We start from the raw sequence: 288,358 nt of genomic DNA, 5'->3' as shown, positions 1-288,358 counted from the left end.
GACACAAGACAGCAGAGCCTTGACATTTTCAAGGGGTGTTCCCAGAACTTTGACAAGTGCCTCAGAATGACCTACGTGGAAATGTTTATACTGGCACCAAATGGCCCCCAAATTACATTTTAGTCAGAAGTCACGTGTTTCCTATATACAGCCTCACTATCTAAGTTAATTCAGTTTTTATTTTTCACCCAGGTTTTATCTTCTATTCAAGAAGCAAATTAGGCTGTCTGGACACTCACAGAAAGTGCCTAAATTTATCTTTCTTTTCTGTATAAATTGGTCCAGTCCACATTAAAAACTTGACTCTTTCCTAATATGTTCCTCATTAACATAACCAGAACTCTTTTTTTTTTTAGTGATAGGCAGGGAGGCAGAGACAGACTCCTGCATGGGGGATCCACCCAGCAAGCCCCCTAAGGGCTATGCTCTGCTTATCTGGGGTCAGTGCTCCATTGCTAGGCAACAAGCTATTATAGTGCCTGAGGCAAAGCCACAGAGCCATCTTCAGTGCCTGAGGCCAACTTGCTGAAACTGAGCCTGGCTGGGAGAGGAGAGGGGGAGGAGAGGGGGAAGAAAAGGGGAAGGGGAGGGGAGGGGAGGGGAGGGGAGGGGAGGGGAGGGGAGGGGAGGGGAGGGGAGGGGAGGGGAGGGGAGGGGAGAGGTGGAGAAGCAGATGGACACTTCTCTTGTGTACCCTAAGCAGGAATCAAACCCAGGACATCTACATAGTGGGCCGACACTCTACCACTGAGCCAACTGACCAGGGCTAAGAATTGATAATTTAATAAAGGGAAATTTTTAAATTTTATATTTTTCAATTGAGAAAGGGCAATTTTAAATTAAAGTTAGAGTGGTGAACCATTTAGGAATGCTTTAGCTTCAATTAATGAAAAATCTGATTATTGTGGGTTGAAAAAATCCCCCCCCCCAACACACTAGCCCCCATAACAAGTAGTACAGCACTAAGTAGCTGCTGAGATTGGTTCAGGAAAACTCATTGTCAGAGCTAACATCACTGCAATTCTCCTGGCCTTTTCTCATGGTCACAAATTGGATGTTGCAGCTCTAGCCATTAAATCCTCATTCCAGACAGGAATAAGAAGGGAGAAGGGTTCACACCAGCAAAATAGCTTAAACTTTTAGCCTGAACTGTGATGTGGTCACCCTTAGCTTCAAGAGAGAGGGGATTAAGAATAGGTATTATGCCTGACCAGGCAGTGGCGCAGTGGATAGAGCATCAGACTGGGATGTGGAAGACCGAGGTTAGAGACCCCGAGGTCACCAGCTTGAGCGCGAGCTCATCTGGTTTGAGCAAAGCTCACCAGCTTGGACCCAAGGTCACTGGTTTGAGCAAGGGGTTACTCAGTTTGCTGAAGGTCCTCGGTCAAGGCACAAATGAGAAAGCAATCAATGAACAACTAAAATGTCGCAACAAAAAACTGATGATTGATGCTTCTCATCTCTCTTCATTCCTGTCTGTCTGTCCCTATCCCTCTCTCTGACTCTCTCTCTGTAAAAAAAAAAAAAAAAAAGAATAGGTATTATATTAACCCTACCTACTTGTCTGTCACCAAAATGGTTAAAAGTAGCTGCCTTTGCCTTTGAAGTGTGATACAATGGATAAAGGCAGTTGGTCCAGAGACTTCTGTTTTTATTTTGATATTTTCCATGTTCAGAAATCTTTATAATGTTACACACAATATAAAAAAACTTTGAAAGATAAAGAGAAAAAAAAAAAACATGCCTCAGGTTTGTAAATTACTAAGTCATGGACCTCTAGAGTCATTAATTAATTGTTAAAGCCACAAATTCAAATCAGTGACTGCCAAGAATCTACTTAATGCAGTTTCCTGGCGTAGCCCAGGGAGTCTCCAAGTTCATTTAGCATCCCCAAGAGTATCAAACTAGATATTTAAAGCCGCCTCCTCCTTGAGCTGTCTACTTCAGGCTTTAAAAATGGCTGTTAGGTAATTCTTGGCAAAACCCAGAGCTACATAGAATAGTGGTCAAAGCATGACCATTCGGACTAGAAAGACGTGGGCCTGACATTCTGAACAAACTTCTTACAACAGTGTGAATATGGAAAATGCCGCCTCACCTTTCTGAGTCTCTGTTCCTTACTTATGAAAGAGAAACTAATACATCACAGTACAGTGTTTGCAGTGAGAATTCACTACTATATTTCTAGCACTTAGGCTATCTGGATCAATAAATACTTATTGAATATTTTCTGAACATTTTCATTTATCTATAAAATTGCAATTTTTTGGAGTTCTCATAATGTCTGAAATGTACACATCATTTTTGGTGTATGGTGACTCAAGTAAGCTTTTAATTTTAAATGGACTAAGTTGCATACCATGTCTCAAGTAGTTAACACATAATAGAAGTTAGATTTTAAAAAATATTTTAAGAAAGCGTATGCAAAATGAATTATTGGACTTTGGTTCAAAATGTATGACTGGGCTGATGCAAGATATGTTAAATACTAAGAAATGGAAAAACGTAGATTTCATAAACAAGGAGTAAACTATCAATTAAACTAGTGAGTCAGAGCTGATATCAGAACTGCCCGTGGGGATATCAAGATTGAATATACATGTCTGATGCTGAGGTTCTACTGTCCCTGTGACTATGAAGCCCACATTCGTGGGGTGGGGGTGGGGTGGGGATTTGTGCCCCCCCACACACACACACTGAACGGTGGAGGTAGAACTCGAGCACTGACTGGCCTGGGAAGTGACACAGAGTAGTCAAAAGTTTAGGCAATTGCTCTTGAAGATAAAAATTATAAAAATGGGACAAAATTATTTAAAACAACTTCTGCTCTGTGAAACATAATGTGTCACATTATGGCCTGGGAAGTGACACAGAGTAGTAACATGGAAGCCTCCCTTTCATCCTGGGCTGTGGGTAGACCCACAACCAATTAGAAAGCTAAGCCAGCTCTGTAGTTGGATGTGGGGCCAAGTTCACACTACTAATTAGGTATGAAAACCCTCAGCCAAGAAACTGCCTCAATAGAGATGTTTTCTCTGAACATATGTACCCTGATTTATCAATGTCACCCCATTAAAATTAATTAAAAAAAAAAAGAAACTGCCTCAAAATCCTATTCAGAGTGGTAATGGCAGAATAGCTGGGTCAGGGTCAGGTTCATCTTTTGGTACTAGCAACTACAAATCTGGGAAAATGTCTTATAACAACTGCATGAAGGCACTGGAAAGGGACAAAAGGCATGTGGAAACTGGAAAAGGAGTCCGCTCTTAAAATACAACATCACAATGTGTGTGATTTGAGAGCTTGAGGATTTTTGTCGGCAAACACTCCCCAGGATGCACGAAGCTTGAGGTGGCCAGTAGCCAGGATTGTGGCGTGATTAGAAAGTTAGGGGAGAAATTGTGGAGAAGACAAAACTGCAGAAGGGGTGAACCACAGAGGCTTAATACAAGCTGAGCCAACTCCATGCCAGACCACTAAACTATGCACGTATTCTGAAGGCCCCAGACAGCCCAGCTGATAACTGGATGGTGGGAGCTGAGGGCATTGACAAGAGACTGCAGCTGCTGCCCACCACAGGCGAGATTAACTGCCCCCTAGATCATAATAAACAAACAAACAACAAAACCCTTCATCAGAGAAACATCAAATTCAGCATCTCTTCAACATAACATCAGCATTCACTAGACAGCAAATCACTAGACAGGCAAAGAAATAGAGAAGTAAGACCCATTCTCCAGAGAAAAATCAAACAATAGATACCAATTCTAAAATGACCTAGATGTTGCAATAGGCAAACAAGGAACATTAAAGCATCCACTAATATAACTATTCAAATATTTTATAGGAAAATATACTCATAATGAATGGATTGATAATCTCAGTAAAAAAATAGAAATCATAAAAAGTAATCAAACAGGGAAGGATGGGATGATCACGGTGGCAAAGAAAGTTTAGGCAATTGCTCTTGAAGATAAAAATTATAAAAATGGGACAAAATTATTTAAAACAACTTCTGCTCTGTGAAACATAATGTCCAGAGAATGAGAAGACAAACCACAAGCTGGAAGAAGCTATTTGTAGAAGACACATCTTGATGAAGGACTGTTAGAAAGAACTCCTAAAACTCAATGCTATGAAAACAAACAACTCAATTAAAAAAATAGGTCCAAGACTTTGACAGACACCTCACCAAAGAAGATACACAGATAGAAAATAAGAATATGAAAAGAGTCTCCATGTCACTTGTCATCACAAAAATGCAAGTTCAAATGAGTTACCACAACATACCTATTCAAATGGCCAAAATCTGAGACCATTTGTAAATTTTAAACCTAGAGCATACAACATCTGAAACCCATGCTTACCACCTCTATTCCCTGTTGTACAGGAAAGTCTTGTTAATACAATAAGATAAGGAAAAGATATGTATGCTATATGTATTAAAAAAAAAAATAGTCATTTGCAGATGACATGATCATGTGCACAAACAATCCTAAAGAATCTACCCCTGCCCCAAAAAGAGAAATCTACTAGAATGAGTTACTGATTTTGTATGATTGCAGGATCAGAGTTCAATATAAAATTTAATTTGGATCTACAAGAAGAAATCAGAAGTCCCAGAGCGATAGCCTGACAAATACCTAGGATCTACAGAGGTCAGGGACTTTAATACAACAGACCTGTAGGTGAGAAAAAGCACTTCAGCAAAATTTCACATAATAAGGAAGAATAGAGTCCAGACTCCCCCAGAGGAAAATCAAACCTCTGGCTGACAAATTGTTCTCTGAAACACATAGCTTGATAGCTTTTCCTTTGAAGTGACCATGTCTGGGTTGACCACCTGCACTCAGCCAAGGACAGAAACCTCTGGTCCCAGCATCCAGGAATGTTATATAAGACAGTCGTCCCCAATCTTTTTTGGGCCACGGACTGATTTAATGTCAGAAAATATTTTCACGGACCAGCCTTTAGGGTGGGACAGATAAATGTATCATGGGACCGAGACAAGCATCAAGAGTGATTCTTAGACAAATGTAACGGAGGGAATTTGGTCATTTTTTTAAAAGTAAAACATCGTTCAGACTTAAATATAAATAAAATGGAAATAATGTAAGTTATTTATTCTTTCTCTGCAGACAGGTACCAAATGGTCCATGAACCGGTGGCCTGGGGTTTGGGGACCACAGATATGTTAAAGTTGGACTCCTCCGGTTTGAGTCTCACTGAGGAATCCATTCTTTGGCTTTCAGAGGGACACCACAGTGGATGTGAGACAGACCATGCCTTCTTTTATTGAAACCCCCAGCTAAATCAAGGATATATCAATAGAAAGGACTTGGATTTGGAGACAGAGAGAAATTTACGGAAAAATTTCTTTGGAGAAAGCTGTCGCCTATTAGTACACACACACACACACACACACACACACCACGCTTAGATAGCAAGTGTGAGGTTCTGTGTTTTTCATCTCAAGCCTAACGAAGGGGCTTCCTTGAGAGCTTGATATGTGTCCCCTGGAGCCTGGTCACTGTGGACAAGTTTGATTTGGGTCAAGAGGAGCCTAAGGAGACACAATGACAGTGTAATGTGGTTTCCTCGCTGGGATTCTGTTCACAAGCATTTTGCCTCCATGAAACAGCAGAGACCTGTTCTCAGCAACAGGGGCTACAAACCTCAAAAAGGAGACTGCACCCCAGGGCTTTCTGACATTAAACACCACTGTTGTTTTATTTTTCAAAATGCATCCAGCATTGCCTGTGTCTTATTTGTTTTTTCCCTAACTACTCCTTGACATGAGAATGGTGGGCTGGGGGGGGGGGGGCAGGTATACGGAGACGCCAAAGCGAGGTGCTGACAGCCGGATCCCTCAGCAGTAGGAGCATCTTCTACGGGAAGTGACCCTCTAAGACAGGCACGTTTCCCGGTGGATGCTCGGGCCCAGTCTTCCCAGATCTCTCCTGCCCCAGGCACTCTGGCATGGCTCCATGACCCCAGAGCCTGTAGCCTGCACACGGCTCCGAGGCCCTGGAGGCCCGTCACAACTGCCTGGTGCACAGCGGGTCTGGCTGAGTTCAGAGGCCTGGGCCAGCTGAGACAGCTGTTTTGTTTGCCTTGACAATATGCCAGGGGCAGTCAAGCAAGGCACCAGCCACCTGGAAGTCACTGGGGGCTCGTTCGGAAGTCCATTCTCACCAGAACTGAGCTCGGAAGGCAGCAGGACATCTTGCCTGTACTGGAATGGAGGACTCCTTGGCCACAGGGTGCAAAGGGACTTGGGCTCCACCTTATCAAGCATTTCCCAAACCATGTCACTCAAGCACTGGGTTTAGGACAGTTAACAGGTTTTACCCAAAGTGGCCCATAATCAAAGAAATTTGTAAAACACTGGATTCAAAACATATATATTAAGATTCTTTTCTACATGCCCCATCAGCACCTCATCTCCAAGAAGGTAGCATTTTCCCAATTTTGCTGTGATTGTTAGCTGAGCCTCGGTTCCCTAAGCGGCAATGCAGAAATAATGGTCCTTAGAGAACTGCTATCAAGGTAAATGAGATCATGAGTTCACACACACTCAGTATTGTATCTCACACAGTAGGTGTTTGCACATCTTAGTTCCCTTCTCCTCCTCTGCCTTTCATTTTAGTTTCAAATTTTCTCTTACGCTTGGTCAACTCCCCCATGTACAACCTTCTGTGAAATTATTTGAAACCAATTTCCTGGGCTCTGGATGGCATCTGGATAGTTCCGTATGCAATGAAGTCTCCTCTCCAGCTCACCTGGTAGGACAGGGGGACGCCAGACCCAATGGGGCAAATAACCTCATAGACATAAGAATGAGGTACCTACCACACACTGCAAAGGGCTAGCGTGGCAGCTTCGCCTCCTCCTGAGTCACCAGGGAGCAGATGGAGCCCTGAATTAAAATCCACAGCATAGGCCAGGGGTTGGGAACCTATGGCTCGCGAGCCAGATGTGGCTCTTTTGATGGCTGCAGCTGGCTTGCAGACAAATCTTTAATAAAAAAAAAAATGTTAAAAATATAAAATATTCTCATGTATTACAATCCATTCATTTCCTACCGCTCATGTTCATGGTTGCAGGTGGCTGGAGCCAATCACAGCTATCCTGGACAACACCAAATTTTTATTGGATAATGCGTAACGTACATGGGTCGTTGTATGGCTCTCACAAAATTACATTTTTTTGTTGCTTGTTTTTTTACAGAGACAGAGAGAGATAGAGAGAGGGACAGACAGGGAGGGAGAGAGATGAGAAGCATGAAATCTTCATTGCAGCACCTTAGTTGTTCATTGTAATGGCTTTAGTTTTGAATGTACTAAGTTTGAGGTGCTGGTAAGGCACATAGTATCTCTCTTTTTTTTTTACAGGGACAGAGAGAGAGAGTCAGAGAGAGGGATAGATAGAGACAGACAGACAGGAATGGAGAGAAATGAGAAGCATCAATCATCAGTTTTTCGTTGCGACATTTTAGTTGTTCATTGATTGGTTTCTCATATGTGCCTTGACCGTGGGCCTTCAGTAGACCGAGTAACCCCTTGCTTGAGCCTGTGACCTTGGGTCCAAGCTGGTGAGCTTTGCTCAAACCAGATGAGCCCACGCTCAAGCTGGTGACCTTGGGGTCTCAAACCTGGGTCTTCCGCATCCCAGTCCAACACTCTATCCACTATGCCACCGCCTGGTCAGGCCGAAATTACATTTTAAAATATGTGGCATTCATGGCTCTCTCAGCCAAAAAGGTTCCCGACCCCTGGCATAGGCCCTGGCTGGTTGGCTCAGGGGTAAAGCATCAGCCTGGCATGTGGAAGTCCTAGGTTCGATTCCCGGCCAGGACACACAGGAGAAGTGCCCATTTGCTTTTCCACCCTTCCCCCTCTCCTTTCTCTCTGTTTCTCTCTCTCTTCCCCTCCACAGCCAAGGCTCCATGGAGCAAAGTTGGCCCCAGTGCTGAGGATGGCTCCATGGCCACCACCTCAGGCACTAAAATGGCTCTGGTTACAACGGAGCAACGCCCCAAATGGGCCGAGCATCGCCTCCTAGTGAGCATGCAGGGTGGATCCCGGTCGGGCAAATGTGGGAGTCTATCCCTCTGCCTCCTTGCTTCTCACTTAAGAAAAATAGAAAAAAAATAATAAATCCACAGCACAGATGCACACTCACAAGAGAAGGGACTAGGCAGGCAGCTTGGCAAAAGGAGCACGAGACAAGAGTCAGTGGCTATTCACCACCTGTGTCCACACTTCCTCAGCCATAAATTTGGGGTCTGGGTAGGTGATCTCCATGCTCTTTGATCCATGTGGGTCCCCATTTTGAAGGTTGCCAACTGTGGCCTGATCACAAGTCCGAGAAGCACAGTCTACACACCCAAGGTTATTTTATTGAGACTGGAATAATTTACAATGAAGTAGTCATTATAGCACATTGGAAAGACTCAAGTTTTACAATTTCACATTCACAAATACAAACCACTTTTTGCTCTGAGGCATACAGGGCACATGGGGAGGGGCAGACAAGACATAGGCAGGAGGCTCAAACCCAGCGGGCCAACGGTGAGTCCTTCCCCAGCAAAAAGCTCGCCTGTGACTCGGCCATCTTTCCAGATGCTCTTGGGGAGACAGGGGCAAAGTTAAGTGATACTGTGTCCCTGCTGCCTGTTCTCTTTCTGGTTCACAGAATTTCTATGGCAGCATTAAGACAGGACCAGAACCTACTTCTCAATACTACAGAGACAACAGAAACATCCACCTGGGTTCCCTTGTGAGCTCAGGAATCTCCCTCTGTGGTCATTTGTTTGTTTGTTTTTACCCACTGTTCAGAAGGTGACTTTCCAAAGTTTATACCCTGGAACTTTTGAACAACCTCATAAACAAAGCAGTGTAACAAAGCCCTATGGTTCATTATAGGGAAGTAAGTGATAGGACCGAGTTCAGTAACAGCCATGAGTTTGAAGTGAACCTTGGGCAAACCCCTTTTCCCCCAACCTGTTTCCCACTCAGCTCCATATCCATGCTTTGCTTTCTGGGTCTGTCTGGTGCTAGAAAGAAACCTAAGACCGGTGAGAGTGGCAGGGTAGGGCCGGTGAATGAAGCTCTGTTCTACCTGACGGTCTCTCGTCTGGATGAACATGGCGAGTCACTCGGGACCAGATGGAAGGTGCTGAAAACGCTCAGCCTCCAGAACGAGATTTCCCTGGCAGGTTGAGTCCTTAAGGCTTATCACACTGCCACAGGTTTCTACAAGGGACGTGCAAGCTGCCAGGGTGATGTTGACCATGAAGAGGCCTTATTATTCAGACCACACAGAGAAATGGCCTGTCTAGACAGGCTGGGCGGTGAGGAGTCTTCACAATGATTTGGAGACGTGTGATGGAAAGCCTGCAGCTTCATCTCCTCTGAGAGCAGGGCGATGTTTCCCACCAACTGTCCTGTGTGATTGCAGAAGGAGGGAAGGAACTGCGTCTTTTGGAGGAGTTCTGCTCCCCCACTCATCAGAGGGCCGCCATCTGAGAAGAGACACTTCAGCCAGGCCCCTCTCACCACTGACTACAAGATGAAGGCCGGCTGTCTGCTCCGTGACAGTCTTCTCTCTGGGTCCCTCCCCACCTCTCTTCCTGCTTCTGGGGACACTATTCCTGGGAGAGAGGCTCAAGAGTTCTCTGCCCTGCCCTGCTTCTTGCTGATCTCTACATGGAGATGTGTAATTCATAATAAGAGAAAAATACACACACACACACAAACGAAAAGTTGCAAATAAATCCTCAGCTAATAACTTATCAGAAGTTGGTGGGAGAAGAGGGTGATTTTCTCCTTTATGCTTTACTGAATTTTCCAAAGTTTTAATAACTTTTTTTAAGGAACCAAACGGGTCCTTTCTTGTCAGGCATCCAGGCCACCGTAGAATTGTGATTCATCCCGGTCCAGTGACGTCACAAAGCGAGGCGTGAAAACCCCTGTGCTGGCTCTGGTTCGCTAACCTTGCACTGGTCAACAGACCTTCTGCAAGCACAGCTCCCTGCACCTGGGTCAGCCACACCCAAGTATTCAGGTGTCATTGTGGGTGCTCAGGGGCAGGGAGGGCGGTAAGGCAGCTGCCTGACAGCTGGAGGGGGCTGACGGATCCCGCTGACTGACTTGGCCTCCATCTGGGCTGAAGCTGTCCTGTTCTCAGGCTCAGGGAACCCCAATGATGCGCCTCATGGCGTCTCTCAGGCAGGAGTTCACCAACGTGTCCAGTCAGTAGGTGCCTTTCAGATGTCACATCAAATGTAGCTAGGAAGCTAAGCAGTCTTCTAGGAACTCAAGAGCCCTGTGGCTTCCGTAGGAACTTGTTTCCAGCATGCTTAAGGTCACATATCAGAGGACAGGCTCCTTCCAGGCTCTGTCCTCAGGCCCTTTCCTAATCTCAGCTGGGGACAGAGCCCTCCCCCTGCCTCTTCCCACCCTCCCCTAACTCATTGCCACAATGGGCTCCACGGAGGACAGGTCTGTCTTCCCAGACTGGAGTTGGGGGGAGGGCAGGAGGGTGCTGGCTAGTGGAGCCCTCCGACCACTGCCCTTCTCTGTCCAAGCCACCCTGAAGGAAGGGGCTGGGGAGGGCGGCCGCCCCTCCTGAGGCTTGGGCAGCCTCTGGCACATGCTCAGTAATGCCTTCAGCTCTACCCTGAAGTTCTCGTTAAGCCAGCAGTAGATGAAGGGGTTGTAGCAGGTGCTGCTCATGGCGAACCAATGGAAGGCGAAGTAGAGGGCATTGTTGGTATGGATGACCTTGCTGGACAGGAGGAGGACGTAGCAGTTGAGGGGGAACCAGCAGAGGGCAAAGAGGACCACCACCAGCATCAGCATCTTGATGGTCTTCTTCTTCTTACGCCGCAGGGCCATGTACTGCTCCGTGGTCACGTCGCCAATCGTGTTGCACAACCACAGCTTCTTGGCCACGCGGGCGTAGGCCACAGAGATGATGAGGAGGGGTAGGATGTAAAGCAGGATGAAGGTGGCCAAGTCCAGGTACTTCCAGAAGAGGTCAGCTGGCTCAGGGAAGTCTGGCAGGCACAAGGAACGGACGACGTCCTCACTAGGGGCAGGGTGAGAGAGACACACACAGAGATACAGAGAGAGAGAGAGAGAAGGACAGCGTGCAATTAGTATGGAAAGGCCTCAGCCCAGGAAGCACTGCCTCCCCTCCACCAGACTCCTGGCATAGCCACCTGTTACAGCACTTCTGCTGCTGCAGCTTAATTGCCTGACTACATTTCTGGCTTTTCCACTACGCTGGGAGTTCTATAAAGATAAGGAGTATACCTGGATCTCTCTGTGTCCTCTTAACCTGGCATTATCCCTAGCCCATGATAGAGACCCAATAAATATCTGTTCAATGAATGACTGCAACACTGGTGCTCCTCATCTTAGAGCCAACCCACCCTCGGGGCACAACGTATTCAGGAATTCCCCCATCGTACTACCTATTCCCGTTCCACAGGGGAACCAAGGAATGGGGCAGACACGCTGGGTCCTGAAAATGCGAGTGGCGATGTTGGAATCAACATAGTTATTTTCCATACAAGGTACCCAGTCCTCCAAGCATTTTGGGGATAGCCATGTGTGTTGGGAAACCCAGAGCTGGAGTGTTAATATGCAGATTATGACCTGTTGAATGAGGAGGCACAAGCCACCCACAAGGGGGCAGCAGTTAGCTCCCCTGGTAACCATGCTCCCACTTTGGAAGAGAAAACCCTACTGCCACTCTGAAGGCACCTTTTCAATACATTCCCCCAAAGACAGTCAAGTCACAAGATGTGTTATTTACAAACCCCAGAGCAGGGCTGCAATGAGCCTGAGTCGGGGGAAGGATAGCCCTCCATCCCAGGCCGTCTCCCAGCAGGAGACAGAGCAAGGAAGCTAGCACCTGTTACATACTTACAAGGTTGGTGAGGCAGTGGTTACTAATTTTATGCAGGCTCAACTCTAACAGGCCCTTTAAACAGGTGGCCAGGGAAAAGAAAGGCACTTGTGGTGGGACCCTAAGCTCAGGCCCTTATCTAAATGTCCAGACTCAGTGTGAGCAGGTTGTCAGCTGGGCGGCAGCTCAAAATGGCTGTTTCCTCATCAAACCATGTGGCTTGTTGCTCTTATTATACGTGGCTGCTGGTCTTCACTAGTGATAAAAAGAAAGAACTCTACTTTTGTTAGCAAGAAACAAAAACAGCCCTGTGCAAAGGCAGATGGGGCATCTAAGTGCTGGGAAAGCTGGGTACGTGATTCGTTCCAATGTCCTAGAATTCAGGAGGAAGCCTTTAAAGGCAGCTGAAATAGGCCCTCAGTGTGTTCCTTTGGCCTTGCTTACGTCACAGGAATGTGTGTTGTTTGTCTCAGGACAGGCCAGCAGTGTATCCCTAGACACCCTCAGGTCCCCTTTATCTGTCTAGAGTGCCAGGTCCCCAGCTCCGACATGCCTCCAAGAAATAGCTGGCACTGTGACCTTCTTAGGTACCTAGGACTGCTGAAGACACTTCCCACAGATCCACCAAGAGCCAGGCATGGCTGAGTTTCCGTGTGGCCAAGGGAGGCCTGGGACAGGGAGGCCCAGCTCCCTATGCCGCCGGCTCTTGGCACATCTTTGTTACCGGAGCTCCCTACAGTATGGTCCCCAACCTTTTTTGGGCCACGGACTGGTTTAATGTCAGAAAATATTTTCACGGACCGGCCTTTAGGGTGGGGTGGATAAATGCACAAAATAAAATTATGGGACCAGCATAAAATTTGTGGTATTTTTATTTTTTTTTATTTTTTTATTTTTTATTAAAGACTTTATTTATTCATTATAAAGAGGGGAGAGAGAAAGAGGGAAGGGGGGAGGAGCAGAAAGCATCAACTCCCATATGTGCCTTGACCAGGCAAGCCCAGGGTTTTGAACCGGCAACCTCAGTGTTTCCAGGTTGACGCTTTATCTTCTGCGCCACCACAGGTCAGGCCTGTGGTATTTTTAAATATAATTGTCGAACTTACGAGACAAGCATCAAGAGTGAGTCTTAGACGGATGTAACAGAGGGAATCTGGTCATTTTTAAAAAATAAAACATCGTTCAGACTTAAATATAAATAAAACAGAATTAATGTAAGTTATTTATTCTTTCTCTGCGGACCGGTACCAAATGGCCACGGACCGGTATCAGTGTATCAGTCTGAGGCCCGGGGGTTGAGGACCACTGCCCTAGGGAGTAGGCTGCGGCTTCCTTCCCAATACACCCTTCCCTACACCCCCCCCCCCCCATGGCTGTCCTAACTCCCCACGCCCTTAACCATTACTCCTGGAAGCACTTCCTTTGAAAATCACAGGCACAATGACCTTCCTTTATCTCGGGGTCTGTTTCTAAGGAATCTCATCTAGAGCAACTATGAACAAACAAAAATCACTTCAAACTCATTCATGCACTCACTCATTCAGTCGGTCAGTCGGTCAGTAAATATGGGCCGAGGGCTTGTTACGTGGAGGTAAGTTGAGTGCTAGGGACACCGAGGTCACAAACTCAGAAATGGAGCCAGCTCTCCCCAACCCTAGTCTAGTGGGGGTGGCTGCCTTTATAAATGAGTAACACACACGAGTGCTCACTTTTAAAAAAACAGTGCTTTAAAAGAAATTTTCATTCTGTAAGAGCCTAGGACAAAGAATGAATAGGAGGTAGGGGAGGCGGAGCGCCCTGCCTCAGACACAGAGATACAGGTTTTGTTTGTAGATCCTGGAAGAGAATTCATACAACACCGTGCAGACAGCCTGGGTGATTTCAGAGCTCAGTCTAGGGGGCGCGTGCTCCCAGTCACAGAGGCCCGTCAGTGCTGCCTCGCAGACAAGCTGGACAGGGAATAAGGAGGAAGCTAAAAGTGCTGAGAAGGAAAGATTAGAAAAAGCAGAGAATGAGTTTCCTTGAGACAGGAGGATAGGCAGAGGCCTGGAAGCAATGGGGTGTGGAGAGGCAGAGAAAGGCTTGTGCGGCGGGCACTGGTGCCGCTGGGAGCCAGAGAGGCTCGTGCTCCCCTCGTCAAAGCCCTCTGAGTCCCCGGGCTGCCCCGTCTGAGTTCATCTCACCTGTACTTGAAGGTAAATAATTTCTGGTAGATAGCATGTGGCAGTGAGAAAAAGGCAGCCATGGTCCAGATGACTGCAACGTAGGTGACACCCTTGGTGGTGGAGATCCGGGGTTTTAACGGATGCATGATGACCTGGAAACAAGCAAATGAGAAACGCAGATGACGTAGCTCACTTGTCACAATAAAGCAGGCAGGTTCTATTTATGCAGCAAAGTACCCATTAACTCATTGTTGAGACTCTGAGCCGCACCAGCCCACAGCCCACCTCCAGGGGTAGGAGGACGGTGTCATCTGGACTGACTCCTGGCAGTTCAGATGCCTTTGAAGGTCATCCGTGGCCGGACCAGGCTGCAGTGAGAGGATGGGGAGGGGTGAAGGACACCCACCACCCCCACAGCAAAGCTGACAGACGGACTAGCCGTGGCCAGCCTCCCCCTTGGGCTCTGATCTCATCTCTCCATGATTCTCGACCCCCTCAGGCCACCAGGGGCTCTGAGAGGGTCTGAGGGTGGAGTCATGGAGAGGAGACTCTCACCATTTACAGCTGCACTGACATTGATTTGGGATTCACAGCACTGTTTACAAAAGCCACGACTAAAACTGCAGGGGGCCCCAGAGCCTTCGCAGACCGGTAATAAAGCCAGTATTGTAGGCTTCAGGCTGAAAAGCATCTTGGAATTGCTGCTGTATGCCAACTCAGTCTCCTAAAGAGTTTATAATAAACACTTAGGAACTTAACAGTGTCCTCATTTTAAGATTAGAATCATTTTTATGTCTTGAAAAACGCAGTTTGGTATAAGTGAGTCTAGGCTCACAGAGAGAGGTCATAAAGCACTGCCACCACCACCACCTCAGGGCCCGTGCCAAGACACACTGGGCATTCTGGCTGGATCCTCCCAAAGTTCTCTCTCAAGTTCTTCAAGATTTTATAGAGGAAGAGACCAGGCTTTAAAGAGGTCCAGCACATCTCCATGTGGGGACTTGGCCATCTTTGCCCCCTCCCCCTTCTTCCATCGTTCAGGTCACCAAAGGGAGTGGAAGCTTGGGTCAGAGGCCCCAGACACTGCTCACAGCCTCTGCAGGCTTTGGGACAGGGCCCCACCTTTGGGTATATGTCATAGCAATGGGGTCAACATGGGCAAGACTTCCCCCCTGTTCCTCAGACCCACCTTTACCCCAAGGGTCAACACCTAGTCAGCTGTATTAAACAGGGTAAGCATAGGTCAGGCAAAGGTAATCAGAGTCCTTCTTGTTGAATTAGGGGAAAAAGTGAAGAAAAGGTAGGAAACATTTATGTGCAACCTTTTCACACTTTGCACCAAAGCACCTGCAATATAAACGTCACAATCATTGCACCCCGGAGATAATGAGATCTCCCAGTCTGCCAAGTCCCATTCCCGGTCAGAGGCACAGAGCTCCTCTACAATACCCATCAGACCTCGCCTACACGTGGCTGCTGACACGAAACTCACCACATCCCCAGGCACTGTGTGCACCTTCCGGCCCTTCTGTTAAAAAGCTCTTCCTCATATTAAGCTGCATCTTTGACTCTGCATTTTGCAGCCTCCCAACTCTTGGTTCTTATGGCACCTCTTGGAGCTATTCAGAATAAATTCTCTCTCTTTGTCCTGGTGGCCTTTATGGTATTGGCCTTGTGGGTGCCCTTGAGTTTTCTCAGAGAAGCAAGAACTAGTGATCCAAGCGTGGGACCGACAGACCTCGGTCCTAACCCTATCTTCACCATTCGCCAAGCAGGTGATCTTGGAAGAGTCACATATGCACTTTTCTGAGCCTCCATTCCTTGATTCAGCTCAGACCCAAGTATGCCCACGGGTTCACTGAACTGGTTAGTGTAAGACGCCTGCCACGGAGCCGTCCTCCTCCAGGACGGACGCTCTCGGGGCCTCTTCAGTTCCCTTCACCACATCCTCCCCTGTGTGTCCGATGGGGCAGAGCAATGGACACCCCAACGCCTGCTCTGGCCACCTGCACGGCCTAGCCTGTTTGCCTCCTCAAAGGCTTGAGCAACGCAATGCTCCTCTCCTAGCTGGGAGCCTTACCTCCAACCTGCAATTCTTTACCGCTCTCTTTTCATCTGTGACTCTCCAGGTTTGCTTTTCCACCCAGAAAGCCCGTTCATTAATATCTGAGACACAAAATGCTAGCAGCAAGTCTTCATTAGAGCAGCAAACTGGGAATAAGCTTTGGCAGCACCTAGTACAAACGGATAAATAGACCTAATCTAAGCTCAAACTGATCAAGAAGATAAATGCATTCATTGAAAATGGGTTAAACTACTGTCTCCAGGGCCCCACATCCCCTCTGGAAAACAAAGAAAGAGAGGGGAGGGCAGGGCGCTGGGGGCAGGCGCCCTCACCTGGTGGCGGTTCACGGCAATGGCGGTCAGCGTCAGCACGGAGACATGCAGGGAGCAGTACTGGGCGAAGCGGCTGACGTGGCACATGCCCTTCCCGAACACCCACGTGCTGTTCACAAAGCGGACCTGGAAACAAGCCCACAGAGGTCAGGAGACAGACAAGCCTTGACCCTGACACTTCCTCATCCCGACCCCCGTGGTCTCCGAGGACCATCCAGCTCCTCCCTTCTTCCATTCCTCACAGCTGGACAGTGGGTCACACATGATTTTCCCCAGCATGACTCACTGTCGATCATTCAACTACACAAACTCTGATCATGCGGCTGGGGCCCAGCCCTGTTAGGTGCCAGCAGGACACAGGAAGGACATGAGCTTTGGGCTTCAGTTCCAAGGTCATGGGCCTCATGAAGTCTGCCGTCATCTCTCACCTAGATCATTACAAGCCTTGTCTCAGCTTGCCTTGTTCTCCGGTCTTGTCCCCTGGTAACTCAGCCTTCCCTCCTCTACTAGTTTCTAGCTGTGTGGCCTTGGGCAAGGTATGTAATCGCTCTGAACTTCAGTTTCTGCATTTGTGGGGAAAAAAAGGCTTAAAAATCTCTACTCTGTTGACTTATGTAAGAATTTAGTGTTTTAAAAGTCTATAAACGGTGAGACGCAACGTCTGGCAGATTGCTAGAAAGGTATTATAGAAATAAATAGTAACTATTTTATGGTAATAACAAAATTAATGCTTGGCCCATTTGAATTCAGAATAACAGGGAAGACACAACTGAAAAGTCACAAGGTAGCACGTGGGCTGTGGGCTCCAGCGCTGGCTAAGCAGGCCTTCCAGTGATCAAACACTGACTGGCAGGCCTGTGGTGCATCACTTGGGAAAGATAGCCAGGGACCTGCAGAGGTGTGGGCAGGAGCAGGGAGGGGAGAAGCGGGGAGGTAAGACCAGCTCCCGGGGCAGTGGAAGGGCTTCGGAGCCAGCCTGGGTCTCAGCCCACATCGGCCCAGGCTGTTTGCTCACTCAGTCACTGCTTGAAGCTCCTGTGAGTAATGTCCCGGGCCCAAGAGGAGTCCAGCATTGGTTTTGATAAAGGAGCTTCTGGTCTGGGCAAAGGACTCAGATACCTTGGATGAAAAACAGAAAATATGTAACACCCTTCAGGAAGCTCAGGCAAGGGGTATGGGGCCACCATGCAGAGTGGGAGTGGGCAGAGAGATGATAGAGAAAAACGGAGTAAGTCAGGCCAACAGAAAGAACACTGTGCAGTGGCTCACAGCAGAGTATTTGCCACTTAGAGCTGTCACCAGGGGCAATGCACATAGGCCTTATGAGTCTCACTGTCCTTATCTATAAAATGGGGCTAACACTTTTCACATGGTTGTTATGAACATCAAACAAGAGACTCCACAAGTAAAGCAGGTACAACAATGTCTAGTCCATACAAGTACTTAACACTGCAAACTGTCATTACTACAACATGACACATCTGAGATGGGCTTTAAAGAATAGGTCAGATTTGCACATGTGGGGATAAGAACAAAGTCCTTGGCACTCTACTGGAAATCCCAGGATCTGTTTGGGGAGTACGGTGTTGAATGGTTTTGGCTGCTGCAGTGTGTGGAAGAGTCATGGATAATAAGTCTGGCCAGATCGTGAAACTGGGCCAGCAGATCATGGACCTTATTATCTTTGGAACAGGCAAGGAAGAGCGACACAAGGCCTCGGAGCAGTCCAGTGACATTACAGAATCACACTCTTTAGCTACATCTACTTCTCACCTCCCACCTTCAATGCATTACTAGAGCCAGCTAGTGCTACCTCTAACTGGTTTGTAGTCGATCCCTTCCCTCTTTAGTCCCAAGGCCATGGCTCTAGTGGAGTCCCCCATCACCCTTCACTTGGACCTTTTACAGCCTCCTGACAGCTTTCCTTGTCCTCCCGTCTCGTCTCCTTATAACTCAGCCTTCATGCTGCCGAGAATATATATTTTTAAACCATATTGTTACTTTCCTGTTTAGAATCATCATGGCCGGGAAGACAGAGTCGGAAGCCTTACAGGTGTCCAGGGCCATTTCCAGCCTGGGCCCAGCCTTCCTTTCTGGACCACCTAGCTTCTCCTCCACCCTGCTGGTTCCCCCACGGTGCTTCCTGCCTCCACTGTGCTAGCTGCACTGTGCCACTCAACTGTCCCTCATCACAGCATGAACTTCAATGCCACTTGTCTTTGTTCTTTGTTCTCACAAGTCCCTCTGATTGCACTGAGCATCCATCTCGACCTGAAAAACTGCTACTTACCCTGGCCCCTCTGAAATGCCACTTTCTTTGTAAACTCTCTGTTGACCTTCTCGTGGGACTATAGCAGGCCAGAATGAATGACCTATTCCAGGTTTCACCACACTCTGTGAATGTCTCTACCACGGGAACTGGAAGTAACTGTTCTCCTACTGACCAGAGCTTGACTTTATGCTGATACAGTGTGTAAAGAAGACAGCAAGAGACAACAGCCTGAAGACAGAATGTCTGACCCAGTGGAGGAACCTGGCTGAAGCCTTAAAAGACCCTCCCCTCAACCGTTTCATTCTCCCTGGTTGCCAGCACCTTGGAAGCTCTGATCGGAGATTGGATTGCGATAGGTACAACGGTCAGGTTGAAGGCGACATTGCTTTGGATCAACCTGGAAGTGTGCTGGGTCCTCAGGACCTCGACATCCCCTCTTCACAGGAGATCCTCCAGAGCAGGGGTTGCCAGCTCTTGGCTGCAGTCTGGCCTGGGGTCCATGGCCTCCCTCCCAATTCACCCTTATGTCTGTGCAGAGCTAGCCATGCATTCTGCTCTGGGCAGCTGCACAAGGCCGTGCCCTGGGACCCTCCAGTTTCCATCCTGGGTGGCTCAGGCCAACTCCAGCACTGCCGATTATCAGGTCAGAAACCAAGGGGGAAGTCAAGGGAGCCAGAGATGCCCTCTCTCATGTTTCAAGGTAGCAGGGGCCTGTAGTGGAGCAATGGCCTCTGTCCTCCGCTTGTGCCTAGAGGATCCTGAGCTGCCAAGAATCCTTTACACGTAGGCTAGAAGGAAGACAGGAAAAACTCCTGGTTTGTAGTAGCAGATGGTTAATATGGTCCAAGAATGCTCCCTCCCTCCACTCCTGGGTGGATGGCTTAGTGGACAGACCTCTGGACTTGAGTCAGGAAAAGTAATTCTCATCATGGCTCTGCCAATTACTAGCCAAGGGACCTTGGACAAGGGATTGAAGAGCTCTGTGCCTTAGTTTCCTCATTTGCAAAATGTGAACAATGTTCTCCTAAGGAGCACTAGAGACATATTTTACGTAGTCTTAAAATATGACAGACAACAATGAGATGCAGAGAGAAATGAACAGATACTGCATTGGTGATAGCCCAAATTCTACACTGCTATTCTACCAATTGAAAGAAACGTAACTTGTGCTACAAAAACATAAGATTTAACTGTCGGGATTGCTCAGTCAAAGCTTTCATAGTCTCAGATCATCCATGAACACCACACTCCCCGGTCACAGAGGGACAGAAATGACGCGGTGAACGCTGAACAGCCAATGAGGAGGCTCCCCCGCCACCCATGCGTGGATGCCCCAGCTCTTCCCCAACACAGCCTTCATGCACAGCCTCACGGTCAAAGCACAGAAGAGAACCACAATTTAAATAACTGGTCTAGGAAAACGCACTAAGGTTCCACTAACAAGCAGCACTTGTTTGATATTTCAGCTGTGGCACAAAACAGCATCCAGAGGGGGGTGTATTAAACAGGCTGCACTTTGGTGGTGGTTGGGGTGGGGGTTAGGGGATGTTACAACAGAAATTGTAGGTTACAATCTCTGCTGACATTCCCAGTGGCTTTGATTTACAGCTCAATTCTTAAATAGGCTTATGCTCAGTGACATTAAAATTAAATAGGAAACAGTCATTCATTCACAACTAGCTGCTGACACTAAAGCCATGATCTCAATTACACAGCTGCAGAGGATCTGGCTTAGAAGGTGGAAGAGAGACAGAGACAGAGAACACAACTGGACAAGAGTCAGAGAGAACGGCAAGGAGAAACAGACACAGGCACTCAGTGGCACAGAAAGAATCACAAGAGGAAAAAAGATGAAGACAGAGAGATAGAGAGGGGAGAAGAGAAGATTTCGTTGAGACACAGACAGAAAGACAGACAGAGGCAGAGACTGACAAAAAGTCTGAGACAGAAAAACAGGAGAGAGTTGATAAATTAGAGATGAGAGGGCAAGATTGAAGAGAGGCTAAGAGATTAAAACAGGAAAACAGGTGGTAGGGGAGAGGGAGAGAGAAGTGAGGAGAGGAACCGCGGTGGGGGTGGAGGGTGGGCAGCAGAACAGAGGACCGAGCGCCGAGGACGGCTCAGCGCTGGGGGCCCGGGAAGGGCGCGGCGCGGCCCCTCTGGGCTCACCAAAGTGAACGGGGTGTTCAGGAGCGTAATCATCAGGTCCGCGACGGCCAGGTTGACGATGAAGAGGCTGGTGGCAGAGTGCATTCGCTGGTTCTTGAAGATGACATGACAGACCAGGACGTTGCCAAAGAGCGAGAAGATGATGATAAAGGAGTAAGCCACGATAAGCAGGGCTTTCACCTTGGGGTCCTGGGACTCGGCCCCGTAGCGTCGCCGGCCCACAAAGTTTTGCCAGTCGGAGAAGGTGTAGTTGCTCCAGAAGGGATGCGAGGCGTTGGGTGCGGCCAGGGCGGCTGCCAGGCCCGGCTTGTCCTCCCGGCCCTCGGGGCGCTCCGTGGCTCCCACCAACGGGAGGAAAAGGAGCAGCGCCCAGTGGGGGACCATTTTGCAGGGGCTACCGCGCTCGGGACCCTGCGGTCCAGCTGTCTTCGCCGGGGAGCGGCGCGCGGGCCGGAGGGGAGGGAACGCCGGGCCGCTCACGCCCAGCAGGCGCCCGCTCGCCGCCGGCCTCCAGCCCTCGAGCCGCGCGCTGGGCTGTGCCGCACTTTTATAAGTCCCTGCGCCCCCGGGCTGCGACCTAGCGCCTCGCCGATTGGGCAGCGCGGCGTCTCCGGCGGCGACGGTGACGCGCTCCGCGGGGCCAGCTCCGAGGCCGCTCCCCCACCGGCGCGCTCCCACCCAGAGCTACAAGTCCGGCTGGGCGCACGAGCCTGGCTCCCGAGAGCGCACTCGCCAGCTCGCTCTGGGAACCGCGGCGGGGCGGGTGGAAGCCGCCCTGGGGCCAGTTGGGGTTGCGTGAGCACCCTGCGAAGATCTGTCTGCCTGCCCGGGGGCTCCCTGTTCGGCGACAAGGATACATCCCACCGCTTTGCGTCGAGCTTCAGCCCTGGCACGGTTCCAAGACTGGGGTGCATCCCTAAATCCTGGTGGTTCTGGAATCAAAGTTAACAATGTAATCGATTTTCTCCAGGACCCTTACGTGACCAGACTTAAGCTGTGCTGAGGGGACTTGAACTTTTTGTTTCCTTCCACTTACTCAGACTTAATGTGGAAGGCTTTGTTTTTCAAGGAAACTTCAAAGGAGGAAAAACTCGGACAGATCAAAGAATCTAAAGAGGTAAGTAGCCAGGTGCCCACTTCTTGGCTAACTGCGAATTTTCTGCCATTGAAGCCTTTGAGGCTGGCTTCTGGGATATTACCCATGCTGTTCTTTTGTTCCCTACCTGCTTTTTTTCCAGGAAACCTTGGTATCTTGCTCACTGTTTTCACTCCCAGTGTGAGGTCGTTCCCACTCAACCCTGACCTGCCAGACCCCACCTGATCCTGTGGGATGAGGGTCAGGTTCCAGCTGTGTCACTTCCTAGCTGTAAAATCCTGGGAAATTATTTCACTTTCCTGACCTTGGTGAAAAGCTTTCCTTTTCCTTTCTGTGGGTTTTTCAGAGACTCCTGTATGCCTCTTCCACCACACTGCACTCTGGTACTAGGTCACAATAATTGGTCAAATGTCTGTAAACACCACTTCACCCCTGTTTTAATGGCAAATCCCAGATAGACTCTTTCTGTTGTTATCTTACCCTGAGCAGTGCTGCTGGGCTGGGACTCCATCAGATGACTCAAGCCTAGGTGTCCACTTGGCCCCGGGAAAGCCTGCACCTTTGTTTCACCTAAACCCTGAAAAACAGGCCTCTCCCACCAAAGTCCCTCTTTCCCACAGGGTCATGAGGGACAGCCCAGCCATCTCTCACTCTGAAACTTTTCCAGGAAAGTTAGACCTCAGTTTTTGTACTCCCTCAAACTCCAGGGACACAGGTCAAGCTCCTCCATTACTGAGTAATTAGAAAATGGTCATCATGATAAAATATAAGGTGTACTTCTCAAGGTATGAGGGAGCCAGGAAAGTCTTCCCAGAGGAAGTGACGCTTCAGCTCAGTCCTGAGGGACCAGCAACAGACAGGCCATGGAGGAGGATGCAGAGGGAGGAACATGGAGTATTCTGTAAGGAGGGAATCATGGTACCTACAAAGATATGGAGTAAGCATGAGTATGAGACATTCACTGACTGCAGGAATGTAAAGAATAGAGTGTTGCCTGACCAGGCGGTGGCACAGTGGATAGAGCGTCGGACTGGGATGCCCAGGACCCAGGTTCAAGACCCCAAGGTCGCCAGCTTGAGCGTGGGCTCATCTGGTTTGAGCAAAAGCTCATCAGCTTGGACCCAAGGTCGCTGGTTTGAGCAAGGGGTTACTCGATCTGCTGAAGGCCCGCGGTCAAGGCACATATGAGAAAGCAATCAATGAACAACTAAGGTGTTGCAATGCGCAACGAAAAACTAATGATTGATGCTTCTCATCTCTCTGTTCCTGTCTGTCTGTCCCTGTCTATTCCTCTCTCTGACTCTCTGTCTCTGTTAAAAAAAAAAAAAAAAAGAATAGAGTGTTGGCCCTAGCTAGTGGCTCAGTGGATAGAGCATCAGTCTGGCATATGGATGTCCTGGGTTCCATTCCCAGACAGGGCACAAAGGAGAAGTGACCATCTTCTCCCCCCCACCACCACCTCTCCCTGCTCTTCTTCCCCTGCTGCAGCCAGTGGCTTGATTGGTTTGAGCGTGGCCCCAGGTGCTAAGGGTAGCTCAGTTGGTCATCCATTTAGCCTCAGGTGCTAAAAATAGCTTGGTGCTCAAGGATCAGCCCCAGATGAGGTTGCCAGGTAGATCCCAGTCGGGATGCATGCAAGAGTCTGCCTCACTATCTCCCCTCCTCTCACCTAAAAATAATAATAATAGTAATTAATTAATTTTTAAAAATAGAGTGTTCTGCAAGGAGGTGAGTGGAGAGGCCCAGAGAAACAGGCAGGGACCTGAACAAGAAGAGCCTCACCAGTTTTTAAATCCTCACAAGGATTTCAACAATTTGCAGTGGGCAAGAGGAATTCACAGAAGAGCTATAAGTAGGACTGACAAGATCAGATTTGCATTTTAGAGAAAACACTCTAGCAACTAAATGGAAGATAGAGGAGCTCAGCTTGAGGCAGGAGATTTGAAGGCTAAGTGATCCAGGGGAGGCCATGAGCCCTAAATCAAGGTACTGGCAAGGGGAGGAGCAAGGTTAGCAGAGACTAAAGGAAGCAATCAAGATGACTGCTGAATTTTCAGTTTGAAGTCAAACATGAAAGATCCTACTTTGAGTTCAACCCCTTAGACCTTTTAGCCTACCTCTCTCCATTAATTTATCAGTAAGTTCGAAGAAGTGCACGCTCGTCTCGTTTTTCACCTTGCATTCACTCCTTACGCAAATATATCCAGGGGGAGAGGATAGCAAGCAGAAGTCTTTCGTTTCTGCTGAGGCACCTGGCAGGTCCCATGAAATTGTGGTTGGAAAAGGGAATTATGTGACTGATCCCAGGAGAAGGGACAGGGGTGCCAGGAAGATGAAATAATAGGTATTTAGTTACAGGCAATAAACCAAGAGATGCTGTAAACATGTAACTCAAGAGCTTGGGTAGATTTGATGTTTCATCAAAATGATTTAGGCCCTGGCCAGTTGGCTCAGTGGTAGAGCGTCGGCCTGGCATGCAGGAGTCCCGGGTTCGATTCCCGGCCAGGGCACACAGGAGAGGCGCCCATCTGCTTCTCCACCCTTCCCCTCTCCTTCCTCTCTGTCTCTATCTTCCCCTCCTGCAGCCAAGGCTCCATTGGAGCAGAGTTGGCCCGGGTACTGAGGATGGCTCTATGGCCTCTGCCTCAGGTGCTAGAATGGCTCTGGTTGCAGCAGAGCAATGCCCCAGATGGGCAGAGCATCGCCCCCTGGTGGGTGTGCCATCCCAGTTGGGTGCATGAGGGAGTCTGTCTGACTGCCTCCCGTTTCCAACTTCAGAAAAAATTTTTAAAAAATAATTTAAAAAAAATGACTTAGCACCATCGGGAGAGGTGAGGCTGGAATATAATAGTAATTAAGAAAGCAGAATCCTGGTTACTCGAATTGTTCCCAGTGTTGAGGAAGAATATATCGAGTACAGAGAAAGAAATCAAAAGTACACAAGCATAATCTGGACCACTTAGCTAAATATTTGGCTTTGATTCCTTGCTCACCATGCCCATCTTGTAGGCATGAGGGCCAGGGGCCTGAAACTTTCTCTCTGAAAGATGGGGTAACATTTAAGTTCTTAGCCTTTTGCAGAAGCAAATCCTGAAATAAAGATTTTAATACAGCCCTGGCCAGTGGTACAATGGCTAGAGCTTTGTCCCAAGGTGCTGATGTCACTGGCTTGAGCCTGGGGTCACTGGCTCCATCCCAAGGGTGCCAGCTCCACCTCAAAGTTGTAGGCTCCATCCTGAGGTCACCAGATGAGCTCTAGTCAGGGCTCAAACCCAAGGGCAGTTGCTTGATCCTGAGGTTGCTGGTTCGAGCGCTGGTCAGACACATATGAGAAGCAATGAATGGCACAATTAAATGGAATGAGTTGATGCCACTCTCTCTCCCCCTTCCTCTCTCTCTAAAAAAATACATACATATATATTATATATATATGTATATATACTCTTTTTTTGTTTGTTTTTTATTTTTTTATTTTTATTTAATTTTTTATATGTATATATATTCTAATGCATGGCTTTATTTGGAGGTGAAGGCAAACACAAGTAGGAGATTGAAAAAAGTGAGACAAGGAAGGCAAGATGAACAAGGAAGGGAAGGGCCAGCTGCCACTGTGGTGACGGGAGCTTAATCTTGCTGGGAAAGCCAGTGTAAAGCACACACATCCGCTATCCAAGCCAATGAGCAAGGGAGCTGGGATATCTACAAACCAACTCCTGTCCATCACTGGCTGAAGGCTGCTCCCGGGGAGATGATAATTCTCCTACACTTCTGGATTGCCAGGTAGGCAGCTTAAATAAGCTCCAGAGGAAAGAAAAGGCACTCAGGCACACAAATACTGGTGCTGGCAGTTGGAAGTTGGACCAGAGTACTGAAGGGGGAGGGAGTACTGACAATATCCAAGGTTAGACACACAGTCTAGAACCACTTCCTCTTCCTTTTCCCCAGGCATCCAGCTCTCTGCTCAGCCTGGGCCTCCTGAGCTCCCAGCCCAGCTCACTGTCCCTGACTTATCCTAAACCGATGGAACGACCCAGTGCTTAATGAACTAAGAACATCCCCGTGCCCATCAAACCCTACTGAGTTACTAAGAAAATTCCTTCCTCAGAGGCTTCATCCGTCCTGTGACATCACCACTGACATTACTAGAGGTTTGGGAAGACACAAAGCCTCTGACAGGAGCAGCTCCTTCTTTTGTGCCTTCTGGATAAAACCAGGGACACCGTGTGTCGTCAGTATGTGCCAAACAGTAATTATTGTACATGTATTTCTGCCTCTAATAATAGTCACACATATTGAACATGCCAGAGAACAGAGAGTTTAGTGTTTAGCTCTTTCAAATGAACTTGACATTAAAAAATAAATAAAAACAGTAAATCACTTCACAAATGTTACAATAAAAACTAGTTGGCCTGACCTGGTGGTGGCGCAGTGGATAGAGCGTCGGACTGGGATGCGGAAGGACCCAGGTTCGAGACCCCGAGGTCGCCAGCTTGAGTGCGGGCTCATCTGGTTTGAGCGAGGCTCACCAGCTTGGACCCAAGGTCGCTGGCTCCAGCAAGGGGTTGCTCAGCCTGCTGAAGGCCCACGGTCAAGGCACATGTGAGAAAGCAATCAGTGAACAACTAAGGTGTTGCAACACGCAATGAAAAACTAATGATTGATGCTTCTCATCTCTCTCTGTTACTGTCTGTCTGTCCCAGTCTATCCCTCTCTCTGACTCACTCTCTGTCTCTGTAAAAAAAAAAAAAATTAAAAAAAAAAAACTAGTTGAAGAATTGTAGAATAATATCACACAGAGGCCTCAGAAAGAGGTGTTTCTGAGAGCCTCACCAAATCAACATTCCTGGTACCACAAGCAATTGCTACTTTTTTTTTTTAACAGGGACAGAGTGAGAGTCAGATAGAGGGATAGATAGGGACAGACAGACAGGAATGGAGAGAGATGAGAAGCATCAATCATCAGTTTTTTGTTTTGACACCGTAGTTGTTCATTGATTGCTTTTGATTGCTTCCTCATATGTGCCATGACTGCGGGCCTTCAGCAGACTGAGTAACCCCCCGCTCAAGCCAGCGACCTTGAGCTCATGCTGGTGAGCCTTGCTTAAACCAGATGAGCCCGCGCTCAAGCTGGCAACCTTGGGGTCTCGAACCTGGGTCCTTCCACATCCCAGTCTGACGCTCTATCTACTGCGCCACCACCTGGTCAGGTGCAATTGCTACTTTGACACCAATATTGTTCCCTGAAAAGTTAAAAAACTCACCATAACCACAGTTCTCTGGTGTCAATCACCATGGCAGACAGAGGGCAAAAAAGAGCAATTAGCACCATGCCAGGCACACAGCAGTCACTCAAGTTTGTATCAATGGCAAAAGTATGTCTTCATACTTGACTTACAAATGAACCAAGTAGACCTGAAATATAAAGTATTGCTGAATATATTCTCAAATGCAATGAAAGCACAAAGTGTGGGGGTAGGTCATGCTAGGAATTGGTTGCCAAAGTCCAGTACACTGGAGCCAGAAGCTAAGAAGATATAGTTGGAATAAATAAAAGGAAGGACGCCCAAGCTCCAACTCACAGTTCATGGCTTCAAAGTTTTTTTGTAAGTTGCTTGAACTTACTTTGCATTTTCACATGGAAAGTTGTATGGTTCTTGGGCCAACTCATCAAGGCCCATTTAATGCATAATGTAGATAAACGGTAGCATTAGTTGTTCCTAATGGCAGCATTAGGACTGCTAGTTAAATGGTGCTTGGGGGTGCTGCTCTCCATTATCTGCTCTTCTTGAATTAAATATCCCCTGGATGAGCTCAGCCATTACTCACCAATGACTCAAAGATCTGTATCGCTACTTAGCACCTCTGTTGAAAGCTCCAGTTCAATATTATATACTGCTCACAAAAAATAGGGGATATTTCAAAATGAATATGAAGAGATAAGATATCCCCTAATTTTTGTGAGCAGTATGTTCAACTGTGGATTGGACATTTTCACCTGGAATACCCCCGCCTACGTAAAATTCAACAAGCTCCAAACTAAGCTCATTATATCCCACTCTTCCCTCACTTCCTTATGCTTGCTCCTTTTTTGTTGTTCATTTGTTCACCATGGTTAGTCTTGGGATCATCTCACAGGCCACCAGTTTCATCTACGCTATGTTTTTGAAGATGCTATTTCTGTCTAGAACCATCCTTTCTCCGCCCTCCCCCCCACACCCCCCAGGGCCAGAAAAACTCATCGTCATTTAAGACCTAGATCAAATGCTGTCTCTCCTATGAAGACTTCTCAGCCCTTTGACTGCCACAATCCCAGAACAAGGAGTCAGTGTCCCCAATCTACTCACTGAAAAGCGCTCCTATAACATGCGACTCACTCCCTGATGTTGCACTTCCCTGTTGTACTCGGTTTGTGACTTAGCCCACTAGACTGTTAGCTCTTCCAGACCAGGAATGACCTTATTCCCAATCTTACTTCCTAGAGCACAGCACAGTGCTCACACAAGGGCAATGGCAGTATCATGGCAGACACACTGCACCTGGATTCAGACAACCCAAAATACGAGTCTTAATTCAGAATACTCCTTTCTATCTATTAGGATCCTGAGACATATCTAAATTTTAATCACTTAAAATGATATAAACCTCCACCTTCTAAACTCATTGTAAAACCTACTTTCTGTGAAAACTGTATTTTCTGGTTCTGTTGCTGGTTAAGCACTTAGAGTGAGAATTTTTTCATTAGGTCTCTGATGGGGGCATAAAGGAGATGCTGCAGTTCCTCTCGTGGATAAAACCATAAAATTACTATTTCAAGGAGACGTTCTGAAACCCTACAGTTGAGTCAGATTTCTTAGCCCTAGCTCTAATTCTATGTTCTTAATTGCTATTGAGCTATTTTTTTTCTGCTTCTCTTTTATTTCTGCAGTGTGCTTTGCTTCAAATCCCATCCTCAGAAAGTGAAAGAGGATAATTAAGCTACTTGATTAATACTGCATCTTTTTGAGGAGGGAATGATGATTAGTAGGTCTTTTTAAAAATAATGCCAAGTGAAAATTTTGTTGAAAGATGTTTCTAGGAGGCATCACAGGGTCTACAACTCATTTTCACAGGATGTAAGCAATAGCTGTCATCGATCTTCCACTGTTTTGAAAAATGCTTCAATAAGATCTTTTTAAATTACCACTTGAGGCCATTAGTTTTGAGCACAAAAAAAAAAAAGTCTTTTCTCATATTAATTTTATACTGACTTCTATTTTCTAAAGTTCATGCTCTGATAAAGAAAAATTCTAGCAATTCTAGTCTAATTTTCAGCTTGCAGGCAGTGGAACAGAGGAACCGTGGGGTGTCTGAAATATAATAATATAATCATACCTCTCTGAGGACAAAACTGCACAGTGAAGTAAACAAGTAGGGTCTGCATGTAAAGGTCAGATCTTGACAAACTAGATTATTTTTTTTAAATACCATTAAGGAGTTGCGCTCATTTTCCAAGATAGTCGCTAAAGATGGTTGAGGTTTAGAAGTGGCTATAGAGGCTGGTGGCTTGCCCATTGACTCCTGAGGCCCTGTTTCTGGCAGATGTAGATTCCTTCTTGAAAAAGCTTGGGAATGAGACTGTGGATACAGTACTAAAGAAGCTGGATGAATAGTCAGAAGTATAAGTGTATGGAACTCAACCTAGCTCAAAAAATTCAAAAAAGGCTAAAAGGTCAGATTCCTGAAATTAAGCAGAATTTAGAAATTCTAAAATACATGCAGAAGAAAAGAGTCCATGCATTCACTGGAGACCAGATTAATACTGGCTTATAACTTGTATTGCAAAGCTTTAGTTCCTCCTCCTGATAAAATGTGTCTGTGGTTGGTGGCTAATATAATCCTTGAATAAGATATTGATGAAGCTCAGGCATTGTTGGAAAGGAATTTATTGACTACCACAAAGAATCTTGATTCTCTTGAGGAAGACCTTGACTTTTTTAGAGATCAACTTACTACCACAGAAGTCAATGTGGCCAGGGTTAATAATTGGGACATAAAAAGAGGAAACAAAGATGATTCTATCAAGAGCAAAGTATAATGCTCGCAATTAAAAATGTAGTTCTGGCCCTGGCCGGTTGGCTCAGCGGTAGAGCGTCAGCCTGGCGTGCGGGGGACCCGGGTTTGACTCCCAGCCAGGGCACATAGGAGAAGCGCCCATTTGCTTCTCCACACCCCCCCCTCCTTCCTCTCTGTCTCTCTCTTCCCCTCCCACAGCCAAGGCTCCATTGGAGCAAAGATGGCCCAGGCGCTGGGGATGGCTCCTTGGCCTCTGCCCCAGGCGCTAGAGTGGCTCTGGTCGCTGCAGAGCGACGCCCCCGGAGGGGCAGAGCATCGCCCCCTGGTGGGCAGAGCGTCGCCCCTGGTGGGCGTGCTGGGTGGATCCCGGTCGGGCACATGCGTGAGTCTGTCTGTCTCTCCCTGTTTCCAGCTTCAGAAAAATACAAAAAAAATAAAAATAAAAAAATAAATAAAAGTGTAGTTCTGTGGATGGAGTACAGAGCACATTCCTAGCAGCTGTGGCTGATGCAAAGCTGTGAGAATACTCCAGCTCCCAGAAGCCTTCTGGGCATACCCAGGAAGAAAGCTCGCCTGCTATAAGGAAGTGACTTAGTGCCAACCACACAGCTCCCTGATCTTTTCAGCCATTGGCTATGAAGGACACGCTGTAACACCCTATTGGCTGAACCCATGTATAGAAGCTAGTTTACTTCCTGAATAAAGTGATCTGCGTCACTGAACCTGGTCCCTGGAGTTGGGTCCTTTGTGTCTCCGTCGTCCTAACCCCCGGCAGAACTTGTCCACAACTGGCGCCCAACATCAGGCAGGGACCTAACCGGCACCCAAGGGACAGGTGAGTGACCCTCTGCAATGGGAAACCTACCCCACTCTCGAGCCCCGCAGGCTCGAGCCCTGCACGCCCTATTGCAGAGTAGGCGAGTTAAAGTTAGTGAAAAGGATCTCTGTACTTACTGAGAGATTCTCTCTAGTCTCAATCCTTGGATTAAGGACACACCACTCTGGGACCCGGATACTTGGGCCCCAGCTCTCCGACATGTTAGTTTGGACGAGGTACATGAGGGACGGGTCTTCCCTCTCGGCCTCACTCCTGCCTTATTGGCAATACACGCCTGCTTGACCGGTGCTCCTGCTGGGGACCCTCCGCCGGCCCCTAAGGTCCTACAGGCTACTCCTCTCTCTGGGGAGCCCCTGTCTTCCTATTCGCACCCCTCCACTGAGGAGGAAAGTAGTTTAGCCTGTGAGTTTGACAAAATCGCAGCTGAGTGCGCAGAAATGAAACCAACCGAATTGCTAACTGTGCCATCAGCTCTGCCACCAGGAAAAGCAGAAGTCGCTACTTCGCATTCCCTGCCGGGTCTCAGTGCCCCACCCCAGCCTCTCAGATGCCATTTTCTACCCCAGCTTTAACTCCAACACATGTTCCTGCTGCAGACCCACGGGCCAGCCTATACGCCCCCATGTGTCTTTTTCTTTCTGTCTGTCTGTCTTGTCTATTTTTCTGTATCTCTCTCTCTCTCTCCCTTGCCCCTCTCTCTAAAATGACACTGGAAGGACCCAGCCATGGCACAGTGGCAGGGATCACATCCTCTTCTAATGCAAGGGAGAGGTTATGCTTGGGTTTTTCAGCCAATTTGGATTCCAGGAAACCCCCAACCTGCTTGACAGGGTTTCTTGGGCACCCAGTAAGTGGTTCAGTCTTCACCCATCCAAAGCCACAGCCCTGGTCTTCTCCACACCGACTACGCCTGAGGGGAGGAGGTCCTCAGCGCTCCAGAAGAAGACCTTGTGGCCAGCGTGCACACCCCATCATCTGGGGGGATGTGGAGGCTTTGGCGAGGCGGGCACAGAGAATTGCCCCTGATGTGCCTCCAGGCCCTGGTTCTCTGTTCTTGCTTGTGTGTGCTATAGTAACCACTGACTCCCAGGTGCAGGCGGTGGCAGCCGAGGGCTCGAGCCCAGCAGTCGAGCTGGTGTTTTCAGTTCATCTTTGGAGGATGAGGAGAATTGGGCCAGAGTTGCAATTCGCAGACTCCAGAAGGTAAACAGTGGCAGCTGCAGTGGGAGGATGAACGGAAGCCAGGCTTGCAATGCCGAGTGGCCACTGGAATGGCAGGGAGTGCCTGCTAAGACGCTGGTGGGTTCACTGACATTTTGGGATATAGGGGTGACTGCCATCATACTCTTCAGAGCAGAGAGGGAAATGCTGACTGCCATTGCCACGTGCTCCTCTTTGGGACAGTGTAAGACCTGCCAGGATGGCAGGGATGAGGGGGTGGCTGACACCTCATGTGCATGGACTGATTTCCTGGACTAGGACCTGAGTGAACACTGGCTCCTTTGTTGGATGGACTTACAGATTTTGGACAATGTGGAATACCCTGATGGGGGTGGGGAATGGCTTTGCTGGAGGCCCTTCCCCTGCCCCAGGAAGCTTTTCCCATGGCTAGAAAGAAGGCCAGGGACATTTTGTGCTTTTGGCAAAGTGCTCAGAGACTGTTGAAATGTACCTTTGTAATTGTAGAAATTGTATAATTTGTCATGTTGTTATAATTTGTGTAATGTGCCTTGCAACCATATGCAGTATGCAGCCCATGGCAAGCCATTTGTTTCGTGTTTGGATGCTGGGACCTTTGTGGGAAGGGGGCATGCATTGACCAACATCAATTTTTTACAATAAAAATGGAACTGTATTTAATGGCACCTACAAGGTCTCTGTAACACAATGGGAGGGAAATGACATCCTGACACCTAGGAGGAATCCTGTTTAAGACCCCCATTCTATTTTCTAACTAGTCAAACATTACAGAAGCTTGCCTCATTGTTTAATCCAGCTAATCTATTAGCATATAGTATAATAGGTATTGTAGTTGTTTTAGTTCTACTAGGGTTTTGTTGCATAATGTGTAGCATTCAGAAGCTATAGCAACAGCAAGCTGTCATTCATCAAGTCCAATTGGCCTTAATTAAAAGAGAAGGGGAAGATGTGGGTGGAGTGCAGAGCACATTCCTAGCAGCTGTGGCTGATGCAATGCTGTGAGAATACTCCAGCTCCCAAAACCCTCCTGGGCATACCCAGGAAGGAAGCTCACCCACTATAAGGTAGTGACTTAGCACCAACCACACAGCTTCCTGATCTTTTCAGCCATTGGATATGAAGGACACGCTGTAACATCCTATTGGCTGAACCCATGTATATAAGCTAGCTTACTTCCTGAATAAAGTGGATCTGCATCACTGAACCTGGTCCCCGGAGTCAGGTCTTTGCATCTCCATCGTCCTCACCCCTGGCAGGACTTGTCCACATAGTTCAGTTTTCCAAACAGCTCTTTTAAATACTCTAAAGTTTATTCTTAAAGGTTGACATAACTTTGAATGATCGTTTAACAGTAAGAATGATAATTAAAAGTTTTTAAAAGATAAACACCATTTTATTTTTTTATTTAAAAAAAAAATACGGCCCTGGCTGGTGGCTCAGTGGATGGAGCATTGGCCCAGTGTACAGACATCTCAGGTTCAATCCCTGGTCAGGTACCCATGAGAAGCAACCATTCGCTTCTCTGCCTCCTCCACGTCCCCCTACTCTCCTTCTTTTCCCACAGCTAGTGGCTCAATTGATTCGAGCATGGCCCTAGGCACTGATGATAGGTCTGTTGGTTCAAACTCATCAGCCTCAGGCACTAACAATAACTTGGTACTCAAGCATTGGCCCCAGACAGGGGTTGCCAGGGGTGGATCCTGGGTGGGGACATGGGGGAGTCTAACTATCTCCCTTCCTTTCACTTAAAAAAAAGTGTCAAATATTTTATGGAATTAGTAATATATATATATATATATATATTGCACGCATATATATAATATATATTGCATTTACAACAGAGTAATTGCAGCTTCTATCATTTTTGTTATTTGTTATTAAAAAGGTCTTAGCTAAAATGGCTGAAAACTGATGTATGTTATGGAGGCTGAATTCTGGACACTTGGGCACAGTTTACTTTTTCTTTATTGGTTGATGTTACTCTCACTGGTGTGGTTAATTCAGTTTAGAGGAAGGAAAAGTCAGTCTCAATATGTGCAAACTTGTTTTTCTTTAGTACATGTGGGTCTACCTTTGCCATTATTTGTCTTATGTAAATGGAATTTCATGAATTATAGCTCAGACAATAATTATTTATTATAGTATTCTGTACTTTACAAGAAATAGTCATTTGCCTTCCTAAATTTTAAGAGGCTATTTTTTTTAATTGAAACAATGCTTTTTTCTTACCCCTGTAAGTGCACAGTATCTTTGCAATGCCAACACAGGGAGATTTTAGCCAACACGAAAAACAAAATTACTCAAAACTCCTGACTGAGGTGATTTTGTATTTCTTAGTAGTTCTCCAAAGCAGCTGAACAGAAATATTAAGATACATATAAATCTGCTGTGGTTGATATGACTTGTGAGCTTTTTTTATTCACAATAAAACCTCATAGGAGTAGTAGAAAATCCCCGTGGAAAGCCATTAATACAGAGGCTAGCCGTTGGTGATACAGGTTCTGGTAAAAACACAAATGTATCATTCTATCTCCATGTAGTAAAAAGTATATTTGTACAATGTTTTATACTTTTATTTCATGATGTTAAAATAGGAAGTTAAAACTGGAGGAGAAATACCATTAAGGATATCATCAAAGCCCGAAATTAAGGGCAGAGTAATAAAATCTAAATTGTGTGCAATAAACAACTGCATCATTTATAGTACACCAAACGTTTGATTGCTAAATAGCAGATCTTAGCAGCAAGTAACTTCTGGCAAGGCTGTGGACCCCCAGCCTGGGTCTGATGGTTCTTCCTGAGCTTACCTCCATCACAGTCCTGTTTCTACACCATCTGACAACTCTTTACATCAGCCTCTCCTGTTAGACTGAGCTCCCCAAGTGCAGGCTCTCTGCTCTTTCCATCTTTTAAACCAAGCCCAGCATGATGCCTGGCACAGAGCAGGAGCCTACTAAATATTTAAAGCATGAAAACTTCAGTACTAAAGTTATTTTTTAAATAACTCCAAAGCTCTCAAAACTAAAGCAGAGCTATAAATTTCACCACCACTCCTTGAGAACAGAGATACCGTTAATAAACATGACTGGCTGTGTCCTTCCGTAAAAGTATAGGGTACAAATTTACAAAGCCAGCAGTTTGAATTCCTCTCTGTCAGTGATCTAGTATATAATCAAGAGTATCGCCTGACCAGGCGGTGGCGCAGTGGATAGAGCGTCGGACTGGGATGCCGAGGACCCAGGTTTGAGACCCCGAGGTTGCCAGCTTGAGTGCGGGCTCATCTGGTTTGATCAAAAGCTCACCAGCTTGGACCCAAGGTCACTGGTGAGCAAGGGGTTATTTGGTCTGCTGAAGGCCCGCGGTCAGGGCCCATATGAGACAGCAGTCAATGAACAACTGAAGTGTTGCAATGTGCAATGAAAAACTGATGATTGATGCTTCTCATCTCTCTGTCCCTGTCTATCCCTCTCTCTGTCTCTGTAAAAAAACAACAATAACAACAACAACAACAACAAAAAAGAAGTATCATTTGGGTTACATCAGTGCAGTTGGCTGATCAGAACAGTGACCCATCTCTGACAGTGGTGATAATAAAGGACCTGTTACAGGTAAAGGTAGACTATTTTCCTATGTAAACTACTTTTTTTTCTAAGTATAAATGATTTTTGTAAAATAACACATAAGAACATAAATAAAATATAAATCACCACAATCCTGCTATTAACATTTTGGTGTGTTTCCTGTCAATCTTTCCACATGATTGAAATGCAATACTATCAGTTTTGTATCTTGCTTACATTATTCTGAGACCACTTTCATGTTACTAAAGTTTTCTCAAAAATATACCTTTGGCCTTGGCCAAGTAGCACTGTTGGTTAAGAGTGTCATCTGGATATGTCAAGTTGGTGGGTTTGATTCCCAGTCAGGGCACATACACAAATCAACCAATAAATGCATAAATAAGTGGAACAACAAATTGATACTTCATTTTATCTCTTTCCCATCCTCTCTCATTCTCTCTAAAAATCAATCAATAAATAAAAAATTTTTTAAACATACCTTTTGGTCCTGGCTAGTTGCTCAGTGGTAGCACATTGGCCTGGCATGTGAAAGTCCCGAGTTCAATTCTTGGTCAGGGCACACAGGAGAGGTGCCCATCTGCTTCTCCCCCTTCCCCCACCATATCTCTCTCTTTCTCTCTCTCTGTCTCTCTCTCACTCTCTCTCTTCTCCTCCCACAGCCATGGCTCAAATGGTTTGAGCAAAGTTGGCCCTGGGCGCTGAAGATGGCTCAATGGCCTCACCTCAGGTGCTGAAATAGCTCAGTTGCCAAGCAGCAGCCTAGACGGACAGAGCATTGCTTGGTAGGGGGTTTGCCAGGTGGATCCCGTTTGGGATGCAAATGGGAGTCTGTCTCTGCCTCCCTGCCTCTCACTTAATAAAAAAGAAAAATTAGCCCTGGCCGGTTGGCTCAGCGGTAGAGCGTCGGCCTGGCATGCGGGGACCCGCGTTCGATTCCCGGCCAGGGCACATAGGAGAAGCGCCCATTTGCTTCTCCACCCCCCCCCTTCCTCTCTGTCTCTCTCTTCCCCTCCTGCAGCCAAGGCTCCATTGGAGCAAAGATGGCCCAGGCGCTGGGGATGGCTCCTTGGCCTCTGCCCCAGGCACTAGAGTGGCTCTGATCACGGCAGAGCGATGCCCCAGAGGGGCAGAGCGTCGCCCCTGGTGGGCATGCCGGGTAAATCCTGGTTGGGCGCATGCGGGAGTCTGTCTGACTGTCTCTCCCCGTTTCCAGCTTCAGAAAATTAAAAAAAAAAAAAAAAAATTAACAGTTGCATATTTTTGCCTTGTAGAATACCATAGTATAACACTTTTTTTTACTACAAATGCTTGATGAAATAATATTTTTACATAAATACTTTTCTATTTTTTGTATGGAAATATGGTATAATAAACTCACATGTATCCATCCTCCAGCTCCCATCCATTTCTCCTCCTCTGGCCCAGGTTATGTTGAAGCAAATTTCAGACACTGTGTAATGATATCATTTAACCTGATATTGATATAAATAGAGTAAAATATATACATTATTATTTTTTAAATCAAATATTCGGTCAGTTGTACGTAAATTGTTGACCACATTTCTGATTCTCTCCTTTGAATCTAAGAAATAGAATTCCAGGTAAATGAGATGGAATGTTTTCGGGCTCTTAATTTTGTCAGATTGCTTGCACAAAGGATCTGTCCAAGGTAGTATCAAATGTTGGAGAGGCTGTGGAGAAAAAGGAACCCTCATACACTGTTGGTGGGAATGTAAAGTAGTACAACCATTATGGAAGAAAGTATGGTGGTTCCTCAAAAAACTGAAAATAGAACTACCTTATGACCCAGCAATCCCTCTACTGGGTATATACCCCCAAAACTCAGAAACATTGATACGTAAAGACACATGCAGCCCCATGTTTATTGCAGCATTGTTCACAGTGGCCAGGTCATGGAAACAACCAAAAAGCCCGTCAATAGATGACTGGATAAAGAAGATGTGGCACATATACACTATGGAATACTACTCAGCCATAAGAAATGATGACATCGGATCATTTACAGCAAAATGGTGGGATCTTGATAATATTATACGAAGTGAAATAAGTAAATCAGAAAAAAACAGGAACTGCATTATTCCATACGTAGGTGGGACATAAAAGTGAGACTAAGAGACATTGATAAGAGTGTGGTGGTTATGGGGGGAGGGGAAACAGGGAGAGGGAAAGGGGGAGGGGGAGGGGCACAAAGAAAACCAGATAGAAGGTGACAGAGGACAATCTGACTTTGGGTGATGGGTATGCAACATAATTTAACGATAAGATAACCTGGACGTGTTATCTTTGAATATATGTATCCTGATTTATTGATGTCGCCCCATTAAAAAAATAAAATTATTTAAAAAAAGGATCTGTCCATTTATACTCCCACTAGCAACATGAAGGCCCCTCTTTCACTGCACCCTAAACCACACCTAGTTATTTATTTGAAAAGCACTGTAGCCTGACAAGGCGGTGGCGCAGTGGATAGAGTGTCGGACTGGGATGCCGAGGACCCAGGTTCAAGACCCCGAGGTCGCCAGCTTGAGTGCGGGCTCATCTGGTTTGAGCAAAGCTCACCAGCTTGGACCCAAGGTCGCTGGCTGAGCAAGGGGTTACTCGGTCTGCTGAAGGCCCACGGTCAAGGCACATATGAGAAAATAATCAATGAACAACTAAGGTGTCACAATGCGCAATGAAAAACTAATGATTGATGCTTCTCATCTCTCCGACCTGTCTATCTGTCCCTATCTATCCCTCTCTCTGACTCTTTCTCTGTCTCTGTAAAAAAAGAAAAGAAAAGAAAAGCATTGTAAAAGGTTTCTTTCAATGATTTTTAGGGTTTAAAAAATCTTTACCCAGAAGCCAATGGTGGGATCTTTGAAGTCAGTCAGAGCTGGGCTTCAATCCTCAGCCTGTATAACCATGTGACTGTGCTAGTCAGTCTCTGAACATCTGCTTCCTACTTCAGTAGATAAAAATACATACTTCATAGGATTTTGTGGTGATTAAGATATAATAATGTTTATGAAGTGCTTAGCACAAGTCTGGCATGCAAAAAGAGCTCAGTAAATGGTACATTTCTTTTAGACTGCAAGTTCCATAAGGTGATGCCTATCGTGGTTTTGTTTATTTGTTTGTTTTGCATTTGCATTTGCTTAGTGCCTGATACATAGCTGGCACTCAATATTGAATGAATGAGAAGATTTGATTTCAATAGTTAAAAATGATATATCATTTAAGTTTAATTCAATTACTAATAAAGTCTTAGGCTTATTAGCTGTTTGAATAGTTCTAGACTGTCATTTTTAAATTCATGTCCTTTGGCCATACAATAAGGTGAATTGTCAATTTTTACCAACTCTTATTAGCTGTTTGAATAATTCTAGACTGTCATTTTTTTTTTTTAATTCATGTCCTTTGGCCATACAATAAGGCAATTTGTCAATTTTTACCAACTCTTTAAATATGACCAAAAAGTTCACATGTAATAATTTACCTTAAAGGAGCAAAGTTAGCTATTTTACAAATATATGTGTATATATACTATATAGTACATATATTTTTCTTTATGTTATTTAATTTTTTTGGCAGGCGTTCTTAGAATTTTTTTAAAATAAAAAAATAAATGTAATTTTGGGAAACAACAAAATATAAAAGCACTTCCTTTGGGGAATCACTATGAAATAGGTTTTTGGTTGACAGACACCTTAAACATACTAAATAAATCCTAGAAATGCCTGCAGAAGCCCATTTTCAGTCTATCATTTGTTATAGATGTAATCTAAACCAATTGGAAGTCATTTACATTTTCAATATTCTCCAGTACTAACTCAGTGGGTGTTGGGCAGATAAAATATATTATGCTCACTTTGTTAAAGATGATGCTGCCCACATGGAAGCCGTTGCCCAGGTGATATTAATGTGTGTTGGAGGCGGGCTGTGGGCAGGCAGAATCCTTGTAGCCTGGGGCTTAGTTTTAGGACTAAGCCTTTCCTACCGTTTTTGATGTGGGGTGGTATGCCTCAGAAAGTGACTTTGTATTAGAGACTTCCCTATTTTGTATATTAGATTAAAGGTTTGGATTTCTACACTATAAAATAGGGGCAGAACGGGAGCTTGCTCTCTTGGTTCCTGGGATTATCATTAGAGGAGAGAGCAGAGAGGAGAGCAGAAGGAGGCCACGTGGAGGAGGCCAGGAGAAGCAGCCAAGATGGCGGAGTGTTGAGTGAGAGGCCAGTTAGTGTAGAGTTTGTGCAGGGAGAAGGAAGGAGATGGGGAACAGAGGTGAATAAAGTCTGGTAAGCTAGAAACCTTTGATTCTAGAAAACTCAGATAAGTCAGTAGCTTTGTGAGCACTGAATGAGTGGGTTTTGGAGCCCAGTGTGTTTTTTTACTTGCCTGCCAGGTGCAAGCTAGAATTAAAGATGATGGCCCATCAGTTCTTGGCTCAATTGTTTCTTTACCATCTGTTTGAATTCAATGAGAACCTGCATAGGTCAGGCGGCTGTGATGGTGGCTGTGGATACTGGCTTTATAGTAGGGCAATTTCTAGCAAAATGTTCTAAACCCCCGCATTGGAAACAAGATCCACTGGCAAAAGTACTTTCCTGGCCTCCCTTCTTTTGTTTGTTCTGCCATTTTTCATATTGTCCTGGAGGCCTCCCCTGAAGCACTGAGGCAATAGCCAGACCTTGCATGTATGAAAGCCCAATATCAGCACATATCCTGATGTAATCCCCTATATCTCAAGCCTGATCTAAAGTTTGTGGGAGCAGGGATCTCCAAGGATCTGAGACAAAGACATGGACACACCTGTGCTTTCTGGGAGCAACCTGATAAGAGTAAGAAGAAGCAGAGGGCGGCGGAGGTGCCAAGGTTAAGGATGCCGCAGCTGTGACACCCCATCCCTGGAGTTGTCCCCGGACTTGGAAGCAGCTAGTTCAATCCCCTTCTTCCTCTCACATGCACATTCCTCCTTTTCTAGCTTCCTCTGACACTCCCCAGGCAATGGTTCCTGCTCAAATAAAAAGAATTTGTACAAAAAGAAAAGGGTCCCTTTTGACCCTAATTGTCCCATAACACTGGGGAACAATTTTTTTTTCTTTTCTATTGCATAAGGTTTTAGAACTGTTTCTATATAATTCTGCATCACTGATTGCAAATCTGAAATTTGTTTTTTTGGTGCATGCTCTAGTTTTCATGCAATTTTAATTTCTTTTTGTTACAGTTAATGGCATGCATTGATTTTTAAACTGGAGTTAAAGGGCAATGACTCTTGGATTGAACATAACCACAAGGCAATTAATGTTTTACAAACATCACTTTTAAATAATTGTAGTTGTTTTTAAATGTAAAAAATTATCTTATAAAAACACCCTCTTATTTTGTTTTAAGATTGAATCGTGGCTTCTTTGAGTAGGTGTAAATGTAAGAATAGTCCCTTCTGTTATATATGTGGTTGTTACACACTTCAACGTCAAAGGCGCAATATTTCATCATTTGTGACACGGGTATATGTTGCTTATTTTCAAGTTCCCCTTGGCAATCAAGACAAGAATTGGGCTCCTCATATTGTGTGTCATAATTGTGAGAAAATGCTTCATGACTGGACAAAAAGAAAATGCAAAAGAATGCCTTTTGGTATTCTCATGGTTTGGTGTGAACCTAAGGACCACAGCAATGACTGTTATTTCTGTCTTATTCATACAAAGGGAATAGGCAAGAAAAAACAGCATATGATCACATATCCTAATATTCCTTCAGCAATATGACCTATCCCACACTCTGAGACACTCCCGGTTCCAGTTTTCAATGGTTTTATTTCTTCTAAAGACGAAGAAAGTGAACATGGTGATTAAGCGTATTTTGATAAGATGCATGAGGAAATGGTTGTAGAATCTGAAGGGTCTTCTTCTGATGCCAAGCAGTCATTAACCCCTCAGCAGTTTAGCCAACCCGAATTGAATGACTTAGTAAGAATGACATAAAAATTGTCCTCAACTTTCTGAAGTATGAGGAGCATAACTGGATCATTTGTGTGGATTTTTTTTTTTTTTTCTGAAGCTGGAAACAGGGAGAGACAGTCAGACAGACTCCCGCATGCGCCCGACCGGGATCCACCTGGCACGCCCACCAGGGGTGACGCTCTGCCCACCAGGGGGCGATGCTCTGCCCATCCTGGGTGTCGCCATGTTGCGACCAGAGCCACTCCAGCGCCTGGGGCAGAGGCCACAGAGCCATCCCCAGCGCCTGGGCCATCTCTGTTCCAATGGAGCCTTGGCTGCGGGAGGGGAAGAGAGAGACAGAGAGGGAAAGCGCGGCGGAGGGGTGGAGAAGCAAATGGGCGCTTCTCCTGTGTGCCCTGGCCGGGAATCGAACCCGGGTCCTCCGCACACTAGGCCGACGCTCTACCGCTGAGCCAACCGGCCAGGGCTGTGTGGATCTTAAAATGGTAAATTTCCTGCTAGGACAACAGAGAGATTTCATGAAGTATCCTTGTTTTCTGTGTTTTTGGGACAGCTGAGCTCAGGAGAAACACTAGACACAGAAAGAGTGGCCGAAACATGAAACTGGAAGTAGGGATGCAAAATATTGTGAATGAACCTGTAGTTAATTGAGACAGGATCATTTTTCCCCCACTTCACATCAAACTTGGCTTAATGAAGCAGTTTGTTCAGGCTTTGAATAGAGAAAGTGAATGCTTTCAACATATTATTTCTGCTTTTCCTGCCTTGTCTTTCAAGAAGATAAAAGCAGGTATATTCGATGGGCCTCAAATTTGAACCCTCGTACGTGATGAAGAATTTGCCAGGAAGATGAATAAGGAGGAGAAAGCAGCATGGCAGTCTTTTGTGGCAGTTACAAAGAACTTCCTTGGCAACAAAAAAGCAGAAAACTATGAATGTCTGGTTCAAAGGATGCTGTTGGCTTTCCGTAACATTGGATGTAACATGAGCCTTAAGATTCACTTCCTGAACAGTCACCTTGATAAGTTTCCTGAAAATCTTGGAGCTGTTAGTGATGAACAGACTACTGCTGGAGCATCAAACGAGATTGTTCTCAACAAGTACTCAAATGCAAGAGCTACAAACACAAGTTTTTGCCTGACTAGAATTTAAATAACTTTTGCGCAAATTTTATAATTAAAATAAGTGTTTTAATATGATCTATTTTGAAATTGTAGACAAATTCTGATGCAGTCATATCTTTTAGTGTATTAGTGTATTTACTGCATTATGTAAATTATTATATTTTCACAAAGATGATGCCTAAGAAGACATTCTACTTCATTATGTTAAACTAAATGTTGAAAATTTTACAATAAGATGAAAACGTAAAATCTTGAATTGCAAAAAAATTGTAGCTTACAGAGAAAAACTAATGTCAGGTTTGAGATTAGCACACTCGAATTAGATAAGAACAAGTATTTTTGTGGATGCAACAAAAATTCTGTTCCCTAGTGATACTCCTGACTATACTTTCCCTGAAAACTTTCTCTACTCACTGTGCACACTTGGGGTGTTCTGTCACCTGCCTTTAGTTTAGTTTTCTCTCCCTTAGGTCCCTGTTTTGGTGCCACCTGCCACAGACCAGAGTGGCTAGTAATTGTCCAGGTCCTGAGTGAGAACGGTGTGGAATGAAGAAATAAACTCAGGGAGGGAAAGGATGGGATCAGGAGGTCTCTGCACAGCTGATAGCTTGCAAGAACAAAGCAAAGCCATGGGTCTGTTTTATTATATAGTGCAGAGCCATATGCAAATAAGGAAGTCTCCAATACAAAGTCATATCTGAGGCATAAACAGGAATTCTCTTAAGGCCAGGAATCCCTTTAAGGTGCAAACAGGAATCACTCTACCATGCATAACTGAAATCAACCAACATCAGAACAAACAAAGGGTGAGAGGAAGAGCATGTAAATTGCCTCTAGCGACTTGATCAAACAATTGGAGATGGGATGAGTAGAAACACTCAGCTTCATGGCCAACATGGAGGTATTGGGAAGAGTGTAGCCTTTAGCTTAAGCCTTAAACTATGAGGGCTTTGCCAGCTTGCAGTCTCCCACAGATTCCATTCTTTTTTATGGTTCAGTAATATTCCCTTGTATATGTGTACCACATTTTCTTCATCCAGTCATCCATTATTGGGCACTTAGGTTACTTCCATATATCTTGGCTTTTGTAAATAGTGCTGCAATGGACATAGAGGTGCGTATTTCTTTCCAGATTAGTGTTTTGGATTTCTTTGGATAACTACCCAGAAGTAGAATTGCTGGGTCATAAAGTTGTACTATTTTTAATTTTTTAAGGAACTTTCATACTGCTTTCCATAATGGCTGCACCAATTTTCAATCCCACCAACAGCAAATGAGAATTCCATTCTCCCCACATCCTTGCCAATAGTTGTTTAATAAATGGTGTTAGAAAACTGGACATAGTTACCTGGCAGGGGAGATACCATGATCATGAAGGTGGTTTTCCCAGGGCGAGGCTTATCCATTGCACTCCGGATGTGCTGACCCTGCGATTTCCCCAAATGTGGGAAACTGGACTGCATAATTTGTGGTAGTGGGGGACTGCGTTCGCGCTCATTAAAAAATTAAAAAAAGAAAAGAAAAGAAAAGAAAACTGGACAGATATATGCAAAATATGAAACCTAGACCACCTTCTTACTCCATATATAAGAATAAACTCAAAATGAATTCAAGACTTAAATGTAAAATCTAAAACCATAAAACTCCTAGAAGAAAACATAGCCAGTAAACTCTCTGAAACTGCTCATAGTAATATTTTTTCTGATATGTCTCCTTGGGCAAAGAGAACAAAATAAAATATAAACAAATGGAACTACATCAAACTTAATCTTTCACAGCAAGAGAAACCATCAACATAACAAAAAAGACAACCTACTGAATGGGAGAAGATATTCACCAATGATGTATCTGATTAAGACGTCAATATCCAAAATTTATAAAGAATTCATACTACTTAACATCAAAAACAAACAACCAAACCAATTTAAAAATGGGCAAGGGACCTGACTTCCAAAGAGGACAGATGACCAATGTCACTAATCATAAAAAAAATGCAAATTAAAACCACAATGAGCTATCACCTCACACCTGTCAGAATATGGTGGACAGAAAACCAACATCTAGTGGGATGATAATGGTGATTTTATTGTTGCTCGTGGCTACCCTGGTCACATCAATCTGTCCTACCAAGCAGTGGCAATAAAGGGACCACCTGTTGTGACACCTGCCAGTGATGGGAAAAAGCTCAGCATACTTTTAATACATGGAAGTTTCTCTCAATAAGTTCCCTTGAAGATCTGGAAAAATAAAAAAAATTAACTTTGTAGAGCAGGAGGAAAGGACAGTCACTTCACTAAATGGTGCCGGGGCAAGTGCCTCTGTGGAGGGAAAAGAACAGAACAGAATTCCTGTCTCAGCCCACTCATAGACATCAATTCCCAACTGGCCTTGGCCTGTCGAGTTAAATAGGAAAGGCAAATCAGACAAGCTCCTGGAAGAGCATACAGAAGAATTTTTTATGATCAAACAGGGCACAGAACATTAATCATCATTGATAAGCTGGACTTCATTAAAATTAAGATTTCTGTTCAACATGATGCCATTTACAGAACAAAAAGGCAAGCCACAGACTGGAAAAGATTTGGCAACACATATTTACAAAAAAGGAATTTTATTATATATAAATACATATCAACCACATAAAGTAATATATGCAACTCCTAGAAATCTTTTTTTTTTTTTTTTGTATTTTTCTGAAGCTGGAAACAGGGAGAGACAGTCAGACAGACTCCCGCATGCGCCCAACCGGGATCCACCCGGCACGCCCACCAGGGGCGACGCTCTGCCCACCAGGGGGCGATGCTCTGCCCCTCCGGAGCAATACTCTGCAGCGACCAGAGCCACTCTAGCGCCTGGGGCAGAGGCCAAGGAGCCATCCCCAGTGCCCGGGCCATCTTTGCTCCAATGGAGCCTTGGCTGCAGGAGGGGAAGAGAGAGACAGAGAGGAAGGAGGGGGTGGGGGTGGAGAAGCAAATGGGCGCTTCTCCTATGTGCCCTGGCCGGTAATTGAACCCTGGTCCCCAGCACGCCAGGCCGACGCTCTACCGCTGAGCCAACCAGCCAGGGCCTAGAAATCTATTTTTAAAAGGCAGACAACCGGGCCTGACCTGTGGTGGCACAGTGGGATAAAGCGTCGACCTGGAACACTGAGGTTGCCGGTTTGAAACCTTGGGCTTCCCTGGTCAAGACACATATGGGAGTTGATGCTTCCTGCTCCTCCCCCTTCTCTCTCTCTCTCTCTCTCTCTCTCTCTCCCTTCTCTCTCTCTAAAAATTAAATTAAAAAAAATTTTTTTAAAAAAGGCAGACAACCCATTCAAAGTGAGCAAAAGTTGAACACATATATCACAAAAGAAGACTCAAGATTGCAAAAAACCCATTCTGAATGTTCCTCAACATCATTAATTTTTAGAGAAATGAAAATTAAAGCCCCAATATAAAAGAAAATCAAAGGCATAATGTTATAATATTTTATATCCACTAGTTTGACTGAAATTTAAAAGGCTGAGTGAGAGTACCAAATATTGCAAGAATAGGGAACACCTAGAAAATCCTAGAGCATCAAAGATAAAACAAATTTAGCCAATGGAGTTTACATTCTCATTAGGAGGATATGACATGAAAATGAAAAAATAGCTTCCATTTGCAAAAAGTAATAACCAGTTAAAAGATATAATGGGAGAGAAAAACTAACCACACTAGCAGCATACAAGACAAAATACTTAAGATCAAATTTGAAAGGTGTTCAAAACCCCTGTGAAGAACACATGAAAACATTTCTGAAACCCACAAATCATACTTGAACAAATGTAAAGACATCCTTTGTTCTTGAACAGGACATTCTCATAAGAGATATCAGTTCTTGCTAATTTATACATTTAATAAAATCCCAATAAAAATACCAAAAAGCTTTTTTGTTACTGGAGCTAGGAAACTAATACTAAAGTTCATTTGGAAAAGCAAACATTAAAAAACAGCTAGGGCCCTGGCCGGTTGGCTCAGCGGTAGAGCGTCGGCCTAGCGTGCGGAGGACCCGGGTTCGATTCCCGGCCAGGACACACAGGAGAAGCGCCCATTTGCTTCTCCACCCCTCCGCCGCGCTTTCCTCTCTGTCTCTCTCTTCCCCTCCCGCAGCCAAGGCTCCATTGGAGCAAAGATGGCCCGGGCGCTGGGGATGGCTCTGTGGCCTCTGCCCCAGGCGCTAGAGTGGCTCTGGTCGCAACATGGCGACGCCCAGGATGGGCAGAGCATCGCCCCTGGTGGGCAGAGCATCGCCCCTGGTGGGCGTGCCGGGTGGATCCCGGTCGGGCGCATGCGGGAGTCTGTCTGACTGTCTCTCCCTGTTTCCAGCTTCAGAAAAATGAGAAAAAAAACAAAAACAAAACAGCTAGGAAGGCCCTGGCCGGTTGGCTCAGTGGTAGAGTGTCGGCCTGGCGCGCAGGAGTCCAGGGTTTGATTCCCGGCCAGGGCACACAGGAGAAGCACCCATCTGCTTCTCCACACCTCCCCCTCTCCTTCCTCTCTGTCTCTCTCTTCCCCTCCTGCAGCCAAGGCTCCATTGGAGCAAAGTTTGCCGGGCACTGGGGGTGGCTCTGTGGCCTCTGCCTCAGGCACTAGAATGGCTCTGGTTGCAACAGAGCAATGCCCCAGATGGGCGGAGCATCGCCCCCTGGTGGGCATGCCGGTGGATCTTGGTCGGACACATGTGGGAGTCTGTCTGACTGCCTCCCCGTTTCCAACTTCAGAAAATACAAAAAAAAAAAAAAAACCCAGCTAGGAAAACACTGAAAATGAAACACTATGAGAGGTAATGGGCCTTATTGTACATTAAAACACTACACAGCCTCTAGATTCAAACCTGTGCTACTGGTCTTTTAAGAGACAGAGTGGCCAGACCAGGCGGTGGCGCAGTGGATAGAGTGTTGGACTGGGATGCAGAGGACCCAGGTTCAAGACCCCGAGGTTGCCAGCTTGAGCGCGGGCTCATCTGGTTTGAGCAAAAGCCCAGCAGCTTGAACCCAAGGTCGCTGGCTCCAGCAAGGGGTTACTCGGTCTGCTGAAGGCCTGCAGTCAAGGCACATATGAGAGAGCAATCAATGAACTAAGGTGTTGCAACACGCAATGAAAAAACTGATGACTGATGCTTCTCATCTCTCTCCGTTCCTGTCTGTCTGTCCCTGTCTGTCCCTCTCTCTGACTCACTCTCTGTCTCTGTAAAAAAAAGAAAAAGACAGTGGGAGTGAAAAGGATAGGGAAGGGAGTAAGATTTTGTTGGGCAGATAAAATATATTATGCTCACTTTGTTAAAGATGACACTGCCCACGTGGAGGCCGTTGCCCAGGTGATATTAATGTGTGTTGAGAATCCTTATAGCCTGGGGCTTGGTTTGGGGATTAAGCCTTTCCCACCCTTTTTGATGTGGGGTGGTACAATCCAATCATGCCTTAGAGAAGTGATTTTGTATTAGAGACTTCACAATTTTGTATATTGGATTAAAGGTTTGGATTTCTACACTATAAAATAGGGGCAGAATGGGAGCTTGCTCACTTGGTTCCTGAGATTAGCATGAGAGAGCAGAGAGAGCAGAGCAGAGAGCAGAAAGAGGCCATGTGGCCAGGAGAAGCAGCCAAGATGGCGGAGTATTGAGTGAGAAGCCAGTTTGTGCAGTTTGACGCTGGAGAAGGAAGGAGATGGGGAACTGAGGAGAATAAGGCTGGTGAGCTAGAAACCTTTGATTCTAGGAAACTCGGATAAATCAGTAGCTTTGTGAGCACTGAATGTGAGTGGGTTTTGGAGCCCAGCGTGTGTTTTTACTTGCCTGCCAGGTGCAAGCTAGAATTAAAGAAAATGGCCTATCAGTTTTGGGCTCCATTGTTTCTTTACCGACTGTCCGAATCTAATGCGAACCTGCATGAGTCCGGCTGCTGTGATGGTGGCCCTGGCCTTGGCTACTGGCTTTACAGATTTCCATACTCATTTTGAATGATTTAGATTTCTGGAAGCATGTTGTTCTTTCTGAATATAAAATTAAATCCTAGACTAGAGAGAAAAACATGCTGTGTAAGGAAATTATTGGGACAACTGAAAAAAAAGTGGAATATGGACTAAAGTATTAAATCAATGTTAAATGCTCTGAAGTTGATAACCGTACTGGTGTTATGTGAGAGAATATTCTATTCCTATGTTGTAAGGCACCAAAAAGCTGCAAATTGATATTGATATTCTAGGAAGAAAAGGTCAGGCTTTCCTGTCCTTTCCTTGGAAAATGGAGGAAAAGGAATGTAAAAGTCTCTTGACTTACAAGGACAACTAGGGTCATTTGGTTTTAAATTCTCTGAAAAGATTAAGCTTAACTGAGGAACTTCTCTTTCAATAGGAGACAGAATTTACATACCACCTTGCATTGATTGTAGTTTTTCCCTTTCCTGGAATCTTTTTTTTTTAATTTATTATTCATTTTAGAGAAGAGAGACAGAGAGAGAGAGAGAGAGAGAGAGAGAGAGAGAGAGAGAAAGAGAGAATGGGGGGAGGAGCAGGATGCATCAACTCCCACATGTGCCCTGACCAGGCAAGACCAGGGTTCTGAACCAGCGACCTCAGCATTCCAGGTCAACGCTTGATCCACTGCGCCACCACAGGTCAGGCCCTTTCCTGGAATCTTGAAGTAAAATACCTCTAGGCTAGTGAGGGAAAAGGAACCCTGAAAGATTTGTAAATGTCTTTGATTGTGTTACCTTGAGAGTCTTAATGTTTCTGTATATCAATGTTATAGTCTTGTTAATAATTGTACCATAATGTCATGCTCTCCCCCGCCCGCGTGTGATCAAGGATATATAAGCAGCCCCTGAACTATTCTTGGGGCTGCACGATTTGGGCCTGCAGATGCCCCATGTTGGCCATATGCAGCCGGCATATTAAAATTTCCTCCTTTAATAAAACTCTTCAAATTTATCTATGGGTATCTCTACATGGACTCTATGTAGTGAGGTACGGTGCCTTTCAGAATCTGGGGTGCAGTACTTTATAACATTTGGGGGCTCATCCGGGATCTGATGTTTTATGTGACGAGCTAGAGACACCCCAAATCAGATGGACTCTCCACTGAGCTGCCCAGCCCCACTTGAATCCTGAGGAGAGGCGCCACCTGAGATGTTCCAGGGCTCCCAGTTTTCCTGTGGAGTTCGGACAGTTCTCCGGTAGACACCCCCAGTTCCCAAATTCAACAATTTGGACAATTCATCAGAAAAATCAAGGAGGTATGTTGGGCAGATAAAATATATTACGCTCACTTTGTTAAAGATGGTGCTGCCCACAAGGAGGCTGTCGCCCAGGTGATATTAATGTGTGTTTGGGTGGGCTAAAGGCAGGCAGAATCCTTGTAGCCTGGGGCTTGGTTTTAGGATGTAAAGCCAGTATCCAGGGCCAACAACACAACAGCCTGACCCATGCAGGTTCACATTGGATTCGGACAGTCGGTAAAGAAACAACGGAGCCAAGAACTGATGGGCCATTGCCTTTAATCCTGGCTTGCACCTGGCGGGCAAGTAATACACACACTGGGCTCCAAAACCCACTCACATTCAGTGCTCACAAAGCTACTGACTTATCCGAGTTTCTTAGAATCAAATGTTTCTAGTTCACCAGACTTATTCACCTCTGTTACCCATCTCCTTCCTTCTCCCTGCACAAACTGGCTTCTCACTCAACACTCCGCCATCTTTGCTGCTTCCCCTGGCCTCCTCCATGTGGCCTTTCTCTGCTCTCCTCTCTGCTCTCTCATGCTAATCTCAGGAACCGAGAGAGCAAGCTCCTGTTCTGCCCCCATTTTATAGTGTAGAAATCCAAACCTTTAATCCAATATACAATATAGGAAAGTCTCTAATACAAAGTCACTTATCTGGGACATGATTGGATTGTACCACCCCACATCAAAAAGGGGTAGGAAAGGCTTAATCCCAAAACCAAGCCCCAGGCTACAAGGATTCTGCCTGCCTTTAGCCCACCCCAACACACATTAATATCACCTGGGCGATGGCCTCCTCATGGGCAGCACCATCTTTAACAAAGTGAGCATAATATATTTTATCTGCCCAACAGATTGGTACTGGTCAAATTTGTTTGGGACTAAAACGTAGGTAATTGGGAGGCTTTGCTGAGTTGAAACTCCAGAGATGTGAAACTCTAGTGTGTAGGTAGGGTCTTCAAAGCTGATTTGGCTTTCCTGCTGGGCCGTGTGCGGAGTTAGTTGTCCTGGGTATCGTGGGCCATGCGGATCTCGCGGGTCCGGCAGCTGTGTCGCAGGCCCATTTACCCGCCTTTTCGAGATGCAGCAGAGCCTATGAATTGAAGGTTGTCATGGATATTTTCCAAAAACTAATCACGGAGGATGACTAAAATCCTAGGAGAACAACTGGATGTAACAAGATACCAAAGCATGTTGTAGGTAGCTGGAGATGAATGAATGAATGTTCAAATTCTTAGCTGTGATATTTAACAATTTTTCATTGCCACAGGTATGGTATGTGACATTTTGGAAGGAAAAAAAAGACGTCAAGAAGACATGAATTGAAGCAAATAATGAAAATTAATACTTAACACTGATCACCCTGCAACAAATTACATAGAAAATACATGTTTGAATACTTGGCTGGGCAATAAAATCTGTTTTTAAGACAGAAAAAAAAAAAAAAAAAAAAAAAAAAGCTGATTTGCTGAGCTGAAACTTTGGAAATCTGTAGGTAAGGTAGATCTTTTGTTTTGCTGAGCTGAAACTCCGGAGATGTGGAAATCCAGTGGTGTAGGTAGAACAGATCATCTGCTTTGCTGATTTGACACTTCGGAGTTATGTAGGTAAAGCCAGCTTTCTGGCATTATTGAGTTGAAACTATACTGCTGTGGACTCTCCATTGATTAGAATTCTCTGGGATGCATTTAGTTGTGCTCTGGAAAGATGATTAATAGGAACTGAAGGGACCAGGTCCATCAGCTTCTATTGCGATTTTGTGTTTACACATTTAGTCGTACTCTGAAAAGAAAATTGGGAGGAGTTGAAGTGACCAGGTCCATAAGTTCTGTCTCGGGCTTTCAGAGACATCTGTTTGTGTTTGTACATTTATATATTTCTTGAGAAAGAAAGGGACTGAGTAGAGACCCTGAACTACCAGAGGCAGCTAGTTGTGTTATGTTCTCAAAGAAAAACCTGAGTAGGGACGCCTTTGTATTTTTCGAGATCTCATTCTTCTTTGTTCTCCTTACTTTTGTCTAAAATTCCTGGGTTTAAGTCTAAAGTCCTTGCAGGGACACGGCCTGCATACACCTGAGAGGCCACAAGGGGGAGCCTTTCCCTTGTCTATGAAAGCACGCTCGTGTGTGTGTGTGTGTGTGTGTGTGTGTGTGTGTGTGTGTGTATAAGTCCTTTGTTTAATGTCTAAAATGTGTCTGTTTGAGTCTTTTCTTTACTCTGAACTCTTGCTTTCACTTTTCTGTGTGGGACTAGAAGTTGGTAGAGTGGATTTGGGGGCTTTTGCTGAGTTGTGATTCTGGAAATGTGGAACCCCGGTGGAGTAGGTAGGGCTTTCAAAACTACTTTGCTGTTTGCCTGACCAGGCGGTGGCGCAGTGGATAGAGTGTCGGACTGGGATGCAGAGGACCCAGGTTCAAGACCCCGAGGTTGCCAGCTTGAGCATGAGCTCATCTGGTTTGAGCAAAGCTCATCAGCTTGGACCCAAGGTTGCTGGCTTGAGCAAGGGGTTACTCAGTCTGCTGTAGCCCCATGCTCAAGGCACATATGAGAAAGCAATCAATGAACAACTAAAGTGCTGTGGCGAAAAACTGATGATTGATGCTTCTCAATTCTCTGTGTTTCTGTCTGTCCCTATCTATCCCTCTCTCTGACTCTCGCTCTGTCTCTGTAAAATAAATAAAATAAATAAAATAAAAACAAAAAAAATAAATAAAGCATTCTAAAAACTACTTTGCTGTTTGTAACTAGTCTGTAGTCTTTCTGTTTTGGGACTGCCATGAAACAGATCAGACGTGGTCATATGTTCACGAGACTCTCCAGGACCGAGACATCAGTGGAGAGTTTCTAGGTCCTGCCTCGGATTCTAGGGGACATCTGCTCATGCTCTGGAGGGACATTAGTGAGAACTGAGTGGACCAGGTCCACCAGTTCTGCCTCGGACCTTCAGAGACATCGGGTTCTCTAGAGAAATAGAAGTGGGGACAATGTGTCTATCTCTATGGAGGTTAAGTCCATCCAGGATTAGTCAGTCTCACATCACACTGAATCAGTGCAGACTGAGCTAACCGGGATTGATTAATCTCGACTCGACTTCCAGAGATGTCTCTGTGTTTGTCGAGATCTCATTATTATTTCTGTCTAAAACTCCTGAGTGATTGGCGTGTGAGTGGGAATCTCTGGTGCCTAAGCTGAAGTTCCAGGAACGTAGCTAGGAGAACACCTGAGAAGCCCCTGAGAGTGGAACTGCTTCCTTTTTCTATTGAGCTGTGTGAGCAATCTGTTTTGTCTCTTTGTTTGTCAGAAAATATCTTTAGTATAATTTTAATTGGAATAAGTAAAGCACGCTCATTTAAATTTCTTAATTTATAATTTGTATATGTGAAGTCTTTGTTTAATGTGTAACTGTGTCTGTTTCCAAGACCTGAATTGAATTTTTGCATGCAAAATTGGAAATTTCTGGGCAAAAGCCCGAAAAATATAAAATCTCTTGGATCCAAGACCCCTAGCATCAGGACTCTGTCTGATTTCTCCCCTGAAGAAATTATTCTCTTCTGCTGGCTCCTACTTCTTGTCTTGTGTCCTCTATAGTCAAACACTCTTTATTCCGGGTGCTAGTTAATTATCTGTCTTATCTTTCTTGCTTGTTTTGTACTAATTCCTGCCTTCTCTCTGGACAGTTTGAAGTGTTTCCCCAGTGTCTGGAGTGAAGGGCTGACAAGTAAGCAGTTTAGGTGAGTGTTGGGAAGATAAAATATATTATGCTCACTTTGTTAAAGATGGCTCTGCCCACATGGAAGCCTGTCTCCAAGGTGATGATATTAGTTGCACTTATGTTTGGAATGGGTGTAATTATATTAATGTGTGTTGGGAGTGGGCTGTGGGCAGGCAGGATCCTTGTAGCCTGGGGCTTGGTTTTAGGACTAAGCCTTTCCCACCCTTTTTGATATGGGGTGGACTTTGTATTAGATATTTCCTTGTTTGTATATTGGATTAAAGGTTTTTAATATTTCTACACTATAAATTAGGGGCAGACTGGGAGATTGCTCTCTCGGTTCCTGAAATTAGCATTAGAGGAGAGAGCAGAGAAAGGAGAACAGATAAAGGCCATGTGGAGGAGGCCAGGAGAAGCAGCCAAGATGGTGGAGTGCTGGAGGAGAAGCCAGTTTGTGCAGAGAGAAGAAGATGGGGAACAGAGGTGAATAAGGCTAGTGAGCTAGAAACTTTGATTGTAGGAAACTCGGATAAGTCAGTAGCTTTGTGAGCGATGAATGAGTAGGTTTTGGAGCCCAGTGTGTGTTTTTACTTGCCAGCCGGGTGAAAACTAGGATTAAAGATGATGACCCACCAGTTCTTGGCTCCATTGTTTCATTACCATCTGTCTGAATCTAATGTGAACCTGCATGGGCCAGGCTGCTGTGATGGTAGCCGTGCCTACTGGCTTCATAGTGAGAAGAGCAGAAAGGAGGGTGTAAGGCCAGGAGCCATGGCTGTCACTATCAAAGCAGCCGCCTGGCCCATGCAGGTTCGCATTGGATTCGGACAGTCGGTAAAGAAACAATGGAGCCAAAAACTGGTGGGCCATAGTCTTTAATCCTAGCTTGCACCCGGCGGGCAAGTAAAAACACACACTGGGCTCCAAAACCCAATCACATTCAGTGCTCACAAAGCTACTGACTTATCCGAGTTTCCTAGAATCAAAGGTGTCTAGCTCACCAGACTTATTCACCTCTGTTCCCCATCTCCTTCCTTCTCCAGCGTCAAACTGCACAAACTGGCCTCTCACTCAATACTCCGCCATCTCCTGGCCTCCTCCACGTGGCCTTCCTCTGCTCTTCTACTCTGCTTTCTCCTCTAATGATAATCTCAGGAACCAAGAGTGCCGCAAACTCCCGTTTTGCCGCCACTTTATACTGTAGCTTCACAACCTCTAATCCAATATATAAAGTAGGGAGGTCTCTAATACAAAGACACTTCTGAGGCATGATTGGATTGTACCGCCCACATCAAAAAGGGTAGGAAAGGCTTAATCCCAAAACCAAGCCCCAGGCTACAAGGATTCTGCCTGCCTTTAGCCCACCCCAACACACATCAATATCACCTGGGCGACGGCCTCCTCGTGTTATCCCTAACAAAGTGAGCATAATACATTTTATCTTCCCAACAGAGGGCCAGGACGTGCTGTGGGTGAAACAGCAGGAAAGGACGCTAGAGTAAATTGGCAAGGACAACTAAGGGTGAAGTGACTAAAGGAAGGACAAAAGAGTAACTAGTTTCAGATATCTACCTACTGACCAAAAGAAGTTTTACCTATTTGGAAAATACAGTATTATATATTAAAACCATACTTTAGAAAAATCTTAAAAAAGAAAAAAGAACAAAATTAGGTAAAAGAATTTAGAAATTAACAAACCACGGGTGTGGACCTTGCTAGTTATCAGTTCTTTGAAATGAATTGTAGCTCCAGAATAAGTGATGGGATCATGAGTAACAGAATTATAGGGAATGGGATTATCAGAGACAGGCCCTACAGCTGTGTCTGGGGTGGCGTAGGCCCTCCATGGGTTGGGATTAATGGCTTATTGCCCTCCACTAATGTATAGGAAATTATAGAAGGAAAAATAAATGTAAAATATACAAAACTAGCACTAGGAGAAGGGTTCTGACTCTCTCTCTTGTGGGGCCAAAGTGGATGTAGGGTCACCTCTAAGTTTCCCCTATCCTTCCCCAGTTCTTCCGTGTGGCATGGTTGCTATCTGATGTGGGAGGCATGAGATTCAGGGGGAAGACCCACTGTTTTAACCATAATGGTAAATACTGTAAAAAGGAATTCAGAGAATTGCAGGAAAAATTGAAAACCTCATATAGGCTAAAGCAACTCACTATTGGGAAAGTAATTATGTAAAAATTTGTATTTTAATTAGCTGCTCAATGCAAGGCAGTTAGTTTGTAGGTGGCAGATTGATTCAAGTCCTGCTTGGGAAAAGCCCCATTATCTTGCCAAGGAACTTGGCTACAGGACAAATGACTAAAAAGAAAAAAAAAAGGTAAAAGCGACAGGCTCTTCTCTTCTCACAGCTCCCGGAGCCTGCTGCAAGAATCCCAGCCATCCTGCCTCTCATGTTGACGTGATAGTGTAAATTACTGAGGGTCAAAAGAAAGTTAATATCTCTTTGCCAGCTGGTGAATCCCTTGTGGTGGAAAAGTATTTTCCATGTTAAAATGTATGTGTTATTTCAAAGGCATTTTGTTAATTCTTTATTTGCTGTTTTATAACCCTGTAATGTTGGAATTTTAGTTTAAATATTAGGAATTATTAATAATGTCTTCTTATGTAATGTTTAGTTTATTATCATGTTGAAACAATATTGTTCAATGCTAAGTAATATAAGAAAAGGAGATGTATCCTAGAACTCCTACAAATCTATCTTTATCATGCTCTTTGTTAAAATGTCTTTTCAATGCTAATGTACTGAGTTATTCAGCAGCAAAGACACTCTGGAATTCTAAAGGAGGCACCAAAACCTGTTTTTCTTAATTTAATCCAGCTAATAACACTGCTTTTGTCTTTTTCCAAGAGTTTATATAGACAGAAAAGGGCTCTCAAGCCCCTCAGTGAGATCTTCTGAGCATGGCTTTTATGGTCTATAATGACCAAGATAGAAACAGAAAAAGCAAATAAGGTCCAAAAGAGATCAGGAAAATACAGGCTTTTGACATATACCCTTAAAAGGCTCCAGCACCCCCAAAGGGCTTCATAGAATTCCATCACGGCCTTATGTCAAGAGTGGAAAGAAAGGTCATTGAGCTCAGGCCTGCAAGGCTTCTCGGCCCCATTGGGGGACATGCCTTTGCTGTGGAAAAAGGGACATGAGAAGGTAAGCTGCCCCCTTGCTCCATGGAGGGAGGGTTCAGTCTCTTCCAGCCCTAATCCAGCTACCTGTGACCTGACCTTGCCCAGCTTGCTGGGACTTTCCATTTGTAAGGCCAGGAGCCGTCATCGTGACCATTCACATGCAGGTTCCCATTGGATTCGGGCAGACGATAAAGAAATGGCGGAGTCAGAGGATGGGGGGCCATCCTATTTATTGGTGTCTCACCAAGACAGGCAAACCACAAAAGAAGACAAGGGAAAAGCAGAAAACCAGCTCTTCCCATGAAGGGCAAGGGATCAGGGGAGCCCCTGCAATTGTGATAGCAGGAACTGTGTGTCTGAGCTCCTGGTCTGTCCCACTTTATAGTGTAGCAAACCAAAATCCCTTAATCCAATATACAAACAAGGAAGTCTCCGATACAAAGTCACTTATCCAAGGCATAATTGGATTTCTCATGATAGTGCACCACCCAGATCATACAATCAGTCAAGGGTGTGGGGAAAAGCTTAGTCCCAAAACCAAACCTCAGGCTACAACAACCTGGCCTGCTTATAGCCTGTCCCCCACACCCATTATAAGTCACAAGCGAGCAAACATATATATCATGTTTACAAACTTATTTGACCAACACCATTGAAGGCTAAAAGGTGCCAAAGGCCATTTTCCTCATCTCACCACACCGTTTATGAGCCTAAGGTATTACTTACAATTATCAGGTAAACTGATCTCATCTCTTGTAAACACGGAGGCCATTTACTATGCCTTGCCTAAATATTTAAGTTTTATTTATCCCTTGAAGATCTCTACTGGGGGTAATGACAGTCTGATTTTTGTTACTTTATTTAATGTATAGTGTCTCCTTTATTTCTCTTTTCTCAATGCCCCATGCCTATTTTAGGCTGGGACCTGATCCTAATTCTAGCTAGAAACATTGGTCATTAGGACTTGGATTCTAGCTGTGAAGTGTACAATGTGACCACAACTCCAATGCCCCAATGCGTTGTGGACTTTTCCTGAATGTGTGTAACTCCTGCTCTTTAGGACATTTCTTAGACTGAAATAGAAATTAGATTACATTTGCAAATAATATAAAGCAATGATAGTGTCAACATAAACCTAGTGAAATTACGTTAACATGTTAAGAACATTTGAGACTGTAAGAATTTTATTCTAAATCCTGTTTTATTAGTTAAAACTTTGTTTAATAATCTAATAGGCTTTAGTCACTTTATTGCATTAAGACACTTGTTATAATATTTGTTAACATTAGTTGTTTGAATTTTATTGTTTATTTTATATTTTTCCAGTTCGCCTCAAAATCGGAACATAGTAATTCAAATGAATAGATGCCACCCAAAGCCAGTGGGGTTTTGGGACCCTTATTGCCAAAGGTTTGTTCAAAGCCAATTAGAGAAAGATTTTGCCAATGGGAAAGAGACAATTAGAAAAGCCAAACTTAGAATCTCTTGCAGAGGGCATAATATCTGATTGTTCAGTTTGTGTCCAAATGAATGCTGAGAAAAGTAAGGAAATTGCTGTATGGAATTCTTTCCAGGTTTAGCTTGCCCATTCTAAGTATTGGACATGGAGTTGTGCCACAGTCTCAAAGCTAGTAGGAAAGGAACTCAATATTAATTAGAAGCTAATTTGAAGTTACGTTGTGCCTACAGACACCCCAAAAGTCCAGGCAAGTAAAATGCATGAATTAAATAGTAAAAAGAAATGTAGCCTGACCTGTGGTGGCGCAGTGGATAAAGCGTCGACCTGGAAATGCTGAGGTCGCCAGTTTGAAACCCTGGGCTTGCCTGGTCAAGGCACATATGGGAGTTGATGCTTCCAGCTCCTCCCCCCTTCTCTCTCTTCTCTCTCTCTGTCTCTCCTCTCTCTCTCTCTCTCTCTCCCTCTCCTCTCTAAAAAAAAAATGAATAAAAAAAATAGAATATATAAGAAATGTAGCCACCCCTTTCCTAAGTACTTGCAGGATTTACAGGTTACTCAGCAAACTGTTCAAAAGACTGTCCAAGAGGTGCTTCCAACATTACCAGGAGATCCAGTACATCACCCAAGGACTGACTCTCACACGATGGGTTCACACACCGTGATCCTGACCACTCACACTGCTGCTAAGGTAGAAGATTGGCGTGCCTTACTCCAACCACAAACTGGAAGCTGGTTGGTTTACCTACGATGAATGCATAAAAAAACTTACTAAGGCCTCCCTTTTAATTATTTTTATTTTTTATTCGTTTTTTAAGAGAAGAGAGAAAGAGAGAGAGAGAGAGAAAAGGGGGAGGAACAGGAAGCATCAACTCCCATATGTGCCTTGACCGGGCAAGCTCAGGGTTTGAACTGGTGACCTCAGCATTCCAGGTCGACACTTGATCCACTGCACCACCACAGGTCAGGCAAGGCCCCCCCCCTCCTTTTTTAAGGCCCCCTTTTTTAATCTGACTTTGGGGAAAGGGAAAACTAGGGTAAAAAGAAAACCAACTTAATTGTCACTAAAGATTAAAAGTTTTAAAATTAAGAGTTCTGACTAAAACTAAATTGTTAAAAGGCCAATTAGTTTTACAGGTATTGATCGACTTATGACCTATGCAACTTATGACCATTCGACTTTACGACCACAATCGCTAGCCATGACTGCTCCGCGTCTGGCAGTGCAAGCGTTGCCCAACTGGAGTACAACAGTACTGGCCAATAGAATGTTTCATACATGTTTATATATTTTGATACATTTTGCAATTGGGAAAATGTTTCCTATAGTATTTTTTACACCTTGTAAAGCCAGTAGCCAGGGCTACCATCACAGCTGCCCGGCTCATGCAGGTTCGCATTGGATTCAGACAGTCGGTAAAAAAACAATGGAGCCAAAAACTGATGGGCTGTCATCTTTAATTCTAGCTTGCACCTGGCAGGCAAGTAAAAACACACACTGGGCTCCAAAACCCACTCATATTCAGTGCTCACAAAGCTACTGACTTATTCGAGTTTTCTAGAATCAAAGGTTTCTAGCTCACCAGCCTTATTCACCTCTGTTCCCATCTCCTTCCTTCTCTCTGCACAAACTCTGCACTAACTGGCCTCTCACTCAACACTCCGCCATCTTGGCTGCCTCTCCTGGCTTCTTCCACGTGGCTTTTCTCTGCTCTCTGCTCTCTAATACTAATCTCAGGAACCAAGAGCGCAATCTCCTGTTCTGCCCCTATTTTATAGTGTAGAAATCAAAACCTTTAATCCAATATATAAAATAGGGAAGTCTCTAATACAAAGTCACTTCTTGTGTACTGCCCCATATCAAAAAGGGTGAGAAAGGCTTAATCCCAAAACCAAGCCACAGACTACAAGGATTCTGCCTGCCCACAGCCCGCCCCCAACACACATAAATATCACCTGGGCAACGGCCTCCACGTGAGCAGCACCATCTTTAACAAAGTGAGCATAATACATTTTATCCGCCCAACACACTTGTATTTTGTAATTTTGTATATTTTGCAAATATTAAACCAGTTGTACTGGTAATGCAGTACAACCTGACAAATGTGAAAATAAGAAACAAAATGGTGTAGAGATGATACAAATGGCATAAAATGAACAAAGAAAATTATGATAAAATATGACTTAAAGATTTTTATAACATCATTTCACAGTACTGTACTGTAAGGCCAGGAACCACAGCCAGGGCCACTATCACAGCAGCCTTCTGGCCCATGCAGGTTCGCACTGGATTCGGACAGTCGGTAAAGAAACCATGGAGCCAAAAACTGGTGGGCCATAGTCTTTAATCTAGCTTGCACCTGGCGGGCAAGTAAAAATACACACTGGGCTCCAAAACCCAGTCACATTCAGTGCTCACAAAGCTACTGATTTATCCGAGTTTCCTAGAATCAAAGGTTTCTAGCTCACCAGCCTTATTCACCTCTGTTCCCCATCTCCTTCCTTATCCCAGATACAAACTCTACACAAACTGGCATCTCACTCAGCACTCCGCCATCTTGGCTGCTTCTCCTGGCCTCCTCCACGTGGCCTTTCTCTGCTCTCCTCTGCTCTCTCATGCTAATCTCAGGAACCAAGAGCGCACAATCCCGTTTTGCCCCCACTTTATACTGTAGCTTCACAACCTCTAATCCAATATACAAAGTAGGGAAGTCTCCAACCCAAAGTCACCTTCTGAGGCATGATTGGATTGCACCACCCCACATCAAAAAGGGTAGGAAAGGCTTAATCCCAAAACCAAGCCCCAGGCTACAAGGATTCCGCCTACCTTTAGCCCACCCCAACACACATTAATATCACCTGGGCAACGGCTTCCTCGTGTTATCTTTAACAAAGTGAGCATAATACATTTTATCTGCCCAACATGTACATATAGCCTACTCAACTTACGACCAAATCATGTTACAACCAGTCTGTTGGAACCAATTGTGGTCTTAAGTCGAGCACTAGCTGTATATAAGTTGCAAAAGGTTTGTATAATTTATAGGAAATTAATTAGTTACACTTGTTTCTCTAGTGAACTATATTGCTATTAATGCTGTCTGTTAAATATTTGTTACATGTTATAAGTTAATATCCCTACACAACAGCCTCATGCATTTTAGTAAATTAAGTCAAAGATTTGACTTAGGACATAAAGCCAGTGGGGAATGTTGTAAGGTACCAAAAAACTGCAAATTAATATTGATATTCTAGGAAGGAAAGGTCAGGTTTTCCTGTCCTTTCCTTGGAAAATGGAAGAAAAGGAATGTAAAAGTCTCTTGACTTACAAGGACAACTAGGGTCATTTGGTTTTAAGTTCTCTGAAAGGATTAAACTTAACTGAGAAACTTCTCTTTCAATAGGAGGCAGAATTTACATACCACCTTGCATTGACTGTAGTTCCTCCCTTTCATGGAATCTTGAGAGTAAAATACCTCTAGGCTAGTGAGGGAAGAGGAACCCTGAAAGATTTGTAAATGTTTTTGATTGTGTTACCTTGAGAGTCTTAATGTTTTTGTATATCCCCTAGACAAATGTTATAATCTTGTTAATAATTGTGCCATAATGTCATGCTCCTCCCCCCCCCTGCGTGTGATCAAGGGTATATAAGCAGCCCCTGAACTATTTTTGGGGCTGCACGATTTGGGCCTGCAGATGCTCTGTGTCAGCCATATGTGGCTGGCATATTAAAATCTCCTCCTATAGCCTGACCGGGCGGTGGCACAGTGGATAGAACGTAGGACTGGGATGCAGAAGACCCAGGTTCGAGACCCCAAGGTCGCCAGTTTGAGCGAGGGCTCATCTGGTTTGAGCAAAATCTCACCAGCTTGAGCCCAAGGTCGCTGGCTCGAGCAAGGGGTTACTCGGTCTGTTGAAGGCCCACGGTCAAGGCACGTGTAAAGCCAGGAGCCACAGCCAGCATCAGAGCTGCCTGGCTCATGCAGGTTCGCATTGGATTCGGACAGTCGGCAAAGAAACAGCGGAGCCAAAAACTGGTGGGCCATAGTCTTTAATTCTAGCTTTGCACCCGGCGGGCAAGTAAAAATACACACTGGGCTCCAAAACCCAGTCACATTCAGTGCTCACAAAGCTACTGACTTATCCGAGTTTCCTAGAATCAAAGGTGTCTAGCTCACCAGATTTATTCACCTCTGTTCCCCATCTCCTTTCCTTATCCCAGATACAAACTCTACACAAACTGGCATCTCACTCAACACTCCGCCATCTTGGCTGCTTCTCCTGGCCTCCTCCACGTGGCCTTTCTCTGCTCTCCTCTGCTCTCTCTTCTAATCTCAGGAACCAAGAGAGCAAGTTCCCATTCTACCCCCATTTTATAGTGTAGAAATCCAAGCCCTTAATCCAATATACATACTAGGGAAGTCTCTTAATACAAAGTCTCTTCTCTGAGGCATGATAGGATTGTACCACCTCACACCAAAAAGGGTGGGACAGGCTTAATCCCAAAACCAAGCCTCAGGCTACAACAATTCTCAACTCACATTAATATCACCTGGGCAATAGCCTCTTTAACAAAGTGAGCATAATACATTTTATCTGCCCAACAGCACGTATGAGAAAGTAATCAATGAACAATTAAGGCGTTGCAATGCGCAACGAAAAACTAATGATTGATGCTTCTCATCTCTCTGTTCCTGTCTATCCCTCTCTCTGATTTCTCTCTCTGTCTCTGAAAAAAAATAAAAGAAAATCTCGCCTGACCTGTGGTGGCGCAGTGGATAAAAGCATGGACCTGGAAATGCTGAGGTCGCCGGTTCGAAACCCTGGGCTTGCCTGGTCAAGGCACATATGGGAGTTGATTCTTCCAGCTCCTCCCCCCCTTCTCTCTCTCTGTCTCTCCTCTCTCTCTCTCTCTCTGTCTCTCTCTCTCCTGTCTAAAAAGATGAATAAATAAATAAATTAATTAATTAAATTAAATAAAATCTTCTATAATAAAACTTTTCAAAATTTATCTGGACTGAGTGTCTCTACATGGACTCGATGAAGTGAGGTACAGTGCCTTTCAGAGTCTGGGGTGCAGTACTTTATAACATCTAGGGAATACATACTGAAGTATTAAGGGGTAAGAACATTAATTGCCTTTAACCTACTGTTGGGCAGATAAAATATGTATTATGCTCACTTTGTTAAAGTGGCGCTGCCCACATGGAGGCCGTTGCCCAGGTGATATTAATGTGTGTTGAGAATCCTTGTAGCCTGGGGCTTGGTTTTGGGATTAAGCCTTTCCCACCCTTTTTGATGTGGAGTGGTACAATCCAATCATGCCTCAGAGAAGTGACTTTGTATTAGAGACTTCCCTATTTTGTATATTGGATTAGAGATTGTGAAGCTACAATATAAAATGGGGGCAGAACGAGAGTTTGCGCTCTTGGTTCCTGAGATTATCATTAGAGGAGAAAGCAGAGCAGAGAGAGGCCACATGGAGGAGGCCAGGAGAAGCAGCCAAGATGGCGGAGTGTTGAGTGAGAGGCCAGTTTGTGCAGTTTGACACTGGAGAAGGAAGGAGATGGGGAACTGAGGTGAATGAGACTGGTGAGCTAGAAACCTTTGATTCTAGGAAACTCGGATAAGTCAGTAGCTTTGTGAGCACTGAATATGAGTGGGTTTTGGAGCCCAGTGTGTGTTTTTACTTGCCCGCCGGGTGCAAGCTAGGATTAAAGACTATGGCCCACCAGTTCTTGGCTCCGTTGTTTCTTTACCGACTGTCCGAATCCAATGCAAACCTGCATGGACTGGGCTGCTCTGATGGTGGCCCTGGCCCTGGCTTCTGGCTTTACACCTACTATCAAAGGATTTTAAAAAATTATATATGTATGTATATGAATATGTATGGAACATAGAATAATTTTTTGAAATGACAAAATGTTAAAAATTGGAATTCCATTCCCTATTCTTCTTGCAAAATTTCCATAAATTCATTATTTCAAAATTAAGGTTTAAAAAACAGGATCCTGTTTAAAAGCACTACCATAAAACTTGGAAATTCAAATTGGGATGAAAACCCACAGAGGGCTTTTAGATGTCCCTGATGGGAAATAGATGGGTGACTGATTTCCGTATTTATGGTAAGACATTTTAATGAATGTAAAACAGATGCCTTCATTTCATGAGTCCCGTTTCTAGACCATCGAACCAACAGAAATGGAGGTGGGCCTCTCATTCTATTAAGCAATGGCTTTTTACCTCTAGCAATTTGGTCAAAGTCCAAACACACCCCACACCCAGTTCAAATGCATTAATAGACAGACTGGAGTTTCATTTATCAGCTTATAGTGGAGAAAATACTTATTTTTAAATACCATAAACAAAACTCCTGAAACTAAACAGTGTGATAAGGGTACTTAATGCACTAGCTGGGCACCTGCCCATGAACATTCAGGACTGCACGGTGGCTGCAGGAGGCAGAGTGTGGCCTGGGCCAACCAGCCTAACATTCCCTGAATTTGTTTCATCTTTAGCACTGGGGATGCTAAAGATGAGAGCAGAAGTGCCTAAGAACATTTCACAGGACTAGGTCTTCCATTGAGTTAATGCTGCCTGCCAAAATAATCCTTATACTCACCTTAGGTATGGAAGATATTGGTGCACTCTCAAGAGGAATCCATTATGCCTCAGGTAAGTGACTTTGTATCAGAGGCTTCCTTATTTGTATATTGGTTTAAAGGTTTTGATTTCTACACTATAAAATGAGGCAGAGGAGCCCATGCTAAAGGAGAGCAGAGAAAGGCCACGTGGAGGAGAGGAGAAGCAGCTAAGATGGCGGAGTGCTGAAGGAGAAGCCAGTTTGTGCAGAGTTTCTGCAGAGAGGAGATGGGGAACAGAGGTGAATAAGGCTGGTGAGGTAGAAACCTTTGATTCTATGAAACTTGGATGAGTCAGTGGCTTTGGGAGCCCTGAATGGAAAGGGAAGAGTTTTCCCACTGTGTGTATTTCTTGCCCGCCAGATGCAAGCTAGGATTAAAGGTAATGGCCCACCAGTTCTTGGCTCCGTTGTTTCATTACCGTCTGTCCGAATCAAATGCGAACCTGCACGGGCCAGGCAGCTGTGTTGGTGGCCATGGCTACTGGCTTTACAGTCCCAAACCCCTAGATTGTACTATATCAATAAAGAATATCAAGAACATATCACATAGGTGCATTTACCTATGCGACAATGCTCAAAAAATTTTTGTCTTATTTACCATATTTTTAGGTAGTGACAAAATGACTAGTTCAAGGAAAGTTCACTTTTCCCAGCTGTGGAACCACTTTTCCTCAGCGCTAACTGCATCACATTTAGTACCTCTTTCATACTGTAGAACAGATTTTTAGAAAGGGAGAAAGCCTTACTTTTTTCTCAGGAACCTATCAGGACACCTCACTGGCCACCTCCCTCCCTATGACCCTCCCCCAGCACATGTCCCTCAGTGCAGGTGAGAAGAGCCGGCAGCTGCTACTGCCCTGTGCAGGGTCTGCACCGCCCAGAGAAGTCGCCCCAGAGATGCCGCCCGCACTGGCTTCCACTCCGTCATTTCAGCTGTTTCATTCAAACACTGGGGATGCTAAAGATGAGAGCAGAAGTGCCTAAGAACATTTCACAGGACTAGGCCTTCCATTGAGTTAATGCTGCCTGCCAAAATAATCCTTATACTCACCTTAGGTATGGAAGATATTTGTAAAGAAACTCATTTGAATGTTGCATCACAATTCTTGATTTAGGCCACTTCAGAGGTATAAAATAAAGGCAGCCACTATGCAAATATTCTTTTATAATTTGACACACTTTAGGTATGACTATTCTAATAAACATGAATATATTGCTCAGTGAAGTGTTTGTTTCTGCATGTGAAGAAATGCCACTGTTGTACTGCCAAGATCTGTTAAGTTTCATAGTCTTGAAATATAGCTGCCTCACGGGTGAAAAGAAGGAATACTCTAAGGCAGGGGTCCCCAAACTACGGCCCCTGCGGGCCACATGTGGCCCCCGAGGCCGTTTATCCGGCCCCCACCGCACTTCCCGAAGGGGCACCTCTTTCATTGGTGGTCAGTGAGAGGAGCATAGTTCCCATTGAAATACTGGTCAGTTGGTTGATTTAAATTTACTTGTTCTTTATTTTAAATATTGTATTTGTTCCCGTTTTGGTTTTTTTACTTTAAAATAAGATCTGTGCAGTGTGCATAGGGATTTGTTCATAGTTTTTTTTATAGTCTGGCCCTCCAATGGTCTGAGGGACAGTGAACTGGCCCCGTGTAAAAAGTTTGGGGACCCCTACTCTAAGGGAACCTGTTTTCTGTTGGCTGTTTTTAGAGTGAGATGAGAAGTCTCAAGTCATAGTTGCGTCACTTTAGTTCACTGATTATTTCTCATATGTGCTTGACTGGGGGGCTCCAGCTGAGCAAGTAACATCTTGCTCAAGCCAGTGGCCTTAGGCTTCAAGCCACAGATTTTGGGGCTCAAGCCAGTGACCTTGGGATTATATCAATGACCTCATGCTCAAACCAATGACCCAACGCTCAAGCTGGATGAGCCTGCACTCAAGCTGGTGACCTCACGGTTCCAAACATGGGACCTCAGCCTCCCAGGCTGACACTAACCATTGCACCACCACCTGTCAGGCTCTTCAGGGAACTTTTTTTTATAAATATTTATTAATTTTAATGGGGTGACATCAATAAATCAGGGTACATATATTCAAAGAAAACATGTCCAGGTTATCTTGTCATTCAACTATATTGCATACCCATCACCCAAAGTCAGATTGTCCTCAGTCACCCTCCATCTAGTTTTCTTTGTGCCCCTCCCCCCCTCCTCCCCCCTCATAACCACCACACTCTTGTCCATGTCTCCTAGCCTCGCTTTTATGTTCCACCAATGCATAGAATCATGCAGTTCTTGTTTTTTTCTGATTTACTTATTTCACTCCGCACAACGTTCTCAAGATCCCACCATTTTGTTGTAAATGATCTGATGTCATCATTTCCCATGGCTGAGTAGTATACCATAGTGTATATGTGCCACATCTTCTTTATCCAGTCTTTCTTCAGGGAACTTTTAAAGGTATTAAAATGGAGAATGGAATCACTGAGCTTAAATCTAGAAGTCAAATTTCTTTTTAAAAAATTTTTGTTTACTGATTTTAGAGAAAGAGGAAGGGAGGGAGTCATTGATTTGTTGTTCCACTTATTTATCCATTCATTGGTTGATTCTTGTATGTGCCTTGATGGGGATCAAACCTGCAACCTTAGCATATCAGGATGACATTCTAACCAACTGAACTACCTGACCAGGGCTGGTCAAATTCTTAAGTCTCCTGAATACAAAATATAAACAACATGAACTGCTTCACTAAAAATTTCTAGAATTGTTCATGCCTAATGTTAAGATAAAATACTATTAATAAGAATCTTGGGCCCTGACCAGTTGGCTCAGTGGTAGAGGGTCGGCCTGGTGTGCGGAAGTCCCGGGTTCGATTCCTGGCCAGGGCACACAGGAGAGGCGCCCATCTGCTTCTCCACCCCTCCCCCTCTCCTTCCTCTGTCTCTCTCTTCCCCTCCCACAGCCGAGGCTCCACTGGAGCAAAAGATGGCCTGGGTGCTGGGAATGGCTCCTTGGCCTCTGCCCCAGGTGCTAGAGTGGCTCTGGTCACGACAGAGCGACGCCATAGATGGGCAGAGCATCACCCCCTGGTGGGCATGCCGGGTGGATCCCGGTCGGGCGCATGCGGGAGTCTCTCTGCCTCCCTGTTTCCAGCTTCAGAAAAATACAAAAAAAAAAAAAAAAAAAGAATCTTGGCATTGATATTCCATAGAAGTTATATCTCAATACTTTAATATAACCAAAAGGTTGAATTGACCGCTCTTTCTAAAAACGTTCTTCAATAATTCTAGGAAAAATATAGTTTCTTTTCCTCCTGGAAACAGATAAGAGAAATAAAGAGAACCATGAAAAATGAACATAATGAAAATTACTACCTCTCAATGGGAACATAATCTTTTAAAATCTTACCTACAAATGATATAAAAAAATCAGTAATTCCAACCAATTGTTCTATTTTTTTATATTTTATTTTTTTTGTGGACAAGCAAAAGCTTTATTTAGAGCACATCCCAGGCGAGATTCACTGGTCCTCAAAACGGGCCAGGGAAGTCACCTATTTTTTTATACAAACTTATATCTAATTACTCAAAGTATAAGGTACATCTTAATCATTCAAAGCCCTGTGGCCAATATTATCACAAGCATTAGAAAGAGAACACATACACAGTAACAAACAGTGAGCTCAGGCCCTGTTTCACATAGAGATAGTGAGACAGACTACTGCATTCACCCTGACCGGGATCCACCCAGCAACCTGTCTGGGGCTGATGCTCGAGTCAATCAAGCTATTTTTAGCAACTGAGGCTGATGCTTGGACCAACTGAGCTATCCTCAGTGACCAAGCTCAGGAGGGTAAGAGAAGAGAAGAGGGGACGGGAGGGGTCGAGAAGCAGATGGTCACTTCTCTTGTGTGCCCTGACCAGGACTCGAACCCAGCATATCCATGCACCAGGCCGACGCTCTATCCAATGAGCAAGCTGGCCAGGACCAAAAAGGTTAAATTTTATAAGCTCTTTTATTCAGCTGTGGCTAAATGTAACTACATTAAAATACTGACATAGTCTTTGATTATGAAACAGATATGCATAATGGCATATTTATTTTAATCCTTATTCAAGATTAATATATTTAAGCAAAGCTCTCACTAGAACATACACAAATATATGTAAGGAAAATAATAGTCTAAACTTTATAGAGCATCCCCAGGTAATGTTAACAACTGGACTTAAAAACGATGAAAACCAAGGCTATTTCGTATGTCCTTGAGCTGGGAAATTTCTCAAGTAACAGAACCACATTCAGGAAATGACAGCCCAAAACAGAAATTTTTATACATTAGTTTCTCTGTTAAGCAAGTCTCTTTCAAATTCTTCAGCCAACAGCAACTTTTAAAATCGTCAACTGTATATCTGAGCTGGCAATGTTTTGATTTTTCCTGAATCTTAGAAACTTCAGAGTGCCATTAAATGTATCATCTTCTGTTTCTTCTCAAAGAACTAATGTTCATAAAAGGATCATCATCGTCGTCCTGAAATGACATACAAACGTTATTTTAGTGATAGTGCCACGCTTCACTGAGACAAGAAAGAGGTTGTTACAGGCAAAACAATACCGATAAGAATAATTTTTTCCTTTCACAGGAGGCACACTTATTTTTTGTTTCCTTTATAACTATGAGTAGTTTGTCAATTTACATTCTCTCCTACTTCTTTCCTTTCTAGCTATTTTACTGATGAAATAAGTAAGTCCAATTAAATTCTTAGCATTAAAAACAAAAATTTATACTGGTATATGTGCGAATATATGAGTTCAACATACATTTCTCTTAGCTACTGATCTTGACAAAAGCAAATCAGTGTAGGCAAGCCAGAAAGATAAGTACTCTTCGAATCATTTCTACTTGGTTTTTTAATAGGTTTTTTCATTTACATTTTATTATTAGAGTATTCTGGTGTTCTGAAAACTCAGCCAAAAAATATAATGAAGCCACATCACCGAACTCACTAATAGCTGTAATTCTTAGTTCTTATTACTCATGTCGTGCTAGAAATAAACAGCTACTCTTGAACTGATAAAAGAAAAAAACCTAGCAAAGCAATCTTTCAATTATGTTTTTTGGAAAAAGAAATAGACGGAGTATTTTACTTTCAAAGAGTTCCCATGCCGCTGGGCTGTAGATTATATGCATCTCAAGAATAGATAGGTCTATTTGCCCTGGCCGGGTAGCTTAGGTGGTTAGTGTAGTCCTAATATGCCAAGGTTGTAGGTTTGATCCCGGGCAAGGGCACATACAAGAATCAATCAATCAATGCATAAATAAGTGGAAGAATAAATCAGTGTTCCCTCGCTCTTTCTCTCTTTGAAAAAATCAATCAATAAGTGCAATTTTATAAAAAGAACAGATAGGAATATCAGGTTAATTAAGAATTTAAAGAGAATGAAAACTAACAACCTCAGATAAGGGAAGCTACATAATTGGATCTGAAACATTAAGTTGGTTCTTCTTATTCTATAACAAAACATTGAGAAGAAAACGCAAAAATTTTTCATATTTATTTATTTTTTAAATTTATTATTTTTTTTCTGAAGTTGGAAATGGGGAGGCAGTCAGACAGACTCCCACAAGCGCCCAACTGGGATCCACCTGGCATGCCCAGCAGGGGGCGTTGCTCTGTTGCAACCAGAGCCATTCTAGCGCCTAAGGCAGAGGCCATGAGGCCATCCTCAGCGCCCCGGCCAACTTTGCTCCAATGGAGCCTTGGCTGCTGGAGGGGAAGAGAAAGACAAAGAGGAAGGAGAGGGGGAGGGGTGGAGAAGCAGATGGGCGCTTCTCCTGTGTGCCCTGGCCGGGAATCGAACCCAGGACTCCTGCACGCCAGGCCGACGCTCTACCACTGAGCCAACTGGCCAGGGCGAAAAAGCAAATTTTTCACAAATATTTTATTCATGTTTCTTTTAAGACATTAATAAAAAGGAATAGTTATATGACATTAGGCTTTGTTCATGGTATTTACATATTCAAATATTAGCTAAGTTAGCTATCTCTAATAAAAAATGGATGCCTTGGTCCTGGCTGGTTGATCTGTGGATAGAGCATCGGCCTGGCATGCCGACGTCCCAGGTTCAATCCCCCAAGGTCAGGGCAAAAATGGGAATCAACCATTTGCTTCTCCTCCCCTCCCTCTCCCCACTTTTCTCTCTCTTCCCTTCCCGCAGTCAGTGGCTTAATTAGTCTGAGCATTGTCAGCCTCAGGTTCTAAGGATAGCTCAGCTGATTAGAGCATTGGCCCCAGATGAATCCCAGTTGGGGCACGTGTGGAGTCTGTCTATCTCTCCTCCTCTCACTTAAAAGAAAAAATTAGGTGCCTTAAGAAAAATAAAAATTCATCTGCGTTTATTGATTCATTTTCTGCTACTATGGAAGGTAGAACTTGTGTTGATAAATCAGAGATAAAATTCAAATTGAATTTAGCAAGAGTATTTGCTAGTAATTCTTCTTTGCAGTTAACATGAATTATATACATTTTAAAACTGTAATATATAACCACAGATCCTTATCAATGCTTGGAAATGAACAAACCAGTCAATACCTCTCCCTTCCCTCCTGGCAGCAACATATTAGTATTTAATTCGTAGACTGAGTTCAAGCTGCACTTTTTCTCTGCAGCCTGAATTTGGTGAGTATTCTCCTCAAACAGTTTCTAAACCACAGCTGGGATACAGGAAATGTGGCAGCAGCAGTCAAAGCTCGAAATAAAAGGGGTGAGTCACATGCTACAACAGGAATGAACCTGGAGGACATCATGCTCAAATAAGCCAGTCACCAAACCAAACCAAACAAAACACAGATACTGTATGATCCACTTACACAAGCTATCTAAGGTAGTCACATTCATAGAAACAGGAAGTAGAATGCTGGCTGGGGACAGGGTAAACGAGGTGTTGTTTATTGGGCAAAGACTTTCAGTCTTAGAAGATGAAAAGCTCTGGAGCTCTGTTGTAGACAATGTGAGTATAGTACTTACCACCAGTGAACTGTACTCTTACAAATGTTAGACGGTAAAGCTTCCACATTGTTTTTACCACAATTTAAAAAACTCAAACTTTTAATAAAAATAAATAAATGAAAAGGGTGATAGGCTCAAGAGAAACAACTTCAAACAACTCAACCAGAACCAGCTAAGGCCATGCACATGGCAGCCCTGGAGGAAAGGGAAAGGCCGGCATCCTTCAGGGGTGGGGCGTTAGTTCACCTCCGCTGAACAAACGAATGAAGGCAAGAGGCAAATCCTGAGTCCACCAGCCCATTTAAGTTAGAAGAGATTTCATAGTTTCCTGGTCCAGAGAACCAACTGAACTGGAGTTTCTTCCTTTACATCCGTAAGGCATTTCAGTCAGTATCCGAACACCTCTGTGACAAGGAAATCGCCATCGTGTACCATCTCATACAGGACATGTGTGCAGCACAGGGAGCATCTCACAACTACTCCATTAGAGTAACATGTTATAAAAGCTTTCAGGACATCATCACCATCATTTCTCTAAATATAAATGACAGAAGCCAGAAACACTGTTTTGATCCTACTATTAACTGCACAAGTTATATAAGATAATTTCTAGCAACTAGCTGAGCAGTCCCTATTGTAGACTCTATAAGCAGTTAACAATTAAAATTTAACATTACTTTCTTACCTCATCTGATTCAAAATCCACCCCTTTAGCTATCTGGCTCTGGGATGTGGGTTTGCTTGATGATGACGATGTGTTCAGCCACCTGAGGCAAAAACAAAGAAAAGGAACTCACCTGAGTTTTTTTTTTTTTTTTGTATTTTTCTGAAGCTGGAAACGGGGAGAGACAGTCAGACAGACTCCCGCATGTGCCTGACCGGGATCCACCCGGCACGCCCACCAGGGGGCGACGCTCTGCTGAGACCAGAGCCACTCTAGCGCCCGGGGCAGAGGCCAAGGAGCCATCCCCAGCGCCCGGGCCATCTTTGCTCCAATGGAGCCTTGGCTGCGGAAGGGGAAGAGAGAGACAGAGATGGAAGGAGGGGGGTGTGGAGAAGCAAATGGGCGCTTCTCCTATGTGCCCTGGCCGGGAATTGAACCCGGGTCCCCCGCACGCCAGGCCGACGCTCTACCGCTGAGCCAACCGGCCAGAGCTTCACCTGAGTTTTTCATTCTAGTAATAGCCATATACAAAAATAACTACAGGGGTCCTCGGGTTACAAGTCTCGACATATGACGTTTTGAGTTTATGATGCTGCCTCCCATAAAAACTAAAAAAAATGGAGACATGTTTCCATTTACTCCTTTTTTGTTATTTTTTCTGTTAATATAGTACAGTGTGTATATTTATGTCCTTTTCCTTTTTCTGTGACTTAGGCTAAGGTGTGTTTTGACTTACACCAAAATTTGAGCTATGTCACTGTTATAAGAGCGAAACTGTGTTGTAACCCAAGTGCCCCCTGTAATACATTTCCTTAAATCTACATTAGAGGCAGTAACAAGTTAGTGGTGTGAAAATAGACTCTGAGGCCAGGCTCTGAATTCCAGTCTTGCTGTTTACTAACTGTGTGTGTGGTGTTAGGCAAGTTACTGAGCCTTTCTGTGCCTCAATTTTCTCAACTATGAAATGAGGATAATTTTTCCAAGATTAAATGTGTTAATATACCTAAGCACTTAGATTAGGGCTTGACACATATTAAGCACTACACAGATGCTTATAATATTATTATTCTATTGTCTACTACCATCCCCCACTCCTGCAAATTGTGGCAACATTGAAATATTTTTTTCATTCAAATCTCAGTTGTTTCTATAAAAAAAATAAAAGTGTTTTATAAAGGGTCATCACTTTTTATTTTTTATTTTATTATTTTCCAAGTGAGAGAAGGGGAGATAGAGAGAGAGACTCCCACATGCACCCTGTCTAGGATCCATCAACAACCCCCATCTGGGGCCATGCCTGCAACCGAGCTATTTTTAGTGCCTGAGGAAGAGGCTCTACAGAGCCATCCTCAGCGCCTGGGCCAATGTGCTTGAACCAATCGAGGTATGGCTATGGGAGAGGAAGAGAGAGAGAGAGAGAGAGAGAGACAGAGAGAGAGAAAGGGGAGGGAGAAGAAGCAGATGGTTGCTTCTTGTGGGAAACCACAAGTGGCAAAAAGCCTTTGTAACTTTGAGGCTTAGCAAAAGGCTAAGTCCTCTCCCCCATATTGCCTATGAAGCTGAGTATGTGCACTCATCCCATCCCCCTACTTCACTTGCTTGCTTAAGCTGCTAGAAGAAATATCCATGCCCTTCCTCTCACCCTTTGTTTGCTCAGATATTGGTTGATTTCACTTATGCATGGTGGGGGCATTCCTGTTTATGCCTTAAATGGATTTCTGTTTATCCCTTACATGGATTCCTGTTTATGCCTTAGATGTGTGACTTTGTATCCAAGACTTCCTTATTTGCATATAGCTATATAATAAAGCAAACCAGGGGCTATTTCGCTGTTCTTGCCAACAGCTTGCAGAGGCCTCCTGAACTCATCCTATTTCTCTTTAAGCCTATTTTCTTCATTCCGCATCATTCTCCCTCAGGATCTGGAATTACTAGCCACGCTGGTTTGCGGCAGCTTCTCCTGTGTGCCCTGACTGGGAATTGAACCTAGGACATCCACATGCCAAGTGATGCTCTACCACTGAGCCAACCAGCCAAGGCCAGAATCCCCTTACTTTCAGTCCAACAATGGTAGAATTTAAAACAATTTTTCCAGGGAAAAGTAAGCCTTCCATTGCGCATCTGGCAGAAGAAAGTTTTACAGCTGCAAACTACTTCAGAAATATTAATTTCTGGCATTGCTCACCACTGTTCTTATCACTCTTGTTCTATTTCCCTAGCCTGCTATTTCTTTAATATACACCATACAGCTGTTGCTATGTGCCATGTCCTTAGTGAATAGGCTGACCAGGAAGGAGGGCCCTACAGGTAGTCCAGCTGAGAATATTTTACAAATATTAACTCATTGCTTATCTTTATTTTAAGGACACTGAGGCACAGAGAAGTGAAAAGACTTGCACCAGGCCTAAGCCAGGAAGTGACAGAGTTGAAATACTTTAGAAGTGAAATAATGACACAAACCATGCCATTCCTAACATTCAAAAACAGCCCAAATTTGTGTCATTCGGTTGCTGTCATCAGAAACAAAATCTGCCAAGGCTTATTTCAAATTTCTTGCCAAAATGTTAATTTCTAAATTGCTTCTCATCACTGAAGTGATCCTCGTTGCTTGCACAGGGCTCTGGGAGCTCAGTCTGTTATGTTCCAGGGCAACAGCAGAGACGACTGAGGGACGAGTGGCTGGTGATCTGAGGCGAGTTACTCAGCCTACCCGCCTCGCGGTCTCCAAAGGTAAAATGGGAGCAACAGTCAGAACCATGGCTACCTCCCGGGGTGGCTGTGAGCCCCGTACAGCTAAGCCACACGTGAAGGCTCAGAAGAGTGCCTGATTTGGGAGGTGATGAATAATTCAGGTTATTATTATCACCACCTCATGAGCAAATAAGGAGTCAATTGACATTTATTCTACAGAACAGTAGACAACCCAAAATGCCAAAAAAAATATGTCAAACATACTAAAATAGTATTTTCATGTGCTCGCTTCGGCAGCACATATACTAAAATAGTATTTTCATTATTTCCAGAAATAAAAAAATAAGGACCCATATAAGCTGAACCATATTCTTAACTATATGCACTATTGGAAACAAACCCAGAAAGCTAGACCTGTTTTTGTCTCTGTGTGTTTTAATTTACAAAGACAAGAACAACCAAATAAGTACTTAGGAACTTTCTTCCTTCGAAGGACTGAGATATCCTGATACTCTTCCAATAAATCTCCTTTTCCCTAAGCAAGTCTCAGTTTGGTTTCTACCAGCGGGAACCAAAGGGGTCCTGTTTAATACATGTAACTCAAACCTGAGAAATTCAAGTAAATCTTCTTAGGAATTCAATTACCTTCAACTATGGACCACATATACCCAAACTGCCCTGTACCCAAACCCATGTTGGTATTCTTCACTCCGAAAAAGGCTGGCGTTGGCTTTGGCAACTCGACCTTCTTCTGGGTTTTTCTCATGTCTTTCTTGTTGTCTCTTCTACTTTACCTCCACTCTAAAGGCTGGAACCCGAGGATCATCAGAACATAAACCCTCTTTTCTCTCTACCTTCTCTCTCGAGATGCTCAATCCATTCCAATGATTTCACGGATCAAATTAAAAGCTGTAGGAGAAGTAAATATAGGTCCCCTCCAAACCTCTCATCTGAGCTCTGGAACCATATATCCAATCACCTATCCTCTCTCTTCATGTAAATTTCACAAGCGTCTCAAACTTTCCACACCCAAGTAGAGCTTTTGATTATCTGCCAGTCATCCCCTACAAGCCTGTTTCTGCTTCCATGTCTTTCTCAGTGTATGGCACCATCTAAGTGCTCAACCAGGAAACCTGCAAATCAATCATGATTCCTCACCCTCCCTCACTCCAAATACTCAACCCATTCCCCGACGTCTGTCATGTCTACCTGGAAACATAGCCTGACACCATTTTCCCTGCTCTTCTCTGCTGCAAGCCCCATCATCCCTCTCACCTGAACTGCCCAGAGAGCCTCCTTCCATTCCAGGTCAGCCTGTCCACACTCCTATCCTCCTGTCCCACAGCCATCCCTTATAAACTTAAATCACACAGTGCCACCATCTCTCAAACTCTGTCCCTGGCTTCCCCCTGCATTTACGATACAGTCCAATTTCCTTACCCTGCTCACCTGTCCCTGCTTCATGACACTCTCCTGCCTCTTTTTTCTAGTCTCACCCCAACCACCTCCTTCCCACCAGGTTCCTGAATTCCAGTAAGCTTGTCCTTCCTCAAGAGACTGCAAATAGTTTTCCCTCCGCTTTGTGCAAGGCTCAGTCTCTCAGTAAAATTTCAGCTTAAACTTAATTGCCACGGCCTTCCCTGATCACCCTGTCAAAGTGGACGTCTGTGGCACTGGTAGAGCATTGGCCCGGCGTGTGGAAGTCCCGGGTTTGATTTCCAGCCAGCACACACAGGCAAAGCGCCCATCTGCTTCTCCATACTTCCCCCTTCTCCTTCCTCTATCTCTCTCTTCCCCTCCCGTAGCCAAGGCTCCATTGGAGCCAAGTTGGCCCAGGTGCTGAGGACGGCTCCAGGGCCTCAGCATCAGGTGCTAAAATCTAGGCTTTTTTTTTTTTTTTTTCATTTTTCTGAAGCTGGAAACAGGGAGAGACAGTCAGACAGACTCCCGCATGCGCCCGACCGGGATCCACCCAGCACGCCCACCAGGGGCGAAGCTCTGCCCACCAGGGGGCGATGCTCTGCCCATCCTGGGCGTCGCCATATTGCGACCAGAGCCACTCTAGTGCCTGAGGCAGAGGCCACAGAGCCATCCCCAGCGCCCGGGCCATCTTTGCTCCAATGGAGCCTTGGCTGCGGGAGGGGAAGAGAGAGACAGAGAGGAAAGCGCGGCGGAGGGGTGGAGAAGCAAATGGGCGCTTCTCCTGTGTGCCCTGGCCGGGAATCGAACCCGGGTCCTCCGCACACTAGGCCGATGCTCTACCGCTGAGCCAACCGGCCAGGGCAAAATCTAGGCTCTTGTTGCAACGGAGCAACGGCCCAGACGGGCAGAGCATTGCCCTTCTAGTGGGTATGCCAGGAGGATCCTGGTTGAGCGAATGTGGGAGTCTGTCTCTCTGCTTCTCACTTCAGAAAAAAAAAAAGGCAGATGTCTGTGGCCCGCCACCCTCCCTGATCACCCTGTCACAGTGGATGTTAATAGCAGTGACACTGCTCTTTGCTGCTGAGCTTTCATGACTTCCTTCAAGCATTCTTACACACTCTTCCACAGCTCATATGTCACCTACCCTCTTTGTAAAACCCTCAGTGACCTATCCTAGAAAGACACAGGTACTTCCCTTAGATTTCATTATACTTGACAAAAACATTTCTCTTGGTGGTTTATGAGGAGGGCCCATGATCAGCATACCACTCAAGTGCACATTCCTGGAAGGAAAGAGACACTTCTTTTGTATTTCTACCCCCAGCTCCTAGCATAAGATTTAAATGAGTAAAAAGTGGACATGGAATTTTACTTACCAGTTTTTCCAACAGAGACACTTAACTCACATAAACCACATATTCTCACTAGGGTCAATATTACATCCGTGGAATGAAAACTTGTTCCAGGGGTTGGACTAAGTGAATAATCTCAGATATTACAATGGTTTTTGGTCCTTTCAATCCTACCTGACAAAATTCCATTCTTTAGTACTGTATTTGATTTCAAAATTAAATCTAAGTAATTTTAATTAATTTAAATCAAATTTAATTTGTATCCTTAGGTAATGAAAAAAAGTTGAGATCATAAAAAACAAAACAAAACTGAGAAACACCGAGGTAGAGCTGTCCCCTCAACCGCACCCTTATTTCTGTAACTCCTGCTCACGTCATTGCTCTCGGCTGTCATTCTGCACCCCACTAATCCAAACAACTCCTGTCTTTAAAATCTCAGGTAAGGCCTGACCTGTGGTGGCGCAGTGGATAAAGTGTCGACCTGGAAATGCTGAGGTCGCCGGTTCGAAACCCTGGGCTTGCCTGGTCAAGGCACATATGGGAGTTGATGCTTCCAGCTCCTCCCCCCTATCTCTCTCTGTCTCTCTCTCTCTCCTCTCTAAAATGAATAAATAAAATAAATAAAAAAAAAAAAGAAAAATAAAATCTCAGGTAAATTTTACACCGGCTATAAAGCTTTTTCTTCTTTGAGGGTCCACACTTCTCCAATTTCTGAGAGCCTATATGCACTTTATACCTAGTTTGCATACTAAAATTCCCCACATACTACCAAGTTTCCCCAAAATAAGACAATGTCTTATATGATATGAATTTTTGCTCCTAAAGACACGCTAGGTCTTATTTTCAGGGGATGTCTTATTTTTCCATAAATAAGAATTCACATTTATTGTTAAACAAGAAAATCAACATTTATTAATATACTGTAGTCATGTCATCACAAACATCAGCATAACCAGCCAAACTCTGAATTTCATCAAGAATTTCCTGTGACTCCATTACCAGGTACAACAATCTACCATTTCCCCGAAAATAAGACAGTATCTTAATTTTTGCTCCTAAAGATGCGCTAGGTCTTATTTTCAGGGGAGACCTTATATTTCTAAGCTTGAGAAGAATTGCACTAGGTCTTATTTTCAGGGAAACAGGGTATGTGCTGACTTAATCTTCCCTAAATGGAGGGAAATGTGTTCATGTCTCTTTTCCACTATGATGTACACTGTCGCAAGGCAGTAAGCTTATTAAAACATTACGTTCCCCATCAGATCTAATATAATGCTCACACAGAAAATAAGTATTTTGATAATTATTTTTCTTAGGTAGAAATTTTCAATAGCTGAGCAGCATTCACCTGCAATGGTAACACACAGGAGAAAATATAATACTGAATCAGGTCAAGCCTTGCAGTAACAGGTGAAAACCAGAAAGGACAGAAAAAAGCTTGCAAGTTTCCGAAGGCAGAGAAAGCCGACAGGATCCTCTATTCACAGTTCAGCATAACACCCTATCTCACTCAGTATATAAAACTAGGATAATGAAGAGAAGTTGAAATCAGAGATTAACAAAATACAAAACTACTGTCTGTTAACTAGAGACAACACAGTATTCCATTAAGAAAATCATTGGGTAATAACGACAAAAGGAAACAAGTTACATAAATTTTCAATGAAAATGCTGGTACTAATGTTGCCTGGACCCTATGAAACAGTCCTTGGGTCTGTTTTTCACTTCCCTACATACTTTACTAGTGAAAATAAATCTGTTAAATAGCTGCGGCAAAGAACTATGTGTAAGTAAAATTCTGGATAATTATAAACATTTTCAGATGTTTCTTTTTCACAGCAAGTATCTACACCTACCTTTGATCTGTTTTTGAAGTGGTGGGAAAAGTGTCTTCTTCCATATCTGAGTCGTCCACCTCAATCACCTAAGGGGAAAAAAAACAAAACAGTAAATAGTTTTTGTGGAAATAGAACATTTAAATAAAAAATGAACTCAACCTCAAGTTTTTTTAATATACAAAAAAGTCACAATAAATGAGGCAGAAATCACGTAATCAGCTAATATTAAAACTAAAGCTCAGCCTGGCCTCCTTCCAATGTCACAAACAGTATTCTACACAACACGTGAGACTTCACTTCTGTCTTGGCCACCAGTGCAGCTCGGCACCTAAAGAACATGCAGTTAGCCTGGTGAGTGACTCACACATGGTCATGTGCAGACAGTACACTGTGATCTTCTTGGATTCTAATGAGGAGTTCAATTCTCAGTGTTTCATCTCAAACTTTAAATGAAGTGTAAGACTGGGTGGGAAGTAGCAGGTGTCTTTCTGTTACATTTATCCCTATTAAATACCATTTGTTGGTTTTAAGCCCCAGGAAATATTATTTGTGATACTTGATTTTAATATCCAAAATACTACCATTTTGTGTTATCTTGATACTTCATACACAATTTGCTGTCTTCATCTAAAGCCAAGGACAAAATACGGAAAAGAAAAAAAAAAAACCAGTTTGGCATGACTTGTTCCTTTTTTTTTTCAGAGACAGAGAGAGAGAAAGATAGGGACAGACAGACAGGAATGGAAAGATGAGAAGCATCAATCATTAGTTTTTTTTGTTGCGCGTTGCAACACCTTAGTTGTTCATTGATTGCTTTCTCATATGTGCCTTGACCACGGGCCTTCAGCAGACCGAGTAACCCCTTGCTCGAGCCAGCGACCTCGAGTCCAAGCTGGTAAGCTTTTTGCTCAAGCCAGATAAGCCCGCGCTCAAGCTGGTGACCTTGGGGTCTTGAACCTGGGTCTTCCACATCCCAGTCCAATGCTCTATCCACTGCACCACTGCCTGGTCAGGCTGACCTGTTCTTTTTGAACTCATGTTCTAGAAGGAAGATATCTTGCAAAAATGATGATAGTTCTGTTTTCAGATATGATTTGGAGCATTAGCAAAGCAACAGTTGATTAAAAATAATGAAATAAAGCTCAGGATAAATGTTAGCACTGGTACACCCACATTTAAGTGAATAATGAAAGAATAGGAAAAAGGAATGATCAAGTTAAGAGAGAGAAAAGAACAAGATCAGAAGATATTTTCTGCAAATGGTGGTCATCAATTGTGTCATGTACTTGAGAGATCACGAAGAATACAATTTGCGAAAAAGCTGCTGAGGCCGTATGATACAGAGCAATGACTCTCAACAGGGATGATTTTTACTCCCATTCCCATCCCAGGAACATTTGGAAATGTCTGGAGACATTTCTGATTGCCAAAACTCAGGGGTACCACTGGCATCTCGTGAGTAAAGGCTGAGATGCCACACATCCTGCAAAGCACAGGACAGCCCCTCAAAACAATAACTTCCTTGGTCCAAACTGTCAACAGTGCTGCTGCAGAAAATCCCTAAACAACAGGGAAGAGTACTGGCTTGGGAGTTGAGACACGTAGGATCTGAAAGTGAGGTAACAGGACAGTCAAGCCCATATTGGACTCTTCTTGGAATGCAAAAGAAGAGCAGAAGACCTATGTTTATCTAGAGCTGAACAAAGAGGTCCTTGGACTTCAACCTTCCAGTTTCTTCAGCCATTGAGACACAACTAGAGTTACGAGAACAGACGCAGCCAAAGGCGGGCAGGCATCGACAGAACCTCTGCGTGCACTGAACGCCCATCCTCTCCATTAGAATTCCGTGTATGGGCCCTTTTGGGTCAGCACAATTATCCTTAAAAATATTACTAGATATGTGCATTTATGGCTTTCTGATCATGTGATCCATTATTTAGGAAAAGAAACAAAAACTCCTAGAAGCCCTGTCTAGATAACTAGTAAAGTTCTCTCCAGCTTCAATGTTCCACACTTTTTTCTTCCTTTATTTACTTTGCTGATCAAATAGACAATTCATAATTCAGAATACATAAGTTATTAAAACACAACTATAAAACTTTTTTCTTACCTCTGAATATTTCTTAGCAGCAGCATTTCGTGAGGGCTGCTGTCTTGTAGATTTAAAGGCTATAATGAAAAAGATGAAATATCCATTATGTTGTTCTTAAAATAATTTAGAAAATTTGCATATTTCTTTAGCTGAAGATTTTCTAAGTTCTAGCTTCAAAAATCTTTGATGACTAATTATAAAACCACTTATAATTTTTAAAATCTGAAGGGAGATACAATTATATGCTCAAATAAATCAATGCTTAGCTGCCAGTTTCATCTGATTTCTTCGCTTATTCAAACACAGTAATAAACGGTGTTCATAAAGACACCTACACTAAAATTGTCTTCTAGATCAGTGGTAGTTAACCTGGTCCCTACGGCCCACTGGTGGGTGTTCCAGCTTTCATGGTGGGTGGTAGCAGAGCAACCAAAGTATAAATAAAAAGATAGATTTAACTATAGTAAGTTGTTTTATAAAGATTTATTCTGCCAAACAGTGAAAATCCGACATAAAGTACTTGGTAAGTAATTATTATTATATGCTTTAACTTGCTTTAACTCTGCTTTATAAATTTTATAAAGTAAAGTTACTTCCCTACTTTATAAATCACCATCACTGTGGAACCAGTGGGCGGTTAGAAAATTTTACTACTAACAGAGATACAAAAGTGGGTGGTAGGTATAAAAAGGTTGACTACCCTGTTCTAGATAAACACCTGCAGGATACAATCTGATCACCTGACAGACTGACGTCCAACTACAGTACATCAGAGTTGACCCTTCTGACGTCTTCCTTCTCCATTAGGGGTAACGCCTTCCCTGGGGCCATTAGGAGCTGACGTTCCAGTAAGAGCTTTCTTCTCCTCTACTTTGTTAATCACATTCACTACTTAAGAAATATCCAGATGGGAATTCTAGAAAACAGCGTATCTTTTATCCCATGATAAAATTTCCCTTTGAATCTTTGCTTTTTTAACCATATAAACATGGTTAGAAACATAAAACTTATCCATTTATTTTTTTCCAAGTCTAAAACTGTGATATTATTATTTTACAATAAGAAAGATATAGGGGTGGGATAAAGTAGGTTAATAATAATAATAAACTAATTTAAGTATATACATAATAAGATAAGAATAAACTGTTTTGCATACTCACAACTGTGAACCTACTTTTGCCTCACCCTGTATTTTTGGCTTTGTCCCTGTTTCTGGCATAAGCCCTAAAATCCTCCAAATTTCCTAAGTGATGAGAGCCCTATAAAGGTAGCTTTTGTTATATATATGTTGCCTTTAGGATTGCATCTGAAGTTGGAGGCTGGTTGCCAGGGAACCAACCAAGAACTTCAGTCCTATTCCCTGATTTCTGGGGAGGAGAAATGGGCTGGAAGTTGCATTTACCACCAATGACCAATGGTTTAGTGCAGTGGTTCTCAAATTTTTTGAAGTCAGGGCGCATTTAAAATCCTACAAATAATTGTAGGTGCACTATATGCAAATTTCTGAGAAATATGTTGTAATAATTAAGTCAAATATTAAAGAAAAAATATAAAGCATGCTTTTATGGTAATTAAACAAAATAAATACGACAAAACTAAATTTATTTTGTCATTAAAAAATTTTTATGTTATATTTTTTGTTATGCTTTTTAGAATTTGTAAAAAAGAGGGGTTAAAAAATAAAACAATAAAGTTGTCTTTTTATATATATAGATACATTCATAGTAAGATTTAATAAATTTGGCAGATCACAGCGTGAATGTGTTAAGTTTTTCCATTCTTGTGTTTATGAGAAACATGAGCCTGATGTGTCCTAGAGATTTCTTCAATGTTTGGGCATATATTTGAAAGGCAAACTCTCATTTCCTTGTCAATACACTGAAGAATTCTTCTCTTTTTACTCTTAATTGTGTCGAGGGTAGAAAATCCTAATTCACATAAATAGGATGTTGAAAATTGTACAAAGCTTTTTTAGATATTGCCACATATTCTTCTTTTATAGAAATCCAAAAGGCTTCAAGACACAATTCCTTATGTTTAATCATCAATCCAAACCCTGTACCATAAATATCATCTTAACTTTACACCAAAGGATAGAAGAAACTTGCCTCCAGTCTTTCTGGGGAACATAGAGGGCAGTGTAAACAATCCAGCACCATAGTTTAACAGCCTTTTGCAACCTAATCAGGCAAGTGAGGTGGGGAGTTGGGCAGACTGTCAGCTTACAGCCAATTCCCCACACCTCTGTCCCCCAAAAATCTAAACTCCAAAAACCCTGTTAGTTTTCTAGTACCCAACAGGCACATATTTCTCTGGAATACCATAGGGCACACCTGGAAATCTTCTAGGGCGCACCAGTGTGCCCTGGCGCACACTTTGAGAACCACTGGTTTAATCAGTCGTGCCTATATAATGAAGCCTCCATTAAAACCCAAAAGGAAGGGGGTTTGGAGGGCTTCCAGGTGGGGAACCAGATCGCTTCCGCGTGCCACTATGCCAATCTGCAAGCTCCCTTAGGCTCCTTCTCTATGTACCTCTTCATCTGGCTGCTGATAGGCATCCATACAGGTCATGTACTGAGCAAACTAGTTTCCTGAGTTCTGTTACCTTCCCTAGCAAATTCATCAAACCCAAGGAGGGCGTCATAGGAACCTCTGATTTATATAGCCAGTTGGTCAGAAGCACAGGTAACTAACTCCCTGGGTTCAGACTGGCATCTGAAGCAGAGGGGGCAGTCTTGTGGAGCCGAGCCCTGACCCTATGGGGTCTGACACGGTCTCTGGGTATATAGCATCACAATTTAGTTGAATGTAGAGCCCCAGCTGCTGTCTCCAGAGCACTGCGTGGAGGTGTGGAGAACCCACCCTTATCCCCAACACACATTTACACTGGAACTGGGAGCAGAGCATTAGAAACCTAGCGTAAACTTAAAACAGCCAGTGAAGAGGTTTATTTTCTCCTAAGCCCTACCAGCTTCCTAATATAAAAAAGGTCTCCCCAAGACAACCTCCAAACCCAAACCAAGCAGGGCAAGAGGAGAAAAGAAAGCTTGAAAAGTTAACTGCTCAAAGAATCGCACAAAGCCCAAAATTCTCCCAGTCAGAAAACTCCGGAATCTTTCTACCTAGCCTAAACCTATGGTTTGTTCATTTCCCTATTCCAGGTCCCATCCCCACGTTGCGATGTCTGCCCAAGAGGAGAGAAGAAGGGCAGTAGCAGAGCTTTTACCTGCGCGACCCCATTAGTGGCCTCACATTCTACTCAAAATGCTGGATAGGGCAACCGACTAAAATAAACAGTCATCATGACTCTTTCTGCTCCAGTTATTTACTAATTGACTCCTCAAACTCTCAGATCCTCAGAAACAAGAGCCCTCCTTTCATATTATTCCCAGTGAACAGCAGAAGATGAATAAATGTTTGTGAGATAATTAGTGCTATCAGAAATAAGCACTGAGTTTTGTTAGGAAGGCAATACAGCATAGTGGTGAGGCTCTCTGGTCTCAGAGTCAGGCTCATTTTGACTTACTTAGCTGGGTGACTATGGCCAAGTTCTTTGGCTTTGGCTTGAGTCTCAGTTTCTTCATCTGCAATACAGTGTTAATAATACTTCACGTAGCCTGACCTGTGGTGGTACAGTGGAAGTGTTGACCTCAAACGCTGAGGTCGGCAGTTCCAAACCCCAGGCTTGCCTGGGCAAGGCACATACGGGAGTGGATGCTTCCTGCTCCTCCCCTGCCCTTCTCTCTTTCTCTCCCTCCCTGCTAAATAAAGTAGATTAAACAAATAAAATTAAAAAAATATATACTTCATGCCAAAATTCACTGAAAGGTATTTCATGTCATTAAACTGCTTTGACAAGTGCCTGAAAGTAGCAGGTATTCAAAGAATGCAGCTAGTAATTATAGGAGTAAATGTATTAGCAGCAGTGGTAACCATGGTGGTAAATTATTTGCAAAGGCACAAGCTTCAGAAGTATCTTCTTTACTTGTTTTAGTCATCATCCTCTGCCAACAAACTTCAGTGGAAATTTCTGGGCTGTCAACTTTTATCTACAACCACTGCAAGCTTTAAACATAATATCGACTTTTCCCAATAAAATTCCAGTACAATAACAAATCTCTATACCCCGTGGAGCTTGTCAAAATAGAATATGACCTTTATCTCTTCATTTCTCTATTTCTAGTGGGACCTAGAAGTTAGAAAGTGGCGTTGGTCCCAAAGTTATGGTAATTATAATAATACCCCACAATAATTTTGTCAAACTTCAACACCAAATCTAATCTGATAAAAAATGTTTTGCACATATGTATTAAGAAATGAATTCATTCTTTTCAAAAACAGGCCCAGTGTTGCAGGTGGATCAGTTAAATTGCAAAACCATTAGGCCAAATCAATTATATAAAAGACAAATTTAGACTCATTTATAAAACATCCATTTTCATGTGTATTGTGAACATCGCCACTAATACCAACAGCAGCACTCATCTGATTCTAAGTTCTGTAATCAGCAATGCATATGCATAAGTTCACTAACACTCAGAACTACTCTGAAGAACTATTCTGCCAATTTTGTAGCTAAGGGATCTGAAGCTTATAGGATAATAGTTTACACTTACTGGGGCATAATATGAAGAGATGTTATGCCAGAAATTTCACATGCATTTTCTCATTAATCCTCAAAATAATGCAAAAAGCTCAATACAATCATCACCCCATCAAGAAGTCAGAATACAAACAGAGCCCTTTCTTTTTTTTTTCTTTTTTTTTAGGTGAGAGGAGGGGAGATCATGAGGTAGACTCTTTTCTGCATGTACCCTGACTGGGACCCACCCTGCAACCTCATCTTGGGCCAATGCTGGAACACTGACCTATTTTCAGCACCTGAGGCTGTCTTGCTCTGACAGAGCTATCCTCAGCGCCCGGGGCCATGCTTGAACCAATCAAGCTACTGGACAAGTGGGAAGAAAAAAGGGAGAGAACAGGGTGGGGGTAGGGCAGGAAGCAGAGGTTGCTTCTCCTGTGTGCTCTGATCAGGAATCAAACCTGGGACATCCACACACTGGGCCGCCTTTCTATCCACTGAGCCACCAGCAAGGTTCCCAAGGTGTTTATGAATTCAGAAGCATGCTCTTAACCTTTGTGCTACACAATCTATAAGTAATCTTTATTCAATCATTCTGAAGTATTTAACGAGCATCAACTATATGCCAGGAACTGTGGCTACAATGAACAAAATAATGTAACCCCTGTTCTCCCGGTGCTTATAGCGCAAGGGCACAAAGCTGGCAGGTGAAGAGCCAGGTGAGTATACCACGTCTGACTCTAGGCAGGCATCCCCAAACTACAGCCTGCGGGCCGCATGCGGCCCCCTGAGGCCATTTATCCAGCCCCTCGCCATACTTCTGGAAGGGGCACCTCTTTCATTGGTGGTCAGTGAGAGGAGCACTGTATGTGGCAGCCCTCCAACGGTCTGAAGGACAGTGAACTGGCCCCCTGTGTAAAAAGTTTGGGGACCCCTGCTCTAGAGCTTGGGTTCTTAACCACAGCAATTGGACGTCGTGCTCTGTCAGAACAAAGACCTAAGATTTTCCCCTGAAACATAATTCAGGAAATCTTAAGTTTCCTACTAAGTTGGTTTACTTACATAACCTCTTTTTTACAAATAAATATTATTACTTAAAAATAATGATTAGTTGGCTCTGGCCAGTTGGCTCAGTGGATAGAATATCTGGCGTGCAGATATCCGGGGTTCAATCCCTTGTCAGGGCATACATGAGAAGCAACCATCTGTTTCTCTCCCATCCCTCTCCCCCTTCTCTCCCTCTTCCCATCTCGCAGCCAGTGGCTCAACTGGTTCAAGTGTGGGCCCTAAGCACTGGAGATAGCTCAGCTGGTCCAAGTGTCAGCCTCAGGCACTAAGAATAGCTCGCTTGATTTGAGTATCAGACCCAGACAGGGGTTGCTGGGTGGATCCCGTTTTGGGCGCATGCAGGAAACTGTCTCATGATCTCCCCTCCTCTCATTTAAAAAAAAAAATATATATATATATATATATTTTTTATAAAATGATATAAAGATCATTTTATATATATATAAAATGATTAGTCATGGCAATCTGTGAATATATTAAAGCATTATAACTGGTATCTTATTTTCTCTACATAAGAAGCTTTATTCCATGCAATCAATGGGTAACAGTGAAGGAGTCATCAAAGAATGTCTTTGGAAGTCTCACTGGCATAGAGATTCTGAAAGGAGATGTTACAAAGTGAAACAAAGTGCCAAAAAAATCCCTATGAGAGAGAGTTCTACCTACAAAGAGCAGCCACAGATAAGTTTTACAAGAAGAAAATAAAGATAAAACTTCTGTACCCATTCACTGTAGGCTAGGTTATTCAGACAAACACATGCTGAAAACAACTTGAATTACTACATTAAACATTTTTTAAAAATCTTAATGGCAATGAAGAGCTCACCAGATAGTAAGGAATTATCAGGTCAAAAACTGAAGAAAAGCTAGAACTCAAAAAGGCTAGTAGAGCAGAGTCCTTTTCCTTGAGGACACCTGTTGGACTGGGCAAATGTTAACACTGGTTTTGACAGTTCTGTAGGGAGAGGGAGGGAGCCACCATACGTGGTTCAAGGCCCAAGGGTGGGAGCCTAATGCACTTCCTCCTGACCACAGGTACGAACACCAATGGCTAAGAAGAGAAGCAGATATAAACAGGATTTTACAAGTACATATCCCATGGCTAGTCCTCAAGTCACAATTTTAAATTTAAACTGGTCTAAGATAAGTGGTACCCCTAGAAGCCTGGAGAAACAAATAGGAATCTTCTCTGGAAGACGACACTTCATCCAAGATCTCAGAAATACTCCTATTAATAATTACTTTGGAACTATAGATAATAAAGTATGCAAGGAAACAAGTCACCACAAATGAGAAACAGACAATAGAAATAAGCCAAAGACACTGGGTTATTTGACACAGAATACCAAAAAGTATTCTTACTACGCAAACACACACAAATTAAAGATAGGCTTAAAAATATCTGCAGAGAAGTTAAAAAACTATTAAAAGTAATATAGCATATTTTAAAAGAACCAAATAGAATTTCTACCGCCCCTTCTCCCCCAAAATGAAAAACTGAATAGACAGTTTTAAGAATAGATGAGTAAATTGGGATTGATCAGAAATAATTGCTCAGAGAGTAGCACAGGAAAATAAAATAACATAAAGAGCGGTTAAGAGTCATGGGAGAATAGTGGAAAGGCTATTCATTTACAGTGGTACCTTGAACCATTGAAAAAACCACCACAGAAGCACATGATTTAAAAAAAGATAGCAACAGAAGAAAGATGTATGGAATACAACCAAATAAAAACACGATAGAAAAATGAAAGAGAAGGATCAAACAAGACACAAAACTAACAGAAAGCAATGTATAAAATGGCAATAGGGAATTCACAAGTGTCAATAATTACACTAAATGTAAACAGATTAAACTCACCAATAAAAAGGCACAGAGTAGCAGAATGGATTAAGAAAGAAAATCCAACTGTATGCTGCCTACAAGAAACTCATCTCAGCAACAAGGATAAGAAAATTCAAAGTGAAAGGCTGGAAAACAATACTCCAAGCAAATAACATCCAAAAAAAGCAGGCATAGCAATACTCATATCTGATAATGCTGACTACAAGACAGCAAAAGTACTCAGAGACAAAAATGATGGTCATTTCATAATGATTAAGGGGATGCTGAATCAAGAGGACATAACAATTCTTAATATATATGCACCAAACCAAGGAGCACCAAAATATATAAGACAGCTACTTATTGATCTTAAAACAAAAACTGACAAAGATACAATCATACTTGGAGACCTCAATATACTGCTGAAGGCTCTAGATCGGTCATCCAAACAGAGAATCAACAAAGATATAGTGGCCTTAAACAAAACACTAGAGCACCTGGATATGAGAGACATCTACAGGACATTTCATCCCAAAGTGACTGAGTATACATTTTTCTCCAGTGTACATGGATCATTCTCAAGAATTGACCGTATGTTGGGCCACAAAAACAACATCAGCAAATTCAGAAAAATCGAAGTTGTACCAAGCATATTTTTTGATCATAAAGCCTTGAAACTAGAATTCAACTGCAAAAAAGAGGGAAAAAAAATCCTACAGTGGTACCTTGAGATACGAGCAGACCAACATACAAATTTTATTTTATTTTAATTTTTTAATTTTTTGTATTTTTCTGAAGCTGGAAACGGGGAGAGACAGTCAGACAGACTCCTGCATGCGCCCGACGGGGATCCACCCGGCATGCCCACCAGGGGTGATGCTCTGCCCCTCCGGGGCGTCGCTCTGTCATGACCAGAGCCACTCTAGCGCCTGGGGCAGAGGCCAAGGAGCCATCCCCAGCACCCGGGCCATCTTTGCTCCAATGGAGCCTTGGCTGCGGGAGGGGAAGAGAGAGACAGAGAGGAAGGGGGGGGGGGCAAATGGGCGCTTCTCCTATGTGCCCTGGCCGGGAATAGAACCCAGGTCCCCTGCACGCCAGGCCGACGCTCTACCGCTGAGCCAACCGGCCAGGGCCACAAATTTTATTTTTAAGATACGAGCTGTGACTTGGTCCCTATTTTTGTTCAAGATCCAAGGGAAATTTCGATACGAGTCGTGATTTGGGAAGCTGCTGCTAGTTTTTGTGGTTTCATTTTAAGTAAAGAAAGTGCAGTTTTAGTTTTTGTTTAAAGTAAAGAAAATGCAGTTTTAGTTTACATTTAGTGTTAAGAAAGTGCAGTTTTAGTTTACAGTGTCTGCATCCCTTCCTCCCTCCTTCCTCCTCCACCATTCACCTCTGTTAGCTGCACTCGTCCGTCTCCAAGGTAAGAATACAGTACTAAATAACACTTTTTTCTTTTATTTCATATATATTGTTATGCATTGGTAAAGTATACATGTGTGTTTCTTAATTAAAAACATGTCTTTTTCTCGGCCCTGGCTGGTTGGCTCAGCGGTAGAGCATCGGCCTAGCGTGCGGAGGACCCGGGTTCGATTCCCGGCCAGGGCACACAGGAGAAGTGCCCATTTGCTTCTCCACCCTTCCGCCGCGCTTTCCCTCTCTGTCTCTCTCTTCCCCTCCCGCAGCCAAGGCTCCATTGGAGCAAAGATGGCCCGGGCGCTGGGGATGGCTCTGTGGCCTCTGCCTCAGGCGCTAGAGTGGCTCTGGTCGCAACATGGCGACGCCCAGGATGGGCAGAGCATCGCCCCCTGGTGGGCAGAGCTTCGCCCCTGGTGGGCGTGCCGGGTGGATCCCGGTCGGGCGCATGCGGGAGTCTGTCTGACTGTCTCTCCCTGTTTCCAGCTTCAGAAAAATGGGAAAAAAAATTAAAAAAAAATAAAAAAAAAAATAAAAACATGTCTTTTTCATAATTTAGGATGGTTTGGGGATGTTTCACAGGGCTGGAATGGATTAAGACTATTTCAGTTATTTTAAACGGGAGAAATTTGTTTGATATACGAGTTGACTGACTGATGAGCTCGGTTACAGACGAATTAAACTTATATCTCAAAGTACCACTGTATTTCATTGAAGACTGAGAAAGGAGGAGAAAAAGAATGACACAGAGGTAATATTGAAGGGATAATAGTTAAGAATTTTCTAGAAATGATGAAAGTCACCAATTCACAGTTCATGAAACCCCATAAATCCTATATTGTATAAAAAAGAATCCCCTATCTAGATTCATCATACAGAAACTGCAGAACACCAAAGTCAGCCAAGGGAGGGGAAATAGACTTAAAAAAAAAACCCACACAAAAAAGCAACAAGCTTAACTAATTTCTTAACAATGGAAACCTGAGGAGTTACTTTGAGTGATTAATTCTACCCACTGGTATCAAGAAAAGCTTCACATAAAACAATTAAAACCATGTCCTAAAAAAAGGGAGTTTGGGCCAAGGTAAAGGTGGTAATTTATAACACCTATGACTGTGTGTTGCATGCTAAACAACTTTTGTGGATTATATTTTATTTGCTCCACTTCTCTAACTCCTTGAGAACCAGCAGCTAGGCCTCTAACCTTATCTTGCTCTGGAAACTAGTACAGTGGATAATTACTGGTTCTGGAGTGTAGACTGTGACATCAATTCAAGCTCTAGAATTCACTAGTTGTGAGACCTTGGGAAGTTACCTATCTTTTCAAAAACTCAGTTCTTTTTTCTATAACAGGGATAATTTCAGTACCAGCACCATAGAACTGTTGAGAGGTATGGAGTAACTTTCATAAATATTAGCTATACTTAGTACTTTTGGCAGTTTTATAAACTTAGGGCAAATTGCTTAGCTCAATTCCCCCACCTATAAGTGAGGGGTAGGCAAAGTTGTTTTTAAGTCTTCCAGGTCCATTTTATCAAATAGTAAACTTAAATATCTGAATTGTTCTAGATTTTCCCATCTATCCTCATTGGGCTAATGGTTATTAATCTGGAACCCATGGATGAACTTCATGGTGGAGTCCCTGAACCCTTTGAAATTGAGTGTTATTGCATATGAGAACTTATTTAATGAGAAGACATAGCATTCATCAGATTCTTAAAAATCCATAACTCAAAATAGATTTAAAATCACCACCTTTGGGACTATAGAAATCAAATCTATTTCATCTTTCACATGATAAAACTCAATTTATGTAGACATAAGAAAAAATGCTCAATGCCACTAATCATAAGAGTGCAAATTAAAACCACAATAAGATATTGCCTCCCACTTGTCAGAATGGCTATCATCAACAAATCAACAAGTGCTGGCCAGAATGCAGACTGGTGCAGCCACTGTGTAAAATAGTATAGAGTTTCCTCAAAAAATTTAAAATGCAACTGCCTTTTGACCCACTGATCCCACTTCTAGGAATATATCCAAAGAAACCCAAAACACTGATTCAAAAGAATACATATAGCCCTATGTTCATGGAAGTGGCAACAGCCAGGATCTGAAACAGCCCAAAAACCCATCAACAGGTGAGTGGATATAAAAGCTACGGTACATTTATACAAGGAAATACTACTCGGCCATAAAAAAGAAGAAAATCTTACCTTTTGGAACAGCATGGATGGACCTGGAGATTACTACTCTAAGTGAAATAAGCCAGTCAGAGAAAGACAAATACCTCATGACCTAATCTAATGAACAAAATAAACTGACGAACAAAACAGAAACAGAGGTATGGATGCAGGGAGCAGACCGACAGCTGTGAGGGAAGGGGGTTTGGGGGACTGGATAAAGGAAGGTGAAGGGACTAAGCAGAAACAGCATACATACATATATCTCAGACACAACAGCAGTGTGGCCATAGCCAGAGGGCAGGGGAGTGGGCTAGGTGGAGGTGGGCAAACGAGGATGGAAAGACACTTTGCTTGGGGTGATGGGTGCACGATGCAGTGTGCAGATGATGTTCTGTTGAGTGGCAAATTTGAAACCTGTATGATTCTGTGAAGCAATGTCACCCCAATAAATTTAAAAAAAAAATTTGAATTTTTCCCAGGTCAAATATTTCAAGTTCTTTCTACCCTTTTTAAATATGGTATGATTTCTCTCTGAATGATTATATGTAGCTGATATCCCTCTTGAAATACAGTTGTAAAGATGAGCACAGTGTTCTTGGCATGATGCATCCAATTCCATACAGAAGGAGAAGTTCCTTGCTATAGGAATGTACAACTTCAATTAATGCTTAAGATATCATTAGAAGTGGACAGTTAGGTCAACTTGCACAACTCTTACGGACCTAAGTTGTTTTTACTTGGGTTGTTGTTAATGTCACATCTCTCTCTGACCTCGTTTTTTGTGCATCTGACCTTTTGAATGTAAATGCATTTTATATTTACCTTTAATAAATTTCATTTTATGAGATTTAGTCCAACTCTTCAACCTGTCAAAAATTAACCCTACCTATAAAAGTAACCTCAAATAATAAAATAAATAAAATACATATATATGGATATACTCTAAATAGTATGTAGGAAAGAAATTATCACCACCTATTTTAACACATTTTCATAAATCTGAAACTTCAGCTGATCTCATAAACCATATTACTTTAAATATTTATTAAAAAAAACTTTTTTATGTGCCTTGACTGCAGGCCTTTGGCAGACTGAGCAACCCCTTGCTCGAGCCAGGGACGTTGGGCTCAAGCTGGTAAGCTTTTGCTCAAACCAGATGAGTCCTCGCTCAAGCTGGCGACCTCAGGGTCTCGAACCTGGGTCTTCTGCATCCCAGTCCAACGCTCTATCCACTGCGCCACCGCCTGGTCAGGTTATTAAATTTTTTGTGTGTGTGTGTGACAGAGACAGAGAGAGACAGAGAAGGACATAGGGACAGACAGGAAGGGAGAAAAATGAGAAGCATCAATTCTTTGTTGCTGTTACTTAGTCTCCATAGTTGTTCACTGATTGCTTTTTCTTATGTGCCTTGACCAGGGAGCTACAGCAGAGCGAGTGACCCCTTGCTCAAGCCAGCGATCATGGGGTCATGTCTATGATTCCATGCTCAAGCCAGCGACCCCATACTCAAGCATGAGCCCGCACTCAAGCCAGCGACCTTGGGGTTTCGAACCTGGGTCCTCTGAGTCCCAGTCCAACGCTCTATCCACTGCGCCACCACCTGGTCAGGCTTAAATTGTTATTTAAAATAGTTTATAAAAATAGGTCCTCCTTGTCTGAGGATAATTTTTAGGCCCCAACACAGACATTCAAAGAACCCTGACCATAATCTCCCCTGAACACAGCTCAGTGACTTCTCTATGCTGACAGCAGAGGCAGAGCAGCATGAGGAAGGAAAATAAGGAACACATTAAGAAACAATTCCTTCTTTCTTAACCAGTGTTCATATACTGACCCATTACCTTTTCTATGTCTTAGTGATCCTTCTATAAAAGGGAAATAATCAGATTTGTTTAAAAAAATAAGGAATTATAAAAATTAATTTTTAGAGCTCACCCTCTCCAAGAGTCCCAATCAATGGTAAGGATCTTTTGAATTAGCATAATGTATCCTGTGATTCTAACAACAGTTTGACTCCCCAGTGATGGCAACACACACCAATGAGATTGACTAATGTGTGTCCTTGGTCTTCCTGTGTTGGAATTTGCAAATAACTGCTAGATAATCATTCGCAGTCCATACTCACCATCTACAATAGACATGTTTCTAGATGTTGATAAAGTGGTCTTTGAACTTCTGCTTCGAGTAGAAGTCTCCAGACCAGTGCCTGCTGTTAGAATAATGAGCAGTCAATATAAAATCCCATCAACATCCAAAGGTTTTTACAAACAACACCAAAATGAAATCCAAATCAAGTTTTGTTCAAACATAGTTTAAATGTAAAAAGCCAAAGAGATATAAACATCTAGAGCCTGATCAATTTTCAGAGATATCTGGTTCATATTGTTCAATTAAAATTTATAAATCTCAGGAAAATGACATTTATCACTAGAAGATGAGGATTGCTCTCCCTGGATATATATTTTAAAGATCTTATTAATTTTAGAGAGAAAGAAAGGAGGTAGTAACTCATCATTGCTTTACTTAGTTGTTCATAGATTTCTTCTCATATGTGCCTTGATAAGGCAAGCCCGGGGTTTTGAACTGGTGACCGCAGCATCCCAGGTCAACCTTCTATCTACTGTGCCACCACAGGTCAGGTTCTCCCTGGATATATTTAATTAAAGTACTATCCATTTTACCAACTTAAAATGCCTATGAAAAAATATTTAATAAAAATAATTTTTAGCCCTGTCCGGTTGGCTCAGTGGACAGAGCATTGGCCCAGTGTGCAGATACCCTGCGTTCGGACCTCAGTCAGGGCACACATGAGAAGAGGCCATCTGCTTCTCTTTCCCTCCCTCTCCCCCATCTCTCTTCCTTTCTCACAGCCAGTGGCTTGGTTGGTCCTAGCATCAGTCCCAGGCGCTAAGAATAGCTCGGGTGATTCAAGCATCTGCCATAGACAGGGGTTTCTGGGTGGATCACAGTTGGGACACTTGCAGGAGTCTATCTCCCCTTCCCTCACTTAAAATCAGTAACAACCACAACAATAATAACAATTTTTAGATGTTCCTGAGGATGCATTCATATAATGCATCATGAGGTCACTGGATGACTATTATCTTTTTTTCCCCCCCTTAAGTAAGAAGTGGGAAAACAGAGAGACAGATTTCCACATGTGCCCTGACTGGGATCCACCTGGCAAGCCTGCTATGGGGCGATGCTCTGCCCATCTGGAGCCATTGCTCCACTGCTCAGCAACCAGCTATTTTAGCGCCTACGGCGAGGCCATGGAACCATCCTAAGCGCCTAGGGCCAACTTGCTCCAACCAAGCCATGGCTGCAGGAGAAGAGAAAGAGAGAGAGAGAGAGAGAGAGAGAGAAGGGAGAGGGGTGAAGAAGCAGGTGATCGCTTCTCCTGTGTGCCCTGACCGGGAATGGAACCTGGGACAACCACACGCCAGGCCTACACTCTATTGCTCAGCCAACCAGCTGGGTCTGGATGACTATTTTCTATTGTTGAGACTATTCAGTGACAATAGTGTCACATTAAAGACAACGATGTCAATTAATGTTAATAATTGCTTTAAGAAATCAAATTATATTTTGGAGTGGTCTTTCTTTTCGAACAAATTTTATGAAGCCACTTTCTAAGAATGTGGGCATCTGTGTCCTATGAGAGTAACAAAAATAACAATTTGTATGATCTGGAGTTTTCGTCCTGCTGTCAATGGTCATTAGTTAGCCATTTTCCATAACAGTGCATATTTGCCTCACTATTACTTTGTACACGTAAGACAAAATAAGACATTAAATGTACCCAAAGGTACACTGAAAACAGTGTTCTTTAAGATCAATTAAATCCCTATGTGCATATAGCCACTCAAACTTTAAATAAAATGTACATGTCAGAACTACATTAAAGACTTCAAACATTGTAAAAATAAAATTTTAAAAGACTGTGTTAACTCTTACAACAGGAATACAATTCTGTATTTCCCACTCAAAGGGCCATTCTAAATGTGTGCAAAAGACTGTACTGTACTCAGTGCTAACCTCTTCCTCTCTGAGACCTTCCTCTGGTCACTGCATTCTGCCCTCTTCCTCCTCTTTGGCCTCTTCCTCGGCCTCTGCCTTTGGTGGCTGCTGCCGAGATGCTATCATCAGAGTCACCGGCCACCTCTTCTGCCAAATCTACACTCATCGCGTCGTCAGCATTAAAGGTGGAGTCCTCTGTCTGAGATCTGAGGGCTCTGGCCCTGTTCATGGCCTGAGAGAATAATGAGAGGAAAGTACATGAGTCGATATGCAGCATCTGAAGTCATTAGTCTAGTCATTTAGATAAGCATTTATACTGAAAAACTATTATTCTACACTATTATTTTTCACTTACCATGGTGTAGAATGTAAAACGAGAGAACCTCCTTCAATCAGATTCAATACCTATGTATTGTCAGATCAATTTATAATACTACCTTAAAATGAGACCTTCTGAAAGGTTTACCAGGAAGGATAAAATTCCAAAGAATCAAAACTTTCAGAATTGGGAGGAACATAGGCTGTTGCCCCTAATTCAATGTCACCATTTGTAGGAAACTGTCACCATTTAAGCTATTCTGTACAGTGGACTCAATAAATAACAAGAAAAAAATTACAAACAATAACTGTTATTTCTGGGTGATGAAATTTTAGGATGCTTTTGTTTTCTTCTTCATTCTAAAGTATTTCAAATTTTCTACAATATTTTTTCTAAAAATAGTACTTTTGCCATCAGAAAAACATGAGCAATAATCTCATAAATATATGATAACAAAAGTTAAGTAAAAATAGCATTTGAAAGCCTGGAAAGAGAATAAAACCAAGACTGACCACCAACTGGTGGAGCAGTGGATAAAGCATGGACCTGGGACACTGAGGACCCAAGTTCAAAACCCCAAGGTCACTGGCTTGAGTGCAGGCTCACCAGATTGAACATGGGGCTTGAGTTGTGGAATCAGACACATGACTCCATAATTGCTGATTTGAAGCCCAAGGTCGCTGGCTTGAGCAAGGGGTCACCGGCTCGGCCCTGGTCAAGGCTCGTATAAGAAACAATCAATGAACAACTAAACTGCAGCAACTATGAGCTGATGCTTCTGATCTTTCTCCCTTCCTGTGTGTGTGTGTCTCTCTCTTGCTGAAAAAAAATCCAAGCCCTGGCTGGGTAGCTCAGTTGATTAGAGCACCATCCCAATATGCCAAGGCCGGGGTTTCAATCCCCGGTCAGGGCACACACAAGCATCAATCAATGGATACATAAATAAGTGGAACAACAAATCAATGTTTCTTTCTCTCTCTCCCTTCCTCTCTCTAAACTAAAAAAAAAAAATTTTAAAGACTAAAAACCAAGATACACCACAAATTTTAATTTGATAAGAAACTGTTTAGATAAGAAAAGTTTGAGACTTAACAAAATGTTCTGATTCACTGTGAAATGAATCCAGACTTTCTTATTAAAAATAGAATAAAAATAATGCTGTCCTGATCTTCTCCCTTAAACCAAACAAAATTTAACAAGGAGAACAAAATAAAGCAATATATTGCCACTAAAATTAGAAAGTAGCTTTAATCCAAAACACTAATATCGATGAAGAACTAATGGGTAGAGTGCCTATTTGACCTGGGTAAGGCAGAAGGTGGAGAAGAGAAGGCAGTGGAGAGCCCCCCAAAACTGATCTATATCTCAAGATGCCGTTACAACAGTCTTTCTTGCTGGGAATGATAAATTCTGAGTCTAAGAAGAGGTGGTTAGCACTTTTCCAAGCTCTCTGTGATGCCCTGAAATAAAGAGAGACAGCTAAACGAGGAGAAGAGGACAAAGCAGGCAGGACAGAAACAGGAGCAAGGTGGGTGGTGGGAGGGAGTAACCCAGCTTCATAATTATTAATATGATCTGAGCCTGACTAACAGCTAAATCACTACCTGAAGGGCTCAACATGGTGTCACAACACAAAAAGAGTAATGCTTCAGGGAATATAACAGAAAATAGTTTAAAACAGTAGAATAAGATTTCAATTCATTGTTCTTGTCCCAGATGAAGTAGTCAACCCTCAATCTTGGATTCTGTAACTGCAAATCACCTACTTGCCAAAATTTACTTATAATTCCTGAAACAACACTCCTGATACTTCCTGGGTGGATCTCATGGGGTGCATGCGGGAGTCTGGCTCTCTGCCTCCCTGCTTCTCACTTTGGAAAAATACAAAAAATAAACAAATTAATAAATAAATATGAACTCATACTTAAAGAACATACTTGAGCCCTGGATGAACAGCTCGGAGAGCACAGGCCTTGGTGGCTCTGGTTCCTGGTCAGGCACATACAGAAACAGATCAATGTTTTTGTCTCTTTCTCTCCCTTTCTCTCTCTGAAATCAATAAATAACTTAAAAAAGAAGCCTGACCAGGTGGTGGCGCAATGGATACAGCACTGGACTGTGACGCAGAGAACCCAGGTTCGAAACCCCAAGGTCTCCGGCTTGAGCACAGTCTCATCTGGCTTGAATGCAGGCTCACCAGCTTGAGCACAGGGTCGCTGGCTTGAGTGTGGGATCATAGACATGACCTCATGGTTGCTGGCTTGAGTCCAAGGTCCCTGGCTTGAGCAAGGGGTCATTTGCTCTGCTGTAGCCCCTACCCCCATTAAGGCACATACAAGAAAGCAATCATTGAGCAACTAAGGTGCAGCAACAAAGAACTAATGCTTCTCATCTCTCTCCCTTCCTGTCTGTCTGTCCCTATCTGTCCCTTTCTCTGACTCTCTGTCTGTCAAAAAATAAAAATAAAAATAAAAAATAAAAATACTTGAGAGTTTTTCTATATGAACAAGAGACCTTAAAGCATGTTTTTTTCCCTCTAAATTGGATGATTACAATGCTTTTGTTTGTCTAAATATTTTAAGCAGGGTACTGGATTAATATTCTGAGCTAAATGATTCCGCAAAGCTGTGAATTGCAGCTTGGGAAAATCTCAAATTGCATGAGTCAAGTTCTAAATAGTATTTTGAGAATGAAAACATTTATAACACCCCATAGCATGCTAAAATATTACCTAGGAAGCCCTAATTACCAGTCTTAAAATATAGCTGAAAAGCTAAACCCAAAAGTCCTTTCTTCTAAAAAATTCCCATATGAAATCTGTCATGTCCCCTCCTACCTTCCTTGAATAAAATGTTCACTTTTATTCTTTAAAAGATTAATTAAAACTGAGGTTAGTGGCTTCAAACACAAAGGATCCACTGTTAACAAGATGTTTCTGAAAGCTATTCAATTAAAGGGATAAATCAAGTTTCAGTCAACTAATCTAAGAACCAGAAATCCTTTCTTTGCAGCATTCATTCTTGCTACTTGGCAAACTCTCTTCTACTTCAAGGGCACTCTGTAAAATGAGTACAAATATAATGAGTGTGGTAGCTTCCAAAAATCACTTTGTTTTATTTATTTCTATTTTTTTTATTTTTTCTATTTCTTTTTTGTATTTTTCTGAAGTTGGAAACAAGGAGGCAGTCAGATAGACTCCCGCATGTGCCCGACCGGGATCCACCCAGCATGCCCACCAGGGGGCAATGCTCTGCCCATCTGGGGCATCGCTCTGTTGCAACCAGAGCCATTCTAGCGCCTGAGGCAGAGGCCACAGAGCCACCCCCCAGCGCCCGGGCAAACTTTGCTCCAATGGAGCCCTGGCTGCGGGAAGGGAAGAGAGAGACAGAGAGGAAGGAGAGGGGGAGGGGTGGAGAAGCAGATGGGTGCTTCTCCTGTGTGCCCTGGCTGGGAATTGAACCTGGGATTCCTGCATGCCAGGCCGATGCTCTACCACTGAGCCAACCGGCCAGGGCCAAAAATCACTTTGTAAACAGTACAGCAGTTTCATCTGTCCTTATTATAAACAGTGATTTTGCTATGCTGCATAACAGGTGTAGCAGTTTTAAATTTTTAGCCAATCATTGGCCATGCATTATATTACTGTTGTTATAAATTCTGTTAGGACATAGGATGGTGGAAAAGTCTAAGTTTGGAGTGGGGAGAAATAGGTACGTCTTCTAGCCCCACCATATGTCCTTCAGTTTGGTCTTCATCTTCTCACTCATAAAATGGAAACTGAAATAGTATAAATAACACACAGAGCAAAAACTCAGTATCACTTCTCCTTTCCCCTTGAAAACAGTAATGAAAAAAAGCCAAGTCAGTCATCGATTCTGCTTTTTCAAATATACTTATTTAAGAGACTTATTTTGATATTGGGAATGCTGAGTGTGCAAGTTAGCGGATGGCGGTAGCATTTCATTTTGTAAGCAATTACTGAAGGCTATTAATGAAAGGCACGGTGTGGGGAAAAGACTGCAGTCAGTACTGGTCCTACAGCTAGGAATGTTAGCTTACGTAGCAAAACTTACCCCATAGAAGACAGTTCAAGTAGTAAAGAGGAAAGCTACACCTTACTGTGGGAGACTGCAAGCTGACAAAGTCCTCGCAGTTAAGGCTTCAGCTAAACTCCATGTTGGCTGTGAAGCTGAGTGTTTCCACTCATCCCTTCCTTGCACCTCATTTGTTTAAGTTGCTAGAGGCAATTTACATGCCCTTCCTCTCATCCTTTGTTCATTCAACTACTGTTGATTTCAGTTATGCATGGTGGGGGATTCCTGTTTATGCCTCAGACATGTGACTTAGTATTGGAGACTTTCTTATTTGCGTATGGCTCTGCACTATACAATAAAGCAAACCTGGGGTTTTGCTTTTGCTCTCGCAAGCCATCAGCTTGGCAGGAGGCCTCCTGGTCCCATCCTTTTTTTCAGTGTTTATTTTCTAATCCTCCACCATTCCCACTCAAGACCTGCAAAATAGTGACATCTTATGCCATGGATAGTATAAGTAATACAAGGGAAAAGATATTTGTGAAACTTACAACTAGACATTTAAATTATACTAGCATATTCTTTTTAGAGAATGGTTATTAACTGAGTTACTACACTGTTCATATATCTACAAATTCTACTGAACTGAGACACAAATTTGGGGGTATGGGAGTGGGAGTTACAGAACACCAAATTTTATAATAAAACAAAGGGGGGAAAACAACAATAAAAATTTGTCCCTTTCCTACTCCTTAAAATGTGAGGTAAGCCCTGGCCGGTTGGCTCAGCGGTAGAGCGTCGGCCTAGCGTGCGGAGGACCCGGGTTCGATTCCCGGCCAGGGCACATAGGAGAAGCGCCCATTTGCTTCTCCACCCCTCCGCCGCGCCTTCCTCTCTGTCTCTCTCTTCCCCTCCCGCAGCCAAGGCTCCATTGGAGCAAAGATGGCCCGGGCACTGGGGATGGCTCTGTGGCCTCTGCCCCAGGCGCTAGAGTGGCTCTGGTCGCAACATGGCGACGCCCAGGATGGGCAGAGCATCGCCCCCTGGTGGGCAGAGCGTCGCCCCCTGGTGGGCGTGCCGGGTGGATCCCGGTCGGGCGCATGCGGGAGTCTGTCTGACTGTCTCTCCCTGTTTCTAGCTTCAGAAAAATGCAAAAAAAAAAAAAAAAAAAAAAAAAAAAAAGGTGAGGTAAGTGGCATTATTAAATCAATCTAAACTCCTAAACAGCAAGTGAAGTGAGTGAAGGAAATCAGATTTAGACTTGGAAGACATTTTAAAAAGGAAAAAAAAGGCTTAAGTGTGCCCTCCCGGCCTATGGAGATGGTACAGAATTATTTGAGAACTGATCTTTCCTATGTCAGATCTAAAACTGCTTGCCCGTAAAGGCTGTGGGATTACTAAATAGTCATCAGGGCATCAGCTACTAGAACGGGGCTTCCTGGAAGAGCTCAGAGAGGGAAGGTAATTTGAGAGTCCCATCTCTTTAAGCAGGGTTTTTTCCTTCCCCCTCTTAGTGTTTCCTTCCTACTGACATTTACCAAGGAGTATGCTTAAAATAAGGCAAATTGTATTATTTAAAAGGGGACGGGGCACTCCTATTAATTCCTTCTTTATTTTAGAGAAAACAGTGGGACTCGTCAAGTCCACTAGAGGCCGTGCCTGGTGCTTCCAGTGCACCACCTGTCGGCTACTATCCTGAAGTACCTAGGAAACCAAAACGGATGAGTAGGATCGTTGTACTAACTCTGTAAGGATGAAACTTCAGGTCCTAAGATTTAATATTTTCCTTCCATATATGTCTGTCTCACCTACTAAGCAGAATCCCTGGTGGACATGGACCATGCCTTTTTCATACCTATATTCCCAATACAACACAGAATGGCTACCCATCGGAGGTCCTGGACAAAATGTGAAATGAAAGCAATCAAGAAAAAATCCCAACAGTTAATAATTTATAAGATAATTTTACATACGGCATAGCAATCACAGAACACTAAGAAAACAGAAATGTATATTTCAACCATGAAGTCACCAAGTACCAGAGGACCCAAACTAAAGCAGTGGTTGCTAACCTCAAGCCTCTTTTCTTTTTTATAGGTCCCAAACCCAAATTTTTAATAATGTATGTGTTTAACAACCAGTTCACAAAATTCCAGGAAAGTTAACAACTGGCTCTTGGCAGCTGATATGGGCTGGCTCTCGCCCACCAGTGGTTTACCCCATTGGGACCTAACCTCAAGCTTCTTAACTCCAAAGAGACTCAGAAGACAATGAAGATGGTGATCAAGCTAATTTCAACATTTTAAAAGGTCAGTGGACACTGTACATTTTACCTATGAGAACATTCCTAACCAGGACACTAAGTTTCTCCCTTTCTGCCCAAAATAACATCAGTAGGGTGAGGTTTTATCTTTTACTGATAAGATGCTCTGGTAACAGGTATTATTTGTATTTTGACTAAGGGCTCTGGTTGTATATGCTCCTCCTCATCCCCAAACACACAAATACATTTCAGACAAGAGCAAAAGGAGAAAAGAGTTATCAACAAGCAGAATATTTGTAGGCTGACCTGGAATAATCAAAGGCGTCTGTCCTCGGCCACCCTGCTCAGGACTGTCCACCAAACCTAGGTCACATGGACTGATTACACTAAATAAACCTACCAGTTATTCTAATTGAACAAACTGACATGGAAGCATACGAAGTCACAGCAGAAAACTTACCTCTCGGACTTCATCATCCTCTTCATCAGTATTTTTTTGTCTGCTTTCTCTGAAACGACGTACCTGGGTTGCAACAGAGCAAAAAAAAAAAAAAGACAAACATGTTGCTTATTCCTATTATGTGAATTATAAAATAATGGGCTTACAAGTGATTATAAGATGCTTTCTGTTACAACACACAACTTGGGAAGTTATAGTTTTGTCTCACAAAAGATTAGAGAAATCATATTTTCCCAGTGACTTACTTAAAATTTCACAAATGTACTCTTTAAAAAAATTGTCCCTATCAAAATTGTATCACCTGCTGTCAAAATGTTCCATGTCACTGAAAAACAGTCTGTCATAATGCAGAAGAAAGCATCCTAATATCCTATGGGGGTTATACCTCAGCAAGATAGTTAAAACTTTGCTTTTAAGAGGTCTGAATTATTTATTACGTTGCTCAAGTCATTCTTGATCATATAACTGCAGACAGTCAGCAACCTCTCTGAAATAGTATCTGAAGATGCATTTTATTGATTGTCAACTACTGAATGTTTGTTTGCTGATCACGGTCCTGATACCATAAAGCAGGGGTCTCAAACTCGGCCCGCCGAACAATTTTGTGCGGCCTGCAGACTAATCCACAAAGTTCAAAATATTTTGGATAAAATTAAGTAAGCCTAGGGGCCTACTTGTATTTTTCATTTCTCTAGCATCCTAGCTAGATATTAGCTTAGTTAACAGCAGTTGTGATGCGAACTACAGTTTCTGGTCGTTTGTGACACTGAGTAAACTGCATGTACGATTGTGTTTGTTGTACTGATTTTTTTTTTGTTTTCAACTGCAGTGAGAAAAGTGTTGCGTAACAGTTGCCTTTTGTAGACCTAGTGCGGCCCGCTGAACGGCTGTGATCTTGCCCTGCGGCCCACATGCTGAGTTGAGTTTGAGACCCCTGCCATAAAGGATACTAGAGATTCCTTTCATATTGGTTCAAAAGAGTCTCATAACATGGTTATGTTATTAGAGAGAAGCTCTATTCATGTAGTAATTTATTCAGCTTATATTTATTAAGCACCTACTATGCACCAAACACAATTGTAGAAATTGAGAATACAATAATGAACAAAACAGTAAAAAAAAGTCTGCCCTCACAGAATTTACAATCTGTGCGTGTGTGTGTGTGCGCGTGCGCACACACACATGTGTGCAGGGGTTGGGGTGGTGGTGGTAAGGAATGGTAATTAATAAACAAAATAAGAAGTCACATTATCTTTTGGAAGGCATGTCCAGTTAATTTTAAGCTAGACTGGGAAAGCTCTTTAATCTCTGAGGAGCCTCTGGCATGCCCAAGTCCAGTTTATTTACTGATAGTTTTCGATCTAAATAACCAGTTAGATAGCATCACTTGATTCTGTGAGACGAGGGGCATAAAAGACCCCTGGCGACCCTGGCCGACTGGCTCAATGGGATAGAGCGTCGGCCTGGCATACTGATGTCCCAGTTTCGATCCCCTATCAGGGCACACATCAGAAACAACCACCTGCTTCTCTCCCTATCCCTCTCCCCCTTCTTTTACTCTTCTTCTCCCACAGCCACTGGCTGGACTGGTTTGAGTGTCGGCCTCAGGCACTGAGGATACCTTGGTTGGTCGGAGCATGGGCCCTAGACAGGGGCTGCCAGGTAGATCCCAGTCAGGGCACATGTGGAAATCTATTTGTCTATCTCTCTTCCTCTCACTTTAAAAGATAAAAGTAAAAAAAGACCCCTGGGAACTTCTACACAGATCTTGGTTTTCAATCCAGGGTACACCTTGTGCAAACAGGATCTCTAATGCCTCCCCATACTCTTTTTCTTCCTGTACTATATATATTCTTTGCCTTTAAATAAAAACCTTAAGTGAGTATGCTCAGTAGAATCTGTCTTCTGAGTCTTTGCAATTATCTGTCCTGTGAAGTCTCTGCTGAAGGTGGTAAGTGCTCAGAGAAAAATTAAGGAGAGGGACTGAGGTCAAATCTGAATAGGATGATCATGAAAGGCCTCACTGGGATGACAATGTCTGAGCAAAGACTTCCGGTAAGTTTAAGAAACAACAAGAAGATTGCTGTGGCTGGACCAAATAGGAAGGTAAAGAAGTAACAGAAAGCCAGACTGAATAAGGCAGGGGTCCCCAAACTATGGCCCACGGGCCGCATGCGGCCCCCTGAGGCCATTTATCCGGCCCCCGCCGCACTTCTGGAAGGGGCACCTTTTTCACTGGTGGTCAGTGAGAGGAGCACAGGATGTGGATGCCGCAAAGCGCAGTGTTGCTCACATACAGTACTACTTCTGGTGACACGGGACGCATGAGTCATGGCTCCAGAAGCGTGTCATATCACTTGTTATGGCTAGCAGTGACAAATATGGAACCGGACATTGACCATCTCATTAGCCATAGTTCCCATTGAAATACTGGTCAGTTTGTTGATTTAAATTTATTTGTTCTTTATTTTAAATATTGTATTTGTTCCTGTTTTGTTTTTTTACTTTAAAGTAAGATATGTGCAGTGTGCATATAGATTTGTTCATAGGTTTTTTTTATAGTCCGGCCTTCCAACGGTCTGAGGGACAGTGAACTGGCCCCCTATGTAAAAAGTTTGGGGACCCGTGGAATAAGGCCTTGTAAGCAACTGTAAGGACTTTTAGACAGAAGTTACTTCATCTGAAATATATGAGGATCACACACAGCTAAATTGAGGACAGAATAGGGGGTGGAGAAAGGGTAAGGGAAAAAACCAAGGAGAATAGTTTGGAGGCTACTGGAATAATAGAACTGAGAAATGGTGATGCCTTGGACCACTGACAGTGATGAGGGTAAGAAGAAGTCACATTCTGTATATATTCTGAAGGTACAGCCAAAAGGATTTACAGACAGAAGATTAGTACAGAGGAGAGGAGTCAAAGCTGACTTCAAGGATTTTGGTCTGAGCAAAGGAAAGAATGGCGTTTCCATTAAAACACTACAGATAGAGAGCAGAAGCTGAGAATTAGCAATTATGATGGGAATGCGAAAAGGCTAAGATGTCGGTTAAACAAACATGCAAATGGAAATATCTAGCAGGCTATACTGTCTAGAAGTCTTAAGCTGAGAGAAGAGGTTTTAGCTAGACTTTTAAAAGTTACCACCAAATAGATGATACTTAAGCCAGGAAGCTGGATGAGATTACAAAGGGAATGTGTAGATGAACAAAGGTTCCACAACTAAGTTCTGGGGACTCCAACTTCCAAGGTTGGAGAGGAGAGGAATCAACAACACGGACCAAGAAAACACAGACAAGGAGGTAGAAAGAAAACCAGAAGAGTGTAGAGTCCTAAAAACCAATGAAAAAAAGATTTAAGAAGAGGTCAAGTGAAATTCAAGATGGAAAACTTCCACTGGACTTTGCAATTAAGGTCACTACTGACTGTGACAAGAGCAGTTTCACTGGAATAATGAAGTCAAAACCCATGAATAGATGGGTTTAAGAGAAGAAAACAGGAAGGAGAATAATCAACGCAGCAAATACAGAACTCTTTGCAGCAATTTTGCTATATAAGAGGATTCAAAAAATAGAGTAGTGAAAGGAAACAGAATCCAGACTTATTTGCTGAAAGAAATAACAGCATGTTTGTTGTGATGCAGTAGCAGGGGGAATATACGGAAATAATTTTTTTAAAGATGATGAACAAAAGTACTGAGTCATTCACAGAAGAGAAATGAGAGTCAGAATAAAAATACTGAACAGACATTATGTGCCAACAGTGTTCTGAGGATATTGTTCCTAATAATAGAACCTAGTAAGTAGGTTCTATTATTATCTCCATTTCACTGATGAGGAAACTGAGGCACAGAGAGGTTCAATAACTCACTGATGGTTATACAGCTTTATTTTGAACACAGGTAGTCTGATCCAGAGTTCTCACTGTTAGCTACCATCACACACACACACACACACACACAAAGTGCACCAGTGCGTGCTCTCTGGAGTCATGATGTCACTCCAAGTGTGGATGGTCATGCTTTGGGGAAATTTTTTTGGTTTATTATTATCTTTTTAGAAAAGCTCAAGTTCACAGCAAAACTGAAAGGAAGGTACAGAGATTTCCCACATACTTCCTACCCCACGTATGCATAGCTGCCCCTAGTAACACTCCCACCCAAATTCATACATTTGTTGTAACTGATGAGCCTACATGACATAGCATTATCATCCAAACACCACAGTTTACCTTAGGGTTCACTGTGGTGTTATACATTCTTTGGATTCGAACAAATACAGGACTTGTACCCACCATTATAATATACAAAATAGTTTCACTGCCCTGAAAATCCTGTGTTCCACCTAGTCATCTCCTCACCCCCCACTGCCAACTCCTCACAACCACTGATCTGTCTCCAGTTTTGCCTTGTCCAGAATGTCATGTAGTTGAAATAATACACTATGTTGCTTTTTCAGATTGGCTTTTTTAACTTAGTATTTAATTGCATTTACTAATGGTAATCAATTTCCATTAATATTATTTAATTCACATTAATATGCATATAATTAATTAATATTAAATAGTGTACATTTTCATGGCTTGATAGCTTACTTCTCTTTAGTGTTGAATAATATTCCAAGATCTACATGTTTCAGTTTAGTTATTCATTCACCTACTGAAGGACACCTTGGTTGCTTCCAAGTTTTGACAATTCTGAATAAAGCTGCTATAATATAAAACATCACATGCAGGTTTCATTTACACATAAATTATAAATTTTCAACTCCTTTGGGCAGATGCCAAGTAGCGCTCAACGTCGCCACCAACATTGGTGTTGTCAAGAGTTCTGGTTTTTGACCATTCCGGTTAAGTATATAATGGCAGCTTATTGTTTTAATTTTTATAATGACATGATGTGGAGCATCTTTTTATATGCTTACTTGTTGTCTGTATGCTTTCTTCAATGAGGTGCCTTAGTAAGGTCTTTGGCCCATTTTTTATTGGGTTGTTTTCTTGAATTTTAAGAAGTCTTTGTATATTTTGGATACTAGTCCTTCATCAGATGTCTCCTGCAATTATTTTCAGTACTCTGTGAATTGTCTTCCCAACCTCTTTACATTGCCTTTTTCAGAGCAGGTTTTTAATTTTAATTAAGTCCAGCTTATTAATTATTTCTTTCCTAGATCGTGTTTTATTATTAAATTTTTTACATAGTTCGTACTTTTGATGCTGTATCTAAAAGGTCATCACCATACACAAGGTCATCTAGGTTTTCTACTATGTTATCTCCTAGGAGCATAATTTTTGGTTTCGTGTTCTACTTTTAGATGGGATGGTCATATTTTATTTCTGGCACTTAACTGATATATCCACCCACCCATGCCTCAGCTGTGTAAACCGCCAACCCAGAGTCACAGAGTGAGTGGCCTTAGAATCTGGACTATTTGTTCTAAGAAAGTATTTGACACTGAATATTACTAGCTGTTCCTTGACAACATAAAGCTTTAAGAGAATCATGTCAATGAACTAAAAGCACTAAAATTAAAGTCAAAGAAAATGAGTTTTAAAAATAGTGTTTTATTCTTTTGCATAGAGGGAATTGGGGAAAATACTGAAAATGACCCCCTATAGGCCTACTACCTGAACATAACCACTGATAATGTCTGCAGTATTTTCTTCCAGTTTTTGTATACACATATTCTCACATAGAAAATACAAATAATTGAGACCATGTTGTGCATAGTTTCACGTTTGAAATTCTTTTCTAACACTGTAAATATGTTCTTCAAAAGTGTAACTTCTAATAACTGCTCAGTATTGCTGTGTGTCAACATTTTAATAAAACATTCTCAATTCTTCCCCACTGTAGATAACACTAAAATGAGTTATTCCACACACAAATCTCTATCTCATTATGATCCCAAGAAAACATTCCCAGAGCCAAATTAAAGGGCAATGTTCCTAACCCTCTTGACATACACTGTCAAACCACTTCTCACTGCAGCTGTTCAAAAGTCATACTCCATCAGCATACTAAGTATCTTTCTCAAATTGTTGCTGCTAATAAAAAACACAGCTGACCCCTGAACAACAGTTTGCACTTACATGCAGTCCTTTTCAATAGAGTCAACCCTCCATATCCCCAGCTTTCACACTTGTGGACTCAGCAATATAGAGGGCCGACTGTATGCAATGTCCTACACCATTTTATTCAAGAAATTTGAGAATCCACGGATTTTGATATGGGGGCGGTTCTAAAGCCAATCCCCCATAGATACCGAGGGACTATAGTTAAGTTTTCAGGTGAAATATTATACATGGAATTTTGACCACATGGGTGTCAGCACTCCTAACCCCCATATTGTTCAAAGGTCAACTGTATATTTATTTTGAGTTTCTTTGATTATCCTAGGCTAAACACCATTTTGAGAATTGTCTATTCATGCCCTCTGTTCATTATTATAATGTTTAGAATTTTTCTTAAGATTTATAAGAGTACTTGAATATTTTATAAAAATATTAACCCTGCCCACATACAAATATTTTCTCCATGTCAATAACTTCTAATCGCTTTTGGACAATCTGACATGCAAACATTTAGAATTTTTATGTAGTGAAATCTAAAGTTTTTCCTCTGTGATTCTTTCACTGCTTGTATGCTAAGAAGAATGAATTTTCTAAATGAAATTCAAAATCTCAAATATTAAAATATTGAAATAGCAGAAATTTGCATCCTACAAAGTTCAATTTAGGCCCTGGCCGGTTGGCTCAGCGGTAGAGCGTCGGCCTGGCGTGCGGGGGACCCGGGTTCGATTCCCGGCTAGGGCACATAGGAGAAGCGTCCATTTGCTTCTCCACACCCCCCCCTTCCTCTCTGTCTCTCTCTTCCCCTCCCGCAGCCAAGGCTCCATTGGAGCAAAGACAGCCCGGGTGCTGGGGATGGCTCCTTGGCCTCTGCCCCAGGCGCTAGGAGTGGCTCTGGTCGCAGCAGAGCGACACCCCGGAGGGGCAGAGCATCGCCCCCTGGTGGGCAGAGCGTCACCCCTGGTGGGCGTGCCAGGTGGATCCCAGTCAGGTGCATGCGGGAGTCTGTCTGACTGTCTCTCCCCGTTTCCAGCTTCAGAAAAATACAAAAAAAAAACAACAAAAACCAACAACAAAGTTCGATTTAAAGCATTTTTATGATCTTCAAGAGAAGATACTATCTATGAGAAACAAAACTAACATTTATTGGGCATCAATTATATTTAAGACTGTTCTAGACACTTACTAGTTATTTAAATTTCATTTTATGATCTCAATTTTATAGGTGAGAAGACTAAATAAATCAGAGTAAATAATTAGTGGTTTACCAGAATAAAACTCAGAGCTACTCTTAAGGAGAGAGTTTATACAGACTTATGCCCCCAAATTACTCACCTCTTCATCGATTTTATCTTCCAGGGCGTCAATATGACGTTCTTTAAGAAATCGCTGTGTTTTTTCCAACTGGTATTTCACTAATTCTTCTATGGCATCTTTCTCTTCCTTGTCCACAAATTCTTGTACTGCTTCCCCCATCCCCCTTTCTGTTAGAAGAGAGAGCTGCACATTCTGTAAGAAGAAAACAAATCACTGGATATAGAAAATAGTGTCTATTCCTTACAAAATAATTCTATATCAGCAAGGAGAATTACAAAATAATGTTTCCAGGGAAAAAGATACAAGTTATCTGGTTATTGAAGGGAAAACAAAATAATGGACAATAGTTAAGCCAACCAATAAATATTAAGGGCCAGAAAAAGCAAAGTGAAAACAAGAAAGGAGAGTAGAGAACAGGACTGGTGAAGATGCAGAGGCCTGACTGGCTGGCATGGAGAGACCAGAAGTGGTGGCTGATGAATAAGAGAGACTAGGTTAACCAGTGTGGCAGGCAGAATAATGGCCCCTAAAGATGTCCACACCCTAAGCTCTGGGACTTGCCAATATGTTATAGGGCAAATGAGAACTAAGGGTACAGAAGAAACTAAGGTTGCTAATTAGCTAGCTGTAAAATCAGACTTCCAGACATGATACAGGTGAGCCCAGTGTAATTATGAATATCCTTAAAAGTAGAAGAGGGAAGCAGAAGAAGGGAGTCAGAGAGAGATGAAACAGGGAAAATGGCCAGAGAGATACAATGTTTCTGGCTTTGAAGATGGAAGAAGCAGCCCATGAACCACAAAAGGTGGGCCACTAGGAGCTGGAAAAGGTAAGGGAATACATTCTATCCTAGAGCCCCCGGAAAGGAACACACCCTGCTGACACCTCAATTTTAGTCCAGTGAGACCGGTGTCAGATTTCTGACCTACAGGACTGTAAAATAATAAATCTGTAGTTTTAAACCACTAGGTTTGTGGAACGCTGATTCAGCAGCAATAAGGAACTAATACAACTGCAGGATCTTGAAGTGGCACAAACTCGTAACAGTAAGAGTAGCCACACAGTCCTGTGGCTATATTAACAATGTAATTCTGAAATTACAAGATGCAAGAGAAGTAAGTCCTGGATTCAGACTTATGTAGTAGCAATAAAAAGAGGATAACATCAATAATTATAGGCATAATAATATTAATAACATTAATTAAACACGTAATTTTTCTTGGAGCATAGTAGCTATAAACGAACACACTTAATTGCCACCCTACCTACTTCTTGGAAACAATTTGAAGATCCTTTTTATTTAAATTAGCAATTATACATATCCTAAATAAAAATTCATTATTATAAGGTAGCCATTATTCAAATTGTGAACTATAATTAAGAAAGTACCTTCTCTGCAGTTTGGAAATACTGTTTGACAAGGTCTTCTACCCTTAGCGTTGTTGTTCCTTCTAAAGGTTTTGTAATGAACTTCCCAAAGTTGACTTCTTCTCCTACAAAAAAGAAGTCCATGAAAAAAACAGCAGCTTCTATTATAATGTAAAGTGTTCAAATTCATTGCAGGTTGTTCTCAATAGAGGAGGGATGGCCAAACTTTATCAACTGTCAGCATGCTCAATGTGGTAAATTTTGAGGCAAAAAACACAGCATCTTTGCTAATAGCCAGACTTTTCCCTAAAGTCTGTATTTGTTTCCCGTATCTCCAAGTCATACATATCTTGCAACTATTTTAATACGGTGGCCCACAGACCATTTCAGGTGGCACGGAAGGTGAAAACTGCTTTCATAAAAATACTAAGATATTATTTACTTTTTACCACTATGGTGACATTTGTACTGATAATACAAAAGCAATTGTGCATAAAACTGCCTATGCCTTGGGCTGAGTCAAGGCAGGAGCTCAGAACTCTACTAACAGTCACCACCACACACAGCTCAAAACAAAACAAAACAAAACAGCCAATTTCACTTCAGAATGTCTCTGATGCAAAATTAGTAATTAAATCTCAGCTTTTAAGTACATACCTTTCTAATACTCTGCAAGATAAATAAGATATATGCTTATAGCTCTTTTGTGTATTCCTGAGCAGGATGGTTGTCTCAAAAAACAGTAGGTAAAGAATAAAGAATACTGGAAGGAAGTCAGGAAGCACAGGGCCCAGTATCTGCTCTGCTGATAGTCTTTGTCAGGGAAACAAATATTAACTACATAGCAAGTGCTGGAGCTGGTGTTGAAAATGCAATGAAAAGATAAGATCCCTGCCTGTGAGAACCAATGATTATAACACAAAGTGTAAGTGCTACAACAGAGGTAAGAACAGAGAATATGACACATGGAGAAGTAAACTAATTCTTTCTAAAGAAGAATGAAAATAATGTGCAGCTATTCAATGCAACTATCATCTGAATCAAGCCTTTCAGAATGACTAAGATACACTAAGCAAAACAAAAAAGAAGAAACCTGTTAGGCAGAGGAAAAAGTATATGCAACAGCCTAGAGGAGGAAGAGGCACAAAGTTCAGTGGGCCTCTTACAAAGTGGTGAGGGCAAATGAACAAAAATCTTTTTGAATTTCCATAAAGTAAAATTAATATAACTTCAGTACTATGATTACTACATTTTACTATGCCGGACACTACATTCAGATCATGTGCACACAGTGTATCAACGAAGCCTCACAACACTCCTATGAGGCAGGCACAGCTATCACCCTGACTTTAGAGATATCAGACAGGTAAAGTAATTTACAAAATTTAACACCTGTATTTATATAAGAGAGCTGGTCAAAACAACAAACAATGCTTTCAGTAAAACATTCAAAAGGGTCATTGTTTTAATTGAGCAATTTATGCTTAAACAGAAATAATCACTACCAACAATACTGACCAGGAAAAACCTCAAGTAACATAAGGAGTGCTATATTCTGCTCTTACAAATGCTACACCCATTAAATACCAAGGAATTGATAGAAATGGACAATAAATGTAAACACTATCCATAAATAATTAAAATTCATAGCATGGTATTGTAATTCTCTGATATAGATATTTTCCCCCTAAAACAGCATTCTATGACCTCAATTTAAATATCTAAATGACTATTTCAGGTTGAATTAACAGCATAGACAATTCTGATCACAATTTGAAAATGAAAACAGAAGACCATTAAATCCCAGTTAATAAGAGCCTAGGTATCTTGTTTGTCAACAAGGGCCATATTTTTTTGTGTAAATTCTGGCTCAATAGCTCTAAAGAAAACAGCTTCTATATTTAACATGATAATATTTATTATGAAGAAACACTACAACTGACCCTTGAACAACTTGGGAGTTAGGGATGCTGACCCAACACACAGTTGAAAATCTCTGTATAACTTTTAACTTTCCCAAAACTTAACTACTAATGGCAGACTGGAAGTCTTACCAATAACAGAAACAGCCGATTAATACATATCATATTTTTGTATGTTAAATATATTATATACTGTATTTGTACTATAAAGCAAACTACAGAAAACAGTTATTAAGAAAATCATAAGGAAGAGAAAGTACATATACAGAATTATACATACTTATTGAAAAAAATCCATGTGTGAGTAAACCTATACAGTTCAAACCAATGTTGTTCAAAGATCAACTATTTCAGTTGGATAATCTGTTTTCATCAATGCTAAAATAAGGGCAATTAGTTTTTATTAATTTATGAATTAGAAACTAATTACCTGGTCATCATAAACATCAAACTATAGGATACCTCTTATTTCAAAAGACTAGAGTCTTCCCAAATCACTGTATATTCTAAAACTGAAAATTTAATAATGCAAAATTTGAGAATATATTCTCTGATCATGAATAATGTACAATAAATAATAGGTATTTACTTTGAGCAATAAATCTGTAAAGTCTGTTTGTGCTGGTACTCAGCAGCACTGTTTATAAAAACTATGTCTGCAGAGAAAGCCTTTTATTTCTTCTGGATATTCACAGAAGTTTAAAAATGATTGCTATCTAATTTTTAGAAGACAATTTAATTATTCCAACTATCAGTTTATTTGTCTAAGATATTAGAAAGAATATTACTATAACACTTTCCATTATTATTTTATACTTCTTTTACTAAAGACACATTTACATAAACTAAAACCTGTAAGAGTATTTTTTAATTCATAAAAATAACTAGCTTACCCGTGTTTTCCTTTTGTTCTTTACGCCTGAAAAAATGGATAACATCCTTTGGATTAGCTATTCGATCCACAAATTTCTGACTAAAGCGAAGAACATTGAAAGGCTCAAAACCTCCACTATAGTCCACCTGCAAATACAGAATAAGCTGTGAAGGCTAAGTAATAAGTTTACCACTTCACTATTTAGGTTTTTTTGTTTGTTTGTTTGTTTGTTTTTTCATTTTTCCGAAGCTCGAAACGGGGAGGCAGACAGACTCCCGCATGTGCCCGACCGGGATCCACCCGGCATGCCCACCAAGGGGCGATGCTCTGCCCATCTGGGGCGTCGCTCTGTTGCATCCAGAGCCATTCTAGCGCCTGAGGCAGAGGCCACAGAGCCATCCCCAGCGCCCGGGCCATCTTTGCTCCAATGGAGCCTCGCTGCAGGAGGGGAAGAGAGACAGAGAGGAAGGAGAGGGGGAGGGGTGGAGAAGCAGATGGGCACCTCTCCTGTGTGCCCTGGCCGGGAATCGAACCCGGGACTCCTGCACGCCAGGCCGACGCTCTGCCGCTGAGCCAACCGGCCAGGGCTTCACTATTTAGGTTTATGCTCAATACTTTTAAGTTAATAAATTAATGTTCTACAGTTCATTTTAAAGATCCTGAAGGTGTTATATATACCATGTATTCTACTGAAAATAAAGTTTATGCAAAACACTTTGTTCGATGGAATCAAGACACAGCAAGAGCTCTCATAATGTGGAAATGATTACATCTCCCCATGTCAACACTAGTAATCATCTGAAAAGGAGGAGGATTTTTATTTTTATTTATTATTTTTATTAATTTAATTTATTGGGATGACACTGGTTCGGAAAACCTGGAGGTAGAATATTAAAACAAAATTTTAACCTTCCATGACAGAAAGAAAATTCTCCATCAAAATAAACTGCTGGCTCTAGGTGCATTAGTTAACAGTTCTAGCATAGGTGTCTTCTCTCACTCTAGACGAGAATTAAGCCTGGGAAAATCCATGAAGGACAAGAACCAAATCAGGAGCTTTGAGAAATGATTACCTTTCAAAACAGGGATAACTAACAAACACTCTCATGGCAGTCTCTGTTTGAAGAGGTCTCTATATTAGTGCATAAACCTTTACAAAGAAAACTACCATTTTCTTTTATAAGAGACAGTTGGTAATTGAACAAAGTGGGCCTGGGTGCTGACCTTACATGCAGTTGAAAATCCACAAATGACTTTTAACTTGCCCCAAAATTATAGCCTCTTGTTGCCTGACTGGTGGTGGTGCAGTGGATGGAGCATCGAGCTGGGACACTGAGCACTTAGGTTCAAAACCCCAAGGTTGCCAGTTTGAGTCTGGGCCTGTCCAAATTGGGCACAGTCTCTCCAGCTTGAGCCCAGAGGTCGCTGCCTTGAGCAAGGGGTTACTGGCTCGGCTGGAGAACCCCGGTCAAGGCACGTATGAGAAGTAATCAATGAACAACTAAAGTGATGCAACTGAGAGTTGATATTTTTCATCTCTCTCCCTTCCCTGTTTCTTTCTTTCTTTTTTTTTTTAGAGACCGAGAGAGAGTCAGAGAGAGGGATAGATAGGGACAGACAGACAGAAACAGAGAGAGATAAGAAGCATCAAAAATCAGTTTTTCGTTACAACACCTTAGTTATTCATTGATTGCTTTCTCATATGTGCCTTGGCCGCGGGCCTTCAGCAGACCGAGTAAACCCCTTGCTCGAGCCAGCAACCTTGGGTCCAAGCTGGTGAGCTTTTTGCTCAAGCCAGATAAGCCCGCGCTCAAGCTGGCAACCTCGGGGTCTCAAACCTGGGTTTTCCGCATCCCAGTCTGACGCTCTTATCTACTGCGCCACCACCTGGTCTCTTAAAAGAAAAAATAATTATAGCTTACTGTTGACCAGAAAAGCCTTACAGACAACATAAGCAGTTGACTAACACAGATTTTATATGTATCACATACTATATTCTTACAACAAAGTAAGCCAGAGAAAATAAAATATTAATAAAATCATAAGGAAGAGAAAATACATTTACATTATTAATGAAAAAATTCGCATAGAAGTGTACCTGTGCAGTTCAAACCCATTGTTCAAGGATCAACTATAGTCATTTCCCTAAACTGGCTGTCTCCACGTGATGCTCTGGGGACCAGCACTACACTGCATCACCAGCCCATCCAGACCACTCCACTCCCTCAGCTCCCCCACTTACACTCCTCATCTCCTCAGCACATTAGCACAAGCTGACATTTGTTCATTTACTTCCTGTTTATTATCTCTCACACCTCCACCTCCTGTAAGTTCAACACCTGCTCTGTGTTAACATCATTGTCCCCCAGCATGCAGGACAGAAGGTACTCAATAAACACTAGTTCACTGAATCAATGAATTAATGAGACGCCTCATTACATACAATGTACTTTTGGAATAACACTTACATGGAAATATCTGTTCTTTTGTTTCATGAATGAATTAATAATCTACTTTGTTTAGGAATAGGAATGCCAACTTTCTATTTAGGTCTAGCTGGTCAGGCAGGAGTGAATGAGAAACACGGGATTTTCAGCCCTGAGAGACTGTGGTTCTGCCAACGCAACTAGGCTTGTATCACCCAGCCCATCTCCACAGCTGCATGTTACGAAACAGAAAACGAGAATGCTCAAGCAGGATCTCCCCACTCTTCAGACATTTTAACAATTATATTCCCCCCTAGCTTTACCTGTAATATACTGCCAAGAGTCAGCAAGCTTTACTGACTGTTTACAATGTGCCAGGTGCTCTGCTATGGGCCAGAACTACAGCCATGAATAAAATAGAATCTTGGTTGTCAAGAAATTCCCAAGCCGATGGGGAAGACAAACATGTAAACCAATCGCTGCAAGCAGAATGAAAGGGTGCTGTGAGCCGTCTGTTCAGAGCAACCGGAGGCACAAAGGAAGAAGTGCCAACTCTGAGGGGAGCTCAAGAAAGGCTTCTGTGGAGGGGAAGGTTCAAGTGGGTGGGGAGGGAGACACTGGGGAAGAGGACAGAAGCACATTCAGTGCGGCAGGATCACAGGCAAAGGTGCGAAACAGTGACATAAACCGCACAATACTATCCTCTGAAAATCAATAAAGTTCACCTTATCGAAATAGGACTTACTCGCAGTCGTATAAGAGGCTTATCTGGCTGTCGAGAATTTCCCAAACGTTCCCGTTCGGCATTTTCGAGCATTTCTTCAATCTGAAAATAAAAATACTGTCATGACTGTGGGGGAGGGATACTACTGGCATCAAAGAGGATAATGTTAAAATCCTAAAATCCACAGAACTTCCTACAACAAAAACATTACTCAGTCTATAATGCCGGCTGTGCCAAGGTTGAGAGACCCTGGGTTCCCTGACCCAGGCCTGACCAATGAATCCATTCTTCCATCTCCCTGGCTTCCAAGATTGGGCTTAGGGTCAAGTACATGACCTCAGTCCAATGAAACTCAATGCTGGGGGTTTATCTGGAGCTACTGGGGGGACATGATTCATTCAGCTGTAAGGATAATGTAAATGTGTGGGCCACCATGGGAAAATGCCTCCCTTACACAGTGATGTTTAAAGCAGAAACCATTTTAATGGGTGGCATTGGGCTAGACACAGAAACAGAGACAAGGAAACCCATCACCTTAATTAGAGTTTCTGGGACTAATCATCTTGAAAACAGCATACTCTGAAACTTTTCAGTTACATGAGTTTCATGTGGATAGTAAAGTGTTACACTGGGCAAGTTACTTCATCTCAGGCGAACCTCCTCCTTCTGTAGATGTGGGTGGCAGAATCCACCTATCCACAGCATCGCTGAGTGGATTAAGTGCAAAATGTCAATAGTGCCCAGAATATATAAGCAGGCAATGCCTATCAGTGATAACTATTATTATAATTATTGCAACCCCATGATTTTTATGAGAATAAAATGCAAAGCAGAAGCACAGAGTAAGAACTGAGTGTCAGCAATTCATGTTACTAAGGTGGCAAGTTACATATTACTAAATGCATTCACCCAACTTAGTAGTGGCTCTAAAATCTCTGCAGAGGTTTAGGGGTAGCAATCTGCACGGAACAGGAGGTGTGGGGCTTATGCTGAAGCTACAAGGTACATAGCAACACATTTTAAGATTGTATTTGGGGTAGTTTTTAGGGTGAAAGGACTGCTTACTGGAGATTATTAGAGAGGTAAAGGCTCTCCTCATCTAACATAATATCCCCCCGTTCCCAAACCAAAGCCACTGCCTGCTTTCATAAATAAAATGAACAAATGATCAAATCGAGATAAAAAGAGAGGAAAGATTATATATATGTTTTTGAGATGGAGGAAAGGAACTGGGAAAAGGGATTAATTAAAATTTCTTCTAGCCCTGGCCAGATAGGTCGGTTGGTTAGAGCATTGTCCCGAAGCACAGAGGTTGCCGGTTCAATCCCTGGTCAGGGCATATATAGGAACAGATCAATGTTCCTGTCTTTATCTCTCTCCCTTTCTCTCACTAAAATTAATAAAAATTTAAAAAAAAATTCTTCTATATATAAAATATTCATCTGGAAGACTTAATATAAAAGATTCTTTAATTGAATTTATTAGGGTGACACTAGTTAACAAAATTATACAGGTTTCAGGTACAGAATTCTACAACACACCTCCTGTACACTGTACTTTGTTCAATCCTCCAAGTCAAGTCTTTGTCCACCACCATTTATCCCCCCCATAGCTTCTTCTACCTCCCCACCCCCTGAAATCCCCACACTATAGTCCATGTCCATGAAAACAAAAGATCTCTGATGCAACTAAACTGATTTATTCAACAACAGTGGTTCCTTACAGGCTCCATGAGACTGTAACAAATATGGCTGCCCTCTACTAAAGTATTTAATTCAATGTAAATGAAGCTTTCAACCGAAGTAGATCTCATTGACCTTTGTGAACAATGGTAGTCAACTTGGTCCCTACCGCCCACTACTGGGCGTTCCAGCTTTCATGGTGGGCGGTAGCGGAGCAACCAAAGTACAAATAAAAAGACAGATTTAACTATAGTAAGTTGTTTTATAAAGATTTATTCTGCCAAACTTAGTGAAAATCCAACATAAAGTACTTGGTAAGTAATTATTATTATATGCTTTAACTTGCTGTAACTCTGCTTTATAGATTTTATAAAGTAAAGTTACTTCCCTACTTTATAAATCACCATTACTGTGGAACCGGTGGGCAGTTAGAAAATTTTACTACTAACAGAGATACAAAAGTGGGCAGTAGGTATAAAAAGGTTGACTACACCTGGTCTAGAAGAATTACCTTCTCTGAACAGAAGCTTTGTATGACTTGGGTTACTTTAGGATTATCTGGGTTAAAAATGTCTGGATGATCAGCCAGAACAACATCCTCCATAAAAAACTGCCGCACTGTGCGGAGAGGGACCTTCTCCATGTTCATCTTCCTTCCTTTAACTCGCAGCAAGCCGACGTGCCTGCCAACAGGAGGGAACGAAGCCTGGTCATGCTGTATGTTTCTTCAGGAAAATGTGCACGCCCAAACTATCCCATTTCTAAGTTTCTATAAGACAAGTCTTTATAAAATCATACACTTAAAAATAGTTTTGGCAATTTAATGTTATATCACAGGAAAAAAAGTGAAATAGTCTTCTTCCTCAGAATAAAATCCACTCATCCCTTATTTTTCCTGCCTGAACAAATACACAGTTTAGTAGAAGACAAATATAACAGGAAGTATAATAAAATGTCATCAGGACTATGACAGTAGTGTATATAGCATATACCATTACATATATATGTATTATGTGTGTATATGTGCGCATGCATCATAAAATAAATCACAGAACTATAAATAAAACAAAAACAAACTTGCATCCCACTATCATAATCTTTAAACCTATTATGACCATCTTAATCAGAACTTGAGTGGATTAAAGGGTAAAACCACTATTAATCACTATTAACTATATTATCACATAATCCCCCCTCAAAAGAAATGAGATGTGCTATATAATATTGCATTTATAACTAAAAAAAATCTCATAAATGGTTTTAGACAAATTTGTTTATTAACAGGCATTGTAAAATTAGTAATCATCTATCATACTCTAATTTGAAATTTAATAAATAAAAATGTTAATCTTGAATTTGCCTACTGAGCAGCAAAATAATATAGTAACACCACTGGGATGCTGTCATGTTGAAAATAGGTTACAATCTGGGAAAATAGCAAGACTACATCAAATGAGCAATCTTCATAAATAAATCTACCATTTAAATAACAATACCATCAGTATCTTGAAACTATGTGATGATTACAATAATAAAGCAGGTTGTGTTTTTTTTTAATTTGATTTGGAAAATATAACAATTACTCACTTCTTTACAGTTTCTCCTGGGGAAAGAGAAGTAACAACTGAACTTCCAGGTTGTGCTATGTAAAAGAGTTGTTGTTCATTCTTGGTTGGAGCTATTTTACACTCATGTTCATGGCCCCAGATAACAAGATCAATGAAGTCATCCAAAAATTGTTCTGGAATGTAGTTAGTATTTCCATGTTTACTCCTATATCAAGATTTTAAAAATTAAATATAAATGTTCAGAGATATAGAAAAATTTCATATTAAGTATTTTATATAGATCTTCTTTTCTCTTTTCATTAAAGATTTATAACATTTCTTCTATGTGCCAAAACTATGCAATCGATTGAGAATACAAAAATATTATCTAATTCCTCAAAGGGCTTACAAATTTGTAGGAAACAGACAAGTAGGAGACCCAAAAGAGAAAGTAGTCCCACATTTAGATGCAGATTACATAAGGCTTTAGAGGGGAATAAGTCTCTTTAGGCAAGTCAGAAAAGCCTGAGAGCTCTATCAATAGTAAAAACCTATAAATTGATGTAATTATACAGCAAAAATATAATACAAAAAATAAAAGTGAGTTAAGCCTTAACTTTGTAGAATAAAAATAAATCTGTAAATATGTATTTTTATAATAAAATTGATGTTAAAATATATCAGACATTATCCGTTTTATTATAAAAATAGTGAGTGTCTGACCAGGCAGTGGCGCAGTGGATAGAGCATCAGATTGGGATGCAGAGAACCCAGGTTCAAAACTCCGAGGTTGCCAGCTTGAGTGGGGGCTCATCTGGTTTGAGCAAGGCTCACCAGCTTGAACCCAAGGTCACTAGCCTGAGCAAGGGGTCATTTGGTCTGCTGTAGCCCCCCGGCCAAGGTACATATGAGAAATCAATCAATGAACAACTAAGGTGCCGCAATGAAGAACTGATACTTCTCATCTCTCTCCCTTCCTGTTTGTCCCTATCTCTTTCTATCTCTGTCACACACACACAAAAAAAATAAATAATAAAAATAATGGGAGTAAGAAAACTCAATCTTACATAAGGATGAGAGTTTTCCATATTAAATAAAGTATCATGTGAATACGTGATTCGCAACTCCGGTTTTATACCCAGATTAGTTGTTATTATGAAAAGATATGTGAAAGCCCAAGGTGAGTAAAGACAAGAAGGAAAAGTTTTTCCTAACACTGACTTATATTGTTGGGAATTTAAGTAAAAGTATTCAAATATGGTACTTTGACCCAGCATTCATTTAATGCAAACCAATATTCATTCAACAAATATTTAGATGCTGAAGAAAAAGCAGCAAAGTTCTTGTTCTAGTGCGGGAAACAAACAACAACACAAGATGTATATGCATATGCATATGGTAGATACCTATATATGTATATAAAATTGGCCAGGTAGTGATAGCTATTATAAAAAAAATTAAAAGAAGAGAGACATGGAAGGGGGATGTCACTATACAGTGTGGTTAGGAAAGGCCTCTGACAGGTGACAAATGGGCAGGTGAGGGATTAGCATGCAAGGGAAGAAAGACTTAGGCAGAGGGACGAGCAGATGGCAAACGTGCAGAGGTGGGACTGTGCTCAGTGATCTCAGGAACAGCAAGATCAGGTTGCTGAGCAGAATGAGTGCAGGGAGAGCAGGAAGTGAAATCAGAGCAGGATCATGTACCTAGAAATATTTCTATGAAGACAACATACATCTAGGGTCTAAAAATCAAACCCAAGTCCCTTAGATTCTTCCTTAATACTTTCTCAGCTTTATCCCTTACATAACATTCTCACTGCCATCTCACTGTTACCATCTCACACTTTCTTACTATAATGATTACATAATAAATCTCGCTTCAAGTCTCTATTCCTTTCAATCAATCCTGCACCCGATCAATAAGATTAAATGTCTTTTTTTTTTTTTTCTGAAGCTAGAAACGGAGAGAGACAGTCAGACTCCTGCATGCGCCCGACTGGGATCCACCCGGCATGCCCACCAGGGGGCGACACTCTGCCCACCAGGGGGCGATGCTCTGTCCCTCCGGGGCATCGCTCTGTCAAGACCAGAGCCACTCTAGCGCCTGGGGCAGAGGCCAAGGAGCCATCCCCAGCGCCCGGGCCATCTTTGCTCCAATGGAGCCTTGGCTGCGGGAGGGGAAGAGAGAGACAGGGAGGAAGGAGAGGGGGAGGGATGGAGAAGCAGATGGGCGCTTCCCCTGTGTGCCCTGGCCAGGAATCAAACCTGGGACCCCTGCACGCCAGGCCGACACTCTACCACTGAGCCAACCGGCCAGGGCAAGATTAAATGTCTTAAAACTACTAACAAAAGAATGCTGACTGGCCCTGGCCAGTTGGCTCAGCAGTAGAGCATCCGCCTGGTATGTGGAAGTCCCAGGTTCCATTTCCGGCCAGGGCACACAGGGGAAGCACCCATCTGTTTCTCCACCCTTCCCCTTCTCCTTTCTTTCTATCTTTCTCTTCCCCTCCCACAGCCAAGGTTCCATTGAATCAAAGTTGGCCCGGGAGCTGAGGATGGCTCCTCAGGCGCTGGAATGGCTCCAACTGCAATGGAGCAACACCCCAGAGGGGTTGAGCATCACCCCCTGGTGGGCATGCCAGGTGGATCCTGGCTGGGCACATGCAGGAGTCTGTCTGTCTGCCTCCCCCCCACTTCTCACTTTGGAAAAAAAAAAAAAGAATGCTGATCTAGCTATGTGTAATATTCTGGGAAGACACCTGCACATATGTACCAGGAGATGTGTATATGAATGTTCTTAACAAAAAGGTTTAAAAAGCAACAATCTGGAAATAACACAGAACATTCACTAACAGAAGTATAACTGTAAAAATGAAAAATACTGTTTAGCATCAAAATGGGTAAGTCTTAGTGATGTAATACTGAACATAATAAGCCAGCTGCACAACTTACAGCACACTTCCAGAACTAAGTAACTCACTGTGGATATATAAGTGATTAAACAATAAAGAACACCAACGAATTCAATAAATTAGAATTGAAGATTATGCATCTCTCTGAGGTATGCAGAAAGAAATAAGGTCAGGGAAGGGCATGGGATAATAAACTGGTGATGTTCTACTTCATTGCTGAATTCAAGCATCTTCATTTTATGGTTTTCTTTACAACCTTATCCATATGCCCTAAATTTTTTTTTTTTTGTATTTTTCCAAACTTGGAAACAGGGAGGCAGTCAGACAGACTCCCGCATGCACCCAACTGGGATCCACCCGGCATGCCCACCAGGGGGCGATGCTCTGCCCATCTGGGGCATTGCTCTGTTGCAACCAGAGACATTCTAGTGCCTGAGGCAGAAGCCTTGGAGCCATCCTCAGTGCCCGGGCCAACTTTGCTCCAATGGAGCCTTGGCTGCAGGAGGGGAAGAGAGAGAGAGAGAGGAAGGAGAGGGAGAGGGGTGGAGAAGCAGATGGGTGCTTCTCCTGTGTGCCCAGGTCGGGAATTGAACCTGGGACTCCTGCACACCAGGCCGACGCTCTACCACTGAGCCAACCAGCCAGGGCCCTAAATATTCTTTTATGGCTATGAATATATATTGAAAACTTTCTAAATGCAGTAAAACAAAGCATATCTAAGTTTTGCCTAACCCTGCACCAACAACCTTCAATAAATAAGGAGCATTTTAGTGAAATAGGTTAAGCCTGAAAACAGATTTGGAGACCTCAACACTTGACTCAACAATTTCCAGAAAATACTTTTACCTGTTCTGATGAATCACAAATAAATTAAACCAAGAGTTCTCATTTTCTTTTGGTCTCAACATTGTTACTTTTTTATTGACGAACATTCGATATAGTCTTTCATCTGGAATGGATCCTGAAATGGACATAACATTATTTTAAAACTGGTTTCTTACTCGGTTTTTAAAAATGAATATGTCTTGTTTCTAAATTATGTGCTTCTCTAAGTATTTTACTTTCCTATTAGAGATATATGTGAAATGTGGAGTCATTATTTGCAAATGAATATGTTCCAGGTTCTTGCTAACAACTGCCGAGCACTTAAATGCTTTCAATGAATGTTTTCCTGTGAAACATATCTACCTTCAAAATCTGAATATGGAATAAAAATTTGTTTTCTATGCTTAAATGCTTATTAAATTTTCTATTTAAAAGATTACTTTTCACTATCCCTTTTTTTACAGTATTATAAGTATATTGTACTTTTAATCTAACTATATATTATAAAATACAGAAAGATATTAAAAGGGATGAGACAAAAAATAAATGTATTCACAAGAGTCATATATATTGTTTTTAAATAAAAATACTGTGCTTTTTAATAATTCAACAAATTCTAAATAATTCTTCCTCTACCTCAAAGGATTAGCTTAGTCTAATGGAGTAGGCCAACAAAAACAAGTGAACAAACATACAAATTACAATTTTAACTATTATAAAAAGAGAAAAAGTCAGGATGCCAAGATGGGGAACATCAGTGAGGGGACAAGGCTGCTCCTTCATGTACAGATTAGGAAAGGCCTTGGAGAAAAGCCAATTACGCAGACGTGTAAGAGCTAGAGGAGGCCTAGCTTCTAAAATTCCTGCAGTGCGGCCAGTGGAATGGACGGTGGGGTGCAGAACATGGAACTAGACAGGGAAAGTCAAGGCATACAAAGTCCAAGGCATTAGAAGGTTGATCTGTTCTATTCTTGAAGCGGTGAGAACACCCACAAAATTTGTTGGTGGGGGAAGAATTTGAGGGAAAGGAGAGGGCAGGTTAGACAGAGAGCTGTTAGCTCAAAGGCAGGAGGGAGTTAGCAGGTGGCAGCAGGAAACCAGGAGAAGAGGGAGGGGGGTCTTTGCCCCCTCCCCCAGCCCCAAAGCCCATGAAAGGCTGTAAGAGAACTGGAACCCCAGGGCCAGTCAGAGAGCAGAGACAACTTAGAGAAGAAACTTGAGGCAAGGAGATAATCTGCTAACTATACAGAGTTCTACAGTGTACAGACAAGAGTTGGGATGAGAATAGGGGGTAGAGGATAAACGGAGTCCAGTTAGGGAAAACAGAACAGGATGAGAGTTTGAGAGAACATGGATGACTGAAGCATAATGGGAAAGTGAAAGGATCAATCATTTTCTGCAATTATGAACCTTAATATTGTAGTGATTATGATTAAAAAAAATAACAGTAAGTAGGTTTTTTTATTTTTAGGTGTATGTCACTTTCTGCTCTATTACTTGCAAAATTAGACATACCGTAACCTCATTTTCCATGTCTCTAAAATATAAATAATCATGCTTTTAAAACTTGCTAGAGAAATTATGAACTGGAAAAAGACTACAAGCTCCCTAGAAAAAGTGTTTAAATAAACCATCCATTATAATTTATCATTTTAAAAACATATTCAAAGACACAGTAAATAAGACCTACTAAGGCTTCCATTGTACTGAAATCACTCAAAAAATAAAATCTATGTTGAGACTACAGTGTGAAATTTCCCCCAATTTCTCTGAGTACTTCAGTGTTAATTTAAGATAATATAACTTTTATAATACTCAATACACAATAAACACAATAAAGCAATTGTATCCATAAAACAAACAAAATAATAAGCTGAATTTAATCCAAGGAAGACACAATAGATTTTGTACTCTAAAAATGTCTTTGATCTTTCATTCATATGTAATAAAACCTAGCAAATAGGCTTTCATCTTCTGTACATTAAATAAATTGAATATAGTGAAGTTGATTAGGCAAATTTTCTGAGCATTACAGATGACAGTTCTCAACTACCACTGTCTGATAAAAACATAATGTGAGTTACTAATGTAGGCCAAATATATACAGTAATTTAAATTTCTTTACTGGCCACATTAAATAAAACAAGTAAAAAGTAACAGGTAAAACTAATTTTAATATATTTTATTAAACCAATATATTAATTAGGTATTTTATATTTTCTCTAAGTCTTGGAAATCTGATGTGTATTTTATACTTCTAGCATAACACAATTCACATAAGCCACATTTCAGTGCTCAACATCTACATGAGGCTAGTGATTACTGCATTGGACAGTGAAGCTTTAGACCTTTCAAAGACTTCCCAGCTATCAAAATGCAGTTTTTCTAATTTCTCTCTAATTGTAATATTCAGGATTCTCTATCCAAGTCTAAAAGAAAAGAAAAATGAATAAACAGATATTAAAAAAAAAATATTTTTTCACCAAAACTGCTATTAAAAACAAGTATCAGGTCTATTGGTCTTTATTAAATACTAAAAAATTTCTACCAAAACCTATCATTTTATAGTAACTTTAAAGAATATTGACTCACTTTTCCCCAAACAGCAACAAAGTGAACTCCAGAATTTGACTTTCCAGTTGCTTAAACATTAAATATTTATTGACATAAATAACAAACCCATCTTACCTAAGCCATATAGAGCGATTTTTGTGCTTCCTTTTTGAAGTAGAACTGGACTAATGTCTATCTTCTCCACAGACGTTGAACGTCCAAAGTGATTTATAAATCCAGCACAACTTAAAATGTCCAGGGCACAGAGCGCATCTGCCTATGCAAAATATTTTAAAAGATTCAATCTATATTTAAAAATAAGTAATGTGCACATCATATTACCTATTAAAATATATTCTATATACTGGTTACAAAAATATAGATTCTATATACTAGTTACAAAAACATAGCATCAACAAAATGACTATTGAAAGTATTTGCTATGTTTTTTTCTATTACAAATGATCCGCAATTGAAATCACATGCTAAATGGAAAGTGAACATTTCAGCAAAACTTATGTCTTGGCCACTGAAAAATAAAAACTAGCCATGAAATAAGTTATTTGTAATATTAAGCAGGCCTCTTAAAATGTAAGGGGAAAAGACTAGATAATTAATGATTTATAATACTCATTACCACCTGAACAGGCAGTGGCACAGTGAATAGAGTGTTGACCCGGGATGCTAAGGGCCCAGGTTGAAACCCCAAGGTCACCAGCTTGAGTGTGGGACATAGACATAATCCAATGGTCTCTGGCTTGAGCCCAAAGGTTGCTGGCACGAAGCCCAAGCTCGCTGGCTTGAGCAAGGGGTCAACGGTTCAGCTGGAGCTCCCCCCACATCAAGGCATGTATGAGAAAGCAATCAATGAACTAAAGTGCCACTACAATGAGTAGAAGTCTCTCATCTCTCCCCCTTCCTGTCTGGCCCTCTCTAGCTCTATAAAAAAAATAATAATAATAATCCTCATTACCAGATACAACAAGAATATATTGTTTGGAACCTCTGTTATTACTTCCTATAAACAGGTAATAAGATGACCTAATTTACATTTAAAAATTACATTTAACTGTTTATAAAATAATCACTTCCTACAAGTGAGATTCTATATGATAACTGACACAAAAGGATTTGGTAAACTGCAAAGCATTATAGAAATGATAGGTGTTTGTTTATCCCTACACTTGGTAACTTACTGTTAATCTCATCACAAAGGAAATAAAAGCATTCCTCACACACCAATTATTATTCTGGAATTTTAAAAATTATCTAAAAAACAGTATAAAAGCTTGTATGAAATGATAAAAAGTCAATTTGACTTTGGGGCTCTATTTTAATAAAAACTTTTTCACAAACTAAATTGATCATTTCTAAAATTTAAACAAACTATTAAGAACCCGATAATTACCCCTGTGGGATCGTCATGATTGCCATGAATACTAAACACTGGAATCGAAATGTTGAGATTGCCATCTTGGTAGTTCACCCATGGAAACCTTAAAAATTAAAATGAAATAAAAAAAAAAACATAATTAAAGCTTCTGTAAGAGATAAAAACTATTTGCCCCAGTATTTTCCTCCAAAAACTAATGCAGTTATTGGCAAATGGGATGATCTAAATTGGCAAATGACCACAAGTGTTCAGCTTTAAAAAAAATACAATCATAGGCAACAATTCATTTCAATTCAAGTTTGAAAATGTCAAAAAGTACACTCTGTTAAAGAAAACCCTACAATAAACAATGTTAGTGAATTATATAAAATAGTGGTATATCTCATTAATGCGACATTAATAGGTTTTTAAAATTTTAAAAGCAGTTGTATAAAGTTTTTATTTGTAGAAAGGGGAGGGCTGGAAACACATCTACTTTTAAATCCAAAAGACCTAAACTAAAAATTCGAGCTTAATCACTTACTACTTGTGCAATTTAAAGTCTCCCACCACTCATATCCCTAGTCATCTAGCTCCTCTTCTCAGAGGCAAACGACATTAACAATTTCTAGTGTATCTTTGCAAAATTATCTTATACCTGTACAAGCAAATAAATACATCTTCTCTGTTACAGTAATGATAGCACAATATAGATTACTGCACCCTACTTTTATTATTTAACATATTTCAGAAACCATTCTGTATTAGTACATGAGGAGCTTCCTGTGTGCTTTTGGCTGGACAGTATTCCATGGTATTAATTACTATAATATGTTTAAGTAGTTACCTACCAATGGACATTTAGACCATTTCCAGTCGTTTGTTTCACAAATAATGCTGAAATCAGTAATCTTTTTTTAAAATTTTATATTTCAAGTTTTAAACATTTATTAATCAGTGTAAACCCCAACACAATACACCAACAATGATTTCATGCACTTGGAGGGGAAATATTTCCTAGTTAAGTGGAAAATTGTGTGGATGGCTTCTGGAAGACCTTCATTCTAAGAGCTTTATAGTGAAACATTTCATTTAGAAGGCTGGACGATCTTTCTTCAGTTTGCTGTAATCTACATTCACTGAGTAGAACTTGTATTGCTCACGGGGAGCCAGTTTGTTCCAGGGTTCTGGGTTATTCTTTCTGTCCCAACAGATACCTGGATTAAAAAATGCCAGAGGCAAGACATACAATATTGCTCCAGTACCTCCAGCTCCAATAAACACAAAGAGAAGGATGAAGCTTGGATGCTTCTCGGCCTGACCGATGAGCTGGCGGAGCATGATTGTAGAGAAGGCCCGGGAGCAGAGAAAACAAAACAGCACTAACCAGAGAAGGCCCGGAAGCAGAGAAAACAAAACAGCACTAACCAGAGAAGGCCCGGAAGCAGAGAAAACAAAACAGCACTAACCAGAGAAGGCCCGGGAGCAGAGGAAACAAAACAGCACTAACCAGAGAAGGCCCGGAAGCAGAGAAAACAAAACAGCACTAACCAGAGAAGGCCCGGGAGCAGAGGAAACAAAACAGCACTAACCAGAGAAGGCCCGGGAGCAGAGGAAACAAAACAGCACTAACCAGAGAAGGCCCGGAAGCAGAGAAAACAAAACAGCACTAACCGACAGCAAGTCCTCAGTCTCGAGTCAGTAATCTTATATTTATACGAAGCTGCCCTTGTAAGAGAACAGGGACTTGCTGGATCAAAGGATTCATATGCATTTATAAATTTAATAGCTACTACCAATTTCCCTCCATAGAGGTTGTGCAAATTTACACATAATACAAAGGCAATACATGAGAGAGACCCTTTTCCTTACTCCACTAACATAAAACTTTAAAATCTATGCCAGTGGTTCTAAATGCTAGCTGCATGTTAGATATATCTAGAAATCTTTTAAGAGATACCAATGCTCATGACACACTCAATGAGATTAACTGAAGACCAACAGACATAAGTATTTTTTAAGATTCCCGAGAAACTATGATGTGCACCAAGATTGCGATCACTGATTTATGCCAATCTGATAGGAGAAAAATATTTCAGTACACTTAATTTTGTATCTTTCTTACAAATGAGCTTTATTTTATATCATTCGTATTCTTTTAATATGTTTAAATGCCACTTTATGTCCTTTTCTGTGAACTATGTCCATATTCGTTAATTATTTATTTACTAACTCATGAACTTTTTATTAACATAAAAAACTATTTCTCTACTGGGGAAATTAGACTTTAATTTGGAATTAGTTGCAAATATTTTTCCTGATCAAATTCTCATTTTTTTTATAACATTTTTTTTTTACAGAGACAGAGTCAGAGAGAGGGATAGATAGAGACAGACAGACAGGAACGGAGATATAAGAAGCATCAATCATCAGTTTTTCGTTGTGACACCTTAGTTGTTCACTGATTGCTTTCTCATATGTGCCCTGACCATGGCGCTATAGCAGACTGAGTGACCCCTTGCTCAAGCCAGAGACCTTGGGTCCAACCTGGTGAGCTTTGCTCAAACCAGAACAGCCTGTGCTCAAGCTGGTGACCTCGGGGTCTCGAACCTGGGTCCTCCACATCCCAGTCGGATGCTCTATCCACTGTGCCACTGCCTGGTCAGGCCAAATTCTCATTGTTGACTTTGCTTCAGGCAGTTTTTGTCACACTTATAAGTCAAAGTGCCAATCTTTTCTTTTAAGGTTCCTAGGCTTGTGTCCTAGTTAGAAAAGCCTTTTCCACAGCTAGATTTCAAAAAATATCTAACAGTTTATTCTAGTAGTTTTATTGAACAAATCCATATTTTTCATGAAGATATGAAATGCCATATCAAATACTAAATTCCTACTTATACTGAAGCCACTTCTGGAATTTAGTATGTCAAAAGGATGCTGTAAGCAATCTGAAAGAACACCAATAGCTAAAGCTGGTACAATTTCTTTGAACAACAAAACAGATTATAGGCCCTGGCCGGTTGGCTCAGTGGTAGAGCATCGGCCTGGCGTGCAGGAGTCCCAGGTTCGATTCCCGGCCAGGGCACACAGGAGAAGTGCCCATCTACTTCTCCACCCCTCCCCCTCTCCTTCCTCTCTGTCTCTCTCTTCCCATCCTGCAGCCAAGGCTCCATTGGAGCAAATTTTGCCCGGGCGCTGAAGATGGCTCTATGGCCTCTGCCTCAGGCGCTAGAATGGCTCTGATTGTGGCAGAGCGACGCCCCAACATGGGCATGCCGGGTGGATCCTGGTCGGGCGCATGCGAGTCTGTGTGACTGCCTCCCCATTTCCAACTTCGAAAAAATACAAAAAAAAACAAACAACAACAACAAAAAACCAGATTACAATAGTTATAAACGAAAGGGAAAAAAATGAGTTCATATTAATAAACAATTGAAATTATTTCCTATCTATGTAGACAAATAAATAAATAAATAAATAAAATAAATGGGAGAAAAAGGATAACTCTTACTTACTAAAAAATGCCAATCAATAAATGTAGAAAGAATGTGGAAAATAAAAAAATCACCATCAGAACACCCCACTTATAACTGCTATAGGCAAGAGCCAGTAACAAATGCTAAAATTAGTGGACAAACTTGAAGAAGAAACAGAATAGCTGCATGGCCTCAAAATACCTCTCCCAAAATATTTACTGGTTACAGTGGTGGTTTTAATCACAGTCATAAATCCTTTGATACTCCTTCCTCTCTCCTCAAAGTAGAATTTAATTCCCTCTTTTTGAGTGCAGGCTGAACCTAGAAACTCCATTCTAACAGTGAATGAAAAAGGAAAAAAAGTAACTTGACAGCCTGGCAGACACACCTTAACCAAGTGATCAGGGTGAGAGCATGTACTCCCAATATGCTATGAGCAGGGCACTTCACCTCTCTGGGGAATATTCTTCCCCTAAAACCTGTAATCCTAGTCCAATCATGGGAAAAAGCCAAACTGAGAGGCATTTTATAAAATATATGATCAATACAATTCAAAAATATTAGGATCATAAAAGAGAAGGAAAGACGGAGAAACTGGCATAGGCTGAAATGACTAACAGAACATTTCAACTAAATGCCATGTGTTATCCTAACAGTGTTTAAGAAAACACATGAGTATCTTTATGACATGTGGTTCTTGGTGGATATCATAAATAAGTCCCAAAAGAACAAATCTAAAATATATATATAAATATATATAAATTTAAGATATATATATATTTAAGATTTATTTGACATCAAAATTAAATATTTTAGTCAACAAAAGGCACCATAAACAAAATCAAAAGATAATACACTAACTGGGGGGGGGGGGAATACATGCCTAGCAAAAGCTTAGTATCTAGAATATATAACATTTGTAAAGTCAGTAGCAATAGGCAAAAATCCTAATTTTTAAAATGGGCAAAGGGTATTAACAGAAGCAAATACCAAAATGTACAATAAAAATTCACAAAGCCGCCCTGGCCGGTTGGCTCAGCGGTAGAGCGTCGGCCTAGCGTGCGGAGGACCCGGGTTCGATTCCCGGCCAGGGCACACAGGAGAAGCACCCATTTGCTTCTCCACCCCTCCGCCGCGCTTTCCTCTCTGTCTCTCTCTTCCCCTCCCGCAGCCAAGGCTCCATTGGAGCAAAGATGGCCCGGGCGCTGGGGATGGCTCTGTGGCCTCTGCCCCAGGCGCTAGAGTGGCTCTGGTCGCAACATGGCGACGCCCCGGAGGGGCAGAGCATCGCCCCCTGGTGGGCAGAGCGTTGCCCCATGGTGGGCGTGCCGGGTAGGTCACGGTCGAGCGCATGCGGGAGTCTGTCTGACTGTCTCTCCCTGTTTCCAGCTTCAGAAAAATGGAAAAAAAAAAAAAATTTCACAAAGCCACTCAGTCCCACAATTAATTAGGTGATTACAAATTAATATAATGATATACAGAAAATTCAAAGAAATACATTTACTGTGAAAAAAGTTATAATGAAGGTGAAATGGCTCGGCTTTTTTTTTTTTTTTTTTTTTTGGCAGAGACAGAGAGAGTCAGAGAGGGACAGATAGGGACAACAGACAGGAAGGGAGAGAGATGAGAAACATCAATTCTTCGTTGCGGTTCCTTAGTCGTTCATTGATTGATTTCTCATATGTGCCTTGACCGGGGGTAACAGAGACCAAGTGACCCCTTGCTCGAGCCAGTAACCTTGGGCTCAAGTTGGTGAGCCTTGCTCAAACCAGATGAGCCTGCACTCAAGCTGGAGACCTCGGGGTCTCGAACCTGGGTCTTCCATATCCCAGTCTGACACTCTATACACTGTGCCACCACCTGGTCAGGCGAAATGGCTTGTTGTTAATGTTTATGAATGATAATACATAAAATGGTCTACATAAAGAAACTCCATGTAAGCATGTAAATATACTTACTTACTAAAACCAAAGTTGACCTTCTGATCACTGAGAATTTCAAACTGTACAGGATGATCACCCATGCAGTATTTTCTTAATAACTCGAGGCAGGTATGTAATGTTTTTCTTGAGGGCTTGTTTTCATGAAAAAGATCACCACCCAACAAGATAAAGTCCACCTAGTCAGCAGAGAAGTGTTAAAATTAGTATGTCTTATAGATAAAAACTTTTCTATAGATGAAAGAGGTAGGTTCTATTCTATATGAAAATTTAAAATTTTATATTTTATTAATTCACAGGACTATCCAATCTGGTGATTAATCTGACTTCAATTTAGGTTTCTCACCACCTTCATAAAAGCTACTATAAATTATACCAAATCTCTTACTGATGCAACCCAAAAGGATATTTTTTCATTATCTAAATCAAGGATAAATGTAATACTTTAATAAAATCTATGAAAAAGATAGCCAACTCAATCCAAATTATTCATTCAATTTATTCAACAATTACTTAAAGTTCTTATGAACACTGGCAGCTAAGGAAATAAAAATATACAAAATAGATAATGTTCCTGCCTCTATTAAATTCTGACAATATACAATACCCTGTACTAGACCCTGAGGATTCAATGATAAATAAAATACAATCCCTATCTTAAAAATGTTCCAAATGTAATGGAGGAGACAAACTGTTATGTATCTCTGGATAAGTCAAACTGACATGCACTAGAACAGATATATAAACAAGCCAAGCGCAGAGATGACATTACAATGAATTCTGCTCCGAGGCCAGTGAGTCTAGGAGGGATCTGCCTACATGGTGGCCCTATAAAGGATAAATGATTCTGACAAAGAACATTCCAGGAACAGAGAAAAGGAGAAAATCATATAAAAACAAGTCCAGCCCTGATAGGTTGGCTCAGCAGCAGAGCGTTGACCCAGCACGTGGATGTCCCAGGTTTCATCCCCAGTCAGGTGCCCATCTGCTTCTCCACCTCTCCCCCTCCCCTGCTCTCCTTCTCCTCTCTACTTCTCCCCCTCCCGCAGCCATGGCTCCACGCAAGGGTGCTGAGAGTGGTTCCACAGAGCCTCCGCCTCAGGTACTAAAAATAGCTCAACTGCAAGCAGGGCCCCAGATAGGCAGAGTATCAGCCCAAGAAGGGATTCGCTGCATGGATCTTGGTCAGGGTGCACACAAGAGTCTCTCTTTCTCCCCTCCTCTCACTTAAAAAAAAAAAGAAAAGTCCAACACACTGATGCTTGCAAGAAGTGTAAAATCTTCTTGAAGATATTTGATTAATTTAATTAAACAAAAGAACACAGAAGTACAGATCACTGTGGACTTCAGCAGTGAGGGAGAGCTGCATACACCACCCCAAAAGGTGCCGCTTTGGCATGTGGATTGTTTTGAGCTGAAGGCAATTAAAACCCAGCTGACTGGCCCTGGCTGGTTGGCTCAGTGGTAGAACATCGGCCTGGAGTGCAGGAGTCCGGGATTCGATTCCTGGTCAGGGCACACAGGAGAAGCGCCCATCTGCTTCTCCACCCCTCCCCCTCTCCTTCCTCTCTGTCTCTCTCTTCCCTTCCCACAGCCAAGGCTCCATTGGAGCAAAGTTGGCCTCTGCCTCAGGCACTAGAACAGCTCTGGTTGCAACAGAGCAATGCCCCAGATGGGCAGAGCATCGCCCCCTGGTGGGCATGCCGGGTGGATCCTGGTCAGGAACATGCAGGAGTCTGTCTGACTGCCTCCCCGTTTCCAACTTCAGAAAAATACAAAAACAAACAAACAAACAAACAAAAAACCCAGCTGACTCAGAAAAAACATTTTTACCTCTCCCTTAACTGACTAAAAGAGTTTGGAGAGCCTACATCAGGAAGAGAGTTATTACCTGAGATAACTTTTTATATCAGAAATACTTACCTGCATGGCAAACATTGTTTACCAAGCATTTGCTCTTCCCATCCTCCAGTGAACTGCCTCCTCCCTGTTAAGGTCCCGCACCCCAATGCCTCTTTTGCTCAGATGGTGTGTAAACCTCAGTTACCTGACTACCAGGGAGTCTCATATTTTTATGAATGAAATCTGTTTTTTTCCCATTAATCTGTCAATGTAATTACCAGACCAGCCAAAAACCCACAGAGGAAGGGAAAAGTTTTCTATCCTTGCAGTAGTAAGAGAAGTTTTAATAAAAATGTGGGATTTAAGCTAGGTCTTAAAAATTGAACATGATTTGAGTGAAGGAAGGAAATGACCATAATCAAAGGCACAGAGGAAACAAACCAAATAAAAAACAATTTTAGGAGCGAAGGCAAAAAGGAAGTTGTTGTTTAAACAGTCTAGTTTCACTTCTGCAAGATGAAAAGAGATCTAGAGATTGGTTATACAAAGTGACCCTGCTTAAAGCTACTGAAGTGTATACACTTATAAATGGTTAAGATGGTAAATTTTATTATGTGTACTTTACCAGAAGTAAACAAAAATTTTAAATACTTTTAGAAAGTGGTTTGTGACTCAGGGAAATACTGAGGATAAACTTGCTTCTGTAGTATTCCTGACAAAAGTGAATCTAATCAGGACATCTCAAACACATCCAACAGAGGAATATTCTACAAAATAACCTGTATTATTCAACAGAGTCAGTCATGAAATATAAAGGCAGGCTACAAGAGACTAAAGAAACATGAAAACTAAATGCAAAACACAATCCTAAATCGGGACTTGGATACCACATGCCTGCCGCCAGATCGCTGTAACAGACAATTGGCAACACCTTAAAATGACATAATAGTATGGAGTCAATATTAATTTTCTGGTTTTGGTAAATCCACTGTTATTATATATGCAATTTACTCTAAAATGGTTCAGAAAGTTGTGTGTGTGTGTGTGTGTGTGTGTGTGTGTGTGTAAGCAGAGAGAGGATAAAGCAAATGAGGTAAAACATAGGAAAATCTGGGTGAAGGGTAAGAAATTCTTTGCACTGTTTCTGTAAGGCTGACACTGTTTCAAAATTAAAAGTTAAAAAAAGAATCCAAGGAACTAGGGAGTAGAAATAAGGCTGGTTAGATGGCTAGGCACCACAGAAATAGAGAACTTAGGAGTCAGGACGAATTAAGGCAAAAAGTGAATATAATAAGCATGTGGAAGAACCAGCCTGGGGCTGTGAGGGGCGGGGGCAAGTACAATTAAGGACTGCAGGGAAGGAAAGCGAGAAAACAGAAGAGAAGGAGAGGGCAAAGTAAAGGGGGTAAATCCTATGGTTAAGGAAAGGAGTATTTTAACACCTAAGAGAAGAGAAAGGAAACAGGATTCTCTCTTGGGCCCTAGACTGATATTTCAACTGCCTGCTGGATTGCTTCCTTGAGTATCCTATTGGAATCTCTCAACTGAAATGGAATTCATCACCTTCCCACATAAAGCATTACCTCTTTCTTATTTAAAACCTATTTCTATTATTGGTCTCACCATTTACTCAAACTTAACACTTCAGTCACTATCACCCCCTTTTTCATCTTCACCTCCTACCACTAACCAAAGTATGCAAGTCCTATTTTAGGACTAATCTCTTGCATTCAATTCCTTTTTTGCATCCTATGCTATTTTAAAAGGGCCTCAAACTGCTCTCCAATTCATTCTGTACCCATTGCCAGAAGACTTCCTACTGAATTGGGGTACAAACTCAATTTGGCATTTGAAGCTCTCCTTAATGCAGTTCAAAACCATGTTTCTGGTTTTTCAACACGCTTTCTAACAAACACATGGCCCACCGGTGAGCGAAACACACCTGCCGTTACACGCCTCTTAATGTTTCGCCTGTGGGCCCTTCCTTCCTTTTCCCAAGAAATGTCCTTTACTTTAGGTTCTTCACCATCAAAAGCCTGCCCATCCTCCAACACCCTAGTTAAATGCCACCTCCTCATGTAAATATCATCTCTTCCACTTCTAAAATCCCAGAGAAGGCTCTTTATAATTTTCTTACGGCTCTTATCACATATGACCTTGCCTATGAGCATTCTGGACGTTAGTCTTATCTCACATTTGCCTGCTATATGCTCTTTGAGAGGAAGTATGACATTTCTGCACTCAGAAAATACCCCCTATATTTGCAAATTCTTACAAACTATTTTCAAAGTCACTCCTACTTGAATTAAAGCCAGTTGTGCACACAAAACCTGCTTTGGGTTTTTAGAATATTGACATTTGAACGGGCAATACAAGCACATAAGCATATAAAACAAACCTCTCGTTTTAGTAAGGGGGAAAAAAGCCTGCTCAGTAAGGGTACTCTGTAAAAACTGTAAAAACTTGAACCAAACTTACTTCATTTTCCTGGGCAAGTTTTAAAATTTCATCAAGGGTGACAAATGTGTCGTTTCCTCTGACTGCATCTTTCTCCATAAATCCCAGATGAATATCAGTTGCAACTAAGATTTTAAATGTATTTTCATCATCACTGCATTAAAAAAGAAATGTTTCGATATAATTCATTAAAAAAATAGTTCAAGGAAATTGAAATCTAAATTTACAAAATAAGTAACAGCAGTTACCGAGTAAAATCACGTTTCTAGTCTTAAAACCAAGTCTGAAAATCTGTAGTAGTCAAAAGATCATTCACATCACATAGTTTGCCTACTACTACTAAATCAGAACAAATGTACATGAATTTTTAAAATATCTGTGATGGCTTCAAAAATTCATAAACGTGTCACAACCAGTTTTATACACTCATTTGTACCCTGGATCTGAAAACTTTGTTTTCCTATTCTGTTCTATAGCAAAAGCTCAAGATTGGACCCCAGATCTAAACTTATTTATCCATTTTGCAGCCCTCCAGGAAAAATTGAAAGTTAACTGGTTAATTAAAAAAACCCTTCCTCTAGGCCCTGGCCGGTTGGCTCAGCAGTAGAGCGTCGGCCTAGCATGTGGAAGTCCCAGGTTCAATTCCCGGCCAGGGCACAGAGAAGTGCCCATTTGCTTCCCCACCCTTCCCCCTCTCCTTTCTCTCTCTCTCTCTCTCTTTCTCTCTTCCCCTCCCACAGCCAAAGCTCCATTGGAGCAAAGTTGGCCCAGGTGCTGAGGATGGCTCCATAGCCTCTGCTTCAGGCCCTAGAATGGCTCAGATTGCAGCGGAGCAAAGCCCCAGATGGGCAGAGCATCGCCCCCTGGTGGGCAGGCTGGGTAGATTCCAGTCAGGCGCATATGGGAGTCTGTCTGCCTCCCTGCTTCTCACTTCAGAAAAATACAAAAAAAAACCAACACCCTTCCTCTACCTTTATATGTAGATTTATGTTAATAAATTAGTAAGTTAGATTCAGGCCCCTAAAGTTGCCTCCTTGAATCTACTCTCTAAACAAATTTATTGTTTTGTTATCAAATTTAGCCAAGAAACAAAACAGATTTATAATTCCATTCAGATCTGGTAGTATTCAAAGGTAGTTTCATGCAATGCAGTAATGTAAGAGTTACTAATACTTTCTTAAACTTAACATATCTTTTAACATTTTTGTGTGCATGTGTGACAGAGAAAGGGGCAGACCGACAAAAAGGAAGAGAGATGAGAAGCATCAATTCTTCCTTGGGGCTCCTTAGTTGTTCATTGATTGCTTTCTCATAGGTGCCTTGATGGTGGGGGAGGGGCGCTACAGCAGAGTAAATTGACCTCCTTGCTCAAGCCAGCGACCTTGGGTCCAAGCCAGCAACCATGTAGTCATGTCTATGATCCCACCCTCAAGCCAGTGACACTGCACTCAAGTTGGTGACCTTGGGTTTCAAACCTAGGTCCTCCGCATCCCAGTCTGATGCTCCACCCACTGCACCACCGCCTAGTCAGGCTCTTTTATCATTTTTTAAAATACTGTACTTTTGTATCTATGATCTCATCTAAACTCAAACATGTAAAATTAGGGATTGTTATCTTGTAAAAATAAGAAGGCCAAACACAGAAATAAACTAGTTTATTGCACAAGCAATAGAATTAAAACTCAGTTTTTAAATTCAGGATATTTTTCACTAAATCATACTAAACTTATAAAAAAAACCTTTATATATATATATATACACACACACACACACACACTATCTCCAAAATTCAAAACTATATGAAAGAGATTTTTCCAGAAAACTTTTCTCTTCAGAAACTTTAAAAATAATATGTAGAGTTCTGATTGCTACATACACACAGGTAGGTCTGAATACTTTCTGATCACATTACTACTCTATGCTTCCACAGTAACTTATGAAGTATTTCCATATGATCCTCATTTAAACATCAAAATTAATCCGAGAAAGGCATTTGTATTACAATCCGAGAAAGGCAAATGTATATACAAATTTGTATATATATTTGTATATACAAATAAAGAAACTGAGGCAAAGTTTAGAAAATTGCTACCTTGCTCAAGTCAAGGCCAAGTCTGAAGCTTTTTCCACGTAACTATTTCTTGTCCTTTAGTTATTTTCATTTTACTCAAAATAATTTCCAATTTATTTAATACTAAAGCAATTTACTCCTCTAAAAATCTGCTTCAACAGATTTACTTGCCTTGACTAGTAAGACTTTATCGTGAAAGCTCAAGAATCTCAATATTTTAAGACAAAACATAAGAACAAATTTATAGCTAAGGCAACATAACCAAATTACTGCAAGAGCCAATCTACAGCTGTGATTATCTTTTACTTAATAAACATACTTTATGAATTTTTAAACATTCCAAATATTCTTTCTGATGACTATCGTTGCTTCTGTTCAGTGAAGCTATTTACAGCTAATTTATTAAATGTTTTCTTTTAAGGTGATCATAGTTGATGGGCTTTAGAATCCCAAAGCAACAAAAAAAGGACTTCAGAAGACAGGTGCTTACAGGGTATCTGCAGTACTCATTTCTATGGTCAGTCCAGTTCCTCTAGGACCAGTTTTCTTTCCAAGTAATCCTCGGTCCCGCGCTCAAATGTCAGAAAACTCACTCGATTCTAAAAGCAAAATTATATTATTATAAAACACGCATTTTAAAAAAGCAGGCTGGCAATAGTGGAAGAGTTCCTCTAAGAAAAGACAATAGCCCATCTCTAGTGCCATTCTGGTTTCACCATTATAATTAAGCTCATCTCCTATTTCCCTTTTTTATGTTCGATGGGAAACTGTTAATAGGCAAAGAGGATCACACACAGTAGTCCTAGTTTAGCACAAAAACAACTGAATTTGCAGGAATGTTTAACTGGCTACTCTGGAATGGAGGCAACCCCCTACTTTCTGACCAAACACAAGACTCGCTAAATGAATGGGCTAGTTTTGGAAAGAGAATGGCCCCACGTTTAAAGCTAGTGTAAATAAACAGAAACACGTGGGCTGCGGAGAAACATCCTAAGCCGCCAGCAGACCAAATTCGGGGAGAAGTGGCTACTATCGCGAAACCACCTCTACCATGTTCAGATTCCCAGAGCCGTGGTGATTCCAAACCTCCACACGCCGCCACCACCGGACTCTCTGAAGCAGAACGCAGAACCCTCCAGGACTCTTTCCCAGCCCACTTGGCCCATTCTTCTCGGACCGGCAATTCACTGTAGGTTTCCACCCAGGATCCTGCACAGATAGGAGGTCGGCACGACTCCCAAATTACCCCACACTTAAGACTCTCCAAACCCACAACATCGGGACCGAGGCTGTCTTTTACCCAGGAAGACGGAGTCGTGAGCAGAAAAGCAACAGCACAGCCTGAGCTCGCTTCTCGGGACCGCTTGGCGAGAAACCTAACTTAGGCGGGAGCGAAAAGCCATCTCTTTTTCTCGCGATACCTCACTGATGACGTAGCCTCCTCAAGCCCTCTTCGGCTCTCATTGGCTGTCGAATGCCGTGGGAGCTGGGAAAGTAGCAGCGAGGCCCCGCCCTCGTGTAGGAGCCAATCCTGAGCAGCCCAGGGGGCGAACCCCGGAAGCGAGGTTTGCGGTGGCGAATTCCCTTCTAAAAGGTGGGTATCTCTTTCTAGCTCAGTACCGCGCTTCCCGGTGGACCTGTGCCACTGAGAACTACTGGGCTCATAGGAGTGGGTCACCTGTCGACCGGGCCGTGCCACGGGTTGTAGGTAGGGCTGGAACGGCTACTCTACTCTTGGCTGTTCCCAAGGCCGCTGGAGCGATTCCCGAGCCGTGAAGTGACCAGCCGGTGCCGGAGGGCCGGGACTGGTGGCCTTCCCGCTTACTCCCACTCCCCAGAGACAGATCATTCAGATCCTCAGTTTAACAAGCCTTTCTTTGCTTCCCCCTTAGCCCTTGATCCCGGATTTAGCATGTTTTTACTGTATTGCTTTGTGCTGACAGCAGTAGAATATAGTCCAGTAAAAAATGTGAAACTTTTGATTAAGAAAATCTGGGCTTTCAGTTCCATTGAAGATCCTTGATGTAGGGCAAATAGTTTTAATCTGTTCGAACCTCAGCTTTGCACCTGCAAAATGGAGTTTATGGCCCTACGTGTGACTGAGTTGTTGGTGAATGTGCCCCTTAGGTTAAGAAACACCCTATTCCAAGTGTAGGAATATCATCAAGAAAGAATCTTTCTTTATTAAATTTTTCCATTGAGTGAGAGAAGCATCAACTGTTGTTCCACTTAGTTGTTCCATTCCGTTGTGCACTCACTGATTGATTCTCCTACCTGCCCTGACCCAGATGAACCCAGGACCTCAGTTCTTGGGGATGACGCTTTATATACTGAAGCACCCCGCCAGGACCAAGAAAGAATATTGTTTTTTTTTAAATTAAATTTAAAAACACTGATCAATAAGAGTACATAGGTTTCAGGTGAACATGTCTATAGTATTTGAACTGTTGCTTGCATTGTGTGCCCATCACCAAAAGTCAAATCATTTTCCATCACCATGTATTTGTCCCTCTTTACTCCCCTCTCCCATAGGTAAAGTAATCACTTAACTTTTATCTATATCCATGAGTCTCAGTTCTATATCCCACCTATGTGTGAAATCATATAATTCTTAGCTTTTTCTGATTTACTTATTTCACTTAGTATAATGTTCTCAAGTTCCATCCATGTTGTCGTAAATGGCAATATGTTATTTCTTATGGCTGAGTAGTATTCCATTGTATTATATATATGAACCACATCTTCTTTATCCAATCCTCTATCAAGGGTCACTTTGGTTGTTACCATGTCTTGACCACCATAATTAATGCTGCAATGAACATGGGTGTGCATGTGTCTTTATGTACCAGTACTTTCAAGTTTTTTTGGGGTAGATACCCAATAGAGGGTTTGCTCAGTCATATGGTAATTCTATTCTTAATTTTTTGAGGTACTAACATACTGTTTTCCATAATGGCTGTACCAGTTTGCATTCCCACCAGCAGTTAATGAGGGTTCCTTTTTCTCCACAACCTCTCCAACTCCTCTCTTGTTGATAACAGCCAGTCTAACAGGTGTGAGATAGTATCTCATTGTCGTTTTGATTTGCATTTCTATAATAGCAAAAATGAGCATCTTTTCATATATTTGTTGGCCATTGATATGTCCTCTTGGGAGCAGTGTCCAGGTCCTCTCCCCATTTTTTAAATTGGATTGTTTGTTTGTTTGTTTGTTGCTGAGCTTTGTGAGTTCTTTATATACTTGGGGTATTAACCCCTTACTGGAGCTTTTGTTTGTGAATATCAACTCCCATTTGGTTGGCTGCGTTTATTTGTTGTCGGTATCTTTTGCTGTGCAGAAGCTTTTTAGTTCAATAAAGTCCCATTCATTTATTGTTGCTTTTACTTCCCTTGCCTTTGGGATCAAGTTTATAAATTGTTATCTACAGCCCAGGTCCATAAGTTTAGTACCTGTGTTTTCTTCTATTTAATTTATTGTTTCAGATCTTATATTTAGGTCTTTGATTCATTTTAAATTAATTTTTGTGCACGGAGACAAACTGTAGTCAAATTTTATTCTTTTGCATGTGGCTTTCCAATTTTTTCTGCACCATTTTTTGAAGAGGCTTTCTTTTATCCATGTGTGATTTTGACAGTTTTTTCAAAAATTATTTGTCCATATATATGTGGTTTTATTTCTGGATTCTCAATTCTGTTCCACTGGTCTGTCTGTTTTTCTGCCAATACCATGCTGTTTTTGTTTGTTTGTTTGTTTGTTTGTTTTTACAGGGACAGAGAGAGAGTCAGAGAGAGGGATAGACAGGGGTGGACAGACAGGAACGGAGAGAGATGAGAAGCATCAGTCATCAGTTTTTTGTTGCAAGACCTTAGTTCATTGATTGCTTTCTCACATGTGCCTTGACCGCGGGCCTTCAGCAGACCGAGTAACCCCTTGCTCGAGCCAGCGACCTTGGGTCCAAGCTGGTGAGCTTTTGCTCAAACCAGATGAGCCTGCACTCAAGCTGGCGCCCTCAGGGTCTCAAACCTGGGTCCTTTGCATCCCAGTCCAACGCTCTATCCACTGCACTACCGCCTGGTCAGGCCATGCTGGTTTTTTTTTTGTTTTGTTTTGTGTTTTTTCATTTTTCTGAAGCTGGAAACAGGGAGAGACAGTCAGACAGACTCCCGCATGCGCCCGACCGGGATCCACCCGGCACGCCCACCAGGGGCGACGCTCTGCCCACCAGGGGGGCGATGCTCTGCCCATCCTGGGCGTCGCCATGTTGTGACCAGAGCCACTCTAGCGCCTGAGGCAGAGGCCACAGAGCCATCCCCAGCTCCTGGGCCATCTTTGCTCCAGTGGAGCCTTGGCTGCGGGAGGGGAAGAGAGAGACAGAGAGGAAAGCGCGGTGGAGGGGTGGAGAAGCAAATGGGCGCTTCTCCTGTGTGCCCTGGTCGGGAATCCAACCCAGGTCCTCCACAGGCTAGGCCGACGCTCTACCGCTGAGCCAACTGGCCAGGGCCCATGCTGTTTTGATTATCGTAGCTCTGTAGTATAATCTGAAGTCAAGTAGTATGATACCTCCAGCTTCCTTCTTTTTTCTCAGAATGACTTTGGCTATTTCGGGTCTTTTATGGTTCTGTACAAATCTGGTGATTTTTTTCTTTTTGCTCTAGTTCTTTTAAAAATGACATTGGGATTTTAATGGTGACTGCATTAAATTTGAATATTGCTTTGAGTAATAGGGCCATTTTAACTATGTTGATTCTTCCAATCCATGAACATGGGGTATTTTTCCATTTCATTGTGTCTTTTTCAATTTCTTTTAATAATACTTTGTAGTTTTCAGTATATAGGTCCTTCACATTCTTTGTTAAGTTTATTCCTAGGTATATTTTGGTTGTTGTTGAAATTGTAAAAGTAATGTTTTTTAAAATTTATTTTCTGAAATTTCATTGTTGCCATATAGGAAGGTAGTAGATTTTTGTATATTGATTTTGTATCCTGAGACTTTACTGTATTTGTTTACTGTTTCTAATAGTTTTTTGGTGCAATCTTTGGGGTTTTCTATGTACAGGATTATGTCCTGCAAAAAGTGATACCTTTAGTTTTTCTTTCCCAATATGAATGCTTTTTATTTCTTTCTCTTGCCTGATTGCTCTAAGACTTCCAGTATGATGTTGAATAAGAGTGGAGAAAGAGGGCAGCCTTGTCTTGTTCCTGATTATAGAGGAAAAGCTTTCAGTTTAAGAAGGAATCTTGATTAACTTTTTAAATCCTGAACCAGTGAGATGCACCTAGGTTTAACTTTTTAAATTAAATCCACCAAGAAAATTTTATGTGTAATTTATTGTATCCAGAGCAGTAAATTCAAAATTTATAAAAAGAAGAGCTTTATAAAACGGAAAGGTGGCCAATGAGATCTGTGCTTTAAATTGATGCAATTAACAACTGAATTTTATGTTATTTACTGGTAGTTATTGTTTCATTAATTGATGTATGGTCACTTTTGTGTTGCAAAGTTCAGGGAATAGTTTAAGAATAAAGAAAAAAGTGAGAATTATTAAAACATAAAGCAATTCTGATAGTGTCTCTCATAGACTGAAAAGCTGAACAGGCCTTGGAAATTCTTTAGTAAAATCCTTATATTTGCCTGACCTGTGGTGGTGCAGTGGATAAAGTGTCAACCTGGAAACGCTGAGGTTGCTGGTCCAAAACCCTGGGCTTGCCTGGTCAAGACACATATGGGAGTTGAGATGCTTTCTGCTCCTCCCCCCTTCTCTCCCCTCTATATAATGAATAAATAAAATCTTTAAAAAAAAATCCTTATATTTTACAATGAAGTAAGAGGCCAGAGTAGTTACTAGTCATAAGTGATAGATTTAAACTTGAATTTAATGTTTTTGGCACTAGTAATAAAACTGCATTTGGATTGTATACTATTAAGCTTGTAACATTAGGTAGAAAGAAAGATGTATCTTAAAGATGACTCTCCAACTTCTCAGAATCCATTCTAGTCAAAATCAAGTGACAGGGCTTTAATTAAGTTTAATTCTTCAATAATTCTTAATGCCTGCCATATGTAGGTGGGACATAAATACAAGTTAAATATAGCCCCTACACTTAAGCTTATTATCCTTTTTTAAAAAACTTAATTATCTTGGCCCTGGTCGGTTGGCTCAGTGGTAGAGCATCGGCCTGGTGTGCAGGAGTCCCGGTTTCGATTCCCGGCCAGGGCACACAGGAGAAGCGCCCATCTGCTTCTCCACCCCTCCCCCTCTCCTTCCTTTTTGTCTCTCTCTTCCCCTCCCATAGCCAAGGCTCCACTGGAGCAAAGTTGGCCCGGGCGCTGAGGATGGCCCTGTGGCCTCTGCCTCAGGCACTAGAATGGCTCTGGTTGCAACAGAGCGACGCCCCAGAGGGGCGGAGCATCATACCCTGGTGGGCATGCCAGGTGGATCCTGGTCGGGTGCATGCAGGAGTCTGTCTGACTGCCTCCCCGTTTCCAACTTCAGAAAAATACAAAAAAAAAAAAAAAAAAGGTTAAAAACTTAATTATCTTTAAAGAGGCATCTCTGAAGCATGATAAAGTGAAGTACAATAAAACAAGGTATGCCTGAACAGTTATAACCACTGGCCTAGTAGAAGAAAACAACAACAAAGAAATACCAGTTTATTAAAGATATAGATAACTGAAATCTATCAGCTCTAATGTTTAGTGAATAGAAAGGGTAGTGGAAAACACCAGATAGTTTAGACGGGGCTTATTTGTGTATGTTTGTAAGACTTATCTCTGCTGTTGATAGAGCTTCAGTTACTGTTTTGCTAATAATTTTTTGTTTGTGTTTCCAGATCCTCATGAATAAAATAAAGTGGACATAATTCATCTCTAAAAAGATTACTTATTTATACCCTGGTATTTGAAATGCTTTGTGTTTAGAATAGTAGTAAGGATGGAAAAAGAGAAAGTAAATGATGATGGACAACCGGACCCAGAGAATTCTTTGGATTTTTCTGAACACTTTAACCAACTTGAGTTGTTGGAAACACATGGACACCTAATTCCCACTGGTACCCAAAGTCTCTGGGTGGGGAATTCTGATGAAGATGAGGAACAAGATGAAAAGACTGAAGAGTGGTATCAATTACAAGAAAAAAAAATGGAAAAAGATCCAAGCAAATTGCTTCTTTGGGCTGCTGAGAAAAATCGGGTAAAAAGAAAAAAGAAAAACAATTAAGGAAGAAACCACAGTATAAAAAGCAAAGTATTAGATTTGGAGCCAGGAGACCTGGATTTGGTTTGTTATATAACCAAAACCTCTATTTGGTCTGTAACTCTGAGCAAAGCCTATTATTTCTGAACCCCTGCTTTCTTATCAGTAAAAATGGCCACCTTAGTATCTGCCTCTTTTATACAGGGTTTTAAGGATCAAATGAGGCAATGTACATGAAAGCACATGGTAAGCTACAAAGAGTCAAATTAGGTATTTGGCAGGATTTAAGGATAATTAGCTATAAAGATGACAAGCAATCATCTGTATTTTTAAATAATTTATATTAAGTCATAGGATTATCCTAGAAACAAGTATTATTTAGGAAAGGGAAGATGGGAACTAACATTTGTTGGATATCAACTATATCATGTGCCTTATTATATTATTTGATTTAATCCTTGTCTATCCCTAAAGATAGGTAATATTATTCCCTTTTACAGATTAAGAAATTGAGATTTGGGAATATTAGCTTGCCCAGGCCTTAACATCAAAAGTCTGTTGTTGGCCATGGCCGGTTGACTCAGTGGTAGAACATTGCCTGGCATGTGAAAGTCCCAGGCCAGGGCACACAGGAGAAGCACTCATCTTCTTCTCCACCCTTCCCCCTGTCCTATCTCTTTATCTCTCTCTTCCCCTCCTGCAGCCAAGGCTCCATTGGAGCAAAGTTGGCCTGGGTGCTGAGTGCAGCTCCATGGCCTCCACCTCAGGCACTAGAATGGCTCTGGTTGCAATGGAACAATGCCACAGGTGGGCAGAGCATCACCCCTTAGTGGGCTTACTGGGTGGATCCTGGTCGGGCGCATGTGGGAGTCTGTCTCTCTGCCTCCCCGCTTCTCATTTCAGAAAAATACAAAAAAAAAGTCTATTCTTTCCACTCAGCTGCTTCTACCTTATTTTACTACATTCTCAGATGTCTCTGTTAATAACCTAATAACTAAAATGTCTTCCACTTTTGGATAACTTTTTAACCAAAAAGTACACTGTATCCCACCAGAGGTCCACAGACCAAACTGAAAATCACTTCCTGAAAACATATCTTTTAGGTTGTTTTTGTTAGAAGAAATTGAGCTCTTTAATCTCTAGATTTCTTTCTTATCATTACATTCTGATAAAGAAGTTTAATTTTAAAAGTTGTGGGGTTTTTTTGTTTTGTTTTGTTTTGTTTCTCTGTCCATCTGGGGCATTGCTTCATTGCAGCCAGAGCCATTCTAGAGCCTGAGGCGGAGGCCGTGGAGCCATCATCAGCACCCGGGTCAACTTTGCTCCAATGGAGCCTTGGCTGCAGGAGGGGAAGAGAGAGATAGAGAGAAAGGAGAGGGGGAAGGGTGGAGAAGCAGATAGGCGCTTTTCCCATGTGCTGTGACCAGGAATCAAACCTGGGACTTCCAAACACCAGGCCAATGCTCTACCACTGAGCCAACCGGCCAGGGTATTTTTAAAAGTTTTATAAATTATGTATACTGGTGTGCTACTCCTAAAGAAAAAGCAATGTTATGTTTTCTTTACAGATGGCATATAAAAATTATTTTTCAATGAGAGAAAGACAGAGACGGGAAGGGAGATGAGAACCATGAACTCGTAGTTGGGACATGTTAGTTGTTCATTGACTGCTTCTCATACATGTCTTGACCAGCAGAGCTCAAGCCAGAGACCTTGGGTTCAAACCAGTAACCTTGGGCTTTGAGACAGTGACCTTTGGGCTCAAGCCAGTAACCATGGGATCATGTCGATGATTCCAAGTTCAAGCTGGTGACCCCACGCTGAAGCCTGCAGAGCCTGTGCTCAAGCTGGCGACCTTGGTGTTTTGAACCTGTGATCGTAATGTCCCAAGTCAACACTCTCTCCACTGTGCCACCACCAGTTAGGCCAGGTGGCACATAAAATATTAAATGCAATTATAGCCTGTATGTGTCTAGGACTAAAGCTTTTGTGCAGTAAGGCTTAATTAGACTGAAAGTAAATACACGGTTTGATATTCAGAGAATCACATTCTTAGAATCAACAGTTTATCGTTAACAACAACTTGTTCATTCTTAAATCAGTTGCCCTTTCCCCTCCAAAAATGAAATCTTATTTTCATTTTAAGGTCATCTGCTTACAAGTTTTTATTTAACTCTAAGTCTAACATCAGTAGACAGTTTAGTTTTCTCAATTTACTGTTTAGTTTGGATTTGGGTTTTTGAAAGATCTTTTTTCTTTTCAGCTGACTACAGTGCAGAGACTACTTTCTGAAAAGGCCACTCATGTGAACACTAGAGATGAAGATGAGTATACCCCTCTGCATCGAGCAGCCTACGGTGGACACTTAGATATTGTCCGTGAGCTAATTGCACAAGGAGCAGATGTCCACGCGGTGACTGTGGATGGCTGGACCCCCCTGCACAGTGCATGTAAGTGGAATAATACAAGAGTAGCCTCTTTCTTACTCCAGCATGATGCAGATATCAATGCCCAGACAAAAGGCCTCTTGACCCCTTTACATCTTGCTGCTGGGAACAGAGACAGCAAAGATACGCTAGAACTCCTCCTGATGAACCGCTACATCAAACCAGGTCTGAAAAACAACTTGGAAGAGACCGCACTTGATATTGCAAGGAGGACAAGTATCTATCACTACCTCTTTGAAATTGTGGAAGGCTGCACAAATTCTTCACCTCAGTCTTAACGGTTCACAAGGCATTTTCTTCAGTTTCTAAGTGCCAGTGCCTCTTTTGTATGAGATGTCAAAAATCCCCATGCTACAAAGTTGACATCAAACATCTTACTACAGAAAATCAGTGGTACTCATTATATCTTTTCCAGTGAACTGCCTGACCTTGATGTCAACAGATATTTGAAAGTTATTGGGATACATCTTCAATGATTGGAGTGTGTGATTTCAGAAAAAAAATTTTAAGTTACTGTACTTAAAAATTTGTCACGGGTTGTACAGAACACTAGTGATATTTTTGGTGCTGATCCAAGAAAAATGTATTTTTAAATATCCCCCCCATCCTGAATCTTTGTTTAGTATTTAGTATATTAACATGTATTTTTTATAAGGTAAGGTAACTCAGAATTCAATTTAAAAGTCTTAATTATCCTGGTGCAGTTCAGCTAGCATCTCTGTGTTACCATGACCATTAGCTTTCATTTTAAACTGTGAGAACTAACATATTATAGTGACTTGAATCTTCATAAGTTAATAAAATCAAGAACCTAGATTTTTTTTGTCTTTTAGAATCTAGCCCATTTTCAGGATAGTAGGTATCTGGGTGTCTCATCCATGAATGTTTTACACTGCCTCCCCTACCACAGTCCACACCGTCCTGAGGATAGTCCTACCTCACCCTGGTCCACCTACATCATCCTTATTCTGCGGTTGAGTCTGCATGACCTTTTAGACATGCCAACAACTATAGCTTGGTCCAAGAGATCATAATATATCTGCTACCCCACTGGTATTACCTGCCTAATCCTCCTGATATGGGCACTGCTCATATAGCCTCTCGAGTTCACAGGTAGTATTGATTTTTCAGGGTCCTCATTTTATACAAGCCATACAAAGGCCAAGTGACAAGGAGAAAGGAATTCTCAGAGTGAGGGGATGATTTTTATAGTGGGCTAGATTAGAACCACACAGTGGCTCAGGCTTTTTTAAAAAGCCACAGTGTGGACAGTTACAAAAGCATAAATATAAATACTCAAAAAACAAGTTCCAAACAGCAGAAACAGGCATGAATTGATTTTCTAACTGTATATAGCTTCCTTGATCGCAAAGCATAGTTATTCATCCAGCACACTTATTTAAAACCTACTCTCAGTCTCTCCAGTGTCAGTTTCCCATTGACTGTCTAGCACTTCTGTGGCAATTTCCGAAGGCTCTTCTCTTAACTTCTCAACCCCAGAACTAACACACTAAACAAGGAGCAGTAAACCAGTGGCCCTTCAGCTCTATTTTTTAAATGTCCACCAAGGTCTTGTCTATTTTGAGCCAACCCTTGTGACCCAGTCACCCTAGAGTTTGACTAAGTAATAATGTTGTTTAATCAAATATGTGTGGCAGTTTTTAGGTTAGTTCAAAATGGGATCATCTCTGAAAAGTTACTATATGAACTGAATCGCTGTGACAGACGGGATCTCAAGAGTTAGGAAAACTTCAGTTATTTTGTGATAGCTGGCAAGGAGGTGCCCAGATTTCAGAGTATCAACATCTATGATACAGCGTTTTGGCAGAAAGTGAGGGCTGCTTTCTGTGTAATCTGGCCCAATCTGGTGATACCAAATGACAGGTACAGCTAATAGACAGTGACAGTATAAACGGACCCCTTCTATCCCAGTAGACTGCTAAACGAGGCTGCCTACTTATCTGAATTCAAAGAGCCCATGGCGCCTTCCTTAATTGGGAATGAGTTGCATCCACGATGTTATAGAACAGGGGTCCCCAAACTTTTTATACAGGGGGCCAGTTCACTGTCCCTCAGACCATTGGAGGGCTGGACTATAAAAAAAAAAAACTATGAACAAATCCCTATGCACACTGCACATATCTTATTTTAAAGTAAAAAAAACAAAATGGGAACAAATATAACATTTAAAATAAAGAACAAGTAAATTTAAATCAACAAGCTGACCAGTATTTCAATGGGAATCATGCTCCTCTCATTGACCACCAAGGAAAGAGGTGCCCCTTCCGGAAGTGCGGTGGGGGCCGGATAAATGGCCTCAGGGGGCCGCATGTGGCCCGCGGGCCGTAGTTTGGGGACCCCTGTTATAGAAGCTCTCCCCTTAAGAATAGGGCCACAGAAGCTGCCTTTTCTGATCAGGAGTTGAGATGTAACAACTCCCTGGTTTTCAGGCCTCAACACTCAGCTAGTGCATGGAAATCCCAGAGAGCAGAGTTTATATTGCTTGCTTCCTTTATACTTTGCTTAGTATTTACTAGATTCCTCTATCGAAGGCATTCACTAATCACGCTTTTGACTGTATTACTTACATGTAGTTTCCAGTTCGTTTTTAGAACGCTAAATAGTTCTGTTTGCAAACAGAATTTTCTCTAATCTTGTACAGTTTATCCAAAGACTTTAAAAAAAATAAATTCTATGATTTTCATAACTAAAGCCTTAATTGTGATTAACTTATATGCCTGAAGAGGTGACTTTTTGTCATTGTTTAAGGCATTGGTCCCCAACCCCCAGGCTGCAGACCAGTACCAGTCCGTGAGCCATTTGGTACCAGTCCGCAGAGAAAGAATAAATAACTTACATTATTTCCGTTTTATTTATATTTAAGTCTGAATGATGTTTTATTTTTAAAAAATGACCAGATTCCCTCTGTTACATCCATCTAAGACTCACTCTTGACGCTTGTCTTGGTCACGTGATACATTTATCCGTCCCACCCTAAAGGCCGGTCCGTGAAAATATTTTCTGACATTAAACCGGTCTGTGGCCCAAAAAAGGTTGGGGACCACTGGTTTAAGGGACATATTACTCAAAAGGCCACAGTGAAATTAGTTGGCTTTGCTCTTTTTAATTTTAAATATGATTTGCTGAAGAGCTTTCTGGCCCACAATTTACCACAGCGATGGGATTTAAAGTCTTTATTCTATGGATGTGAAAGCATCCATTTATTTCTATTCGTTGGCATGTACTATCTCATCCAGCACTGTGCTAGAACATCATGATCAGAAGAGGCCCAAGGCCCTGGTCAGATAGCTTGGTAGATTTGAGTGTTGTCCTGACACATGGAAGTTGCAGGTTCATTCCCTGGTCTGGGCACATATAGGAACAGATCGATGTTTCCGTCTCTCTCACTCTCCCTACCGCTCTCTCTAAAAATCAATCAAATTATTTTTAAAACAAGGCCCAGAGAAGTAGCACTTAATCTGGACTTAGGTCCCACATCAAAATGAAACCTCTGGCCTGATCTGTGGTGGCACAGTTGATAAAGTGTCGACCTGTAATGCTGAGGTCGCCAGTTTAAAACCCTGGGCTTTCCTGGTCAAGGCACATATGGGATTTGATGCTTCTTGCTCCTCCTCCTCCCCCCCTTCCCTCTCTCTTTCTCTCTCTCTCTCTCCTCTCTAAAATTAATAAAATCTAAAAAGTGAAACCTCTGTATCAGTTTTTGATTTCTGATCAACACATACACCATCTCTGCACTGCCTGAAATGGCTCTAGGAATTTATGGAACTGGGAGGTACACAATGGGTTCACAAAGGCACTGATATGCCTTTACTATAATTAGTTTATCATGAGATGCTCTAGTCCCTCTGTAGGATTATCTGATGACCATTCAACGTGTGCAAAATGAAGTACTCCTTCTAAAGAGAATTTAAGATTTCTATTTATTAAGTTTAGAAAACAGTAAATTAAGAAGGCTTAAATAACTCCTGATGATTTAAATTCCTGAAAATTTCCCTTTGAAACCATAAAATTTTATTTCGGTGAACCTATGTAGTGATGATCTAAATTGAATTAGTCGCAAAGAAACAGTGGGAGCCACATGGGGAATCTTTAGTTATTTTCTAGTAGCCACATTAACTCAAAAACAGGTGAAATTAATTTTAATAATACATATTATTTAATAAATCCAAAGTATTCATTTCAATATGAGATATTTTTAAGTTATTGAGATATTTACCTTTTTGATAGTAGAAGTCTTCAAAATAAAGTGTATATTTTCTGGCAGTTTTCAGTTCAGACTGACCACATTTGACTGGTGGCTACTCCATTGGACAGGGCAGGTCCAGGTGTCTGAAACATCCCCTGGAGGCCGAGCAGGATAGTTAGAAGGAACATGAAGCTTTAAGCCAGACCAGTCTGGGTTCATATACTGACTGCCACCTATGTGTGACTTTGGGCAAATAAACTCAGTTTTCCCATGTGTGAAAGGAGATAATATCCATCTTCTTACAGTTTTGTAAGGAATAAATGAACTACATGTATAAGGTATAAGGCCCCTCTCACATAAAATATGATACTGAATGGTTCCCTTACCCAGCATCTCAAGCAGATATGCCCTTCCTGCTTTAAGTATTTGGACCCTTGAAGATCCCAAAGTTCTAACTTTATATTCCTGTATGTAGTGCTTCTCATGACTTTCCAGTAGAACATGCAGCATAGAGCTTCTTCCAGGAATTCCAACCCCTCCACACCGAGAAAAAATGCTTGCCTCGTCTTCTAAGGTCCCTCCCTGCTGGGGGTCAACAGTCTCCAACAGAAGAAAAAGCTCAGGAAACAAGCAAAAGAATTTCAGCAAATAATTACAAGGACTTAAAGGATATGAGATTCTGAGAGAAATTGTATTTCCTGAATGGATCCAAGGCCTTGAAACGGAGAATGGCTTGTTCATTCTATGGGCAGCTTCTCTTTGCCTAGAAAAGGAGTTGCTCTTTAAATTCATAGCTATTTTTTTCCCTTTTTCAGGACAGATCTTGTTAACACTAAACAAATGCAAAAGCATTCATTTTTTTATTTATCATTTTAATTGTCCAGTTGAAACTCAGGTAAACCTAATAGTTCTCACTAGGAATTTAACGACATTGGCATGACCATGACCACCGAAGGATCTCAGAGTAGCTGGATATGTTGGCCAGAAAATCTGCTTAATGAAATGTATAGCTTATAAAACTCTAAGAGCAAGTTGCTACCTAGTTTTTTCTCTTCCTATTATAAGAGATTCAGCATTTCATCTCTACTAGATGTAAAGTACTTGAAAATTAGGACATCATTGGTAATGTGAGTTCATGAAAAGCACTGTCCCCTGAGCAGTCCTTAGAGTTCCATTTTCAGATACAGCTGCCTTAAAAAGAGGCAATTTTTAGCAATCAAATAAATAATAAAATGAGCCTGGCATTGTTTAAAATATCATGTGCCTTATGGGTTTTTCCACACTCTGATTTGATAACTCAAATAGGTAGCATATCCTGATTGAAGGGATCGGTTCTAGGGCCAAGACATAGCTATGCTGTGAGAATCATACTAAGACCTGATAGGAGAAACAGATCCTTCATGGCACATTCCAGAAAAAAAGCACTAACCTTCAGATTTCCTTTCATGTGCTTTTGCATATATATTTTATTAATTTAAAAAAATTGTAATTGAATTATCAGGGTGACATTGGTTTGCAAAACCATACAGGTTTCAAGTGTACAACTCACTCAAACATCATCTGCACACTGCATCGTGCACCCATCACCCCAAGCAAGGTCTTTTCCATCCCCATTTCCCCGTTTGCCCACCTCCACCTAGCCCACTCCCCTTCCCCTCTGGCTATGGCCACACTCTTGTCTGTGCCCATGTGTGGATATATATTTTTTGGCTAATCCCTTCAACTTCTTTCATCCAGTCCCCGAAGCCCCCTCCCCTGTGACAGCTGTCAGTCTGTTCCATGTGTTCATCCCTCTGTTTCTATTTTGTCTGTCAGTTTATTAGATTCTCTACATATAAGTGAGGTCATTTGGTATTTGTCTTTCTTTGGCTCATTTTACTTAGCATAATATTTGCAGATAGGAAAAACTTAGAAGAAGAATCAAAAGAAAGAAACATTAGAGTTCTTTTCTCCATTTTTTAAATTTTAGTCCGTACATTTAGACAATGAGGTTTTGGAGTCCATCTAGAAAGGTAATTATATGTCAGGGTTTCTCACATTGTTTCATTGGAGCCCAGTAGTTTATTGTAATGGGGGCGCCCTGGGCATTGCAGAATCTATAACAGCCCTCTTGGCCTCTACTTAGTAAATGCCAATTGCACTTCCCACTCCTGCTCCCCACTTATGAGTTTCAACTGGACAACCAAAAATGTCTCCAGACATTACCAAATGTTCCCTGCTCTGAGTCATCAAAAATCTCTAAGGAAGGAGATTTCATTTAACTAGCCTCAAAGTTGTTTTATTAGCATGCAATTGAATTTTATTTAAAGTACATTTTCCTTTGAGTCCAAATATCCATCGGAGTACAATAAAAAAATTAGATAAGCATTGATTCTATTTTTAAAATTAAGTATTAATGAGATAGTTTAAATACATTTTAAAATATACAAGTAGGGGGAAAAAGGTCCCTCAACATTGAGTATCATTTGTAAGAAAAGCTCACTCCCTACTCCCAGGTTTGGCCCCTAGGAAATTTACCCCTTAGGTCAGATTAATTTATTTTTAGAACAATTCTAACTTCTGGGTATTAATAAAGATGGTAATCAAATCCTGGTGTTTGATAGGTTGCACCATTACAAATGTAAATTTTATTTTATTTTTTAGTGAGAGAGAGAGACAAGACAGACAGGAAGGGAAAGAGATGAGAAGCATCAACTCATTGTGGTGGCATCTTGGTTGTTTATTGATTTCTTTCTCAAATGTGCCTTGGCCACAGTGCTCCAGCGGAGCCAGTGACCCCTTGCTCAAGCCAGCAACCTTAGCCTCAAGCCAGTGACCATGGGGTCATGTTTTTGATCCCACACTCAAGCCAGTGACCCTGCACTCAAATTGGTGAGCTTGCGCTAAAGCCGGATGGGCCCACATTCAAGCTGGACAACTCGGGGTTTTGAACCCTGGGTCCTCTGCACCCCAGGTCAATGCTCTATCCACTATGCCACTGCCTGGTCAGGCACAAATGTAAATTTTTTAATACATTGTTGAATAAAATGCTACTAAGTTGATACACAGGCTTTTTACTTTGAGAAGAAAAGGAATAAGAGAAGCCAACAAGCCTTTGTCAGAGAAGAATGAGATGGGGAGGTGGCTAGCCGGCTCTACGTGTAAAACAATTGGGAAATGAACAATAATCTTTTAATGTCATTACAGATCTAAAATTCTTTTAGTTTGTTATTTATAAAAATAATGTATAAATTTTTTGGCAATTACTTTCACCTTAAAAATTAATTTCAAGATGAAATATTATATATCAAAGTCATAATGTTAAAAAAAATTCTACATTTGTTTGAGCCTTCCTTGATTATCATTTATGTAATGTATGAATGAAATAGTCTCATCTGATCTTTTTTAAAAGTTCTGATATATCTAAGATGTGATATACCAAACCACTGTGATTATATTAATAGCTAACAATTGAGAGCTAACTGCAGACCAACGGTGTTATAGGTGCTCACATACATCACCTCGTGTGAGCCTCACAAAAACCCCATGAAGTGGATGCCATGGTAGAAATGAGGAAATTGGGCTTGTGGAGGTTAAGGGATCACCTGTTGTCATGAACTAAGTTTCCAGAAAGTTTACATTTAAATCTAGCATTTTATCTTTAGTGATTTTGAATTTTAATATCCATGTATCACCAGTTAGTCAATCAAATAATCATAACTAAAATTCTACTTACTTTAATATTATTTTTATGTAATTTATGGTATTGTTTGAAGACATAAAAATTACCATTATTAGGAGCAAATTGAATGTTATGGCATAAAACATAAATAAACAAAAGTTTCATTAAATCCTAAGTGCCAAAACAATTTTAAAACAGAAAAATAAAGTTAGGGGATTTATACAACCTGATTTCAAAACTAACTCTGAAACAGCAGTTTTAAGATAAGTTTGGGAATGGTGAATAGAAACATATATGTCAATAGAACAGTCTAGAAATATATCTAGATATAAATGATCAGTTGTTTTTGGACAAAGCTGCTAAGGATTTCAATGAGAAATTCCCTTAAAGAAATAGTGCTGGACATATACACTATGGAATACTACTCAGCCATAAGAAATGATGACATCGGATCATTTACAGCAAAATGGTGGGATCTTGATAACATTATACGAAGTGAAATAAGTAAATCAGAAAAAAACAGGAACTGCATTATTCCATACGTAGGTGGGACATAAAAGTGAAACTAAGAGACATTGATAAGAGTGTGGTGGTTACGGGGGGAGGGGGGAAAGGAAGAGGGAAAGGGGAGGGGGAGGGGCACAAAGAAAACTAGATAGAAGGTGACAGAGGACAATCTGACTTTGAGTGATGGGTATGCAACAAATTGAAAGACAAGATAACCTGGACTTGTTATCTTTAAATATATGTATCCTGATTTATTGATGTCGCCCCATTAAAAAAATAAAATTTAAAAAAAAAAAAAGATAAATGGTGATGGAAGGAGACTTGACTTGGAGTGGTGAACACACACAATACAATATTACAAAATACAAATTACAAAAATTAATCAGGTAATGTATTATATAATTTTATACCTGAAACATAAAATTTTATCAACCAATGTCACAATAATAAATTCAACAAAAAAGTAATAAAAATAATAATTTTAAAAGATAAAAAAAAAAGAAATAGTGCTGGAACAACTGAATATCTATTTGGGGGAAAATTAATTCATTTGTAGACAGGAGAGCAGTGACTGCCTGGTGATAGGGAGAGAAACTAGACTGAAAAAGAGCAGGAAGAATTTTTTGGAAGTGGTCAAAATGTTCTGTATCTTGATTGTAGTGATAGTTTTGTATTATGCAACTATCCAAGCCATTAAATTCTTTACATCGAATGGAATCAAGTTTTTGTACGTAAGTTATTCTTTAGTAAAATTGATTTTTAAAAGCAGGTATCCAGCAATGATTAATTTCATCTTTTTGTTATTTTTTATAGCAAGTAGGGACATATGAGGATCTCTTCACCAAATTTTAGGGGTATAATGTTCCTCAGGGCTGCAGAGTCCTGTGTATTCTCCAAAAGGAAATAGATTTCACGAATTCACTGGAATTTTAAAATCCCAAGCATAAAGCCTTTGTAATTGGAAGAAGCACTTCATTAAATGGTAGACTAGGAAACAAAATAATTGCCTGGAAATAGTCCATTTGACAACATTCAACAAATTTGAAAAGTTGGCTTAATTACTATAAGAAGGATTTTGTTGGCTTTTAAAATAATTTAGATCAGAAATGTTAGAATCTAGGATACCAGAGTAATTACAGCATCTACTTCTCCAGAGGAAAAACAATAACATTAAACATCCACTGCTTATTCAGTGGCCCTGTTACTAAACAGAAGAAAAGACTAAAATGATTTCTGGAAATGTATTCAAAATCTATAGAATGAAACACAAAATGTAAAATTAATCCACCTAGTTTTTACTAATGTTCCATTAACTAATATGAAATAATATAGTAATAATACAATTTATAATATTTTACAAGAAAAGTTAGTCTTGAGTTTTGCCTCCATCTATTGTAGTGGTCCCCAACCCCTGGGCCGTGGACCGGTACTGGGCCGTGGACCATTTGGTACCGGTCCGCAGAGAAAGAATAAATAACTTACATTATTTTCGTTTTATTTATATTTAAGTCTGAACGATGTTTTATTTTTAAAAAATGACCAGATTCCCTCTGTTACATCTGTCTAAGACTCACTGTTAACGCTTGTCTCAGTCACATGATACATTTATTCGTCCCACCCTAAAGGCCAGTCTGTGAAAATATTTTCTGACATTAAACTGGTCCGTGGCCCAAAAAAGGTTGGGGACCACTGATCTATTGGACACCTTGGTGTTTTACATTTAATTAAAATGAAAAAATAACACGCCATCCTGATTTTGTTGTTCATTTTTAGTTTGGTTTTTTTTGAATGAAAAAAGTAAAGAAAGTGGTAACCACATTTTCTAGATAAAACAAAATTTTATACTTATTTTTATCAATTTTTCCCTAAAATATTTCTGGTGGTGTATAATTGAAAATACATATAATAATTGGAAATGGAAAATCAAGAGCCATTCAGAAGGAGAAAGAAGGAAATAAACCACCTAAACCAGGGGTTGGGAACCTTTTTGGCTGAGAGAGCCATGAATGCCACATATTTTAAATGTAATTCCGTGAGAGCCATACAATGACCCGTGTATGTCACACATTATCCAATAAAAATTTGGTGTTGTCCCAGAGGACAGCTGTAATTGGATCCAGCCATCTGCAACCATGAACATGAGCAGTAGGAAATGAATGGATTGTAATACATGAGAATGTTTTATATTTTTTACGTTATTATTTTTTTATTAAAGATTTGTCTGCCAGCTAGATACAGCCATCAAAAGAGCCACATCTGGCTTACGAGCCATAGGTTCCCAGTCCCTGACCTAAACTAATAGAGTTACTAAAATTGACAATTATCTCCAAGCTTTTTGATATTGGATACAAAAAGAAAAAAACAGTAATTGCATAATTCCTTTTTATTTGATCAAAGTAAACCATACTTTTTTAATAAGTAAAATTTTCAGATTAATTTTTCTAACTAAAATATGCTTAATTTTTATATAAATTTGTAGAGGTATAGAAGACAGGAAAGTTCAGAAATCTTGATGGGTTCTACAAAGTCAACACATCTATGTAACTACAACCCTGATCTAGACACAAAACACAACCAGCACCCCAAAGTCTACTTTGTACTCCCTCAGTGCTCCTTCAAAGGTAACCACTATCTAAATCTGTCATTTCATTTTGCCTACATAAATGGAATCATTTATTACATACACCTTTGTGTTTGTTTCTTTCACTCCACATTACATCTGTGAGATGCATCGATATTTTTGCGTGTAGCAGAGGTTTTCTTTTATTGCTATAGAGTATTCTGTGATATGAACATTTAATACTTTATATATACATTTTGTTAGTTGTTGAAGGGCCTTTGAATTCTTTTCCATTTGGGGATTTTGTGAATAGGGCTGGCATGAACATTCTAGAATATGGTTTTGGTGTACACATTATATACTTTTGCATACACCTAGTGTTAGCACTGTTAGTACATAGAGTATTTTAATATTCAGTTTTAGTAAAAATAGTCAAAATAAATCTCCAAAGGGGCTGTACTAATTTATACTCTTGGCAGCAATGAATGAGAGTTCCAGTTGCTGCATATCCTCCCGACCCTTCTTACTGCTAGCAGTAAGAAGCACTAGTGTTTTTTTAAATGGCTATTCTAGTAGGCATGTAGTACTATTTCATCGTTCGTTTAATTTTGAATGTCCTGATGACTAATGATGTGGAGCAAGTTTTTAGATGCTGACTAGCCATCTGGATCTCCTTTTATAGTAAAGTACTATACTTGTTCATCTTTCTCCATATTTTTATTAGATTGTGTACCCTTTTGTTGATATTTAGAAATTCTTTATATAGTCTAGATACTAGTCATTTGTTCAGTATATGGATTGCAAAAATGTTTTCCCAGTCTGTGGCTTTCCTTTTCACTTTTTTTTTTTTTTAGTGAGAGAGGCAGGGGGACAGACAGACAGGAAGGGAGAGAAATGAGAAGCATCAACTCATAGTTGGTACTTTAGTTGTTCATTGATTGCTTTCTCACATGTGACTTGATGAGGGTGGGGGCTCCAGTTAAGCCAGCGGCCCCTTCCTCAAGTCAGTGACCTATGGGCTCAAGCCAGCAACCATGGGGTCATGTCTATGATCCCACCCTTGGCAATACTGTGCTCAAGCTGGTGAGCCCATGCTCAAGCTGGCGACCTTGGGGTTTCTAAGTTGGGGTGTAGGAGATGACTCTGCACCAGCATAAACGGCAGTTATCTGCAGAGCAAGGGTTAATTGAAGACAGGAGATCTTGGAGTGTGTTGGCCATGGAGAGATAATGGCCTGGGTTACTCAAGTGCATGTATGCAAGATTCTTGGAGGAATGTCTGCAAAAACCAGATGTACTTTGTGATTGATAAGCTCTGAGACTCTGATTCTTCTTGTGTCCATTGAAAGAAACAGTAGATGTCCAGGGTTGGGGATGAAACGGATGGGATAAAAGGCTTGTGTAACTGTCTTGTTTTAATTGCTGAGCTAATGTTTTTGAAACTCAATAAATATGCAGAGGCACTGTTTCTCAGGGCTGATTCCACGTAAGAGTTTCAGCCCTCTGCCCGGTGTATATAATATCTGGTGTGTCTTTTGCCTTGCAAGTCCAAACTGTGAAGAAATTCGTAACATCTGGCACCCAACGTGGGACAGGTTCCCACGACATGGGGGCTCGAAGAGGTCAGAGGTTGCAGTCTCAAGACCATCAGACTGAAGGGGGTATAATACCGCTCTGTAGGTAAGTGAATCCTTGGGGCAGAGTGATGGGGAATTCTCATGCCAATTCCTTAATAAAGACCCAAAAATACATGAAACTACTGCAAACATTATTAGAGGGTCATGGTGTAACTGTAAATAGTAAAAATATTAAGTTCTTACATTGTTACTGGTTTCAGCCACAAGGAAAGGCTGCTTTAAGTTTAAAAACCTGGAACCAAGTAATGAGAGCTTTACGACATGACCATCAACAAGGAGACACTATTCTTTCTGTTTGGTCTTTTTGTCATTTAATTTCTTTAGTTTTGCAGTCAGTACAGTCTGATTCTGAATTCTCATGGCCTCCAGCTTGTCAGATAAAGTCTGATATTAATATAGGTTGAGCAGTAACTGTTAAAAGGAGAGAAGCTTGAAGCATTACATCAATTGGTACAAACTCAATTAGAATTAGGACATATAGAGGAATCACGAAGTCCTTAAAATTCTCCAGTCTTTGTAATAAGGAAAAAATCTGGAAAGTGGAGATTGCTTACTGATTTTCTTTAATGTTTTAGCTATAATCCTCTGAGCTATCATTTTGTTTCTTTCTTGTTCTTTGCCTGGAAATTTAGATGGTGACTCCTAATGGATATGATTACAAAATCTCTTAGTGGCCACTGAGTTTTATTTTCTTCTCAGGAAATTTTAATTAGTCTCATCCATCCCTAGTCTCTGTCAAAAAAATGCCCTGATTAAAATCAGGCAGGCATCTTTCTAGTCTGACTGTACTCTGAAATCCTGGGTTTCTCTCTGGTTTGTCTGGTCTGGTTTATCTGATTCTAATTTCTGTTTAGTTTTTGTTTGATATTGTCTAAAATGTTATTTTTAAGGCCTGGATTAAGTTCTTGCATGCAAAAATTGGAAATGCCAGCTCTTATATTGAAAAAAATAGTTTTATTCATATATTTTTTGTTTTAAAATTAAAACTTGTAAGGAGCACTCATTTAAATTTAAATTGAATAAAATATAAATCCTTAAGGCTTGCTAATTTGGTCAATGCATTGTAAGGTATATTCAAAGTATTAGAATTAATCAGTTATGTGTTATACTTGTGTTTCTATGCTGAAAATTGTCTTGTTTGTGTGTAAAAATATGCTCAAACTAAGAAGTTAAGTAAAATTAAGTCTTAAAAATTTATCTCAAACTGCTTCAGGCAGTTGGCTGCTTGTAAGGCCACATCCTGAAAAAGGGGCCCCAAGGAGAGCGGGAATTGGCTCCTCTGATGACCTAAAATAGACTTAACAGTACAAAAGACTTTTAAATATAGAAGCTAATGCATCTGTTATTGCTAAGCAACATTAGTTTTCTTTCTAGCTCACTTATGCAGTGGTCACTAAGCTGCAAAATTTGGGGCAAAGTCCCTAACAAAGCTCTAAGACATTTTTTTTACAATAGGAAGATAACAAGGGAATTTAGCCTCTGATAAGGAAAAACATTTATCTTCTAAACAATTAAAAAAGCAACTTTTTAAAATACAGTCTGCCTGACCTGTGGTGGCACAGTGGATAAAGCGTCGACCTGGAAATGCTGAGGTTGCCGGTTTGAAACCCTGGGCTTGCCTGGTCAAGGCACATATGGGAGTTGATGCTTCCTGCTCCTCCCCCTTCTCTCTCTCTGTTTCTCTCTCTCTCTCCCTCTCTCTCTCCTTTCTAAAATGAATAAACAAAATAAAAAAATAAATAAACATTTAAAATACAGTCTAAACTTTCTGACAAGAAGTTTTTTTTATACTCAATATGACCAAATCCCTGTCAAAGCTCTTAAAGAGCTAAAAACAGCTTGCTCCCAGTATAGAACTAACTGTCCTTATACACAGAAACTGCTATCCTCCTTCACGGACTCTGAATGTTTCATCTCAAAAAATTCAGAAATGTTAGCTCAGACTGTTCTTTTGAAAGCGAAAGAGTTACGATTTATGACTTAATAGGAGAATCAGGCTTGTATTCAGGCTAATCAAAATACTAACATTAACCCTTTTGTTAATATTACAAAAAATGAACTTTTTAAACAGAGACAGTTTGCTAATTTACAACAGCAATGTAGGCAAAACATAGGAGCGAGAATTTGCTCTTTTCTCCGTAAATACGGGAAACCAGTAAATACCTTCCAGAAGATTGAAGCCTCGGCATGGGTCGGAAATAGAAGAAAGGGAAATTTGACATCTTGGAGCCATCAGAAGAAGAAATAAAGAGACTAAGCCTAAAGCCAAAGGTTATTAAAGAAATAAAGATAAAGGCAACTACAACACAAAAAGCTGAACTGCCTACTTAGGGGTAACTAAAGAAACTTACCCAGGAGGCAAAAAATGTTTTAATTAGGACTAAGACTTCAAAAACATCCTTGACTCTGTTTCTAGCAATGCTAGCTGTTGTGTCTATAACAATAAGCAGAACTAACTATTCTTACTAGGTTTGCATTACTTCCACAAGGACAAGTGACTATTGAGCTCAGTAATCGCACTTTAAAAAATATTACTTAAACAAAAGGGGGGAGAAGGAAGGAAATTATCTCTTAGAATTATGCTACATAAAACTTTTTTTACTTTAAATTTTTTAAATAAAGGAGAAGGAAAGAAACGTTTGTTTTTGTTACAAGGATATGGATTTAAAGGTAATACATCTGTACGTGATCCGGAACCTCCATCTGATTTACCACCCTGTCAAACTGCAATTGTTAATCAACTAAGTGAATGGGTACACTGGAAAAATTGCAGAGGAGAAACTGCTTGGGTTTTACTTACTATTTCCTATGGAAACGTCATAGATTGGAGCCCTCATGGTTCTGCCCGAGTTAAAGGTCAGGGTGCTGATCTAAGGTGGCATAAGAACAATGGTTCAATTATAGCTGATGGTCAAGGTAATCATACTATTGTATGGCACGGAGGAGGGATGTCACCTCAAGCTCCTCATATAAAATTTGGTCCTATACAATATCATTTGTGGAAAATAGCCATGGCACTTAAACATATGTCAGTGTGGAAAGGAGAAATTATCTTTCTAATCATACTATGTTAACCTTTAAAAAGAATGAAATACATTTCATATCTGCTTGTGTTAGATTGCCTTATATGTTTATTATGAAGCCAAATGGACAGTTGAAAATTATTCAATAACTTGAAATAAGTGTACTTTTTAAACATGTATTAACTCTTCTATTCCTTTTAATGAAAATAGTCAAAGTCTATACATTTTAAGAGCCCGAACAGGAGTCTAGATTCCAGTACAGATGCATCGGATGTGGCAAAATTCCCCTTCCATAATGCTGTTACAACATCTCATTAAGTCTTTGATGCGAACCAAGAGACTGGTTAGACCAGGGGTCTCAAACTCACGGCCCGCCCACCAATTTTGTGCGGCCCGCAGACTAATCAAACTTCGTGGATTAGTCTGCGGGCCAGTCTGCAGGCCGCACAAAATTGGTGGGCGGGCCGCATGCGGCCCGAGTTTGAGACCCCTGGGTTAGACTGAGTATCGCCATCATTATGGGACTAATAGCTGTAACCACCGCGCTGCTGTATCTGGAGTTGCATTACATCAAAGCATACAGACTGTGGACTTTGTGCAAAAATGGCATGAAGATTCTGAACAACTGTGGCCTTCTCAACTACATATAGATAGTAACATTAATGCTAAAGTTAATGATTTAGAACAAACTGTAATTTTATTATTAGGAGATCAAATTATTGGCTTACAAAGACAAATTAAGCTAAAATGTAATTGGAATGTAACTACTTTTTGTGTTACCCCATTCCTTGGAAGCATACTTATTTCCCTTGGGAAAATGTTAAAAAGCATTTGTTAAATCATGGAAACTTAACTATGGAAATTTTAGATTTACAAAGCATATTGATGCTACTTTTAAGGATCAGTTGAAATTGATTAATGGAAAAAATTTACTAACTGCTATTTCTGATGGAATCAGTAACTTGTTTCCTCTAAAACAATTTAAGATTTTTGGAGGAACTGCAGAAGGCATTGTACTAATCATTTGTTTTATATATAATTAGAAGAAGAGACAATTGGCGACAAAGCAAAATAGAGCAGCAATCTGTCATGTTATCTCTTATGCTGCATTAGATACAAGCTAAATGAAAAGCAATATAGTCTTTATGTAGTATTAAGCTCTAGAATTCAGAAAGGAAACATATCATGTTTTTTTTTCTTTCTTTCTTTCTTTTTTTTTTTTTTTTTTTTTTTATATTTTTCTGTAGTTGGAAACAGGGAGGCAGTCAGACAGACTCCCACATGCACCCGGCCGGGATCCACCCAGCATGGCCACCAGAGGGCGATGCTCTGCCCATCTGGGGTGTCGCTCTGTTGCAACCAGAACCACTCTAGCGCCTGAGGCAGAGGCCACAGAGCCATCCCCAGCGCCCAGGCCATCTTTGCTCCAATGGAGCCTCAGCTGCGGGAGGGGTTAAAGAGAGACAGAAAGGAAGGAGAGGGGGTGGGGTGGAGAAGCAGATGGGCGCTTCTCCTGTGTGCCCTGGCCGGGAATCAAACCTGGGACTCCTACATGCCAGGCCGATATTCTACCACTGAGCCAACCGGCCAGGGCTCCCCTTCTCTATTTATTTAGGTATTTATTAATTTTTCTTGATAATTTTTGAGTGTTCAGATGGAGTTCTTTTTTTTTCTTAGATTTATTTGGTGGCTTTTGATGCTATTTTAAATATGTTGTTTTTTACATTTCATTTTCTATTTATTTGTAAATGTTATTTTTCATTATTTCAAATTTTCATTATTTGTCCAGTGACCTTAATACATGTATTCTAATAGTTCCTCTATACATTCATTTGAATTTTCCATGTGCACAACCATGTTGACTGATAAAAAGTTTAATTTCTTCCTTTTAAAAAATATTCTTAATGCAGTTAATTACATTGTTTAATTCTCAAATGTTAAGCAAACTGTGTATTTCTAGAATAATCACAACTTTATTATGACGTGTTATCCTTTTCTTTTTAACATGCTGGGTTATGTTTGCTAACGTTTTATTTAATATTAGACTCAGTCTTCATGAGGGAGATTGATCTATACTTTTCCTTTTTTGTCGTGTTCTTTCAGATTTTGACGTGATGATGAGTTGAAAAGTGTTAATTTTTCTGACTCCTGGAATAGTTTGGATAGGACTGGTGTTATATTATTTTTAAATGTTTGGAAGAATTCAGTAGTGAGTGCAATGTTTCCTTTGTGGGATAGGTTTTAAATTTGAATTCAATATCTTTAATAGTAAAATTTCTATAAGTACTTTTATTAATGTTATATGTCTTCCTATATCCATTTTTGGAAAGTTGTGTTTCTTAAGTAAATTGTCCACTTCACCTAAATGGTTAAATTTACTAGCATCAAATTAGTTATGCTCTCTATTATCTTTTAAATGTCTATAAGACATTAAGGAGTCATTTAATAACTACATGATAAATGAACAAACACTGCAGAACAAAGTCGAGCTGCTTGAGATAAAGACTCACCTGTTCTGTCTCCAGGAAACCCCTTGGGTTCTATGGAGCAGTTAGAAAGTTATTGAACTCAATGATCTTTAGGCTTCTCACTGCTCCAAAGCTCAAGATAAGGATTGAATGTAGAGATATTTAAAAGGCATAGCACCTTAAGATGATAATAAACGTGCTGATATTGAATGAAATAGTGAAAGGAGGAAAAAAGAACAAAGAGGGAACTTGAAGGCATGTCTACACTGATGATGAGTATGGAATTCTGCAAAGAATGATGACAGCAAGGGGGACATTAGCACTAGAGGGGTAGCTGGAAAGTTAGGGAAATGCACAGTTTTGGAAACCAAGAGGATGCTTTCAAGAAAAAATAAGGTATAAGTCATTGTCAGATGATATTAGAAAGGTCAAGAGACCTGAGAAAGCACAACTGGATTTGCAGAATAATAGGTATTTGGTGACCTTCAAAAGACTAAATTCAGTAAAATGGTGAGAGTGGAAACAGACTGTGGGAGTTAAAAGTGATTGGTCATGAGCAACTGGAGACCAAATGTAAATGATCTTGGTAAGAAAACAGGCCACAACGGAAAAGAAGTGGGATAATATAGGCTTGGGATATTTAGCATAGCAAGGATTTTATGCCTTCTTTCTTTTTCTTTTATTCTTTTTTTTTTTTTACTAGAAATGAAACAGTCAGTATACGGATAAGGAAAGAAGAAATAATTATACAGAAAATAAATAATAGAAATCTGGAGGAGTTTCAAGTGGAAGGAAACATATAGAATGGGACCAAATAATTGCAATCATATATCTGATTAGGGTTAATATCCAAATATAGAGAGGTATTTGCTCACCCACGTTTGTTACAGTATTATTCAGAATACCAAAGAGTTGTGGAAGCAACCCAAATGTCCAACAACAGATGAATGAATAAAGAAAATGTAGTGTATACATAAAACAGAATATTATTAAGCCTTACAAAAGAAGAAAATCTTGTCACGTGCTAGAAAGGGGATGGTTTTTGAGGACATTGTGCTAAATGAAGTGAGTCATGACAATAAGATACATACTGTATGACTTTACTCATATGAGATCTAAAGTATACGAACTCATAGAAACAGAAAATAGAATGTTACCAGGAGCTGGGGAAAGGAGGAAATAGGGAGTTTGGTCTTCAGTGGGTGTAAAGTTTTCATTTTACAAGACAAAAAAGTTCTAGAGATCTGCTATACAACAATAGAAATATACTTAACACTTAAAAATGGTTAAGGTGAGCCTGACCAGATGGTGGTGCAGGACTCAGGTTCAAAACTCCAAGATCGCTGGCTTGAGTACGGGCTCACCAGCTTCAGCAAGAGAGGTTACCAACTTGAGTGCAGGGTCACTTCCTTCAGTGTGGGATCATAGACATGACCCCATAGTCGCTGACTTAAGCATGGGGTCACTGGCTTGGCTGGAGCCACCCTGTCAAGGCACATATGAGAAAGCAATCAATGAACAATTAAGGTGCTGCAACTCTAAGTTGAATCTTCTCCTCTCTCTCCCTTCCTGTCTGTCCCTGTCTGTCTGTCTCTGTCTCTCTCTTTCTCAAAAAAAAAAAAAAAAAAAGGTTAAGGTATTAAAAATATATAATATATATTAGTCATATAAAAAAGATAATTTCAAATGTTTGTGATTCTCAAATGCCCTAAATGGTCTCACAGATTAATTTTACAAGTAAATATTATAATATAGATTTATAAAATAAATATTTAAAAAGATAATTTTAAAACACAAATATTAATTTTACAGAATATATAGCACATCTAAAAGTAAAATGTATGCCAACAATTATATAATGGCTGGGAGGGGAGAAATGGCAGGTTCTTAAACTATTCCTGAGGTGGTATACTATCTCTTGAAGGCAGCCTGTGAAAAGTTAAAAATGTATACTGTAAATACTAAAGCAACCACTAAAATAACACAGCAAAGGCTATAACTAATCTTCATGATAAAAACACTCAACACACTAGAAATAGAAGGGAACTGCCTCAGCTCAATAAAGTACATTTATAAAAACTCAAAATTAATGTCCTAACTAATAGTGACTTCTTTTCCTCTGAGATCAAGAAAAAGACAAAGATGTCTACTCTCACCACTTCTGTTAAACATTGAACTAAAAATTCTGGACAGGGCAATTAAGCAAGAAAATGAAAATTATCCAGATTGGAGAAGAAGTAATAGTACATCTATTTTCAGATGGTATGATCTTTTGTATAAAAAATCATAAGGAGCCCTGGCCGGTTGGCTCAGTGGTAGAGCGTCGGCCTGGCGTGCAGGGGTCCCGGGTTCGATTCCTGGCCAGGGCACACAGGAGGAGCGCCCATCTGCTTCTCCACCCCTCTCCTTCCTCTCTGTCTCTCTCTCTTCCCCTCCCGCAGCGAGGCTCCATTGGAGCAAGGATGGCCCGGGCGCTGGGGATGGCTCCTTGGCCTCTGCCCCAGGCGCTAGAGTGGCTCTGGTCGAGGCAGAGAGACGCCCCGGAGGGGCAGAACATTGCCCCCTGGTGGGCAGAGCGTCGCCCCCTGGTGGGCAGAGCGTCACCCCCTGGTGGGCGTGCCGGGTGGATCCCAGTCAGGCGCATGCAGGAGTCTGTCTGACTGTCTCTCCCCGTTTCCAGCTTCAGAAAAAGAAAAAAGAAAAAGAAAAAAAAAAGAAAATCATAAGGAACACATTGGAAAAACTATTCAAAGTAATAAATGCATTCAGAAATGCTCTAGGATACAGGAGCAATATACAAAAATAAATTGTATTTCTAAACATTATCAATAAGCAAACTGAAAATTAAATTAAGAAAACAATTTTATTTACAATACCATAGAAAATAATAAACTACTTTGGAATACATTTAAGAAAAGAAATGCAAAACTTTTGTTCCGAGAATTACAAAACATGATTAAAGCAATTAAAGAAGCATTAAATGTTACTGAGCACCATTTTTATTTTAAAACTTACTAGAAAACTATGTTAATTGTAACATTCTGGTACTGGCATTAAGGATAGACATGTAGATTAATGGAATAGAATTGAGAGTCCAGAATTAAACCATTGAATTTTTTTTTTTTTTTTTTCATTTTTTCTGAAGCTGGAAACAGGGAGAGACAGTCAGACAGACTCCCACATGCGCCCGACCGGGATCCACCCGGCACGCCCACCATGGGGCGACACTCTGCCCACCAGGGGGCGATGCTCTGCCCATCCTGGGCGTCGCCATGTTGCGACCAGAGCCACTCTAGCGCCTGAGGCAGAGGCCACAGAGCCATCCCCAGCGCCCGGGCCATCTTTGCTCCAATGGAGCCTTGGCTGTGGGAGGGGAAGAGAGAGACAGAGAGGAAAGTGCGGCGGAGGGGTGGAGAAGCAAATGGGCGCTTCTCCTGTGTGCCCTGGCCGGGAATCGAACCCGGGTCCTCCGCACGCTAGGCCGACGCTCTACCGCTGAGCCAACTGGCCAGGGCCAAACCATTGAATTTTTTAAAGTTTATTGATTTTTATTTATTTATTTATTTATTTATTTATTTATTTTTTCATTTTTCTGAAGCTGGAAACAGGGAGAGACAGTCAGACAGACTCCCGCATGCGCCCGACCGGGATCCACCCGGCACGCCCACCAGGGGCGATGCTCTGCCCACCAGGGGCGATGCTCTGCCCATCCTGGGCGTCGCCATGTTGCGACCCTCCTGGGTGTCGCCATATTGCGACCAGAGCCACTCTAGCGCCTGGGGCAGAGGCCACAGAGCCATCCCCAGCGCCCGGGCCATCTTTTTGCTCCAATGGAGCCTTGGCTGCGGGAGGGGAAGAGAGAGACAGAGAGGAAGGCGCGGCGGAGGGGTGGAGAAGCAAATGGGCGCTTCTCCTATGTGCCCTGGCCGGGAATCGAACCCGGGTCCTCCGCACACTAGGCCGACGCTCTACCGCTGAGCCAACCGGCCAGGGCAAGTTTATTGATTTTTAGAGAGACAGAGAGGAAGGAAGAGAGAGAGAGAGAGAGAGAGAGAGAGAAGCATTCATTTGTTGTTCCACTTAGTTGTACATTCATTAGTTGCTTCCTATATCTGTCGTGACCAGGGATCCAACCCTTAGCCTTGGTGTTTCAGGACAACGCTCCAACCAACTGTACTAACTGGCCAGGGCCCCATGACTTTTGACAAGGTTGTCAAGACAATTCAATGGAGAAAAAAATAGCCTTTTCAACAAATGCTGCTGGGAAGACTGGATATCCACATGCAAAAGAATGAAGTTAGACTCCTACAACACATTATAATGTTAATACAAAACATGTTATACAAAAATTAACTCAAAATGGTCAAAGACCTAAATATAGAGTGGGGCAAACGTAGGTTTACAATGGAGAGTTTATTCTTGTATTATTATTTATTAATTATTGTATTCTTTTCCATATGAACAGATATAGCCAACTTTTGCCCCACTCTGTATAAGTCAAAACTATAGAACTTTTTTTCTTGCTTTTTTTTAGACAATTGATTTTAATGAGGTGACACTGATCAATTTGAGTACATAGGTTCAGAGAAAACATCTCCAGACAATTTTTTTTTTTTAGAGAGGAGAGAGAGTGAGAGAGAGAGAGAGAGAGACAGAGAGAGAGAGAAGGGGGAGGGAGGAGCAGGAAGCATCAACTCCCATATGTGCCTTGACCAGGCAAGCCCAGGGTTTTGAGCCAGCGACCTCAGCGTTCCAGGTCAACGCTTTATCCACTGCGCCACCACAGGTCAGGTTCTCCAGACAATTTTGACATTTGATTATGTTGTATACTTCTCACCCAAAGTCAAATGGTTCTTGCTTTTTTAAGTCCTATGTGTCAAATGAAAAAATAGATAAATGGGACTACTTCCAATTTCAGATGTTTTAAAGTCAAGGACACTATCAATAAAGTGAAAAAACAACCCATGGAGTGGGAGAAAATAATATTTACAAACAATATACATCATACATGATCTATGTAATAAATATATAAGAACTTCGACAACTCAACAACATCAAATAACACAATTCAAAATGGGCAAAATACGTTTCTCTAAGGAAAATGCACAAATAGCCTATGAGCACATGAAAAGATGCTTAACTAGTCATTAGAGAAATGCAAATCAAAACAGAGAGATACCACTTTATACTAATTAAGATAGCTAGCTACTATGAAAGAACGATTGGAAAGTGGGTGTTACAAACATTGACAAGAATATAGAAAAATTGGAACCCTGGTGTATTGATGGTGGGAGTGTAGAATTGTACAGCAGCCACTTGAAAATGTCTGATGGTTCTTCAAAAAGTTAAACATAGAATTACCATATCTTCCAGCAATTCCATTTCTAGGTACACAACCAAAAGAATGGAAAGCAGAAACTCAAACAGATCATTTGTACACTAGTGTTCATTTGCAGCATTATTGGCAATCGGCAAAAGGTGGAAGTAATCCAAATGTCTGTCAACAGATGGATAGATAGAAAAAAATGTGGTATATACGTACAATGGAATATTACTCATCCTTTCAAAAGAATGCAATTCAACACATGCTAAGCATGGATGAACTTTAAAGCATTATGCTAAGTGAAATAAGCTGGACACAAAGGGAAAATATTGTATGATTCCACTTATAAAAGGTAAAGTAGTCAAATTAATAGAGACAAAAAGTAGAATAGAGGTTGCCAGGGGCCGGGAAAGAAAGAAATTGGGAATTTGGGTTTAATGGGTACAGTTTTTGTTTGAGATAATGAAAAAAGTTTGCACATGGACAGTGGTGATGGCTGTACAATATTGTGGATGTACTTAATGCCATTGAATTTATACTTAAAAAATGGTTAAAATAGTAAATTTTATGTTACCTGTATTTTATCACAATAAAAACAGTCAGAACTCCATTTCCTTATACTGAGCACTGAGATGGATGATACCATCCCAGGTGGTGACTGGAGGTCATTTCCCTGGAAGAAGTCACACAGGCCATCTAGACTGGAAGGTACAAAGCATAATTGGGGGAGGGACTGCCATACTGAAACAGGGTAATTTCATGTTCAGTCTGCAGTTTTCTTCTCCCACTCACTCTTCTTGGTGCTGGCACCAGACTAAAGATACCTCCAGCAGGGAGACTCGAAAGAGTCCCCCCATGAAGAATCATAGCAGTTCGAGAGCTAGATCTTAAAATACTGACATTAGGGGTTCCCCAACTGAACAACACAGACAGATCACCCATCAGTGAAACTTCCAGTCAATAAGCCCCTCCTGTGTGCACAGACTCATCTTCTGCACGACTAGACAGGGCAAGACAATGAAGGGTCACCTGAAGATAGAGGAAAGCTACTAAGACAAAGACCAAAACAAACAGAAATAAGTAACTTGGAGGAAGCAGTAATTATACAAGGAGAACAAGTTGGAAATAAAGTATATTATTAATATTCTCAGAGATATAAAGCTAGGTATTATATATATATAAACAATATTCAGAGAGCTATGAGAAATGAAAAATATAATAGCAGGAATAAAAAATAGAGTGTTTAGAAAACAATGAAAAAACCTCCAGAATATAGTGCAAAAATACAGATATAAAAATTGGTCAGAAAATTAGAGATCTAATATACAAATAACAGGTTCCAGAAGGCACAGAGAAAACAAAGACACTGCAATAAAATGATTCAAGAAAAGTCTCTAAAATGAAGGACACGAGTTTCTAGGTTGAAATGATCTGAGTGTCCAGCAAAATGGCTGAAAAATTGACCCATATCTAGGTGTATCGTCGTGAAGTTTCAGGACAATAAAGACAAAAAATCATCCAAGTTTCTCAAAAGAAAAAACAGATCGCACACAAGAGATCAGGAACAGAGTGGCAGCAGAATTCGATGGTGTGACAGTGCATGCCAGAAGACAGTGGTGCAATGACTTTAAAATTCTGAAAAATGATTTTCAATCTAGAGCTCTCTATCAAATAGAGTACTGTATCACTATATAGTACTTAATAGATATCACTATGTAGATACTTAATAGAGCATAAAATAAAGACACTTGCAAACTTGTAAGGACTTGGACATATTATCTCCATAGGCCATTTCTCAAAGGGCTACTGGAAATATGTTCTACCAAATACGTGAAGAAAGAAAGGATGCTCTGCCAAGTAAGAGAAAAAGATGGGATTCACAAATAAGGAATCCAAGGCAAGAGAGAGGTATGATGGTGCAGGCAAATCCCTAGACAGCGGCTGTGCAAACACAGGTCTGGAGAGCAACCAGCTGGTCCAGGTTTGCTGAAAGGGACTTTTTAGAAAACATGACACTGATAGAATTCCTCATGTGTCTGAACATATTAAGAGATTTACACAGGGATGAAAAGTTGGGAAATTAATTAGTGATAGAGACATTAAAAATCAAGCAAATTAAAAAACAAGGCAATTATTAACTGCAGAAAGGAAAAGTGACCGTAGGCTATTGCATTGCACTGCTGTCACTGGAGTTTACAGTCATGGTAAGGTAAAATGCTCCAGCCAAAATGTCAGCTTGGGCATTAAATACACGCGAGATGGTGGGCATATCGAGAGCTAAATTCTCATCTTCCATTCTGGAAAATCAACATATGATAGCTAAAACTGAAAAATAAAAAGCGGCAAAATAAGCATTTGGTTATAGGTTTGTAAACAGCCAGAAGAAGTGAAAGCAGCTGCCTCTGCGGTGGAGTGGAGGCAGGAGGGGTCCCCTGGGTTTGGTTACGAGCTATTTAACTCTGTTAAATAACGGACATTTGGCTTTCCTAAAATTAGCAACATAATTACCTTCTGTTAAGGCAGCAAAACCAAAACAAAACAAAAAACGAAGGCAGCCTCGTGCTCCAAAAAAACTCTACACTTTCCCATTTGCTGTCAAATCATCTTTTCTGAATTTGATTTCCTCATCTGTAAAATTGGTTATTATCTAGATTGTGAATACAAAAGTGCCTGGAAACTACAAGAATTGTTTAACAACAATAAAAACAATAATTTAAAAAAAAATCCTTAGAATCCAAAAGTTGGGAATCCTCAAAATTTATTTATCCGATCACATTGTGTGTGTGTGTAGCAGGGAGCGGGACACCATAAGCATAACACTGCGTGAAACCAGCGATCCTACCTACCTTCAAACTCACCTGTCCAGTACCTGCTCCCACCCCTACTTGTTCCGGATTCTCTGGGCTTTGGTGCTAGACGTTTCTGAATTCGGATTCCTGCTGTTCAACGTCCTAGCTGTATGGCCTCACGCAGTTTCCTTAGCTGTTTCTGAATCTCAGTTTCCCTACCGGGACTGATGTGAGAATCAAATGAGATTAATGGCAAGTTCTTTGCTTTGGTCAGCAAGTAATCACACCACGCCAACTTCCGCGCCTTCTTGGGCGCGCGGAACACCTGGGGCCCGGAAGCAGGCGGCTGGCTGGAAGCGGCTGAGAGCCGGGAGGATCCGCAATCACTATGGCAACCGAGGACGCCTCGCGTTCTCCCGCCGCCTGCTGTGGGGCGGAGAAGGCCCTCCGCGAAGACCCCGGCAGCAGGAGTGTGCAGAAGGCGATGGTAGTGACTACCGTGGCGGCGCCCGACGTGGTCAGCGACGGCGAGCAGCCGTGGCAGCCAGCGGGGCTGGGGTGCAGGGCGCGCCGGGCCCCTAGCGTGTGCGGCCCCCGGGAGTCCCACGAACAGTGTGAGTTTCTTTGCAGCCGCGGACCCCGGGCAGAGGAACGTGCGGTGTGGAGAAACGGTGAGAAGGGACTTGATGGAAACCGGAGTGAGACCGGCAAAAGCCGAGATTTTTGTGGGAGGAGTGGAGCTTCTGTTTTGGCAAAGGGAGCGGTGATGACACAGTGGCAGAAAGCGTCCAGTCCACTTCCCCGGGTAGCCTCCGACTTCATTGGTAGCGTCATTGGTCTGCAAGGTGTTGGGGAGGTGTATACATAAGAGTTTATAAAAATATAAACTTATAAAAATGTTATATATAATATAAATTTTATAAATGAAAACATATGTATCAATTTTGGCAATTCCTTCATTATACAGACTAGGAAACAGGTCTAGACTGGAGGAAAGGAAGTGACTTGACCATGATCACTCAGTCACTGCTGGAGAAATATTTCAAACACCTAAACTCTCCTCTCTTGGAATCACGGTCCATAAATTATTACCTATTCCTTTTAGCATCTCACAATTATAGGCCACGTTGTGATACATTGCTCTCACCTCCCTGCCCTGCCAAACGCACAGACAACATTCAAATAAGTAAAGGCAGTTCTGGTCCACAGTCACAGTCGTCATTGTTGTTACTCGAGTCCGCGCCAGGTCGCAGTGCTCATCCTTAGTATTCTATGGATTGACGGATATTTCACAGCCCCAGCGCCCCAGAGGTTTTCAGTAGATGCTAAGGAATGGGGGCGGTGAAAATCATAAGCAGAAGAGGAACCCGAGCGGTTTCCAGCCCTTGTGCAGCTTCTCTTTGTTACCTCTCTGGAGAGCTGTCTCGGTGCCTGTGGCTCCCTCGGTGCTCAGCTGCCCCAGGAGGGAGGGCTGGGCTGCAGAGGCTCAGCTCTCCCACCGCAGGGATCGCACAGCGCCCTCCCGCCAGACCTCAAGAAGCCACAGAGCTTTTGCCTCCTAGTGGAAGGGCCATTCCCTCAGCATCAGCCCCTATGGGGCTGATAATGATACATCATCTCTTTTATTATTATCATCAACATGCAGAGGCCTCAGAACAACTAACTTTAGTATATTCAAGTGTTTAATATATTTAAGTAATTATTTTGACACAATTCTATCTGGCAATTTCCTTGTTAAAGATGCTAGAATTTAAAAGTTCTCTATTCCTGTGGTGTGGGTGTATAAAACAGAACTAATCATTTGCTCACCAACTCAGCAAATATTGAGTTCTTACTGCATGCCAGGCATTGGGCAAGTTGCAGGGATGTGAGTAATGAATTGAGGCAAGATTTTAAACTTTCTGGAGCTCATAAAGGAAGGGTCAGGGCATGTTGACTTCCTTCCTGAGCCTCCCCAAAAACCTCATTTAAGGGCCTCAGCCTAATTTGAGACAGGCTGTTCACTTCCACACAAAGTACTCATTCAATTTTCAAATGTTTTTTTGACAAATCTTTAGTCTCTTAATTTAGAAATCTTTAGTCTCTCTATAGCTTCAACTCTCTAATCACAGATCTGCTCTCTAATATCCACAGATAAAGTGTGGTCTCCTTTCCCACTGAAATTAATTAATTTTATCCTTGAATTATTTAAAGGTCAATTTGAGCACCCATCAAATCTATCATAGACTTTTGTGTTACCTTTAAAATAATTTGTAGCACACTCGTCATGATGGCTGATCTCTTCCAATGTTCTCCAACTTTATTAAATGACTGAATCCAGTGTACTACGTATGATCAGAATATGATAAGAATAGTGTGGTGGGACTACAATCTCCTTTCATCTGAACCTTATCCTTCTATTAAATAGATCCAAAATTACATTCACGGTTTTGGAAGACATTTTATATTATCAACAGATTTAGCATGTAGTCTATGACATCCATAGTTTCTCTTCCCCCCTTTGTTCATTTGAAAATACTTGAAACAGCCTGACCTGTGGTGGCGCAGTGGATAAAGCATCGATCTGGAATGCTGAGGTTGCCGGTTCAATACTCTGCACTTGCCTGGTTTAAGGCACATATGGGAGTTGAAGCTTCCTGCTCCTCCCCCCTTTCTCTCTCTCTCCCACTCTCTCTCTCCTCTCTAAAATGAATAAATTTAAAAAATTAAAAAAAAAAGAAAATACTTGAAACAGACCATTTCTATCTAATATTTATGCAGTTCATTTGTTTGATCCTAAATACAAGTTGTTATATTTATTTCCATCGGTAAAATCCTTTGGATTTTAGCACTTCATTCCAAGTATAGAAGTAGCCTTTTGAGTCTTGAGTTTGCCATCACCAAGTTTGCGTCATCCTCACATTTGGTGAGTTTGTTGACAGTTCTTACATCCAAATTAGCAAATGAGATGGTGATCTCAACAATTCCAGGAGGGGTCTCTAGAAGCTCCTGATCTGTCAATCAGTATCTTTGGTATGGACAGTCTGTTCCCTACAAATACATTTTATCAAATGCCTTGCTGACATGCAGGTACATTGTGGCTCCATCTCTAATCTATCTTATTTAGTAATTTGGGTTTGGAAGAGTCAACTAGGCAAGGCTTTTAATTTTTTATGAGTTTTGTGACTTCTGGGAGTTACTTTTTCACCCGTAAAATAGGAATAATTATACCCATAGGGTGACAGTGAGAAAGGGAGATAATATATGCAAGATGCTTAGGGCATGGTAGCATTTGATAAATTAGCAACTGTTATTAGCTCCTAACAAAATAAAAGTTTAGTCTAGAATAATATTGTTTTCAGCACTTCTTTTTTTTACAGAGAGGGATAGACATGAACAGACACAGACAGGAAGGGAGAGAGATGAGAAGCATCAACTCATAGTTGTGGCATCTTAGTTGTTCATTGATTGCTTTCTAATAAGTGCCTTGAAAGAGGTGGGGTGGGAGTGGGGCTCCAGCCGAGTTAGTGGCCCCTTGCTCAAGCCAGTAACCTCTGGGCTTAAACCAATGACCATGGGACCTATCTATGATCCCACACTCAAGCTGGTTAGCTCACGCTCCAGCCTGAGACTTCAGGGTTTCAAACCTGGGTCCTCAGCATCCCAGGCCAATGATCTATCCACCGCGCCACAACCTGGTCAGGCTTGTTTTCAGCAGTTCTTAACACTGTAATCACAGCTAGCTCCTCATTGCCCTCACAAACAATCTATTGACCAATTCACTCAAAATGTTGAAGATCAACATTAAGCTGCTGCTACTTTTAAAAAATTTTTTCTCTCCCACTGTCTCTCCTTTCTTTCCTTTCTTCTATTCTCCCTTCTTTCCTTCCCTCCTTCCTTCCGTCCTTCCTATTCTTTTTTGGCGTGGGGAATATTTACCTGTAGTAGCCCTTTTCTACTCATTTTTCACAGTTCCTCAAAACTTTTAGTGGTTTCCTCTATAAATTCTTGTAGCAGCAGGGCTGAAATTTGTCAAGAGATTTGGATTTAGGGCAGGTGATCTCTTCCTCTCTACAGACCTGTTTTAGGCTTTTCTTCCTTCTTAGTCACATTTCTTAAAAACATTTCTGCCTAAACTTTAACCAAAAAAGTTTAAACCAAAATCAAACTGGAGTAATGCTGATCCCATCATCTCTCATTGATGTGACTCCTAACTTTGGAGAAATGAGGAGACAGGAAGTATCTCTACCTTGTCTGTGCCTAAGGGTGGGTGTGTGTCTTCATGACCAGGAATGACCTGGGGCCCACAGCCAGAAGCGGCAGGTCTCTTGCTCCATTTGGGTCGGTCTGCACATAAGCCAAATTCATTCACCTGTGTTGTTTATTGGTTAATCTGGAAAAGATGAGACACCTTCCATATCTTTGTGAGTTTAAAGTCAAATCTTAAATAGCTACAGTACGTGGTTGTTTAGGTTTTTCATGGTTCTTTGGGTTGAGCTTTTGAGTACTGAGACTAGAGCTACTGGTTCCCTGATATTCACAAGGCTATCTAAGCGGACATGCACATAAAAGCACTTGACCTCTATGTAATTTATCAATGGTTAGTTCTATTTGAACACACACCTGCTGAGCATCTATTAGTATGCCAAGCTCTGTTTTAGGACTCTGCTGACTAAACAGACATGGCTGCCCTTAGGGATTTATGGTCTGGTAAGGAAGACATATATTAAACTAATAGTTACACAAGTAATTGTATATCAGTTAAATGAAAGCAATATAAATTGCAATAACTAAAATAAAAAAAAAAAAGAGGAGAGTACTATGAGAAAGAGGAACAAGGGGAATTTTGAGATTGTGGAGTCAGGGAAGGTTTTCCTAATGAACTGAAATTTAAGGCTATACCTGCAAGTTGAGTAGAAGTTACCCAGGAAGAAAAAAAAAATAAGAGAAAAGCAGTTTAGGCAGAGAAAATAGAATGTGGGAATGGGCATATGGGGCATGTTGGAGCTTACAGAATATGAAAGAAAGGCCAATAGGAGAAATTGGAGAGATGGACAGGGTCAGATAGCAAAGAGCAGAAGAGCAGAAGAAATTCAGCTAATATACAGTCCTCCATCATTGCAGTGATGTCCTACAGGGCCAAGTTTATAGACCAGAACAAAGTCACGTGTCCATAAATGGTTCATTACTATAATCCAGGCTCAATTGCTAAAAATGATGATTAAATAATACTGAGGCTGTTCTGTTACATATCTGGATTGTAGACTCCATGCACACATCTGAATTACTCACTGCTATGGTCCTTAAGGAGAATTTATTGACTGAATGAAAATTTTCTTGAAGCTAATAAAGAAAACTCAATGTATTTCTTCCTAATATCTGAAAGAGGTATCTTAAACTACTCCAAAAGTTCAGGAATTATATGGAAGTGTGACATCCCCAAAAGATCAGAAGGTAGAATGAAAGAAATCTTCCCAAAATAAAGTCTCTAGGGTAAATCATCTGCATTTGTATAGAAAGATGTATCTTTTTAAAACAGTAGTTATGTATGTAGATGTAATGACTAGGGGGTTGAGAAGAATTTATGATACATAACCAATCTTGTTAATGTCTTTATAGGGAAAACATTTTTATATTGTGAGCCGCATAAGAGAGTTAAGGAAGTACTGGAAGAAGAACTTTATATTAAGAGAGATGAATGCCACATTAAAAATATACCTGCAGGTAATCTCAGTGATAAATGAAGAGTATTTGTGAAATGGATATGAAATTGCCTATTTGACAGCAGAATGATTATTACAAAACCATGACTATCAAAAGAAAAATGGGTCTTTGGGGGAAATTATTGAGCTAATTTTATAATTATTTGCGTAAATCCAAATAAGCTTGTTATATTTTGAATTAAAAATGAGCGAAGTATCAGTGTGTACATTGCTGCCCCCATTTTTGAAGGGCTATTTCTATTTAAATGAAAAGCCAAATTTTTCCCCCCAAGTGCCTAAAAAGCACAAAAATATCTTCAATCTTTATCAACATAATTCTGACCAATAACAGCAGTTCCCAAAGTTTAGATTTCATCGGAATTACCTAGGAGCCTATTAAAAACAGATTGCTTAGAACTGGCTCAGGAGGTCTGGGGTAGGGGTCAAGAATTTACATTTCTATCATGTTCCCAGCTGATGCTGCTACAGGTCCAGGACACCACTTTGCAATTCACTCGCCCAGAAAAAGCCAAGTCATTTAAATAGGTCAACTCACCAAAGGAGTTTATTGCACATGCACATAGTGTATGAGTTGTGTGGTAATTTCACTTGTGAAAAGATACGCTCTAGAATCCTCAGAACTCCTCACAAGTGATACTTTGAAACTGTTGGAGCCCCCATTTATACAGTTCTTTCTCAGTGATTGCTAGGTGCACACTTCATGTTCTTTAAACCATCAGGTTTTCATTGCAACTCTCTTGGGTACCAGCATGACTAGAAGAAGTAAAAGAATTGTAAAACATAACTCTCATCCTCAGAGAACGTGACATTTTCTGGGGAAGATTGTTGAACACCAGGTGGGTAAGGACCCAATTCTCTAAAAATTCCCAAGAGCAGGTGCTACAGGCCCCAAAGTACATCATTTGAGACTCCAAGAAATATTTGCCCTCTTTCTATATTTTTCTTTCTTTTCTTTCTTTCTTTCTTTCTTTCTTTCTTTCTTTCTTTCTTTCTTTCTTTCTTTCTTTCTTTTTTGCATGAGAGACAGACAAACAAGAAGGGAGAGAGGTGAGAAGCATCAATTCTTCAGTTGTAGCACTTTAATTGTTCTTTGATTGCTTTCTCGTATGTGCCTTGACCAGGGGGCTACAGCAGAGCAAGTGACCCCTTGCTCAAGCCAGCGACCTTGGGCTCCAGCCAGCTACCATGGGATTATGTCTATGGTCCCATGCTCAAGCTGGTGACACCATGCTCAAGCCAGATGAGCCCTTGCTCAAGCCAGTGACCTCGGGGTTTTGAGCCTGGGTCCTCAGCATCCCAAGTCGGCTCTATCCATGGTGTTACCATTTGGTCAGGCTATATATTTTTTTAAGAAATTTATTTATTTTTTATTGATTTTAGAGAGAGGTATGGAGAAAGTGAGACAGGAACATCAATCTGTTCCAGTATATGCCCTGACCAGGGGTCGAACCAGCAACCTCTGTGCTTCAGGATGATGCTCTAACCAACCAATCTATCCAGCCAGGGCTCTCTTTATATTTCAAAACCAACCATAGAAACACCTTTTTAGGTTTTCTGTATCGCTGATTCTTACAAAAGGAGAGACCTGCAAAATGGACAATTTTGTTATCTTGAACAAAAGTGGAAAGTCTAGTTTGAACTCCATGAATGGATGGAGGCTGACCATTCAACTGCTTCTGTGCCTACATGTATCATTGCCCTGGAGATTAGAACACATTTTTTAAAATCTATACTATTATATTTAGGGTTTACTTTCATTTATACACTTACACATTTATAATTTATATACTACTGGATGTTTTATGTTTCTTATTGTAGCTATTTGATGATAAGACAGGCTAAGTGAATAGGAAATATTATTTGCTTTATAAAAATTTATTTTCCTAAGCAATCTTTTCAAGTATGCCCATATAAAATAGAGAATGCTTGAGCTGCAATTTTATGAGATCCACTAGAGGTCGCACAGAGATTTTTAACCTAGAAAAATCTTTCACCTCAGAATATTCTTAAGGTTTTGGTTTTAAAGGGACTCTACTTATGGAAAACAAAAACTGCTATATTTTTCCTTTTTTTCTTATTTTTTTAAATGTCTGGAAACCCCATGTCCTTGGCCACAACAGCGAACTAGCACCTAGAGAAAATGCCACACTCTCCCTGCTTCGTCTCAGTGTCGGCACCAAGGGCTGGGCCAGACACTGGGCCGTCTAGTGCAGGGTTCCTGTGACACAGTCCTTTAAATATATAGTGAAAGACATGGCTTCTCTTCCTGAAAAACACAGCTTGTTACAGACGCCCAAAATTCTGCATAAAACTTTTAGGGACAGTATAGCTCCTGTAGATGTTACGAGTTGGTACACTTGATTCACGGTCTCCACTTCTTTACCCATTTCAACTAGGCCTCTGTTCTGCAAATCCAGCGAAGTTGTTCTTTTCCAGTTTGCAAATGGCTTTCCTCTTGAAGGTCAAATCCTATGACCTTGAAGGTCAGATACCATCCACAAACTCATCAAACTCAACTTCTCTGTAGCATCTGACATCATTGTTTACTTTTTCCCTGTTAAAACACTTTCTCAATTTAGCCTCCAGGTCACTGTGCTTCAATCTCCTCATTTCATTTGTACCACTTTGGAAAATTTTGGCTCTAAACTTTGGAGAATTTAGTCACAGGCCCTTTTCTCTATCCACAGTCTCTCCCTGGGTGGTCATGTCTAGCCATATTATACTCCAAGGTTGATATCTCTAGCCTCTGCTTTCCCCCTCAAATCCCAAAAGCCTACTTAACTTTCCTCTTAGATGTCTAATAGGTCTCTTAAACTTAACATGTCCAGAACAGAGCTCCTGTTCTTACTCAGTTTTTAAAATCCCACTCTTTAACAGATCTGACCCTTCTCAAAAAATGTACCACCATTCACTCAGTTGATTAGGCCAAAGACACAGAAGGCAGATCCTCAAACTTCATATCCAGTCCATCAGCTAATTCTGTTGAATCTACATTTGAAATATATCCTAAATTTCCCTAAATGCAATCTTGCATAAGCTCCTATCGTTTCTTGCAGGCTCAGCAGTAACATCCTATAACAACTGATACTATAGTTTATCCTCTACAACAGTGGTCCTCAACCCCTGGGCTACAGACCGGTACCGGTCCGTGGGCCATATGGTACCAGTCTGCAGAGAAAGAATAAATAACTTTCATTATTTCCATTTTATTTATATTTAAGTCTGAACGATGTTTTATTTTTTTTAAATGAGCAGATTCCCTCTGTTACATCAGTCTAAGACTCACTCTTGACACTTGTCTCAGTCACATGATACATTTATCCATCCCACCCTAAAGGCCGGTCCGTGAAAATATTTTCTGACATTAAACCAGTCTGTGGCCCAAAAAAGGTTGGGGACTACTGATCTACAAGACACCAGAGGGATCTCTTCTGGATGTAAATCATTGCACGTCACCTCCAAGCTCAACACTCTCCAATGGTTCCTTATTATTCTGTTTACAATTTAATCTCCATATATGGCCAGCTCACCTCTCTGAACTCATCTCCTATACTTTTCTAATCCACTTTAGCCACACAAGCTTTCTTGATATTCTGGGATAGGCCAAACCCATTCCCACCCCAGGACCATTATACTTCATCTAGACTAGGGGTAGTCAACTTTTTTATACCTACCGCCCACTTTTATATCTCTGTTAGTAGTAAAAATTTCTAACCGCCCACCGGTTCCACAGTAATGGTGATTTATAAAGTAGGAAAGTAACTTTACTTTATAAAATTTATAAAGCAGAGTTACAGCAAGTTAAAGCATATAATAATAATTACTTACCAAGTACTTTATGTTGGATTTTTGCTAAATTTTGCAGAATAAATCTTTATAAAACAACTTACTATAATTAAATCTATCTTTTTATTTATACTCTGGTTGCTCCGCTATCGCCCACCATGAAAGCTGGAACGCCCACTAGTGGGCGGTAGGGACCAGGCTGACTACCACTGATCTAGACCATCAATGTCCTCCTCTCTCTTCATTCAAATTTTAGTTCAAATGTCATTTTCTCAGAGGAAACCTCTTTACCAGGTTTAAATATAAACTGCCCACCCTCCCAAGTTACTCTCTAATCCTTTATACTACTTTCTTCTTTCTGCTTTTATCTATCATTCCCTGAAATTATATATTAATTGTATACTTCTTTATTGACTATTTTCTGACTAGAACATAAGCTACTCAAGGATAGAGGCTTTATTTTGCTTACAAAAATTCTCACAAAAGCCATGTGACATAGGTATTATGAATCCCATTTTATGGATGAATAAACTGAGATTTTGAGAGGTATTTTTTTTTTTTTTTTGTATTTTTCTGAAGTGAGAAGCAGGGAGGCAGAGAGACAGACTCCCGCATACGCCCTACCAGGATCCACCCAGCATGCCCATCAGGGGGTGATGCTCTGCCCATCTAGGCCATTGCTCTATTGCAACTGGAGCCATTCTGCACCTAAGGCAGAGGCCATAGAGCCATCCTCAGTGCTGGTGCCAACTTTGCTCCAATGGAGCCTTGCCTCGGGAGGGGAACAGAGAGATTGAGAGAAAGGAGAGGGGGAAGAGTGGAGAAGCAGATGGATGCTTCTCCTGTGTGCCCTGGCCGGGAATTGAACCTGGGACATCCACACACCGGGCTGATACTCTATCACTGAGCCAACCAGCTAGGGCTTGAGAGGTCTTTTTTTTTTTACTGTCCAAGGTTATGCATTAAGTATGTGGCAAAACTGAGTTCCAAATTCAGGTCTGACCACAAATGCCATTGACTTTCTGATTACCATAGTGCCTCTGGTGACATATTATGACTAAGTCTAGTAGATGCTGTTCCACCCTTGGCTGATTTGAGATATCCACAACATTTGACATAGTTAATGGCTCTCTTCTTAAACTCCTTTCCTCAAATTCCTTGATACTAAGATGTCCTCATTCTTCTCTTACTTCTCTGGATAGTCTTTTTCATCTTCCTTTGTGAACATTTTTAGTTAATCTCCATTTCCAAAAATTGATGTTTCCCAGGGTGTTACCCACAGTCTTCTAATGTTGATCCATTAGCTCTCCCTGGATCACCTCAGCTCTGCCCATGACTCTTCTGCTCTGTCACTGTGGTGCCTCTGAGAGCTGCCTCCAGGACCACTCTCCTTTCTGGATGTCCCATGTGTACTTGGGATCCATATCCAAAACGAAACTCATACCTCTTCCCCACTTGCTCCTTTCGGTGTATCATCCATCCCAATGAATGACGTGGCCTGATGTCCAAGTCTGAAACCAGAGAACCATCAGAAAATAATAATAAAAAAATAAAATAAAACCGGAGAGCCATTCCACGTGTCTACTCCAGACCACCACGCCCCATGTCTCATTAGGCTGTCAGGATAGATAGCTTATTTGATTCAAGATTCAAACTTTCAACTCAGATGTCAGTCTCTTCTTGCAAACATATAGACATATTTATTTTTCTGCATTGTATTTTTAAAATATATAAACCAGTTGGCAACATTTTAAAAATCAGAACCTTTTATATAATAATCTAGATTTCTAGATTATCTTGGGTGAAGAGAAAGAGAGAAAGAAAGAGGAAAATGTGGCAACAAGGTTAACATTCACACTCGGCTGGCCTTCCCTCTCTGTTAACCATAGCTCAGCACCATAACCAAACGCCAAGAGGGCGTTTCACCAGCCATTTAATGTTCAAACATTCACTACAGCCTTTCTCTTCTCATGGTAGAAGTAGGAAAATAGTATTTCTCTGGCATCGATGCCTCCAACAAAAGTGGGATCACAATAAAAGACTGGCAGAGCCAATTATTTCTTGCACCTGGCTTTACTTACTTATATTACCTGCCTGGTATGTATGTATGTATGTATGTATGTATGTATGTATCTACCTACCTACTTATCATCAGTCTATTTCTCTAACCCCCACCCCTAAGAGACAGAGAATTTCTGACTTTAGATAAACAATATATTTCTTAGATATACCTGAGTCTGTGTACATTCTAGGGACTCCAGGGTATATGCATGCGTCCAAGCATGTTTGTGTAGCTATGTATGCATTGGTTCGGTTTTTCTGAATTTTTAAACAATTTCACATACTTTCACAACATTATGATTGATGAAGGTGAAATTTCAAAAAGTATCCAGACTGGACTTCCCCTCAACCATTGACGAAGCACCAGAACATGACCACAAACAAAGCACAGGTAGGAATACTTACTGCAGAGTTTATACCATTTGTTAAGAGGGGGATTTGTCCTGAAATCAAGCAATTTAAATTATAGCATATTTTGTTTCTGACTGAGCTAATGATGACAGTTATGAAAGTGTACAAAACAACTGACTCAAATTATTTCTGTGCTTTTTCTCTTTTCCTTTGGTTGAATGAAACTGATAAAAGATCAAAAGTGTCTTCTTCTTGGGTTGAATGGAATTGTTATAAAAAAAAATCAAAGGATCCCACCTGGCCAGGTAGCTAGTTGGTTAGAGAGTGGTCCCCCAATACGCCAAGGTCATGGGTTCGATCCCCAGTCAGGGCACATATAAGAATTAAGCAATAAATGTATAAATAAGTGGAACAACAAAATCAATGTGTTTTCTCTCTCTCTCTTTCTCTCCCTTTTTCTTTATCTCTAAAATCAACTTTTAAAATATAAAAAGTGCCTAACCTGTGGTGGCACAGTGAATAAAGTGTCAGCATTTGACCTGGAGTGTTGAGGTCTCTGGTTCATAACCCCAAGTTTGCCCAGTCAAGGCACATATGAGAAGCAGCTACTCTCTCTCTCTCGCTCTCTCACCTCTCCCTAAAATCAATAAATAAACTCTTTAAAAGAAGAAATAAAAATGTCCAGAAGTTAAGTTTTATGGACATGTAACAGAGTGAACATGACATTTCTTTTGGGATATGTAGTTTGGGCAACAGGGGACTCAGAATAAAGAACTGTTCAGTCTTCTGGAACCTTCCGCTGATCAAGCTATCCCATCTGTTCTTGTGGTTGTGTTGTGACAACAGTTAACACAAGCCGTGAAGACACTGAAATGGCCAAGATGTCCTAAGTGATCGTTACTGCATACTCTGTACTTGGGTTTGGAGAATGGCATCAGTGACCACAGAAAAAATGGGCCAGGCCTCTAAGCCCTCTGTGCTCTGGGCTTTTGATTTTACCCAGGCTCCTGAAGCAAAGGCCTGTGGGCTTGGTTAGAAGCACTGGATGCTGGGGAGAGGTGGGGTGTGTGAAGAGTGTCTATACATACAAAATAATGTTGGTGATGATGGGAATAATAATAATTATGATAATGGCTATCATTCAATGTGTCTTCTGGACATGAGAGTGTTTACATATTATCTGTCTTAATTCCTGCAACATTCTGAGCTCTTATTATTCCCATTTTGCAGATCTGGAACCTGAGGCTCAGGGACATACAGTGATTTGCTCATTGTCACGCCTTGAAATAGCTGATATTGGAATGCAGGCTGGTCAGAAGCTGATGTCCTTGTTCTTAGCTATTGGGTCACACTATCCCTGTTTAAAATATTGGATTATATTTTCTGAGAGGAAAATGATTTGAAGTTGTATTGATAGGAAATCTTCAGGGAAAAAGTTGACATATTTTCTCCAGTCTCAGCCTCAGTTGAGGGTCACACTTGAAGTAAACAGGTTTCAGAGGCATTCCACACATCCTGTCAGACAAGAACAAGGGCCAGATCTCCCTGAAAGGTTCTCATCATCCCCCAAAAAAGAGAAATGCAATTTTCTGATCCAATATTCTGTCATATGAAAATGGTATTGGAGCAATTTATGGAACTTTCTGGATAAATAAGAATTTAGTGAACATTATCATTCACATATTCTTAGTGATTTCCCGATGATTTCACTCTCCTTATGACTTTTTCAAAAGAAGAGGTAAGCTTATACAACATGAATTATGGAAAGATTTATCTTTTATTTTTTATTATTTTTTTAAAAAGTTAGAAACAGGGAGGCAGTCAGACAGACTCCCGCATGCACCCGACCGGGATCCACCTGGCATGCCCACCAGGGGGCGATGCTCTGCCCATCTGGGGCATTGCTCTGTTGCAACCAGACCCATTCTAGCGCCTGAGGCAGAGGCTACAGAGCCATCCCCAGCGCCTGGGCCAACTCTGCTCCAATGGAGCCTTGGTTGCAGGAGGGGAAGAGAGAGACAGAGAGGAAGGAGAGGGGGAAGGGTGGAGAAGCAGATGGGCGCTTCTCCTGTGTGCCCTGGCCGGGAATCAAACCTGGGACTCCTGCACGCCAGGCCGACACTCTACCACTGAGCCAATCGGCCAGGGCCTGGAATGATTTATCTTAAAATTACTTCTATGTTTCTAAGAACTTCTATAGAAGATGTTGCAGCAATAAGTTAATGTTCTAATTTAATGTTTTCAAATCACAAGGGCTTTTGTATTTTTCTGGCTAAAACCTGCAGAACTTTAGTAGTCATGATAAATTTGATTAATGAAGCTTACTAGTTTTCTCTTCCACAACATTTTCTTTCCCAACTAATTTCAATAGTGTCCCTCCAAATCCATTCATTTGTGTCTGTGTGTGCCTTAATGCAAGGAAATGTATTTTTGAGTCTGATTTATTTATTATGCTGAGTGCCAACTCAGAAAATGTAAAATGTTGCTCGGTGAGAGTGGATATGTTTGAGATTCATTAATTCATTCAACAAAAATGTTTTGTGTATCTACAATATGCAAGGAATTTACTAGACACCAAAGGCATGTCAAGATCATGACAGCGCCTAGAAGCCAGCAAACATAAATTTAAATCACTTACATTTTTCTTCCTCTGGTCAAATTGACCCATGTTTACACAAAAGAAGCAGAGACAATATAGCTCCAAACCGGCTTTTCAAGCTCTAATGTTCATTATGCACAGTCCAGAGACAGCAGAAGGGAACAAAAATATTTCTAAAGGGTGCGCTTACCTTCCCTGAAAGACCAGGCCACGTTCCACTGGCTGAACTTCCCAACATAAAGGCGTGGTTAGTGACTTTCAAATTTGAAATAAAAACATATCTAAAAAGGTCTCTGGCTAGAAAGGCCTGGGGGGCATGAGAGGGGAAGAAAGAAGGAGGATCTCTAGCTGATCCTGAGCTTTGGGAAAGGGTCTCGTTCCTTTCTCCCAGCCTCTCTCTTGGGCCTGCTGCCTTTCTCCTTTCCAGCTTCAGCTGCCAACACAGGTCTCGCTGGCGCTGCACCCACCTTGCCTCCTCCTGAAATGCACGTGGCCAGAGCTGAGGGAGTTGGATTTCTCATTAAAGAAGCAGCTGCTTTAAAGGGTATCCATGCCTCTTTCCAGACCTCATTTTCTCTAATCTTTATCATCTTTCCTATATCATCTTTCTATACTCCTTCACTCAAACATCAGATCAAAGCAGTGCTATTTTTGCCAGCAGCCTCTACCCTGGACAATAAATACTCATGCATAACTATATATTTTATGCTTTAAGGGTTGTTGTTTTTTCATGCATTTCTGAGCATCTGCATGTACATTTCAGGCATTTTCCCTTAATAAGCTGTAAACTTCTATCTATGCCTGTGATTGAATCTGAAAGACCACAACTGAATTGCATGAGCACAGTCCTCTTCTATCTGATTTGATATGGTTTTTACTACAGAGTTCTGCCTCCTGATTTTAAACGGCTTTTCGTTTATACCTGACCCACCGACAATGCAGACCAAGTCAAAATTTGCTTCCTTGGTCTCTTACAGGGTGTCTCGCACAGAGGGTATTTAATAAACGTTCATGGGCTCCTAAATCTGAGTGTCTACTCCCCAGAGGCTGGGGAGCAGCCCTTTTCTATCTCTAGATGGAATAGAAGAAGAGGAGCCTGGTTTGAATGGTGGGGGAAGATTTAGGTTAGATATAAGAAACAGCTTAAACCTTGTAAGTCTTGACAGAAGGAGATTGTGGAGTTTTTCTTGAAGGTCTTTGAAGAAGAAGGGAGAGACTAATCTTGATGGATAGCTTCAGCCACTCTATTCAGAAGAGGGAAGGAGAAGCAAATATTGACATTCAGCTCAGTGAGTGAGCTCTGTGCCTCAGGAGACGGAATCCAAGTCCGTGCTTGGACAGAAAAATCGTTGTCCCTTGAAAAATAATAGCTACTATTTATTAAATGTAGAACATTTTAAAAAATTAATTTCATCCAAACCTATAATAATCCTTCCAGGTAGATATTATAATCCCCATTTCATAGTTGAGGAAACAGACATCCTAAGTTAATTTGCCCAAAGTCATACAACTAGGAGGTGGGACAGCAGAGACTGAAACCCAGATCTCCTTTGAACTTGAAGGCTGTGCCCCTAATCACTAAATGGTATGGAATCCTTTAGGGAGGGGTCAGATGTCAGTGTGGGTGCCAGTGGGCAACCTTGGATCTGTGGAGAATATTTTCCAGTGAACTTTGCAGCTTCCAAAATGGGAAAAACAACCATACGGCACTAATCTGAATTCACTACCTTACTTGACTTAGGTCACAGATTTCTACACTGTAGATGCTCACCAAATTTGTGCTGACTGACTCTGAAAAGCTAAACAATTAACTTAAGAGTATGGAGGATAGCCCAGTGTAAATCATTTCTAAACCAATACTAATTGAATGGTGTCAAGATTTAAGTCTATAATTTGACTTGTGCCAATGTGGAGACATCACATTCTAAATATTTTGTTTTCTAGTGAATTTATGTTTCTTTGAAGGGGAGAATAAAGAGCATCTAGTTTATGGCTTTTAGAACATGGTTGAATCTATTGGATGAATTAATGCAATAACTTTGGGATATATTACTTCTAGAAATGTTTGTGCTTCTAGGAATTAAATAAGAATCAGACAAGGTTGACTGAATGAAGTCTATATGTGTGTGTATATATAACTGTTATTCTTGATTTTTCTATGTTTCATTATTTATATTTCTATGTTGGCTTTTTATCTCCTTCTTAAGGGGCAAATTGAATGATCTAATTAAGCACTATAGAGGTTTAATTGCATACAAAATAATTGAATGAATGAACTGGAATAAAAGATTAAACAAATAATAAAGACCTTGGATGGTTTGATTAATCAAACCAAATAAACCACTACCCACTCAAAAAAATAATCACAAGTAAATACCTTAAAAATACTTTGGGCTAAAAACAGAATAAGCTAATAATCCTCATCTTGCTTTTGAAAATATTAACAGTGGCCCTGGAAGAGATTTGGAGCATTAAAAGGAATCTCCCTGTTGGAAGCTTGAAGCCAGACCTGCCCAACAGAAACACTTTACTGCCACAAGCCAAGTACTATTCAAGGCACGGAAGGCTGAGAAGTAAGACCCCATACCCCCGACTTCCACCAAAGCTCCAGTGTGCTGAGCAGTTCACAAACCAGTGGTGTATGCTTTATTCAAATTCTCAGTCGAAATTTAACCTTCTTTGGCTTTGGGTCTCTCAGGTTACTTTGAGTTTAGCCACGTTGCCTCATTATGGAATTTAACCAGTAACAGTTCAGTGAACCCATCCACCCCTGTATGTGATAGAGCAGGGGTCGGGAACCTATGGCTCACGAGCCAGATGTGGCTCTTTTGATAGCTGCATCTGGCTCGTAGACAAATCTTTAATAAAAAAAAATAATAATGTTAAAAATATAAAACATTCTCGTGTATTACAATCCACTCATTTCCTACCGCTCATGTTCATGGTTGTAGGTGGCTGGAGCCAATCGCAGCTGTCCTCCAGGACAACAACAAATTTTTATTGTATAGTACGTAACGTACACGGGTCATTGTATGGCTCTCATGGAATTACATTTTAAAATATGTGGCATTCATGGCTCTCTCAGCCAAAAGGGTCCTGACCCCTGCGATAGAAGTTCGTACTCCAAGTCAGACCCCTGACTTTTCCTTTCACTTTTTACACCCATGTAAGACTTTCTGTCACAGTCAGCCTCTTTGGTGAAGGATCTTACACGTCCTTTTCTTTAGATGGATGACCTCTGTTTACAGGAGGATGGGGACAGGGCAGTGAGGGGAGTCAGGAAGGACAAGGCAGAGGCTTTGCTTGGCTGCTTTGTTTTCACCCTGTTTTACGTAAGAGGCCACCAGCTGGGCACAGTGTACTCTTTCTCACAGACATAAATTTGGAACAAAATATTATTCATTCCTCACTGTCATAACCAGTGTCTGCCAGGAACATTTGTGGCAGGATGTGGAGAAGGCAGGGGTCTTGACAGAGAAACACAAGCAGTGTCCAGATTGTCTAACAACATAAAACTGTGTATATAAATCCAAAAATTAGCTCTGCAATGGGGAGCTAATCCCAGGAAGAGAAGAGAGAAGTGAGTAAGTGCCAAGCTTAGGGCTACTCAAGGTATGACTCATTATAGCAAATGCTATATAGCACTTATTATTCTAGATTCTTTGCATATATTAATGTATTTAATCTTTACAACAGTCATATGAAATGAGTACAATTCATTTCACCAATAAGGAAACTGAGGCATAGAAAGGTTGAATAATTTACCCAGAGTCACTCAGCTAGTAAGTGGAAGTGCTGAGATTTGAACCCAGGCCAGCAGTCTCTGGTGGCTTTTAACCACGAGTCACTACTGCCTTTTTGAGACAAACAATGTCCAAGGTCTGGATGTCTTTTAAACCTGGAGTAGAGTGAGAGTTCAGTAAAAGTGCCACAAAAGAGAGAGGTTTCTGCGGAGACAGCCTATGGAATATGAATTCAGTAGGAAGAAAATAGAGTCACTAAGAGACTGAGACACAGGTAATACAAACAAACAAACAACCAAACAACGAACCAACCAAACAAACAAACAGAAACACTAGTTACTAAAGGAGATTCATGTAGCACAGGGGTCCCCAAACTTTTTACACAGGGGGCCAGTTCACTGTCCCTCAAGACTGTTGGAGGGCCAGACTATAAAAAAACCAACTATGAACAAATCCCTATGCACACTGCATATATCTTATTTTAAAGTAAAAAAACAAAACGGGGACAAATACAATATTTAAAATAAAGAACAAGTAAATTTAAATCAACAAACTGACCAGTATTTCAATGGAAACTATGGGCCTGCTTTTGGCTAATGAGATGGTCAATGTCCGGTTCCATATTTGTCACTGCTAGCCATAACAAGTGATATGACGTGCTTCTGGAGCCGTGACGCGTGCATCCCACGTCACCAGAAGTAGTACTGTACGTGAGCGACGCTGCTACATACAGTACTGCAGGAGCACAGGATATGGATGCTGACCACCAATGAAAGAGGTGCCTCTTCCAGAAGTGTGGCGGGGGCCAGATAAATGACCTCAGGAGGCCGCATGTGGCCCGCGGGCCGTAGTTTGGGGCCCCCTGATGTAGCAGAAAAGAACCAGTATGGAGACCTGGATTTAATAATAAGTAGCAGTAGCCACCATTTCCCTGTGCCAGGCATGGCAATAAGTGTCTTACACAGTTCTGTGCCCCACATGATCATGAGGGATGAGAGGTTTATTCTCCACTCTCCAGGTGAGGAAACTGAGGTATAGAGACATTACATTACCCAGGATCCCACGTGTAGGAGGTCATGAGGTCAGAACTATAAACTTGTGTCCACCTGACTTTCGAGACTATACTCTGAACCCCTGGGCCATATGGCAGTCGCTGGAAACCAAGGCTGGAACCAGTCATAGTGAAAAGTTTCATGTATCTTATATACACCTTAGAACTTATATTTTCAAAGAGAGGTTTCCCATGGATTATGATATTTCCAGGAACTTCTCCTGCAAAGAGTACTTCATTCAGATAGTTCAGTCAGTCCTCACTTGTCATCATTTTTTATTCACTTATACTTCTTTCCTCTTTCTCATGAACAATGCGGTCATTGTAGCTGTGACTTTCCCAAACTTTAATGCACATCACTTAAAATTTAATGCACATCACTTTAGAATTATGATCATCCAATTATAGTTCTAAAACACGTCTCTGTTAGAGACTGCAAACAGAAGTTTTACTTTCATCATTTTAACAAGTTTCATTCATTGACTTTTATCAATTTCCGTCCTCTTCTGTGGCATGTAAAAACAACAGCAGAAAGTTGTCTAGCCCAGCGCTTCTCAGGCTTTAATGTGTCTATGGATCACCTGGGTCCCTTATTAAAATTCAGATTCCGACACAGTGGGTCAGGGGTGGGGTCTGAGGTTCTGCATTTCGGACAAGCTCCCAGGTCATGTCAACACTACTCGTGAGGACGCTGTGAGTAAGGAAGGCCTAGAAGGTTGAGGAGTGGTTTCTCAGTTCCTTGGATCACACGGTGTGGCTTTTACATTCTGCTCTACCACATGAAGTACCATTAGGAACATTAAATTAAATGTATATTAAAATGGGGTTGGGATTAAAGAGCATTTCCGGGAGTAAAAACTGATTTAGTCACGTATTTCTTTACTCTAGGATAAGAAGAATAAACTTTTTCATCAAGAAGAAACTCCTTTCTCTAATGTCTGAAAAACAGAGAAGAAACCCAAGCTTTTTTCGCAGTCTAAGATGTAAAAAAGAAAACAAGAAGGATGTGTAAAAGAATGTACATTAGTCTATAATTTCCATTATTGGTATTAATTCCTATCTAGAAATTAATCCAAAAATAACAACAGACTATTGGTAAAGTTTGCTAAGCACCCAGTAGCAATGAAGGAAAATGTACTTATTTTTAGTTGTCACAGCTGGAAAGCATTGGGCTTTGAATTTAGTTATATTATTAAATATGTAAAACATGATAAAACAGTATTTATTGTCTTTACTTCAAGGTAAACATTATACATCTTAACATTTCTCTAGGGTATCATTATGTTCATCCATTAAAAAATAAAACAGGCCCTGGCCGGTTGACTCAGTGGGAGAGCATTGGCCCAGCATGTGGAAGTGCCGGGTTCGATTCCCAATCAAGGCCCATAAGAGAAGCAACCATCTTTTTCTCCACCCCTCCCCCCTTTCTCTTTCTCTCTCTCCCTCTCTCTTATACACACTCTGCTCCCACAGCCATGGATCAATTGGCTCCAGCGAGTTGGCCCCAGGCACTGAGAATGATTCTATGGCTTCTGCCTCAGTTGCTACCATAGCTCATTGCCAAGCAATGGAGCAATGCCCCAGATGGGCAGAGCATCGCACCATAAGGGGCTTGCTGGGTGGACCCTGGTTGAGGCACATGGGAGTCTGTCCCTCTGCCTCTGAGCTCACTTAATTAAAAAAAACCCCAAAAAGCAGAACAAACATCAATCCAGGTGTAGGTAGAGGTTAGTAAATGAATGACACAGATGAAAAATCTCTGACTCAGAGGCAAATATTTTAATGCTAGCCTTGGTAGAGCTCATTATTTTTCTAGAATTTGTCCATTAAATAGTAAGCAACCAGGAAGTTTATGGAGAGAACTAAACAAAAGGAAAAACAAATTTTACCAATAATACTGGATTAAAAAAGAGGTTAAAAGAAGGTCCAACCTTCTTCCCCCCACAGTACTCTCAGTTGTCAAAAGTAATGTATCCATAGTATAGAAAAATTGGAAAACAAAGAAAAATAAAGGACAAAAACATTTGTAATTCATTTCCCACAGATAACCACTGATAACATGTTTATACATGTTTATTTTTTTCTATGCATATGTTTTAGTTTACATGTTTTAAATCACATTGTGTAATATATATATTTATTATCCCTTTTAACATAACATCATAATTTCCCATTTGTTAAAATTTAACTTTAAATAATTACATTAGAAATCTTCTATATTTGTGCCTGGCCTGTGGTGGCACAGTGGATAAAGCATTGACCTGGAATCCTGAGGTCACCAGTTTGAAACCTTGGGCTTAACCAGTCAAGGCACATACAACAAGCAAGCAATGAACAACTAAAGTGAAGCAACTATGAGTTAATACTTCTCATTCTTCCTCTGTAAAATCAATAAATAATATTTTTAAAACTTTTTTTTTTAATTACATGAGAGGAAGGAAGGCAGAGATAAACTCTCCCTAGCACTGCTCAGGATCCACCTGGTGGTACTCTGCCCAACTGGGGTGTTGCACTATTGCTCAGCAACTTAACTTTTTTTTTTTTTTGTATTTTTCTGAAGTGAGAAGCCGGGAGGCAGAGAGACAGACTCCCACATGTGCCCAACCAGGATCCACCTGGCATGCCCACTAGGGGGCAATGCTTTGCCTATCTGGGTGTTGCTCTGAGCAACTTAGCTATTCTTAGCACCTGAGTTGGAGGCCACAGAGCCATCCTCAGCACCTGGGGCCAACTCGCTTCAATCAAGCCATGGCTGCGGGAGATGAAGAGAGAGAGAGGGAGAAAGTAAGAGAAGCAAGGGAAGTGGTGAAGAAGCAGATGGATACTTCTCCTGTGTGCCCTGACTGGAATCGAACCCGGGATGTCCACACGCCGGGCCAACGCTCTACCACTGACCCAACTGGCCAGGGCCAAAAAAACTTTTCATGATAAAAAAAATCTTTATATGTTTGTACTAAATTTTTGCATTTATGAATTTATTCTTTTGACATCTAGGTTTTTGGACTTTTTATTTTATATATAACTGTTGTGATTTACTTACTTCTCCCACTCTTAAAATGTTTTTTTCCCTAGTATTCTGGTTACAACACACCTTTCATTCTACTCTTTCTCTAGACTAAGAGCATCTTAAAACTTCCTCCAATTTACACTTCTCAAGTTTATTTCTGTTTTAATGAAATAAATCAAGTCAAGTAAACAAAGATTTATTGACTGGTTATGTTTCTTCCCTACTTAAAAATATTTACACTGTGAAACATTCAATAATCTCTTGACTCAAGATCCAGACTTCTCCAGATTTAATATAAAAATTTCCATTTAGTGAGTACACACTAGAGGTGATCCCACATGTAAGCCAGTTCCAGCCACCACCGTGTTTATGGAACTTGCTAGTCACTGGCTACTTCAACAGCAGTGTTTAGGGCCAGTGGCTAAAATTGAAGAGATTACATTTTAAATTAGTCAAAAAATGTAACACCAAAAACTGCCTGTAGCTGGGGTACACCATTTACTAATCTGAAACCTTACCTTTTTAAAATTCTTACCATCAACCTTTTTGCGTGTATGTTAGGATGACACAGAAAAAGTGCAGTGGGTGTGGAGTATTATTCATCCAATAGAAACAATGTCCTGTTTGCACTTGAGCTGCCAGCATGACTTTACAAACACGCTCAGGGATTCCTTCCTCACTTCCTCTTTATCCCTGCCCAGTAAATAATTAACAAGCTCTCCCACCCCAGGGGTTCATCTGGGTGCTCCACTGAGGACTGATTTCACTGCACTGTTTCCTTACTAGGGGCTTTTCATTGCCAGGATTATTTATAATAATGAATAACTGAAACCATCTAAACATCAAATGTAGACAGATGATGGTTTAAAAATTTACTATATAACATGATGCATCTTTTTTTTTTTTTTTTGGTTTTTAATTTAATAAGAATTTAAACACTCTTTGAAAACCAGAATTACAAGGGCACTATTTGAAAATGATAAAAATCTATTGCAATCTTAAACCAACAGCCATTTTCATTCTTGATGGTATACAATGGAATGTCTAAGGCCATACCACCGTGAACACACCCCATCTCATCTGATATACAAGAGAAGCATTTCTTTTGAATTCAGGAACAAAACAAAAATGCTTTTTTTTTTTCTAAAGATGTTTGCAACTTGCTCACTCTCATTCTTCATTTTATATGGTCCTTGAATTTCCTCAGTTTGTGCCAGAGACAGTTGTTATGGCATACTGGATGACTAGGTGTCATAGGGCTTGCACCCCATGTCTTCATTTGGCCAAATAGTTATGGTAAAAGACACAGATTAGAAGTAGAAAATAAAAAGCCAAAGTGATTGGGAAGACTATTTAGCTGCAGGAAATGGAACACAATTTTTCTCAAAAGAGAACTTTTTAATCTTTTAAAGAAATCCATCCCTTGGTTTATCTTAAAAATATATCCTTTGCCTTACAACTAAAATGTTTATAGAGATAGAAATCATAAAATGAGGTTTTTAAAAATAAGAATACTATCACATTATACATATATACTTTATAGCCTGCATTTTTTCACTTAGTCATACATATATGTGATCATTTTCATATGTAATGTATATTGATGTAAAGCTTGATTTTATAGGCTATAAAGTATGTCCTGGTACAACAGTACCAAAATTTTCTTAATCTTGTCCCTATTGATAGGCATTCATTATGCATCCAACTTTTCTAAACTTAGTATTTAAAAAAACATTTCTACCTCCTTTGGCCCTTGCAACAAATAAGAAACCCCTTAGATTTTTCTCACAGCAGAAACCTGCAGGATTATGCTCCAGAAGGAATAAACCAAAAGGATTTTGAATTAAAATACGCTGATCAGGTTGGGTGTCAACGCTGTCCATTTCAAGAGCCCAACCCCCTGAGTTCCCAGAATGCCAGAATGTTTAATCCTTGTCTACACACACACACACACACACACGGGGAACTGGAGGTTAACATCATGGATCTGGATAACGTTATGCTAAGTGAAATAAGCTAGTCACAGGAAGACAAATACTGCATGATTCCACCTATGTGTATATAAAATAGTCAAACTCATAGATGCAATGACTAGGATGGTGGTTGCCAGGGCCTGGCATACGGTAGAATGGGGGAGTTGCTAATCAACAGTATAAAATTTCAGTTATGCAAGATATATAAGTTCTGGAGATCTGCTGTACAACATTGTGCCTATAGGTAAAAGTACTGTATTGTATGCTCAAAAATCTGTTAAGAGGATAGATCTCATGTTAAATGTTCTTACTACACTAAAATAAAATTTTAAAAAGTAAGTAAGGGACTAAAATGCTAACTAAAACTGTGTTCATGAGCAGGGCTGGTTGACTGTGGTTTTCCTTATATAGGGTTTGATCCAGAATGTGGCTATTTTTAGAAAGAATGCCAACCATGGGTAACTATAGATTGATTGTGTGTTCTTGATATGATGAAACCATGATTAAGTCATGTTTTTAACTTGTGCTTAAAGGCACTGTATAAAGCTTATAGTAAAGGAGGAAAAGTTGCATACAAATGGTAGTATAATATGATCCTAGTTTATATATACTGTATATTCATTAAATACCAAAATATAAACTGGTTATCTTGAGGTGGAGATGGAGGATAAACATTTTCTTCTTTATACATTTCTATATTTAAAAACTTCATATGATAAATATGTGCTATACATATGAGACAAACACAATGAATGCTATGAAAGAAATCTTCCCTGACTACACCAAGGTACTTTTACATATTTTTTTCTTGCCATGTCTCAGTTATTATTAGTCTCCATGTTCTTACCTTTTGATGGTAAATGGTAGTGACATCTGCTAAATAACAAACCATTAAATTTTTCTGGTGCCTATCCAGTAGATGATGCCACTTAAAATGGTAAGAAATTTTGCTCCTCCCACCCTATTTTTTGTGTAAAGCTGCCTCGAGTAAGTCACTGTAATTACAACCATAAGAATCCTTACAAATACAACTGTCTTTAATTTTATCTGACTTAATTCTAGTGCTTGCTTGGAGCATATGTGTGGGCTGAATGGCTTCCTTCTGGTTTATAATTCCATGTCTCTAAAGCTAAAGGAGAGATGGTGGAAACTATGGGGTAAAGAGACCCTGCCCATCCCTCCCCTACAACGAAAACTTGCTTCTCTTTAACTTGAAAATCTTCCCTGACAATTTGACAAACCTTGTCTGACTAGTTGTAAATGGAGACAAGAAAGGTTCAAAGGTAGAAACCTGAAAGAACTTTCTACACTGACACTGACACTGATCAATAAAAAGGACAAAGTGACAAGGAAATCCAGGAAACGGTGCTTTGAGAGACAAGTGTGCTGGCCTAACTCATCACAGCTGCTTCTCATGTCAGCCTTGGATGCTTTAGGTCAGGAATTGCTCTAAAGCTATAATTCACATGGGTGTGTTGCATGTGGTAGCTAGCTATCCCACAAGGCAGAAATGTTGGTTTGTTTGTTCTGCTATACCTCAATTGCCTGGCATATGGTTGGCATTCAGTAAGTGTTAATGTGTGAAGTTATACTTTTGCAGGTTTATTAGCTCAAAAAAGGTCTGCCTCTAGTGCAGCCCTGCAAATGTCATTACAGGACAATTCTCAGTCCTGTATTTCTTGGGAAACAAGAACAAAAGACTTATGCCTTACTTACTTACTATCAAAGTAAAGAGAAAAAAACTGAAGCATTTTATTTGTCAGAGGAGCACAGCAAATCCTGGAGTAATCATATGAAAATCTAACAACAATCCTCATCACTCTTCCCTTAAACTGTGAATTGGAAAAATGTGCCCAGGAGAGCTTCCGGGAGCCAAAGAGTCAGAAGAGCTGTTCAGTGACGGAAGTGGCCAACTGTGGGCTCTGTGAGTGGGTGGTCAGACTGTCTCCCTCTATCATTTCCATCTAATTTCTCTGATTTACAGTTGCTGCTATTTCCCTGCTGTCTTGGATGATCCAGGAAATCAAGTCTTTGAACAGTGAGCTCATTCAAGGAAGAAGTTTTCTTTTTATGCAGAACCTGGTAGAACTGCCAGAACAGAAGTTGCTCCTGCAATGCAGTTAAACCTGGGCAGTGTTTATTCACCCATCCTTCCCTTTCTCTCAAGACCAAATGTTTGCTGAATTGCACTAAACATGACTAAGGGTGAAAACAGACCAAAGGTTCTGCCTGGAGCGGTTGAAAATAATCCTGTTATAACCAGTATTTTCAATATGATTTCTCCTTCATGCATCATGTGAGATTTCTGGGCTGTGGTGTATCTGGCTGCAATAAGCTTAACCCAGAACTATAAAATTTGGCTGTCCTCCTACTTCTCCAGGAATGTGTTTTTTTCCTTGCCATATGAGCAACAGGCTTTGACCCCTCCATTTCCACACTTCTCCAAAATCATTTACAGGGCACGACTTTTGTTTACTTGAATCCAATAAGTATTTCCTAACATGTCAAGAGCCTCAGAACCCTCCTAGAGAAAGAATCACAGGACTGAGAGTGATGGAACCCAGTCTGACCACATTTGTGGTCTGATTGGTGGCTTGGGGAAATTTAGTAGTCAAGACAGAATTACCTGACTTCTGGGGAAAATGCATCTTCCCTCCACTTTCTTTTGTGAATTATGCCCTGGACCTGTGTGAGAAATAGGTGAGGACAGGGGGAGAGGGAGAGGAGTGAAAATCTCTTTCTCCATCTACAGTGAGTGGGCTGCCTCCTTGAGTTAGGGTCTGGCTGCCTTGAGTGTGGCACATGTAAGTACTGATATAGGGCAGGGGCCACAGGAAGCTCAGATCAGATAAACTGAGGTTTCTGAAACTGCAGGATTTGTGCTAACTCACTTGACTGAGGACCTGGATTGGGGGTAAAAGCATTGGTGGGATTCAGCCAGTTCGCACCGATTCAGCAGAACCGCTACCTAATTTTTTGAGTTCAGCGAACCTGTTGTTAAAATGGCACTTGTAATCAGGGTTCTCTCTAAAGTGGGTGCCTGGGCAGCCGCCCAATGTGGAAATCATGAATTTACATTCCTTACTCTTTTTTTAACATTCACCTGCGCAACAGTGAATTCTAAGTGCCCATAGTAATGTTCATTCGATCCATAGGTGAAAAAAATTACAAGTGAGGACGCCAATCTGGAAGCAGTATGGAAATACCTTAAATAACAGTATTATTGTTTTTTGTTAGGTATTATCTAATATTTTTCATTAATATTTTAAAACTCTTATAATCTAGTTTTGTGTACCTATTTTATTGTTTTTATTTAAGTATTAAATGCGTGAAATAATAAACTACTTTTTGGTATATCTTTTTTATACTTAAAATGATTACTAGGGCAGAGAACCAGTTGTTAAGTTATTTGAATCCCACCATTGGGTAAGAGGACAGTACTGGTGAACCTGAAGAGGATTTGGGAAGGCCAGTATGATACTTACCATTTTTACCCTACACTTGGGTGCAATTTTATTTATCATAGTCATTATTCTATAGTCCAAAGACTTTTGCATAATCTTCATGAGCAGAAATTAAATTTTTTCATAAGTGCATCTTAAAACATATAATTAATAGGGATGTTCATTCATTCACTTGTGTATTCATTTAACAAATATTTATTAAATACTTCATATGTAACAAGCATTACACTGTGTGATAGTAACATGTTAATTTCACAGTCAAAATAACTTTCTTTTGTGTGAGTCTTGTAATTCATAATTTTTACATGTGACTGAAAATAATCTGTATTTTAAAAAAGAGTAGTTTAACAAGAAGAATACGGAGATAAAACCTCTAAATATTTAAAATATACAAATATTTCTACTACATACATTTTTCTGAACATCCGAAATTCTTGTATTACCTGTTCAGTCAAGTAAGTATACAGGAAAAACTTGAATGCACAAAAGAGTAAAACCCTAAAATAAATATAGTAAGTCCTCATATTGACTATTCATAACAACGTCTTTTATGGGCAATAAGTTTTTGCACTTGGAGAGAAAAAAAGAACTTAAAAGTTAGTGTTAGGTTTATTATTCTATCAAGAATTTAATAAGGCAATCACAAATAATTGTGGATTGTTAAAGTTACACAAGTCTTAATAATTTTTAACATTTTTATACTCATCTATCACCAAAACAACAATCTGCACCTACTTGCATATGAATTAATCTTTCTAACCATATCTGCTCACTGGTTGCTCCCCATTTCTCAGTAAGTACATAATACTGGGAGAGACTTGGAATTGAAGGGAAAAAAACCTGAAAGTATACCTAGCAGGTCAATCAATATTAAGTCACAGAAATCTCAGATCCATCAAAAACAGCAACCATTTGAGGGTAGCCTCCTGGAGCCTAGGCTGGCAGAGCTTGGTGCTAGGCAAGACCAAACACACTAGACATGTGTCCTGGGCTTCCTAAGAAATATCAAATGTCTCCAGAGAGGAGCACAAGGGCAGGCTTAAAATGAACTAATTCCCTGGGGAAGAACAAAGAATGAGTTAGACTTCTAGGAACCGCAGTTGGCCTGGTTCTTGCCCTGAGAGAACAGTGTCCTATGTTAAATTCTGGAACTAAATACGTCATTCTTGGACATGTTGTGAGTGATACTCGTTCAGCTTGATAACATGAGCTTTGATCTGCAAAGCTTTTTTCTCATCTGTTTTATCAATCCTCGGGTTCCAGAAGCCTTCCTTTATACCCGACCTTGTTCACGTTTGCAACGGAAAGCCAGTTCTTTCTGTGTAACAGTTTATAGAAGCGAAGAGGCCTTTAAGTATATATAATTATGTACTTGTTACCAAGTTAAAAATTGCTAAAAAATGCTTAAAGTTCTAAGATGACTTAGAGTTCATTTGAATAATAATAATTCTTTACATATGGCTATGTTTTTGTCTGCTCACTTCTTCTTCAGGTACTAGTGTTTTGTCCTTTGGGGAACTAACCTCCCTCCATTCTTAGTCTTTGAGGTTTAGATGGGGCTGATTCTACCCCATAGCTCCAAAAGAGAGTCTACGGAGACATTCCTTGACCACAATGATTATTTTAAGCATGAGCACTTGGTCCAGGTTGGGCCAATGACAGCCAACCTAATTTTATCAAGTTTGTGATGCCTGTCATCAGACATCACTGAAAGTGAGGATGCCAATCAAGAAGCAATATAGAAATATCTTAAATAACAATTTTATTGCTTTTATGTCAGGTATTATTTAATGTTTTTTTCATTAATATTTTAAAACTCTTTTCTATAACATAATCTGGTTTTACACAAAACTCTTTTATTGTTCTTACTTAAGTATTAAATGCATGAAATAATAAACTACCTTTTGGTATATAGTTTTTTTTATACTTAAAACGGTTATTAGGACAGAGAACTGGTTGTTAAGTTATTTGAATCCCACCACTGGCTGAGATGTTAGTCTTTTTTTTTTTTAATATTAATATTTTTTTATTAAATTTAATGCAGTGACATTGATAAATCAGGGTACATATGTTGAGAGAAAATATCTCTAGATTATTTTGACATTTGATTGTGCTGTATACCCCTCCCGCAAAGTTAAATTGTCTTCTGTCACCTTCTATCTGGTTTTCTTTGTGCCCCTCCCCTCCCCTAACCCCTCTCTCCTTCTTCACCCCCTCCCCCCTCCCCCAACCCCCCCGCCCCTGTTGCCATCACATTCTTGTTCATGTCTCTGAGTCTCATTTTTATGTCCCTTCTATGTATGGATTCATCTCAGTTTTTTTTCTGATTTACTTATTTTACTCCGTATAATGTTATCAAGGTCCATCCATGTTATTGTAAATGATCCAATGTCATCATTTCTTATGGCTGAGTAGTATTCCATAGTATATATGTACCAAAGTTTTTTAATCCACTCGTCCTCTGACGGACACTTGGGCTGTTTCCAGATCTTCGCTATTGTGAACAATGCTGCCACAAACATGCGGGTGCATTTCTCCTTTTCGAGCCGTTCTATGGTGTCCTTGGGGTATATTCCTAAAAGTGGGATAGCTGGGTCAAAAGGCGGTTCGATTTTCAGTTTTTTGAGGAATCTCCATACTGTTTTCCACAGTGGCTGCACCAGTCTGCATTCCCACCAGCAGTGCAGGAGGGTCCCCTTTTGAGATGTTAGTCTTAACAAAAGGAGTAGCACATACATGTGCACCATTTTTACACCGAAAGCTTAAAGGGCTTCCTAAGGTCACAGCAAGTCATTCACATAACCAATTTCTCCTGACATTCTAGTGGAGAACACAGATATCAAGAGCATTCATTAATCCAAAAGTGTTCACTGAAATAAAAAAAAAGAGAAAACAGTAAAAAAAATAGAAAACCAAAAAAAGAAAAGGAAAAAAACCCCAAAAAATAAATACAAAAAAAAAATAAGATAAAAAAGAACAAAAGAAAAAAGTATTCTGTGAGATGCTGAATACTACTATTGGCTGCCTGGATCTACGTGTGGAATGGAGTTATGAATGAAATAGGAAGGTGTACAGGGGGAGCACAGGAGGGGCATGGAGCTTATCCTGGACATGTGCATATGGGTGTCTAGGACAGCTTCCTGGAGGAAGGGACGGACTTCCTAATATCTCTGACTCTATTCTCCTTAAATTTTCTTTCTCATTCTCACAGCTACTGAGTTCAGACCTTTTTTGTTGCACATCTGATTTATAGCAATAGCTTTCTGACTGAATTTCTTATGTCTCCTCTTATCCTGGGCCCTAAAATCCAACGCACCCTTTATTAATGACAGAATGATTTTTCATAAAAACATATTTTACTGAAGTATATAATATATATGCAAATACATATAAAAGTACATATGTAAGCATGCAGTTTGATGAACTTCCCCGAGTAAACACACCCATTAACCAGAACCGGTGATGATAAACATGGCCAGCACACCAGAAGCCCACCTCATGTCCCCTTCCATTTACTCACCTCCTCTCCCAAATGAGCTTTTAAAAATGCTAATGTCTATCTTGTTCCCTTGCTTTATTAAAACATTTCAAGGATTTTCCATAGCCTTCAGGATAAAACCTCACTTCCTTAGCCAAACCGAACCCTAGTAATTCCTAACCTTTTGTCTGGCCTTTGGGTGTGCTACTCCTTTTGTTAAGACTAACATCTCAGCCAGTGGTGGGATTCAAATAACTTAACAATCGGTTCTCTGTCCTAATAACCATTTTAAGTATAAAAAAAACTATACCAAAAGGTAGTTTATTATTTCATGCATTTAATACTTAAGTAACCCGTACGGACTGGCTGAATCCCATCACTGCATTTAGCCCTCTTCTTCCCTCTTTTTTTTTTTTTTTTTTTTTACAGAGACAGAGAGAGAGTCAGAGAGAGGGATAGACAGGGACAGACAGACAGGAACAGAGAGATAAGAAGCATCAATCATTAGTTTTTCATTGCGCGTTGCAACACCTTCATTGTTCATTGATTGCTTTCTCATATGTGCCTTGACCGCGGGCCTTCAGCAGACCGAGTAACCCTTTGCTGGAGCCAGCGACCTTGGGTTCAAGCTGGTGGGCTTTTTGCTCAAACCAGATGAGCCGGTGCTCAAGCTGGCGACCTCGGGGTCTCGAACCTGGATCCTGTGCATCCCAGTCCAACGCTCTATCCACTGCGCCACCGCCTGGCAGGCTTCTTCCCTCATTTAAATTGTTCCTAACTATTCCGGGAGACACTTTCTCAAAGCCTTCCATGATCTCTTCCCTCTCCCCTGTCTGTTTCTTTTACAGATTCTTGAAGATAGAAACAGTGTTTTTCATCCCAGTTTCTCAGTTAGTTAAATGAGCATATGAGAACACCTGGCAGTATTACTTTCCCTTAATGCTCTTCTTCATCTTCCTCCTCTTCATTCTTTTAAAATAAGAACAAACCATTGCCCTATGAATAAATCAATGTATATGACCTTCAATCAGTACAGTCACATACCACTTAACAATGGAGATGCTCTCTGGCTGGGTTGCTCAGCTGCTTAGAGCATCATCCTGATATACCAAAGTTGTGGGTTTGATCCCCATTCAGGATACATACAGGAACTGACAAATGAGCGCATAAGTGGAACAACAGGGTTCTCTCTCTCTCTCTCTCTGAAGTTACATTTTTTTTTAAAAAAAAGAACAAACAATGGGGACAATTTAAGGAGAATAGAGCCAGATATTATGAGAAATGTGTTGATTTTACATGATTTCTTCCTTGTGCAAACATCCTAAGACTGTACTTACACAAACCTCGCCGGTTATACCCTATATGTTCTAGGCTACAAGCCTGTACAGAATGTTACTGCACAAAGCTGATTGATTAGCTTAAAGGGAGCTAGTGTTTCCCAGTCCAAAAATATAAACATGGCCTAAAAGAGATCCAGCCCCTTTGTCTTCCTGCTTGGCAATGCACTCACCGTGTTTGCAGCCATGCTGCACGGGCTGGCAGCCAGGTAGTCTCCCAAGTACAGGCTTTGAACAGTGCCTGAACTGGGCTGTGCTTTGATATAGGCTAAAACTATGGTGCAGAATATCTGGACTTTGATCTTTATACTGGGCTTACTGAAGGTTAGACTGGATTTTTTTCCTTGGCGAGACAGAGGGAAATAAGGCATTGGGAACTTGTGAACTACCTTCTATACTGCTCACAAAAATTAGGGGATCAGTGAGCGTGGAGATATTCCAGTACTTTCAGCCTTTTGTATAGTGCATTTTCATCAATGAAATAAAAGTTGGTTTTACATCTCATTTGCATTTCTTCAACTTATTGTTTGCCTTTCTGATGTTCTTGTTTAATAAAGAAAAATTCAAATGCTTCTTTTTTTTATAGCTTCATATTCATTTTGAAATATCCCCTACTTTTTGTGAGCAGTATATTTCAACTCCAAACAAATCTTATTGCAATACCTAAGCTTCTCCAAGTATGGGTTTTAGAAAATGCTTTTTATGACACTACACAAACCACATACATAAATCAGAACCAGTATCAGAACCAATATCAAAACAACATAAGATTAAATCAAGCACAAGAGAAATGATGCAATCAAGAAACAGGACAGGCCCTGGCCGTTTGGCTCAGTGGTAGAGTGTCAGCCCAGCATGTGGAAGTCCTGGGTTCAATTCCCAGCCAGGGCACACAGGAAAAGCGCCCATCTGCTTCTCCACCCTTTCCCCATCCTTTTTCTCTGTCTCTCTCTTCCCATTCTCTAGCCAAGGCTCCACTGGAGCAAAATTGGCCCAGGCAATGAAGATGGCTCCATGGCCTCCACCTCAGGTGCTAGAATGGCTCCAGTTGCAGTGGAGCAACGCCCCAGATGGGCAGAGCATCGCCCCCTACTGGGCTTGCCGGCTGGATCCCGGTCCGCGGCATGCAGGTGTCTGTCTCTCTGCCTCCCTGCTTCTCACTTCAGAAAAATACACACACACACAAAAAAAAAAAAAAAAAAAGGAAAAGAAAAAGCAGGGCAAAGAGACAATATGGATGAGGCTGCTTCGAGTATTACAAAGCACACTGTTTTACAAACTTTTTTTTTTAATAAATAGAGTACACTCTAAAATAAGGATAAATATTGTATGGAAAACACATACACCAGTAACATAGTCATTTATTATCATTATCAAGTATGTGCTATACTTTTATGTGGCTGGCAGTACAGTAGGTTTACCCAGCATCAGCACAAGTGAATGTGTCCTGTTATGGCCGTATGATAGCTACAATGTCACTAAGTAATAGAAATTTTTCAGCTGTTATGATCTTATGGGACCAGGGCCTTATATGCAATCTGTCATTGACTAAAATGTCCTTATGTGGTGAATGACTAGTTTGTAGAGAAGTCATGACTGGTTTCACTGATGCAGTCATACCCTCCTGCTAAGTATCCCCCCTCCCCAAGGCAAGACTAAAGTAGGGACAGTTTGTGGTCTTGTACCCAACCAAGGTAAGTGGACAGAATGGAAATCGATATTTATATCTGAGCCATTCTGCCAATAACAAGTTGGTTTAATTGGAGTATCTGGAGGACTTCAGGGAAAACTGGGAGTAGGGGGAGGAAGCAGGCAAGCAAGTTAATATTTACCAATGCACTGGACACAATGTTAGGCTCTATCTACGATGTCTTAATTAACTAAAGTAGGGGAGAAATGTGTATAAATATATAGCCTTTTAAATTGCATAACAAAGCCAATATGTCCTTTCATTTGTTTGAAAAAATTTACTTGTTCATTTATAGCTTTTCTCTTTTAAATTAAAAACAGTAGAGAATCACTGAAATTTCTGATTTCAATGACAATTTGCTTAACTGGCTTGAAAATGATTCTATGAAATTAAAAAAAACAAAGAACAATAAATTAGTGTTAGTTCGCAGGAGAAAGTGTTACTACATTGATAGGTATAACCAGAGCACCTCACGCTGTCCACCCAGCTCCCAAACTGTTACTAGGGCCAGCAGGCAGTGCCACCCAAAACTATTTTCATAAAAGCATTTACAATCTGGAGTTGATTTTTTCATGAAAAAGCCCTTCACACACAAAAAAATGCAAATGGCATAACATCAAAAACTTCTGACTGGCTGGCCCCATTCCCAGAAAGTCTATTTCTCCCCTAACATCTGTAACTTAAATAGCACTGGGCTGGGGCACCGCTGATGCACAGCCGTGATCTATTAAAAGTTTTCTCAAAACCTCCTCCTCTCCAAATCCTCTCCTCTCCTCATGGATAGGTCAGCAGCCTATCCACGGACTACTTAGAATTTTGCTGAATAAACAGTAACATAAATGAAGGCCTAAACCTAGAAATTCACATTTAAACCATAGGGGAAAAAATCTACAACAGCTGTAGAATCCTTGATTGTTGCCTCACTGCTAAACCTGGAGAGGCCAGTGTGATACTAATCCTTCATACCCTAAACTTGGGTGCTATAATACTTCTCTTAGTGTTTTTCATAATCTATTTAAGTGCGGTAATTCTTCCTTAAGTGCTTAGTAAAATTAATAGTGATGTTCATTCATTAATCTCACTGAATAGGTGGGAAGCACCCTGAGGACAAAGGTCTCAAGAGCCTTATCTTTATCTTGGGTTTAATGAGTCCTCCTAAATCCTAGCACCTGATTGTAGTCAGGTGTGTTCTGTGGGGGAGCACTGGAAGGAACGTATGGACCATGGAACGCAGTTGCTTAGAAAACGTCTTATTCCTCTCCATCCTCTGCTGGAGCAGTAGGCAAAGGGAATGTTCTTATGAACATTAATTGTTCACCTTAGAACTTGGTTTCACAAAATACAAAATCTCTGTGGTCCGCGCCGTGGGAAGCTGATTGCACAACTGGCCAGTCCTCTGTAGGTCACAAGGTCAAGGTCATTGCGATTCTAAATCCCTCTCTCCGGCAGGCGTCGCTGGCCTTAGCTGGGCTGCGAGGAAGGAAGTGGACTCTGGTCTTCCGTTCAGCCAGGAAGCTGGGCACCCCCAGCTCGCCTCACCTCGGTGCCTGCGCCGGCTCCCGCGCCGAAATGGCTTTTGGAAGGGCTCGCGTCCCTTGCGCGCACCCTGGCGTGAGCCCGGCCCTCCCTCGAAGACGCGGTTCCGGCCACAGCGATTGAGCACCGGGGCAGATCTGGGAGGCAGCTCCCAGCGGCTCGGGCGCAACGCTTGAGCGGTGGGCTTGCGCAGGAAGGCTGGGACACCCTGAGACGGGATCCGGAGTAACGGGTGATGAGCCTGTGGGACGCAGCCGGGACTCCGGGAGCAGTGGAGGGGGTGGAGGGGGAGCGGAGGTGCAGCAGGAAACGCCCGGGGCCTGGCCGGACTGGTCGGGCTGGGGGCGCCGAGGAGGGGAGGGACGGGGCGGCGCCCGGCTGGGCCGCCCGGCTTGTTCACCTCGCTCTGGCGGCGCGCCCCGCGGGGAGTTACGGGGAGGGGAGCAGGATCCGCGGGCCCTGGGGTTCCGGGACCGCCCTCTCCGGGTCCAGGGTCGGCGGCGAGCGGCTACGACGGCTAGACCCGCAGCGGCAGTATGAGAGCGGGCGCCGAGGCTCCAAGCCTGCGGACGCACGGCCAGCTGCGGCGGCTCTCTCTGCGCGCGCCATGGGGGCGCCGTGGGGCCCGGTGGCCCGCCGGCTGCGCGGGCGGCGCCGAGCGCGGGGGCTGCCGCAGACCGCCTCGGCGCTGGCGGCCGCCGGCCTGCTGTGCACCGCTCTCGCCGCCTACGCCTGCTGGGGGCAGCTCCCGCCGCTACCCTGGACCTCCTACGCCCCGCCGCGGCCGGTGGGCGTGCTGCTGTGGTGGGAGCCCTTTGCGGGGCGCGACAGCGCCGCGAGGCCGCCCCCCGACTGCTGGCTGCGCTTCAGCATCAGCGGCTGCCGCCTGCTCACTGACCGTGCTAACTACGGGGAAGCCCAGGCTGTGCTTTTCCACCACCGAGACCTCGTGAAGGGATCCCCGGACTGGCCCCCGCCCTGGGGCGGCCGCGGGCGCCCAACGGAGAAGCTGGAGCTGCGGGTGTTGGACGACGAGGAGGAAGCGAAGGTGATAGCTGCTGAAGCCCTGGCTGCCTCGAGCCACAGGCCCCCGGGCCAGCGCTGGGTGTGGATGAACTTCGAGTCGCCTTCCCACTGCCCCAGACTGCGAAGCCTGGGAGGTAACCTCTTCAACTGGACGCTCTCCTACCGGGCTGACTCAGACATCTTTGTGCCTTATGGCTACCTTTACCCCAGGACCCATCCCAGCGACCAACCACCAGGCCTGGTCCCCCCGCTGGCTCGGAAACGGGGTCTGGTGGCCTGGGTTGTAAGCAACTGGGATGAGCGCCAGGCCCGGGTCCGCTACTACCACCAGCTGAGCCAGCACGTGTCTGTGGATGTGTTCGGCAAGGGCGGGACCCGGCGGCCTGTGCCTGACATTGGGCTTCTGCACACGGTGGCCCGCTACAAATTCTACCTTGCCTTCGAAAACTCACAACATCTGGATTATATCACCGAGAAGCTCTGGCGCAACGCCCTGCTGGCTGGCACAGTACCGGTGGTACTGGGCCCCAGCCGTGCCAATTATGAGCGCTTTGTGCCCCGCGGTGCCTTCATCCACGTAGACGACTTCCCTAATGCCTCCTCCCTGGCCGCCTATCTGCGCTTCCTCGACCGAAACCAGGCTGTCTACCGCCGTTACTTCAATTGGCGACGGAGCTATGCTGTGCACATAACTTCCTTTTGGGATGAGCCTTGGTGCCTGGCCTGCCAGGCTGTGCAGAGGGCCGGGGACCGGACCCAAAGCGTAAGCAACCTGGCTCGCTGGTTTGAGGGGTGAAGCCAGTCTCCTCTGGGTGTAACTCATGAAGATCAAGTCATCAGCTTTTGATCCTCTGCCAGCATGCATCACCTTGAGCGCTGAATCATGGGACTAAGGTTTTACTTTTGGGAAAAAAGATGATTTGCCAGTGTTATTCAGCACAATGACTGGGTGGATAGGATCCCGATTCAGGTCTTAGTTTTTTGTGTGGAAGTAGCAGTTGGGCTCCCTCTGCTGTTGATGGGCATCAGTGTTCAGGAATGAAGTGGGGGCCCTTCCTCATCTTGTAACTAACCCAGGGCAGAGCTGAAGAAATAGCTTAACTAAAAGAAGCCGTTGATCCATTTGCCCTGAATTTTCTTATCTCCCACAGGTCATATTTGTGGCCTGTGGTGAGTTCAGATGTCATACACACTGCTCCTCGTTTTGCATTTCACTGGACCAATGTGCAGCAAACCTCTGGTTTTAGAAAGAGCCATGTTGGGGAATAGTGGAAGGACTGTGGCCACAAGGGGATCTTTCTTTTTGTTGGTTGAATTCCTCAAAGCCTCAGCTGCTAAGAAAAGTGAGAAAGGTTGTCCAAGAGTCTGTTGACTTGTGGTCCTTAACAAGTACTGTTTGTTCTCCAGCCCCATGAATGGAAACAAGATGCTGGATTGTCCTTGGACAAGAATATATAAGTGTACCCCTCTTTACACAAATGTATTCCTGAAAAGCTGCTTTCAATCACATCCCAAATCTACGGCCCTAGGGTGGGAGTTCAGTATATGATAAAACCTTATGGAGAATCCCTTTACAATGTGAATAGCAATCCCTTAACTAGTTTCTTCTGTGTATGTATGTCTATAAGCTGGGTTTTTTAAGCATATTAAAATTACAGATGTGCAAATAAAGTGGAAGCAACCTTCTTTTCTCCTCTTCCCAGAACACAAGACTGTTTACAGACAGAAGAGAAGGAAGCCACAGTGTCACTTTCCACAAAATTACTTATTTTGTGTCTTTACTGGACCTGAAATTTAAACTGGAATATCAGTCCTCCAGGGGTACTGGCATTACCTGTCTGCAGAATAGTGAAATAGACTGTACTGTGTTATGGAATCATGCAAAATGGAAAAAGTTTCATGGTGTCTGTTAATGGCTGTGTTTGATTCTGTTGGTTTGTTGTTAAATGTTCAGTTAAGAGATGGAACCAAATTAGTGTCTGCGATGAACTTTGTCTCTTGTTAAAAGCTACTGTATTTTTCGCTCCATAAGATGCACTTTTTTCCTCCCAGAAGTGGAGGGCGAAATGCCCGTGAGTCTTATGGAACGAAAAATATGGTATTTTATTAAATATTTTAACACACCATTTGGTTCAGAATATTTTTTTTCTTATTTTCTTTCTTAAAACCGTAGGTGTGTCTTATGGTCAGGTGCGTCTTATGGAGTAAAAAATACGGTAAATCTGTAGTTCTCCCTGGGTCCAGCAGATTTTCCTCCTACACTGCATAATAGTATGTATACCCTGATGTTTCTAATGACCTTGAGACTGTGCCATTGGACCAACTTTGAAAATATATGCATTGACTTTAAAAGTTGTTTAAGCAGCATATTCAATAGATGTTACCATGTGCCTACTCTGTGCCAAACATGAGGCTTGGGGTGACACAGGAAAAAAATATGTAAGGCAAGATCCCTCTTTTTAAGGCTTTTACAGTCTACCACTGACAACAAGTAAACTGAAGTTTGATAAATCAATGGGCAGAACATGTTTAAAGTGATGTTCTTAGTGATACAGGCCATAAATGAATAATTACAAAGCAAGCTGATTTACAGCCTGAAATAATAGTTTATATTTCTCCTAGGTTTATTATAATAAGGACCCTCAATGACTAATTATTGTAGGTAGGGGGCCAAGATTAAATTAGGTTTATACAGGGTTCTGCTGTAAATAGTAATTTTGTTATTGACTACTACAATTAGCTGAATCATAAAGTTTTATATCTGCATTTGTTGTAGACTCACTTAAAAAGCTCACTAAAATCTGAAAAGCACTGCAGTTCTCTTAATCTTTAAAGGAGAAATTAAATTCATAGGTAAAATTTCCTTATTAAAATAATATAGCATAGGCAGGATTATAGTTACAAAATACCAACCATCCAATAAAGAAAAAAAGAAAAATTCTGTTCCTAGAACGAGTACTTATGAGATTTTGGTGTTATTTGGACTCTACATGGGGCATTGGGGGAGAGTTTGGGTTTTGAAGGTAAGCTGGCTTAGATTTGAATTCTAGCACTGTGATCTTGGGCAAATTAGTAATAACCCTGAGCTTCAGCTTCCTTATCTGTAAAATGGAAGAGTAAAACACTTCGTAGCTCATTGTGAACATTTCAGGAAATAGGTAAAGAGGGCCACTCAATTGATGAGAAAGAGATTTTTTTCCCTTTCTTTCCCTACAGTGATTTCAGGGTGCCTCCATGCCCCCTGACATGTTTAAAATGAAATCTGAAGGTATATTATAGAATTCATCTGAAATAAAAAGGAAAGGCCCTTCTAACACGTATCTTAGCTGAATCCCTACAGCTAAGCGATTATTTCAAAAATCAACATTGCCATTTAGATTGAACTTGAATCTTCAGACTAGAGAAGCAACTTTGCTCTCTTGGAAAAAAAATTCTTGTTTTTATTTTGCTTAAGATACATAGTTAAGTAAGTTTATTTTAGTAATGTTCTTCATGTTGTCTATCTAAAACTAACCTCTTCTTTGTTGAGTATTTAGAATAAGAAGGCATGATTGCATTTTTATTTGAAAATTTGGAGTATGGAACAAACAGTATTTTTAAGGCTAATCTAATCAAAGAGCAAGAGAAATGTGGCGATTTTATGTTATTTAATTTTTCATACTCTAAATTGAGCGGGTTAAAATTTCACAAGCATTAATATAAAATGCATCATATAGATTTCAAACTGCCTTTCCTCTGATTGTTATGTCCTTCCTTTTACACATTAACTTTTCTTTACAACTTACTACAAATTTAAGATGTTTAGTACTCGATGACTTGAACTACATCAGAGCGCCTGGAATGATTGATATTTGCATCAGGAAGACTGTCTGACTTGCTTTCTGTATTCCAGGTCCTTCCCGGTTTCCAGGCATCTCCCTGGTAGTAACTGTAGAGGAGGCAGGGTGGCCTCATGGAAAGAGCTTGCAGTTTGGAATCAGAAACTGGGTATGGGATTCTGCCCCGTTTGCCCCTGTGGCCCCAATTAGGCAGAGCCTAATTCAACTCTGTGTTTTAGCTTCCTCCTTTATAATGCATGAATGCCCCTACAGCACAAGGATTAAATGTGGTGCCCATGCGCCAGGGCCCTTTGTACATTGTAAAGTGCTATACAGTTCTGGAGAGAAGGGGTTGGCATCCTTTTTTTGTACCAGCCAGAGAGTAGATCGATCGTTCAGGTTTTGCAGGCCACACAGTCTCTGCTGCCGCTGCTCACCTCAGCTGTTGCAGTTTGAGAGTAGCCATTGACAGTCCATGAACAAACGGGGTGCCTGGACCAGGCCCCTGAATCATAGCTTGTCAACTTTGTACTAGATTTTTAGAGATTATAAGGAATTCGAGAACCTACCTGCTGAGAATAATTAAAACTTTTTAGAGGCAGGTATTCCTGGGTTCCTAGACCAGCTCTGTAAGATTTCGGAATTATCTTATATTGGGCAAATTATTTAGGCTTTCTGTGTTTTGACATTCTCATCTCTAATTGAAGGTAATTGTCTGTAATTTATGGAAGTGTTGGGAGAATTAGGTAAGACATGTAAAGTACTCTGCAGTGTCTGACATAGGAAGCACAGGAAGATGTTAGCTATGAGATCACCAGTCCATTTTACAGAAAGCTGAGGTTCAGACCCACTGTGGGACTCAACTAAGGTCACAGTAATAGTGGGAAAGCCAGCCATGCTTGTGCAAATCCTAACCGCTTTGAGCCTCTGTCAACTGAACTGCAAAGTGAGGGGTTTGTATAAGACCTTTTTTTGGCACCTCTAGTTCCCCTTGCCATCATTCTACTAATTGGTCCCCTAGGTTTTTGAGAACTAAGTCACCTCCTAATGTGCCTTCCTTACAGTCTAGAAATGACTGACTACACTGCAGCAGTAAATTAGCAGAAAACCAGGCACCAAAGAGGGACGCTCTGACTTAGTATCACATGCTTTCAATATCAGGGAAGGGAGCCAAGTCCTTGGTAATTAGTGTGGTGAATAATTGCATTGAATTCATTTCAAATCATTCTTGGATGTGTCTCAGGGACTTTTATACTACACAGTCTTATAACAATAATTTATGTATGTACGTTCAGGTTGACAAAATAAAGTAATGAGATGGAAAAGGACTCCGTGTTTATAATGTGTGTTCCCAGGCACTGATCTGTTTAACCATGGCGCATGGGGTTTGCTTGGTCAGAGAGTTTTTGTTAAGCCCATTGATTCTAGGTTGGTAACTGGAATATGATGGCTTTGCTCCTCTGAGTTGCATCAGGTCTCATTTGACTCAGCCTCTCACCTTTCTCGCTGGTAACTCATCTCTAAGGGCATAAGTAGTATAATCCTTTCTCTCATTCCAATTTATTTACTAAGTGCTCTGATGCCCTCTCTGTCTGTCCCTAGCTCCTGTTCATTAAACTTTAAAATGCCATTTTTTTAAAGAGGTGGAATAAAGTCTGGGAACGTGATAGTTGGCAGAGGCATCTTTCTTAACAGCTGGTGCTCAAAAGATATGAAATTGGAAAAAACACTGAGTATTTTCTCTGCTTTCTCTCCTCCACCACACACTGACATGCTCCTTTCACTACAGATTCAGAAAAAGGATGATGGACGCTGGGAGTAGGAGAGGAGTGACAAGTAAAGAGGGCCCAGGAGGGGGCGAATAAAACCAAAGCGCACTATAAAGTAGAACAGATGGAGAGTGTAGGTGGGGAGTGAGGAGGAAAATGGGAAGACATTGGGGTAAATGAGTAAGGAGTGTTCGAAGAGAGAGATTAGATTAGAAAAAAGGAGAGGGGAGATAAGGGTGCAAGACAATGAAGGAGGAGGATAAAGGAGGAACATATGCCCAGAGAATGAGGGAATGGTGTACAAGCCATTCAACACCACCTTTCTAAAAAGCAACCTTTGTTCCCGCTTGAAATGCAGCATCTGTCGGCAAATGGACAGTGAAATCAAGAAGTCTGAACTCACGGAGACAGAAAGTCAGGAACTTAAGGAATAAACTAACATTTCATCAGAAATATAAAACTGTCTCTTGACTCATTACAACAGATTCTTGAACTCTTATGAATGCTGCTTTTTCATCTTGGAAAAGTCACATTCATTGCAGTTTTATAAAAAAAATTCCCAGTCGGCATATTTCAACTGTACTCAGTATGCACTCTTAGAGAAATTTATTTTTTCATATAGCCATAATTACCAGTTGGCTCCTTGAAAAAGAGTCAAGGGACTCAGTACATTTAATATACTTAGTAGTTTCATGTGGAACCCTATTATGAAACTTTCATAATAATTGGATTTTAAGCTCTTCAAATTAATGTTTTAAAAAGTTACTGAATCTTACCAAATACACTAAATATAATGCCCTATTTTCACATGAATGCTAAAGATCTTATTCTGAATTACTTTTTAATGGGGGAGGAGCGGACTATTCAACAACACAAATATTGCTTCACTGACTTCTATGTCCAAGACTAAGGGTGTGCTTAGACTTGGGGATGTAAATGAACACCCACTCTGCACTCAAAAGTGTATGTCCTAGTGGGAAAAACAGACATGTTGACAGGTAATCCTAATGCATAAGTGTTGTCATAATAAAGGTATGTCATAGAGGTATTAGATCATATAAAAAATCACAGAATTTAAGGTGAAAACAAAGCAAACTCAATAGGAGCTTCAGAGGGGTCTGAGGATAACATGTCAGAACAGAAATTCCTTCATCACAAACTAAGTATTCTTAATGTTTCTGAAAAATACAAATGTGATAGCCTCTTGTCTCAACACCTATTTACCTATTTGCACTAATACTACAGTTAAAAACTAATAATTAGCATCACCTTCAAAATGACTACCTAGAGGGATTTTTTCTCACCTACAACTAGGAAACACCTGCTCTTACCCTGTAATTTTCTCATTCTCAGAATGTTAGGTAAACATTTTAGGAATCTCTGTTTCGCTACCTAAAACTTACTCTGAAATAGAATTAAGCATAGCTATTTTAGTGATCAAACAAATACTATTAGAGAAAATGAGTCCTAGCTAATATCAACATTCCTGCTTTGGGAGGTATAAATTGGTGGCTTTTGAACAAGATTCTTTGCTAGAAGTTGCAGTTCACTAATATTTTGTTACTTATTAAGCTCCTACTACGTGCAGGGTGCTTTTCATATATTTTTTTAACTATTTACATTAAAGACATTGGTAGGTAGCCTCTAAGATGATCCAGAGTGCTTTTCATATACTTTATAGCCTTTATCTATCCATCATTCATCTATCCACATCCATCCAAGAATCCAGCCATTCATTCATTTAATTAATATCTATTTACATATAATAGATATTATGCTAGATTCTAGGGACGCAGAAGTGAAAAACATGGTCCCTGCCCTCAAGATCACAATCTAGAAGCAGACACAGATAAACTAAGCAACAGTTGTTAAGTGGCTTGACTAGAGTCATGGCAGAGGAATGTCTAGAGCAGGCATCCCCAAACTATGGCCCGTGGGCCACATGCAGCCCCCTGAGGCCATTTATCTAGCCCCCTGCCGCACTTCCGGAAGGGGCACCTCTTTCATTGGTGGTCAGTGAGAGGAGCACTGTATGTAGTGGACCTCTAACGGTCTGAGGGACAGTGAACTGGCCCCCTGTGTAAAAAGTTTGGGGACCCCTGGTAGAGTATAATGGGAGCATGGATGAGGGGTGTCTAATTCAGCGGGTGGAGATTAGGGAAGGTGTTCCTGATCTAGAGGAAATATTTGTGTAAATGTTGAGTCTTTAAATATGAAAAGAAGTTACAAGTACACTTGAGAGGTGAGGTACCTGTATGGGAAGAACTAGCATGGGCAAAAGCCCATATATGTGAGGGAATATGATAGGTTAGAACAGTGGTTTTCAACCTTTTTCATCTCACAGCACATATAAACTAATTACTAAAATTCTACACCACCCCAAAATATATTTTTTTTGCCAATCTTGAAAAAAAAGTGTATCTTTGTGTTGGTTGTTGTCATTTTTTATTTGACAATCTAAGGGAAAATAGATCAGTGCCCAGACTAAATAGTCGGGTATTGTGTGTTTTACATTTTTTTGCTGTGCACTGGGTGAAAGTTGCTGGGTTAGAGAAGCTAGAATAGAAGACAAGGGTGTGCTGGGGCCAGAAATGGGAGGCGAGGAGGGGAAGAGGTAATTCTGAAGAGGAGAGCATGGTCTGATCATGACAGGCCTTAAAAATGGGACTAGGAATTTTGAATTGTTTCCTAACAGTGAAGGGAGCCATTACAGGAGTCATTGGCCAAGAATAAATCCCAAAGAGGAGACATGGCCTCTGCCAGTGCTGCTTCTGTTTACAGATTTTTGAGTAGAAAGAAGTCTCAGGTGTTCAGTTCACCCTGTTCTGTTTGCATGTCTGAAGCTTAATGAAATTTAGTTAGTTCAAATAATTCATTTCACAGTTCTGATTGTGCAGCACTGTGTCACTTCAGGATCTAGGAACCAGGTCTTTGGTCAAGTTCCACCACCTTCCAAAGTTTCCTCATGCATCTTTGGGCCCAGTTCCCACCACCCCCTTCTCTTGACAACCACTGTTCTTGTCTATTGCTATAGTTCACTTTTTCTAAAAATGCCATAAATGAAACTGAGTAGTATGTAACCTTTCAATCTAGCTTCTTTTTCTTAACAATGCATTTGAGTCTCCAGTATTGTTGCATGTATCAGTAGTTTCCTTTTGTTGATAAAGAGTATTCCATTATTTTCTGTATAAAAGTTATTTATCATATGTATATTAGACTTTGTATTTAGAGCAGTTTTAGATTTACAGCAACATTGAAGGTACCAAGATTACCCATATATACCCTGCCCTGGCAAACGCATAGCCTATCACATTATCACCATCCCCCACCCACATAATAGGTATACTTGCTATATTGATAATCACAATAATCCACGTCTATATGGTTTACATTAGGGCCCAGAATTGGTATTGTGCACTTCATGAGTTTGGACAGATGTATAATGACATATTTTCACAATTATAGTTTCCTACAAAAATAGCCTCTGTGTATAATGTATTCATTCCTCCCAGCCCCCAATCCTTGTCAACCACAGATCTTTTTACTGTCTCATAGTTTTGCTTCTTCCAGAATGACTTACAGTGGGAATAATAGTATGAAGCTTTTTCAGATTGGCTTCTTCAACTTAGTAATATGCACTTACGTTTCTTCCATGTCTTTTTTTCTTTTTAATTTTTAGGTATTGATATTTAGAGACAGAGGAATGAAGAAAGAGAGAGAGAGATCAATTTGTTGTTCCACTTATCCATGCATTCATTGGTTGATTCCCGTATGTGCCCTGACCAGAGATCAAACCCACAACCTAGACAATGCTCTAACCAACTGAGCTACCCTGCCAGGTCTTTTCTATTTTTTTTTAAAAAAATTACTGATTGATTTTAGAGAGAGACAGAGGAAGGAAGAGAAACACACACAGAGGGAAACACCTATTTGTTGTTCCACTTAGGCATTCATTGGTTGATTCCTGTTTGTGCCCTGACCAGGTATCAGACCAGCATCCTTGGCATACTGGAAGGACACTGTAAACTGAACTACCCAGCCAAGGCCCTACATGTTTTTTCATGGCTTAGTAGCTCATGTCTTTTCAGCACTAAATAATATTCCATTATCCGGATATGCCACAGTCTGTTTACCTACTAAAGGACATCTTAGTTGCTTCCAAGTTTTTGCAAATATGAATAAAGCAGCTATAAACATCCATGTGCAGGTTTATATGTGGGAAGTTTTTGACACCTCTGGGAAAATAACAATGAATACCATTGCTGGATCCATATGGTAAGAATTTGGTTATTAAAATTTACACTTTGAACTATGTCACTTAACCATACTCTCTGAGTTTTTATTTCCTAAGAAAGAAGAAGATATTGTTATTTTATTATTGATTCAGTTGCTATGTTGTTTAAATGTCTAACAATACCATCCTTTTACTTGATGTACTGGCAAGGAAGTGGTATACGATATCCTTACCCAGAAGACTACAGCAGCCAATATGCCAACTATTATACATAGTGCTATCCTTGGTTTTAAGTTAATATTGCTGGTTTGGGTCAGGACACTTAGGACTACCACAGTGGACTACCCCATACAAATAAACAGGCAAGTCCTGTTATTCTTTTATTGAGAAGGATCGATGTGAGATTGAGGTGATTGATTCATTGTAACACACACAGTTTTGCTCTCTAATTCTCAGTCTGTAAAGGAAATCAGTAAGACCGCCTACAAAGTCCCCCTTTGTTTCCACTTAGCAAATTTTCTATTTGTATTTTCAGGGCATAGATACTGCCTGCAGTATTTTCTGAGTTACATTTTTAAATGAGCATGTATTTATCATGCTCCATATATAATTGAACAGAAAATCCTCAGTAATTTAGAGGGCAATTTAAAAGTTTCCAGTTGAAAATTCATTTTCTCCTTTCTTTTTATAATTTTCTTTAATATATTTATTTTTTCCACCAGTCTTAACAGATTAAATTCTCCCTGAAGACAAAAATGAATGTCCTTACTCATTACCTCTGCCTCATTCTATTTGAAAATACTTTATTTTCCAGCAGTACTCTGGAATGACTAATGAAATTCTAAACTTTTATTCATTGTTTTGTAATAAAATAATTGTAAGTATTATATAGCACTCTTTGAAATTAGTCACACTCCACTCTGTTACTTCTTGGAAGATTTATTAAGGCCCTTTATTGCCTAGTAATTCTATAAGCATGTAGCATGTACCATAAATCACAATTATTTAGATATCAACTTTAGCAACCTGCCATCCTGCTTGAAATTCCATTTGCATTCTCTTGGGATTATAGTATTGTGCTTTATTTATTAAGTATATTAGTCTAAGACCTAGACTCTAAGCAATGAGTAAGTTGTACGTGGTAAGCAAGATTCAAGTTTATTTCGGTGTATTACAAGGCATTGGAATAACAATTTTGTGTTCTGCTTTAGTTATTACCACAATTGCTGGATCAATTGGAAAAGATGATTAAAGAGTTGGAATGAAATTTCTTTATGGTAGGCTCAAATAAGAGAAAATGAGGTTTGAACCATAGGGTAGGAAAAAAGTTTCTTTAACAGGGAGAGTACATAGGGGTTCTCTTAAGAGATGGAGAGGGAGCACAGAGGAGATAAACTTAATTGAACCTGCTATCTAAACTGGCTCTTTTCCCATTTTCCAAGTACAACACTCCCTGTCAGTTAACTTTTAAGATTCCTATTTTATAGATAACTGAGAGGCTGCCTTACTTGCTTAAGGTCACACAGCTCATCCCTGCAGAGCTAACGTTGATTCTCTTGGAATCCAAAGCTATTGTTTTTCATTGTGCACTACCTGAGTTCAGGTGGAAGAAATAGCCTAAATCTTTAAACTTTGTATAGGATAGTTTACGTAGTTTCTTTCCCTAAAGTAAGGGAAAAGCCGATATGGATGGCTTTCAAACTTTTTTTTTCAGGAACAAAATCGAATTTTCAAACAAAATTGTATGTAGAACTGCAATAAATGAAGCAAATTGGAGCAGAGAAGTCCTATTGGAGCTGGGGTGCTTTATCAGAGCCTCACTCACTGCTCCCCTCACATACCACTCCATAGAAATCCCCCCTCGGTGACTAAGCTACATTGTGTTCCAGGAATTCTCTCTCTGCTTGATGAATATTATTATAGTATCAGGCTAAAATAAGATTAGACTCAGTTACGTGAAATCTTACCAAATTTGAATTTTATTACCTTAAAAAGAAAATCTCAGCCCTGGCCAGTTGGCTCAGTGGTAGAGCGTCGGCCTGGCGTGCAGGAGTCCTGGGTTCGATTCCTGGCCAGGGCACACAGGAGAAGCGCCCATCTGCTTTTCCACCCCTCCACCTCTCCTTCCTCTCTGTCTCTCTCTTCCCCTCCCGCAGCCAAGGCTCCATTGGAGCAAGTTGGCCTGGGTGCTGATGATGGCTCTACGGCCTCTGCCTCAGGCGCTAAAATGGCTCTGGTCACAACAGAGCGACGCCCCAGATAGGCAGAGCACCGCCCCCCTGGTGGGCATGCCTGTTGGATCCCGGTCGGGTGCATGCGAGAGTCTGTCTGACTGCCTCCTGTTTCCAACTTCAGAAAAAAAAAAAATTAAAAAAGAAAGAAAATCTCAGCTATCGTATCTATCTACTTGGGAAGACCTGACTTTGACCACCAAGTCTGAGAATAGGGCATATTGGGGACAGTTATTTTAGGCATGAGTTCAGTAAGGAAGTTAGTGGGAGCTCAGTCCAATGGACACGTAAGAGGCTTACATTCTCACATCTTCATATCAAAGTTGGTAGCTCCAAACTTTGTAAATCTCAGGCCAGTGTGTATGCACTCCTGGTAATGCTCTTTTACACTGTAGAGTTGCTAATGAACTATATCCCTTCATCTCAACCTTCAGACTGAGAAATTTAAAAGCTTTGAGTCCTCATTAGACTCATACATTTGCAGCCCTTCCTTTGAGTTACAAAGTGGGTAGACAATATTGAGAAAATATAACTTCATTTTTTATTCTGGTAGGCTCCAAGGTAGAGCTGGAATTCAAAGGCAATGCCACACAATGATGGGAGACGTATCTAACTTGCAGGAAGGAGAAGAAGCCTTGCTAATTAAGAAAATATTTCCTTTCCCATTTTGAGTTTAGGCGGTACTGCCCTCCACCCATATTATACTTGTCCCTTGAAGAGATGCATGTATTATTCTAATAGGTTCCATAATTAAATAAGTGGACATACTTACAACTAACACAGAGGGGAATACTACAAAGGAAATCTAACCTGGAGACTCACATCTACCTTTGGCTGTGGATCTTGGGCCTGGGATCCATCCTCACGCACCTCCCGTGGGGATGGGGAGTCAGGGACCATCCCTGATCTTCCTGATGTAGCCGCCAATTATGCTTCTTTATCACATCACTCAATTTGGGAAATGCATGTGGGGGTCAGAGCAGGACGGCCTTATGCATTAGACACAGGAGGCACAGTGCCTAAGGCCCACAATACTTTTTTTTTGGGGGGGGGTGTTTGAAATGTTTTGATTCCTTTTTAAATTGGAATAAAAAATTTAAGTAAAAGAAAGTGATCTGATATATAATATTAATATCTTAATTTTAAAATTTTTCTTGAGGTTAGTGAATTGATTTTTTAAATTTAAGTAAAGTTGTCATACAATATTAGTTATTAGTTTCAGGTGTACAATATAGGGAGGGATTGGACATTTTTATGCCTTACAGTGTTCTCACCCTATTAATATTTAGTAATTACAGGTCACTGTGCGAACTTGTCACAATATTATTGACTATGTTCCCCTTAACCTTCTTCACCCATTCCCCCATCACCTCCCCTCCCCTCCTCTCTAGTAACCATCCCTTTGGCCTCTGTTTCTGTGAATGGGAAAAGAACATGTGGTACAGATATACAATGGAATACTATCCAGCAATAAAAAAAGAATGAAATCTTGCCATTTGTGACAACATGGATGAACCTAGAAGGTATTATGCTAAGTGAAATAAGTCAGACACAGAAAGACAAATGTATGGTTTCACTTATATGTGGAATCTAAAATATATTTGTTTTTATACCATCTGACTTATAAGATAAAATTTTAAACATTTTTTTTAATTGGAGGAGGTGCCCACTGATGTAAAAGTATCTAGGGCCAATGAAAGGCAAAATTCACCCTGTGGGGCTTCCTGCTTGAGGTCGATGCATGGATTTTTCCAGGGAAAGAGAGTGCTTGAGTGAGAAAAGTATAAACCCAATGGCTAGAGAACTGGAGAACAATGGGGGGTACATGTAAGCAGAAATGCCCCTGCAGGCCTGACCTGTGGTGGCGCAGTGGATAAAACATCGACCTGGAAATACTGAGGTCGCCGGTTCGAAACCCTGGGCTTGCCTGGTCAAGGCACATATGGGAGTTGATGCTTCCAGCTCCTCCCCCCTTCTCTCTACCTCTCTCTCTCCTCTCTAAAAATGAATAAATAAAAAAAAATGCCCCTGCAACACAAAATATTCAATGCTTGTAAATTTATACCCTAGCTGGGTAGCTCAGTTGGCTAGAGCACTGTCCCAATATGCCAGGGTTTGAGTTCAATACCTGATCAGGGAACATATAAGAATCAACCAATGAATGCATAAATAAGTAGAACAACAAATCGATGTTTTCTCTCTCTCTCTCTCCTCTCTCTCTAAAATCAATCAGTAAATAAAACAATTAAGAAAAAAATACTCGATGTTTATAAGTTCAGTTCCCCAGAAGGAGTTAATTGACCTTTAGAGCAGTGGTTTTCTTTTTTTTTTTTTTTCTTTTCTTTTAAGATTTTATTGATGTTAGGAGAGGAGAGAGAGAGAAAGAGGAGGAGGAGTGGGAAGCATCAACTCGTAGTTGCTTCCAGTATATGCCCCAACATGGCAAGCCCAGGGTTCTGAACCAGCGACCGCAGCGTTCCAGATCAATGCTTTATCCACTGCGCCACCACAGGTCAGGCTAGAGAAGTGAAGAATATTTTATGAAATATCCCCTAATTTTTGTGAGCAGTATAGTAAAGCAAGTATGTATATCAAAATGATAACCAGTGAATCTTGGTGAAAGGTTATTTGCTCACAGCTTTTCTGTAAATGTGATATAGTTCCAAATAAAAAAAATTTAAAATGAGACTGTTCAAAATTAATCCAATAAGTAATGTTGAAATAAAGTCCAAAGAAGACAACAACATTATTGATGCACTAGTTTCACAGGTGGTTTGACCATCCCCACATCTGTGCCTGGGGAATTAATTTTGTACAAGCAAGAACCACAGACACTGAACAAATGAACTTATATAAACATGTCTGTGTTTGTAGATTGCCATTATTTACAAGGTTTTCCTAGTGAAAATCATTCAAACATCTAAGCTACAGCCACTGGACTAATATCACTGAAAAACTGATTTTGCAGCTGACTTGCAGAATGAGTTTAGTTATGTTTTTTAATTGTATTTTTCCTCATTATAAAATTCCAGCTACTGTACTTGAGACCACAGTAGGCATGAGACAAGTTTTAAATGAATGAATACTGTATTCTCTTATTGAACTATGCTAGCCTAGGTTCCCTCCAAAATATACCATGAGCCAAGGGCTTGGATGGCAGGTAGGTTATTTGGGAAGTGATTGAAAGGAAGGAACACTAGAGAGGGACTGGGAAGAGGGTAACAGAGAAGAATGAAGCCAACCCAAGGTTGCATTATCAAACTGATCGCCACTGTGGCATCTGACACGTGGTCCCACGAAGACCCTCTGTGAAGCCACAGAGTGCACCCGAAAACCATCCACCCAATGAATGTTACAGGGAATAGTTAGTCACCATTTCCCACCACACATTGGCCAAGGGTTGCCTACATGATGTGAAGTCCTGGGACAGAAGTGAGAGATGTACCATCCAGCTGATCACCACAGCAGTGGCTGGAGATGAAATACGGACCAAGGAAAATGTGATGGGTGTCACAGGCAACATCATGGATTAACAACATCATGAGTCAGTGTGTGCACATGAAGTGATTTGACATAAGTTTGAAAATATGAAATATGGCAAAAATTGTATTAAATGTATTTTTCTGAAATCTGTCCCTCACACATTCTTATGATAATAGCTAATGATCTAGTTTTTATTACATGGCCCAACACTACACAAAGCATCATTATTGTTACTTCATTTAGCCCTCAAAACAATCCTAGGAGGTAGCCATTTCTCCATTGTTCTCAGTTTGGGCAATTTTGTCTTTTGCAGATGTTTGGCCCGCTCTAGAGACGTGTTGGGATCTTACAGTGAGAGTGAGAGGAGGTGCTGCTGGCACCTGCTGTGTACAGGCCAGGGGTACCAGGAAACCTCCTGCAGCACTCTGGACAGCCCCTCACAGTGGGGACCTCCTGGCCCCAATGTGAACAGTGCTGAGGTGGAGAAATCCTGACACATCTTTATCCCCACTTTATAGTTGAAAAAACTGAGGTTAAGAGAAATTAAATACATTTTCTTGGGTCAGAAAGCTAGTAGTAGGTGATGGAGTTGGGATGTCAACTCCAGTGTGTCTGATTCTAAAGCTTGTGTATATCTGTAACCATGTTGTATGCCTTTAAAAATCTTATGTGGAGAGACCCTCCACTTTTACTGGATATTCCTAATCTTGCGATGAATTTACTTGTTCAACAAATACTAGTAAAATCAACCATTTTCCAGGTCCTAATTCACAGGAAGAAATGGAGATATAATTCCTTAGTACTTGGGACCCATTGTCAAGAGCTCAGAATTTGAAATGTCTTCTAAAACCTATGGCAGTTGGGAGGATGGGAGCCAGCATAGAGGAAACTCCCCATGGTTTGGGAATCGAATGTTACAAAATGGCCAATAACATACCAGGTATACTGAGGCTGGGCCAATCCCTGATGTTACTGTCAACTGGCAGAAAATAAGAGGGTAGTGAAATGTACCAAGAATGTGCAACAAGCAAAATCCAGACTATGGGAGACTCTTATTGCTCCAGTGTTTCTATAACATAAATTATAATGAATGGAATATAACATTCAGAAGGGCCTGGGGGATATAGAAGCATCATAAAAAAAAGTAAGTATTATTTCTATCATTTCTTCATTGCATGTTTATCAGTCTCTATACATCCCATAATGTGTTGGGGACCAAATAAATAAACAAGGTATTTTTGCAATCTGGACAGAGGTGCTGGGCCCAAACCCCACCTCATTTGCCTAGTTAACAAAGAGCTACACCTGATTCTTATCTGTCTCACCCATGTTCTCCGGAGGAGGCTGGAAGCTAGTTTCTTATTAGTGTAAAGTAGATTTGGATGGTATGGTGGGGGTTGTCTTTGAGTTGCCTTGGAAATTTAATTGAATTGCTGATGGACCACATTTTTTCTATGAATAAAAGTGGATGTGCTTTTGGGAGCACAGACGTTACATCTAAGGAACAGTGGAGACTGTTTGCTGTGGCGTCCTCCTGAACCCGTGTGTGTGTGTGTGTGTGTGTGTGTGTGTGTGTGTATCTTTAAGTCTCCTATCATTTATTTCAATTTCATACCTTTTCCTGTTCGGGACCCCAGTAAATACTTGTTGTGGTTGGACCCCAACAATAATATGCTTCTGTATCCAACAAGATCCATAAGATCCTTGAAGACATGTCATTCTTGAGTAGGACAGTGTTTGACAAGGGGTATTGCTCAAAAACATTTTTCTCAATCAATTCACTAAAGAGTAACTCAGGGGTCTCAAACTCAACTCAGCATGTGGGCCGCAGAGCAAGATCACAGCCGTTCGGCGGGCCACACTAGGTCTACAAAAGGCAACTGTTACGCAACACTTTTCTCACTGCAGTTGAAAACAACAAAAAAAAAATCAGTACAACAAGCACAATCGTACATGCAGTTTACTCAGTGTCACAAAACGACCAGAAACTGTAGTTCGCATCACAACTGCTGTTAACTAAGCTAATATCTAGCTAGGATGCTAGAGAAATGAAAAATACAAGTAGGCCCCTAGGCTTACTTAATTTTATCCAAAATATTTTGAACTTCGTGGATTAGTCTGCGGGCCGCACAAAATTGTTTGGCGGGCCGCATGCGGTCCGCGGGCCGCGAGTTTGAGACCCCTGGAGTAACTGATGAGCCCTGGCTGAATAGCTCAATTGGTAAGAGCATTTTTCCAATACACAAAGGTTGAGGGTTCAATCCCAGTCAGGGCACATACAGGTACAGATCAATGTTTCTGTCTCTCTTCCTCTTTTTCTAAAAAAATCAATCAATAAAAAAATTTTTTTAAATTGTATGTGAGAGCACAATGTTATATGTCATTACAGTAATCATAACAGAGAACTGAAAAACACAGATAAAGATTTTTTTTCATATTTTTCTGAAGTAAGAAGCAGGGAGGCAGAGAGACAGACTTCCGCATATGCCCAACTGGGATCCACCTGACAAGTTCACTATGGGCAATGCTCTGCCTATCTGGGGTGTTGCTCCATTGCTATTCTAGCACCTGAGGTGGAGGCCATGGAGCCATCCTCAGTGCCTGGGTCAACTTTGCTCCAATGGAGCCTTGGCTGTGGGAGGGGAAGAGAGAAGTAGAGAGAAAGGAGAGGGTAAAGGGTAGAGAAGCAGATGTGCGCTTCTCCTGTGTGCCTTGACTGGGAATTGAACCCGTGACTTCCACACGCCGGGCCAATGCTCTACCACTGAGCCAAATGGCCAGGGCCAGATAAAGATTTTAAATAATTGATACTTCTGATTTTATAATGCACCAGTATTTGGAAAATTGAAAAGCTTTAACTGTTTGAAGTCACTTATTTTTTATTAGCACTTTTATTATTATTATCATTATTGTTATTATTTTAGTGAGAGAGAGAGAGAGAGACAAACAAAAAGGGAGAGAAATGAGAAGCATCATCTTATAGTTGCATCGCTTTAGTTGTTCATTAATTGCTTCTCATACATGCCTTGACCGGGGGTTCAAGCCAAGCCAATAACCCCTTGCTCAAGACAGCAACCCTGGGCTTCAAGCTAGCGACCTTTAGGCTTAAGTCAGTGACCATGGGGTCATTTCAATGATCCCACACTCAAGCCAGTGACCCATGCTCAAGCTGTTAAGCCTGCTCTCAAGCAGGATGATCCTGAGCTCAAGCCAGTGACCTTGGAGTTTCAAACCTGGGATCTCAGTGTCCCAGGTCGACACTATCCACTGTGCCACCACCAGTCAGACTAAAGTCATTTATATATATTCTCAACCTTTCTGTCACTCTGCAGTGGAAAACATGGGGATAAAGATTATTTTTCTGGCCTGAACAAGCAGTGGTGCAGTGGATAGAGTGTCAGACTGGGATGCAGAGGACCCAGATTCGAAACCTCAAGGTTGCTGGCTTGAGCGCAGGCTCATCTGGTTTGAGCAACGCTCACCATCTTGAGCCCAAGGTTGCTGGCTTGAGCAAGGGGTCACTTGATCTGCTGTAGCCCCCTGGTCAAGGCACATATAAGAAAGCAATCAATGAATAACTAAGGTGCTGCAACAAAGAATTGATGCTTCTCATCTCTCTCCCTTTCTGTCTGTCCCTCTCTCTGTCTCTGTCACATACACACACAAAAAAGATTATTTTTCTGCTCAGAAACAAAATACTGGTTTTCAAAAGTGGCTTTCTTGTCTAGATTCTGCTTTCTATCTGACCCTCCTTTATAACAGCAGTTTATGATCACCTGCCCTCCCTACTTTCAGATTCATTCATTTTAAAAAATGTATTATTCATTTGAGTGGTTTCACTCAGCCAAGTCCAAGACTGGACATCTCTCCCAGGCCATCATTACTTCTTGCATTTGTCAGCCTTCAGGATTAATAGTTTCCCAAGAGAACCTAATAAAAGAGAATTCTGATAGGGAACAAACAGAAGGCAGAGCATGGCATATTACACAGGATTTTGGGAGGTATCTAAAATAAGGCAGATCACCTTCTTGGAGGAAGATGAGGATATATGGTGTGGGCTTCACAGTTGCACAGACCTGAGTTAGAATACCAGTTCGGCCACACAAGCTATAACACCTTAGGTGAGTCATTTAAATTTCTTAAGCTTCAACTTCCCCATCTTTAAAAGGCAGGCAATAATGTTTGCCCCAGAGCCAAGAATACTGTAAGTATTCGATAAACATTAGGTATAATATTTATTTAATTTTAGGGCCTAAGTATAGGAAGTTGAACGAATCACATTTTTCAGTTCATTGTCTATGATTCTCATGGGTCTATGCAAGTTCTATACTGTGCTATATTTTGCTTTCCCTTTCACTTCCCCTATTTCCTCTCCTATTCTTCCTTCTATTGGTACTGTTTATCATATGTTGGATATCCTTGGATATATAGGTTTACCTGAAAAAAATTAGTACATACCCAGGTACATGTGTTCCTAATGTTTTAAAAATTAATGTGATATTTTGACATAGAATAGATCTCAATCTTTTCTTCATTTAACACAATGTGTTGAAGATCTATCCACATTGCTAAGCGGCATCGCTAGTTCACTGTTTGTGACTGTTGGCCTAGTATTACACGCTATACATCTACCCCATTTTACCCACTTATTGCCCCTTCTTATGGACCTCAAATCACTTTCATGAACCATCTGTACTGTGACTTCATAACCTTAGCGCAAACTTTTCGATAGACCCACAGTAGTATTTAATCAAGTTCTGCACATGTTTATGATTAAAATCATCTTTGAAAACTAGGAATAGAGGGGATTTTCTTGAAAATGATAAACACTACACATTAGATATTTACAGTAAACATCAAACAAAATAAGATAGTTCCCTTAAAATCAGGATGAAGACAAGAATGCCAGCTATCACAGTAACTTTTAATATTGTACAGAAAAACTTCACCAACATGATAAGAAAAAGAAATAAAAATAAGGGATGAGATAAAATTGTTAATTTGTAGATGATTTGATCACCTACATTCAAACTCAATGAAATCGAAGATAAGCTATAAGAACTATGGAGTACAGCAAACTTGATAAACAGTATCAACTAACAAAAATTAATATAAAGTGTCTATACAAATAACTAGTCAGAAATTATAACGAAAACAAGACACAGGTCACAGTAGTAACAAAAAATAAAATTTCCATAGATTAAATAATATACTTTTATGAAAAATTTAAATTTTTATATTTTATTTTTATTTATTTATTTATTTTTGTATTTTTCCAAAGTTAGAAACGAGGAGGCAGTCGGACTCCCACATGCGCCTGACCGGTGGCATGCTCACCAGGGGGCGATGCTCTGCCCATCTTGGGGTTTCGCTTACCGCAATCAGAGCCATTCTAGCGCCTGAGGCAGAAGCCACATAGCTATCCTCAGCTCCCGGGCAAACTGCTCCAATGGCGCTTTGGCTGCGGGAGGGGAAGAGAGAGACAAAGAGAAAAGAGGGGGGGTGGGGTGGAGAAGCAGAAGGGCGCTTCTCCCCATGTGTCCTGGCCGGGAATCGAACACGGGACTCCTACACGCGAGGCCGACGCTCTACCACTGAGCCAACCGGCCAGGGCCTAAATTTTTATATTTTATTTTTAAAATTATATTTTATATTTTACTATTAAAGGATACAAAGAGAACTTAAATAAATGAACAAATCTAGTATTGTTAGGATGATAATTCCTTCCCAATTAATTTACATATTCCATACAAGGCTAATTAAGCAGGATTTTAAAAGAAGCTTGACAAACTTACTTTAAAATGAAGGAGGCTCTGACCTGTTGGCTCAGTGGTAGAGTGTCTGCCTGGCATGTGGAAGTCCCAGTTGGATTCCCAGTCAGGGCGCACACAAAAAGTGCCCATTTGCTTTCCACCGCTCCCCCTCTCATTTATCATTATGCCGAGGATAATGAAAGTCTGGGCCCTTGTCCCACCCCTCCATTGTACTGCCCTCCCCCAGTACACTCCCCCCCCCCACAGAACCCTCGTGCTTTGCGTGCTCCCTCCGCCCACTCATGGGACTCGGGGTGTTTACAGCCAAGAGCCAGAGACCGCCCACTTCCACTGCCTGTGGTCGCAGTGGTGCCGTTTAGATGCCGATAAAAAAATACACTGAGACTTTGTTGTCTTAGAAGTCACTCGAGGTTCATCAGCAACATGAGTGGACGTGCCCGTGTTAGGGCGCGAGGCATCAGCTGCAGCGCCAGGGCCACGGAGGTGGGGCACCCCCAGGCCTACGCGAAGGTGCGTACAACGCCCAGCTCTCTTTTATCTGTCTTTTCTATACGACCTTCCTTGTATCTCTCTGTTTTCCTCCCTCCTAAGGAGTAGTTGGTATCTTCTCTTTCAAGTTTCTTTCCAGGGCTTCTCATATTTTTTCCTTTGGGATCTTACCTAAGATATTATAAATATATTTTTTTTTAATTTTATTTTCCTGTAGTGGGAAGTGGGAAGGCAGAGACAGACTCCCGCATGGGCCCGACCGGGATCCACCAGGCATGCCCAATAGGGCAATGCTCTGCCCATCTAGGGTGTTGCTTCGTTGCAACCAGAGCCATTTTAGCACAGGAGGCAGTGGCCATGAAGCCCTAATCAATGCCGGGGCCAACTTTGCTCCAATGGAGCCTTGGTTGCCGGAGGGGAAAAGAGATAAGAGACAAAGGAGAGGGGAAAGGGTAGAGAAGCAGATGGGCGCTTGTCCTGTGTGCCCCGGCAGGGAATCGAACCCGGGACTGCCACACGCTGGGCCGGGCTGACGCTCTACTGCTGAGCCAACCAGCCAGGGCTTAATGTAGATCTTTTGGCCAGTAAAGAGGACTAAAAATTGGAGGCAACCATGTTGTCCTTTTCAACTTTCTGAATTTTAGTTACGGTACTTGGTTTGGATTTAAGTCTCCTGGTAAAAATCGCTGTGCCTTTAATACCATCAATATATGGAATATACCTTAATATGGTTCCTCTTGTTAATTCATATATAAAAATTTTGGCCAGTTAAGAAAAGACTGAAAATTGAAGGCAAACATGTCCTTTTCTACGTTCTGAATTTTAATTACTTGATTTGGGTAAAAATTTCTGTGCCTTCAGTAGTACCATTATATGGCACATAATCTAATACAATTCTTGCAAATTCATATATAAAAATAAGTAATCAGATACAGATGTGGTTTTGACTCAACCACTGTTTTTTGAGCAAGCACTGTGGGTAGGCCTCCTTGCTAGACTTAGGCAGGTAAAGTAAGTGACCAGTAAATCAACTTTTCAGTGATGTTACTTCATATTATTAGTATTTGGAGCAGTCTCTTCGATTGTATTCACAGATATTCAAGTGAGTATATGTCCAGTCATTATGCCGTTACACTCACGAAAATGTTTTCTCTTTTTTTTTTTCTTAAGCTGGAAACAGGGAGGCAGTCAGACAGACTCCCGCATGCGCCCGACCAGGATCCACCCAGCACGCCCACCAGGGGGCGACGCTCTGCCCATCCGGGGCGTCGTTCTGTCGTGACCAGAGCCACTCTAGCGCCTGGGGCAGAGGCCAAGGAGCCATCCCCAGCGCCCGGGCCATCTTTTGCTCCAATGGAGCCTCGGCTGCGGGAGGGGAGGAGAGAGAGAGAGGAAGGAGAGGGGGAGGGGTGGAGAAGCAGATGGGTGCCTCTCCTGTGTGCCCTGGCCGGGAATCGAACCCGGAACTTTCGCACACCAGGCCGACGCTCTACCATCGAGCCAACCGGCTCTTGACTTCACTTTTTTTTTTCCTTTTTTAAGCAGGCTGAGATATGTTTCTTCTTGAACACAGAGAAGTAGTTACTGCAAGAAAAGAAAATATTAAAAACAGATAACATATTAATGGTTCCTTTAACTTATTTTATGAACTGATTTGGAAAAGTTTATTCAGGATAATCATCGTCTGAACTGGTGACTCAGCTCCTCTGAGCTCAGTTTATTTTCTTGCTACAAACATGTCAGATTGGAAACTCATGTCTGTGGACCATGGAGGCCTGAGGTCATGTTCATCTGTACTGCCTTGCCTCGAATGAGCTCCCTGACTCAGGGGCCTCATCTCTGCCTTTTCACACCTCCATCTAGGCCAGTGGTAGTCAACCTGGTCCCTACTGCCCACTAGTGGCCGTTCCAGCTTTCATGGTGGGCGGTAGTAGAGCAACCAAAGTATAAAAAAAAAAAAGATATAACTAAAGTAAGTTGTTTTATAAAGATTTATTCTGCCAAACTTAGCGAAATCCGACATAAAGTACTTGGTAAGTAATTATTATTATATGCTTTAACTTGCTGTAACTCTGCTTTATAAATTTTATAAAGTAAAGTTACTTCCCTACTTTATAAATCACCATTACTGTGGAACCGGTGGGCGGTTAGAAAATTTGACTACTAACAGAGATATAAAAGTGGGTGGTAGGTATAAAAAGGTTGACTACCCCTGGTCTAGGCTATATCTGCCTCACAGTTGGAACTAAAATTAAAGTTTGATAAATGGGGAATACTATAGCTTGTTCTTATCCCTTTTTTCTAGAGTGGGAAATTTCTTACCATAGTTTTACCTGTTAACGTTAGCTCACAGTAGTCTAATGACTTAGGGCATGATACGATTTTTATTTTGTAATAACTTACGGTTTATGAATTAACATCTCAAATTTGACCCCCCCCAATTTTTTTTTTTTTTTGCCAATTTTAGCCTGTATCTGCTGATTTTAGTGACAGTGAAACATCGTCCAGTGACAGTGGCTTTGTGGAAACAAGCAGGATTTCAGAGCAATGTAAGTGCGATAGTCTGTGTCATTCAGTTTGGTTTCATCTGAATGGCATGGGACTGACCCTGCTGTGCCTCACAGCAGCCGGGCCCCTCCCTGAGTATCCCCTTTACCCTTTCTTGAGGAATCCCCTGTATTTGTTGAGTTGCTTTGGGACTTTCAGAGTCTGTCACTGAATTTGCTGACAGTGCTTTGCAGTTGGGGGATCCACAGACATCAGGAAGCTAGTTTTCAGCTTCTTTCTGTCCACTGAATAATTTTGAAAAGAACATTAAAAATTCTTTGTAACATGTAAATGTCGGTGCCATCACCGTGCAGGGATAGTGGAAACCTGGCATGCCTGCTGCCACTGTTCTTTTCTTCCTTCCCCACAGTGGCATATGTCACCATTTGATGGTAGCTCTCTTCACTGCAAATCCAGATTTGGCCTCAGGATACATACTTGTCAACATGCTACTCCAAGTAGCCACTATCAGACTGTGTGAGTTGGAATGCTCAGAGCACTAGTTTGCTAGGGTTGCCTTGACAAAGTACCACAGACTGGGTGGGTTAAACAATAGAAATGTGCTGTCTCATAATTCTGGAAGCTGAAGTTCAAGACCAAGGTTGTGCAGGGTTGATTTCTTCTGAGGCCTTTCTCCTTGGCTTAGATGGCTGGACTGTCTTCTCCCTGTGTTTTCACAAAGTCTTCCTTCTGTACTTCTTTATGCCTTAATATCTTTATTGTTTGATTTTAGAGAGAGGGAGAGGAAGGGAAAGAGGAGCAAAGAGGGGGGGGGAGAAAGAGAAATATTGATTGTTGTCTTATTTATTCATTCATTCATTAGTTGATCTTAGGACACCAGTCATACTGGATTAAGGCCCATCCTAATGATCTCATTTTAATTACCTCCTTAAAGACTGTTTCCAAATACAGTTACATTCTGAGATTTTAGGGTATAGACTTTAACATAGGGATTTTGGGGATACACAGTTCAGCCCGTAACTATTGCTGAAATCTTTCAGTCATCTCCCTTGTTTTCTGACCATGAAGTTAAGTGAAGAATTGCTAATAACTGTGTAAGCTCTAAGCACTTAGGTTCTTCTTTCTAGACTCTTAGGATCACCAGTTCTTCCACCCATCTTATGCCTGGTTCTCATGTTCTCCGCCGGGGTTTCTCTAGCCCTGCTCAAGTGCCCTTTGTGATTTAAACTCACAGAAGTGAGTGTGTCCCCCAGATCTGTTCTCAGTCATTGCTACTGACGCTATTCACACCTTATCCCAACTTCTCTGTGTGACTTTCTTTCCATGTTTGCTGCACATTCTTGTGACTAGCAAATGATGGGAATCCTTCGTCTTTTGAGGGTATGTTGAATTTTTATTTATTTTTTTTACATTATGGTAAAATATACATATCACAAAATTTACCATTTTAACCATTTCTAATTGTACAGTTCAGTGGCAACCATCGCCATCATCAATCTCTAGGACTTCTTTTTTGTCTTGCAAACCTGAAACTAGGTACTTATTAAACAATAACTCTCCATTACCCCCTCTCCTAGCATTTAATAATCTATGGTAGATTGAATTTTTAGACACTATTCAACATTTTTTAAAACCATGATCAGTGAGTGATATGGATAACCTAGTGAGGATAATTTTTAAAAACTAAATAACATTTGTGATTTTCCTGGGAGATTCCACTGAGAAGGGTATGGACAACAGTTTTGAGCAAGTGATGGTGCCATTTAGGGTAGTTGCATTTAGTGACTCTGTCAAAGGACAGTGGTAAAGTCAGAGTTCTAGAGTCATCATACTAGAAATCATACCACTTTGTCATAATACTCTATATTTTTATGTTTTCATGTTTTCTTCAGAGAATCAAAGTTGTGTCTAAAAATCAACACCTGTTTGTACTCATTGTAGCAGAAAACATTCATTGGATTTTAATTTCCTGTTTTCTAGAACCTAACTGTGGGAGGGATATGCCCCAAGATGAATGTTGGCTTTCCTTTACAAGGAAATGATCTAGCATAAAACATGATGGCAGTGTTCTGGGCAGGCATTTCTTTTCTGGTGATTGGCAATGACGAGAGCTTCAGCCTCAATTTATGCAGAAGTTGATGTGAACAGTTTTGTATTCTGAGTGTTACACAAGAGCTGAAGGAAGGAGAGCTACCTCGATAAGTGGGTGTGGAGTGGAACAGAGGGAGACGGAGCTTCCCCTTAGCCAAGAGGAGAATCAGAGACCAGACCAATTATGAGGTAGAACTATCTCAGGGTCTTTTTTTTCTAACCAAACATGCGGTGTGTCCTTTACAATTTTTAATTTTCACGCTGGAGACTTCTGTGTGGTGATGATTGTTTTCTGCAATGTGGGCTAGTTTTATTAAAAACCACAAGTATTGGTTGTAGATCCATTTTTTTTAATAATTTTATTTTTTTAATGGGGTGACATCAATAAATCAGGATACATATATTCAAAGATAACAAGTCCAGGTTATCTTGTCGTTCAATTATGTTGCATACCCACCACCCAAAGTCAGATTGTCCTCTGTCACCTTCTATCTTGTTTTCTTTGTGCCCCTCCCCACCCCCTTTCCCTCTCCCATTCCCCCCTCCCCCCCGTAACCACCACACTCTTATCAATGTCTCTTAGTTTCACTATTATGTCCCACCTACGTATGGAATAATAGAGTTCCTGTTTTTTTATGATTTACTTATTTCGCTTCGTATCATGTTATCAAGATCCCACCATTTTGCTGTAAATGTTCAGATGTCATCGTTTCTTTTTTTTTTTTTTTTTTTTTTTTCATTTTTCTGAAGCTGGAAACAGGGAGAGACAGTCAGACAGACTCCCGCATGCGCCCAACCGGGATCCACCCGGCACGCCCACCAGGGGCGACGCTCTGCCCACCAGGGGGCGATGCTCTGCCCATCCTGGGCGTCGCCATGTTGCGACTAGAGCCACTCTAGCGCCTGAGGCAGAGGCCACAGAGCCATCCCCAGCGCCCCGGCCATCTTTGCTCCAATGGAGCCTTGGCTGCGGGAGGGGAAGAGAGAGACAGAGAGGAAAGTGCGGCGGAGGGGTGGAGAAGCGACTGGGCGCTTCTCCTGTGTGCCCTGGCCGGGAATCGAACCCGGGTCCTCCGCACGCTAGGCCGACGCTCTACCGCTGAGCCAACCGGCCAGGGCGATGTCATCATTTCTTATGGCTGAGTAGTATTCCATAGTGTATATGTGCCACATCTTCTTTATCCAGTCATCTATTGATGGGCTTTTTGGTTGTTTCCATGTCCTGGCCACTGTGAACAATGCTGCAATAAACATGAGGCTGCATGTGTCTTTACGTATCAATGTTTCTGAGTTTTTGGGATATATACCCAGTAGAGGGATTGCTGGGTCATAAGGTAGTTCTATTTTCATTTTTTTGAGGAACCACCATACTTTCTTCCATAATGGTTGTACTACTTTACATTCCCACCAACAGTGTATGAGGGTTCCTTTTTCTCCACAGCCTCTCCAACATTTGCTATTACCTGTCTTGCTAATAACAGCTAATCGAACAGGTGTGAGGTAGTATCTCATTGCCGTTTTGATTTGCATTTCTCTAATAGCTAAAGAAGATGAGCATCTTTTCATATATCTGTTGGCCATTTGTATTTCTTCCTGGGAGAAGTGTCTATTCAAATCCTCTTCCCATTTTTTTATTGGATTGTTTGTTTGTTGTTGAGTTTTATGAGTTCTTTGTATATTTTGGATATTAGGCCCTTATCTGAGCTGTTGTTTGAAAATATCATTTCCCATTTAGTTGGCTTTCTGTTTATTTTGTTATCAGTTTCTATTGCTGAGCAAAAACTTCTTAGTCTGATGTAGTCCCATTCATTAATTTTTGCCTTCACTTCTCTTGCTTGTGGAGTCAAATTCATAAAATGCTCTTTTGTAGATCCATTTTTGATATAGTAGTTGTAAACTATCACTGGAGTAAAATATGAGCTATTATGGCATTCTCTTCATATTTTAGATAAACATGGCATATCTTCTGGTCATGCTGGATGTACCCTCATGGAAAGAGGTGGGAAAATCAAACAGAACTTCATGGATTTGGGTGTCTATACCACAAAGAAATTGGCACATGTGAAAGATTGCAAAACAGGTACCCAGTCTTCACGTTACTTACTTTCTTAATGTCACCAAATCTTGCTTAAAGAATTTTAATTTCTTAATCTAAAATAAATGAGTTTATATGTTTTCTTTTTTCTTCTTTTCCAAGTGAGAGGAAAGGAGATAGAGACAGACTCCTGCATGTGTCCTGACCAGGATCCACCTGGCAACTCCTATCTGGGGCTGATGCTCTGCCCATCTGGGGCCATGCTCACAACCGAGCTATTTTTAGTGCCTGAGGTGGAGGCTCCATAGAGCCATCTTCAGTGCCCAGAGTGATGCACTTGAACTGATCAAGCCATGGCTGCAAGAGGGGAAGAGAGAGAGAGAGACAGAGAGACAGACAAAGGGGAGGGGAGGGATGGAGAAGTAGATGGTAGCTTCTCCTGTGTTCCCTGACAGGGAATCGAACCTGAGACATCCACACACTGGGTCAACACTCTACCACTGAGCCAACCAGTGAGGGCCTATATGTTTACTTAAAAGTTATTTATTGAACATCTGCTATATTCAAGGCATTATCTAGATTCTAGTTGTTTAGCCTTCATTCTTTTATTAAGAGAAATAGTAACATTTCCCCCTATTTTACTTGTTGGAAAGATTTTTCTCCTTACAACTAGGATAGGAGTTTAAAAAGATATTTTATCTCTTTCCCAACCAACCCTTTTCCTGTATGGGAATAATAACATTTCTTGATTTCAGATGTAAAAAGAAAGAGGTTGCTTATTCTGGAATTCTTAACCCAGATTCCAGGCTCACCCCTGAAATTGCAGCCGGAATTGTGGGCATATGCTTTTTCAGGGCATTAGGTTCGTTGTTTTCATTGGATTTTCCAAAGGCTTTATGACTCCTTCCCAAAAGTTAAGGCTCCTTGATGCAGGTCTTTCTCTTTTTTCTTTTCTTTTCTTTTCTTTTCTTTTCTTTTCTTTTCTTTTCTTTTCTTTTCTTTTCTTTTCTTTTCTTTCTTTCTTTCTTTTTCTTTAAAGAAAGAGGGATAGATAGGGACAGACAGACAGGAACGGAGAGAGATGAGAAGCATCAGTCATCAGTTTTTTGTTGTGGCATTTTAATTCATTGATTGCTTTCTCATATGTGCCTTGACCAGGGGGCTATAGCAGACCGAATAACCCCTTGCTCAAGCCAGCGATCTTGGGTCCAAGCTGGTGAGCTTTTTTTTTGCTCAAACCAGATGAGCCCGTGCTCAAGCTGGCGACCTTGGAGTCTCGAACCTGGGTTCTCCACATCCCAGTCCGACGCTCTAGCCACTACGCCACCACCTGGTCAGTTGATGCAGGTCATTCTTTTTCAAACTTTTAAAAATCCAGCAGCAAAATAAATAGATATATTTTTATCCAGCAACACACACACACAATTGAAACAAGGTTTCATAAAACAGTGCTTGCCCTAATTGTCTGCAAGGCGCTCTGACCCACTTCTGTTGTGTTCCAGTCTCTTCATGGGACGTGATGCCTTGCCTCATGTCCTTTCACAACTGCAGCACTAATGGGTCATGATTACTTTGCAGATACTGGTGTAGATGATCTCAAAGAATCCCACCAGCTCTGCCATTCTAGGATGACTTCTGTTTGTCCAGTAATATGAGCAACTAAAATACGTTATTTCCTCAGGATCTGGAAGAACAACAACCACAAAAGCTTTTATTTAACTAAAATAGCACAGTAACTCCTTACCCCTAGCAGATTTCTACCACAGGCAGAAGCTGAGCAAATACCAAGGCACACATGATACTTTTCCTTTGTTACCACAGTGGGGTTTCATGTTTCCACTTCCTCTCTGAGAAAAACAAAATAGTACCTCTTTGATACAATTCTTTTCTATAAACACTGCTTCAAGGAGAGGTGAGAAGTCCTCCATTTATTAGTTCCCTTTTGGCTTCTGCCTTGGTGGTAATTTACACTATCTTTTGCACTTACCAGATATATGGTGGCCATCTCTGAATTTGTCCTGTAGACTTTGAGGAGGTGAACAGAGATTTTGTAAGGGATACAATTCCTGGAAGCACACACAGGAAATAGAAGCCCAGAGGCCCTGTGCTCTCACAGGAGAGATGTGTAAATCTTCCTCCTCTTCCCTGCCCTCCCCTCCATCTCTGAGGTCCTTCTCTGGGATTTATAGAGCAGTCAAGACTGATTGAACTGTTTCAGGATCTATAGAAGGAGGGTTAACTTGATTATCTGGATTTCTAAGAGGTTGGGGGTTGTATTCATGGTAAGAACAGGACAGTTTCTGTATAATCTGAGAGCAGCATAATTTCAGAGCAGCATCCTAAAATATTAGTCGACCTAATTTGAATTGCACAGAATCAGAGTTTGTGAGGAGTCCTAGAGTAGCTGAATTTAGATGCTTCTGTTTTCCCAGGGACAAGAATGTCACTGTCTGCTGTTATGCTCATATGGCGCTTGCTTTACACACCATCCCTTTTTAATTCCTTTTAATTCCCAAATGTACGTACGTTGATAAGGTTAGCAGGCTACAAGTTATTTTGTGTCACTAAAAGAGAATCCTGGCTTTACAGCAAGTATGCATATACACATATATGTTTTAAATGATATGGTGTGAATGTTTAAATTAATATGGTATGATTTTTGATTTTTAGGAATGTTTTTGTTTTGTTTTTATCCAGGTTCCAGTGGAGTACCTGTGAAACTGGTCACCAATCTCTTTAGTTTAGATTTGCCCCAGGACTGGCAGCTGTACCAGTATCATGTGACATACACGCCAGATTTGGAATCTAGAAAAATAAGAATGGCTTTGCTTTATGGTCACAGGGAACTTTCCAACAAAGCAAAAGCATTTGATGGTGTCATCCTTTTTCTCTCACAAAAGCTAGAAGAAAAGGTACAGTCAGTTTGCTTTTTAAATACATACACACACGCACATACATTTGTGCCCATCCTTGTGTATTTAAGAGGTTAGCTGATTTTCATGACAGTGGGAATGAGTGTTTCATTCGCTCCGTTCCTGTTTCCCTGTTCCCATGTCTGAGAGCAAAAAGGCGTCCTAATTAAGACCTCATCAGTAATTGACTTCTTAATTAGCAAGTTGATGGCCTGGCATTTAAAAAATACGCTGTAATACAATCACTTATTTTTCAACTACTTGTTTTTTCTCGTAAAGTGTCCTCCTTGAAATAGACATCTTTTTAAAACTTTTCCCAAAATAAACCAGACTTGAAGAAACTCTTTCCTGTGGCTTCAGGGCTTTAAATTTACATTCTTTGTTCCCTCACAGTTGTGCCCACATGTTCAAATAATTCTACATCAATCTCTGATTATGAACCTGTCATTTATTTTATGACTTGCCCTACCATATGAAATACGAGCTATCGCTATTAGTCTTAGACATATTTTAATAGTGTGTCCATTGCATGATTCACATTTCTTTATCCATTTTTTTATACTGTACCTTCAACATAATCAGTTCTGAAACAAAGATATTGGTTTTTATCATAGACTTTGTTCTAAAGCAATAATAAAAGGACTACAAGAAAGAGAGAACTAATTTTTGTATGAAGAATAAAAATAGCATTGTATTAAAATTTTTTATTTTTCCTTGGAAAACTTAATCCTTTAGATCCACATTTTGAACAGAACAGTCTCTATACATTTCTAGACTCCATGTAAATATGAGTTGTTTTTTTTTTATTAAGTTAGTGGTGGGGAGGCAGAGACAGACTCCTGCATGCACCCTGACCCAGATCCACCTGGCAAGCCCCCTACTAGGCAGTGCTCTGCCCATCTGGGGCCGCTGCTCTGTTGATCAGCAATGGGACTATTTTTAGCATCTGAGGCGAGTCCATGGAATCATCTTTAGCACCTGGGGTCAACTTGCTCAAACCATTTGAGCCATGACTATGAGAGGGGAAGAGAGAGGAAAGCGAGAGAGAGGAAAGACAGAGAAAAGGCGGAGAGGTGGAGAAGCAGATGGTCACTTCTCCTGTGTGCCCTGACTGGAATTGAACCCGGGACTTCCACATGACGGGCTGATGCTCTACTGTTGAGTCAACCGGCCAGGGCCATATCTTTGTGAATTTCCTCAAGAAATGCATTTCTGGGTGCTTTATAATTTTGAGATGCTGAAATTTATATGGATGTTACTTGAGTGTTTATTTCATCTGAATGTGGAACTTTAAAAATTATACCGTATGATTAAATTTAAGGGCTTGAAAAACCTGGGACTGTAAATTTAGAAACACTTTTATTCATATGAAGTTCTTATTGATCCCTCAGTATTTTGTCATATGACCAGATGGTGACAGCCATCTAATGTGGCCTCTCATGCTTGAATGATATATTTCAAGTATATTGTCATTTAAGATCAATCTTGCTTATAGATACATTTGTAGTATGGAAATTTAGATATACTAAAATTATTATATACCCCGCTCCTTGGATAATCTAGCTTAACTTAACTATAGGTGCTGGGAATAAGCTAATGTTAGCTGTCATTCCAGATGAGCATGTAGTATGTGCCACACACCTTATTGGTGGGGATGGGAAGTAATGAGGCAGGTGAATAAACAGACAGTAAAAAACATGGTGTGACAAATCAGGCCTGTGGATTTCATTTCTCAGACACAGGTGATACTAGGCTTAGACCAAAGTGTGTTGTCTTACTCCTGTTGACAATGACCTACCCCCCAGTGACAAGAAGAAATAGTACAAAGAAATTGTCTTAAAGAAACTACTGTTCTCACCTTTTAATTCTCGTCTTAATACTGACTCAGGCTTAATCCTGCATTCCCATCCATCCTATGGGTAACTTCACAAGATGCTCATGTTAGTTGAAAGAGCTCCTCCACTGAAGTATCCATTGTGCTCCCAAATAGTGCAGTTCTAGAAGTCCTGCTCTGCTGCCTCCTGGTCTTCCACTGTCTTCCAGATCCCACCTGTTCATCTGTGGTCAGAATCTAGGTTCTTATCACTGATCACATCGATTTGCCACTCTAATGCATCATTTATTCTACACTTAGAAAGAGCCTATGTGCACCTGGCAGGGTGCTGCCACCATGGCACGGAGGAAACTAGGATCAAAAGAAAAGGCTCTTACCTGACCAGGCGATGGCACAGTGGATAGAGCATTGGCCTGGGACACACAGGACCCAGGTTTGAAACCCTGAGTTTGCTGACTTGAGTGTGGGCTCATCCAACTTTAGCACGGGTTCACCACCTTGAGCACAGGGTCACTGGCTTGAGTGTAGGATCATAGATATGACCTCATGGTCACTGGCTTGAGCCCAAAAGTCGCTGGCTTGAGCAAGGGGTCACTCACTCTACTGTAGCCCACCAGTCAAAGCACATATGAGAAAGTAATCAATGAACAAACCAAGGCACTGCAATGAAGAATTGATGCTTCTTATCTCTCCCTTTCTGTCTGTCTGTCCCTATCTGTCCCTCTCTCTCTCACACACAAAAAAAGACACTTCTTCTTGTCAAAAGATCTTTCATTTAGTCCTGAAGTTATTTACAAACAAGTGCAGTACAAGGTTGAATGAAATAATAATTAGTAGTTTTATTATGCTGGCATTTACTGAGCTCTTCCTAAGTGTTAGGTGCTGTGTTTGGTTGTTCTCTAGATTAACCCCAACACATCTCTCTTGAAAGGAGCAGATCTCCACAGTGCGAGAGCCCCTCATGTCTACTGGCTTTCTTCCAGATGTTGATGTGTTCTTTCTGCAGCTTCCTCCACTTCTGCTTTTCCTACAGTTTTATCTGAAGGAAGAAATCGTTTCAATGAAATATTTCAGCTCCTGGGAAAGAACCTGTTTCTCTCATTCTATTCAATGAGCCATTCATGCCCTATATTCTTGGTTCAACCTAAAAGTGGTTAAAACTACACTTTCACTATAGAAAATAAGGATAAACTTCTTAAGTGCTTGCCAATTAACTGACCTCTTTTAATTCCTTACCCTTTTGAAAAATTCTTGACCATTGATTTTTATGGACTTGATTTGTTTATTTTTTTATTCCTAAAACCTCTGTGGCTCTCTGTCTGGTCAAAGGAGCTTTAAATTTAGTTGGACAGCTGGCGTATTTTATTATTAGAACATTGTTTGAGATTATAAGAACTCTAGGGATTTCCCCGGATCTTTCAAAAGTCTATAAAATCAGATTTCTTACCTGTTTAAACTTCCGCCGCTTGCTTCTCTTTCCTCACGTTTACTCTTCCTCTTGTCTATCCTCTCTCCGTCCCGTTCTTCTCTTTTATGAAGAAACTTTTGAGAAACTCTGCTTGGAAATCTGTGAACCCAGGATGGGCGGGACAGGCTTCTGGACATCCAGGGAACCTCTGAAAATGGATGCATTGTGTACATCATTGTGGTGTATTCATATGTGACATTTCATTGGGGGAATGTCTGTAACTTTTATCAGACTCAAAATAATTTGTGACCTGTCTCATCATCCCCCCCCCAAAAAAAAGTCAAGAATCACTGCTCTGGAATTTTCTTTGAATTGAATCTTTGAGTCTGATTTTGATGCTCCATTAAGAAGTTAACAGAGTAGAGAGGAGAGATGTGTTTGCTTTTCTAGAATTAGCAAGATGCCGAGACAATAACGGTTCCAAGCATAATGTGTTGATTACATTATTACTCACATGGTAACATCTGCAGTTTTGTTTTTGTTAATGGGTATTTAATTGTGCTGGCTTCATCGCATCTCCATTCTGCACATTTGAGGATAATCTGGAGAGTGCATATTAAGTACTTCTTTTCCCAGGTCACGGAATTGTCAGCTGAAACTCGGAGAGGTGAGACTGTAAAGATGACTATCACCTTGACGGGGGAGCTGCCAGCAAGTTCCCCCGTGTCCATCCAGGTCTTCAGCATCATCTTTGGAAGGTAAGGTACCTTAAATGTGATTTTTTTTTCCTATTTTTCTGAAGTTGGAAACAGGGAGGCAGTCAGACAGACTCCTGCATGTGCCCGACCGGGATCCACCCGGCACGCCCACCAGGGGCGATGCTCTGCCCCTCCAGGGCGTTGCTCTATTGCAACCAGAGCCATTCTAGCACCTGAGGCAGAGGCCATAGAGCCATCCTCAGCGCCCAGGCCAACTTTGCTCCAATGGAGCCTTGGCTGCGGGAGGTGAAGAGAGAGAGAGGAAGGAGAGGGGGAGGGGTGGAGAAGCAGATGGGCGCTTCTCCTGTGTGCCCTAGCCGGGAGTCAAACCCGGGACTCCTGCATGCCAGACTGATGCTCTACCACTGAGCCAACATACACTAATGATGCCTTTCAGCATAGAGCTTGCGTTTTAAGATTATCAACCGTTTTGTAGGCGATATACCAGGAACAGTGTCTTCCTTCGGGCAGTTTTCCACATACTTTCATGTACTGTGAGTAATGTGCATTGCACCACAGTGCATCATAGCTTCACACTGGCATCGGTCATTATTTTCTAGTATTATCTGAGTTGAGACAAAGAAGTCAGGGGTTGTGATGTCTCTGTGGTACCAAGGAGGGCGCCCTTTTCCTTCTTTTCCTTTCTGTACCCTGTAGCCCCTCCTCTTAAAACTTGAATGTGTCTGGGTTATTACTGAGGGATTATTTGTTTTTATCCTAATTGATCTTTTTGTGTGTAAAAGGCCATCACCATCTCTTCTTTGCTCTTGGGGAGGGGGATGCGGAAGGAAGGTGATAACTGAGCTTTTCAGTGTTCTTCAAACTGATGTGGACCATTTCCTTCAAAGTCACCTTGGGGGTTGGCTGGGACTTGATAAAATGGAGGCTTCCAATCCCTCAGTGGACTCAGTGAATAGAATCTCATGAGTGGGAAAATCCACGTTTAGCAAGCTTATCAGGTGACATGTGCTGCCTACACAATAGCATGTGAACCACTGTTTTCCATGCTACTGGGGAGAGCAGTGAGGTAGAGGATCTATTAACAGAAGATTCGAGCTCTTTGCTCAGTACCGACCTCTGGATAGCAGGAGGATGCGGATTTCAGCTATTGATGAGTAAGGCACGCGGAGGAACTTCTCCTGCATAGATATATTGTTTTCTTGTTCTGGGCAGACTCTTGCCCACTCCCTTTGGGTCTCCCCTGAGCTTCAGTTCAGTGCTGCGTATGCTCCTCAGAAGCCAGTCTTGTGTGCGCCCTCCTGAGAGGGTACTCTTCTAAGTCAGCTAACATTTCGCAGGTGGTTTTCAGGTAGAAAGCTCTTTCACTTGTATTTGGTCTTACCTGATCCCTGTTCTAGGCCCTGAAGCAGATACTATTAAATAAACTCCCTGTTAGGTTCACTGAGAGGAACTGCAAACGGCCAAGGGAGGGAAAACAGTGGGCATATTAGCGCATCTGGGTGCAGATAGACTGAGGCCGAAAATGTGTCAGCCCCGATAGGAGGGAGTCGGGGGGTTTTATAGGGTTTGAAAGTTTTTGCTAACGTGTGTGTTGCTAGGAACCTGGTAAGATGTTGTCTGCTCCTTGAAATCAGGTGAGTCAGTCTGTGGTTAGTTGGTTCCAGGAACACCAGGAAGCTGTTTACAGACTTTTGAGTCTCTCAGCCATGTCCATTCCTTTTGAGTTAGACTGAGGTCACTAGGATCTGCAAAGTCCTAGCGAAAACGAAAGTTAGGAGGGGCAAAATGTAGCTACTTTTTGTTCTACCTAACAAGCCCCACTTCACAGATGAGGTTGAGGCTCAGGCACTTGGTAGCCAAAAGCATGCAGTTGGAGCCCATTTTCTGGCTTGAAACACTCACCCTTCCTGTATGCACTGGGCAGCCTCAGGTCAGCGAGGTGTTGGATTCCAAAGGTCACCATGATTAGCTGCCAAAGGGGCACCCATGTTATTTGTTAGCAGCTCGACAGCTTGAGCAGCGTCCTTATAAACAGCCTCTTTATCTCAAAATAGAGAAGAAGCCAGAAGAGCCTTCATCCATGGCCTGCCTCACCCCATCCATACTAACCAGAATGTTACAGCCACAGTGGTAACTATTTAAGTGACTGTATATTTATCATTGCAATTAGACTCAAACAGATAAGAATTAATTTCAGTTATATCATTCTCAAATATGAAGTGATCATTCATATACAGATATGTGTGTGTGTGTGTGTATATATACACGCAGTCATGTATACAGTATTTAGTATCTGAACCTCCTGGTGCTATAAGAACGAGAGTTCGGTACTTTCTGCATATTTTTATCATTCTGTTCAACATGGGTACAAACTCAGAATTGTATAACCACTGATGTTTACCAAAGAGTAAAAAAGTATGTACTTGCAGGATCTTAAAAAAATTGTCCATGTACCAGATTGGACGGAACTTCTATAAACCTTCCGAGCCCGTGGAAATTCCCCAGCACAGGTAGGTTTGTTTATGCTTCCTGTTACCCTGAAATTTTTATAATGTGAGCACCATAATTTACGATCCAGTGTTATAATGCCTCCTATGAGAGACTTCATGGTATGAAAAGTAATGGATTTTTTTAAATTTTCAAGTTTTTTATAGAATAATGTCAACATGAAACTAGCAGCCAGTTTTCTTATATTAGTGTGCTAGATCGTTATCATAAATCCTAGAAGGAATTCAGGAACGGAGCTTTCTGCATGTGACAAGTAATAATGAAAACAGAATAAGCTATATTGTGTTACAGCGAAGAGTCGGTGCTCTGTTTTCTTGCTGACAGGAAGTTGGCATAGCCAGAGTGGTTGATATGAAATTATCGGGTAGGCAGACAAACAAGGCAACTAAAGTACCCTAGTTGAAGGATAGAACTGTTAGGAACACATACAGAATTTCATCCCAAACGAGGAGGTAGATGCTGCAGAGAAAGTGCTCAGCTGTGTCTTGAACTGGTTGTTACTCGGCTCTCCAGAATATGTGGCCAAGTTAAAGACAGAAGGGCAACCAGCATCCCAAAGCAGACGTGGAGACAAAGGGAGAAGTGAGTAAAGATAGAAAGTAGGGCAGGGTGTTTGGTCTTCTGCCAGGTAGAGGAAGAATCAGGGCTTTCCATGTTGTTTCATTGTGCCATAGTGGTCTGTACCCAGCATGCTCTTCACCCGTCACTTACCCAGCAGGATTAGAAATTCCCGTAGGCCCAGCGTGTGCTGAGCTAGAGTGAGTGAAGCTGGCTTAGTATCCCAGTGAAAGAAGTACACAAAATAAAAACAGCTGATTTTTTTAAATTGTCTATTCTTTCACGCCATTTTATCACTTTTTTTTAAGACTTCATTCCAGTCTACAATATTTATACATGTGGGAAGGAGCTGTAGCCTCCGCTGTAGCTCCTTTTGTGTGTCTGCACATTGCATTTCTTCAGTTAGTTCTCACTCTCGTGAGTAAGCCTGTCTGCTGTCTTCACCACAGGATCCATGTGCTTGTCTGAGCTTAGCTGTTTTCAGGCTGTGGTTCTCCATAAACATATGAATCCTTCAGCTGTGGTTTTCAAACCAGGGGCAGTTTTGTCCCCCAGGGGACATTTAGCAATGTCTATAGATATTTTGGGTTGTTGCTAGTGGCATTGAGTGGGTAGAGGCCAGGCTGTGCTAAACATCCTGCGATGCACAGAACAGCCCCTAACAAAGTTATATGGTCCAAAATGTCAGTATGTGTCGAGATTGAGAAACCCTGCTTTACAGGAATATATTTTGTCTTAAATATATGTTTAAAGGCACTCAGTCCAGCGGGAAATAGTAAATGACTAAAGAAAAAATTATTTCATAAAAGTTTAGAGAATTGAACTGTAAAAACCAGTATTTAAAAATGTTTATTGTGCCTGACCAGGCGGTGGAGCAGTGGATAGAGTGTCGGACTGGGATGTGGAGGACCCAGGTTCGAGACCCCAAGGTCACCAGCTTGAGCACGGGCTCATCTGGTTTGAGCAAAGCTCACCAGCTTGGACCCAAGGTCGCTGGCTCGAGCAAGGGGTTACTCGGTCTGCTGAAGGCCCACAGGCAAGCAAGCCACATATGAGAAAGCAATCAATGACAACTAAGGTGTTGCAACGAAAAACTGATGATTGATGCTTCTCATCTCTCTTCGTTCCTGTCTGTCTGTCCCTATCTATCCCTCTGTCTGACTCTCTCTCTGTCTCTGTAAAATAAATAAATAAATAAAAATGTTTATTGTTTCTCTGATATAACTCAATTTTTAAATTTTTATTTATTTTTTAAAGGTTGTCCCTTTGGCCTGGGTTCACCATTTCTGTATCCCAGTTTGAAAGCAAACTCCTGTTTAGTGCTGATGTGAGTTATAAAATCCTCCGAAATGAGACAGTGATGGAATTCATGACTGGTCTCTATCACCAGGCTGGTGTGTCTAGCTTTGCCCAGATGTGTGAAAAACAGCTGATTGGGTTCATTGTCCTTACAAGGTAAAAAGCCTGCTTCTAAATAAACTTTTCCCCAGAGAATAAATTATTTATGGCATTTGGGAACAGGAATAGCATCAGAGTTTTACTGCATAGGGACCAGGCTGGCCTGTAGTGTTTGGTTCTTGACTGTGCAGGCAAGATTTCTTAACACGAGTCCAGATGATTTTGAAAGCACATTTATTCAAGCTGGTAAAACAACGAAGAGCTTAGGATAGAAGAAGCAATAGGAGAGAGCCTAGGCACGGCTGCTTTGGCTCTCTGGAAATGTTAGAGGAAAGAAGTGAACCTAGGAGGGGCTGCTTGGCTCACTGGAAAATCAGAGAAAATGGGCCTTGGAGACAGTTCAGGGGCTTAGCCTGGGACAAGCTGCTGCTGCCCACTGCCCCCCCCCCCAGCTGCAAATCTCATGGGGACCCTTAGGGTTTAGGAAATGCATGCCTGGGAGAGAAGAAAGATGTGGGTATGCTCTCAGGAGGAAGAGTGTGCCCTGGGCCCTTCGTCTTGAGGCTGTTAAAAGCTGGGAGTTCAGGGGAGGTCTCAGGGGAGGATCTCAATAGAAGATTCATCAGCTTTGTTCTGAGGTGCAAAATGAGACTTATTCCCTTGACCTCATCCTTCCTGGGGTGTGGCTGGCACAAATGATATTAAGTGGATTTCTGTTATCTGTCTCCCTGAGAAGTGTGATTTAAGCTATTCACCCTCTGGTTGGGGAGGAGAAGTGTAAGTGTCCTTCGTTAGGGAAGATAGGGTTTTGTGATTTTCTGGCAGTATACCGCTTGAGGGTTTAACCGTCTGTCTCAGTTTCCCTATTCCATTTGTCCTGGCCTACTGCTATCTCAAGGGGATTGGCCTGACCACAGATCTGATCACTTCACTCTGCTGTTTAGGGGACCTGACTGTTCTCAGACGTCTAAGGTTCCAGGCTTTCTTGAGTGGCAAGTGGCATTCTGGATTGTCCGCAATCTGACATGGTCCTGCCTTGTCTCTTGCTGCACCTCATCCTCAGTACTCTGCACTGTGTTTCCTCTCTGCTTCTGTCTGGATTCCTCACCCCTAATTCTGTTGTAAATTTCTACTTCCACAAAGCCCAGGTCAGCTGTTACTGCTTTCTGAAGCCTCTACCGTTCCCTCCTTTCTGCTGCTCCCATAAGCACGTTGCTAATAGCTACCTCTTTATAGCTATTTTATTTCACTTAATGACCATATAGGATAGAACGTTAGGCTCATGTCTCATCTTCTCTCTAAGAGTAGGAGGTCCTTAAGGCTGAGAACTTTCAAGCCTCTGAATTTGTCTATATATATATTATTTGCACTCTGTGCACATTGAACTGAATTACACACAGGCAGATGAGGTAACTTCCTGAGGAACAAAAAGCTTACCATACATTGTTGCTGGTCCACAACACTTCTTTTAGAAGACCTGTTGGCCTTCTCCTAGTCTGGCTTAGAATTTCCACTGAAAGTTTTTTTTCTGGCTTGTACAGTGCAGAGGGACTGGTTGAATTCCACACTACCTGGGGGTGAAAAAGCTGCCTCCTGTCCTATCTTAATTTTCATGATTGGTTTATGTTGGTCAAATAAGTTTGTAAATAATGATATATATTATCATATATATCAAAAAATATATATATTTGCTCGCTTATAGTTTGCATTGGATGTGGGGGGACAGGCTGTAAGCAGGCAGGATTCTTATAGCCTAAGGTTTAGTTTTAAGACTAAGCCTTTCCCACCCTTTTTGATGTAGGGTGGTACACTCCTCTTATGCCTCAGATAAGTGACTTTGTATCAGAGACTTCCTTGTTTGTATATTGGATTAAAGGTTTGGATTTCTACACTATAAAGTGGGGTAGACCAGGAGATTGCTCTCTCGTTCCTGAGATTAGCATTAGAGGAGAGAGGAGAAAGGAGAGCAGAGAAATGCCACGTTGAGGAGGCCAGGAGAAGCAGCCAAGATGGTGGAGTGCTTAAGGAGAAGCCAATTAGTGCAGAGTTTGTCCAGAGAAAAGGAGATGGGAAACAGAGGTGAATAAGTCTGGTGAGCTAGAAACCTTTGATTCTAGGAAACTCGGATAAGTTAGTAGCTTTGTGAGCACTGAATGAGTGGGTTTGGGAGCCAGTATGTGTTTTTACTTGCCCGCCGGGTGCAAGCTGGGATTAAAGGTAATGGCTCACCAGTTCTTGGCTCCATTGTTTCATTACAGTCTGTCTGAATCTAATGCAAACCTGCATGGGCCAGGCTGCTGTGATGGTGGCCGTGGCTACTGGCTTTACAGTTTATCACACTATTTTCAAGTGACCTTACAAGGTAATGGAGGTTTCTGTCATGAGGCTGGGGCAGCAGAGGGGATAGTCCAGCCACACAGCCTGAAAGGGACAAAGATTGTGATCTTAGCTGACCTGCTTTGCATCTAGATGGGAGACAGAGCAGCACACAGGGGTGGTTATCAGCCCTGTTTCTGTGTTTTGATTTTTTTTTTTTTAATCAGAAAAGGCTATCTTGAGGCTTTAAAAAAATCTATGTGACATAAGTCACTGATAGGAAAGTTTTTTCTTTTTTTTTTTTTAAGGGAAAGTTTATTGAGAAAGTCACAGAAATAGAAGTGAGCTGTAGAAGAAATGGGCTCAGGAAACAAGTTACAGAGGCAGAAGGAGGGCCCTTGGAGTTTAGGAGAGAGAAAGAGAGGGGTGAAGGAAAGATGCCTGGGAGGGGCGTGGGGAAAGGGGGTCGGGTGTGCTCCATAGAGAGAGCTGGGCTGATGGAAGGGCTTGGCTTTCCAACGTGCTGGAGAGGTTGGTCAGTATGAGGACTGTCCTGGTATGGAAACATTGTGGGTTTGATCCCTGGTCGTGGCACATACAGGAACAGATTGATGTTTCTGTGTGTCTCTCTCTCACCCCTCCTCTCTCTCTAAAATCAATTAAAAAAAAGAGAGATTTACTTGAAGTCAGAGTGTCTTATCAGTTAGAAAAACAGTTTGTGGTCCAATAACTTTTCTACCAGTTTTGTTGGAAAACAGAAGTCTTCCTGTAGATAAGAGTTAATTACTAGTCTTCTCATATGAGAGCTGATCACTTTAAAAAGTGACTATTCTTGGAGGTTGAAGAGGGTAAAGAGATAAATGGTGGTGGGAGGAGACTGGGGTGGTGACCACAAGACAATATACAGATAATGCATTGTAGAATTATACACCTGGAACCTATATAATTTTATTAACCAATGTCACCCCAATAATTTCGGTTAGAAAAGGGACTATTCTTGAGTTTCTCTCTTTCATGATTTCTGAAATTCTGGAGCCTAATACTTTGAATTAGAAGTGTAGTGAAATTGCTGCTTATCTTGTATGAGTTGAAAATAACTTAAAACATATCTTGCATTTATCAGATACAATAACAAAACCTACCGCATCGATGACATTGATTGGTCGGTGAAGCCCACGCACTCCTTTCAGAAGCGGGATGGCACTGAGATCACCTATGTGGACTACTACAAGCAGGTGGGACTTCGTTCCCTTCATCCTCATCTCCCTTCCTCTTAGCTCAGAGAAGTCTCCCTAGTCTTTTCAAGTCCAACAGGTTCTTCAGATTGTCAGGCCGAGTCTACCTCCAACATAATTCTCTGACTTGTCCCTTTTCCATCCCTACCATCCTTGGCTAGTACCAGACCCTCATTCTGTCTCCTATTGTCCTTCTTCCTGTAGGCCGAGTAATTTCCCTCTAGTATATCTGATAACATCACTGCTTAAAATATTCCCATGGCTCCCTATTTCCTTAAGAACCAGGTCTAAGCTCCTGGGTAGTTTCCAAGGTGCCTATAATAATAATATGACCTTTCCTTGCCTCTTAAGCCTCTCCTCTTACCACTCCCATTTCCTTCATGTTTTTTTTAAAAAAAATTTTTATGTATTTTTCTGAAGCTGGAAACGGGGAGGCAGGCAGGCAGACTCCTGCATGCCCCTGACCGGGATCCACCCGGCACACCCACCAGGGGGCGATGCTCTGCCCCTCCGGGGCGTCGCTCTGTCGCGACCAGAGCCACTCTAGCGCCTGGGGCAGAGGCCAAGGAGCCATCCCCAGCGCCCAGGCCATCTTTTGCTCCAATGGAGCCTCGGCTGCGGGAGGGGAAGAGAGAGACAGAGAAGAAGGAGAGAGGGAGGGGTGGAGAAGCAGATGGGCGCCTCTCCTGTGTGCCCTGGCTGGGAATCGAACCTGGGACTTCTGCACGCCAGGCCGACATTCTACCACTGATCCAACCGGCCAGGGCTTCCTTCATATGTTTTGCTGTTAATTCCCTGTGCAGTTTCACACATGTTGCTTTCTCTTCTTGGATGCCCCTTCACAGCCAGCCAATTACTAAGTACCCTTCAAGACTCAGCTCAGCTGTCAGTCCTTAGAGAACCCTGCAGTGCTCTGCCCAGGGCCCACTCCCTGCACTTAGCTGCATCAGAGTGTTAGGGGCAGAATGTGAGTGGTCTGACTCCTTTTCTGGACTTTGAGCTCTTTATTTCGGGATGCCCGGGGCTAGCATAGTGCCTTGCACATGGTTGGAACTCAGATACTCATTGATGGCTCTCCTGCTGTACCTGGAGGTTGGTTCACAGTGATCACAGTTACCTCTGCCTCCACCCCCACCTCCACCTGCATTTCTTCTCCCCGAGTCTCCCTCTCTTTCATGTACACTCATATTCCAGAGAGTCTGAAAGATCTCATAGATGTTTAAAAACAAAAAAATGTAAAGCAGAAACCCTTCGTTGACCTTTCAACGTCTTCAGGAAAAGCTATCTCTATTTTTTTTCCTTAGCTTAATTTCTTTGAAAGTCACCTATGGCCCTGGCTGGTTAGGTTAGTCAGTTCGAGCATCATCCCAAAACGACAAGGTTGTGGGTTCAGTCCTCGGTGAGGGTACACATGGAAGGCAACCAGTAAATGCAGGACTGAGAAGAGCAACAAATGCATGCTTCCCTCCTCACCCCCCTTCCTTTCTTTGTTTCTCTAAAAATCTATGAATAAATTAAGAAATTAAACCCTGGCCTGGTAGCTAAGTTGGTTGAAGCGTCTTTCGAAAGCACAGAGGTTGCTGGTTGGGACACGTACAAGAACAGCTCAGTGTTCCTGTCTCTCTGCCTCTCTCTCTCTCCCTACCTCACTCTAAAAAAAAATCATCTATATTAGCTCCAAGCACCTCTTCAGTTTTTTTCCTTAAGCTTCAGCAGTCTGGTATCTGATTTGGTTGCTATGGCAATAACTCTTTAAAAGTCAAATTCACCTACTGTTCTCATCCTAATGGGCTTTGGTGGCATTTGATACTAGTGACCATACCCATCTGGCTGAACTTCCCACCTTGACACTCTGCTTTTTTTTTTTTTTCATTTTTCCGAAGCTGGAAACGGGGAGGCAGTCAGACAGACTCCCGCATGTGCCCGACCGGGATCCACCTGGCACACCCACCAGGGGGTGATGCTTTGCCCCTCTGGGACGTCGCTCTGTTGCGTCCAGAGCCATTCTAGCGCCTGAGGCAGAGGCCACAGAGCCATCCCCAGCGCCCGGGCCATCTTTGCTCCAATGGAGCCTTGGCTGCGGGAGGGGAAGAGAGAGACAGAGAGGAAGGAGGGGGGGAGGGGTGGAGAAGCAGATGGGCGCTTCTCCTGTGTGCCCTGGCCGGGAATCAAACCTGGGACTCCTGCACGCCAGGCCGATGCTCTACCACTGAGCCAACCAGCCAGGGCCCCCACCTTGACTCTTGAGGCACGTCCTTGGTGGTTCTCCGCTAGGTTTCAGATCTTTTCTTCTTAGCCTCTTACGATGTTTTTCCTCTTTTTCTCCCCAAACCTTAAATGCTGTTATTCACCGTGGTCCCCTCATATGGGATCTCTACTTCACATTTTGAGATCTGTCAAATAGAGTATTTTTGCCTTGCCCTCATTTCTAAGTTACATACTCACCTTTTACTTTCAGACCATATTTGCATGTATATCCGGCAAGCATCTCACGCTAACATAACTCATGCTGAATTCATTCTTCCTCGCTTCTGTTTCTCCTTGGGGGTTCTGCCTCTCCGGACCTCATTTTGCTTCCTTGGCTCTGCTTTGCCCTCCCCACCTCCTTTGTTGTCACTAGGATGAGTACTGCCTTTTTTTATCCCTGAGTTCTCCCTGGAGCCCGTGCCCCTTCCCAACCCTGCTCACTGCCTCGATGCAGAACCTCTCATGAACTCCCACCTGGGGATCTGGGTCACCCTCACTGCCACCACAGAGAGCTTTCTGAAACACTGCCCAGAAATGTGGTTACAAGCACAAGCTCTGGAATAAGAAGGTCCTAGCACGAGCTGTGTGTCCTTGGGCACATTACCAAACGTGAAGTGTCGTCTGTAAAGGAGGGTCTGCTGCCCGCCTTCATGGTGCTGTGGAAACACTGAGCGAGAGAGCGGTGCACACAGAGCATGGAGCCCGCTCCTGCACACCGTGAGCCCTGCGTAAACGGTGGAGACCTGCCCCCTTTTCTCCAGCCTCCCCTTTTCATCTCTAGCCCCACACAGTTTGGCCCCATCTCAGCTGTAGCCTCATCTCACATGGGGTCCCCACCATGCACTCTGTGCTGCTCTCACCCAGCCCGCCTGGTGTCACTAAGTGCTCCTCAGCTTTTGCTCATGGTCACTAGACATCTGCCTAAAGCCACACTGTACCTTCTCCTTCATTACCAGGTGAAATCCTAGCTTCAAGGTCAAAAGCCTCCTCCTTTGTGAAGTCCTCTCTGACGCTTCCTGTCACAGTCACAGAAGAGCTAGTCGTTCTCTAAGCACTTGTACCACAGATCACACTGCTTCTAGGACACGTCTTCCTTCTAGAACAGGGACGGCATTTGTGCTGCACACCTCACAGAGCATCTTGGGCATGAAATGTGCTCTGTAATGTTTGCTTAGTAAACACAACATTTGGTTTTCTTTTCTGTGTTGTTAAATCTGTTCTTTGAGCAGATGTGTTTCAGCACCTGCAGACATTCTTAAAGGGAATATCCCACTTACTTTCTTTGAAGAGAGTTATGTTCACCACATTCATGCTGTAATTAGGGAGAAAAAGAAACAAAATTGTGACTTTTTTCTAGAATGTCCTCCTCTCGATCCAGGAAAGGAGCACTGAATTATTATGTAGTCCATAACTTCCACTTTCAAAGTTGAAGATGTGTTGATATTGACCTTTATATTTCTCTCTTTTATCTTATTATGAAAAATATTGTCAAATGCTAAGAACATTTGGGCAAGGGAGAGGGTCCAGTTCACCTTACGTCATAGCACAGGATGGGGATTCCTGGCCGTGCTCCAGGTGAACAGAAGACTGTCCTCCTGGGACATGCAGCTTTGTTCAAGTTGTTACCCAGGAGTCTTGTACCCCCCACATTTTCTTCAAGGTGCTCTCTGGACTCCGTCTCCTTCATGAAGCCTTCCCTGATTTAAGAGCCATAAATTATTTCACTACCATCACCATTTATTTCTCCCTCCTCCTCACTCCTGCCCCCATGACCCAGTACTGAGTAGTGTAATGGGCAGAGGTTCCCAAGTCATAAAGGGGCAAGTCCTGGCTGTGCTAATGTCCAATGACAGGACGTTGGAAAGCTGCTTAATTTCTCATGGTGTTTCCTCATCAACCAAGGGCACGATGATGATATCTGTCTCAGGTTTCTTAAGGTTAAATAAGAAAAAATATAAGCACTTAGCATATCATTATTTGTGTTTCTCATCTACTTTGCTTTACAGGTAACTTATTCACTGCAGTCCCTGGAGCCTCGTAGGCACAGGATGTGTCCTGAATTAATGGAGCCATGTATAAAACTCTCCCTTCTGCAAGGGCTTCTCCAAGCCTTTTGTCTGCAACATGAGTTGCAATCACCACTTTAAATTGCTATTTTCTGAATTCTTTTTTACCTTAGTGACTAAAAGTCCTTATTGAAACGGAGACACTCACTTCTTGCTTAATTATAGTTATTGATGTCAGCATCACACCATGCCCAGGCATTTTGTAATTTCTAATTCCAATTGTTCTGTCATTAGTGTTGAGTAAATTATGCTGGAAGTGAATGTTAATTGGAAAGTTTGCTTTCGGAAGAGAAATGAACTTTTCGGCAAGGTGAAAATGTTGCAATTCAAGTCTAGGAGGGGAAAGGGGTGATGTAGGAAGAAGCTCATTAAAAACCAGGCACGATGCTAGGGTGTTTGCACGAGTTACTCCGGAGCTACTGTTCTCCTCATTTCATAGATGAGACAGGTAGGGCACTTTCCCAGGGTCCCAGTGCAATTAAGTAGAAGGGCCAGAGATCAGATTCACGTTTGTCAGACTTCATGGCTGCTTCTTAGAACATCTTGTAATCCTGAAAATTAAGGGAGAGTCATACTCTTTGGGAAATCTGAGGTTGACTTAATATAACCCTTGCCTCCAACTTACGTGTGGATCTCTTCATGCATGGGGCCTGCCTCCTGTGCTGGGGCAGCCTGCCTCACAGTCAGCAGTGGTGGAGGGGCTGGTGTCGGGCAGCCCCAGCAGGGCCGCTGCGCTGTGTGTGGAGCTGCAGACTCTTCTGTCTGGGGATGAAATCCAAACAGAGCAGGGAAGTGGTTAAAACAAAATGAAATTATGTCACCCTATAAAAGATTATTAAAAACTGGCCTTCGGATCCAAAAGATAGAACCTGAGAAGAAGGAAGTGAAAATGAGTAGGGTTCTTTTTTTCTTAGAAGAAATGTGCTTATTTATTCGTTTTGTGATGACCTGGTTGCTCAATAAGCAAAGATGTTCCTTATACAGTGTTTCCATACTAACATTTCCCTCACTAATCCTGCAATCTATAGCAATATGGTATCACGTTATCGGACCTACATCAGCCAATGCTTGTGAGTCTGCTGAAAAGCAAGAAAAATAATGCTGAGCCTCAGATGGTCCACTTGGTACCCGAACTCTGCTATCTAACAGGTAATGTTTATGTTTTATACCCTAGCACGGGGATAGTCAACCTTTTTATACCTACCGCTCACTTTTGTATCTCTGTTGGTAGTCAAATTTTCTAACCGCCCACCGGTTCCACAGTAATGGTGATTTATAAAGTAGGGAAGTAACTTTACTTTATAAAATTTATAAAGCAGAGTTAAAGCAAGTTAAAGCATATAATAATAATTACTTACCAAGTACTTTATGTCGGATTTTCGCTAAGTTTGGCAGAATAAATCTTTATAAAACAACTTACTATAGTTAAATCTATCTTTTTATTTATACTTTGGTTGCTCCGCTACTGCCCACCATGAAAGCTGGAACGGCCACTAGTGGGCGGTAGGGACCAGGTTGACTACCACTGACCTAGCAGGTTCCTGGTCACAGGCTTGTGATCCTTAGCAGTGGGCAGGACCTCCTTCCATTAGCTGAGGGCCAGAGTATCAGTTCAACACATGGAGGGTGGACCCTTAAAGAAATGTGTTTGATAGAGAAAGTGGGAGAATGGAGTGCCCTTTTGAAATTGCTTGTCACAGGAAAAGTCAACTATGTCCTTTATCTTGTATATTTTATTTGCTATTTTGATATAAAATAGTCTCCAACTGTTTTCCTAAAACCAAGCTACTGTTCTTCACTAATCTTTTCATTTTTTAACTTGAGTTTAGGAATGATAATGACCATCTTTTTGGGTATACTGTTTGAGTGTGCCAAACGGCCCCTATTTACTTTATGCATGTGCTTCCAAGAAGGTAATCTTCACCATATAGTGGAATCTGAATAACTGTCTTGAGTACTTTTAATCATATTATTTTAACAAGGTAGGACCAGGAAGGGAGTACTTTCTGCATTTTGAATTTTTGTATTGCTCGAATCAGTTATGGTGTGCATATATTTATTTTGAGATTAGAAAACAACTCATAAGGTATAGTCTTTGAAGGGAGGAACGCTCATTCTCCGTGGTATTTTGATCTTGTACAAGTTGCACAGTCCCATGTGGTAGCCTGTAGCCACTTACGCTGTTAGGGGTGTGGGGGTGTGCCGGGAGTGCAAAATTCAGGCTAGATTTCTAAGCCTTAGTATCTATCAAAAAAAGGGAAAATAACTCAATAAATCTTTTACATTGATTACATGTTGAAATACTATTTTGAATATATTGAATTAAATAGTATATGCTAATTTTAAAAATTTTATCTGTTTCTTTTTTGGAGGGTTTTTTTTTTAACATGGCTACTAGAGAAGTTAAAATGGTATAGGTATAGGTGGCTTGCATTTGTGTTGGAGAGTGCTATCCAAATGCTAAATCTGACTCAGTTTCAGTGAAAAGCTTGTGCTGTGCTGGGTGGGCTGGGTTACGTTGTATACTGTTTACTTTTTTTTTTTTCCCCTGTATTTTTCTGAAGCCGGAAACGGGGAGAGACAGTCAGACAGACTCCTGCATGTGCCCGACCAGGATCCACTCGGCACTCCTACCAGGGGGCGACACTCTGTCCCTCCGGGGTGTCGCTCTGTTGTGACCAGAGCTTCTCTAGCGCCTGGGCCATCTTTGCTCCAGTGGAGCCTCGGCTGTGGAAGGGGAAGAGAGAGACAGAGAGGAAGGAGAGGGGGAGGGGTGGAGAAGCAGATGGGCGCTTCTCCTGTGTGCCCTGGCCGGGAATCGAAACTGGGACTTCTGCACGCCAGGCCGACACTCTTACCACTGAGCCAACCGGCCAGGGCCTACTGTTTACTTTTTTATTTCACTTTTTTCACTAACATTTAATAGGTCTGACTGGCCAGGCAACCTCTGATTTTCGACTGATGAAGGCTGTGGCTGAAGAAACGCGGCTCAGCCCCATAGGAAGGCAGCAGCGCCTGGCCAGGCTTGCCGATGACATCCAGAGGTATGGGATGCCTTGCTGGGACCAGAGTGTGCCCTGCCTAAGGCCTCGTTTATAGGATAAGGTATCTATAAAATGCTTCATTCCCTGATGAATATGTCCCGTTCCTCTTGATTCAGAACAAGGCACTTTTGAATTGTGTTGTCCAGGGCCAGAGGTTCATCCAGGATGGCTAGGACTATGGGTTCCAGGGGGGTGGGTGCATGATGGCCACGCCGGGAGAAGTGCCGCCCTGCTCTAGTTAGATGCCTCTGCTTTCGTCCACTTAATACATTGAGGTTCTGGATAAAGGTTTGAATGAAGAATGTAATTTAAAAAAAAAAAAAAAAAAAAAAAAAGCCCTCTCAAACAAACCTTCCAGGCCCTCAGTGTTCAGAGTCAGGCTTGTTTAGATCGTAATAGAGTGGTCTCAGCACACTGCTCATTAGGAAAACCCCACTTTGTATTTGTTTTTGTTTTTATTTTTTTGAAATGCACATATCCTCAAGGTTTTATTGTCAAATAATAAGACAAAATCTGAAGCTTAAAACTGGATGACTTGGGCCTTTCTCGTCTTATCTCCTCCCAGTCCAAAATGCTTGTCAGTGATCTCTTAGAGCCACAATTGGGCTCAATGCATTCAAGCCTCAGCATATTCTTCTTTGTAGGTTCAGCCTTTTTGCTGAAAATTGGCTTAGTCTGCCCACCGTAGCCCGTTTCCTGTTGTAACGCTGCTTTCCCTGCGCTAGAGAGTCTTTGCCATTTTGTGTTGTTATTTTGTGGGGTTCATGCTCGCCACACTTCTTATAGAAAGTCCGGAAGGTTTTAGGAACACTCACCTTGTTTGTGAGAGCTCTATTGGTGTGGAAAGCTCCACTATGTAGTTGTTTTTTTTTTTTTAAGTGCGAGGTGGGAAGGTGGAAACAGACTCCCACATGCACCCCAATCTGGATCCACTTGGCAAACTCCTTACCGGGTGATGCTCTGCTTATCTGGGGCTGCAGCTTTGTTGCTCTGCAACTGAGCTGTTTTAGCACCTGAGGCGAGGCCACAGAGCCATCCCCAGCACCTGGGGACAACTTGCTCAAACTGTTTGAGCCATGGCTGTGGGAAAGGAAGAGAGAGGGTGGGGGAAGATCAGATGGTTGTTTCCACTGTGTGCCCTGACTGGGAATTGAACTTCCCCATGCTAGGCAGATGTTCTACAGCTGAGCCAACTGGCCAGGGTGTGTATTCTTTAAATTTAGGAATACCTTTGTTTCTTTCGGTTCAGCCCACCAGATTCTCAGGTGGCATTTCTGCCCTCATTTATGACAACTAGGTGTAACCTGTGATGGGAAAATTGAGTTTCTTCCTGGTTCTCCCTTCAGATTTCCTAAAACTTCACTGTCTAATACTGTGGCCGCATGGAACTACTGGGCACTTAAAATGTGGTTAATGCCACATCTTGGAATAGTTACTTTATTAATGCAGCTACTAGAAAACTTAAAATTAAATATGTGGCTTGCTTTATATTACTACTGGGCAACATTGTTGTAGAATGACCATTTTTTCCTTAAAGATGAAAAAAATTAGAGGAGAAACTTAGAAATTTATATAAACAAAAAGAAAGTGGTGTGTGTGTATATATACTCTGTAAAATTCACTTAATAAGTGAATGAATCATAATTGAATGAAGTTATTTCAGATATTTTCAAATTAATCTCATGTTCTTTTTAAGAAAACAGTATGTAGTATAATTTGCTTTTTTTTTTTTAGTGTTTCTGTTTGGTAAACGTGCATCTCTATATTCATGCTTGTGGTTGTATGACTTTCTGTTTTATGATTACACTTCACATAATTTATCCTGGACATTCTCCAGACTTATTCCTACATGAGAATAACTTATTTCTACTTACTCCTTGTCCTCTCCCCTTATACCTACCTGGGGATTAGTCTTCCTGACACATCTACCTGCCACTTTCCAGTAATCCCATTTTTTAACCCAGTGTCTTGATCAGTGATCACCTCACCCATGTGATCTTGGACAGATAGTATCTGAAGCACAATAATTAATTCAAAGTATTCAGTATGACCAGGCTAGATATAACATGAATAGATGGAGATAAGGAGCTGCTGTGGAGAATCAGTGGTAATGAGGTTTGAGCTCCTATAAAGAGAGAGGGGAAGCTTTGACAGGTAAAGGAAAGCATTAATCGCATCAGTCTCTTTGGTGAGTGTCTGGTTTACTGTCTGCGGGCTGGATTGCATCTGTATTGCAGATGCCAGGACCCCAAATTGGTGTGAGTACTCCCCTGAAGGGGTGTATGGCTTGATAGGACCGTGATCATAATCCTATAAGATAATACATAGACTATGATTAAAGTTTATTAAGTTATAAACCTAAAGTACTATGCAAATATAAAGCGGTTGTTATTACTGATACTGATATTCTCCTTAGTCTTCCTACCGCCCTGTCTGTCCTATGAATCTTCTGAGTGTAAGGTTCTCACATTCCCTTCCTGTGTCATCCTCCATCTACCCCCAACCACAGATTCCGATGTTCCCAGGAGACTGCTCCACAATATCTCTGTTATTATCAGGAATAGCTCACATTTGTGAAGCACGTAGCACTATGGTAGTACTTTTCATGTGCTGTCATATTTAACCTTTACATCAACCTTATGAAGTAGCTAGTTTTATTATCCCAACATTTTGCCAACAAAGAAACCACAGATTAAAAAGTTTTAAGAGTTTGCTTAAGGTCACTGTAAAGCCAGTAGCCATGGCCACCATCACAGCCACCTGGCCCATGCAGGTTCACATTAGATTTGGACAGACGGTAATGAAACAATGGAGCCAAGAACTGGTGGGCCATTAGCTTTAATCCTAGCTTGCACCCGGCGAGCAAGAAATACACGCAGTGGGAAAACACTTCCCTTTCCATTCAGGGCTCCCAAAGCCACTGACTCATCCAAGTTTCCTAGAATCAAAGGTTTCTAGCTCACCAGCCTTATTCACCCCTGTTCCCCATCTCCTTCTCTCTGAAGAAACTCTGCACTAACTGGCTTCTCCTTTAGCACTCCGCCATCTGGCTGCTTCTCTTCTCCTCCACATGGCCTTTCTCTGCTCTCCTCCAGCATGGGCTCCTCTGCCCCATTTTATAGTGTAGAAATCCAAACCTTTAATCCAATATACAAACAAGGAAGTCTCTGATACAAAGTCACTTATCTGAGGCATAATGGGATTCCTTATGAGAGTGCACCACCCCACATCATGCAACAGTCGGAAAGCTTAGTCTTAAAACTAAGCCTTAGGCTGTAAGGACCCTGCCTGTTTACAGCCTGTCCCCTATACCTAATGCAAACTATAAGCGAGCAAACATATATATCATATTTACAAACTTATTTGACCGACAGTCACATATTATTTAATGTCAACACTAGGAGTTCAGCCCCAGTCTGGCTCAGAGGCCCATTTTGCTAACCCATGCCTCACACTGGAAGCTTTTCCATCCCTGCAAGTCCCAAATGGCAGTCATCCCATAATTCTTCTGAGCAAGAGAAAAAAATGTTAGTGAGTAGAAATAGAAGTTGGGAATCCTAAAAAAAACAAAAAACAAATTAGTCTGAATAATTCAGTAAACTATAATTTTGCCTTTAAAGATTAGAAGTCTTTAGAAGAGAAGCACTGTAATGACATTAAACTCAACTCTATCAACAGAAACAAGGATGCTCGTTTTGAGCTGGAGACCTGGGGGCTGCATTTTGGATGCCAGGTTTCACTGACTGGGCGGGTTGTGCCTTCAGAGAAAATATTTATGCAAGATCACATAGTAAGTCCTGTCATTTGATTTTTATTTATCAGCATTTGCTTGTATATATGTAAGTTTGTAGACCCGAGTAGCTGAGTGGGTTTGTAGTGTTCGTCTGGTTTCTCCGTGACCACGTGCATGCACTCTCGTTGTCCCACACTGAGGTCCCCTCTGATTTGTGTGGGCATAGCAGCACACGGAGGACATGATTTAGGTCAGTCAGGGTGATGTGGGGTCACATTCAAAGACACATTAAAAATGGCATTTCAAACCATTGCAATTAAAACATACCCTTCTCTTATTGGGTGTTCGAGTACTCTTATGTCACTAAAACAAACACTCATGGTAACTGGGAGGATTCTACTAAGTGGTGAAGATTAATTTTCTACTCTGGTATCAGGTGATGTTTCCTGATACCAGAGTTTTTTCCCCTAAAGTAAAATGCTGTTCACCTGGCATGAACATGAAGAAAGCCACACGGAACTTATCAGCCATGGCATTTAGTGAGAGAGGCATTCTAAAACTTGAAGGGACCAATCATTGCTTCTTTTGGGGTTTCGGTTGGAGAAATGAATCTATTTTATGCAAAATTGTTCATTATCTTCCTACTTTTCCCCTGGTTTCCCCCCCCCCCCCTCAATTTTAAAATCCAGTTATATTTAAAGGCTCTCTACTTGCTTTATTTGCTATAATAAACTGAGAGACAAGCGTTTTATGTTGGCAGAATGGAGAATTTTTTCACCATTTCTTTTTGATAAGCTATTCTAAACTACCAAAACTAGGGAAAAACTACTTTTAAATACAAAATTTTGTGAAGAACTAAAATGTAGGTTCGCATTAGGACCTTGGTTAGAAGTCAGTAGAAAAAGTTCAATTTTAGTTCCACATATAACGCAGGATTTAAATACTTAAAGTGATCTGTCTCATCATCTCCATCAGTGAAGAGTGAAGTCATGTTTGTCAGAGCCTTTTTTTTTTTTTTCCATTTTTTGGCATGGAAACAGGTCTCCACAGAAGAAGGAGCACTAAGATGGAAAAGCCTGCCCCCTAGGGGTGGTGTTGGTGGCGGCTGAAGGTGACTGGGTCATTGACTTACTGACCAGTTCTGCTTTTCTGAAATTGGGTTCTAGGAAATGAGTAAACAAAACGTTCCCAGATCTCAGAGTGGGCCGTGGGCAATTTGTCCTGGGTCTCCTGCCAGCCCATGACAGGTGGAGTGTAGGTGAGGGGCTGTGGCTCTCCTCATCCTGGCAGTAAGAGGAAGGACTAAGGCTTGGCTTCAGGTAGAGCCGTTAATGAGGGCACCTAGCCCTACCCCTTCTTCCCCACACTCAGGACTCCTCCCGGGGCACAGTCCCTGCCTGGCCACCTCATGGCAAGGTATCGTGAAGACGGCTGGGGTTTGGAAGTCACAGTGCTCAGTGGAAAGTTCCCTGGTTGCAGTGTCAAGAAGACCAGCGTTTTAGACCTGTCACTGCCACCAATTTGCTTCATAACCTCTCTCAGTCACAGCTTTGGAGTCTGTAAAACAAGATTTCAGTACTTTTAAAACATTAATATGCAGAGGAATCAACTGGGAACTTAACAAAATGCAGATTCTATTCAGTGGGTCTGCAATGGGGCCGAGGGCTCTGTATTTCCTTTATGTGGATTTATTTTGTTCTTTCTCTTTTTTCTGATTCTGTATTTTTTTTTCTTTTATTAAGTGAGAGGTGGGGAGGCTGAGAGATAGACTCCCGCATGCGCCTCAACCAGGATCCACCTGGCAAGGCCACTACAGGGCAGCTGAGCTATTTCAGTGCCTGAGGCGAGGCTATGGAGCCATCCTCAGCACCTGGGCCTGTCTTGCTCGAACCATTCGAGCCATGGCTGCAGAAAGAGAAGAGAGAGAAGGGGGAGGAGTGGAGAAGCAGATGGTCACTTCTCCTGTGTGCCCTGACTGGGAATCGAACCCGGGACTTCCACACACCAGGCCATGCTCTACCACTGAGCCAACCGACCAGGGCCGGACTCTGTATTTCTAACTAGCTCTCAGGAGATAGCCATGCTGCTGCAAGGCAACACTTTGAGGATCATGGGATTAGGTCACAGTGTGGTTCTTTTAGATTCTAACAGTGGCTCTTTCTGGCTCACCATGCCCAGGGCATTTCTATTCAATTCCAGTCTATGGATATAATCAGAAAGCAAGTGACCATCTGAAGTCTCCCTCGTTCAGTGCAGGGAGCTTGCTTTTCCTGGTCACCTGGAGAACCTTCCAAGAGTGAGCAAGGAGCTTGTGTTATGGCCTCATCTTTGCTCCTAGATATAGCTATTGCTTGTATAAATATATTCTTAACTGCCCTTTAGGGTTTGTTAGTTTTAGTATGAGAACCTAGAGTATCAGTTATCGGCACTTTCTAGATGCCTAGAGTAAAGGGACAGCCCATTTATCTGAGCCATTCATTAAAAAGGTCAGAGATTCGCCTGACCAGGCGGTGGCACAGTGGATAGAGCATCAGACTGGGATGCGGAGGACCCAGGTTCGAGACCCCGAGCTTGCCAGCTTTAGCACGGGCTCATCTGGTTTGAGCAAAAGCTCACCAGCTTGGACCCAAGGTCGCTGGCTTGAGCAAGGGGTTACTCAGTCTGCTGAAGGCCCGCGGTCAAGGCACATATGAGAAAGCAACCAATGAACAACTAAGGTGTTGCAATGCGCAACGAAAAACTAATGATTGATGCTTCTCATCTCTGTGTGTGCCTGTTTGTCCCTGTCTATTCCTCTCTCTGACTCTCTGTCTCTGAAAAAAAAAAAAAAAGGTCAGAGATTCTTAGAGCCAGAGGGAATCTAGAGATCTTTGAACCAGACACCTTTATTTTTGCACACAGTGAAGACCTGGGAAGTGAAGGGACTTGACTAGGGCTCCACAGCCGTGGAGTGGCCAGCCTGGGAGGAGGCTCACACACCTCCACTGCCAGGAAGCACGTGCTTTCTGCTCGGATGTGCAGCGCTTGTATCGGGGTTTGGAGTCTGAATAGCAAACTGTACGAAATAGTTCTCATGACAAATGTGGGTCATCGTCACACAGTCTCGGTTTTACTGCTTTCTGAATAAATGTGTTCAACCCTAACACGATCACTGTTTTTCTCAGTGTCAATCTGTGTCTGCTGCTGATTGGTCCAAGGATATTCGAACTTGCAAGATTTTAAGTGCACAGTCCCTGAATAAATGGTTGATAATATGTGGCAACGACACTGAAAATGTGATTGAGAACTTTTTGAGCTGCCTGAGAAAAGTTGCGAGTTCCATGGGCTTTAATATGGACTACCCCAAAATGTGAGAATACACTGAAAATCACTCCTTTTTTTCTATGTGAATTTGGTTTGGTTAGAAGTAAGGGGCTGATATAGCCATAAGAGCTTCTTCCTCTCAGTCAAGTTCCCTAATATAAAGTTGCAAGAAAATAGTTAAAAGTACATAGATTTTTGCAGTGATTAAATTTTTATATAGTTAAAATATATTTTCTGTTAGTCTTTTATAAAACTGTTTTCTAATAGTCTAATTACCTCAAAGTCTTTTCAGCACTAATTCATGTGTAAACCCATACATTGCCTTCTCAACTTTTAAAAAATATTCTTTCATATTATTTATAAAATTAATGACAAACAGGATGTTGAAACATAACAGTTGCATTTCCTGACTTGGTATTTTATGCTTTAAAATGTGAAAACAGCTCTGAAATCAGGTTGTTTGATTGTTACTGTAGGATACAGTTAGTCATTTAGATAGTTTTCTGATAAAACCAAGGTTATTTGTTTAGTTTTTGAATATTTATCGGGAATCTGATATATACTGCTCACAAAAATCAGGGGATATTTCAAAATGAATATGAAACAATAAGAAAAAGAAGCATTTAACTTTTTTTAAATTAAACAAGAACATCAGAAATGCAAACAAGTCAGTGAAAGTTTAATTATGCAAATGAGATGGAAAATCAATTTTTATTGGTGAAAATGCACTATACAAAAGGCTGAAAGTATTGGAGTATCTGCACGTTCCCTGATCCCTAATTTTTGTGAGTATTCGACACTGTCAGTTTTGGGGGATGAGAAAGATAAATAAGTTACTTTCAGTTTAGTAGAGGATCCATACACACACAAGCACACTCCAAACTGAATATTGCTTTGCTTTCGAAAAGTCATCAAGTTGGGCATGCTCATTTTACTGAGCTTGATTGGCTTAGTAAGGAGCAGTAGACTGGTACTTTTTATTAATTACATTAGCAGTACAAGCATTGTTGAAAACCACAGATATTCCCAGAGTCTCATTTTGTACTTTAGTTTATTATTCTCCTCATATCAAATGTGTTAATAGATTGCCTGGTTTCTCTAAACCAGGGGTCCCCAAACTATGGCCCGCGGGCCACATGCGGCCCCCTGAGGCCATTTATCCGGCCCCCGCCACACTTCCGGAAGGGGCACCTCTTTCATTGGTGGTCAGTGAGAGGAGCATATTTCCCATTGAAATACTGGTCAGTTTGTTGCTTTAAATTTACTTGTTCTTTATTTTAAATATTGTATTTGTTCCCGTTTTGTTTTTTTACTTTAAAATAAGATATGCGCAGTGTGCATAGGGATTTGTTCATAGTTTTTTTTTATAGTCTGGCCCTCCAACAGTCTGAAGGACAGTGAACTGGCCCCCTGTGTAAAAAGTTTGGGGACCCCTGCTCTAAACCATGAGCTAATTAATATGGCAGGAAAAGATTAATGCAAGAAGCCACAGTCAGCAGACCCTGTGCTGGCCCCTTTCTCACACCAATTCCACAAGCAAGGTCGTGCTCATGTTCTGTTCCTGGCTTGTTTTATTTGAAAGCCTGTATTTTATTCCACTCCCCCACCCCTGCCCTGAACTATCTATTTACCTATTAGATTTGTGTGCTTAGTTTCTCCCATCTGAAATGTTTGCCAGATGACTTTAGAAGGAATAGACATTAAGGTAGTCATTGAGTCTGATTCAAGAGATTGAATTGGAAAAGTCAGAAGCATTTAGTTGTTTTAAAAGAGTTATAAACCATTCCTACAGCTCAGTTGTAATTAGCTAGCATGAGACAGTGGTCCTGCCCCCTGCTGGGAAAATTTAAAAGGCCACTGAGCATTGGGTCAGTCCGATCATATACTCTTTTTTTTTTTTTTTAAGTGAGAGGAGGGGAGATAGACTCCCACATGTGCCTAGACCAGGATCTACCAGCAACCCCAGTCCAGGGCCAATGCTAGAATCACCTGAGCTATCCTCAGCACCTGAGGCTGATGCTCAGACCAATTGAGCCACTGGCTGCAAGAGTGAAAGAGGGAGAAGATGGGGAAGAGAAACAGATGGTTTCTTCTCATGTGTGCCCTGACCGGGGATCGAACCCAGGATGTTAGCATGCTTTGCCGACACTCTGTGCACAGCCAACCAGCCAAGGCCAATATATACTGTTAAGAGAGGCTGATTCTACATAAAGAAAGTGGATTTATACATTTTTCTGTATGGGAATTATTTCTGTAGTCTCTCACCTCTAATGTAATGTAAGCACAGAGCAGATAATTGATAAGTACTTGCTGAGTAACTGATTAAGGCTAAATATTTCAGGCTCCAAACAAACTGTCACATAGGACAAAAAAACGTTTGTATGAATCATACAGATTCAAGATTAGATGAATATCTTGGTCTCATTAACCTAATGATTTTTGAAACATTTATTTTAAATTCTTATGGAGATTCAGTATTAGAGAAATCTTAATCCCAGTTTAATTTGAATTCTGTTTTAGACACATGATATTGAGACTTGTAATTTCAAAAGTTTACTTTCTTTTTTTTTTTTTCTTTTTTCCGAAGCTGGAAACGGGGAGGCAGTCAGACAGACTCCCGCATGCGCCCGACCGGGATCCACCCGGCATATCCACCAGGGGGCGATGCTCTGCCCCTCTGGGGCGTTGCTCTGTTGCATCCAGAGCCAGTCTAGCGCCTGAGGCAGAGGCCACAGAGCCATCCCCAGCACCCGGGCCATCTTTGCTCCAATGGAGCCTTGGCTGCGGGAGGGGAAGAGAGAGACAGAGAGGAAGGAGAGGGGGAGGGAGATGGGTGCCTCTCCTGTGTGCCCTGGCTGGGAATCGAACCCGGGACTTCTGCACACCAGGCCAACGCTCTACCGCTGAGCCAACCGGCCAGGGCCAAAAGTTTACTTTCAAAACCCTGGCTGGCTAGCTCAGCTGTAGAGCGTTGGCCCAGTGTGTGGAAGTCCCAGGTTCGACCCCAGCCAGGGCACACAGGAGAGGCACCCATTTGGTTCTCCACCTCTCCCCCTCTGCTTTCTCTCTGTCTCTCTCTTCCCCTCCCCCAGCCAAGGCTCCACTGGAGTAAGGTTGGCCCAGGCGCTGAGGATGGCTCCATGGCCTCCACCTTAGGCGCTAGAATGGCTCTGGTTGCAATGGAGTGATGCCCAAGGTGGGCAGAGCACCGCCCCTGGTGGGCATGCTGGGTGGATCCTGGTCGGGCACATGTGGGAGTCTATCTGCCTCCCTGCTTCTCACTTCTGAAAAATACAACAACAAAAAGAATAGTTCATTTTCAACTTTATTTTGAGCAACAATTATTAATTGTTGGGATTCCATACAATTTAGAAAATTTTATTTTCCATCAAATTATTCTTTAAGCTAATAAAAATGATTAAATATCTCTAGTATATCTTCTGAGAGAAACAATTTTGGACTCAAAAGGTCACTTTTCTGTAATGACTTTTTTCTCAAATTACTAGTTTGTTATAAAAAGCCATTTGTATTATTATGTACTACCAAGAAGGGGATTTTTTATCTTCAAAATCAATCTTTTTATGTAGCATAAAAGTACAAGAACATCCAGCTGCATTTCTTAGCACTATCCAGAAACATGTCGACCCCTATGTTCAGTTGGTAAGTATAAGATCATTTTTGTGTTTTAATATATAATTTTTATTTTTTGTTATATCTAACAGCCTTGAAAGACTCTGAACATAATCTCCTATAATATGTTTACAAATTGCTGTGCATTTCCCCAAAAACCTTGTAAAGTATTAATCTTAGTATTTTAATCAATGGTTTATTTCCCTTTCACATTTTTAATATTAACTTTAAAATCCTTGTTGTTACCCCTAGATCAGCATCTTGGATGTCTACATAGTTTTACACTTGTGGGCAGGGGGTGTCATCTTTTACTTACGATTAATGATAAATCAGCTCCCATCTTCCTCTATAAATATTGGGGCATCCATATTCTTTCCAGTGTTCCAGGGGTGGTTGGAGGGTGTAGCTTTTTCCGTGTCACCTAAAATCCCATGTTCCTGCTTCCTGTGGATTCTTGTCTGCTTGTGTGTAGTCTGTCTTTTTGAGTATCATTTCCTCCTGCATTGCATCACCCTGTGGGATTCCTACAATTGCCTCATTTCCCAAAGTAGGTGTGTGTGTGCGTGTGCGCGCACGCGCTTGTGCAGTGTGAGGCTGACCCTGCAGAGGGTTTGGTGTAAAAGGCATGATGACATCACGTTCCAGCATTGCAGACAAGTAAAAGTTAACATCCTTGTTCTTAAACATCTCTCAGCCATTCCTGTTGCTGCAGATGAGCACTGTGCTCCGCACTCAGCCGTGCACTGGATTGCGGTGCCTCTCCTGCCCCAGCCCCGCCCCCCCCCCCAGCTCGCTCATGCCCCTCCCAACATTCCTGTTCATCTTGTGCAAAGCAGTTTAGTAGTCAGACACAAAAAAGGGTCCATAAGGATGTTATGTTAAACAAAGGGGCCTGACCAGGTGATGGCGCAGTGGATAGAGTATCAGACTGGAATGCAGAAGGACCCAGGTTCGAGACCTCAAGGTCGCCAGCTTGAGTGCGGGCTCATCTGGTTTGAGCAAGGCTCACCAGCTTGGACCCAAGGTCACTGGCTCCAGCAAGGGGTTGCTCAGTCTGCTGAAGACCCGCGGTCAAGGCACATATGAGAAAGCAATCAATGAACAACTGGTGTCGCAATGCGCAATGAAAAACTAATGTTTGATGCTTCTCATCTCTCTCCATTCCTGTCTGTCTGTCCCTGTCTATCCCTCTCTCTGACTCTCTCTCTGTCTCTGTAAAAAATAAATAAACAAAGGGAATTCTCTAAGAACACTTTTATTACTTAAAAAATAATGGAATCAAACTCTAGAAAGGTTGCTAGTACAAAAATCTCCCATACACCCTTCACCCAGATCCCCCAGTTGTGACATTTTATCATAGTTGCCTTGTCATTATCCATCATCTATGGTCCTGTATACCTGTATCTATTTTTTCCAAAACCATTTGAAAGTAAGATACAGACATGATATTCCATTACCCTTGCACACTTCTGTGTATATTTCTTACAAATAAGGTTGCTCTCCTGCAGAACCATAAGACAGCCGTCGAAATCAAGGAATGGATGGCCAGCTAATCCACAGACTCTATGAACACTTCTCCACTTCTCTCCAAAATGTCCCTTCGAGTAAAAGGAGCTAATGTGTTGCCCTTAGTTGTCCTGTCTCTTTTATCTTGCATGGAAGTTCCATGGTCTTTCCTTGCCTTTGATGGCCTTCCAATTTTGAAGAGTGCATATCAGTTATTTTATATAATGTCCCTCAGTTTGGGTTTGTCTGATGTTTCCATCTGATTCAATTCAGGTTCTACACTTTTGGCAGGAGTATGATTCTGTGTTCTTACTGCATCCTACCAGGTACCCCAGTGACTAAGGTGATATCTGTCCAGTTTCTCCACTGCAAAGTTACTCTTTTTCTCTCCATAACTAATTTGTTTTCTGTTTGGTTGTTGTTTTTTGGTAGAGAGCCACTTTGAAATTGTGTAAATACTTGTTCCTCATCAAACTTTTTAGATTCCAGCCCTGGCCGGTTGGCTCAGCGGTAGAGCGTCAGCCTGGCGTGCGGGGGACCCGGGTTCGATTCCCGGCCGGGGCACATAGGAGAAGCGCCCATTTGCTTCTCCACCCCCCCTCCTTCCTCTCTGTCTCTCTCTTCCCCTCCCACAGCCAAGGCTCCATTGGAGCAGGGATGACCCGGGCGCTGGGGATGGCTCCTTGGCCTCTGCCCCAGGCGCTAGAGTGGCTCTGGTCATGGCAGAGCGATGCCCCGGAGGGGCAGAGCATCGCCCCCAGGTGGGCAGAGCTTCGCCCTTGGTGGGCGTGCCAGGTGGATCCCGGTCGGGTGCATGCAGGAGTCTGTCTGACTGTCTCTCCCTGTTTCCAGCTTCAGAAAAATACAAACTTTTTAGAATCCACTGGTAATTCTTATCTGAATCCATTATTACCATGATGGTTGCCACATGGTGGTTTTCTAATTCTGTACTTCCTTCTATGTTTATTAGGTGGCATAATATTATACAGAAAAGCTTTCTTTTCTTTCCATTTTTTGTTCATCTATTTATATCAATATGGATTCAGATTTTGTTTATTACTAAGTACTAATAATTCATTACTACTATTATTTATTTTGATGCCCAAAATGTCCCCAGTTTTTCCAGTTAGAGCCCGTTCAAACTGGCTTCTGTGTCTTTTTGACAAGTCCCTGTTTTTCTTGGAACACATCCTTACTGGCTGGCACAGGAAGATATTTCAGGTCAATCCCGAAGTTTTGCTGCCCAGCTCTGTAATCAGAAATTTCTCTAATGAGCCCTGATTCCTCTGGGTAAAGACTGGTATCTTTTCTGGAATCAATCTTTTCTAGAAACAAAGATCTGAGCACTGGATGTGATCATTTGCTGCTGGAGGATTGCTGCCCCGGGCTTTCTCAGTGGGCAAAGCTAGGGCAAGTATACGTATGTGTGTATTTCTGTATACACATATACATACATACATATATATTATGCACAATTACACCTGTTATATTACTGTATGTGTCTAGGTCAGGGGTCTCAAACTCGCGGCCCGCGGGCCGCATGCAGCCTGCCAAACAATTTTGTGCGGCCCGCAGACTAATCCACGAAGTTCAAAATATTTTGGATAAAATTAAGTAAGCCTAGGGGCCTACTTGTATTTTTCATTTCTCTAGCATCCTAGCTAGGTATTAGCTTAGTTAACAGCAGTTGTGATGCGAACTACAGTTTCTGGTCGTTTTGTGACACTGAAAAGTGTTGCATAACAGTTGCCTTTTGTAGACCTAGTGCGGCCCGCCTAACGGCTGTGATCTTGCTCTGCGGCCCACATGCTGAGTTGAGTTTGAGACCCCTGGTCTAGGTATATATTAAAAACGTGCTCACACTTCCAGGTCCAATTCAGTACCACAAGAAAGCATTTTCCCTTCCACATTTGTACCCCTCCTTCTCCAATAGTAGGAAACACAACTGCTGTTATTCTCCAAAGATATGCTCGCTTCTCCATCCCGGCTGCGTACCCAGCTCCCTTAGCTCCCGTCTTCTTTTGGCCCTGGTCCCGTTGGGCCACTGCTTTGTTCTGCCACCTACCTTGCTTGGCCCCAAACTCACGGAATGAAAAGAAGGCAGGCTCCTAAGAGAATTTTGCTAACATTTTTTATTTTTTGAGATATAGGAAGAGGGAGAAAGAGAGAGAAAAGCACCAACTTGTTTTCCACTTAGTTGTACTGCTAATTTCTTCTTATATGTACCCTGACTGGGGCTCCAACCAGCAACCTTGGGGGTCAAACTGGTGCCCTTGGGATCGAATTGGTGACCTCAGCATTCTGGTACACTCTCTATCCACTGCGCCACCAGCCAGGTCTTTGCTGACAATTTAAAAATACTTTTCCTTTATGTAGTTGTGTATAATTTTAGCCCTTGACATCATGATTTTAAGCAGATCTACTGATAAAAAAAAATCACTTTTGTTTTCTTTTGCTAAATATGTCAGTGCCTGTGCTTTCTATGATATAGGGCTTTGAAAGTAGCGAAGAGGAGATAGGAAGGCGGTGGAGGGAGTTCAGGAGCCAGCCTCTGTGAGGGAAATACCTGCTGAGAAGTGGGGGCAGTGCCAGAGACGGGTGGAATTAAAAAACACCAGGGACCTGAACTTTCTTTCTCTTTATTTTCCCTCCTCCTCTATCCTATTGTTAAGTACCACCAAACGGTAACAAAAATGTTGCTTTTATTTATTTTTTTTTATTTTGGTTCACTACCTAAAGCAGCTGTTCTCAACCTGGAGGTCGCGACCCCGGCGGGGTTGCCTAAAGCCATCGGAAAATACATAATGCATATCATGTATTTACATTCCGAATCATAACTGTAGCAAAATTACAGTTATGAAGTAGCCACCAAAATTATTTTTTGGTTTGGGGTCACCGCAACATGAGGAACTGTATTGCGGGGTCACGGCATTAGAAAGGTTAAGAACCACTGACCTAAAGGGAAAAAAGACCACAGTGTTGTAAGTCGATTCTCTGTGGGTGAAGTTGGGAGGCAGAGGAGAGGAGAGCTGGCGCCATGGAGAGGTCATGGCAAAGGGGGGCGTGGCTGGAAAAAGCTAGGTTAGAAGGGAACTCAAGGACGCTTAACAGAATGAAGCCAGTGGAGAAACGGGAAGGAAAGCCAAGGGTGGTGGGCGGCACTAGGGTGGGGACTGGTGGCCTGGACTAATTATCAAAGTTTAAAGACCTGGAGGCATGTTTGTATTTGCTTCTTGAGAGCTTAAGGGAAAAAGATATTTGGAGGATCTATGTATTTGTTCTTGAAAAAGCTATTTCTAAGCATAAGTAAATTAACTTTTTCTTCCCTTTTAGGTCATGTGTATTTTGCCTTCCACGCAGCAGAGCTATTATGAGTCCATTAAAAAGTACTTGAGCTGCGAGTGCCCGGTCCCGAGCCAGTGTGTGCTTGTTCGGACCTTGAACAAACAGGCAATGATGATGAGTATCGCCACCAAGATTGCCATGCAGATGACCTGTAAGCTCGGAGGCGAGCTCTGGGCTGTCGAGATCCCTGTGAGGAACCTGTTAATCTTTCCCTTTTAGTAATTAATCAGTTGATTTTTTAAAATGAAGTAGGAGATACTTTTATGTGGTCCCAGAAACATTGTTTTGCTCATTGAACCTCTGTTCTGGGTTTTGGCATTTCACAGGCCATCGTGAAGGTGTGCAGAGGTGAGGTAAGGCATGCCCTGCTCTCAAGAACTTCAGCTAAGCTGATTAGGGAATATTTCATGAATGAGAGTCTCGTTTGGCATGGACTTGGAGGGGCTTGATATGGAGCCTCCTGGCAGCCTGTTTAAGCTGTGTTCCTGGCCTTTGCCTTTACCTGCTTTCACAGGCGCTGACTCTCAGAGCAGCCTCGCACCCTGGGTGGGCCACCCAGGAGAACTGGCAGAACCTCCAAACTATGTTGGGAACTGAGACAGTCTTCTCTTTCCTGAACTATGACCACTGTGGGAAGAAGTACGGGGATGAGGAATGAGGGAGTGTTGCTCGTTCCCTTACGTTTCCGTATGCAGGATGTGTGGGTCACCCAGAGCTGCCCCTCAGAGGTGCAGAGCCGGGCGAAGCGTCCTTAGAGATTGGAAGAAAGGGGAATAGAATTCCTCTTCAGATCCCTTCAGCCCAGAGGTGAGGGATGAGTGTACTGACCATGGTCCCTGAATCTTTTGAACCTCTGGTGGCCCTTGGCCATCTCCACAAAGGATGGTTGCTATTTTGGACTAGTGAGTCTCTTAAGTAACAGATAAACTGTGTTCTTCCCTTCATCTGTAAGTCTCTTTGGTTTCTGGTTTAATAACCTGCCTCACCTAGACTTTGATCTCCCTGACGCATAGTTTAACTTAATTAATTAAATAAGGATGATTTTTGCAAATTCCCTATTAAGTCATTGTTAGGAGAAATAATACATCATCCCATTAAATCATGAATTTTTAAAAAAAAATTTATTTTTATTTTTTGTGACAGAGACAGAGAGAGGGACAGATAGGAATAGACAGGAAGGGAGAGAGATGAGAAGCATCAATTCTTCGTAGCACCTCCTTAGTTGTTCATTGATTATTTTCTCATATGTGCCTTGACTAGGGGGCTACAGCAGACTGAGTGACCTTTTGCTCAAGCCAGTGACCTTGGGCTCTAGCTGGTGAGCCCTGCTCAAACCAGATGAATCCGTGCTCAAGCTGGGGACCTTGGTGTTTCAAACCTGGGTCCTCCACATTCTAGTCCAGGGGTCAGGATCCTGTGGTTTGTGAGCCAGATGTGGCTCTTTTGATGGCTGCATCTAGCTCGCAGACAAATTTTTAATTAAAAATAATAATAATGTTAAAAATATAAAACATTCTCATGTATTACAATCTATTCATTTCCTACCGCTCATGTTCATGGTTGTGGGTGGCTGGAGCCAATCACAGCTGTCCTCCAGGACAACACCAAATTATTGGATAATGCATAATGTACATGGGTCATTGTATGGCTCTCATGGAATTACATTTTAAAATATGTGGCGTTTGTGGCTCTCTCAGCCAAAAAGGTTCCCGACCCCTGTCCTTGTCCAATGCTCTATCCACTGTGCCACTGCCTGGTCAGGGTAAATCATGAAAAATTTGATTTTACAGTTAAAGTCCCTGATGGTCATTGGTATTGATGTTTGCAAAGATGCATTCAACAAGGAAGTGGTGGTGGTTGGATTTGTGGCCAGTGTTAACGTCAGAATCACCAGGTACTTTTAAAATTACCCTAACATATTCTTCCATTATCTGGACTATGAATTGTGGTTTAACTAAATATTACACAGCAAAGAACAATTTGTATTCTTGTTTTTAAAATATGAACACTTATGGTCATACATAAAACTTACATAAATGTGATTGATAATATCGGTGTAATGCATAGACTCATCAAAAAACCACTTTTATACATGCATTAGGTCAAGTAGAAGATCTGCTAAACTAATACATTCCTTTATAATTAACATAGAGGCCTCTGTTAGTGCTTATTATGTGTTAAGTTCTGTGTTAAGCACTTCACATGTGTTTAGTTTTTACAATAATCCTATGAAGTACTAACTATTGCACCATTTGTAAATTTCCTCGTTATAGGTGATAAACTGAAGCTTTATTGCAAAGTCATATAGTTGATGAGAATACCAGTCAGGATTTGAACCCAGATGTGTCTGTGTCAGCCCAATGCTTTAGTTTCTATTTTCAGTACATTTCATTTGGGGGCAGGGTGAGTTTTTAACATAATTGTGATCATACAGCATATACAAAATTATGTACAACATTTTTAAAATAATGTCTCTTTTTTAATTTAGCACATGTGTATAGTAGAAATTTTGAAGTGGAACTTTAATTTTGTTCTTTGCTTGCTTTAGGTGGTATTCCCGCTGTATTGTTCAGAGAACAACCACCAATGTTGCAGATTGCTTAAAAGTCTTCATGATCGGTACTAAAAACGTAGCCGTGGGGGTGGGCTCCGAGGGCTGTTCCTTTAGACCCAGAGTCCACATGCCTACAGAAGACCAGCTAGGAGGAAGCGGACTCCTGTCAGCTGGCAGCCAGTGGAGATTCCCAGAGCTGTGTCCCGACTCAGGCTAACAGACTGTAGAATTGTCATTGTCGTCTGTGTGTGCTGAACGGAAAGCCAGGGGACGGGAGTGGGTAGCCGCTGGTGGGTCTGGTCAGTAGTCTGGAGGCCAGAAGGAACCTGCCCTAGAGGAACAAGGATGATGACAGAGCAGTGTGGGTCTAGAAATAGGAGAGAAGCCTTTGGGGATGTTAGCAGGAGAAGACTGGGAGGACAGGACAGACAGGGTGCCCTCTTCACACCAGCCCTGGCCAGATCACATACTGTGCCTCTCACTCCTTCCCCCAATCTGTGTTTTCTTCTCTGTAAAACTTTGGGGCATTGGAAAGAACTTTTTCCCCTAAACAAGTGAATTTGGTGATATGTGTTGGTAATGGACTTACATGTGTGATCATCTTCTGTCAAACTAAAATCAATTTCCTGGATGATAAACTAGTACAACAGAGACACAAAAATAATTATTGCACCTTTTTTATTATATTACTTCCTCACTTCAGATCCTGTTCATTTTATATTTATTTTTATTTTTTTAGTGGTTATGAAAAGTTTCTATTGGGTAGGAGTGAGTGCCTGTCTCTGCTGTTTAGGCGATTCCTAGTTAGAGTGGGTGGAAATGATTTTAGAGTTTATACTGTCGGTAAGACTTGGAATCTAATGGGAAGAGTCCGTGTGTAGAGATGCTTTTAAACAAACAGCCAAGTGCTTTCCTTGTGTTTTCATTTTTATGTTCATTAAAGGAGAAAATAATCTAGCTTATCCAGTCTGTATATATTGAAAGGATTTCAAGACTCGAAGAAACTAAATTAGTATTAATTTGACTTTGAGAATTTGTATGTCTGTTGCATGAATTAAATTTTAATTTGTTGCTTAAGTATTAAAATTTTACTAAAGCAATATGCTAAGTTTAAGCATCTATTATACCATAGAAACCATTATGATTCCTCAAATGGCAAAAATGCAGGAATGTTCCCTAAAGTTACCAATTTTAGGGTAACATAACCCAAATTAGGTATTGGTCTATTTCAAAGTGGTCTGAAATAACTGCTTATTTGAACATTGACATTTAATGGGACACTAATGGTATCAGACAAGTCATTCTTTTCTTACGCCAAATTCTGCAGGAGCACTCAACAAGTGGCACGAGTATAATCATGGTCTGCCGGCGCGGATTATTGTGTACCGTGATGGTGTAGGCAACGGTCAGCTGAATGCACTTGTTGAATATGAAGTTCCACAGCTACTGAGCGGTGTGAAAGAAGCAAGTTCAAATGCCAGGTATTAAATTATTATTGTTATTCCACATTCCGGTTACAGCACATTCGTTGTAATTATTAGAATTACTATGCATTGACATGTCTTTTTTTATGCAGTTAAGTTTTGCTCTGTTTCTGTATCTGGCTAGATTGATTTCCCTAGACTGGAGGGTACAGGATGGTCTTAGGTAAAGAGTCTGGGTGATGTGATACGGGGGGGGCCTGGGGTGATGGCACCTCAAATTCAAGACCCAAACGCACACACGGGCCTGACCCTTCTGCAGGGTAGGCTCTGGTGTGCAGCTGGGGTCCATGGCAGGTGCCCGGAAAGCCGAGAAGTGTAGAGATCAGTGTCTTGCCCCATTATCACGTGTCTAGAGTCCGTGTGTCAGTACAAACTTTTCACTACTGTGTTATGTCAAGTGTCACGTACAAGAAAACAGTTAGATCTAGAGCATGGCAGAGGATGACAATCTTACAATATTTGGAGAGTGACTTCTCAGGCAGTGCACGTGGTCCATCAGGTGAATTCCACCACCATCACTATTAACCAGGTGTCACAGCCAAGAGCCACCAAGGAGCTGAGTCTTGACCTCATCAGTGACTGTTAGGAGGGAGAGCATACTGTCTTGGGGCCAATATAACCTTCAACTGCATCCAAACAGTCAGCCAAAACCTCTCACTCCTCACTGACTTCAGGTGAATATATCCAGAATCACAAGTATGCAATGTAGGGACAGCTAACAGAGCTAAGGAGTTAATTTTTTTGCACTAGGACATCAACTTTTAAGTCTTCATATTAGAAACATTAATAAGGTCACATTTCACGGTGACCTTTGCTCCCCAGCAGTCCCTCCCACGGTGGCCAATACTTGGATTTGGCCTTGGCTTTACCAGATGCAGACTTGAACTCGTGACCAGTCAGCATTTGGCCCAGATGCATATTTGGTCCAACCATCCATTCTTCTGGGAGTGTGTTTCGCAGGCTGTAGGGGTGATGATCTGTGAGGTGAAGGGACCTGTGGTCCGGTCCTCCCTTTGCTATTCAGAAACTGAGAGGAAGAGAAGGTGAAAATAGGGGCACTGTTGCTAACGGGAAAAAATCTTGTCTTCACAGATAATTCTGGAAAATCATATTTTTTTAGAAGTGCTAACTGAAGTTCATTGCCCTATCAACCATTCCTCCCGTCCCCTTTCAATGCTAAAAACTAGCCAAATGACTGGACCTGCCACGCTTTGGCAGCAAATCCCTAATTTAAAAAATTGTATGTGTCTCTTGGGGAGGAGAGATTGGGGGCAATTTTTTATTGTCTTTGTTTTTGTGGTATTTTTCTGATGAATTTACTAATTTTATTGATGCCATCAAAATTGACCGAAAAAGAGAACTAGGAAGCTGCGTGGCGTGGCTTTGGTTCTCTCTGTCTTTCTTACTTTGTCTTTCCGGTTGTAAGCCCCAAGTTGTCGGTGATTGTGGTCAGGAAGAAGTGCGCGCCCCGATTCTTTATGGAAAGGAACAACACCTTACAGAACCCGCCAGTCGGCACCGTGGTGGATTCTGAAGCCACACGTCCTGAATGGCAAGTGCCATTAGAAAACTGGTTTTTAACAAAACATTTCTTGTGTGGTGTTTAGGTTTGGCCTGGTTTTGTTTGCCTTCTTTCTCATGTTCGTGCCGTTTCTTCCCCAGGTATGACTTTTACTTGGTCAGCCAGACTGCCTTCCGGGGAACTGTTAACCCCACCTACTACAATGTCATCTATGATGACAACGGCCTGAGGCCCGACCACATGCAGAGACTGACTTACAAACTGTGCCACTTGTACTACAACTGGCAGGTGAGTGGCAGCTATTGACTGATTGATGCTTGAGTGTTGATACCACCCAGGAGTCGTTACCCAGTTTACCTTCGTATCCCTACACCTCGCACAGTGCCTGACTTTTCACAGAGGAGAAATGGGCGAATGAATGACTCCTTGAGTCCTCAGAAATGAAATAGCAATAACTATTAATTTTTATAGTTTTGTATTAGTATTATATTTATAATCTCCAAAGGACTTTATTCTGTACATTCATGATCTTATACAGCCTGGGAGGAAACCGAGGTGTTGCTATTTTCATGTTTCAGTTGAGGAAGTTGAAGCCAGCTCAGATGGTGTCTGATAGGAAAGTAATGGGTCTGGCCCTGTTCTGTGTGCCTGTGGGGGGGGGGGGGCAAGAACTGCTCTCAAAGTCTAAGGCCAAGATTTGTTCTGAGCCCCTTGGAACATCAAGTCGAAGGAAACCTAGATTTTCCCTGAGTATGCTGGCTCCCAGCACCACGCAGCCACGCTGGGCTCCACCCTACACTGCCCAGTGAGCATAAGTTCCAGTGAGCAGGGTGCCTTTCATTGTCTGAGTCTAGTTACTTCTGACTCACAAACATCTTCTATTGTATAGGTAACTAGTAGATTAAAAATCTCAGGAAAAAAATATCACTTTGAAGAACAAGTTATCCTCTTACTTGCCACCCATCCTTTTTCCTCTCAGGGTTTAATCAGCATCCCAGCACCGTGCCAGTACGCGCACAAGCTGACCTTCCTCGTGGCTCAGAGCATTCACAAAGAACCAAGTTTGGAATTAGCCAACTCTCTCTTCTACCTGTGATGCCGTGAACCGTCGGTGTTTCTAGATGAGGAATCCCTGTGACGGGGGAAAGGAGATCGAGCTTCGTTTAAGTTCTGGGAAAAACAAAACAATTTAATCCAGACAGGTTCAAAAGACATTATGTTGTTTAATTTGAAGTTACATGCTTGGGGTAATTCCACAAAGCTAAATACTCTCTAAGAAAATAAGTGTGTGCGTGATGTTGTGATGGGTAGATAAACGGGGTCTTGATTTCTACCCTGTTCCGTAAATTTTCTTTAATAATGTTATAGCATTTTGTAGAGTGTTTTAAATAAATAGTTCTTAGAAAATAAAGAAAATTTAGAGCATCGCATATTGTGTTTATTGTTATTGGAATTTCAGTTGAGGTTACACGTGAACCTTTATTAAGTGTTTTTAGCAAAGATTCTTGTCAGCTGAACCTCATCGCCATCACTCTTTGAGTTACATTTCTGAAACTGAACTTATCACTTGCTCTCTTGATAGTATTATCTCATTTCATAGCAACTACTCTCATGGCTGACCTTGCCTTCTGCTGCCCTGAGGAAATGCTCTGTCCCGAGAGGACTTGCATAGGCTCCTAATCCACCTCATCTCCCCATTGAAGGGCATCTCTGTGCATAGACCCCGCCCCTCCCCTCTTACCATAAATAAACCGGGTCTCTACTCCGTGGAAAGCTTTCCACCTGTGCGTGCGTGCCGATTTCCGCCTCCCGCTCCCTCGGACCTGTGAAGGATACTGCTCCAGCACTTCCCCTCTCTCTCCTGCATCATCCCCGTCAGCATGAGAAATGTGCTGTATTTCTTCCATCTTAGAAACGGTTCCACCCCCCTAGCTTTCACCCCAGTTCTTTGCTTCTCTTTATAGAAAAACGTCTCAGGAGAGTAGTCCTATGCTCAATGTATCATCCACCTTTCTCCAGTCAGAGTTTCACATCCACCACATCAGAACCGCTTTTGTTAAGATCCAGTGACATCTGTTCTGGAAATGTGATCATCAATTCTGGGTCCTTGTCATGCCTGACCTATTAGAGCATTTGACCCAATTGATTGTTTCCTTCATCTCGAGACACTCTCGTGTGGCCTCGAGAAGAACACACTCTCCTGGCTTCTCCCCTCTGTGCCAGTCACTGTCTCGGTCTCCTTAGCTGGCTTCTCATCTTTTCATCTCTTCACAAGTGGTTCCCCAGGAATGAGAATATGGCTACATGCAAAATCTATTTTGATGTAGGAAAGGTCAGAGTTCTAGATTCTTCCCAGAAGGAGAGGTCATGCGGAAGCTGCAGTGAAGGGGAGTGTGGGAGCCAAAGTT

At 41.7% G+C, this 288,358-nt stretch overlaps 6 protein-coding genes, 1 non-coding gene and 3 pseudogenes across 7 annotated transcripts; 6 read left to right on the top strand and 4 right to left on the bottom strand.

The window, feature by feature from the left end:
- Positions 1–8,421: 8,421 nt before the first annotated feature.
- On the bottom strand, positions 8,422–21,431 carry GPR83 (G protein-coupled receptor 83). Its single transcript, XM_066248365.1, has 4 exons — positions 20,923–21,431; positions 16,482–16,607; positions 14,103–14,236; positions 8,422–11,094 (listed from the first exon to the last, which is right to left on the bottom strand). Exons 1-4 carry the CDS (start codon positions 21,304–21,306, stop codon positions 10,470–10,472), a joined length of 1,269 nt encoding a protein of 422 aa, XP_066104462.1. The 5' UTR covers positions 21,307–21,431; the 3' UTR covers positions 8,422–10,469.
- Positions 21,432–21,967: 536 nt separating this feature from the next.
- On the top strand, positions 21,968–30,092 carry LOC136319555 (prefoldin subunit 3 pseudogene; annotated as a pseudogene).
- A 14,030-nt stretch (positions 30,093–44,122) lies between these two features.
- On the top strand, positions 44,123–44,283 carry LOC136321381 (U1 spliceosomal RNA). The gene has a single exon (XR_010728639.1). It is a non-coding gene; the product is annotated as a U1 spliceosomal RNA (small nuclear RNA).
- A 23,757-nt stretch (positions 44,284–68,040) lies between these two features.
- Positions 68,041–142,977, bottom strand: MRE11 (MRE11 homolog, double strand break repair nuclease). Its single transcript, XM_066248352.1, has 20 exons — positions 142,879–142,977; positions 142,069–142,177; positions 139,529–139,661; positions 135,227–135,387; positions 129,832–129,919; positions 128,559–128,700; positions 125,892–126,006; positions 122,172–122,357; positions 121,096–121,267; positions 118,924–119,004; positions 115,772–115,898; positions 112,978–113,081; positions 111,607–111,780; positions 104,209–104,271; positions 97,154–97,367; positions 95,241–95,324; positions 82,055–82,113; positions 79,963–80,030; positions 72,663–72,744; positions 68,041–69,498 (listed from the first exon to the last, which is right to left on the bottom strand). Exons 2-20 carry the CDS (start codon positions 142,086–142,088, stop codon positions 69,442–69,444), a joined length of 2,130 nt encoding a protein of 709 aa, XP_066104449.1. The 5' UTR covers positions 142,089–142,177; positions 142,879–142,977; the 3' UTR covers positions 68,041–69,441.
- On the bottom strand, positions 130,754–131,136 carry LOC136320512 (cytochrome c oxidase subunit NDUFA4 pseudogene; annotated as a pseudogene).
- Positions 142,978–143,116: 139 nt separating the features above from the next.
- Positions 143,117–159,673, top strand: ANKRD49 (ankyrin repeat domain 49). The gene is made up of 3 exons (XM_066248341.1): positions 143,117–143,172; positions 148,410–148,768; positions 151,035–159,673. The coding sequence occupies exons 2-3, from the start codon at positions 148,511–148,513 to the stop codon at positions 151,494–151,496; spliced, it is 720 nt and encodes a 239-aa protein (XP_066104438.1). The 5' UTR covers positions 143,117–143,172; positions 148,410–148,510; the 3' UTR covers positions 151,497–159,673.
- An 18,124-nt stretch (positions 159,674–177,797) lies between these two features.
- Positions 177,798–199,587, top strand: C1H11orf97 (chromosome 1 C11orf97 homolog). Its single transcript, XM_066253676.1, has 4 exons — positions 177,798–178,006; positions 182,991–183,095; positions 194,339–194,464; positions 197,574–199,587. The coding sequence occupies exons 1-4, from the start codon at positions 177,877–177,879 to the stop codon at positions 197,576–197,578; spliced, it is 366 nt and encodes a 121-aa protein (XP_066109773.1). The 5' UTR covers positions 177,798–177,876; the 3' UTR covers positions 197,579–199,587.
- A 13,117-nt stretch (positions 199,588–212,704) lies between these two features.
- On the top strand, positions 212,705–215,867 carry FUT4 (fucosyltransferase 4). Its single transcript, XM_066248329.1, has one exon. It carries the CDS (start codon positions 213,406–213,408, stop codon positions 214,990–214,992), a length of 1,587 nt encoding a protein of 528 aa, XP_066104426.1. The 5' UTR covers positions 212,705–213,405; the 3' UTR covers positions 214,993–215,867.
- Positions 215,868–235,928: 20,061 nt separating this feature from the next.
- Positions 235,929–287,364, top strand: PIWIL4 (piwi like RNA-mediated gene silencing 4). The gene is made up of 20 exons (XM_066253675.1): positions 235,929–236,015; positions 238,462–238,543; positions 242,542–242,673; positions 245,326–245,540; positions 249,419–249,540; positions 251,931–252,011; positions 253,825–254,022; positions 257,405–257,516; positions 262,858–262,978; positions 264,756–264,873; positions 268,552–268,663; positions 271,771–271,955; positions 275,497–275,569; positions 280,379–280,579; positions 282,181–282,284; positions 282,939–283,009; positions 284,272–284,425; positions 285,855–285,980; positions 286,091–286,238; positions 286,930–287,364. Exons 1-20 carry the CDS (start codon positions 235,929–235,931, stop codon positions 287,044–287,046), a joined length of 2,559 nt encoding a protein of 852 aa, XP_066109772.1. The 3' UTR covers positions 287,047–287,364.
- On the bottom strand, positions 265,394–266,865 carry LOC136318970 (large ribosomal subunit protein eL42-like; annotated as a pseudogene).
- Positions 287,365–288,358: the final 994 nt, after the last annotated feature.

The sequence above is a fragment of the Saccopteryx bilineata genome, chromosome 1, assembly GCF_036850765.1.
Source record: "Saccopteryx bilineata isolate mSacBil1 chromosome 1, mSacBil1_pri_phased_curated, whole genome shotgun sequence".
In the NCBI taxonomy this organism is placed as follows: Eukaryota; Metazoa; Chordata; class Mammalia; order Chiroptera; family Emballonuridae; genus Saccopteryx; species Saccopteryx bilineata.
The sequence above is the reverse complement of the archived record's forward strand: the minus strand, read 5'-3'. Positions and strand labels throughout refer to the sequence as shown.

Bases quoted from the DNA above. Each gene is read 5' to 3' on its own strand.
- GPR83 (XM_066248365.1), bottom strand. From the start codon at position 21,306: ATGGTCCCCCACTGGGCGCTGCTCCTTTTCCTCCCGTTGGTGGGAGCC. The intron at 16,608-20,922 runs GTGAGCCCAGAG...GCTTGTTTCCAG, and splicing joins TGAACACCCCGTTCACTTTG to GTCCGCTTTGTGAACAGCAC. The intron at 11,095-14,102 runs GTGAGATGAACT...CCCTGCCCCTAG, and splicing joins TTATTTACCTTCAAGTACAG to TGAGGACGTCGTCCGTTCCT.
- MRE11 (XM_066248352.1), bottom strand. From the start codon at position 142,088: ATGAGTACTGCAGATACCCT. The intron at 126,007-128,558 runs GTAAGATGGGTT...TGTCCATTTCAG, and splicing joins AATCGCTCTATATGGCTTAG to GATCCATTCCAGATGAAAGA. The intron at 122,358-125,891 runs GTAAAAGTATTT...ATCTTGATATAG, and splicing joins TTTGTGATTCATCAGAACAG to GAGTAAACATGGAAATACTA.
- ANKRD49 (XM_066248341.1), top strand. From the start codon at position 148,511: ATGGAAAAAGAGAAAGTAAATGATGATGGACAACCGGACCCAGAGAAT. The intron at 148,769-151,034 runs GTAAAAAGAAAA...TTTTCTTTTCAG, and splicing joins GGGCTGCTGAGAAAAATCGG to CTGACTACAGTGCAGAGACT.
- C1H11orf97 (XM_066253676.1), top strand. From the start codon at position 177,877: ATGGTAGTGACTACCGTGGCGGCGCCCGACGTGGTCAGCGACGGCGAG. The intron at 178,007-182,990 runs GTGAGTTTCTTT...ATGTCTTTATAG, and splicing joins CCGGGAGTCCCACGAACAGT to GGAAAACATTTTTATATTGT. The intron at 183,096-194,338 runs GTAATCTCAGTG...AAATATTAACAG, and splicing joins CATTAAAAATATACCTGCAG to TGGCCCTGGAAGAGATTTGG.
- FUT4 (XM_066248329.1), top strand. From the start codon at position 213,406: ATGAGCCTGTGGGACGCAGCCGGGACTCCGGGAGCAGTGGAGGGGGTG.
- PIWIL4 (XM_066253675.1), top strand. From the start codon at position 235,929: ATGAGTGGACGTGCCCGTGTTAGGGCGCGAGGCATCAGCTGCAGCGCC. The intron at 262,979-264,755 runs GTAATGTTTATG...AACATTTAATAG, and splicing joins CGAACTCTGCTATCTAACAG to GTCTGACTGGCCAGGCAACC. The intron at 283,010-284,271 runs GTACTAAAAACG...CAAATTCTGCAG, and splicing joins CTTAAAAGTCTTCATGATCG to GAGCACTCAACAAGTGGCAC.